The sequence below is a fragment of the Larus michahellis genome, chromosome 9, assembly GCF_964199755.1.
Source record: "Larus michahellis chromosome 9, bLarMic1.1, whole genome shotgun sequence".
NCBI classification, from domain to species: domain Eukaryota; kingdom Metazoa; phylum Chordata; class Aves; order Charadriiformes; family Laridae; genus Larus; species Larus michahellis.
In genome coordinates, this window is record NC_133904.1 from 19,253,295 (window position 1) to 19,541,652 (window position 288,358).

The 288,358-nt window shown below is 40.1% G+C and overlaps 2 protein-coding genes across 5 annotated transcripts; one reads left to right on the forward strand and one right to left on the reverse strand.

The window, feature by feature from the left end:
- Window positions 1–12,566: 12,566 nt before the first annotated feature.
- LOC141748982 (C2 calcium-dependent domain-containing protein 4C-like) lies at window positions 12,567–43,024 on the reverse strand. Of its 3 annotated transcripts, none has more exons than XM_074601895.1 (3): window positions 42,633–43,024; window positions 38,564–38,692; window positions 12,567–13,997 (listed from the first exon to the last, which is right to left on the reverse strand). In XM_074601895.1, exons 2-3 carry the CDS (start codon window positions 38,677–38,679, stop codon window positions 12,641–12,643), a joined length of 1,473 nt encoding a protein of 490 aa, XP_074457996.1. In that variant the 5' UTR covers window positions 38,680–38,692; window positions 42,633–43,024; the 3' UTR covers window positions 12,567–12,640. The 3 variants fall into 3 exon arrangements, with proteins under 3 accessions (XP_074457996.1, XP_074457997.1, XP_074457998.1); XM_074601896.1 differs by lacking the exon at window positions 42,633–43,024 and adding an exon at window positions 20,297–20,450 and having other exon boundaries at window positions 38,564–38,694; XM_074601897.1 differs by lacking the exons at window positions 38,564–38,692; window positions 42,633–43,024 and adding an exon at window positions 16,721–17,830.
- A 2,730-nt stretch (window positions 43,025–45,754) lies between these two features.
- TLN2 (talin 2) lies at window positions 45,755–234,274 on the forward strand. 2 transcript variants are annotated; one of them, XM_074601899.1, is made up of 58 exons: window positions 45,755–46,187; window positions 102,644–102,726; window positions 121,281–121,451; window positions 124,173–124,270; window positions 124,935–125,064; window positions 126,543–126,695; window positions 127,572–127,714; window positions 129,184–129,311; window positions 134,483–134,546; window positions 136,700–136,804; window positions 139,486–139,641; window positions 140,540–140,641; window positions 144,588–144,664; window positions 146,364–146,544; window positions 148,531–148,644; window positions 149,302–149,410; window positions 150,109–150,317; window positions 151,144–151,242; window positions 153,578–153,745; window positions 155,246–155,540; window positions 158,293–158,459; window positions 161,568–161,696; window positions 163,287–163,400; window positions 165,254–165,367; window positions 166,584–166,718; window positions 167,462–167,590; window positions 168,222–168,324; window positions 170,854–171,062; window positions 172,008–172,127; window positions 173,197–173,394; window positions 175,546–175,685; window positions 178,412–178,505; window positions 180,822–180,911; window positions 182,052–182,174; window positions 183,465–183,608; window positions 183,798–183,959; window positions 185,094–185,234; window positions 186,717–186,898; window positions 188,011–188,143; window positions 189,705–189,806; window positions 192,578–192,748; window positions 193,390–193,536; window positions 194,409–194,510; window positions 195,873–195,992; window positions 198,512–198,658; window positions 200,182–200,348; window positions 201,785–201,968; window positions 203,882–204,007; window positions 205,582–205,698; window positions 207,791–207,976; window positions 212,111–212,218; window positions 216,016–216,121; window positions 219,398–219,522; window positions 226,408–226,533; window positions 229,142–229,204; window positions 229,299–229,481; window positions 232,868–232,993; window positions 233,948–234,274. In XM_074601899.1, exons 3-58 carry the CDS (start codon window positions 121,316–121,318, stop codon window positions 234,074–234,076), a joined length of 7,629 nt encoding a protein of 2,542 aa, XP_074458000.1. In that variant the 5' UTR covers window positions 45,755–46,187; window positions 102,644–102,726; window positions 121,281–121,315; the 3' UTR covers window positions 234,077–234,274. The 2 variants fall into 2 exon arrangements, with proteins under 2 accessions (XP_074458000.1, XP_074457999.1); XM_074601898.1 differs by lacking the exon at window positions 45,755–46,187 and adding an exon at window positions 46,379–46,573.
- The last annotated feature ends 54,084 nt before the right edge of the window (window positions 234,275–288,358 follow it).

Here is a 288,358-nt window from a genome sequence, read left to right on the forward strand (position 1 = left end):
CATAAATTAAACCTCTGCATAACTCATGCCTAACCTCATTAAACCTATGCATAACTCTTCAACACAGCAAGTGTACCATGAACTACAGGAACTACTTGTGTTGGAACAGTGTCCGCAGGCCTAGAACACTGGCCTCAACTTTAGACTTGCAAAGATGCAATGTTAAAACAGTCAAGCCAGCCTTAAAATGTAGATGTTTTAAGCTATTTAGATAGGTGTTCCAAAAGCAGCAAGTTTATGTTGGTAGCAATACAAAGAAGAATTTAAAAGGCAAGGAGCAAAGCAGAGAAAGATTCACATATTTTAATAGCCTGCAGAAGACACCGTCTCGCTAAATAACAACATCCCAATCCACTGATACACCATCTGGTTTTAGTACATGGTCAGCTGAAGGAGTGTTATTCTGATTTAAAGTTTACTGGGTGGTTTCAAAGGGTCACAATTCAGTGGGTTCCCCGAAGGCAACAGTTTGAGACATTACTACTGAATTGATTTCCTACTACTACTTTTTGCATCAGACCAGGAGCCTTTGCTAAGAATTGCCATGCATTCTGTGCAGTTCCTAGATGTCAGCACCCTCAGGTGAAGCTCTCCACTTCTCTGTAAAGTAGATGCGGAGAAGAATTATATGATTCTAGACTCTCACCTTGAATAAACTTTGCTCGCTGAAGGATGTGAATGTGGAGGAGGTTTAAGCAAGGCTTGAGGGGGTTTTTTTTGATGTATAGACCATAAATTATGAAATCTGCAACTGGTTTTCAAGTTTTTCAAGCAGGCAGTGAAATATAAAGCCCCCTGCAGCAATGCCAATGCAGCTGTACTTCTCAGGAGAACATTCTTATCTTCTCCTAAAACCAGGATTTTAAAAGGAGGTTCATGGCCAGAACTGTAATTCACTGTAGCTGTTTTACAAATTATCGTGTTTCTATCAGCAGCATTATTAGCAGCACAACTTTTATCCCAACGTACTCTCAAAAGAGACCTTTTACCTAAAACACCCAAAGATGACATGAAAGGGACAGGTAGGGCTGAGCAGGGAGCTGTACCCTCACTCTCAAGCTTTCTGCTGGGGCCACCTCCAACACCGATTTTATGACCAATGACAGCATTTATCTACCTAGTACAAAGATGGCCTGAATCAGATTAGACTTACTTGTTCCTCTCTCTCTCTCAGCACTCATTGACAAACGTCTGCAGGCTGTAGAGCCAGAGCCAGAGCCAAAAAAAACCACCCATAAGTGTCTTCAAGAGACACTTTACAGGGTTATTATGAGCAATGCAGATGTTATTTTCCCAAATGACTCCCTTTGATTTAAGTTGCTTGTATTCCAGATAGACCTCTTAGCTATGTGCCCCTTTCAGGCACAGCAAGCAGCAGTCTGTGCAGTCTGGGCTTCCTTTCCCCAGCATCAGGGCGAGCTGTTGCTTATTGAGAGCTGTGTGGCTCCTCCGCTATCTACAGAAATGCCTCTCTGGAGCAGTTCCCTCCTGAAACTGCAGGCAGTGTGGGCTCCCCTGGCTTTCAAATGAGAGTGAAGTGTGGCTGCTTGGACTATTTCTGTCTTTAGCTTCCTGCACTGTTTCCACTCTAAGCCTTATTTGCAAGTCAAGAAGAGGGGAGGCCATAGGTAACCATATCTTATTTAGCAGATCAAGCAATACGTAGTAGGCAAGATTTCCATTAAGCAATGTATCGGTCCATTTATTTTCACTGTTAGGAAAGCTATCATGTAATTTGACTGGTACAGGTGAGAAATAACAGCCACACAGGAAGCTGGTTTTGGGTATCTCTTACCTTAAACTGGATGTTGCTCGTGTGTCTGAGGCAGGGAACGTCCCCTGCTACAGCTTGTCAGAAGGGTTGTACTCCTAATACCAGTGCTGTACCTGACCCAGCCACGTTGTCTGCCCCAAAGAGGATTCAGCATGCAGTTAAACCACACAAAACGATAAAAAAAATCTTGCCAAGAATTTGCACATTTGTTGTGGTGGCATTCGCAGTTCCAGCTGCCCAAAGCTCTCCACGTGAGCAGGCTGCATCTCAGTTACAAGTGAAACAAGGCAGTTATAGGAAGGGGAACTCCCACTGGCCACTGTCAGAAACTACTAGAGCCCAGCATTACCTACTCCGCTTTAGCAGTTTGAATAATAAAACTTAATTCAAGTGCCAGATTAATTGCTACTTGCCTCCATCTGTTCAGTTTAAGGGGTTGTCAAAACCATGCAAATCACCTTGAGAAGGCCACTGCCTACGAGCTGCAGATACAGCAATTATCACTGATAGTTAGTTTTCAGCCACTTACTGTTTTAAGCTTAGACACAAAAGCCCCAAAAGTTCAAATCCTTCTAGGCATATATCTTGATGAACACGACCTTAGTTTCCTCATATTTGAGGAAGAGTATTTGAGTAATCTAGTAATAAATATACTACACTGCCCTTTTTTTTGGCGGGGGGGCAGTACTCGTTTAAGACCTTTCTCATTAAGGTATTTTGTCCCTACTGGCTGCAAGCATATTAGTTCCTAACAAAGTTTGATTCAAATTCTGTACCCGCCCTTGTTCTCTGAGCACAAAGCTTTTCTTCCCATAGTCTTCCAGTAAGTCTTACTAAGAAAGTAAGTCTCCCAGTGTTTGGCATCGCACGTACTAAATATTTACGCCTATCAGAAGTTCAAACTTGGAGCAACTTGCATCCACCCTGCCCCACACCAGCACTGAATCTTGGAGCTTCTCGGTGACATTTATTTTTATTATCCATTTCAGCTAATCACTGGAAACACCTGCCCTCACAGCTTCGAATATTTTAACTCTCTGTAATTCACAGTCCAAACAGCTCAAGATCTTTGCTGACTTACCCATATAGAAAGCAAACAAACGTCGGCAATGATTTTTATTGATGTTTAGTACACCGGTCTGATTCATCTCTCTGCTGTACTCCATTTGGGTATTTGTTTTTCTCTAGACTTTCTAGTTCCCCATTGTCGGAAGATGCCTGTTTTCAATAAGAAACGAGACTGTTAGTTGTCTTGCACTCCTCTAATGGGCCACACTTCACTAATTTTGGATTTCAGTTGTAAACATGAAGTTCTGCATTGCAGGCAAATAATGGTACACTTTAATGTTGCAATATTTCCTACAAGTAAATGTGTAAGGCTTCCAGCTTTTCAGGTTTAACGTCTTACTTAGTTTTCCAACACTTGCGTTTTACACTGATGACATTACATCTCGTGTGCGTATTGAAAGTTTTTAACTTGGCACTTATGATTCTGAGATTTCCTTTGCATGTAATGTAAGCAGGATCGGACCACAGGTATTTGTAGTGCTTTAAGAAAGACAAGATGGGTGAGACATCTTATATTACTTTTATGGTATTAGCAAAACATAGCAGCAAAACACATCCAGGAAAGTTGCCTCCTGCACTTGGAAGGTGAAACTGAGTAAAAGGAACCAGGGAAGCGTGATTTGAGGAAGCAAGGAAGATGGAGCCAGACTCTTCTCTGGGTTATCAGAACGGACGAGAGGAACTGGGCACAGACTGAAGCACGGGAAATTCCCTTTGAACATAAGACAACATATGAGGAAGAAGGGGAGAAAAATCCCACAGTGTTTTTTACTCAGAGTGGTCAAGCACTAGGACAGCTTGCCCAGAGAGGTCGTAGAGCCTCCATCCTTCAGAGATTCTCAAACTCCTGAGCATCCTGCTGCAGCTGACCCTGCTTTGAGCACAGGGTTGGGCTTGGTGATCTCTGGGTCCCTGACAGCCTCAACTATTCTGTGATTCTGAAGCTGACAAAAAGTCATGGGCCAAGGCCATAACAAGGACTGGTTTTCTTTAGAAAAAAGAGTTCTTATCAAGACCAAGTGGACTATGAGTGGTACCCAGTCTTCAAATAGTATTTGTTTACAACACAAACACTGTGTGGAAATGTAAATAAGTGGAGCAGATTAGCTCCATACTGATACTCCTTAGACCCGCATTTTGGTTTTCTACTTCATCCGTTTTTCTTCCAGTAACTTCCCCGAGAGTATGCTGCATTTTGACCTTTAAAAATGTCCCACAGATCAAATATCCCTTTGTTTCCCTTTGTGTTCATGCAATTCTCAAGTGTTCTGCTGCCGTGGGCCCCGTGGGCCTTTCGACATTAAAGCCTCATCTTTTCCTGTAACTTACAAGTGACAAATCATTCCTGCCAGCTGGACATGTTTGTTGTCCTGTAACTTCCAACCAGTCCCATCCCTGAGGCAACCTTAACTCATGCTTTCCTAGTAAGGTATCTTTAAAACAGATGGCTAAAGGAAGCCGCGTGCATTTTTAGAACAATACAGAAATATTCCAGATGCTTCATGTACCTCTTCATCTACATTTACTAGATGTGCACGTTCCTTTCCAATAGAAATATTTAAGACAAGTCCTAGAAAACTCACTATTGAATTAGATTTGTGCTTAAGCTTTACGCAGACTTGGATAATGTCCAATGCTCCCAGTAGGTTAGGAATAGCTCTCAGTTTTACCAACATTTTCATACTAATGGTTTTGTTTCAGATTCTTCTGGATGAAGTACATACCCCAGTAAAGCACCCTGCCACAAAGGCAGCTGGGTTAATAAGCTGTAGAATAGTTTAGGAACTTTTCTGAACAGAAATCAGAAGTTTTATCTTAAAAATTAAAGTGCAAAATGATTTCTCAAGTGTATTGCATCCCCTGTCAGGAGGTGATCACCCTGCCTAAGGAGGTGTTTCTGGAGCCAGTTGCACTTACTTGGATATTCTCCTTTGCAGCACCCCACCTGACAACGCCTCTGCTCCCAACCCAACCGTCCTTTGTCATCGATGGAGCACACGTGGCAGACAAACGACACTTACCCCTGGATGTGACAAGTACTTTCTTGTCTTAGTTGACAACAAGATCAGCTATTGCTCCACAGCTCTTTCATAGGTACAAGAAGGCAAGGGGAGGGGAAAGAGGTGTTTACCTGGAGACTTGGTAATTAGGAAGCACGATTTAAGTTCTAGTGTATGCATACCCCTTTCTCAGTAATCCCACTGCATGCAGCTTCCCATAAATTCTCATAAATTAATGCTGTTTCCTATCAATGTTTCTAACCTTAGCCAGATTTTGACCTGTACTGTTAAAGAAAATTAATTTCAATAAGTCAGTTACACAACTCACATTAGTTCAGGAAATCATATCATTTTGCAGACACAAACAGGACAAACGCAGCCACTGGGCAAACTTGCAGTGCATCAGAGCCCTGTAACCGCACCTTGCAGCTGGGCTATATTTCGCTCTAGCCTTATTTTGAGAACAAGGTTAGTTAGGTCTTGTGTTTGGGAAAATTCAGGACATAAACCTTGCAGATGGCACCTTCTGAGCCCCTCAGAAAGGGACGCTCCCTGCCAGGGGAGGCATTCGCTTCCACCAGCGCTATGCCCTTGGAGCAGAGAAGAGGTGCGAGCCCCAAGAACCACTCAAAGGAGGCAATCTTGTACTGCTGAGCTACTTGTGCAAAAGCACCTCTCCTTACGCACAGCAATAAGCCAAGAGACCATTTGACACTGCCCAAGTAATATCACCATGGATCTGAGGCTACAGCCCACGGAGGGACACGGTATCGCACCGTGGACGCTGCTGCTTTGTGCTTCCTGCCTGTTCAGATCCCTCCCTGCCCCGCTCTCCGCAAAGGATGAACTCAAAGCCTGTTCAGCTGTTCCAAGATTTGAAGCGGTGAATATCAAGCACAGAGCTGGGCTAACTGAGCTTAGATCACATCCGTGAAAAAACTCAGCTATGATTTGAGAAAAATTTTTTTATCCATTAAAAATCATCTGCAGAGGCTTGACTCTCCTCCTTCCGCGACAGACAACAGATCCAAGACTGCACAGCTGAATTACTGGCTTGAAACAAATTAGACAATTCAGGCAAGCTAATTAAGGGTGTGAAAGTCAGCATTTACTACAGCCACTTTTTCATCGTCGTCGACATTGCTTTTGCCAACACCCAGAGCGAGCTGTTTGCCTGTAACAAGCTTGACTAACCGACTCCACCCCCTCCACCTCCACCCCCTGATTTGGACTCCAGGGTTTAGTCTCAGCTTCAGCAGAGCAGTGCCTGCGGCCAGGGCAGCAGGTCGTGCGGAGCCTGGCTTTGACACCAAAGCTTTGTCATGCTGCTAAAGCACAGGCAGGAGCAGTGCTGGGGCCTCTGGCTCAGCTGTAGCTCTGGCAATCCAGCACGGCAAAAGCCAGCTGTGCCGAGCATCCAACTTCTCCTGCAAAATTTAATGCTTGGGATCCCAGCAGAAAGCAATTCTGGCAGGTACAGCTCTGCGATGGGCAGTGGGCTGCCAGAAGGGGCCGAGTAACATGCGCTTACAGTCAGGGTATCTTCTAGAATCAGAGATACAGAAATTAAATAATCTGGTGAAATCAGAGAAACCTCAGACAAGTTGGCTCTGGCATTTCAAGACAGCATCTGTTATTGCTATTATATATACCAGTATGGTAAGTTCAGGTTTACCGCTCACTGGAAACAGCTAAGCGTTAGGCACAGGAAGGTTTGGGGGGGGGGGGGGGGCGGGGACGGGACCAAAACCAAACAAAAAAACCACCCCCACAAAAAAAGCACACACCAAACCAAAACCAAACCCAAAACAAACCAACAAACCAACCAATAAAAACAGAGAAAAGATTGAAGATAAACAGTTTCAGCTCCTGGAACTGTGCACTTTCACGAAGAGATGATAGAAATAATCATGACAAATTATGCAGTGCCATTTGAAGCTACCCCATCTCATCCTTTGCCTCTGCTCATGAGAAAATGAGCACCTTTAACATAAGCCTCTTAACTGAGTGCTTTTCTCAGTGTCTTTCTCACCTGTTATGTCAGGACAGGAAGAGCTCTGCCATACAGGCAGCTGAGGAAGATGGTGAGACAGCCACATGAAATCCACAGCATGTAGGGATGCAAACATTGGAAAACAAAACTTGTGTCACCCCCTGTGCTTCAGAGCAACAGTTTAAACTGATGGGCTGTGACTTGCTTCCCTGTACACGGCTCATCAACACAGCAACGTAATGAAGACCCAGAACTTTGGCTGGTCCTCTTGCTTAAATAAAGTGACTGCGAGGTTTTTCAACCGACTTTCTCTCTCACCTTGTGCTCCTTCAAATGCTTCCTGATTTTGCACTGAGGAGGCTGAGAAACGGAAGTAGACAAGTCATTAAGATTTAACAGAAAGGAATCAAGCTGGAAAATCTTGTTCAGTGCTTTCCTGTCTAGAACATGCAATGCTTGACAAGGTCAGGTTCTCACTGTACCGCTCAGGATAGCTAATTTTGCACCATTGGAACATCTACAGCCAGAACACTAGAACATTTATAGCCAGAAATAGAAAAGTAATAGCAGAAGGAGTGACAAAAGTGGAAGACAGAGCTCTCTGGTTACCTGTGGTGGTATCTAAGCAAGGGAGGCTGTTAATTCTTTTCACTCCTACTCATTGGACCCTTCCTCCCATCTCTGGGACTGTGCTCAATTCCCAATACCTCACCCCAATTGCCATATACCACCAGCAACCTGGCCTGAAGCCATTTCTGTTCCTGACAGGAACAAAAAAACTAGTGGGAGCTCTTTTTCTCTGATAAGGATCCACTAAATGCAAAGAACCAGCAGCATAAAAACACACAGCTTTCTTGCAAAACCTGATGGAGGCACAATGGGTGACCCAGGAAGAAGGCGACAGCCCCTTTTCCCCTCTCCGCAGGCAACGGGATGCTGTGTGCAGCCCAGGCTGAGGTCTGGCTTTGGGCATCTGCAGCTCTGTCCCCTCCTGCCACCTGTCTTTTACATCAGTCACCTTGACCCAAAGTAGATTAGTTCACAGACACTCTGCAACGCTAAACTTCATTTTAGCTCCACTATGAGGATGGATTGTTCAGCATAGTTTTAGCCTTTTCTCCTAAGACACTATTAATAATGAGTACATTTCAGTGACAGTCATCAGCACTAAGTCTGTATAGAAATGCCATCTCATTTAAATATGCAGATTAATTTTACCTGCCTTTTATTCTTCAGAGCGCATAGTAATGGAAAACAGATAGCATCTAATCATGCCATTCATTTTCTGAGCGTAAGGCTACTGTTTGTTTTAATCAAACATCCTGCTGCAAAAAGCTATCAATAGGCGTGACTCATTACCTTTCCTGCCTTGCCCAAACATCATGCCCAACAATCCAGCCACCTATGGAAGCTAGGAGATCTCTAACCTAGAGGCAGGACAACTGCCCATCTCTGAAGCGGGCAGCAGTCGCTGCAGAGCGTGGGGACAGCCCAGCCAGCACACAGCCTGTGGCGTGCCCTCCTCAGGTCCTGCAGAGACGTCCTGACGCTGGGCAATCCTATTTACACAGCTTTCTCCAGGACAACTTCCCCAGCCTGGGGGAAGTAGCCTGGCAACCCAAAGGTAGGCTTCTTTTGCAGGTTTATACATTCATCTAGCTGTTCTTTCCTCGGTTCTCTGAGGAAACTAAAAATTACCCACAGAAATGAATAGTGAAACTAAAAATGAGAAGTTTTGCCCATTAGGCCCCATCAAATGTTCAATCTTTCACCACGGTCACTCCATCTGGCTGAAGATCCAAGTCACAGGCACAGAAACACCAGCCTCCTCAAAAAGCCCCAGAGGAGGAGGCATGTGGAGACGGCGCAGGCGACATGGTCAGCAGCACCTCTCCAGACCCAGCCTGAGAAACGGGAGCAGCTTAGAACGAGTGGTGCAATAAATGGAATTCGATACTGCAGTCACCGTGCTGCCTAATCCCCAGTCTACACGTCTGTCCTGTCAGGCTTTTTAGGTCACAGATATTTGCTTCTCTTGATATTATTTCTGAGCGTTCCCTGAAAAGCAGCACAGTTATAGGAATTGCATTTTACCCTGCTGTGATTCAGTACGTTGCACCACAAACAGTATTTGAGTATAACCCGTGTGGATTTCTAAAGAGAAAAACACAAGACTTGCTTTAGAGTAACATTTGTCCAGAAGCGAAGAGGCATGCCTGAAATAACTGGGTTTGAAAAGGCCAGCACAAGCAGTACTTCCAGTGCAGCTGAAACAAATAATATTTGCTTAGCAAAACATGAGTTCAGGATCTTGGCAGAAAGAACTTATTTTCCTCAAACAATTGTCAGGTTTTTTAAAAAAAATTAAATTAAGAGGTGATCTTTCAACCAGTGAGCACCACTGAACACAGCTGATCAGAATCCCCCAATACAAGAGTCCTGCTTGAGAGAGTCATTTACGCCACTATATTTTCATGGTATTTCAAAAGTTCAGCAAACTTCTGAAGAGGGTATTTCTCAACCCCGAGTAGCTTAGCTGTTTGCCAATGCCAGGAGGTGGATTTTCTTCTTGCTGTTGACTCTCATGTAAGCATTGAGGCATCATGAGTTTTTCCAGGCTGATGTATCCCGTTGCTGTCTTGTTTGCTTATGCAAGTGCTTTACGTAATAGCCCCAATAAGGCTGACGCTTTTGTAAAGCAGCTGCGGCACAGGCAGCATTGTAAGAGTTCACCGCTAACAGCTTAGCTGACCTCTAAGAGTACAGGAAAACAAGTCCTACGCCCTCTAATATTCAAGCAAATTGAAGTGTTCAAGTTGTGTTATGACTTTGCGTTGCTGAAAAGGACACCTTGATAAGCAACATCCCAAAGCTCAAAGGGGATCAAATACCCCAAAATGTAAAAAGACACACTAAAATGGGGAGGTGGGGGGAGACGGCACCAAAACTCTTTTCCATTTAGTGTTACAGTCATGCTTAGTCCTGAGTCTGACCTGTGTAGCTGAATAGGTACTTAATCCAAAGTTCTTATATTAAAGAAGAAAATTATCAAGAAAAATCTGAAGTTAGATTATTTACCAGAGAAAGTCCAGCTGGCCTTCCCAAGCTTAAACTCTCCCTTTGAACCCGGTCTACAAGTCTTCTGCTGGTTTCAGCTGAAGGAGCAAGTGACCCTCTAGCAGGCAGGCCTGTCACCCACTTTCCATAAGGAGACTTTCTCAGGAATAAGCAATTGTTTAACGAGCCTTCAAACTAGCTCAGTTTTCTTTCAACCAATCAAAGATGCATCCTTCACCTCTTTAAATACCTGACTAGATGAGCCCAGCTGGAAACTTACTTTTCTGATGCAGGATGGAAGGACTTTCTCCAAGGACTTAACTCCTTCCCTGCCTGATGCTTTACAAACACTCCTCTTTTATGCCAGTAACTATGCTATGCCCATTGGCCTGCAGAAGAGAAGGCTCAGGAAAGATCTCATTGGTGCGTATGAATATCCGATGGGAGGGAGTGAAGAGGATGGAGCCAGACTCTTCTCAGGGGTATCCAATGACAGGACAAGAGGCAACTAGTGCAAACTGAAATACAGGAAATTCCACTTAAGCAGAAAGAAAAACTTTTTTACTGTTAGGGTGGTAAAACACCAGAGTAGGGTTCCCAAGCAGATTGTGGAGTCTCCAGCCTTGGAGATGCTCTAAACCCAACTGGATGTGGTCCTGGGCAGCCTGCTGGAGATGACCCTGCTTTCAGCAGGTGATACAGTCTCCAGAGCCCCCTTCTCACCTCAACCGGTTCCGCCATGCTGTGTCCCTGCAGCACAGCACCTGTCACGTGGCACAGATCCCCCCTGTAGTGTGACTGTACGTGATCCTCTGACACGTGTAACTGTTCTCTTCTGTATTATCTCAGCCTCTTTCTCCATGTGAGTATACCTGTGAAGAGACCTTAAGTCCCGAGAACTAAAAATGTGATGGTGGATGGGTGATGAAGCGGGAGCCTCTGCCTTTCTTCAGGAGACCCCATGCAATAATCAGCTAAATAGGCTTCATTTTTTGCAGCGTTATTGGTTCTTCCTTGAAGCCACATTTTTTAATTTCACTTCTCCCCACTTATTTTAGGTTTTTCCCTTCTAGTCAGTTTGCCCAGATTCAAGGGTGCAAGTGTCAGTGCATCACCTCCAGCTGCGCAGTGTGTCAGTACATTTAATTCTTTCCTTTAGCACAAAGGGATTATTATCCCATTTGATTTTAATCAGCTTCTGGGAATATACGCAGCCATTCTCCTGTGCAAGTTGTCCTTTGTATGAGGATTCTGTTTTTAGAAGCACCTCACGTGAGCTGGATCAAGGATTAGCAGTGGGTATTTCCGAGCACTCGTGGTCACAGTTAACATCCTTTGGGCTTTTTCTGCTAACAGAAGGAAAAAAAAAATAAATCCTTCCTGGGGGACTTAAGTCTGAAACAGAATCAAATGATTCAGTGGCCAAGCCATACCGGAACCTCCCATGAACAGTCCCATGATTTGCAGGCAGTTGTACTCTGGCCAGAATAGGGCAGGGGGAGGATCTGCTAGAAATCTTTTTGAAAGAGCTTTTAAGCTGCTTTTGGCACAAGCGAGACCTTGTTTCTACAGACTCACAGAGAATACAGAAGAAAACCTTCCTTTTCTGTGCCCCACGCCTGTGTGGATCACTCCTCCATTAAGGCTTATCTACCTCTCACATAATGAAGCCTGCAACTTAATCAAGGGAGGCAGCAACAGGCCTGGGCTTTCAAGATAGACTTTCTGCCTCTTCCCATTTGCACAGCCGCAGTTTCTATGAGTTTATTTGTTTTACCTAGCCCCCAGTCCACCTCAGCAAAAATAAAAAAAGGAAAAAAAAAAAGGAAGGCGGCCTCCAGCATGCAGGAGCTCTACACCTTTGTGTTTCTCGGAGTTTTAAAGCAATTGCCTCAGCCACCCACCAGTCGCTGGCACAAGACAGAGAAAGATCATCCCAGTTTTATCGCAATGAGTCAAACAAGGTATGCAGCAAGTCATGAGCTGAAGCAGGAATTCAACCCACCAATTCCAAACTATCTCTTGCCCTTGCCGTATTGATATCTTATCCTCTCTGCTTTAGTTTCAGAAAGGACGCGATAGCTGAATCGCTGAGGGTTATAGCTTCAGGGTACATTCCTGACCAAAACACAGTTACCTGGCAACTTCGTCCTGACAGCTGTGAAATCAGCCACGGAAAGGAAGGGTAAATGATGCTTACTATGCCCAAGCAATCACCCTCTCCAGGCAGGAGCCACCACAGTGTTCAGTGTTGACAGTACAGAACCCATTAAAACATTCATTTATGTAAATATGAGTGCTGTCAAAATGGCATATTTAACTGATGTAGTACCTGGGAGCTGTAACAGAGTTCAGCGCCTACCGGGTGCACATGCTGTGTACCTGCTCATGGACCAGAGCGAGTGAAAAACAACCCTCCCATGCCCTGAAAGCCATAAACAAGAACAATTTTGACTTGGTAACTGCCTAATCCTTTATCCTAAAGGCAAAGTAGCCCTTCTGCCCTCCTCTCCTGTTCTACAGGCAGAAGGTCTGCTCCAAAGCCACCTTTTAATTTAAGAGCAAATGCCTCACAGAGTTTGAAATGTTAAGCAGCAAAATGAGGCACAACAGCGTGAGAGTAATACCAAGCAATACAGTGCTTTAACGTATTACTAAAAAAAAAAAAAAGGAAGAAAATCAACCAAAAACTTTATTTAGTAGAAAATTATCAGAAGACAAAATTAGTCTATTTGAATATTTGAAGCATTACACTGACAACATAGTTATTAAAGACAATTCCCGTTCTCCTAAGGTGTAATCCCGTTTCATACTGCACCCTTTATTTGTTGCTTTCATCCTCACAGAGAGGCTGTAAAGCTCTTCTTCTGCAATGCTATCAAAAAAGAAGTCCTCATTGAAGATGGGATTTCTGCTTCTCTTTATAACAGTGCTTCTCTGCTTCTGTGTTTTCCCTGGCACCAGGGAGAAGGTGATACAGCAGTTTATGGTTTTGGGCTCCACAGAGTCATCATATAAACCCTCCGCACTGATCAGGCGGATCCGCAGCCTTTCATTTTCTGAGCAGTATTCAGCCCACAGCCTCAACATGCCTCCCTTGTCCATTACCACCGTGCTCTCTCCCACGAGTCTCTCCCGGCTGCGGGTCAGGTCCAGGGGAAAGATGGGAGAACAGGACATGCTAAAGCTACGGGTGGCAATCAGCCCCTCTGAGGCCCGCCTGATGGCACTGGGGCTGTTATCAGTGGAGCTGCTCTCCTCTGTAGAGAAAGAATTGTTTCTGGCCACATTGGATTTGTTCTTGGCTTTCAGCGCTCGGCAGAGCAACCCCTCCTGACTTTGTGTTTTGATCAGGGAGCAGGATCTGGGAGGTGACCTGCTGAGAAGCGGAGAACTGAAAGGAGAGGAATCGCTGGAGGAGGCGGTATCGCTGTCGCAGGCGCCTTGCCTGTGCAGAGAGAGATGCTTGGGAGGCAGCCTCACAGAAGCAAAGCTGATGGCAATGGGATTAGACATACTCCCTTTGCCACTGAATGTATTCGCTCTGGATCGAGACAGCATCAGGCTGGGCAAAGCACCGCGCGGGTCACCATGGAAGATAGACTCCTTTCTCCTGGTGTGGGGACTCTCCAGCAAAGTGCAGAAGCCGTAGGAAGTGGGGGCCCTGGGAAAGTGAGGCAGGGAGAGCGCTGCTTGGGACTGTGGGTCCGAGTTAGTGCTTTCTTCCTCCAGAGCTGGGATCTCTTCAGCACTTTCCACCTGAATGACATGTGGCAAAGAAGAGCTGGGTCTGTAGGCACAAGAATTAAGAACTGCATCTTCTGCACTGTGTTCCTGGTGGGAGCCAGTGTCCTTAACAGGGCCAGAGCTGGTCAACCTGGGGGGAATGCAGAATTCAGGGATTCTGTCAGGGGTGAGCACATTAGGAAACGCAGCAGCTCCCAGTCGGGCTTTTTCAGGCAGGTTTTGGCCAGGCGGCAGTCCCAGGAAGGAGGAGCTAGAGAGGTTTCCATTTTCATGGGATGTTCTGATCTTTTCAAAGAACCACATCACTGTAGCTGGGCAAGAGCTCCTCAAAGGGGAAGAGCCTGAAGTACAAATCCACCTACAAACACACAAAGATGCAAAAGTACATGAACATCCTTCTTGGACACACTACAAGCAAGCAAGGCACGGAGGATGCCATTCAAGACAGGACTGGCACAAGCCCAGTCAATCCACAGGTTCAAAACAGCCTCTGCCCAGCACGCTACCTTAGCAAAGTCGAATGGATTTCACCACAAGAACAGAACTAAGCCACTGAAGAGATTAAACAGTATCGAGTCACTACCGGGGGAAAACTGTCCCTCCTCTGACAAACCCCACCGTATTTCTCCCTTAGCAGAGGACGTACCTTGCCAAGTGGAAGCCCCTCGCTCTCTCCAGCTGCCCCCGCTCGATGGTCCCCGGCGCCAGCTCCCACCCCAGCGGACACCCCGGCGCACACCCCGGCAGTTACCTCGGGCCGCCCCTTTTCTAGCGGCGCCGGGCACCTCCCAGTCGCGCTGCCGGCGGAGGGGGCGCGACCTTGCCAAGGGAGGAACCTGCGAAATGGGCCTTTCACGGGAAAGCGCTTTTTGATGAACGGGAGGGAGGGAAGGAAGGAAGGAGGGAGCAGCGGCTGCGCCCGGCGCTCGGCACCCGCCGGCGAGCGCGGCGGGACGCAGCGGCCGAAGCCCCCCGTACTCCAAGCAGCCCCTCGTCCTTCCCCTGCTTCCCGTCTCTTTTTGATTAATATCTATTTGCAGAGGCGTCCCGAGGTTTTTGGAGATTAACTAACAAACCCAGGACAAAGGCAGAATTGTCTCCGTGCTTCTTTTCTTCTGGAGATGCTGGCAGGTTTCCAGCGTTAGAGCAGTAGGAAGTGGGGATTGCGGTTTTTCAAGTTCATTTGAGAAGAACTTTGCTGCTTTTCTGCATCTGGATTTGTGCCCTCTCCCCCCCTCATTATCCACCAAGAACATGAGACAAGAGAGCCCTGACCCAGTGCCCTATCGCCGGTACTGAGCAACAGCAGAAACAGGAATGCAGCTGGTGAGGAGAAAGACAAGGCAGAAAATGCTGTGGCAAGTCACCTTGAAATGGAGTATGTCAAAAGCACAGTCACACATGACGCTTAACAGACACTGGACAGAGCCAGGTGGGATCCATGAGTTTTCCCACCACAGTTCTGCAATGCAGCAGAACTCAAACGGACACCTGCAAACTCTCTACAATTATTCTGCAAGCTGCAAATAGGAATCTCAACTGCCAAGCCCGGAAGGTCTTCCAAACAGGTTGGCTAAACACTTAATTGAAGCTGTATTCCTGTAACACAGCGACATCAGACAAATAATTTTCTGTCTTTCCTTTTCCCGCTTAAGAGCTAAAGTTCATGTTTACTGAGTGCTCGAAATAGGCAAGATGTGCTCAGAGAAAACAAATCAAGTGGGTTACAGGGGCAGGGAACGTTTTGAACCTGCTGAAAGATTTAGCTGGGAACACGCAGGTTCTGGATCTGAGCCTCACCTCTCTCCGGCTTGTTTTACACCAGCTAAGCTTACTTTCGTAATAATCCTCCAGTGATTCCTATCAGAGAAAATTCTTTCTGCCATGCTTTGTAAAAAAGTTCAGGACACCCCAAGTGCTCTAGTAACATTTCAGTTGTCAGTGTTTTTGCAGGTTACTTAAATGGATTTACTTGCTGTGGATGTGGTTCAAGTAATCTCCAATCTAATTTAGAGGCTTCCAGAGAGGGTTCCTGCTTTCCCCAGTTAATGAGACTTTTCAGCAGCATAGTAAGAGGAGCTGTTGGAGCCACTGGGATGTTCTCCTTTGGGAAGCAGAGCACAGCCATGATCCGTTCAGACCAGACAATACAGTGCTATATATCGCGCATTACACACTGTAGCTTCCAAACAGTGAGCTTTGTTCCAAAATATACACCTCTCCTTTTAATACCAAGGAAAGATTTGACTCTAAAAATGGAGAAAAATGAAGGAAATGGAGCTTTTTAGTGGGAACCTTATTGCCTCCAGTAACAGTTCACAGAAGTATTTCAGATATGGCAACCATAGCAATTACACATAATCACACAGAATGGTTCAGGTTGGAAGGGACCCTAAAGATCATCTAGTTCCAATGCCCCTGCCCTGGGCAGGGACACCTCCCACTAGACCAGGCTGCTCAAAGCCCCATCCAGCCTGGCCTTGAACACCTCCAGGGATGGGGCATCCACAGCTTCTCTGGGCAACCTGTTCCAGCGCCTCACCACCCTCACAGTAAAGAATTTCTTCCTGATATCCAATCTAAATCTACCCTCTTTCAGTTTGAGGCCATTAACCTGTGTTCTGTCATTACACTCACTGATAAAGAGTCCCTCCCCATCCTTCCTGTAGGCCTCCTTTAGGTAATGGAAGGCTGCTATAGGGTCTTCCCAGACCCTTCTCTTCCCCAGGCTGAACAACCCCAACTCTCTCAGCCTGTCCTCATAGCAGAGGGGCTCCAGCCCTCTGATCATCTTTGTGGCCCTCTGCTGGACCCGTTCCAACAGGTCCATGTCCTTCTTGTGGTGAGGACTCCAGAGCTGGATGCAGGACTCCAGGTGGGGTCTCACCAGAGCAGGGGGGCAGAATCACCTCCCTCGACCTGCTGGCCACGCTTCTTTTGATGCAGCCCAGGATGCGGGTGGCCTTCTGGGCTGCAAGTGTGCATTGCCTGCTCGTGATGAGCTTCTTGTCCACCAGCACCCCCAAGTCCTTCTCCTCAGGGCTGCTCCCAAGCCATTCTCCGCCCAACCTGTATTTGTACCTGGGGTTGCCATGACCCAGGTGTAGGACCTTGCGCTTGGCCTGGTTGAACTTCACGAGGTTTGCACAGGCCCACATCTCAAGCCTGTCAAGATCCCTCTGGATGGCATCCCTTCCCTCCAGTGTGTTGACTGTGCCACACAGCTTGGTGTCGTTGGCAAACTTGCTGAGGGTGCACTCAATCTCACTGTCCATGTCACCAACAAAGATGTTAAACAGCACTGGTCCCAGTACTGACCACTGAGGAACAGCACTCGTCACTGGTTTCCATACGGACATTGAGCCACAATTAGCTTCAGGTATATTAAGTCCACAGCTAGCATCAGGCAGTAGTGAAATAAAGCGGCTACCTTGTTTCAGGTACTTAATTTCCATTTAGTCTCTTTAGGCTTCCTCCACAGTTAGTGAGAAAAGCTAGAGTTTTTCCCAAGGGTAATTCAGAGTTTCCGGATCTCAGTTGCCTCTCTCCCTCTGGTGACTGCAAAGAGAGAGCAGGTGCCTAATGTCGGGTGGTTCGTATCCTCCCCTTCCTAATGAAGCCTGCACTTTATAGCCATTTAACAGATTGCTGATGTGCTGGGAGTTCGGCAACACTTAAGTACTTGTACATCCCCCGTGGAAACAGGCACTCAAATGTATGATTAGCTGTTTAGTTTCCTGTGTTCAAAACGGTTTCTCTTTCCTTGATTAGCTTCAGAGCATAATTAAAACACATTGCCAACAAGGCTTCCGGTTGCTAAAAAAAAAAAAAAGTGTCTGTAATAAAGCACTTTTAAACCGGAAGGGATGTAATTCGTGGCAGTGCTTTATTACAACTCCTGTACCGAGTTACAGGTGAAACCCTGGGATCTGGCCAGGGGCTGGAGAAGCTGTGGCAAAAGGAAGTGTCCTACCCGAGCAACACGGGACGAAGCCGGCATTTTTCCTTCACGTGTTCACTGATTTTACTTCTCTGCTGCCGTTTGGACTTCACTCGGTTTAATGACCCGACTCGGGCAATGTCCGGCGGTCCCTGTCCCGCCCCCGCCTCCCCGCCGGGCTGGCCGCGGGGGCCGGGCTGGTGGCTGGGCCGGGGGGGAGCCGCCGCGGGCCCCGGGCACCACCTGCCGGCCGCGCCTCTGCGGGGAGGCCGACGCTGCGGTAAGGAAGGGGTTGGGGCAAGTTAACAAATTGGTATCCGCCGAAACGTGCTGGAAACCGAGCCTGCCAGGTCCCTGAAAGCTTTCCCTTTTTGTTTAACTGAGCTGATCTAAGTTTTTAATTCCGTGTTTAGTTTACAAATTATTTAATTCTCCTGCAAACAATAGCAATGTCCTGGTTACTGGTTCAAAACAAAACAAAACGTAGTAGTTCTACAAGCTCCTGAGCATGGGAGTATCACGCATACACCTGCACACAAACTACCATAGCATATTTCTGTAATAGGGGATCGGAACACCTCTCTTGTGAAGAAAGGCTGAGGGATTTGGGTCTCTTCAGTCTGGAAAAATGACGACTGAGGGGGGGATCTTATCAATACTTATAAATACTTAAAGGGTGGGTGTCAGGAGGATGGGGCCGGGCTCTTTTCAGTGGTGCCCAGTGACAGGACAAGAGGTAACGGGCACAAACTTGAACATAGGAAGTTCCACCTAAACATGAGAGGAACTTCTTTACCCTGAGGGTGGCAGAGCACTGGAACAGGCTGCCCAGAGAGGTGGTGGAGTCTCCATCTCTGGAGACATTCAAAACCCTCCTGGACACGTTCCTGTGTAACCTGCTGTAGGTGATCCTGCTCTGGCAGGGGGGTTGGAGAAGACCTCCAGGGGTCCCTTCCAACCCCTATCATTTTGTGTTTCTGTGATCATTACCCTGTTTAACTGCAAGGCCTGTCCAGTGCAGCTATTACAGTAGAAGACATCTCTACCTGGAATAATGACACAAACTCATCACTGTTTTCCCAGTCTCCATCATTGACGTTGACTGGTTCAAGGGCCTGGAAGTGCAAGGGGAAACCTTTCACTAGGGTCAGTGGCTTACAGCGGGTAAAGGCAGAAGGCCTTTAGGAGCTGACAGCCTTTGGATGATGTGCAGCAGGGGAGGCGAAGCCCTCCTTGTCCAGCCAAGATGAGTAGGAAGATAAAAAAGAAAAACTTCTGGCCCTGCTGTGAAAGGGGGAGGTGTGGAAGACAGGCATGGATGAGACAGCACATAACAGCTTGCCATTCTTAAACAGAAATGGCTCAGTGCACTATACTACCTTAAACATGGAAAATTTCCACAGGCTTCTGTGAGAATAAAAAAAACCTTGTTCAGTTTTATTTTCCTAAAGAAAGCAGCATCAACTCAGATGTAGTTCCTTGAAAAAACCTTCAACCAACTGAGAGGCACCCAGATTTTTTTTTTCATTAGAGATTCATATCATGAGCAAATTTATAGCACATCGATTCATTCCTGTCACTTTGACAAAGCTCAAAGATATCTATTAGCAGTCTGCTTGCCACTTCTCACCTTAATCAAGTCATCACTTGTATAGTAGTACAAATTAGACAGAGAGGTTCAGCAAATCTCATCTGAAAACTTCATCTTTCTTCTCTTATTTTGTATTATATACTAGTTTATATCTTACCTCATCAGCAAAGGCAAATTTCTGCATAGCTTTATGAGAAGTGCCCATGCTCCTTTAAATGAACAAATGAAAGAACAGGTGCCTGAGTGCTGCTTGGCAGCACCAGCACAGGAGTGGCAGGGCTCTTTAGGCACTTTGGGACTTTATGTGAAGTATCTTAAGTACCTTGAGTTGCAACAGTATGAACTGAAAAAATCTAAAGGATCCTCAAGAAAGCCAGAACTGGCTTGAGAAAGGAAAAAAATAGAAGAGAGGGAGATTATTTAACTGAAAGAAATATGATGGGCAGAATGACTCTGCTTGTTTTGCTTGCTTCTGAAAAAAAAAAAGGGGGGGGCGGGGTGGGCTTTGAGGTCTGTTGCACTGCTCCTGTTTGGAAGTAAGAGGAAAGTGTGACTCTCAGTCAAGTCTTGGCAAATTGTTGCCCATCAGTGACTTTCTGTGACTAAATCTTAAACTTCAAAAGGGAAAAGGACTGAGGGACTCAAAAGTAGACTGCCGTTCTGAAGGGTGACAGGGAAGTGTCTGGTCTTCCATCAGTGAATTAATATTATTAGAATGGTTAAAGGATGACTGATCAGGAAGATAATTTCACAGTTTTGTTGCTATGGATGTACACTCACTCTGACAGGCCAGTTATAAGATCACAGGCAAGTTATGCAGGCACAAAGAATGGAAATTGAATTTCCTCTAAACAAAGATTTACATACCATAGATTACTCTGCAAGTGCCCTTAATCTACATTCTTGAAGTCACGGCAGTAGCAGAGGTGTGTAGGTTGGCCAAGCATTCGGGCTGTCAGACCCTGGAACACCAAAACATGGAAGACAACGGTGCGTTGTCAGGAGAGACAGAGCATTCTGGGGTATGCTGTTGTTCTTCTAGCAGTAATAGTTTAACATCAGTAGCTAGAGCTATCGAGCACAAATAAGTCACACAGTTGCATTGGTTTAGGATATAGCGGCTTACCTTAAAAAGCAGTGTTGAGGCAATGCTGCCATGAGCTGTCAGCCCTGAAAGCAAGCTTTTTTCTGTTCTGTCCACTGGGATTTAGGGTACAACTGATTTTACAAACAGAGTCTTCACAGCTTCTCCAACTTTTTTAACGACCCTCTGGTGTATTCTGTCAATGCATAATTGGAGAAGAAAAAGGAAAAGACGACGATTTGACATAAAGCAAATATAATTGTGAAAAGAACTTAAAAACGCTCTCCCTAAAGGGTAGATACGTCTCATCTTGAACATGGAAGAAAGCCTAGCGATTTCTCCCCAGATCTGACTCTCTTGAACAGCATTAGAGGGGAAGAACACGTGGGTGGGAGCAAACTTTGTAGCTAGACAGAAGGAACACATATCCAAGGGACTGGTGTATAAACTGCCTTGTTAGTAGATGTTTCACGTCAGTTTTATAGGATTGAACACAATGAAAACCTAAAAATTCCTATGATATGTCCCAGGATTTGCAGCTCTGTATTGCATACTCTACGTTTCTTTCAAGAACTCTGGGATATGGGGAAACCAGACCTAGAGCTGGCCACAGGTCAACATGTTCAGGTCACTCTTCTGTTGTGGAAGATTGACTTCTTATTTAGGAAAACAGCCCGGGCTTTCACTTACCAGGCTAGGTCTGTAAAACATGAACATTTCATGATTTCCAGAAACAGAAATCTGACATGGGTAGGAGAGCTCATGCTGTAGGCCACTGCATCAGCATGTTGTAGATTCATATGACTGCAAGGTAATCAACACCTCTAAATGTGATGAAAGAGCTTTCCTTCCTGAAACCTGCATTCCTTGTCTTGCACTGAGGTTAACTTCCGTTGCTTGTTCCCCTCAATACATCTATCTAGGCCTGATTTCAGGGCAGGCTTCTTGCCACTCAGACAGGGAAATACTTCTTCGGATTTTCTGAAAAAAAGTCCACCAAGCAGATCAGTTTTCACAGGGATGTGCTGTGTTGCAGCACTAATGACCACCATTCATCTCATGGCTTTATAGAGTTATTATGCTGTGGCTTGTAGCAGGATATACCCCAGTTACTGAAATTTGAGAATTATAGCTTATATTTTCCTCAGGGTAAATATAAAATCGGGCAGTGCAACTTTATAATTTATAGAATAGAATATTTCAGTTGGAGGGGACCTACAGCGATCATCTAGTCCAACTGCCTGACCACTTCAGAGCTGACCAAAAGTTAAAGCATGTTATTAAGGGCATTGTCCAAATGTGTCTTAAACACTGACAGGCTTGGGGCATCAACCACCTCTCTAGGAAGCCTGATCAAGTGTTTGTCCACCCTCTCGGTAAAGAAACGCTTCCTAATGTCCGGTCTAAACTCCCCCTGGCCCAGCTTTGAAACATTTCCACATGTCTTATCACTGGATCCCAGGGAGAATAGGTCAGTACCTCCCTCTCCACATCCCCTCCTCTGAAGCTGTCGAAAGCAATGAGGTTGTCCCTCAGCCTCCTTCTCTCCAAACTAGACAAGCCCAGAGTCATTAGCTGCTCCTCATCTACAAAGAATTGTTGATTTCAGATTCTGTGCTTAGAAACAAAAGAATAAATATCAAAGCACTTCATGCAATGATCTCTGTTTTGGTAGCCTTGATAGAAGAACGTTTTCTGCACTTTGGTCCCATGCTTAATGTAGTCTAATTTCACGGTAATTCTCATATATCCTAAATGAATTTGTTGCAGATAAAGGTTATATTGATGCCTGTAAAGTGAATAACACATATACTGAGAAAAGATATTCTCTATATCCTCATTGTGCTCTAAATAAATTTAAATATGAAAGATTAAATCTAAACATATTTTTTATTTTCAAAAGAAAATGAGGCTTTGTAAAGCAAACAAGTTTCCACAAAACTTAAATTCAGTAAGGATCATTTCTATCAAGGTTAAAGAGAAAGAGACAAAACAGATTTAGTTCCCTAGTACAGAGTCCTGTCACTATGTTTGTCCACGGAAGGAATGTGTTTCAACTGTTGATAAAATACATTTACACCCATTTCAAAAAGTCCAATTTGAGAGAAGCTATGAATCTGTGCCATTTTTTTGTCATTTTATACATTGTTTTATTCCTGAAAAAGAGAGTCTATGAGTCAGCAAATGGACAACTAACTACTACCACCACCTTAACCAGGCATTACAATGTCACTAGTTATTCTTTGAGTGATTCCTAGGATTTAAACACCATATGCCATGGCCCATGACTTGCACGAATAGCAATATTGAGAGTTTCCTCTACAACTGTGCCATACCACACTCCAATAGCTGTGCAGAAACCTGCAACAAGGCAATTTTGATTTCCAAAAGTATGTCGGGGTTGATCTATGCACTGCATTAACACTTACTGGCAGGTTATATTAAACAAGTAGCTCTTAATAACCTTTCCCCCCAACCCAGACACACACACACAAGAGAGTCCTTCCCCAAAGAGCACAGATCAGAAACAACCTTAATCTGAAAAGAGAGGAAGGATTAGCGCTCTAACGCACCTGAAATATATGTTCTCAGGGCTTCCTAGCTGGTTGCAGTGTGTCCTGCAGGTACAGTACATTTGAAACTTAAATGCACCAGACAACATTGCTGTGTTAAAGCAGCAACCTGCTAGTACAAACAAGGCTCATGAGAACGAACAAGGCAGCGAGCCAAGGACATTTCAAAAAGGATAATTCACCTTGTCAAAACATGCTAGATCTTGATTCAGAGTGTTTAACACTTTAAAAACAGATGTGTTGGCAGACATCACTTCCTTGTATTTCCCATGCCATGAGCTACAAAGACTGAGGTGTCACTGAAGGAGAGTTGAACAACAAATGCAGTTGCCTGCAGGCCACACCCTTGTCATACCGTGACAGGCTGTGAGAGCCCATGAGCGTAAGGCAGCTCCAAGGAGTCGTGTGTGGGGGCTTTCCTCTCTGTGTTCCTCCCTTGGCCCCAGCCCAGCCCCATTCCCGGGCAGACACTGCAACACGAGATAGGAGTGAGCCATGCTCCAGTTCTGGGTGGGGAATTCTGCTGCGGGAGCTGTCAGGTAGAGGGATCCTATGCTGCACGCGCAGGGGTGTGTGAAGTGCATAAGAACAGCAGCCTCCAGCTGACTTCCTCCTCTCCAGATTATACACAGTGAATCTCTACTTGTTTGTATCGGCTTTCGCCTAGACTTCATTTGACTTAAGATTTGACTTGGAAATATCCCTGCTTTGCAGGAAGTTAAAACAGACAGCCAGTCTGTCCCTGGACAGCAGCTTCACCTAGTCCTTGCAGTTTAAAGATTAAAAAGAAGACTCATTAATAACAAAAAAGTATATCCTCTGTGTAGTAAAATTTGGTTGAACATTTCTTCTACATGAGGGTGGCACACTGATGGGGTTGGCCTCTGTATCTTGATGGGTAGGACATGTAATCATGACAGTTACATCTAAGTGAAATACATTTCAAAGTGGTAGCACTAATCATCAGCAGCTAATTAAGAAACAGATGTTGCTTTCGGTATACTGAAGTACAACATTTGAAGCAAAGCTAAAAGCTAGACTCTTCTTCCTTAGACTGCCCTCAGCATTTCTGCATACAGAAGGACAGTTCTTTCTAAAATTTCATTTTAGAAGGGCCCAGAATTTCAGCAGCTAGGCTGTAGTTTTCTGTCCACTAAGTTGTTTTGTTTCTGCAGAGGTATTTTCTGAGATGAGAAAGCGTTCTGCATTTTTCCTTTCCATTTGAAAAATAGGGCCTGCTACGGCCCTGACCCTGCAAAGCTTCATACAGATGAACTGTGATTACCTCCCTTATCACAGATACACAAAGAATATTTGGAGAACAAAAGTCATTTGGAATGTCAGTGAAATCAATACCAGTAAGAAAAATCTGATCTGAGCCAGTGTAAAGAGTCTGTAGACTTCAGGCAACTTTGGGAAAAGGCTGAGAATTTTGTGGAGGTGCTGGTTTTTGTCTTGGGGAGCAGCGAGAAAGGATGAAAACAGGCAGTGACAGTTTTGTTACTTTGAAATTGATTGTCTGAAATTTCATTTAAAAGAAAATCAGAAGAAAGTCACAGGATACTGTAATTATACCCTGGGATGAAGCAGCAGCTTTAGGAGATTTTGTGGATTGCCCCCCCGCCCCCTCCCCCGGCATTAAATATCTGCCATTAATGGTTTACAAGCAGAGAAGTGTAGCAAAGTAGGTTAAAAGTGTTTGGAAAACAACACCAGCTCACAGCAGTGAGCAGAAAGAGTGTGAGAAAGGCAAGGATTTTCTTTGACAAAATTCCTCCCAAGTCAGGGAATCCATAGATATGAGAAAACAAACACTTTAACTACTGCTCCCAAACACAAAGAGTTTAAACATCTGGCCAGATATTACTATATAAAGAAAAACAATTTGAAGTTATTGCTGTCACACACATATTCCCATTGTGAAAAGTAGAAATAGGCTCACATGACCATAACAGATTCTCTGGCACTTTGTAAAAATTGTTACATGGTGAGGAACTTTGCTTAAGTGGGTAGGACGAAATTAAACCCTTTATTGTTTAGCTATCTCATCCTCTTTCATTCCCTTAGGCGAGCTTTAAATTTGAATCCAGCCTCAGCCTCCCTCCCTCATCCCCCAGGGCCAGCAGCCTCCCACTGGAGCAGGCAATGTGGAACACATGGCACTTGTGTGCTGGGAACCTCCTCCACCCCAAACACTTAAGAGAAAACAGGCTGCAATTTACTTTGCAGCACATGTTTCACTTGAGGCTTCGCAGTACCCGAAACCATGGCAGAACCGAATACTTCAGCTGTTGGGACACTTGTGAGTTTTTTGTTACCCATGCATGTAGTGTAGAAGATGCTTCCCTCTGTTTTCCATCACTTACAAATATCTTTTGCCACTTAATCTGTCTCAATTAAAATAAAAAATACAATGAAAGCTCTGGAAAATGCTTCTTCTAGCACCAGTCTTATAAGCAGCAGCATGGACAGAACAAAGAAGAGATACCAGGGAATATCTTTTCCAGGCCATTGTTGTGGGAAGCACAGCTTTTCCTTCATGATCAGCAGTACCATCCTCAGAGCTGAGTGTGAAACCAGCTAGGTGATCCAGCAGGTTCTGTATTTTCCTCCCACCTGAATAAATAATAAAAGAAACTTCCTGGGCAGCAGTCTTGTTCTATCCCTCATCCACTTATGTGCAGATGATCAGTTGTGTAAATACAGGGAGTGCATGGGCCAGCCCCTGCCAAGCATCTCTGGAGCTAAAACCACCAGAAAGATGCTGTTACTCTTTCACAGAGAATCCCATATCTGGCCTCCAGGACAGAGATTGCTTTTTGTTTCGGTGCCAGAGCAGCGTCTGCCTCATCAGCACTCCTCAGATAGTAGGGCCAGGATCAGAAAGCCATCTACTTGTTCCTGCTGCTTTTAATTAAGCAGAACTCATCAGCAAACTGAAGGCCAGCAAATGGCACAGACACTAATAAGCATAGTACTCTGGCTTCTGATATTCCTATTATTGAGCTACGTAGCAGCAGCACCCTCAATGTGTGTGCTGTTCGCTCTTATTTGCTGTTTACTGGGATTGGCTGAAGTTGGGAAGAAGAACTGATCTGATGTAATTAAAATCTTGTACTCTGCAATTAACTGCTCAGCAACTTTCTAAAGCAATGAAGTGCTTGGCATTCAACAGCAGCTAAAGTGGCAGTCAGGCCAGAGGAGCTCCAGCCCCCAAACACTTAACCCACATTGTCAACTCAAAGATCCACTGTTTCAGGCAAGCTGAAGGTCATTAACAACTGCCTCACTTCACCTGTCAACAATTTGCCCTCCTCTAAGAATATAATTCAAATCTCTTCTGCTTTCTGTTAGATCTGAGTCAAAGCCCCTTGGAAGTTGTGGAGAACCCTAACGACCCTGGGCTTGCATCAGTTTTCCAAAGGAAACTAGCAAAATGAATTACAGGGTTTTAGGTTTGTTTTTTTTGTTTTGTTTTGTTTTTTTTTTTTTTTCTTTTTGAAGTATTGCACTGGTATCAGAGAGATGTTGCAACAATTAGAGTGATAACGAGCCCTTCAAGGATGGTCTCAGTGGTACATGATCTTATTGGGACTATGCAGGAGAACATTTCACCCACTGCAAAGAGTGGCAAACAAAGGAAAAGAGAACTCTTTGGCTTGTGCTATTATACTGAATGCTTTGATTTTAAATATTTTTGAAAAGCGTCTTCAGTGTGCTGCCCAGTGAAACTCTGGAAAAGCATTTCATAAATCAGTTCATGTTAGCAGCACTTCATGTCCTCCAGGCAATGAGATCCTTATGAGATCCTTTATGGTTTAATCTATATGGTAAGATAGCATCAAACAGGAGAATTAACTGAGGATTGCTGTCACTGTATGACTGACAATAGGATGGAAGATTGGTTTGATCACAGGAAATGCAAACAAATTATACCTTTGGGGGGGGTCAGTGAAAAGCTCAGCATTAAAATAAATCACCATCAGACCCTGGCAACAGAGCAGCTGGGAACGGGCTGATGATCCCTCCTCTCAGTCATGCTGGCTTTACCTCTGTGTAATCCTGCTAACTTCAGACTTTCACTGCACAAGTGAGAAGAGAATCACATGCCAAATACATGCCATGCTAGCTTTGCCCCATCTTAGCAATTGTGACTCCAGAGTTTCCAACAGTAATGTTCCTATCCACCCTGAACATCTTTTTTGCAGGGCGCTTAGGCTCCACACAAAAAAATACAGTGCTTTAAGAAAGTTCTTTTATGAGAGAACTGCTGGTATATTCTTGTTCATTTCATTTATGTTTCTTTTTAATCAACATCTCACATAAAAACTGTAACATCAAGAACAGTAGCAATTTTCTTCCTCAGAGCTCCCAAAGCAGATTTCAAGTCTTTCTCATTTTTACTAGATTTTTTTTCAATACTGATCCTTTTATAGAACACAATTCCCATGCCACCCTTTTATTTCTCTATCTATACTGGTGCTAGTCAGAATATAAATACATTTATCATAGTTCTTCTCACTCTCATTTCTATGCAACTGAGACACCGTAAAATATTGGCCAAAGAAAGCTAATTAGCAGGCTTGGAACATTGCATCTCAAAATCTTATTAAAACATTTAGTAGATAGCATTGCCTCATTACAATTTTCATCTTTTATCTTTTGTCTTGTTGCAGATTACACATTACTCCAGTATTCCATTTTCCTCCTCTCATAGAAGTCAAGCGCCCATCAGGTATCTGCCATCTCCAAATCCAGCTGGTCTTAATGTATCAAATCCATTTTCTAAACCCATTCTTGCAGATGTTTGAAGCAGAAGCAGCAGCCAAGTCAAGATAAGGCTTTGGCTGTGTATGACTGTCTAGAGATCCCTCTTCTGTTACCAGCAACTACTGTTGGTATTGGAGTTTCTCTCTGAAGCCCAGACTATTTATACAAAGCAAGTTTGCAGATTATGCCATTTTTGGACAAGGAACGCAGGGCTGGAAGAGGCCTCCTCCCTCTTTGAGGTTGATCCTTCTCTAGTGCAAATGTTGCATTATCCAGTTCCCCATTATCATCTTATCCCTGCTGCATCATGAAAAGAAGTCAGGTTTCAGCTCTGCTTCTCCCAGAGGAAAGCTGTGATCCTTCCAGGCTAAATTTATTCATGGCTAGTCCAGGCTCATCTGTACTTACTGACATTTTCCTGAACCTCACACAATTCTTTCTCTTCCTTCCCAACAGTGTTCACCCTCCAATGCTCTACAGAGGACAACAGATAAACATAACAGTCTTGTAGAAGGCAACAGTTCTATCCTTGCCTGTGACAGGAGATCTCAGTAGCGCTTTGTATAAAAGCGGGAATATTCCTTGTATCTGAGGGAAACAGATTCCCCCAATATATGTCTTTTTCAGGACTGCTCATGGTGATCTGATGATTAACTGTTACACCTAAGCCACTCCCCCCAAATGGCTCACATTTTGGTGAAGAGGGTTTTGTTCTTGCTCCTAATTGCAAGACTATGCATTTTGCAGCTCTGAATTTCTTCTGGTTTCTTTTACTTCAGACCTCAAGGAGGACAGTTCTTTCTTCCTTGTCTTAAAGGAGCAAAGTTTCTCTGCCCTCATCCAAATCCTCCCACACAATGTGTTTCAAGCAAAGGTTTTCTTTATGTTAGAGGGGAGAGGCATAATACTTGGCTTTTGGTCATCATCAGAACCCAAATAAATTGTATTTTCTGGAGAGAGGCTGCAGAAAGCTGTGTGGAAACAGTCCATTCACACAGTTGAATGAGTTGCCATCAGGACTTTGCAAATGAAAAGGTACGTTCACATCACTGATCCTTCAAGGGGTAGGAGAGGAGACAGAGATGCTCTGTATGTGAAAGGAGCCCCAGAAGCACACATACCACTGCTTTGCATGAGTCTCTGAACCATGACCTGCATGTCACCTGACAGAAAGTCCATCAGGTTTACTTGTACTGAGCCCTATACTGGACATGTCATCATTTTACCAGTATTCTCAGCACCTATAGACAGTTTCTCTAGAGAGTGACTAGTCAAGAGGAGAACACGTCAAAAAAGAAATGTCATGACTCACTGCTCCTCATTACATTCATTACTCTCTTCTATAAAGATGCTGACTTCCTGGGCCAAAACTTTTTCTCTCACTTTCCCATTCTCTTTGCTACCCTTCTTTGCCTGAATCACAATCAAATTCCTCACTATTTAGTAACTGGCTAGCAGATTGTTAGACTGCAATTAGACATACATACATGGTGCCACCTGCTACACGTTTTTAATTTCTTTTTGGCTCTGGAACAGCTGTTGGTTTCAATTTTTGCCAGTTCAGAGTGAAGGAGAGAAGGGAATTTTTTTATTTTTTTTTTTTGCAGATGCTTTAATTCTTCTGCAGGATATCAGGGGCATGTAACAAACTCAGAAGAAAATTCAAGATCATAGGTAAAAATAACATTTTACATAAGTTTTATCAGTGAAACAGTAGACATTTAATGAGTTTACTTAAGGAGTCCCCAGAATTATATAGGCCCACACCTATTTGTCCCTAGGTTTGGTTTTTTTAACCTTCTTCTGATTTTAACAATATGCACAAAGTAAGTCAAACAACTGGAAGTTTTATAAATGAGTAGATAGAATATGAAATGATAAAGCAACCAATGCATCAAAAACCTACCAAAAGGCGAGACAGAAAAATCTCATTGCTCTATCTTGAATACCTCATTTAAAAGTGAGGAAGACAAAAAGTGCATCATCTCCATGTTTTTCAGTCCTTGAATTTATCAACAATAGGGCATAATTTTCTCAAAAGCATCGACATGTGTCAAATTAATTTTAACATCTTTTGTCAAGTCAGCCGTAAAAGTGCAGATAACAACCATAACTTCCAAATACTTGATGTTATGACAAACACAGTTCTGAGTTCTCTGGGGGGAAATGAATCACGCTATTACAAAAGCTGGCCATGCTCACTGAAGCAATAGCTGTTTCCTCTTGGGGAGACACACTGAAGTATCCAGGCTTACTTGAGGTGTATGAATTGGGCCCTGGTAGCAGAATCTAGTCTACACCATGGTGTTAAAATCTCCACAAAAACTTGAGAGCTGTTCATTGTTGACATGGTTCCAACTGACAAGTATAAACAAAAAGCATCTTACTTCATGGGATTTGTTTGGTTTTATTTTGGGATTGTTTTCCCCTCAAACATTCTACATTTAAAAAACAGAACTGGTGATAAGCATAGCTCCCCTGTTAGAAGGCTGTACTTTAGCATCGGGTAGAAGAACGCTTACAATTCCTTCACTGAATTGCTGTGCAGAAGCAGTGTCTAAGCACACAAGAAACATCTGCAAAACCTGTCCAAGAGCCAGAAAAGAATTTTGAGTTGTGAGACTGGTAGGCACTGTTGCCCTGTGGCCAAGTTTTCTGAAGCAGTATAAATTTCCTTGCAAAACTATGAAGTTGTAACTGACTCTTTCCTCCACAGTCACTAATGCATAGAAAATCTAATGCCATGCTCTCCTTTTGCTTTTTTCCCCTTGTCTCATATCTTTGCTATTTCAAACTGTAACTAGTTTATAGCTGTTTTCCCAGCACTCACTGCTGTTGCACATCTCCAGTCACATAAGGCTGGAGAGTACCTTGCGATGGGCTGGGCTGTACCTGTGCTGCAGTGCTGGCCCTCTTCCCTGCAGTGGGACAACCCAGATGACACCAAGGGTGAGGTTTTGACACCTGAGAGGACTCTAAGCTGATTGGGTTTTCTGCTCTGCTTCAATAAGATTTAAGTCATAGACTTCAATGAAAAGTGCTTATGGTTATTTTCAAGGAGGAAAAGTACAAAGGAACTAAGCGTGTAGTGACAGAGTTCCAGGTGTAGTTAGGCACTCAGTGATGTGAACAGACACTTGATAGAAGGCTCTTTAAATGAGATTTTAAAAAGCATATAAATTACGTGTCTTGCACTTATAGCTCAGGTGCTTTTACAGTCTGCACTACCTAAGTCTATCTACACAGGCCATTACATGCCTTCCTGAATTCAGCCCCTTAACAGTTCAGCTCTCACTAAAAGCTATAGCAAAACATACACTGATTTCAGCCATGCACTATGCCCCCAGCTACATCTAGTCAAAAAGCCAGCTATCTCCAACCCTTTTCCCTGACTTCTAGGCAGAGATGCACCTCACCCAACCTCCATCTCCAAGTATTGTAATGTGAACATCAGTACTTACTGAAAAGACACCAAAGTGTCCCACATAAGCTACTGCTAATTCCAGACATTGACTAGGAAGCATAGAAAGCCACAAAATCCTCGGCACTTTGGCCTTGGCCCCTTTGGTATATGAGCAGCATAACCTTTGAGACCTCATGATTCAGCTACGTGTTAACATGCATGGACTCCAGTGATTTGAGAGGAAATTGAAAGGGGCAATCCCTGACAAAGCCTTTTGCTTTACCACTGAAATGACAAGTGTTACAGGCTTAGGTTTTTCCTTAAACTCTCGTGAGAAAACTAGTTACTGACATGGAATGTCACAGAGTTGAGCTAAAATTAAACTTTGGGGTAAAATTACAAATTATTCTATTGATCAAGACTAAATGATTTATGTTAGTCATTTCAGTTCCCATTAATTCTGACGCAGTGTAATAAGATGGCATCTTGGATTCCAATTTCCCCACAAATGCTAGTCCTTCACGTATTCAGAGATATCTTGATTTTGTTCATGCACTTACCATGTCACTGCTGCATTTTCATTTGGCCTTCATTTCCCCTTTTTTCACTAGAAGCAGCATTTAGATTTTTTTTTTTCCACCTGAGTTGAGGCTGAAATCTGACTTATGGCTTATCAATACTGTACTTTTGCTTTCTCAGATAAATGAAGAGCGAGTTACATTGGGGGCCTCATGTGCATCCTGGGTCTGCAGGATGGGGAGTGAAGCAGTGTACCATTTAAGATGGCTGTATTGAGGGCACGCTACCTACCTTACAAACAGAAAAGCAATAATAATCCCTGCATGTTTCATGAGGCAGGATACATCCTGGTTTGAACACACTCTTAATTTTCTGACACTCATTAGAACATTCAGTTAAGACCTGTGCATATGCTACTCCTGTCGAAGGGCGGCATTATTTCAAATACTTTGGAATCATTTTCCCTATACTCAGCAGTGCCTCAACATGAGAGCACTATGATCATGCAAAACCAATTGCTCTCATTAGCTCACAACAGATTGCAGTCTCAGCTTTGGAAAGCTTTCATCTAAACGAATGGAAATCTGCCTTACCAGAGTGCAATGCATTAAAAAGAGGGGAAAATAGAGGTGAATACCAAGTATAAAATGAATTCATATTGTAAATGGTAACATGAAAAGACTGCTCCTGCTTACAGCTAACATGCTCAATTACTCAACAAGAGCGCATTCTAGAAGGAGACACGGCCATATCAGCTTACTCCTGCAGTTACTCAAATAAACTGGTAGAGCAAATACCAACTTCTGTTTTCCGTTTTTGGGAAATCCTCCAATGCTAATATCTGCCTCACAAAAAATGAGATATAACCATTGCAAACATATACGACAGACGCTGCTCAACCATTTCCAATTCACAGGGCATCGGTGGTGTCCCTTTTACTGTCTCCTAGGCAAAGGGGCAGATGTCCCCTTTGCTGTGTGGTTAGGGCACAGAGATCTGTGGTTACCACTATGGCACAGATGACTCCATATTGTGGCTGCAAAGCTGCACTGCACTGCACAGCCTTCCCCTTCTCCCCCCTCCCCTGTTCAACTCCCTCTGTCAAATCAGGCTGTGCAACAGAAGTGCACAAGACTACGTTATGTTAACAAGTCTGTGGAAGGTAACTACAGTACCAAAATATTTACAAAATGGATTCCAGGTTCCTAGACCTGTAAATGAACTGCAGTTACAAATGCTTTCCCCACATCTGTTATTCTTGGGCTGCAGTAGACAATGATGAAAAAGTTCAGTTTGGGCAGGTAACAAGTAGAGAAATCTCTCATATTTTTAGCGAATCATTATCTTTAACAAGGTGCTTAAGGAAAATACCTGTTTTTTCCTTTCTACTTGCTCCCTACCCCCAAACATGCACAATACGCAAGAAACTAAAGTCATCTTCCTAGGGAGAGATTGAGATATCTGCACAGCTTGCATGCCAGACTCTGAGGGCAAAGGCTGGCACAGACAGTGGAAAGCACACTACAGAGCCTGTTCTGTTGCTGCAGGAGAGAAACTTCTTCCTCCCTAGGTGGTTAAGAAATATTTAACCATTTCATTTTTATTAGTATGAAGTAACACTAAGTAAAATTGAAGTAGAACTGCTAGGGTAAACTCCTATTAGGATAAAATTGAATTAAATACTTAAGGGATATAAAACATTTCTGGACAAGCCGTGTTTCTAATTTGTATGATATCTCTAGTTTGGTACTGTTACCTATTATTGAAGGAATGCTGAAATCATCCCTAAGGCAGAACGGTTATGTTTAATAGTACCGTCTAGTACCACTTGCTGTAATACTGCAGCTGCCTGACTCCATAAAATTATTCTGGCAGCCTCAGCAGCACTGAATGGAATAGCCCAGCACATTGTGTCACGCATGTCGTGGTTCCCAGCTCTCTAAAAAATACCTGATAAAACAGAACAACTAATCCTGCGATGTAGCTATTGCTTCAGCACCATGACAGCTATTTTTAAGATTCTTTAAACACTTGCACAGAGAGAGAGGTGATGTCTGGTAGGCCAGGGGTCAGATACTATCATATCTTATGGCCTTAACTCAGCAACACCTTTAAGTGCCTGCTTAGCTGCAAAACAGGGCTCTGCCTCATCACTTGACTATGTACTTTCTCCTTGTCAGGAAAGCAATGATGCTGGTGCTCATAAGCAGGCTGTGGTAAGGCCTAATCCTGCCCCAAAGACTTGAGCAGGATTTGTGCCATCAACTTCAACAGGTACAAGGTCAATCAGTAATGGGCAGATTTTTCGCAGATAAGGGCACAGATTAGCAGGAATTGTGCTGATTTTCAAAATTGCAACAAGGGTCTGTCGGCCTTTTTAGGTGACAGGTACCTTTAGAATGCCAGTCCTTGCCCATTGAACTGCTCTGTCCTGCAAGAAAAAGGATGCCACTATAGACCTAACTGATTTTACGTTTTCATTATTGCTACATTCACAACTTTCAACTATGACACTATTGCTGAGACATTCAATCCTGATGCTAGCTGCTGAATCTGGGCATAGAAAAAGAATCAATGACACACAGTGCTTTGTCAGAGTGGTAGAAAGAGGTAATGCAAAGAAGTCGTTTCAAGCAGGAAAGGGATCTAAACATATTGATAGTTACTGAAACTCTGGGAGAAATACATTTAAAGTGGATTTTTATTTTTTTTTTTAGCATTGTAACATGTAGATCAATTGACCATACATTTAATCACATAGATGGGTTATCCCCAGATACTGAGTGCTGTACATTGTGGCACTTCAGTGTTGTTGCTCATAGTGCAATAGTGAAGGAGGACTTATTTTTGCCCCTAGCATGGCAACATTCCTGCCAAATCCATCAATATTTGTGTCATGTTGAGGTGGCTGCATCTAAAATTGTGCAAATAAGCTTCTGTTGTATTTATTTAGATATTTGGAAGAATTTGCAGTCTGGACACCAACACAGAAATTCAGATCACTGGCCAGTTTAGTGGCCACAGAAATGATCATGCTTCTGGGCAAGGGAAGAGTATTCCATCTCATAAAGCCCAGAAGACAGAAACAATTGGATGCGTGCCACTGGAGAAACTTATTCATTGGACTCAACAACAATTGGAGACATTATTACAGTTCTTTCTGGATAGAATCATGGAAAAGTAAAAGCAACACTTATTAATGGGATGATTATTCATAGACTGTCTTTATCCCTCACTTTGTCCACCAATTCAGAATTGGATGCTTCTAGGTCCCTTCAAAGCCTCATAATAACACAAAAGCCTCTCTTGCAACTTTGACATCTGGAAAAATTCTCCTGTATTTCTCTATCTTGCCGCTTCTCCTTCTGTCTTCAGGTTTCAAAGAGTCCACAGCTTGCTGCTCTACTGGAACAGCAGAGTTTTTTCTCAGTTGTTCTGCTAATCTTTCATATTTCATTTCATCTAGGTCTAAGTATTTAATCTGTCTGTAAATATCAGTGAATGTCTGTGACCATTCACAAAATAGTTTTATCTGAAGGTTGTTAGTTTGTTGTTTTTTTTAAACAGTATCTGTTTGATTTATGCAAAGTGTCTAATGAATAATTGCACACATTTTATTTGGAAGGCACAGTGAATGCAAGCCAACCAGCAGAGCTGGCTCAAGGCTTCTTATCAGCATATGCAAACTAAGTTGTGCTGCCGTGAGGATGAAGTGCCTAAGTTACACCCAGAGTTGGCTTTGTCTGCCACAGAAAAGTGAACAGGATCCAGAAAAGGCTCACATGCTCCATTTTCCCAAAGTACCTGCTGTTTCATACATTCTCATCTCCTCTCATGGCAGCAGCAGCTGCCAGTCTGGTTTTCAGGGCTCTGCCAGGGCCCATTCTGCCATGCCTATTGCTGCCTCCTTTGCCTATATCTAGCCCTGTCAAGCACCAAGAGATTAGCCTCGTTCAAAAGTAAAGAAAAATCCCAACCTCAACTCTGCCTTTGCTTTCTATCTATGTATCATCTCACTAGAAGTTATTTCTATATAGATAATCTTGCTTGCAAGGTTGAAATAGAAAATTACATGCATCTTTATAGCCAGTATATGCCTGTTTCCACCTTGTTTGGATTTTAACTCTTAATGAAATCTACAGCATTATGTTAAAAAAAAAAAACCACCTCCATCCAAATTGCCAAGGTCACTACTACTAATTGCTTCTCTCTGATAAATAAATTAGGTAGGCATATACACGTACAAACATATTCACACAGACACCTAATCCATTCAAAAGGGAATGTACTTGTTTTGTGCTTTATTTGAATGATCAAATTGTTGCAAGGGCACTTGGAACCAAACTATAAATCCAGATATGCACAATGCAGGGTACAGAATGCGCCAAGTTCCCATTAGGATACATGCCCCAGTGAAGTCTAATCTCATGCTTCATGGTTAAGAAAGGTTTACTATACTTTAAAACAGGGCTGGAGCAATATAAGAGACCTTATGCTGCTCCCCTGCTGTGGGATACCTCTTTTTCTTAGCAAATGACCAAGAAATGTATAACAGTTCACATTCATATGCAATATATTCCAGCAAAGAAAGCATCAGGGATTTATCCATACAAAAGTTATAGAGCTGATGCTTTTGCTGTGTTCTCATTCCCTTTTCCTGCAAGATGAGGAGGGAGAGCATCTAATACAATGAAGCCTAACCCATTCTGGAAGGAATGCAAGTCTGCACTGAAAGAGTGAATTTTACCCTTGAGGTGATGAATACAATCAAAGAAGAACAAACCATTTTGCAGAATTCATTACGCCTGTGGAAAGAAATCCATTGGTCTGTTTCCTAGAGCTGGGACAAGCTGTCTCGGGTCCAGCCTTGCAAAGTGCTGGGTCAGCTCTGGAAAGGAAGGGGTGGCTTGGCAGAAATAGCAAAGCTGGTTAGGGAGTAAGGGAAATCTGCCAAATCCACAAGTCCTGATTACAATTAGCTGATTTAATAGACTCTTCTGTTATGAGATCTTTAAAATGGAAAAGAAAAGATTAGAGAATGTTTAGCCGTGTTCTAATGCATGTAGTTACATCCCCCTGTACATTAGCTGCCCCAGGGCACCCCATTTCATTTGCATTACACAGGCAGCAGAAAAGAGATGGAAATGGTCCCTTACAGGGACTAAAGTCCAGAGAAGGGGTTTGATGTACAGCACAGGGTTGGCACTGTGTCTTCCTATACATACAAGGGACATGGGCTTGAAACAGAGAGAGTGGGAGAAGGAGCAATGCCAGACATACTTGGTTTCCCACCACCCAGCAGGAGGTAGGGCAACTGAACATAAATGAGGTCAACCCTGAACACTAAAATGTCACAAAACCCAGAAAGCACAAAGGTGTCTCACAGCTGAACATAAAATTAACAGAGTCAGGGCTTTTATGTTTATGTTCCCTCCAGACCCCAAGCATGCCAAAAGTAGTACAGTTCTCAATAATAACTGCTTCTATCGTTAAAAAAAAAAAAAGAGGAGACTGTTAAATCATTATTGGCTTAATACATACACAAGAGATCACAGCAGCCAAGAGATTTGATGAAGTCACAGAAAAGGCAGTTTACTTTTGAAGGAGCCTAAAATAAGGATACGCAGAAAACACTGATCTATATTTTATAAAATTATTCCATGTAATTTATATTTTTACAGTAATTACGTGCTCTCAGTGATTTCATGTGAAGAGTGTGAATTCTTCATTTTACTGAGGCAAGATCTAATTTGCTATTCCCATGGGTGAAAAAATGATTATGTATGAATTTGATAATCAAAAGTGATTAATTATTTGGTTGAGAACGTTAGTCTTACAAACCTGGTTGTGTATGCACAAACAACAAGATGTGCTCTGATTAGAGGAGGAAGCAGAAATAGCTGCACTAGCAAGAATATCTATAAAATGCCTCTGCAAAAACGAATATCACAAGATCTAGGCATCATTTTAAAAGTTAAATACAGGCCATCCCGATATGCACAAACAATATGCACACAGGTAGAGTTTGCTTGCTCAGCACTGATAGACAAGGGCTCCACTTGCACATTTAGCCTTAAGATATGTTATGCAAAAGTTATGTTATGTATGATTATACTCTTCCACTTAATGTTAGGAGTGGCTCTTCCCACACAGTCCTTGTACAAGCTGATCTACTTCATCAGGTTTTTATAACCTTGCATTCTTCACCCATTTGGATAGAGTTAGATAAACTGACTTAACACATTATTGTTGAAGAAAGACTACAAAGAACGTACTGCCCTCTTTACAGTAACTCCTTTTGTCCCCCCACGTTACTGATTGTCTAATTCTATGCAGCCACTTTGTTTATGAAGCAAAAGTCCATCCACATATTGAGAACTCTTTCAGAGCTCCCCAGCTTATTCAAAGCATTGGTACCAGCAATAAGGAATAGCTTCTCCTATCTTCCACCTCCCTTTTTTCCTCAGAAAATAGGTATTTGTCAGCAATAGAGTAAGATACCGTTGAGTAAACATAGTAGCATATTTCTACCGCATAATAACTATGTTTGTATGTAGGCATACTGCTTAACAAAAAGAAGAAGAAAGAGAACTTTCCAACTTTTCCTGTTTGAGGAGGCCTCAGGATTTGGTTATGTACTAAAAACAAAACAAAAACAAAACAATAAGAGACACAACAGGAATCCAAAGATCTAGGAAGGAATCCAACCAGATTCTCCCAGGGTATAAGAGCTCTTTTAAAAGGCCAGCAACCTGGTACAGCAGAAGTAAGCACTCAGCATGGCTTCCCTCTTGCTGTGGAAAAAGCCAGAATTGCAACCCTTTGCAGAACATATAAGCCCACCTGCCCGTGCTCACAACTCCATACTTGTTACACCCGCTTACAGCACCCACTCAAATTGCTATGCATCAAGTAAGGTACGAGTATGAGGGAAAGACACAGAAACAGGGAAGGAAGAAATGGACTGAGGAATTAATGTAGGCAGCTTCCCACCAGCCAAGATGACTGATGTCTTCCTGTTCTCTGTCCTACCACGTGTCTTACCTTAGAGGTAACCATCCCAAGACACAGCTCCATTTTCCTGTGATTTCATTCCTTGGCTCTCCAGTGGAGATCAATAATTGCAGCAGTGCTGGCTGCCTGCAGGAGCCTGGGGCCATGCCATGGAAATCCCTGCGTGGTCATAAAGAGAACACAGCAATTGAACAGAAGGCACAGGAAGGAACAAAGTTTATCTAATACTTCAGCTCCACAAACCCAACATAGTAGTGCTAAAATAGCACATGGCCCCAAAGCTGGTACCCTGGGATGTTTTTTCTTGAGTGAAAAGTTTGCAAATAGATATTGATTTTGAAGAGTTATACTGTTTGTACACATGAAGTTTACCCTGTGGGGCCAGATGTTAGTGCTTTATTAAACACACACATTAGAGGAGACTTGCAATAAAGAATAGTGTGACTGCCGCCAATTTTTCTTTGGCAAACCTCCAGCAGGAAATAATCCTGTGTCAACTACAGCTCTCTCCTTTAGTACCGCACAGACTCAGACAATGCAACCATTGGCTGCATTTGAATATGTCCAAGTCTATGTTTCATTGTGTTAAAGCATCAAAGACTTTTGCTGTTATAAATCATAACAAATAATCAGTAATTCTGAACAATAAAACCACATGATAAAAATGAGGTGCAGCTGTTGCCAGTCATTGAAGGAGACTGTAAAAGAGAAAGGAAACAGAGTTATGTACATTATAGTGCACGTAATCCAAATTATTTGTTTGAAGGTAAGGTGCTAACAACATCTCTCATTTTAAAGGTGAAGATTTTTCTATAATACTGAATCACCATAGTTAAAGAAATATAGTAAAAATTATTCATGATTCCACCAGCAAACTTAATGTATTGTAACATCTGGGGAGCCAGGGAAACAGCAATGCATTTCCTAAAATACCTGGCTTTACTCCAGTGCTATATCAGCATCCTTAAAATACAGGCAATTGAAAAAACACCATTATTCCTGCATGATATGAATTTCAGACAAAGCAAAAAGTTCAGCATAATTACATACAAGTCACATCTGATTTGGATCATTCTGTATAATACCCAAGCAGTTTAGGAGACTAAATCCTACCTTCAAAACTGTAATACAGTATTTCCATGCGCACTTTGTGCAGCAGACTTTATGTTCTATCTTTGAACATGGACAAGAAAAAAATTAAAGGGCCAAACTTTTAAAAATAAATGCTAATTTAGTAAGTGCTTTCAAAAACAACCAGGAAATGTGTATACTTATACTCAGGGAGTATCTGGAACCCAAAGACTCTGTATTACTTATTGTTCATATTAAGAATTATCACTTAGCTAATGGGTTTGTGGACAGCAGTCCACGTGTTTACTTTGTGGTTCTTCACACAGTTTTCAAAACCTGGAAGCGTTCATCAGATCAGAATGTAGTACGACTGCAAACATTAATGTTAAAATACATTTGTCAGAAGCTACAGGGGGCTTGTAATCAAAAGGCAACTTGGGCTGCCTTCTGAGGGACAGCATTATGGAAAATACTGCTGTTTAGAAGTTAGAATTTTTCTGATGATAAAAATGCCATGCTTGAGGGCAGCCAGCCTGATTGACTAGAGGATCAATTTATGACCCTTCCACTCTGTGTGCTATGTGGGAATACAACCAAGGAATGCTACTCGTGTTCTTAGTCTCCTGACCTCCCACATTGCCAAATCTGTGTCCCATTAACTTTGCTGGGATCAACATTTTCTGTGGGAAACAGATCTGAATTACAATCCTATCCTTCATTCTCTTTGAGCTCTTGAAATGGCTGTTCCCTTTAAGATTAAGTACCAAAACATCTCCTTTGTTTTCTGCAGTCTTGGTCTTGAGTATTCCTTACCAAAAATGTTAACTCTGTAACTCATTCTATCCTTTAGAAATGGCTGTTTGATTTTCTGCAGATAAAACAACTACCACACAACAGAAATATAATTTCAAAAAGAAATTGTATTTCAGACCGTAATGTAACTACAGAGCTAAAAAAAAATTTGATAAGATCAGCTGATCCTGCATTGACAGACATCAGTCAGTGCCTTGTCTTTTCATCATGACTAAAATTAGCAGAGCTGGGAAAAATTGGTAAGGCCATGACAAGATTGCTACAACTCTATGCATGACCTTGAATACTGTAAGCTTGCTAGTATAAGATGAGAGGGAGATGATCCCTTCAGTTACCTAGTTTCTTTATTAAGGGTAATTCAAAAGTAGTCCAAAGAGATTTTTTTCTAATAAATTAATTTCTGGAAGTTACTGCACAAATCTGAAGACTAAGATGCAGGAATGCTGTAATGTCTCTTTAAAGAGCTTATTTCCTTATGGAATTGGATCTCTATATGGTAAGTGGGACCAGCGAGGAGTTTACTGGAAGGTCCAATTATTATGAGAATGAAAAAGGTGATGCAAAATAAGAACACAGCTGCTGTAACACAGTAATGCTGTGCTTTTCATATAGTGCAGTGGTATGGAATAGATAAGGAAGGTGGATGTAGTCAAAACAGAAAACACAGGAACAGTGTTTACACAAGGCAAACAGTAAAAATTGTTGCCCAAAATTACACTTTTCCCTCAGCTAGCTAGGATCTTCACTGAACGTGTTTAACACAAGATGTGGCATATGCTATCTTACACACATTGGTGGATACCTTGCATCTACAAGTGGGGATGAATAATGGCAAAAAAAAAAATCAGAACCACCTCCCTTCCTCCATGCCTTTTCCACCTGTAGCGCAAGGACCTTTTCCTGCCACTGCCTCTGAGCTCAGGGAGGTCTTGGGATGCTGCCCAAGAGAGGTGGGGAGAAGGTGGTGTCTCTGATAAAGTCAAATGGCAGTAATGTGACACAAGGTAGTAGAGATACTTGAGCAGTCTTTGGAAAGCCCATGACCTGCCCACAATACCAGGCACTATCGTATCAAAAAACCACCCTTTGTGCATTCTTCAAACCAGCAGGGGTTACCTCTGCAGTTTATAATACCTGTGAATACTCTTGGATGAGAGTCTTAAGAATCCAAAATGATTGAAACAAACTGAAGAAATGGCCTAATGTCAAGAAACTCAGTTAGTAGAGAGAGGTTCAAAGAGGAAAGAAAAAGCTTGTGTACAAATACCAATCAGAAAATAATCAGCTCAGAATCAGAATAGCAGAAATTTTCCAGAGGCCTAATTTGATTCACAAATGAAAACTAAAAAGCCAATACAGAGGGCTGCAGCAGATTTTGAAAGGCACACACAGAGTTGTAATGATCCAGAGGAGAGTGCAGGAATCCCAAAGAAATCAGTAATCTTTTCATGAACACCTAAAGAGGTGTTAGTCAAGCAGAGGAAAGAAAAAAAACCCTGATTCTTCTAGTTATAAAGTTATAATTTCAACAAATATAAAGTCAGAATCACAATTCATTTGTTTACCATGACCAGAGGGTAGTACAACAAGAAACCATCTGAATTAACACCAGAAATCTGGACGGGGTCCTTGAAGAAACTTCCTAGTAAGGCTGGTGGAACACCAGAACCAGCTACATAGAGATGCTGCAGCATCTTCTAGCCTGATGATTTTTAACAATGAGGTTAAGCAAACAGCAACTCTGGAGGACCTACACACCTTGCCACTGTGCAGAAAGTTCATTTCTTGGTTTTCTCTCAGCCCTACATTTTTATGACTTTACAATTCATTATCATCCTGCATGTTATGAGGAACACCACAGATATCTCTGAAGTTATTTGCTTCATCTTCTTCATATCTCTTTCAAGCTTTCCTTCAACTACAACACTTTAAAGTAACAGACGATAGCTTAGGCTGCTGGTGCATGGAAAGAGAAGCGTGTGATGCTGGCCACTAACATTTTACTTGCACTCCCCATTTGTCTTATTCAGTCTGCTCCTTACAACATAGTTAGGCAGTAAGCTCTTCAGAGCAAGGAGGGAGCTTTTATTCCATGTTCCCTTAATGCCTAGCAAAATTAGATCTCCTTCTGCAGTGGTAAAACAAACAATAGTAAGATTATTAGAACAGTAAGGAGTACATAAGTAATATAACAGTTTAAGAAATTAGTTTGTACCTTAGCCTATATCTGCCAGGGAGCAGCAAGCACAGGCTGCTTCCTACAGGATAGGAAATTGGAATCCACAGCCAGCAGAACAGAAGTCATCCTAAAGTATCCAGGCAAAGGTATCAAGACAGGTATTGGGATAGCAGACAGATTCAACCAAGAACCCAGATCATTATAGAGGTTCACATCAATAAAGCAGATCCAAGGCGCAGCCGGGAAATCACTCCACAGGTCAGAATGATGTTTAGTGAAGGTAACCAGGCTCAGACAAAGTCTGGCTGTCTCCAGAACAGGTCCATATACAAGGCAGGTTCAAAGTCAGATCAGCAATTCAGTTTGCAGATCAGAAGCTAAAACAGCAGAGCCATAACTAAAACCAAACCATCCTACAACAAAGAGCAAATAGGAGCTAAAGCCTCAGGGCTGAGCTTATATGGAGCTCCTGGGCCCATGGGCTGAGCGTGTGGGTGGAGGCCCCAGGTGAGGCTGGTCAGGGCAATTAAAGGCTATTAGTGCACTCAGAACCGCTGTAACAGTACTGCCTGCTAATGCTGACTTTTGCCTAGCGTTACTCATTAAGGATAAGTTTGACTCATAAATGCCATTTTTATGTGTCTTAAATTTATCTTTCAAAGCCTTCTCATGTAGTTATTAAAGTAGTCTGGTCACACACAGAGAATCTAGTTCATGCTTGGGTATGATTTATGCTGCATTTTAATAGACCTGTTCTGAGACAGTGATTTGAAATGTATTTGAAATGACAGATGAGAAAACTGTTTATAGCATACTTCATTGAAGGTCCCTGCATACACACTTGACTAAGTTCTAATTCACCCAAAACACCAATAAATATGCCACTATTGCTGTCACCCACAGGCTATTTTAAGTACCAGAGTCCTAAAATAACTTCAATACAAGGATTAAGAGAGGGCTATTATCAAGTAAGACAGCATTTATGGATTGTTTATGTAGATGTTTCATGCCTCTGTTTTGGGAGATTGCTTAACATCTGCCTCCCAAGCTGAAAAAAAAACGTACCCAGCCTTACTGTCCCACCTCCAAACCACTAGTGAATGTCCCTGATGCTCACACACCAGCCCATTTTGCTTTATAGAAACACATAAGGTAGTTGTAGTTCTTGCTGTGACAAATCACACCCTAAAAGCTCTGGGGTTTAGTAATTAGGAGATGGAAACATAAAGTATTAGAACAGCTAGGATGGAAGGAAAATGTAACCTCAGAATTGAAGTCACATGCCCAATAGAATGTCTTAATTTTAAAATGTTCTCTGGATACAAATACAGCCTAGAAATGTTACATTCTTTTTAAAAAATGTTATTTTTCCACACAATCACAACAAATCATAAACAATACCTTCACCTCGCCTTGCACTCGCCGTCACACTAGAGTCTGATTTAATCTCAGGAGATTATTAGGCCATGCAGATACTGTTATCTCAAACTCCACTATGACTGGTAAAATCAGTTTAACAATACCTCAGAAAACCTGTGTCAGACTGAACGAAAAAGAAATGAAAAGCCAAAACTCCTGTAGAAGTGCTAAAGAAGTTTTGGATTATGTGAGTACCTTGATGTAAGCGCTTTCAGGTTCATCTATACTGTGACTAGCTTTTTTCAAGGGAAATGCACCTATCTGCAAATTTTGATAAGTTGGAATCATATAAAGGAACCAGGAAGTTATACTTCAGTTCTCTATATCCACTCTATTGCAGCAAAACTATGAGTATTTCTCATTACTGAAATAACAAAAGCTGGATCCTCAAATGACAGATTGACAGGATACCGCATTTATTATTGTAATAGTATTATCATGGATTGTCACTGTAGAACCCAGGTGTGTGCTCAGACCCCCTTGTATTTGGTACGATGCAAAGGGAGGAAAAAAAAAAAGCTGGTTTGTGCCCCAAAGCAAGTCACTAGCTGGGGACAAAGAGAGATAGTAAATGTGTCCAGACACATTGGGCATACCAAAACACAGAAATGAAGCATTATTACAGCCAGAAAACAGGATAATACTGCACAAAGAGAAGAATGGAGTCATCATGATATATTTTGTAGAAAGGGAGTGTAAGTTGTATGCTGAATAGGGAAAGCTGCATTGTTGAAAGATTATCATTATGGTAAGTAAAAGGCCAGGAAAAAAAAGCTGCCCTTTATGCAAAATGTGGCTGTTCACAGGTAACTTATATCTGCAAAATGTCCTCTAAAACATGATAAATACTTTAGTTACTGCTTCTTTTAATAACACACATGATGGTATCTCTTTAGTAACAAATATGACAACAATAACTCATTTTTAAAACAGGTATATTGTCAAGTATTTGCAAGTTATAAAGCAAACCCTGTGTAGTAGTTTTTGTTAACAGGGCAGATACTTCTTTTTCCTTTGCTGAAGCTGACACAGCTCACAGTGACTATTACGGATGTTAACACTGTGATGCTTTTAATTCTGTAGTGTGGGTGTATAAAATAACCTGGTTAGCTTTTGTAACTACAGACTGTCTTAAACATGCCCACCAAGAAGCATCTTGATAGAAGCATAACTATGTTGGGCAGTGTCACAGCGCGATTGTACGTTAGTTCAGTGTCTTAATTTGATGGAGCAAAATTACTCTTGCGGGCAAAACCAGCTGTAGAGTGATGCAGCTCTTTAATCTGGTTACAAGTAAAAATATTTCATAATGAGTGTACCTCAGCTAAACCAGATTTAATTTTTTTAGTTGTATGATTAACTGTCAGTTTTGCTGATAGAGGCCCCAGTATATATGAAACTAAGGGACTTATTTCCTCATATTGATATCTATATATTGATATGAAAACCATTTATGCAACTGTAACAGTAGCAGAACAGTTAATACAAGCTGAGTAAGGAAAGTTCTGGGTTACCTTTGCTGCTACAGCAATTCCTTGCTGGTGTCACGTGTAAATGCTTAATACAACAAAACCCAAGGGCAGTTTGGATCGCTTTCACAGCGTGCCGGCTTTATCTATGTATTTCTTTTACTCCCAGACCATCTCTCCCCTCCGTTTTGTGGAAGCCTCTGCTGAAGGAGCCGGAGGTGCGAGGCCCCGAGTAACGCTGCCAGGGCCGGGCTGACACCGGCGCCTCCCGGGTGTCCGGGCGGTTAGCCCGCCCGGCTGGGAGCACAGCTGGGGGCTCTTGGCTGAGATTTGCCCCATTTTGCCCTCGGGACGGGTACGAGGCTATCGCGCCAGGGAGCCCGCCAACTGCTGAGGCAGCGCGCGCCTCCCCCGGCACCGCGTCGGGACGCGCGAGGCCGCGCGCGCGCTGCCTTAGGGGCAGAGCGCCTCGCGCCTCCACAGCAGCCCCTGAGCGGGCGGCGGCGGCCCGGGCGGTAGCCGCCCCCCAACCCACCCACCCGCCCCCCCAGCTTTATTTTCCTTCTTGCGGAAAAAATACTAGGCTCTCCCCGGCCTTCCTCCTCGCCGAGGAGCTGCCATCCTCCCGGTAACTGCTGTCTTGGGCGGGACGACGCGACCTGGAGGGCTGCGGCCGGCTGAGGTGCCGCTCCCTTAGGCCCAGGTAAGGGGGGCCCTAAGCCCTCTGCCCGGCGAGACAGCTGAGGCGGTTCCTCTCCCGCCGGTCTCCGGGCGCAGCGGAGGGCTGGACGGGCGGGAGCCGCGGGTCGTTCGGGCTGGGTGGGCGTCCCGGGACTCCCACGCCAAGGAAGCCGGGCGGCGGAATGGAGCGGGCCGGGCCGGCGAAGGGCGGTGGAGCAGTCCCGGAGTGATGACGCGCTTCCTGCCCCCCCCGGCGGGGGTCTGCGCCTGGAGTCCGCAGCGGCGGCAGCTGCGGGCGGCGGCGGAGCAGGCGGGAGCGGGCAGCAGGCGAGCGGGGGGGAAGGAGGAAACGAGCGAGCGAGCGGCGGGGCTTAGGCGCTTTGCAATGCCACAGTAACGCCTTTCCCGGTAGGAGCCCACGAGGACCCCCTTGTCCTGCCCTGCCGTTGCACGTTGCATGGAGTGTGCGGTCCGTGCTGAGCTGCCGAGAGGGGGAAGACTCCGCGCAGGGCTGAGCGGCGGGAGCGCGGAGCCGCTCCATGCCTGCGGCGACTCGGCTGCCACCGGGTTTCGCATATAGACGCTGCGTTGCCCCCAGTCAGGCAGGCGGCAGCTGCCGGTCGCCGGTGCCGCGGCGGGAGGCGGGAGCTGCACTCCGTCCGGCACCGCCTCGCCGGTGCGGAGTGCTGCTCGCCCAACAAGTTGCCGGTTCCAGGGAGGACAGCACTATCCCGGCCCGATGCCGTGCGAGCAGCCGGGTTGCCGCGGCCCGGGAGGGGCTCCGCCGCCGGGCGGGTTGAGCCCTAGGAAGGGAAGAGCGGCTGCAGCTCACGTTCCCTTCTTCAGGAGCCGGGCCGGGGTGGGAGGGAAACCGCGGTTCCTTTGGGATTCCTCCCTGTGCCGTGTAGGGCTGGTATAAGAGGGCGGTGCAGGGGTGGACGGCTCCTCCTCGAAGCCTCGCTGGGAGACCTTCGCGTGGCCAGGCCGGGGGGTGGGTTTGCCCAAGGGACGGAGCTGTTCGCCGTTGGGCGCTACTGGCGACCGCGATGCAGAAAAAATCCTTTTCGCAACACGTTGCGAAGCGACGACCTCCCAAGGACGGTTGTACTGCGTGTGTATACGCTTGTATCTATATCCATCTATCTGTGTATATGTCTGCCTCTTCCTAGGAGGCCTGTGGGACGGTGCGGGTTGGAAGCGGGTCGCAGGCCGGTCCCGTAGGACCACCCCGGAGGGGAGGGAAGGACGCATACGCCCCTGCGCAGCACAGGCGAGGATGGGTGGGCGAGTGAGCCGCTCCGTTCCGCGGCCTCCCCATTCGCCGGGCCGTCCTGAGAGCGTGCCAGCGGCTGTGGGATACATGCCCCGGTGCAGCAGGGCTTCGTGCCAAAGCGCAAAACCTCTCTTGGTGCGAGGCGGCGGTGTGTGCTTGCAGAGGGCCTGCCTGTGCCGCGGTGCCCTGTCACCTTTCTTTCTTCCATGCCATCCTTCCTAGCAGATGGCTGTAGGGTGCAGGGAACAGTCTTGCCTTTGGGTGACTAGAGGGTTCTGTCGCAGTGCCACTGCCTGAGCACTGTGTGGGAACACCTGTCTGGAAACTGGGGCCTCTGCTGTCTTTGTGCTCACCTTCTGTAGCGCTTTTGTTCTGCTTCAATTTATTTAGGTTCTACTGTTTGTGTGTTAAAACGCTGCTGCAGTGTCTAGCTAGAAAGATTGTGGGTTTGTCCATTGATTGAAAAAACTCTATCAGGTTAAACAATTGCCTGCTTCCCTCCAAATCTTTTAAAAGTTTATTTTGCAGACCTGTATTTTAGAGCCAAGTTTGAGCTATATTGTTTCAAACCAGAAAGCCAGTTCTGAGTTTGAAAGTATGTTATTTAAAGGCTTCAGGAATTCTGCATCATTAAGAGAGCCCAATAGCTATGGGAAAATGTCCGTATGATTAAAAAGCAAACAAGCAACAAGTTTTTGAGACTACTCTTGCTTATGTAAAACATCACTTGCCTGTATGTGTATGGCAGTATGTTGCAAATATGAGTGCAAGCTGCCAGTGTTAGTTACAAATACCTTACAAATTGTACTATATGAAAAGCTTTCATATCTGCTTGAGAGAATGGTCAGCCATTCTTCCAATAGCACTGCTGTTGGCTAAATTAACTGTAAATTAAGTTGGCTGAACTACCTTTTCTGATTTAATTTTCAAAAGATGAAATTTTCAAGGTTGTGCCTTGAGATTGAAAGTTACCACACAGCAAGGGGAAAAAAACCCAAATCTCTTGCTTCTGGGAAGCGCATTTAATGTGATTTTCATAATGCTTCTTTTAACTCACTGGTCAAGGGTTAAGTAGAATTTTCATCTAATTATCTGTTGGTGGCAAAATTACCGAGCTAAAGTAAGATAAGAGTACTTCTTGTTTCTGGTTGCCAGTCTAAGTCTCTGGCTTAACTGTGACAAACTTGGGCAATGTTTAAGTTCTGAGTCTCAGTATAAAACTTGATAAAGCTTCATATAGGATACCCATTCATTTTACCATGCAGATTGTAGCAGTTTACCCTGAATAATTGCCCTGTGTGTTCTTAGAGTAACATCTGTTGCATGATATCATGTAATGGAATGTAGTACAGCCTAATTTAAGTTGATTTGAAATGTTGCCATTGCACTGTAGTAGTGCCGGAGAGGGTGAGAGGTTTTTTGGTGTATGTGTGATGGATAGATTTGTTAGGAGTAGATGATGTTGAGAAGGATGAACTTGGATTTGAACTGCAAAGGATTAAGTAATTTTACTGTAAGCTTGGTTTGTGGTACAGTTTTACTTAGACTTCTTTCATCATTTGCCAGCTAATCTAATCACTGAATTCTACTTATATTAGGAAATGCATCTATAGTTACAAATATAAGTATTAAGTACAAAACACCACTACAGTGAATTCAAGTCTTTTCTTTTGGTGAGGGAGAAGTGGTCTGGAAAGAACTATCTGGCTGCGGCATAGCTTGAACTGTATAATCTGCATGATGACTTAAATTTTTTTTGCTGTGAAAACCTTCTCTTATTTGGTATTGTTTCTACAAAGATTTGAGTCCGCACGTCAAGGATGTTCTGAAGCATTAATATTTGGATTGTGTCACTTTATATGCTTACCTATATAATATATATCTATTAAATCTGTGCAAATGCAAGGTCTGGGAAGCTTCCAAAAAATGCCAGTACTTAATTAGTCACCACAGCTAGACAGTAGAACAGACATCCACCTCTATTCCTCCTTGTGGCATTGTAGTGTCAGATAGCTGTTGGGATACCTGTATTGTATGTTCATGAAGTGTGAGCAATACCATTTGCTGAAGCATCATTCCAGTCCATAATTTTAGCATTAAAGTACTGAAAATACCATTTGAGGTGATTCTCAGCTCCTGTTCCTATCTGAACCTCAGAGATTTCAATGAACTGCCCAATGTGTAGGCTTCCTGATTTATTATTTTTTTTAAATATGCAGAGTTTTTTGCTAAGAAGTTCCTATCCAGATGCTGCCTTTGCACTAGGCCATAATTAGGAAAGAAGTGTGAATTTGTTTACAGACCACTGTATCCAGCTTTCAAAAATCCTTTTTTTTTTCCTTGCTCTTGAATCTTTAAAATGTTTGGCAAGTCTGCTTATGCATGTTTCTGCAGACAATAGAATGCTGATGCAAATTGAGAACAGCAAACAAAATGGTTGGGTGTTGTTGCAGATGGGGGGAGGCTGTCTTAATAGGCAGTATTTTGTGTATTAGGTTTCATTTGTTTACTTTGCGGTTTTAGTGTGTCCATTGGGACAAATGTTACTGGTATATAGCTGGAAACTGTAGTTTCAGGTAGTCCTGTCTGTTGATAGCTGAAGAGGAATGCAGGTTTTTGCTTCTGGGGTTCTGCTTTGGACCACACATGGTTATAAGAGTATAAATTAAATTGAACTGAAGAACTTTTGGGCACAGGGGGAATGCAAATGACAAAGCAGAGGGTTTTTTCAGAGTAGCCTGGCTTCCAAGTTCCAGAGGCTACGTTAAGCAGATTAATCTAGGCTTTTGCAACTCTGTGGATGAGATTATTATGATTACGGACATTGTGTTGTGTCTTAAGCTCTTTCATGCCTTTTTATTTTTGTCGTTAAACAATCCATTCCTTTTCAAAAAGAATCTCTGATTGTCTTGAAGGTAGCTGAAGCTACTTGGATGCGTAAGTGCTAGACTGATCCACAGGATGCTGAAATCCTGGGTCTGATCAATGTTTAGAGAATTGTGGCCTTCTATCTCTGGGTGCAGTGAAGACATGCCTTTTGCTTGAGGCTGATATGCTCAGAGATGAGAAGGTGGTGAGGAGCCGGTGGTTAGTTTTGGTGCCACACTTATAACTATGAACACTGAATTTTCTAGGTTTCGGTCCTTGCTGGTGCTGCTGAAAACCCATTTCACAGTAGTGTCAGAGAACCATTTCCCTGGGTGTGTTGTGTGCACACATGCTTATCTTGGAAATAGTTTGAACTATCCTGCGTACTTGAAGCAATTGTGATAACATTTTGATATTTTCCACTTCCAGTTGCAAGCTGGGATTCTATCCCCAGATATTCATCCCCTCAATTCTTGAAGCTCCAGTGCCTTTTACCCAAGCATCTTCATAAAGCTAGAAAACAAACTGACTGACTTCACAAGGTGAGGGTGACCACATGACAATAAATCTTGTCTTAAAATATCTTTACAGTACTACAGTGCTGACTTCTTACTTGTAGTCCCTTAACTTGGCAGCAACTAGTTGAATTTCTGCCAAGATGGGTCAGGCTGGCACTTGAAACTGCCTTCCTTGCATTCTCAGTAGGTAGCTCATCTTTCCGTGTTTGGGCAGCAGGAAGAAGTGTGAACTGAAGTGAATTGTAAATGAACCTGGTGTCTTTCTATCCGGCAACTTCTGTAAGGTTGAGATTTCTTATTTCCATGAAAAAGTGGCATGTAACCCAGGAATAAGCAGGAGGCTCTCACTCTTCTAAATCACAGCAAATAACAATTGAGGTGATAAAGAATCAGTGGTAGTACGTGGGCTGTTTGGTTTTTCAAGTTGAATGACAATTTACATTTGTCAGCTGTGGTAGAGATTTGTTACTATAGTATATCAAAGTGGTTAGTGTTTTGCTGAAGTGTTTGGTGTAGTGATGTGAGAACCTCTTAAAAAATAGGATTGTCTTCAGCTTAGAAAGGCCTTCGGACTTGTGTAATGCTTTTCTTTTGTTTATTTTTATATAATGATCTCTGTTGCCTTTCTTGGAAGTTGGTATCTGTAATATGTTAAATAACCCTTTGTTTCAGGTACCTCAAGACGAGTTCATACTGTGGTTTGTTTACAGTGGTGGTATGTACTAGTGGGAAAGGTGTGATTTTTCTGGAATGTGAGATTTAAAGTTCAGGTATAGATGACATAAATATGTGAGCGTAAAACAGTTTCAGAAACTTACTGGTAGTAAAAAGCAGGCTCAAATTTGTACAGGTGGAAACATTAGCCTTAAAGGCATTTAAGGCAAGTACCTTTTATCTTGTTTCAATTGGAATGTGCCAAATGCTGTGTGGCAGGAAACAGCAAGGTGGCACTTGGCAGAGGGAATGGAAGCAGCAAAGGCAGGTTATGAATGCCTGCCAGAAACGATAATCCCTGTTGAAGTAAAGACCTATAGTAATCTAATGGGAGGGATTGTGACAGGAATGTGGTGGTTGTATAGGACTGAAGCACATAATGCTTAGACACAATAAAAATGTTTAAATACCAGGACAGAGTCAAAATTTATCAATGGATCTACAAATACATATATGAATAAATGAGATCAGGAAGCTGAACTTGAATGCTAGAGTTCCCTGTAGCCTGCAAGTTTTGTAATTCTTCCTTGTAATTTTCCCATTTTTGACTAAAAGATTTTCTTAGATTAATTTTTGTTGCAGTATAAGGAAACAACTCTTCTTGGCAAGGAGGTATCTGAACTATATGGGGAAAGGATCAAGTGGGAGCTACTACTGCACTGCAGGAATGCAGGGTCAAGTAGAAGGAACCAGTGGCATGCCTCCTGGGGTCAGGGTATCACTAAAGGCACTGTTACAGGGAGGAAGATATAAATGTCCAATTTCTGTTTAAAAAAGCAAAGGCTGTGGGAAATGAGATCACTTGGTTGTGATATTTAAAGTACTCTTTGGAAATGTTACGTGCAACAGCTGAGGACGTATAGCACTCAAGTGGGAACCCAAGATCTTGTAGTATGTACCAACCCTGAAAAATATTTGTTTGTTCTTTAATTTAAAAAAAAAAAATCAGTGACTGCATTTGCAGTTGTGAGTAAGGTCCAGATCAGCCTGATTGTAGCTGGATTGCCTGTTCAGCTGTACTGTGAGACTAACCAGACTTAAAAGCCGCTGAGGAGAAGAGAAGCATAGCTGAATATACAGAAGACTGAAGCCTGTGAAGAAAGGGTAGTTGATTAAACTTTGCCTGGTGAGATTGGGCAGACCAGACTATGGATTAAGTACAGAACAAACCCAGACATGGAGAGAAGGGGGGTTGCGTGGATCTAATGGGCCTTGTCCGAGGCCTTTGTATGTAGAGGATGTAGATATGTAAGTGGTCAGTTCAAATGGGTTCCCAGGTGCTGTATTGGGTGAGTGACATTTTGTCCTCTCTCTGTCCTTAGAGAGCCAAGAAAGCAAGGCCAGGCTAAACAAAATTAACTTTTCCCAGGAGCAGGAAGATAGTCTGTTAGTGGATGCAGATGCTACCTGCATCCATAGCTGTGGGTAGTTGGAGGACCTAAGACACTTCAGTCTTTCTCCTCTCCTTTTTCTACACTGCCTGTTGTTTTGTTCAGAATGGCCACCTCATTCCAGAACATGCAGCTACTTACCTCTTGGGAGGAGGGAGATGTTTAGCCACTGCTGTGTGACTGTTCCTGAAAGAAAATGCTCCAGTCTTGAAAAATCCTATTGTAGCGGTCATAGTAAATGATCCAATGTCAAAACAAAGGCCATCTAGTACCATGGAAAATAAGTGTTTGAAGCTTGTTGATCTTGAGGAAAAAAAGCAATTACGTTCAGTAGGCGACCACCTAGTGGCACAGTACTATTAGAGAGCCTGACTCTCCAAATATCTTGGTAATATTTTCGAGGGGGAAGGAGGAAGTGTCACTTTTGCTATCCTAAGAACTTTTTTGCTGATGCCTGGTTTGCAGCACAGGCCCATCCATCCCAGTGGTTGATGGTTGCCTGGGCTCTAATGCAAATATTTCATGAGTGACATTCCTCCATGAGAAGATTTAGGGAGTGCTATTTGTTCTCAGGTGACTTCTCCTTGAACAGTGCTCTTAAAATTCTAGTTCTTTACTTATTGCATTCTTCTTGAAAGCAAAGGCTTTCAGCAGCCTTTTTGTATTAATTGCTGTAATGACCAAAGTGCTAGCCAAATTTTAATCCATTCTGCCTAACAAAAAGCAAGATGTATGAAATAAGAAACCATGGGATTTAAGTTTCACAATTCTCTTGATCTCCTGTAAGGAATTCGCCAAGACAAAACATTAAAATATTGGGAGGGCCTGGGCAGAAAAGGTAGTCTTAAAGATTTCATGTCAGAACCGAGTCTGACTTTGTAAGACCACTCCAAAGGAATGGCAGGGCTTTAGTGGCAAAGAGATGAGGCGAAAAAAATACCCTGATTGTAGTACAAATGTGTGGTTAGGGTGAACGACTTATGCAGCAGTTGTTGGAGATTATTTAACACAGGTAAACAAAGACCGCAACCAGTTAGAAGGCTGGATGTGCCCTGAGGAACCAAACAGACCACTACTGAAAAAAATGTAAGGCCAGGCTATGAAAGTGACTGTGAATATATGTGCAGGAAAAATGTCTTCCTACCTAATGCTATTATCATTCCTTTTCAAAGATAAATTTATGTTTGAAGCATTAAAAATGCCATCTGTGTATGAGTGCAAAAAACCCTGTTACTTTAGTCTGAAAACTAAAACCCAAAACACTAAATTCCATGTGGATCTTATTAAAGCAATCAGCAATGGCATAGTTTCTTTGGAATAGTATTACCAGCCTACTAGGTCATTTAAGGCAGTAGTTTCCAAAGATTTTTGATCTTACACCCTTCCAGTAAAAGATTTGTGAGCATACGCCCCCAAAATATGTATATTTATGTATAAATTGTACACCTATACTATTGTACTAGTATTATGTATGTTAACATGTACAAAAAAAAGAAATCAAGAAAGCATGAGAAACACTATTTTTAAAATTTATTTTATTTCTTAACAAAAATCTTTTAGTGAAGGCTATGTGATTGAATATGCCTCGCTATTTTAAAAAAAATCTTGGTTTAACACTTTGATAAAGCTATTTGAAGGTCTGGTTCTAAGTTCAGTTTATTTCAGTACTTGGTTTTAATGGCTGTCATAGCTGAAAAAAACACCTCACAAAGATACATAGATCCAAATGGAAGAAGTGCATTGTTGGTTGTGCTTACTAAATCACGATACTCATTTTCCACTCCCGTACACTAATTATGTAAAGGTTTTCCTTGGAATTCATCTACTAAATTTCCATCTTCACTGATGTCAATCAGTTGTTCTTGCAAACTAATGGGAAGGTGTTGCATTCTTCTATTTTTAACATGCATTCAAAAGCCCCTGAAATTTTTCTTTTGAAAGATTTTCAAACAAGTTAGGAAATTCTGTTTCCAAGTTTTTAAGTGTACAGATTTGAGAGGTTTTTAAGGTGCCACATCATTTTCAGCAACAAAATCACCTAACAATGGAAACATTTCCAAACATCCATTTTCAAAACAATCACTGTAGAGTGAGTTTCTTTTGAAAAGCGGTTACTCTCTTGCTCACTGTTAAAATGTCAACTTCACTTTGAAGGGACGCTTTAAGTGTGTATTTTTTTTTTTTTTTAAATATCTGCTAGGTAGCATACTACTGACAGCCATGTGTCATCACAGAAAAGGTCAGCAAATTTTGAAAAGTTGTCTTTCTGGGTAAAAATTGCATAATGCATGTTTAAGTTTGATGATTCTTTTAAGCTCTTTGCCACAAGGTAACCCGCAAACCTCAGTTGTGGGAATATGACTTTCGTGGTCACTCCCCATCTCATTACAAGGTATTGTAAAGATTCTACTATTTAAAGATCTTGTTTTTATAAAATTAACTTTATCAGTGACATCCTGTAGCAATTTGTGCACTTCTGGCCCCAACTTTGCTGCTGTACTTGCCTATGAGTGGTGCAGTGAAAGAATTCCATATGTGGTTCTATCTGTAACCTTTACACTGGAACTTTCTTTCTTCTCCCACCCGCCCCCCCCCCCCGCCTAAGGCAGCCACTGCATCAGTGATTACACTTGCAGAGTTTTTCCATAAAATGTTGTTTCTATTAAAGAAATAATTTACTGTTGAGAATATGTTGAGTTTCCTCCAATACATCTTTCCTGTAGTGACTCACAAAAAAGTAGTTCCCAGTGTATTTCATCATTGAAACAATCTAGCTTGTACCGTAAGCTGAGACATGTTAGAAACATCTGTACTTTCAGCCAACAGTATAGCAAACCTCCTACACTGCATAATTTGTACTAGAGTACTTGTTTCTTCAAATATTTGTGTCTTTTCATGTGTCTTCCAGCAGTATTTGCTGACAAAGGAATGCCGTATTGTTTGCTGTGTATTATTTCAGCCATTTCTTACTGCAGCAGGAAGACCAGGTGTGTCCCCAATGGTATATGGCTCTGTCTCTTTTGCTATTAAAGAAAATTTAAAAGAGGCTTTTGAAGATTTATCATTAAGTTCAGTGATTCTGGGGGCGGAAGGTTTGGCTTGTGGTTTGTGGTGTTTTTTGTTGTGTATTTTTTTTTTCTTTTTAGTAAAGTACTTTGAGTTATTGCATGGCTTGAAACCAGTGCTGAAGAAACTGTAGAGATTTGTCCTTATGTTCTGTGTGCTTAGCTTTTAAATGTCTTGCTAATAGTGATGGCTTCATACTATCATTAGCTGATATCTCAAGGCACAATGTACACTTAGGGTGAGGTTCATCATTAATGACAGCATATGTAAATCCACGTTTCAACTAGTCATCTTCATAATTTCAAATTTTTGTCAGATCTCATTAGATTGTTGATTTTTACCTCATAATGTATCTGACAAGGAGCTTGTACTGGGAGGAGGGGATCAGCTGATGCACATAGATTTTGAAGCAAAAGCAAAATCTGTCATGGCATCTGTGTATCTGACATAACACTTCAGAGTCTTCAGGGTCAGAGGTGATTTGAGCAAGACTATAACTGTAGAGGGCCCTAAACCATTTGTGCATTTCCCTGATTAGAATTCCTTGCCTCACATTCTTGTACTTTAAAATATGGTATTTAGTAATGTGACCCACGTGTGTTGTGACAGCATGCAAATTTTTATGAGTATGCCTTTTCAAATTGTGGCCGTATGTTGTGCCAGTTAAACTTTTAGAAATAAGCATTCCTAAATGATTGAAGTTTGTTTCATATTGTGGTTTTTTCTGTCTGGGACTTCTAAGAAGGGACAGCAATTTTTACTTGGTTTGTTTAGCAGCCAACATGATGTAGTTTTCATCCTGCCTGAGGCTACAGCATTTTCGCTTAGAGATAAATTTCAAGTACCTTTTGAACATCTGCTATCAGGCACCAGTACTGTCTTGGTACCCACCCAATAAGTGTATCTCTTCATGTACAGCTCAGCTTTCTGTAGTTGTCATGTGGCTTGTACGGAATGACGTACAACTTTAGCCCATGAAGAAGATGCAAAAGCAAGGTGCGATTGCAGATAAGTCCTTTGGGTAAAAAGGGAAGATAAAGCAGGGAGTTGCTTTTTGAAAGTTGTTCACAAGGCAGTTTTTAAAAACAATGGGTGAAATGTAGGATGGAGACAGAAAATAAAGGAATAAAAAGAAAAATGAGAAAAGCATCTTTTTTTAAAAACTGTAGTTACAGCTTTGTAAATACCAAAGATTTGCACTAGTGTGGTATTGACTAATTGGGTTTTTTTCTGGACTATGTACCCATTTCAAATTTCTTGCTTAAGGTGTACCTTTCATTATTTAAACCAAAATGGCATTACTGGCTATGAAATAGTCTTTGTACTACCGTGATCAGATACAGAAAGCAGCCATCTCTTCATAGAAACAGGCTTTCTAGAACAGTTGTGAGTATTTGGTACTAACACTTCTATCTGATGTGTTTAATAGAATTTTTTTTTTCTTCTCAAGTTAAGTTGTTCTGTAAGAAGGGTCTCCAATTTAGCTTTCTTTTATTTGGGACATTTTTCTTTACATTTATTCTATAGGACCTAACTGTCCCATGACACATGACAAGTGAATCAGAATGCTGGAGACTTGTGCAAGTGAAATTTATCATCCTTTTGGACATCTACTATTTAATAGAAGTCAGTTGTTTTCCTTCTTCCTGGTCAATCTATAGATGTTTGAAATATTTGTGGTTATTGGGAATTCGGCATTTGAGATTTATGCAATTCATACTTAAGATATCTCCACGTAGCTTAGAATTAGAAAAGCTTTCTTCTAAGAAAATTCAAGGGATATTCAAATAAGCAATAGGAAAATGCTTCTTTATAAGTAGTAAGTTAATGAAAACCTAGTATTTGTATATAATCAGTCTTTCCTAAAGAATATGACTGTCTTGTTAATTGCTAGTGGAATGCAGTCTTTTGACAGTGTTGGTTGACAGTCTTATATTTTGGTCAGTATATCGGTGACCATTAGCTTGTGAAACAACTGCATGTATGACAAAAGAGCTGCAGCAAGTAGAACAGAGGCTAGCCTTTGCTTCTCTAACATTTTTTCTTGTTAAGAGTTATGGAATGCTTGCACAAAACCACCCTGTTCTCCAGAATGCAGCTGATGTAAAATGGGGCTAAAATGAAGTATTTGCTGAAAAAAAAAAATTCAAAATTATAAGGCTTGGTGAAGAATGTAAACAGGTGGATCTGGGTTATTGTTAGGCATACTCTGGTTCAGTAATTGATGTGTTGGGAACAATGAAATGAAACACAAGTGGTATGCAGTATCTTGGTGCAAGTCCGATAGTCCAGAAATTCAAGGGGTTGTAACAAGGAAACTGTGTTCAGTAAAAAAAGCTTTAAGGTCAAGTGAAAGACAGAAGCCCTGACTAAAGTTAACTAAAGAGTGGATTTAGAGCAGAACTTCGAAGACTGAAAATGTGTATTTCCATCATCCCTTTGTTTCCATTGAAGGGTTGTTTGCTTATTCAAGAAACAAAGTAGGGATCAAAGACACCATCAACAAGCATTGACCTCAGACTTACCTCTGATGTCAGGGAACATGGATGGCTCCAGGTTGCGGCTTATGTGGCTACATATGTAGAGGTTACAGTGCTTGTTGCTACATATTTGGATATACCTCCTTTGAAAGACTTTTTGGCACACAGAAGGGAAAAGCTTCCCATCACTTTTGCGGTGGAATACATGAATCAGTATGGTCCTCTGAAGCTACCTATACCCTTAGGAGGGTTTTGAGAATAATAGCTGCTTTGTCAAAGAAGACTTCCCTATTGTGCAAAGCTTTAAATTATCTGTCCAATAGACAGTGGACAGTGGCTGCTGTCTCTGCTCAAGGGGAATACAGACCAAGTGTGTTTAAGGTTCTCTAAACTAGTTGTTATATTGCAAAAGAATGATACAGTGCTGTATCTTCCTAGTAGAATGAAAAAACAAATAATGCACTTGAAACAAGTATTTATTTTAGAAGACACTGATTTTTGAGCTGGAATAAATAAGCTGATGTGTTAAAGTGTTCTGAGATTCTCTGGAAAACTCTGCAGGGTGCTGTAACTTACGAGTGTAATAAACCTTAATTTAGTTTTGTTTATACTGGTAGCTGGTGGTTTCTAAATGTCTGTGCTTGGCTTGTTTGGGGGGCAGGTCTTGCAATAGTTGTCTCCTGCACCTCAACAAAGCAGCAGTGTTTCTTGGTATTTGCAATAAAATAATATATAGGCAAAAGGCAATGCTTACCAAGTAGTGGAGAAAAGGAACTTCCTGGTAACTCAGCTTTGAAATCCTTGAATCAGGAAAAAAATGTTGTTTTTCTACATGTACTCTCTTTTTCCCATGCACACTCCGTTGTTCTGCTTTAGTGTCTGCTGTTTAATGATTCCAAATACATAGAAACTTATGTTTAGTTCTCCATAAAATGAAGTGTAGACAGTAAGAGGTTTGCACACATCTAGATCTATATGAACTGTGTGTTAATGTTGATACTTTCTCACAATAAACTGGGTGGTTGCATCTTCTGAGCTGCAGTTGCAAGTTCTTGTCCCACTGAGGTACCTATGGAATTGCTTTGACTGCACTTACTGTTTTTAAGGTGTTTTTAACAATCATATAAGTTGGAAATGCAAAATAGAGATAGTTATTTTTTAGGTCTCCATTGCGACCACAGCATCCTGAAAACTAAGGAAAATATATTTGAATTCCTAGGGCCCTAGGTTACATCTAGGCTCTGGGGGTTTAGGCTTACAACTTTAGAAAAGTGCTTCTTCAGGCAATGTAGAAAACTATGTACAATATAAAACATAAAACACGGTGTTGTAATTGTAAAAGAGAGGGACTATGGTAGTGTTCAAGTAAAGAAAGGTTTTCATTATTTTTTGAAGAGGTTTATAGAGATGAATTACACTTCATAAATTACACAAAAGCATTTTATAAATAGTAATTTGGGCTACCTTCATAAAGTGTCAAAAGAATAATCTTGCTGTATGACAGTTACTACACTTGAAGATAACGTAAGTTATTATTGAGATGGTGAAGTTGTGCTTTCTGTTGCAGGTACTTGGTATCTTCTAATCTACTGAACACAAACTTTCAGTTATACGCAGAGGCGCGAGTCAAAGTCTTTGAAGCACTATGGAAATCGTGTACATGAGAGTAATGGCACTGAGGGAATGTGTCTGTAAACCAAGCATGTATATAATGTATTGAATCTGTCTAAATGGGCACGAGTACAGCCTGTGGCCTTGCAGTTAACTACTTATATTTTAACCCACACATCAAAATAAATTCACCTAATTAGTGTTGACGATCAGACAGAACTATGTATTCGTTTAGTTTGAAGAACAGAAATAATCTAACTTTGGGATGATTAGTTTGACTTCTTAAGGATAAATAGAAAGACTCAGGAGTACATGGTATTGACTTTGAATGCTTTAACATCGTTATTGTAAGTCAGAGACAAGGACCAGTCTTTGTGCTTAAGCTGCCAAAGTGTCTAGACATGAATGGAAATCTGGAATTATTTTTGAAGCATTCTCTTACATAGAATGATGATGTATCTTACCCTGTATCAATGAATTACTGGCATCCATTTTTGGTTTCTACATTCTCTCTCAGAGAAAAGTGGGTTTGATAGTTTATGGCCAAGTTATCCCGTCATCTGATACTTCATTCTCTTCACACAGCATGTAGCCAATCTGTGGACTCTGGCACTTCTGGGGATCAGAGCTGGATAGCTACATGGGCAGGGTTGATGTGGTTGTGCATGCTACAATAGGAGTCCTCAACTTCAGCCGCAGCACAATTTTTAAGTTGAGAGCCTAGGGGGAACAGTTTTTTCCTTGCATTGCATATATAGGGTTGGCTGAGTGATCCGGATTTTGCCCTTCTGAGAAGCATTACAGACATGTAATTGCTCTGTCAAAGGTGAAGGCAGAGATCTTGATGGGCATGAGGAAAGTAACTATGTGTGTCATAGCAAATTGAGTTCCTGAGCCCAAATGTCAAGTTTGGATTTGAAAATTTAATTTGAAATACTGACTTTGCAGGCATATTTTGACCTACAGCTTGAGTTTAAACTTGCATCCCTCTATCCCTCCATTCACATCCCATTCTCCAGTAATCTTTCATATACTCACCAAGTGTGATGGAAGTGACAAATCTAAATTGCTGTGTTCAGATGATACTTGAGAAACTCCGAGAGTAGATTTTGTATATCAGTGTTAATAGTGTTAAAAGTATTTTCTTAATTTACAAAAGTATGCACTTTTTCAGGAAACCTAATATATTCAAATTGTTGCATTATTTAAAAATAAAATAATAATAAAAAATGGATAGCTTCCAGAGATGGCTCATTGGAGGTCTGTCTGATTTTTAGATGCTACTTTAAGTTTAGTCAACAAATGGCATGCTAACCTTATTGTTGTAGGGGCTTTGTCTCACGTACAGCTGATAGTCAGAATTCAGTGGTGTTTATGATATCACTGAATAGGAATTATGCAAAATTATGATTAAAATCATAGAATCATAGAATCATAGAATTGTTGAGGTTGGAAGGGACCTTTAAGATCATCGAGTCCAACCTTTAGCCTACCCTGACAAGAGCCACTTCTAAACCGTGTCCCTCAGTGCCCCATCTACCCTTTTTTAAAACACCTCCAGAGATGGTGAATCCACCACCTCCCTGGGCAGCCTATTCCAATGTTTAATAACCCTTTCAGTGAAAAAATGTCTCCTAATATCTAATCTAAACCTCCCCTGACGTAACTTGAACCCGTTTCCCCTCGTCCTATCACTTGTCACCAGGGAGAAGAGGTCAGCCCCCATCTCTCTACAACCTCCTTTCAGGTAGTTGTAGAGGGTGATAAGGTCTCCCCTCAGCCTCCTCTTCTCCAGGCTAAACAACCCCAGCTCCCTCAGTCGTTCTTCATAAGGTTTGTCCTCCAGGCCCCTCACCAGCATTGTAGCCCTTCTCTGGACACGCTCCAACACCTCAATGTCCCTCTTGTAGCGAGGGGCCCAAAACTGAACGCAGTACTCGAGGTGGGGCCTCACCAGTGCCGAGTACAGGGGGATGATCACTTCCCTAGTCCGGCTCACCACACTATTCCTGATACAGGCTAGGATGCTGTTGGCCTTCTTGGCCACCTGGGCACACTGCTGGCTCATATTCAGCCGGCTGTCAACCAACACTCCCAAGTCCTTTTCTGTCGAGCTGCTTTCAAGCCATTCTGCCCCAGTCCTGTAGCGCTGCATGGGGTTGTTGTGACCCAAGTTCAGGACCCGGCACTTGGCCTTGTTGAACCTCATACCATTGGTCTCAGCCCATCGGTCCAGCCTGTCCAGATCCCTCTGCAGAGCCAACCTACCCTCAAGCAGATCAACACGCCCGCCCAGTTTAGTGTCATCTGCGAACTTACTGAGGGTGCATTTGATCCCTTCATCCAGATCATTGATAAAGATATTAAAGAGAACCGGCCCCAGCACCGAGCCCTGGGGGACACGACTTGTGACTGGACACCAACTGGATTTAACTCCGTTTACCACCACTCTCTGGGCACGGCCATCCAGCCAGTTTTTTACCCAGCGAAGAGTACACCTGTCCAGGCCATGAGCAGCCAGTTTCTCCAGGAGAATGCTGTGGGAAACAGTGTCAAAAGCTTTGCAAAAATCCAAGTAGATAACATCCACAGCTTTTCCCTCATCCACTAAGTGGGTCACCTTATCATAGAAGGATATTAGGTTTGATAGGCATGACCTGCCCTTCACAAACCCATGCTGACTGGGCCTGATCACCCTGTTCTCCTGCATGTGCCGTGTAATGGCACTGAGGAGGATCTGTTCCATGACCTTCCCAGGCACCGAGGTCAGACTGACTGGCCTGTAGTTCCCCGGATCCTCCTTCCGGCCCTTCTTGTGGATGGGTGTCACATTTGCTAACCTCCAGTCAGCTGCGACCTCCCCGGTTGTCCAGGACTGCTCATAAATGATACCAAGTGGCCTGGCGAGCACCTCCGCCAGCTCTTTCAATACCCTTGGGTGGATCCCATCCGGCCCCATAGATTTGTGCACCTCCAGGTGCTGAAGCAGGTCCCTCACCATTTCCCTTTGGATTAGAGGGGCTTCATTCTGCTCCCCATCCCTGTCTTCTAGTTCAGGGGTCTGGGTGCTCAGGGAACAACTGGTCCTACTGCTGAAGACTGAGGCAAAGACTTCATTAAGTACCTCAGCCTTTTCCTCATCCTTGGTCACTATGTTGCCGGCCCCATCTACTAGAGGACAGAGATAATCCTTAGTCCTCTTCCTATTGCTAATATATTTATAGAAGCTTTTTTTGTTGTCCTTGACAACAGAAGCCAGGTTTAGCTCCAGCTGGGCTTTGGCCCTCCTGATTTTTTCCCTACATAGCTTAACTACCTCTTTGTAGTCGTCTTGAGTGGCCTGCCCTTCCTTCCAGAGGCCAATGTAGCAACTTTTTTTTCTAAAATCGTTAGTTAGCAGGATAAAAATAAACAAACAGTACAGGTGAACAAAGCCATTCTATTTAACACTGTTTGTGTTTTAGGAGAAGAACGTGTGAAGCATATCCTTCTATTATAGGCTTGGATATCCAAAGTACTGGCATAATAATCTGAAAACTGCTTCTGAAAACACTTATTTCAGTATTTTTTTTTTTAACAATGTCATACAGTGACAAATTCAGTTATTTTTGATAATGAAAGTACACCTTTTGTCCTTGATGAGTGAATTGCCATCTCTTACAGTGAATATTAAAAATCAAACCTAATGTTTTTGAGCTACATTACGTACCTAATGATATTTTGTCTTGAGATAGTTAGCAATTCAGAAAAGCTTAAAAGTGTTTGATCCGTTTTGCCCGTGGATATATTTCTCTTTTTGTACTCAAAGTGATGTAACTAACTCCAGCTTGCAGTGACATGTAACTTGTAGTTTATTCCAACTTCCTGAGCATTATTGCCACTTTGGCTGAAGAACTTGTAAGGATGTTTTTTGCATCTGGCTTGCTTTCTACTTGTGTCTTGTTTAGGATTTTATATGTTGCAAGTTTAGTTAAAATTGTTAAAAGTGTGTGCTTTTAAGTTTCTTGCTTGTTTCTAATGGCAAAATAGAGGAAATGGTAACATCTTGCTAACCTTGACTTGCTCCTGAAATGTAAGCAGCCCATTTTTGGTGCGGTGTAAATATTATGTATACTTAAGGTAAAAGCGTATCCATTCTCAGTTACTCTGTTACTATTTATCCCAAAACTCCAACATAAGCTTCTTGGGTTTTGGTTGTTATATTTTGGTTTGGAAATACACACACTCCCACATTTTGGGGCATTTTTATCCCACAAACTGCTGCTGTGGCAAATACTACTGAAATACTTGGTAGCTGCATATTGGAGTGCAGCCTGTGACAATAAAGGGGTCGTTCCTTGGAAGATGAGTGTCTGCCTCCATAGCAAGTACTCGTTGTTCTGTCCGTTGTTAGAATTAGTATCCTGTGTTTCTATTTTAGAAAGAGACAATCCCGTTTTATTAAAACTAAGACTTTGGAAAAATGTGTCTCTTTAACTAAGTTTGGGTTTCAATACTTGAGATGAATGCCAAAAAAATAAATTCCTGTGTCCAGTTACTGACAATAGACCATTTGGCCTCTGTAAAATGCAGTTCGTTCTTTGAAGGGTTGACAGATCAAAGCACAGAACTTGCTCTTATTTGGTTCTTCTTTAGCCACTCTTAACAGGAAACATCTATTCGAGTTGCCTGCTGCTAACAGTAAAGACTATCCTTGTTTTCATGTCTTGGATGTGATTGGCAACAAATATCTCATTCCAAATCTTTTTAAGAAATGCTTGTTACTAAATTGTTCCAGCATCACAGAGGTGCACCATCCATACTGAACAATTGTCATTAATACCATTTTCTTCTCAGTTAGCTATGATCTGTGTAAAGGTAGGGATCTTATTCATGGATAAGTGTACTGCATGGTGTATTGAATCTTGCAGAAAAGCTGCTGTCAAATCATCACATTCAAGGGTGGGATTTAGACATGCAGTAGTTGTTTATGAACTAGTGAGGAATCTAACCTTGCTGTGGAGATAACACATTGCGTGTGATAGTGCACAGAAGAAGTACAGTGAAGCTGGAGATGTTTGTTATGTAAATGGCTGTGACTTGTCTTTTTCTCAAATACAGTTTTTGAAAGACTTTGAGCATGTTAAATCCACACAAGGGGATATTGATTCAACTGCTGTAAATGTTCATGGTCCCTTAATCTGGATTTTACTTTTTGAGATGTGTCTTAAAGTGGATCTCATCAACGCTTAGTATAATTTAATGCATGTTTTTCTCTGGGAGCCCTTTTGTTTAATTTGAAGGAAAGTTATATTGGTTTGCTGTTGGTACTGGTTTGTGATAGATTTTTATCAGAAGGCGTGAAACTTTTTGTGCCAACTTTGAAGAACAGAATTCTGATCAGTGTTCTGTATTAAGCACTCTGGTAAATGTGGTTCCAAAACCTATTTCCTGTTTCAGGTGATCAAAGACAATGCAGAACTCTCTGCTGATTATTGTGGTTGTGAAGAGTTCGTGACCCTTCTGACAGTGTAACAAAGTGATTTACGATCTCTTGTATGCAGAAACATCTATAAACCAGCTTCCTGATGTGATTAGTTACACTGATGATCACCATTCAGTTTTTCCAGAAATTAGCATAAATGGACTGTAGTACAATAACTAGTGTATTGACAGAGGACTTAGTTTACTTCCAGTATGCCTGGCAAATTTATTCCCCTCCTCAGCCTTCAAAATTAAAAGCATTCGTATGTTCATAATTTTAAATTTAAATTAGTGTGACAGTGTTAGGACAGATTCTGCCTGATAGTAGGACAGAAGTTTTGATCAACTGCATGCTTTGATATTTTTGTTGTGAGGAAACAAATAACGATGTATTTCATCTTACACCTTTCTTTCTGGCTTTAGGTAGAAGCTGGAGATTCCCTTTGAAAGAAGTTGTTTCCAAAGATCGAAGTCTGCTTTATGAAGCAAACTTGCAGCCAAAGCAGATTTTCCAATAAGCCCAACCAATGCAAAATCTATTCTTTCTTACAGCTGAAAAGCTGTAGGAAAGCTAGTATTAGTTTTCCTTATTTACTCCTCATTTCAGTGCCAGGTACTTCCAAGTTCACTGCATTTGGCATTAAAATAAAAGTTATACACAGAATACTAAATGTTGACTTTGACTTGTTCATGTTGTAGAAATGGTCAAAGTGTGTCTTGCTGGCTTTCCGATTACTTCCTTAGAATGTTGTGTTTGAAACACTAATACCTTTCATTTCTTCTTCCCTCCCCTGCAGAAGAAGTTGCTTTGAAAACTGTGTGTTAAATTGGAAATGACCTTACTTGCCTTCAGTTTTAAATAGCAGCAAGAAGGAAAGGGATTCCCCTGCTGCCAACACCCATTCATGGCTTTTTATTTTGGTTCAAACTATGCCTTACAGTGCACTTTGACTTTCAGCTCTCAACATGTTGCAGCAAATTTGGTTGTATTCCAAGAACTGTGTACATGAGGCCATGAGCAGGTAAAGATGCTGTGATACAAGTGCTTTCTTTCTTTTTGTGTCTGGGAGCTATAGGAATTAGAGATGCCACAATATTTATTGAAATGATACCCTTTTGATATTCACGCCATGTGCTATTTTGTGTGCTACATGCATTGATCTGAGCTATGTTAAATCATGAGTTAATGGTGAAACACTACTGTGCCTGAAATTTGAAGGAAATACATCTTGTGTATATGATAGCTTGAAAGGACAATGCTTTTTCTTTGTTCATATGACTTTCTCTTAAGGGACTATGGTTCTTGTACTGTAGCTGTTATGGGAGATAAGCACTTGAAATAAATGGTAAAATAACTTAGTAATGTTTTGGTGTGTTCTTTCTTTAAGACAACATATTTAAACCTCTTTTTAAAAAAATGTTATATGTAGCATTAATAAAAATATGCCCTTATTAAATAAGGTAATTAAGTATTAATAGTGCTAACTGTTCTCAACCACTTAATAACATACATTGTGTGACTGACTAGCTGATAATTTGTCTAGAATACATCTTTGGCCAAATGTAGGTTGTACTGGCATTCAGTTTACACCTTGCCTTTGGGTCATACTGTTCATGTCTCAAACTTTGCAATGCAGTAAGTGTTGGTGTGTTGGGAAGGAACAATTGATTACTTAATGTGATGATGTGATTGATACTTGACCTTGAAAGTAATGCCACGGGGGCAATGTGATTCCCAATTCAGTGATTTCTAGTAGACTGAATGAAAAACACCCGACTCTGATAACACAGCGTAAAATGCTCTGTATCTGTTAGGTGCATGATAGAGCAGAATTAGTGGCATACCATGATTTTGTATATCACTATGATTTAGTTTTGAAGGGAAAATGAAGTTAAGCTTGGCTTCTGACTTAATAGAAGGGCTAGTTAAATTATTTGACATTAGTATTAGTTTTATGTAATTTCCTAAATCAATATGGCAAAACTGTGGGAGAATGTAGAATTAGTATGACAAACACGAGCTGCAGATAGGCTCATGTCAATCCTCTTCGATCCTCTTGCTCCTGGCAGACAAAGTAAAAATCAGACTTTTCTGGTTCAGCCTCTCCATGATTGACACAAGTAGGTTATGTACGAGTGGCGATTGCTTCTTCGCAGCATGGCTTCCACTTGTGTTCCCCCTTCACCCATTTGTTCATTGTATTGTAATTCTCTTGTAGAGATTGGGGTTTTTACAATGTAACAGCTTTGGATTTCGGTGGCATTTGTCATTTAATTCAAAATGCTACAGCTAAGACTGCTGAAACAGTTAATGATGAACTAGTCTTTTAGATGTGTTCCTTGTTTCATGTCTTCCTTTCCACTGTCTTCAGTGCTCATTTAACAACAGCCGCTCCTTTCCCAGTTTATATTTGTGCCCGGCAACAAGTATAAGTTGGGAGAGGAGAGGCTGGAGAGCAGCCCTGAAGAAAGAGATCTGCAAGTGCTTGTTAACAGCAAGCTCAATATGAGCCCTGGCAGCCAAGAGGAAAACTGCATCCTGGGGTGCATCAAACACAGCATAACTGGCTGGTCAGAAGAGATGATTATCCCACTGTATTCAACGTTGGTGCAGCCTCACCTGGAGTACTGTGTGCAGTTCTGGGTCCCACAATTTAAGAAGGATGTGAAGGTCCTTGAATGCCTCCAGAGGAGGGTGGCAACAAAGCTGGTGAAAGGGCTGGGAGGATGTCTTATGAGGAATGGCTAAGGACTTTGGGCTTGTCGAGTTTGGAGAGAAGGAAGCTGAGAGACAACCTCATTGCTCTCTACAGCTTCCTGAGGAGGGGAAGTGGAGAGGGAGGTGCTGATCTCGCTGGTATCCAGTGATAAGATGCGTGGGAATGGTTCAACGCTGCACTAGGGGAGGGTTAGGCTGGACATTAGGAAGCATTTCTTTCCCGAGAGGGGGGTCAAACACTGGATCGGGCTTCCTAGAGAGGTGATCAATGCTCCAAGCCTGTCAGTATTTAAGACTCATTCAGACAAGGTACTTATTAACATACTTTTAACTTTTGGTCAGCTCTGAAGTGGTCAGGCAGTTGGACTAGATGGTTGCTGTAGGTCCCCTGCAACTGAAGTATTCTATTCTCATTCCTTGATTCTACCTGCAAAACAGTTACTAGGTTTTAATTCTGTCAGTGATAACTAGCAAGAGTCATTTTTCCCAAAAGGTGTGCTGGCAGTAACTTCTGGTGGTTCTGCTTCTAGGAGATGACCCTTGTTCAAAAGTAGCTACCTTTTTGTTTCTGTTTCAGGTGGGAAAACTGCCTCCTAGTAGTGAGATGACTCCAGCTGTTTATTAGGCTTAAAACTTGCGGTTTTGTCTGTTCTTGTTGTTTTGTTCAATAAGGAATGCCATTTTTCAGTGGAGCCCTAAGCTGGTGCAGTCAGCTTCAAAAGAACTTCAGCACATAAAAAGGCATTAGTGTGGCAAGAGCTAGAATTTTCATTTTTCAGGTCTTGCTAATGAGCATATCTTAAATTTTGAGCAGATGAGTTTTCATTAAGTCTGGTATTTGGCTTCAGTTCAGTTTGAGTGGGGAAAAATGGGGGATATGTACTGGAAGTACCTATTTAGCATAATGTATGATGTCCTGATGACTTTGCTAAGCAAAGTTATTTTTAGGATAGTGAGGCAGGCAGTATCTCTGCAGGTTTTACTGTACATGTATGGTTTGTGAAACATAATTTGTGGTAATTGGATTTTCAGTGGAGAAACTATTACTAGCAAGAGCCCTGAACCTTTCATGTCACTGTTTCTTGGATTTTACTCCAACTATATGTAGTGTCTCGTGCAGGCAGCTGCTTGGCCAGTATCACTCCTTTGAAAACTGAAAAAATCAAAGAGTTTACAACTAGTACATTTTTAAGGAGTGCATCCTTAAATGCATCCTGGAGAATGTGTGCTGCTTAATTAAAAAACTTCCAAACACTTGCTGAGTGTAGATCTAAGGCAAATTGTAGAATCTTTCTGGTTGGGACCTGAAGAGACCTGCCCAGAAACCATACAACACTTTAGCTTTGAATATCTCTGTGGGCATTATTTTGTAACTTGCTAGGCAACATGCTGTTAAAATCCTGCTAATGCTTTAGTTAGCTTGGTATCAGCTCAATTTCGAGTTACTGAAACCCAAAAGAATGGTTTTGTTGTTGGCTGTTGTCTTCCAGAATAACTTATGCCGGTTCTGGTGCCTATGTTCATGGTCACATGTAGTGCATCTGCAATGTGGTCATTGCGCTTTGAAGAAGTTAAGGTTTTTTGTGCATCAGCCATTGATTTGAAGAGTGAATAATTTTCCCTGGGTGAGAAAGCCTTGATGTGTAATTGAAAGTATAATGGAAAAACCTTAAGTAGTTCAAGTGGCTTGAAAAGTCCATGTCCCTGTCTTCCTGATCCTTAAGGTCAGAGGAGAAATGTTTACAATTTTACCTTACACCTGTGTGTGCACGCAGTCTCTGATAATCAGTTGCTGGATGCTGAGACTGCTGTTAAACTGAAGTTGTAGGCTGAATTGTAAAAACTCCTGTGAAAGAGCTAGGTTAGTTGACAAACTGGATCTACTTGCTCCTTCTTCTTCTTCTCTGGTCATTACTGGGCTCCATGGATGATGTCAGGATGGTCAGTGTAATACTCTAACTCAAGTTTGTCACTTATTTGGTAGCTATGGAGTTGTCTTTGTTCACAGAATTGTTTCTTGAGCGTGTGAATGAATGTGGAAACACTGTATTTCAGAGATACATGGTTTTTGTTTGGGTTTTTTTGTGTCCTAAAGGCAGAAATGTAAGGACTTAAAAATCAGTACTGTTGTGTAATGAGAACGAAGAAGCTGTTCTTGGCACCTCAAAAGTAGAAGTTTTTGTCTGCATGCGCTTTGTTTCCTGCCTATCATGGGTGAGGTATGGACCATAGTGCAGAAGGTGTCTGTGGCAGGAGTGCAGTGAGAAAATAGCTTATTCAGACTTCCGACAGGGAAGGTGACCTGCAGTGTGAGGTGAATGAGACTATTAAATTAGAAGTCTAAAGCAATGACAAGGAAGGGACTTCCTAGGGGAGATGACATTGTTTAAATGATGAGCAGGGATTATGGTGGCAGATGCCAGACCAACTGCTATATCCCCTGGTAAAGCTCCAGAATCAACAGAGTGATCTCTTTGAAAATGTTTGATACTTTTGGTCAGAGTTGTTGATGGACCACGTCCCAGTATCAAGCAGTGCCAGGTAGCAGTCCTAGTAATTAGTCCAGGATTTTGATGCACAGGTCACTGATGGAAGATGAGTTCCAATGTCTGTTTCACCTGAGTTGTCACCTCGAATTTAAATGCTTGGAATATGTGTGAAGTGTAGACAAATGGGATGACTTTGATATAAATATCTCTTGTAGTTATGAACATTTTTGGACTTACAAAGGTGGTTTTTGGAGTTTAGTTTAGGTGCCTGAAATATTAAACATGGGGGTTTTGGTAAAATAGCAGTCTTTGTTTTCAGAAAGTATTACAGAAATTTGAATCACCCACATAGCCCTCAACAGAAAGATTATCAGACACTCAAAATTCTCTTTCAAGGTCAAATTCTCCTCACTCTTTTCTGTTACTGTGTGCAGCCTGTGTTTACATAGATGTTTCCCATTAAGCCAGGACTATTATTTTAACTTGCCACTTCCCAACTCTGTTACTTGCTGAATGAAACTAATATGTTGTGTTTTCTTTTCACCCTTCTCCTAAGCCAATTCTTTGCTCTCCCCATGAGATCTTAACTCTTCATCTTTCCCAGAAAGGGTTATGGATTTTAAAGGTATTACGTAGATGAAGAGGAGAGTGTTTACCCTGTGGTGGCCATGCACAAGAATCTAGGTGTGCTTCTTGGTTGAAGAAGAGCAAGTGTCTTAGAGGTAAAAGTGGGGAGCCTGGGGATTTTACAGCTGTGTATGTTTTGAGCCATACAATTACAGCATAGGGGTAGTTTCTATAAGTTGGACAGCAGAGCAGCTGTTCCCTCTTCATACAGCTACAATTCAATTGTCTACATTTTCCCACTTTCTAAGTAGTTTTTGAAATCGTACAGCTAAGCATAAAATAAGCTGTAATTCAAAACAGCGGAACTGGAGAAGTGGTGGTGCTGCAGGTGGTATTAGCTCAGCATGACAGGATGGCTTTTTGCAGTGCTGAGTGCAAATATTAATTAAGGAAATGAACTGCTGCGTTGGTCACCTTGTTGCTCTTCTTCCATCTCTGTTGGTGATCTCTGTCCTACTTTCAGTTCATTTCTACTGACATTTTCCTTTAAAGAAAGGAGGATAACAACTGTGAGTGTAAAATGGCTTGATAAATAAACCTGGAACCCATATATCTTGTGTGAGGAAAATAAGAAAAGGTCAAAAGTCATTATCTCCTCTTTGGTGAAGTATGTTTGAATGTGAAACTTCTGTAAAAATTGAGGCTGTTGGTTCTCCAGACTCTGTATTTAGTAATTTTACTTGCAACTGTCTAATACATAGAGCTGGTGTTAATGGAACAGATCACATCTTGTCACTTGGAATACTGCAGTGAGATGCCTTTCATACTTTGTGAAAGTGTGCTTGATTCAGATTTGACCTTTTCAATTATACTTTTTGCAGAACAATAAATTCCTGAAGGAAATATTAGTGGGAAATTTGAAATGGTCAGAGGAAACAAGACTAAAACGTTTTATCTTACAGTGTAATTGGAATAACATGAAAAAAACAGGAGATGATGCAACATTTTAGGTATTCATGCCTTTCTAATTTGTTGCAGTGCAGTGGAATTTGCTGGTCTCAACATGCTTATTAATAACTTAGAATCATAGAATGGTTTGGGTTGGAAGGGACCTTTAAAGATCATCTAGTCCAGCCCCCCTGCCACGGGCAGGGACATGCTTCACCAGACCAGGTTGCTCAAAGCCCCATCCAGCTTTTCAAGATGGGGCATCCACACCTTCTCTGGGCAAGCAGTTCCAGTGTCTCACCACCCTTATCCTAAAAGAAAAAAAAAAAAAAAAATTCTTCCTCATGCCTAGTCTAAACTTACTCTCTTTTACTTTAAAACAGTTGCCCATTGTCCTGTCGCTACAGGCCTTGGTAAAAAGTCTGTCTCCGCTTGTCTTATAAGTGCCCTTTAAGTATTGAAAGGCTGCATTAACTTCTTCCCAGACCTTTCTATTCTCCAGGTTGAACAACCCTATCAGCCTTTCTTCACAGAAGATCTGTTTCAGCCCTCTTTCCATTTTTGTGGCCCACCTCTGGACCTGCTCTAACAGGTATATGTCTGTCTTGTACTGGGGACTCCAGAGCTGGGCACAGTGCTCCAGGTGGAGTCTCATAAAAGCAGAGTAGAGGGTGAGAATCACCCCTCTTGACCTGCTGGTCATGCTTCTTTTTATGCTGCCCAGAACACAGTTGGCTTTCTGGGCTGCAAGACAGTCTGATCTGACAGTCAAGTAGACTAAAAGTATCTGTTCTATTCTGCTGGTACATATGTTTGTGGTATATCCAGTACTTTCTTAAAGTGGGGAACTACTAATGTATTAACTTTTCGGCTTCGACAGCTCCTTGACAACCTTGTGTCCTTGTAAACATGACGTTATTGATAGTTGAAGACCTTTACACTGTTGCATTCCAGATTGTTTGCTTGTCAAATGTGTGGGGTAGGCCTTCTTTCTGTATTTCAAACTTGTAAACAAAGCCTCTATTTATTGCAAATGAATGGGAGCTAAATAAAGTGGGCTGCAATATCTATGGCCTTTATTAAGAGTAAAGGCTTAAATGAGAACTGGGAGGAGGACAAAGCCAGCAATCATTCCAGGGCAATGTAGCTTGCAAAAATTACTGGTTGTCTTGCAAGCCAGGCTGTTTGTTTCCTTGTGTTTGTGAAGGCCTTTGCTGTTTAACTGTACCATGCACTGTAAACTTACGTTCACAAGGAGCTGTGACATCTGTAGCATCTGTGAAGCTAGAAGATATGTTCTTGTGTTGGCAGGGAACTTGCATATTCAATATTCCTTCAGCTATGAGTAAGCATCTTGATAAGACATGATAAATCCAATTTTTAGTCAAACTTGAGCTAGTTGGGAAATTTGAGTTGTTTCAATGCTGGGAACATGTTTCATATTGAATGTTTTAAGGACAGGATGGGGAAATTTTTGCTACCCTACAGTTTAGATAGCTGCTTTAGCTACTAAGATGGAAGGGTCTCCTCTTCTCTGGTTATAGCCCTACAGCTGAGAAATAAAATGCAGTCTCCCTAGCTGTGAAATATTATTCTTGGGCACAAAAGCAGAAAGTAGAGGTGACTGTCATATCCAACCTGATGTCCATAAAACACTCTATTCCATGTGTCTTGTAGTCTACAAGCATTGCAATGAAGTATCTGAAATCTTTATATAAATTAATTATTAAATGTTATCCCTCTCATCCCATTAGCTATATAGTGTAAGCGTTTTGTGCTGAAATTAATTAATTTTGGGAGTAAATAAGATTGATTTGTTAAAAAAAGGCAATAACCTTGTGCCATCTGCCTTTGACAGAAGTTGACATAAATGCTGTTCTTAACTTGGAATGTAAAATGAACACTCTGGTGTTGTAGAAGTAGTGATAATGAAACCTGTTTATTAGGCAGATTTGCATAAATCTTGTCTGAAAAAGCTGGTTCTTGTGCAAAATTACATGCATGTGAGAGTTTACCTTTTCCAGTACAGCGAAAACAGCAAAAGGGATAGCCTAACTTTGAACTTCTTCAGTGTTGATATACTCTAACAATAACTGAATCAGGTGGAGAACCTCTTAGAGGTACTTCTTGCTACTTTTGGAGCATCTGTGCTTGGGTATTTTCTCTACCGTGGGTAGATTTAAAAAGAGGGGAAAAAAAACCCACATGGGAGCAAATTTATTGGGGGAAGATTTATTTTTTAGCCATCCTTGTATCTTGTATAAATTTGTGGGTGTTTTAAAATACAGACTTTTTGAATCAATCTTGTTTCACCTGATTTCTTTGGTATTATTTTTTTCTTTTTCTTCTCTCCTCCTGCCTCTTTCCAGGAAACGTGGGAAAGAACAGGGCCCTTTACCTACAAAAAGGTAGATCTATTTTCAGCTGAAGAAGAGCTAGCTCTTTCAAACATTTGAAGGTTGTGTCGTATCAGTTTTGTTACTTTGGCCCATTTGAATAAGAGAATAACAAACAACTCAAATGTCATCTTCTACCACGAGTAAGTGTTCTTTGACTAGTTTGCTGGCCTGTGCTCAGTTGTATGGGCATTGTAACAGTGATAAATGTTCTTGTCACAAGGTACTAAACACATATTGTCTGAGAAGTAAACAATATTATTTTTCTGTAACCCTACATAAACCCATCCAGGTGGCAGACTGCTGCTGCTCTGAGTGCAGCTCTGAGAATCTCTGTGCTTTTCATTTTCATCACATTTAGAGACAGAGGCAACAGATGGGAGGAGAGGGTGGGAAGAGTGGACTTTAGGCACCTGTTTTGAGCGCTAATACAAATGGGAAGGACTCAGCAGTTATTGTTACACCACAGTTTCCACATTAATGATTTTGATGGAAGTAATTTTTAAATACCATCATCAGACTTGTTAATTGAGGCATGGACTGAGCTGTTACCTTGGTCAAGTTCACTTGATGTGCGTAAGGGAAAATAGATATGAAGCAGCCTTCTGTTTGTTTTAAGGGCTTTCTTCAAGTCATACCCAAATCAATGTGAAAAGTGTGGTGCCGTTTTGGAAAAGCTGTTATGTGCTGTAGAGAGAAATCAGCAGAGCTGGATGTCCAGAACAGCCGAAGGGTATGAAGTGAAGCTGCAGGAAAAACTGAGAACTGCAAGAGTGTTTGTTTGAAACCTACTGATTGTTAATGTTAATAGAATGTGTAGAAGCAATAGCAAGTCTTGCATTTTATTTGCAGATTTTACCCATGGGAGTGTAAAGGATTTGTGTCACAGTAACAGTAGCTTTATTGCTATGTTTGGTGTTTCTGGCTCCTCAAAGTTATGCTGTACAGGAAGACTGCTATTAAAGTATCTGCCTTAGGGCACTCTATATTTGAAGAGTTTGTTCTCTGAATCTTTTTGTGAGGTTCATCCAGTGTGTACTTCTGAAGAGCTGATGCTTCTAAAGAGTGTTTCATTGCCTGGACTAATACTGGCCACTGTCAGGGAAGTTGGCTTAGTGTTTTAAGATCTATCTTGATGGGCTACTGTATATGCTGATGGTATTGTTACAGTATCAGTTACAACTTAGCCTTCTGATGTGGTCAAGGTTAGAAATGATATTTTAAGTACCATTTAAATGACCTGATAGTCTTGCAGTTAGTTAATTGTGTATGACATACTTGGTAGGATCAAATGATACTGCTGCAGGCTTTTGCAACTGGCATTGCACATCAGAATTTAAGTGTTTACAAATTTGTTGATGCAATTAAAGTTCCACGCAGTTAGCTATTTTTTTAATTGAGTTTTGTTACCCCAGTTGGCACACATTTACGGGCAGAATTTTCTATGTAATTTAACTTTCATGGAGCATTTTTTGAAGTGTCTGATAGTTGTTTAATAGCTTGGATAACTATAACTACAGTGAAACCTACTTCAATACATCAGGCCATGCAAATACAGATTGACTTTTGTTCTGTTGAAATTATTTGGAAACATCTAGTATACTAATTAAATTTTGTCAATTAACAGTTAATTAGGCATTATTTTTTGCCCTTGAGGGCCAGTTTTGGGTAAAAGGTAACAGATTGACTTATTTTTATATCTGTTTCACACAGATAGACTTTTAGTACAAGCCTTGGGTCAATAGAAGAAACAAGTCATTCAGTACTGTTCAGTGCCGTGACACATAGTTTAATACACCTAGTCAGCTAGATGTTAAGAAGATAATATGCAAGTGCTTTACAAGCAGCGTCATTAATGCCAGTACCCATTGTGCTTTGAGGTGTTCATTAATTAACCTGAATTCACTGGATAACAGCTTTCCAAGTGCATCTTAAATGTGTATGTGCATGTATCTAGGGATGTAAAGTCTTGCCTAGTTTTCCTGGCACTTACCAGCACCCTTGGTATTCTTGGATGCCATGGTAGAAGGGTTGAAATGATAGCAGGAAATCTAACTAAAGCGTCTCTTACAGCTTGCAGGTTTCTTTAAAGTTCCTATACAGCCCAGAACCTTTTACAGTCCGTTTTATTGTACTGTGTTCTGGCAATGCTGACCATGCTGGTTGGCCAGGAGATTGCATTTGATTGTCATACAAAATCGTGGACCCACATGAAAGTCAAATCCATTACACTGATAGAAGCTTGTCTGACATGGAGGGGTGAGTAGAAACTTTTGGTTGTTGACATAACAGCTACAGTTGTTATTTTCTCAGTGCTCAGCAATAGTCTCTAAAATACATGAAGGAAGCTAATCGACTTAATCTCCTTCTTAGCATGGGTATTCTGTGGCAGCTGAGGCCATTGCTTTTATGTACTATGCATAAATTGTGTATTTCAAGGATTGATGCATCCTATATGAAACTGCAGGAGATTGTAGGGTGCTAGGTCCACTAGTAAGGTATAATTATCTTGACAGAGCATCAAGTATCTCTTGAGACAAGGCTAATTTTGGGGTAATTTAGGGTCATCAGATTTAGAAGTATTAACAGCCATCAGCTATTTTTTGTTATTGAAGGAAACAGCAACAGATCAGAATATTTGTATAAATATCAGTCTGAAGACCTGTGAAATATGATTGACAAGCTGAACTGCGTGTAAATGGAATCAGTTTTGTGTATCCACCTGTACTTCACTGAGATGAATCTAATCATTTTTGAGTGACTAGCTTATCGATATTCAGTACCTTGGCAATGTTTTCTTGCTCTGACTATGTAACCATTTCAAAGCTGGGGCTGAGCAGTAGTTTTTACTCAACACTGCAAGGACTTTGACATGCATAAACTAGAGCATCTTTAAATTCAATCCCACTGTCACAGTGAGGAATCTGAATATTCTTTCAGTACTATTTACAACTTGCTGCTGGTATCTAAGTGCAGAAAGACTACAAGTCCTTACTGTTACCTGATCTGCGATGGGCACTATGTATGCAGGAGAAGGCATCTCTGAATGTTTATTGTGGAATTTTGTAGCATAATACTACCTTCTGTAAGTTAAAAATACAGAGATCATAGTTTCCCATTTTGGGAATAACCAGTCTTCTAAGAATTCTGCAAGAGTGTAGCAAGTTCATCCAGTGCTACAACAGTGCTGGCGGCGTTGCATTCTCCAAAGTTCTCATCCAGTGGATTGCTGGAGTCTTACAGCTGCGGTGCTGAGACCCCAGAACTCAACATGGCATTTGATGCTCTGAGGTACTATTTCACTAGTGTCTCTGACAGGGCAGCCGTATTTAGCTGGGCTGTAGATAGAGGTTGTGACAAACTCAAATAGCATGGTTTGGAATTCTGTTCTTAATATTTTGAATTCAAACTGGCCAAATTTGCAAGCTGAATTTACAGAAAAGTTTCTCAGAGGTGTTACTATGAGTCTTTTGTGTTGATGATGATGGAAACATCAGCTGTTCTCTCCCCCCTCTTGATGGGGGGAAAGATAGACTAACTCCAGGGTCATACTGGAAAGTGTTTGGAGCATTGAACACTTACAGGTTTTTCAGGTGGGTGTGCCTACTGCTGCCAGTCTGAGCAAATAACCTGTGAGGCGGGTGTTCAGGATTGCCTGTTGGCAGTCTAGAAGATTCTGCTGGAGTAGAAAAGCTGGTAGTTTGTGCTGTTAGCTGTCACATACATCAGGGGGAAAAAACCCTAATTAGTTCATCACTTAGAATTTTCTTTTTAAGTAAATGTGAAGCCATGAATTCTAGTCCTAGAAGATGACAGGAGTGTATTTCCTATGCCTGGAATAATTTTGTTCTTTGTGACACGGAGGCATGAAGTTTATTTTGCATTGCTAAAAAGGGTATCTCAGTGTGGCATACCCTGTTAAAGTCCCTTAAAAAGTTGCACTGAAAATTTCACCTGCCTTGTTATTAGCACACCAGTTTTAAAGGCAACTTCAAGATGAAGCAGGTGTAGAAATGTCTTTTAGTGTGAACCAATTATGTATGTGAATGAATGTGTGGGCTGCTGGGGTTAAGCAGGGGGAAGCTATGGTGCAACTCGGTGTGAGTGGTAGCTTTTATTCCATGCGGCAGAGCAAAGGAGAAGCAACACTAACTGCTGCCATGACGTTTCTTGGTGACCTTTGTCTGCACAAGTAAAATGCTGTGGATGAAAACATGGTGAGAGTGGAAGATATTCCTTACAATACTTTTGGCTATTCAGGGGGAGTTTACAGGTAGTTGAGCTGCTTGGAGAAAACAATTTCATTTTAGTAAAATAGGGAGGTAATTGCAGATATAGGCCAAACTATGATGAGGTTGGCTTACCTTTTAACATCCTTTAAATGACAAGCTTTCTGCTGAGCCACTTCTTTATGTAGAGATCTGGGCATTTCAATCTGTCTTAGACTGTGCTTCGTGTCACAGCTCCTCTTGTTCCCAGTCATATTAACAGAATGGATGCATTGAAAATTTCCCTTTGGGGCACTAGGATTGTACAGATTTGTAGCGCCAAAAATATTTTCAGAACATACCATTAGTTATTCCTTTAGCACAGAAACTAAATAAGTTACAATGCTTCTAGGAGAGAGCTGCTTCTGCTGATCTACACAGTCAACCCAGTTGCGGAGAGGGATTTAGAACGCTGGCTCAGTATTTGCATGAGTTGAGTGTAGAGGTGAGGGATGATCCAGCCTGTCTTAAACAATTAAATCATTGTCATGGTTTAGGCAAATCAGGACAATCATCAAAAGATGCAAAATGTCTTTATTGATGCATGAGGATATAATACGAAATGTGAAACCAGTGAGCTCCAAGTTGATCTTTAGTTAGTGTTACTCTACTAGACAAGTTGCATGCAGTTTTCAGTTACAATTGCAGATGTTTATTTGGTATATGAGAGTAAATTTTTTAGGATTAATTTAGGCTTTCTTTGTGCCGCCTCATATTTGTGTTGCTAAACCATGCAACAGAGAATTTTGTAGAAGTAGTAAAGTAAGATTATTGTCTGGTGTCAGCAGGCATATGATGGTTCCAGTAAGGACTAGAGGTAAGATGTGTACCTAAGAATAGATTACAGGTTTGTTTTGAATCCCCAGTTATTTCTGGCATGCCTTCAGTTTTCTTAGCTGAAACTGTCATTGCCCTTACTTGTAAACTCTTAATTGTAGTAGCAATGTAAATTCTTAGCATGTTCGGGAAACTGATTACAAAGCTTACAGCAGTGATGTGCTAAAGATGTAGCATGAGGCAGCCTGTATAAATTGAAAATCCGGGAGGCCTAAGTCTTTGAAGAAAAATGTTGATAAGTAGCAGATGAACACTTATCCAGCAGCATAACTTCCTCATCTGTTGTTGCTTGTATGTCTTGAGTGCTTGGTTTGCTTAAACTCAAGTTGCTACTACTGCTTTTAGGTTGATTTCTTTCCTCAGAAGTGAATGGGTTGTTGCTTTTAGTTTCTGAAAATTTGTGACTGTGGGGTCATTGCCCAAACAGATAGGGGATTTATGGAAAGCAGATGAAAGGTCTACTGCATCTTCTGCCCAGTCCTGCTACTCCCTTTGTCTGCCTATTGCAGTTCAAGTTCTCTGGGTTATGTAGCACTTTAACTTCCCTGTGGCAACACATCTTTCCACACTCCATGTGCCGAACACTGACTTACGTGGTTTTATTGCATGGCTGTTAGCACACACTACCAGCCATGGAATGGTGTGAAGACTCCTTAGAGTTTCAGCGAGAAATCAGAGTGAGTTAACTCAAATGAAAGTTGTTTGTGGATTCTATAGGAAAATGAGAGTATGGACTGTCATACTCTGTTGGGCATTTAGGTGATTTTTCTCTGAACTGCTTCAAATCATGCTGCTGTTGTCTTCAGCTTATATTCAAGTTGGTCAAATGATTAAAAGCTCCTTTGAGTGGTGGCAGTGGGGTGACACATACTCATTTAGAGATGGTGAGGGAAGTAAATGGAAAAAAAGCAAAGATATATTAGTGCTGTGTAAAAACAATATTAACCATTTCTGACAAGTGAGTTTTGCATTGATTGTATAAAAATTCTGTAATCAAATTCCACTGACTGTAGCACTTCTCCCAATGTTTCTAAAACTTGAGCTTTGATGTTACACTTGTGCTACTGTCAAGATAACTAATGTGGTAATGTATAGCATATGAAGCTAAGACTGTAAATGTCTGTTGCACTGAAGGTCCAAGCACTGATGCATGGCTTTCGGTGGTTGAGCTGAATGTGGAAAAGTAGGAAGAAACAAGTGTCTGCAGCCTTTCTTCCTTATTAGAAGTACTGAGGGTTCTATCTAATCCAGTCTTCATCAGATAGAAAACTTAGTAGGTTTTACATTAATTCAGTTCACGTTCAGTGAGCCACTGTCCCCTTAATTTTCAATTGTTCACTTTGACTCTCTCCAAACTGGGGATCTTATTCAGACTGTCTCTCCCTCCAGAGAAGGCGGTTAAAAGGAAGGTGTCTGGAAACTAATCCATGTGGATTTGTCACTGTCAGGCTGTATCTGAGACTCAATTTCATTATTGTGTTCTTCTGTTCATTTTAACAGGAAGTTCAGGCAGGCGTCCATTTATGCAGAGAAAATAACCCCTGCATTTTCATTGCCATTTTTGCTTTAATGTCTTTCTTTAACTGTTGAAGTCCACACTTGGATCATATTTGAACAAGAATTTTATTTGAGGTGAATGGAGTTAACTGTAACAAGACATGCTGAGGGGTCTCAGATTTGATTTGATGTTTTCATTCTGTTAATACTACAGGTGCCTATGCAACCTTTTGCTTTACAAACCATTGTAACTATTGTGATCCTGGCTGTTGTCCTCAGCATCTACTGTTGCTTCCACATGTGGCATATTTGGCTTGTTCATCACCTGCGTGCTGTCAGCTTTTTCTTTTTAGGAGCCTGAATGGCCTGACTTGACTTTTTGCCTGCTTGCTACAGGAAGGCTTCTGAGGGAATAACTTCGTAAATGTCAAGTTTCCTTACTATGACAACTCTGTGAATTTTTTTTGTTATTTTAAGTATGTTTTTCCTCTTTTCCATTTTCAAGTCTTGTAAGCTATTTTCTATGCTCAGAGTACTTTTGCTGTTGCTGCTTAAAGTTGGTAGTAATTGAAAGTGTAACACACGTGTGTTTGGTTGGTTTTTCTATTGGGAACTAAACATAGCTAGGATTTGCTTAATACTGCTAACATTCATTTAGGTACAAGTAAGGGACCGTATTTCTTCCTATTGCATCAAAATGAAGTTGGTTCAACCATGAATCTGAACTCTGAGCATAGGTCAGCAAATTGAGTTTTATGTAATATTAAAGAACTGGACAGGGGCTCTGGTGATGAGGCAGCAAAAGCTGTAATCTGTGGTGGATTGACTTGCATAAGGCAATTGTTTTGACAGCCACAAATTGTGGTTTGCTAGTTGTTCAGCCTCTTGTGGTTGAGCTACTGTTCTCAAGTTTCTTATCACCAAATGTGGATGCCACAGACAGTCTTTTCAAAAGCACCATACGGAAGGAGGAGTTGCTGCCAAACGCTTTCCAATATCTATTCCCTTTGGCCTGCTGTCTTCTACCCTTTGGCCTTACAGTTACACATTCATCACTGATCCTTTTAAAGGCTGTGTTTGCTTTGGACAGGGGACTGTTATACCTCTCCATATCCAGAGAATGGAGGCAGCTGAACCAATCTCAAAGTCTTCAGTGGCTGTGTTAGGCTGTGAGAGATTTCTTAGCTTGGGCACACAAAAGGAATACTCAGTTCTGATCCCCTACCTTTTGTGGTTTGTGTGGATTGTTGCCCTTTGAAGGGTAAACGGCTTGGAGACCACAGGGCTGAGCTGTGATCTAGGGCGTGTTGAGAGTATGGTGTTCCTATTTCTATCTCAACCTGGTTTGGAAAGGCTTTTCTCCATTAATAGGGAGAGCAATTAATCTCTTCCCATCTTAAATTGAGGAATTAATACAGCTACCTTTGAGAGCTTGAAAGTGTGACAAACAAGATCATAGAATCACAGAATTGTTTGGGTTAGAAGGGACCTTAAAGATCATCTAGTTCCAGCCCCCTTGCCATGGGCAGGGACACCTCCCACAAGACCAGGTTACTCAAATGTGCAAGTCCTCCCATGTAATGCCTAAATTTTCTATCTCTGTATGTCTTAACCTAGCCCATATGAACTTTCCATTAGGATTTGCATGTTTACCCTTAACAGTTCTCATGAACGAACACATGCAGTGCTTTTTAGACTTAAATAGTAGTGTAATCTGAGATGAGAGCTGTAGTGCAGCTGCTAAATATATCCTTACAGCATAGCACAGAAGTCCATCATTCAGAAATTAATTTTTGCAAATAAGGAGGACTTTCATGCTTTCATAGCTACATCAAGTAAACAGTTATTTTTCATGTGGTAGTGTAAATAAATTTTAATTTATTCATATGCTTTCCTGAGATACTGTTAAGTGCATAGATGTTGGTATGATAAAGTTAATGTGAAGCAGATCAACTTAGGCCAAATGGTAATGTTTAGCTTGTGGGGGCTGTGCAAATGCTTAAGTAATAAGGTGTCAGAGTTGAATAGTGGGTGGCTGACACATTTGTCATGTAATGCCATTAGACACAAATGATGAAAAAAAAATAGTCTATTCCATTTGATGGCAGAAACGGTTGAAATTGTATTGAAATTTCCATAGTGGAGTGTTTTAATTGAATGGTAATGGGGAAATGTGCGGTCATTGTGGATTTCTGTATAATTATTACGTAGTGATACATGCTAACTAAGTAATTTGGTTTTGTCTAGTCATAAGAAATGTGGAAAGGGGGAAAAATGTCTTAATCCCTGAGAGGTCACAATTGAATTTCATGCATTTTATAATACATAAATGCTGAAAGAAACACTGGTGTTTGGCCTCTAATCTTTGAACTTTTAACTATTATCTTTCTGCAGTTGAACTGGTGTTGTATTCCAGAGGTAAGAAAATTACCTTACTGAAGCATATGGATTGTGCTTGGATTTTAAACCGTATCAGTTTTCATGTAGGATTTTCCTGACTCTGGGCATGCTACATGTTGTACTGAGGAGAGATACACAGCCAGAAAGCAAGAGGCAGTTTTGCAGACTGCATGTTACATATGAGGCTTGCATGAGCATGTCACTAGCATAAATGACGTTAGATGGCTGGACCACAAACTTTACATTTTATTGGATTTTTCTGCATTGCAGATGCACTCTTATGTCAGTCACAAAACATCCCAAAAACGGACCTGAATGTCAAGCCTTTTTCCATACAGTTCTAACAGTTTCGCATGTTTATGAGAAATAGTGGGCTGGTATGACAAATGACATAATCTCTGTGAGGCAGCAAATAGGAAGGGAATAGGATGCCAGCTTCATCTTATGACATGTGTAAGTTGTTTTGGGTTTTACACTCAATGAAGAAATAATTTTGCATAAAGCTATTAGCAGTCAAGTTTATTTGTAGGCTAGAAGTGATGCAGATAGAGTTGAATGTTGCTAAGAACATTTTAAAAACTAGATTTCACTGACTGGCAACAATTAGAAGTAGTAAACAGATGTAAGATTTGGAAATTTCACCATACGGAGAGAAAGATATAAAGCCATAGTGCTTGAGTCTTTAGCTTACTGGTTGTTCATGTGGTTTGAAAGTGCCGTCTTTTCTCTTTGAGAATGCTAGGAAAGAATCAGTGAGTTTTGATTCATTAACTGTAATCTCCTTTGATTTCCAAATGCTTATGCCTTTTCAGAAACTCTGCATGTAAATATGGTGATATTTCATGGTCTAGGTTTTGGTGTTTTTTCTGCCTTTTCATCACACTAACAACAGTGTCAGTGCTGTCCTGGTTTTGATTCTGTTCTGTCTTTCCCTCCACTTGGCTAAGCTGTCATTTAGACAATAAGAAAGTATGCCCCAAAAGTGGTCTCTTGGATAATAGTACTAAAAATGTGGATACTCACCTTTTTCCTGTTCACTTTGTGAGTTCCATTTCTGTAGGGTTTTCCTAATCTGGATCAAGAAGGCTGATGGGAAGCCTTGTGAGAAACTTAGCCTGGGCACATGGGATTGAAAGATGTGGGGAGCTGAAACACTGGGTACCAGGGTGTATGTAGAGGAATCTGTGGCAATTGTTGGAAAAGTTTCAGAATGGGTTGTGATGTTGAGAATAATTAGCAGTCCAAAGCAGCTGTTTGTTTTCAGAGGTGACTTGTCTTGATGGTCAGTGTTTGACAATCAACAAAAGCAGGCTCGTAATTTCCTGTGCGATTGTATATGCAATCAAAGGAAATAATTGCAAGGTATGACCCAAAAGGATTTTGTTCAAAAAGGCTGTAGATAAGTCTAGCATGCTGCCCGTCCAGAATTACGCTCTTTCATTTCTGTTTTGTAGAAGGGCCACAAGAGTCTGCTGTTGAGATGACTTGTTGTGTAACACAGAGGTTTCTGCAATGCACAAATGACTCTTAAAAAGTGTAAAAACAGTGGTGCCTTGTGATGTTGGACTTCATGATTAAGTACAAAAACTTCCTAGAGTGTGTAGGTGTTGTTTTCCTTTTTAAGACTGCAGGGAGGGTTTATGTAGAAACTGGGTTTCGGGTGCTTTTAAAAAACTAGCTGAAATAGTGATTCAGTGTAACACTAAGAGACAAGCACAAACATGAGTGTTACTAATTGCACTGAGGGTTCCTTAGGAGTGACTGACTTTCCCTGACCTCAAACAGATGATGCTCAGTCTGCAACTGGGCAAATCAAACTGTGCTGGAGTCAGAAGTGATTGAACTGTGGCTTTAAACAATGTAGCTGTCAAATTACCTGGTTACTGAATCTGAAAATATGCTAACAAAGCATGCATAGCATATTAAATGGTACAAAAGGTATTAATCTCTGATAGAGCATGCCAGTTCAGGGTTACATCCCCCCACCCACATGAAAGTATAGACCAGAAACGTTTACACTTAAGTATAAAATGCAGCTAACAGTGCAGAGCTGCTGCATAGTCAGGGAACGGAGTTCTGATTCTCCTTTTTTGCACACTGTGGGCCAACCTAAATCAGATTATTTACTAGTTAACTCTCTGAACATGCACACAAACTACCACACCTTGAGTGGTATATCCAGACTTAAGTTGTTAAGTGAAGAACACTGTATTTTCTGATTCAAAATACCCTGTTTTTCAGAAGTATTTTTTCCAGAAAGAAATAACTTTCACACAGTTTTTCTTAAGAAAAAGAACCCCCCCCACCATGTCCCCCTAAGTTAACAGCAAAACCCCCTCGCAAACAGTTTTTTCAATGGGAGACTTCTTAGGTTAGCCATTATTCTAATCTAACATCATAGGTTCCTAAGAAATAAATTTGAGAGAAATATCAGGATGTCTGGTTGTTTAGTAAAAGAAATTAAGTTTCCAGTTGTCTTTAGCGGGTATCAAATAGCTTAGCAATAGTAAGTAATTATCTTGCAATTGCTACTTTTGTTTCTAAAACTTAGTTTTGTTTGTAAATTTGAGTACTTGTTGAAAAACATTCTGACTTAAGTATTGTCTGTAAATCTTTTAGTTGCAGAAGTTCTAGAATAACAACCATTTTGAATATCATTCAAACTTGTAGTTTGTGTGGGAGGAGGAATTCCTTGGGAGACTGGACCATGTAGTCCACCGAACTGTTCTGCAAACTCTGTCACCATTGGAGGTCCCTTGTTGCTGCAATATTTAATTTGGAGCAAGGGACCTTTGAAAATTTCAATTTTACAGTTAATAGCCACAGAAACATGGATTTTATTCTCTGGGCTAAATTCAAGTTTTGTGTTAGCTTGTATCACCCCACTGCAGTGTGCTGGATTAAAGTCACAGCTGGAATTTGACCATGTGGCTGAAATGTGCTTTTGTTATTGACAGTGTCTTCTCATTCTCAAGCTTGTATTGCTGTGCACATCGCCTTCTGTGAAACAAAGCTCTGGAATTACAGTGCAAGTTTGTTCTGGAGAACTGGAATAAAGCAGAGCTTTTATAACTACAAAGCTACAAAGGAAGACGTGTAGGTAGAATGTAACTTGAGTCATTTTTTGCTGGTGTCACTTATTGTCAGTGCTCAGCCTTATTCTACGGTAGGTATTATTGCCTGGTTACAAATATGCTGTCTTCTTCAAAGGGTAATTTAGAGCCAAGGCATCTCTGCTCTAATTGTTGGCACTTTTAAAGGGTGACGGCTTACTAATTGTAGTCCTCAGAGGGGTGACTGCATGCAGGAAGCAGTAAAAATGGACCACAGGCTAGAAACAACTGCTTATTTCTTGGACTAGTGGCAAAGCCTGGAGTCCTTGTAAGTCCCTGTGGAGAGTGAGAGAGAGGTCTTGGAAAACGTCCTGAGACTTGGTTGTTTAAAAGGAGGGCTTGGTGGGTGGAATTGTAAAGCTGTTGTGAAGCAGTTGCTGTTGGAAATGAAAGTTAAAGGGAAAAAAAACTCCTTTGCAACTTGAAGAGGAAAACTTCAGGGAAACTGTGCTTCAAGGAGAAAGATAGCATAGAAGTCTCTGGGAGAATGATAAGCCACCTCATGACCTTGAAGAAAGCTACTGTGTTTTTGTACATTGTGAGGGTACATTTGGCTGCCTCATAGTGAAAAAAACCATAACATTTCCAAGGTCCTGCTTTTTTATTTTGGCCCTCTTTTGTAGCTTAATGTATTGCAGGCATCTTTTCCCTCTATCTCTGAAATTCTTAAGATCTCTTTTATTGTCACAGAATTGTAACGACTGGGCAGGTGAGCATGGGTAGGTAACCCTTTGTTCCTTGAAGCCTCATTTGTGTGAAGGATTCTGGCAGCAAGTGACCTGTCAGTTCAACAGAACCACAGCTGTCAAGGTAGAGAGTTCTTCAGGCACATTTCCTTGCAGATATAGCTATTAATGTTATCTATTTTATGTTACCTTGATTTTGCTGTAAATGGTGTCCTATTTGTTTTAGATCTACTTGGTAATAGTTGCATGGCAGCCTTACACACACTTCATTTGTACAGAGGCATTTCCTTCAAATTCTTACTCTTAGTGTGTCAGTATTACTTGTAAGATGACTTCTTTCGTTTGTTGAGTGTCCTCCCTGCTGCCTGTGTCACAAACAGGGTTAGGATTGTAAAGATTGTATGCATTATACTTACGGCTAGGGAAAATCATTGAAGAAAAACATGAAACCTTCAGTCTTGTTGTTTTTCTTCCTTTTTTTTTTTTACTGCTTTCCCTGTGATTAGAATTTCAGTATTATGGTTTAAATAAAGTCATTCAGTCACTTCAAACATGCATGCCCTTTGAATAGAAGACGTAAAATCTCAGAGACACAGACTATCGTAGGGCTTTCTACTTCCTTCCCTAACTATCTGGGGTTGCTGTGAAAAATCTTTTCTGCTGCTTAGATTTCTTAAGTCTTCATTTCTGGTTCCATGTCCCGAGGGACTTTTGCAATCAGGGGAAACTGCTTTCCATCTTTCCAGATTTTTGTGCAGCTGCAAAGATACAAGGAGGTAGAATACAGTGCCAGAATAGGTCGGCCTTTTCTCAGTTGCACTGGGGAAGTTCTAGGCAATTTTGGATTTTTCTTCAGGCTTAAGACACTGTATCCTTCATCTTTTCCCTGAGACAGACAGACAGACAGATGCACACACTCCGCTACATTCAGAAATGTTTCAGAAGTGTTGGATATCCTGGAAGTGGTTATTTTCCAGTGGTAAAACTTTGTTCCTGTGCCTATTGTGTGTTTGTCTAAGCTACACTAAGGTCATACTGCATTTAGTCTTCTGTTTAATCCTTGAGTGATACTTCCAAATGTAAGACTTGATCTGTCATCTTCTATGGCCTCAGACTGATGTGTCCCCTTTCACTTTCTCACCAAGAAAAAAATTGCCCCTCCTAAACGCTTGTAAATTGCAAATTCAGGGCAACATGCCAAGTGGTAAATATGTCAATCAGGAATGTGGTTCTTTGCCCATGCCCCTCCTCAGCCGTGCCAGTCCAAAAAGAGGGTTTGGCTTGGATGTTCTTGGCTAGAATTGCTTCCAAAAGCTTGTTGTCCATCTGTTCGTACAGCTAAGTGCTGTCCAAGGAGCCAATAACACATAATTGTAGGAGCCTTGAGTGTTAATCATTCATGAGAGCAGCTGGAGTGAAAGTCAATCCAGAAAACAGTTCTGAATTATCTCAAACTAAAATGTGATGTTAAAGGATATTTTGCAGTTGACTTCCTCTTGGATTAAATTAATAAAAAGCTAGTTAATTTCTAGAAACACTTATGTCTCTTTGAAATGCCTGTTTTCAAGGCAATAGCTCAAAAAAGCTTGCATACTGTTTAAATTGGGCATTGTTAATTGTAGTTTACCTGACAGAGAATTATTATCTACTACCAGCCTCGGTAATAGCTCAGAATTGTTGCTAGCTTCTCAAGTTGTATGCACTGTATCCATGAGTTGGGCTGCTCTGACTTTTCAGATGAGTTGGGAGCTTTGCTTTTAAAGTATACTATGACAGAAGTGAATTCTATCATTTAAAAGCATAATTAAGAGTACTTAAAGGTTTTAATGATAAAATCTGTGTAATAACTGAAATGCAGATTTAGAAACATAACAATAAAGATGAAAGTTGAATTCTGACAGTGTCACTTGGCCTATTGACCTGCTAAATGCTATCTACCAAAACATAGTTGCACTATATCACCAGTTTTCATGGATATGCTCACTTCTGTTCATCCAAGTGCTTATGCATAGCTTTGTGGTAATCATTTACTTAATGTTGGTTCTTACATTCCTGTGGTCTGTGACCAAAATTAATGTTCCTAAGCAGGTATTTTAGCTATTGCATTCAACAATCTATTGTATTCTTGGCAGGCTCTTATATTTTAATTTTAAAGTCTGTGACTTCTGAGAGCAAAAGCTGTCTGGGTAGAAGTTTCAGACTTTTTGCACATATGACTAGTGTCCGTTCTCTGATCGCTAGGGTCAAACTGGTAGCTGGGCTGTTAGATTGCTAGACCTTCAGATTTGAATGTTATACATCAACTTCATTTATCATTAACTTGGGTGGACCTGTGTTAGCTGTTGCTCTTGTTGTCTGACTTAATTCGTGTATCTGGGACAGTGAGGTCAGTTGTCACCTATGTGTTGGCTTGATCCAATAAAACCATTAAGTGCAGAATTGGATGTAAGTAGTGATTATAAATTTTGCTTTTAGTGCAAATTCTGAATGTAGTGCTTCAGAGTTTTGGAAGAGAATGTCAAAAAGGTTAGGGAGTGTTATATGCAGCAACTCAAGTTCCCAGATACTTTGCACGTGTTTCAAGCAGCCTGGAATATAAGTTTTGTTTTGTGTTCATTTTCCATGTTAAATGGATTGTTCTGTCTAAAACTTGAATATGAGCTTCGTATACTTGGAGAATTAATACACAGGAAACATGTTTATTCTGAAGTGAGACTCTGGGATGAAAACCAGAGAGGCTTTACCAGACTGTTAAGACAACCCGGCTGAGTTATAACAGTAATTTCTTCTTTCAAAATCTGGAAGCAATAAACACTTCAGATGTGCTTTCTGAATGCAGTGGAATCAGTCCCTTGGGCAGACAGTGTATGAAAAAACCTTTGGAATTAACTTTGCATATCAACTCTATGATATTCTAAAAATACTGTAATGCTATATACATAGTGGAGCTAAGAATGCAATGTTTTACCTCTTCCTTTCTAAAGCCTTAGTTCTGTGCAGAATGGTGTCACAGTGACCTGTTTCAAAAAGACCAGATAGGAAAATCGCTTGATTTACTCAGGTGGTTTTTTTTGCTTCAATTCCAGGAAAATGAATGGAAAAATCAGTGAAAATACATCTTTCTGGGGTGTCTGTTATTGAAAACAGTGTTAGGAGTCAGTCCACTTTTCCATGCAGCCAGTTTGAGTTGTTGATGAAATGTGTGTTTTTTCGTGTTGATTTGGTTCAGTGTTTTTTGGTGGCTTTTGTTTTGTTTTGTTTTGTTTTTTTTAAGCCATGCCACCCTGCAGCTGTACAGTGTTGCCAGTACAATGGCAACCATGCTAACTGCACTTCTCAGCAGCCGGTAAAAGGGCATTATCTGTATCTGCAGCAGCAGTGTTGCAGGTCTACAGTCATGCTAAACAACTGAAACCAGCTCTGAGTGACTAATATTGTTGAGTTCTTCAAGTTTTTGCAGTATTTAAGTAGCTTAATTGAGAGCAAACGCAAACAATTCTTTCTCTCTAGCAAAATCCCACTGGGGGACCTTATTTAAGTTTCTTGACAGAAAGATTATGGAAGCTTGGGCTGGTATATGGAGGAGACTTGCAGGAGCTAACTTCAAAGGTGAACCAGAGTGAGGTAGGGAGATTTGAAATTGAAGCAGCTCCAGTATGAGAAGCAATTGAAAACGATAGTATTTGGGGTTAGACAACCTGTGTCCACAAATGGAGGGCTGATTTGGTTCAAGACCATTTCAGTGTACAAGTGTGGTGGAGTTTCACTTGTTCCTTACTCTATCGAATAAATTACGTGTATAAAAAAAACCCCTTGGTCTAAGACCATATAGTTAGAAGTAGTGAAAGCAACTTGAAAAGGATTATTTCCTGTTCTCCTACATAGCGCAACACTGCCTCAGTCCAGAAACATGTGCTTGGAAAGCTTAATCCTGTCAAGAGAAGACATCTCTCTTCCTCTTACTGGGAGGGGGAAGTGAGGAGTAGGTTGAGCTTCTCATATGTTTGTTTTCAATAAAGAGTATAAACAGTGTGTATTTCATGTATGTGGTTTTCAGCATTGTATCTCCTTATCCTCCCATTTGAATAGCCATTCCAGACAGTGTTCTCTCCTGGGACACAATGAGTGCTGTTCAACCTGTTTGTGAATACTGCAAGCCATCATTTTTGTTCTTTAGGGGACTTGAAGTGAAGCAATTAAAATGACAGGAAGTGCTTGAGACTGAAAGATTTATGTCTGTGGGAAGACCTTATGAAATTCAAAGTATATTTTAATCAGAAAGAATTGACTTGGCAGATGCAGTTAAATATGTGCTGTTTTTTCTGAAATGTTAACTTAATGTCCTCCAAGACAAATCAGGCAGGAAGAGAACTGCTTTATGCATATCTGGTATAGTGTACAACTTGTAGAGCACTTTGTGGAACTATTAAATTTGAAATCACTGAGGAGCCCTAAAAAGTAGGAGTGATTAAAGCTGCCTTTTAAATTCCTACCCCTGTCCAGTCATATTAAGACTTACACCTCCTACAAAAAAAGAAATCCTGAATGCAGAAAATAGCCACTCAGCTTCTTAATCTGTTTGATGCGGCTTCACTCACTTGCATAAATGGCTGTTATTTGGAGAGGGAAGTGCATTGAAAGTGATTTAAAAATCAAAAATTACTATATAGGAAGCTTGATATCAAGTCATTGTGCTGGGATGATGAGCTTCAAGCATACAAGAAAATGAAAAAGTACTGTCTTCGAAGTTCTCACAAAACATTATTGCTGGTAAACTGCTCTGAGGAGCACATTTCTTACTCTGGGGAGATCTAGAACAGTGACTGATGACAGCGGGCTCACTTTGAGCTGGGAGAATAGTGCCTCTGGGTCAGGAAGTGCTTCAGTTTGGTTCTAGTCAACCACATTCACTCTGGGTAATTTTTAATGCCAGTTGGTTTTGATCTCAACTTCCACAATCTTAAGCGCTTAACTGGAGTGACAAACTCCATTGATGGAAGATGTCTGTGGGCCTCAGGTGGCTGCTTATGATCGCCTTTTGGACTCCTGGCAGGTATTTAAAGCACTCACACTAGTTGAATTGGCAGTTATTGTTTATAGAAAACAGTTTGGGGTTAACTTTTTTCATTATTGTTTACTGAGGTGGTGGCAGACAAAAACAAATTAATTTTCAAGTACATAGTGTTTCTTTTTTTGTCTTAGTAGAGTAAGCCTAAGGACATTATTTACTGGGGGTGAAAGTTTCAGCTTCATTTCTGCACGTGGTTGGACAAATGTATAGAGGGAAAAGATACGTAGTACTGAGATAAGGAACACCTGCATAGTTTGCATAGCAGAAATAAGTGTGGAGACTTCCTGAAATTTTAGCTCTCCCAGTTCTAAAGTGATGTGAAACTCGGACATTAAATGATACCATAGTGTGCCCCCTAAGTATTTGGGGTAGTTTCGTCTCCAGAAGTAGATAACTTTATCTACAAAGGCTGGTTATATATGGAGAAATTGTGAGAAAGAACTGTATTTACCACTGAATTTTGAAAATAAAACTTTTTTAATGAGGGAAGTTATTTAAATTTCAAGACTTTTAAGTAGTCACAACAATTAAAAACAACTGGTGTTAAGATGTCATACTAGAAGTTATAGAGCTATAGCAGTAAACATACATTTCTTACTGTCAGAATAGTTAATGTGTTGCTTAAGGTAAGTATTTAATAACTTGATCTGAAGATAAGGAAATTTTATAAAACAGTGTTCTTTAAAGGTTTTTTTTTTTGTTCAGTATATTCATTAATGACCTGGATGATGGGACAGAGTGTATCATCAGCAAGTTCGCTGATGATAACCAAACTGGGAGGGGTGGCTGACACTCCAGAGGGCCATGCTGCCATCCAGCATGACCTAGACAGGCTGGAGAGCTGGGCAGAGAAGAACCTAATGAGGTTCAACAAAAGCAAGTGCAAGGTCCTGCACCTGGGGAGGAAGAATGCTAAGCACCAGTATAGGTTAGGGGTGGACCTGCTGGGAAGTAGTTCTGAGGAGAAGGATCTGGGGGTCCTGGTAGACAGTAAATGATCCATGAGCCAACAACGTGCCCTTGTTGCCAAAAAGGCCAATGGAATTCTGGGCTGCATAGGGAAGAGTGTGGCCAGTAGGTTGAAGGAGGTCATTCTCCCCCTCTACTCTGCACTGGTGAGGCCACAACTGGAATACTGCGTCCAGTTTTGGGCTCCCCAGTTCAAGAGGGGCAGGAAACTGCTGGAGAGAGTCCAGCGAAGGGCAACTAAGATGACTGAGGGACTGGAGCATCTCCCTTATGAGAAAAGGCTGAGAGAGCTGGGACTCTTTAGCCTGGAGAAGAGAAGGCTGAGGGGAGACCTTATTATGGCATACAAGTATCTAAAGGGTGGGCTGAAGGAGGATGGTGCAAGACTCTTTCAATGGTTCCCAGTGGCAGGATGAGGGGCAATGGGCACAAGTCGGAACATAGGAAGTTCTGTTCAAATACACGGAAAAACTTCTTTTTTGTGAGGGTGACAGAGCACTGGAACAGGCTGCCCAGGGAGGTTGTGGAGTCCCCTTCTCTGGAGATTTTCAAGACTCGCCTGGATGCAGTCCTGAGTAATGTGCTCTAGGCAATCCTGCTTTAGCAGGGGAGTTGGACTAGATGATCTCTAGAGGTCCCTTTCAACTCTGAAGATTCTGTGAAAGAGAATCTCTTCAGTCTAGCAAAACAGTGAAGATAATGTAAAAATGAAAAATTGAAGTTTTTGTTGGATTTCAGACACTTTGTATCTGGACTTTCTGAACTGTTACTATACTAACCCTTTGGATGCAAATATAGAGCAACCCAGCTTTCGAGGAATATATTTGGAAAGTTGACAAACTTCCTGTTAGTCACGCCAAAGAGGTAAATTGTATGCTTTGTCTGCTGCAGTGTAAATGACCGTAGTTGTGTTGTGAAGAGCTTTAGCTGGAAAATTTTATGCTAAATACAAACAACTTGAGAACTACACCACTAGAATGGCAGGTGTCCTGTGTTGGTAACATACGGTTAAGAAATTGTACAAACGGTAAAAATCTTGTGATGTTTTTTGGGTTTTTTCTTTTACGTGTGCATTGAAAGATTACTTTTGTTATTTTATTGCGTATTCAGCTCATGCACCAACCCTGGACATGAAATCTCAATTCCTAAACTACTTCTTATATCACTAATGTCTTTATTTGCAGGTATTTAGCCAAAATTGTCTATGTATTTCATATCATTCAAGATGGAAGTGTTCACATTACAGACAATCTCATAATTTGATTATAACCTTGTAGCATCTCTTGGAAGTGATGTATTTAGATTAATACTGGCAATGCAATAGATTGTTTTGTTTCGGTTAGCTTAACTGTCAGTACTTAAAACCAGCCACCTTTGTTACCCTTCCTGCAGGGATTTTAACGTAAGACCTGGATCTGGTGATAGTTTTATCTTATATGGGGTTAAAATCTACCATGCATGTAGTCAAGCTATTTAAAATGTTCTTTTTAATGTATTTTCTTTAACTTTTTTGGAAGAAACATAGAAATAGTAGCCATTATAATAGGCAGTCATTTTAATTGCCTAAGACTGTGGATTTTTTCTAATTTACTTTATGTTGTAAATTCTTCTTTGATCCAACTGTAAGCATAAAGCAATTGTATTTTTTGGTGAAAATGAAGGTTAAATATGTTTTCCTGAAGAGGAAAGCGTGGCTGAGGATTGGTAGCAATGTTATATTGTGGATTGATATGCCTTTCTGGATGAGTAACTTGAAGGGAAATGTGAACCTAATGTAAAAGATGCTTATTTAGGAAAAGTGAGGCTTTTCAGTGATTCATGACTTAACGGTGGAAAAAAAAGTAGAAGTTCCCATATTATTATTTTTTTTTATAGTAGTTACTTATGGCAGCTGAATTCACTTTTTCATAAAGATGATGCAAATACACAGTTTATTTATATTGCCATGGAACTGCTGAGGTTCAATAGCTTCCACTGAACCATTGAATCTTTGCAATGGATAGCTAAATAATTGATGCTGTAAAGTATGTCATCATAAATGGATGAGAAATCTGATTAATTTTGACCTGAGTGCAAGTACATATTTAGATATTCTTAGTTTGTAAGCATCAAAGCATGGGAAGAAAATAGACCCTATGCTAAAGAATTTCTGATACTATGGAGTTGTGTTCACTGCTCAGGTGTTAGTATCCAGCAGAGAACTGGAACTGCAACTGTTCTAAGGCAAGCTACACTTCCTGTTCTCATGAAAAATAGACTTAACATCTTGTTCACAGTTGTTAAACTGCTTACAGATTGTCTGGCTGCAAATAAGGATAACGTTAGTGTGGGTTCGAAATTGTAAAAGGTCAGACATTACAGGTAGTGTGAATGGCACCCTGATGAGGAAAGTGCCATGTACTCATTTTTTGAAGACCAGTTATTTCACATCATTACCTGTCATTTTCAATTACTATGTATTGTATCATATGATTGAAAATTATGTATTTAGCTCTGTTTTTAAAAGATTATACTCTATGCTCAAATCTAGAGCCAGAGATTTTATAATAAATGAAGAACCATTGATGACGGCTGTAGTTAGCTCCTTGCAGACATTGCAAGTCTGGCTTACATAATAGTGGCTGATACTTGTTAGTTTCTGGACATTTCCTGTGGTAGTACTCGGAGGGTGAGTGTCATTCACATCATGACAGAAGAATAGGTGGGTTTGACACAAGGCACCTTTCTAGTGTGTGGTTTCTTAGGAGGGCAGTAAAGCATGACTGCCTTGTACTGCAGATCACTCCTGTGAATCAGTCAAACTTACTTTCTGTCATCAAAGGAAAGGCATTGCAATTTGATGCCAGGTTGACATACTGTTCCGGGCAAACAAGTTTCAAAGAATTTACCAGACATGATTGAATGTGAATATTTGCTGAAGCTTTTTCTGTAGTAGTAGTAATAACAATGATAAAAATTGAAATAAGTTACCATTTAACTTTTGGTAAACCTTCTTTGTCTACCTTAAAAGGAATAATAATTCACATGAAACAAGATTTTGTCTTTCTATTAGAATACAAAATTAGAACCTTTTTTCTAACTTACCTAGGTAGGAAGCTCAGAATAAGGTTTAAGTAATAATTGCTCCTTTGTGGAAAACTATCTATTGTTCTTGAAGATCCCTGAACAGTAGGAAAGTAGTTTTTGCCTGACAAAAACTTCAAATTCATGAAAACAGGAAGACATTTGTCTCTTGTATAGATCACAGAAAGCTGGTTCAGCCTCATAATCTGTAATGTAAGAGATCTGACATTTACATAATTTTGAAAATATAGCAGAGTATAGCTGACTTTAGATGATCACAACAGGCACTTTTTTCTGCTGAATACAAACATGCAGCCTTGAGAAGAAACTAATGTCATAGTTTCCTCTTCTGCTGCAGAATTTACTTGTTGTGCCTTTTCAGACCGCCTCAAAACCTTCAACTCATATGCACAGCATGCTGTAAAGATTGATAAATAGAAGTTGCAAAACAGTAGGTAAGATGTGATAGAGTGAAGCAGTAATAGATAATTACAGGTGGAGAGCTGAGTTTTGGCAGACCAATGCAAGGCTGAGCTACCGCCATCTGTGAGGTACAAAGGAAGAAAATTTAGCTTAAGTGCTTCAGCTTGCACTGAAGCACCATTTTCATAAATGTTATAGTTTTCAAGGAATGATGTTTATTCCCAAGTGTAAGGGAAGAATTGCATTTGAGAGTATGGATTCACCTGGGAGATAGTCAAATTTGCCTAGATGCTGAATACCTTGTTCCATAGGCGAATTCTGATCATTTATTGCAGTATCTGACACAGCCTGTTATCTAGGGAGAATGGGGCAATCTGTATTATGATCTGATAAATGGTAGTTTCTCAAAACTAAAGTGTCTGGTGGGGAGGAAGGCCAAGAAATGATGTTGCATATAGGTTTGTTCTGCTTTCTGAAATGGATTTCCTGCTATAATGCATGTCTCCTGTAATACTTTTCTGAGAAAAAAAGTTAATTAAAATTGAGTTTTATATTCAAAGGTAAATGTTGTGTTTCAATTCATACTACTAAAACCTGATTTACCTGCAGCAGCCATTTTGAAGTATAGGGTGCTTATTGGTCCTTTTTTCCCCTTTGTAGCCTGTTTTTATCCTTCATAAATAGTAAGCGTACTAGCCAACCATGTGGGTGTTTTGTGGTGTTGAGCAAGTTACAGGTGATAAAACTAAATGCAGAATTTCTGGGTTTATGTGCAGTGTTCTGTTTACGTTCGACAGCTAGAAAAGCTTGCTGGTTTCAAGGTAGCGCAATGCCTAAAACTTGAAAACTCAGTAGTTGAAGCCTGGCTGCAAGCATGACGGAGGCTTTAGTCTCCTAATTTAATAACTTTTCCTCATTAACCAAGAGGAGTGTAGTAACAGTTGTGGTATGATTGTTCAATATTTCATGGTTAGTGTAGTTACAGTATCTTAGAGGAACACTTATATAAAGTACTTAAACCTTAATCATAATGGCTTTTGGTAATGAACTGTTACCTAGATTAAAATCTAATACAAGCCACTTTTTGAAAATTTTTAAAATCAGAGCTTCTTCAAGTAGTGTCGGGCTAAGATTTCTATTAGCTCTTTGTTAGACTGTGAATAATGGTTCACAGTATATAGAAGGGCATGACTGTCTTCCTCTAGTTGTGTTTCTGTGGTGGGTTCTTCATGCACTTGTCCTGGCATGGAGTGCATATACCCACCTGCTTGATCTCAGAACACCGCACTGGATACCCCCGACTCCTGGCAATTGCTGCTGTGTTACCCTACTTGAGCCAGTCTGCCCTCTAGAATGGAAAGCCCAGGCATAACTGCACTTAGCCTGCAGGTTGTTTTAAACTCAGTGTGTGGCTAATATATCTGGAGTTTTGAGTATTATGCCATTCTTTAGAGGGAGGTAGCATATCTGTTCTCAGAAATCACCTGCAAAAATATGGTTGTTGGTTACAAGAATATTTAATGTGGTAAATGCCAGAGATTGCTTTGATTGTGAAAAAACCTATATTGATCTACTACACAAAAACATTACTGTTGGTTTTTAATATCAGTTTGGTAAGTAAAGTTGTATGTCAGCTCAGCTTTACTCGGGCTTATGGCTGTTTCCAGTAAATGTTCAGACAGCCTAAAAGTTATTGTAGAGTTTCGAAGGAAGGTGGGAATTTGCTTTGGGAAATAAGTTTGGGTCCGGTTGGATATGTTCTTTGCAGTGTACTGTGAGTGTCTGTGTAGACCGTATTTCTCTATCCTCTTCTTAAATCTGTTTTACGGAATTCAGCCCTATTTTATAGGGATGGGACTGGTAGCAGGGACTCAGCCTCTGAAGATGATGCTAAAAATATCTGTGCCTCATAATATTGCATATTTCATATCCTTGTAGTAATTTACTCTCTTGTACCCTTTAAGAAAATAATAAAAGAAGACAGATAAGTGGAGGAATTAAGAATTGAAAGAAGTCACACTCTACAAAACATTTAAATTAGTACCAACTATAAAGTGGCTGTTCAATGCCTTTATTATGTGCAAGGAACATAAAGTTTTGAAGCATGAAACATATATCATAGAACCAAATTTCCCAGTGTCGGGGAGTGGGGGAAGGGTAACTATTGGCTTGTTTATAGCTCAAAATATTAAGCTATTAGTGGATTCATTTAGCAGGGATGATACAGTAATGTAGTGATGAATGCCAACGGGATTAAAACATAGGCATCCATGCTTTGTGTAATAGACCATGTGTTTTGATTTGCTTTTGGTTTTTACAGCAATGCTTGGCTAACAATAATAAGAAAATAAAAAAATAAAACAAAAAACCTCACAAAAAACCCCGACACACAAAACACAGTATAGGAGAAAGCACATAAACCCAGCAGAAATGCATGGGCAGAACTATTTTCCACATTTAAAAAATGTATTGTAAGAGAATGCTGGAATTTATCCTTGTAGTCTCAATGAGTTTGTAATCCAAATGCTACTGAATTAAACTACGTTATCACCAAGATTTTTGAGAATGCAGAATACCTAGGAAATACCTATAAAGAGTAAAACTATAGTTTTACCTGTAATTCACAGTGTAGAATTCTGCAATGGAATTGAGAAAGTATGTGCTACTTCAGCGCTTCTCTTTATTCAGTGTTCTTGGTCTATAAATAACATCACCAGCATATGAACTGAAGCCCCTTCGTAGAAATGTAGCTGCAGCTAAGAAAAAAAAGAAAAAGAGGGGGGAGGGGAACGGGGGGCTTATGCTAAAAAAAAAAAAAAAAAAAAACCAAATATTCAGAAAGCCCTATTGGATTTTGTGTAAACTTCCAGAATTAGGTGCTTTATGCACTCATTGCTCCCACCCTGCAGTAGGTTAAGAACGTTAGTAAGTAGGCTTATGCTGTAAACAAATCCAGGGTTCAGGGCAGCTGATTTGCTGACTGGGCTTTTGGGCAGTCAAGTTCCATCTCTGACTACATTCCAGGAAGCGAGGACAATAGAATAAACAAACAGTGATTAATAGTTTTTAGGCTCAGTTGGTAAGTTTGGGAAAAAAAAAAAAAAAAAGTTCTTTCCACAGTCACATTTCTTCAAGCTACTCTTAAAATGTAACATGCTATAAACAATTTTTGTTTTTCTCAGACTCCACAAGGTACATTCATTTTTCTACTATTAAATATTCAGATAACTGAAAAATCTGTTATTTTAAATGAAGCTGTAATTTTAAAACATGGTATTCTACTCGTTAGGTTGCTCTGGTAGTATTTGCAAATGCATTGTTTTGTTCCTTCCCTTGTTCTTCACATCCTTCCTTCCCAGTCAAGTTTCTGATTAACACATACATGAATAGATTAACCCTCCTGATAAACTACAGAAAAATAAATTTCCAGTTCACCATATTTAGTTTATAGCTTGAAAACAACAGCTGATTATTATTTATTTTTTTTTAGCAACAACTCTGTTATAGAACATCTGAAAAGAGCAGATTTCAAAGCAGTTTCCCAACCATTTAAATTACAATGATGGTAAATTAACAGTATGTATTGAATTGTAAAATTTATTTGGCGACCTTTGAATACTGGGATGGTTGCTTCATTCTCTGCTACATCCAGTTTTGTTGTCCCCTAGGTGTGATACATTGTTTAGACATTCAGTTTGTGATACAAGTCCGGTGTCAGCCTTAACTGGTGAAGACTTGGAGTAGAGGTGAAGGTTCTTCCAGCTAGTACTTGCTCTCAGAACTTGGGGCTTTGAAAGGGCTTCTGAAGTATTTGTCAACAAAGGACAGAAAATGAAGAAGTGTAACAATGTTGCAAGTGACCGAAATACTTCATGATCACATTTGAAACAAATTTTAGAAATTTAAAATATGTGCAAGTATGGAGAAGTAAATAGTGGCTTCCAGGAAGTAGGATGGCTAGTGAATTCATGCGGTGTACTGAACAGGACTTTGGCCTGTTACTGTAACGCAAATACTTTTAATTACAGATAATCTCTTATACACTGTTACAGCCACTTGAGGAATGCATTAGATATGCAGACATTCAGTGCACTGAACTTGCTCTTATCCTGACCTTAAATTTTAGCAGAAAATCCATGAGGTGGCACGCATTTAGATTAGACTGAATTGTACATTCTATGTGTATTACTGAAGACTTGGTATGTATTGAGAAGTTGAATGAGTGTGGATTAGGGGGCTAAATTTCAAAGTAGCAAACTTCTAATTTCAATGCAAGTGATCCATTGGATGCAGAAATAATTGACCTACTGTAAACTGCATTATTCTGACCTGCAGTAAATCTATTAACCTGCAGTTAGTAGTTGTGTTGGCATAGAGATGATGTTGCTTAAAAGTCCACTGAAAGGAAAAAAAAAATTATCATTTTTCTAACCAACTTAAACAAGCAAAACATCCTATGATGAATTTATTCTATTGGAAATGTTTTTGCCAGCTTTGGTTAGTTAAAATTTGCAAGAATTTTTTTGTTGCTGTAGCCTTTTCTCAGCTAAGAGGCATTCCTTGTTATGTAGCTGTATACATCTGTAACTTTTATTCTTTAACTTCGTGGTCTTTCTAAATTGATACATGAACTAGTTTCAAATTTGGGTAGCTGTTGTGGATCGGAACTTCATCTGAATTTTTTAGTTGCAGTAAGAGAGTGCTCCAAGAGATCAAAGGGATTAAAGCCTTTCATGACTACAGTCTGCACACACAGAACATACACAAGCCTTTGCTAGCAGCAAAGATCTAGGCCACCTTCTATTTGTCCAGACAGATTACTGTGCCTATAAAAGTGATCAGTCTTGTAAATTTTGAGATACTTGAAGAGGTGGTGGTGGTAATTTATTTTGGTGTTCAAACTGCTAGGCGATCTTCATGATATGAGTATTAAACCTCTATGCTATATTAGCTTTTGTTTAGAGTAAAAACTAACAACTAACTAGGAAAAAGAAAGAGAAGTGTGAAGAAAAAAAACCACAAACAAAAAAAACCCCCAACAACAACAACAAAAAAACCCCAAACCCTAAAACTACCCAACCGAAGTCTACCTCCTCAAAACAACCAAAACCTTGAAACACCCTTTCTACCATCTTTTGAAAACAGAAAAGAACTATTAATTCTGTTTTTATTTTTAAGAAGGAGGTTCATTGTGGAGGAAACTGCCTGGAGAGGCTTGTGCTGCAATATTTTCTACTAAGTTACTCCACACAGAGACTATAAACCATAGAAAAGCACAGTTAGTAGGAAATAGATGTCTTTGAGAGGTCAATGTGATTGCTTAATTTGTGTTAATACCCAGACTTGTGCTGAAAGCTTTTTCTTAAGTCACTAGACAATTTCAAGGTATATATATACACCTATATAAACTCAGAGTTCAGTTATTATGATATTTTAAGTGTGAGTAATTTGGAAGCCTGGATTGAATTTTATTTTGCTGAACTTAAAGCTATTCTTTTTGGCAATGCAAATTCTGACTCCCAAAGAGAAAAGGAAACTTACAACTTCCTGAGTTGCTTCCTTTCCAGTGTGTTGGCAGAAGGTACTTTAAAACTAGAAATTAATGGACTGGGGATAAGTAACTAACTTGTTTATATCTTGTGTTACAGATCTGATTGCTGGAAGCATTCCACATGGTCAAGTAGTACTTTCAGAAAAGCTTATTTTCTATTAAATGAAGTTTAATTTAGAGGTAAGGTTCCATTTAATTTTCTTTGTAAGCATATAATGACATAAAAACTCCTACAGTAATTGAAAACTTCTATCTGCTGCCTGTATATATTAGTGTAATATTTCCTTTAGAGAATGTGTGAAATATATACAGCTGTGGCTCTGTGTTTGTGAAGAGAGAAATCAAGCTGAAAAATAACTGTGATGCATGAATATTGAAGCTCCAAGTAAACATTGCAATTAGCAGCCAGGAGACTAACCTGACCATTACAGCTATTGACTATTTTTAAACAGTTTCCAGGGAGACTGGATAATATGATCATATAATAAATGATCTCTAAGCCTTAGGAAAAAGGGCCGTGCCTTTCACTGGTATGAGAACAAATAGTTGAGAAGATGACTTAACTTTGTTTCATCTTAATACATGTAAGAGGTGGCAAAAAGAACAGGGGAAAAATCATTACTAGAATAGCTTCACAGATACATTAACATTTCTATACTATAATGTTTTTGAGAAGAGAATGTCACAAAGAGGTACAACTGGCTTTGGGCAAAATGTTGATAAATCTTGCTCCAGATTCTTAGTCTGGTGGAGTTATTTTGACCTTGTACACATTACTGTTCTAAATGTGTCTCTGGCTTTGACTGCTCATCTGGAAATGGTGCTTGTAATACTAAAAGGTCGCTAATGGAATTTTGTCCTGCTATTCTCCATGTTTGAAAAATATCTTTAGTGAACTTTCAAAGCAGCCTATAATTAAAGCAGCATGTCAGTTTATATCAGATATGTCTAAGGACAAGGTTAAATGAATTAAAAATCGCTAAAGAATAAATAGTTATTTAGGACACACATTTCATCACAGATGCAAATCTTAAGAGAAGGCTAGATGGTTAGCGACACTGTTTCATTCTTGTTATTATACAGTTAGAGCTAAATACTTACACAGCGTTCTTATAATCAAGCCTGTCAGCAAGAAACTTGTAACTATTGCATTTTTAAGAATTAACACTGCATTAAGTCCTCTTTTGCAATGTCTGTTTTCCTCATTTAACTGATGCCGCTGTCAGATCACTGTTATCAATTGTGGTATCAAATAACACAGCTGAAGATCTTAATTAGCATTTGATTTTAGATATTTTTTTTTAAAAAAAGTGTTATCTATTTGTGTAGTTAGACTAATTATATCTGTCTGCATAACTGATTGAACTCGATTGGTAACTAATTAATCAGAGAAAACAGGTGCTTTTGTGAATATTCTTGGTTTCTTAACTGTGAAAGGAGATTTTCCCCAGAAAATGTTTTCAATTCATTCATGCTGGCCTGATTCAGGAATGAATCTTTCAAAGTCCATAATGATTTCCCTCCTTTCTGTCAGCAATATGTTGGTGCTGCTGGCTGTTGGATATGTAAGTGAATGTTAGGAGAATAAACTTGTACTCAAGAAATTCAGTGACCTCTTCACACGGGGTCTTGGTTAACTGGTGGAATAATATCCCAGTAGTAGCAGAAGGGAACCATAGTCGCTAGTGGAATGACTGCCAGTGAAGAATACGAACAGTAAGGAATGTTTTCAAGCCCTCTTCATCATGTGTACGCTAGAAGGAAAACAAAAGCTAAAATTTCTGAAGATTCTTTCCATTGTCTTTAGATGTTGTGTAATTGTCTTGGTGGAAATCCCATTTATTAGAAGATTTTTTGAGAGTTAATGGCATGTATTTTCTTGGAATTTACTAACACAGAAATAGCCAAGGAAGCTGGTTTGTGCCTGTCTGCCTTGATTCAGTGGTTTTTCTGCATCACGTAGTTCAGATGTTAAGACATGAGACGCTCTATGTTAAAGAAAACTTGCTGTTATATGGCTTTGGTAGGGTGGCTCACTTGTCAATATTGAATGAATTTGAAAAGCTACTTGCATTGTTGCTCTTCACTAGATTGGCTAGCAGTTCTCTGAGAAGAAAATCTTAACCTTTCTTAAGTTAGTTTAAAGCCATATCAGTTCGTAAGACAACATGTTTGCAGCGGATGGTAAGCGAAATAAAACCTATTTATAAAAAAAAAAAAAAAAGGAAAAAAGCAGGGTGTGTGTGCTAAGTTATGCTATTGACTCTTTCTTTCATAAGTGGAAAACATTTTAAAATGTTGCTATAGGAAAATGCATCTCCATGTCCTAATCCATATTATACAACATTTGTTCTTAAAAGAGAAAAAAACAGAAGAGATTAGCTCAGCACAATATTCTGTTTCCTTCTATGGAACTTAAGAAAATGAAGTTACATTCATTTTGGTGTGTTTTACCATTTATGTTACTGATACCATGATGCATGAAATGCTTATGGACTTATTTAATTAAATATTGTGTGTCAGTATATAACTTCTGCTGCAGCCATTACAGTCATATAGGGCAAGCAGATCTGAATTAGGTCTTATGCTGCAAGAATTCTTGAGTGTTGCTCCCTTCATTCTGAGTTTTTGTTCAGTCTGCATTTTATGTGTGGTCGTTGTGCGTTGTGAGTGATTTAAATTAGTCATCCTTTTGTGCTGTGCGGTAACTGTAGTCTTTGTAAACCACATATCGCCAATGGTGAGCTGGTTTTAAGTCCCCAGCCTCGATCACTGGATCGAGGGGATTTCCATGTATTGCATGTGTTGAATATTCAAAATCATCACCCCAAGATAGAAAGCTTTTTAATCTACTTTGCTTCTGTTCTGTGGACTAAAACTCTCAAAAAAGGCTTGGTGAAGTTTTTAAGTACAAAAACGTGCTGATGTGTACAATTTTAGTTCTGGGAACACATGGACAAAAGATGAAAATGGTCAAAAGGCTATTGAATGACTGCTATCTGAATTGCCCTATCAGCACTGGAAGAACTTGCTCAAGTAAGAATACAGTAAATTAGTTTATTGTTAAAATTATTTTTTTCTAGTCATCTTTTTCATATGTGATCCAAACGAGAAATTACAACTTCTTATTGATGTCATTATATCGGGGGAATAAATAATCAGGTGAAAAGCTTTCTATCTCTCTTCAGGCTGAATGAAAAATCGTATTTAATCTTGTTATTTCAATAAAACAGAAGTGCATGACTAACTTTCCTTTGAGATTTCCCATTCAATTTTCTATGTGTCCAGTGTTAAGATTATTAAGACTCAAGAAAAGATAACCATCGTCTTGAATGTGAGAAGCTCATAAGTAATTTAAACTTAGTTTCACGTACTTCAAGAAAAGCGTTGGGTAATTGCCTAGTGGAAGAAGGCATTGTTGAAGGCCTGTGCTGGTTCTGATAACAAATGAGTGGGGAAGCAGACACTTTCAGCGGGAAGATGATCTAAGCAAATCAATGGCAGCATCCAAGTCTCTTTCCCTGACCAGTGTCCTAAACCCTAAACAGGATGTTACTTTCAGCTTTTAATAGTGTTACTTAAGGATTGAAGTTTCACTTAAAGCAACTGCTGTAGCACGCTTCCCACAAGAAACGGGCACTCTGATGAGGAATAGTTGTAACACAGCACATAATAAGCAAGTAGGAAACGCCAGTAAAACTGAGATTCCTGTCAAAGCTGGATAGATTTCTGTTTTTAATATCAGGCTTGCTTGGTAGTTTTTCAACATTTAATTTCAGTGTTTTGGTGCACTTTTTTCACCATTTTGAATGAAGTACATGTTTTATACCAAGGGGATAAGATGAAAACAGAACTTTGAACTGTGAGGAAATTTATTTGATGTTTTAATGAAAAATACGGAGTGGGCTGGGAAATAGTGGTGTGGAGTTAGGTTCAAGAAAAGTGTTACACAAGAAAACATTTCCCTGCTGTCTTACCTAGTTGTTACAGTAAGGTGCATCTTAGGGCCAAAGGATCAGAGTTGCACAAGCAAATAAAATACAACAGCATAAAAGGACTTGCCCCTGCTTACTGCAGGGGGCTTGGACGAGATGACCTTTAAAGGTCCCTTCCAACCCAACACATTCTATGACTTTTCCCTATAATGGAATATTTCTGTAAGATTGAACGGTAAGTGGAAGTCTTGAAAAAGTAGGTCAATTAATCTTATGCTTATGCATAAGAATTCTAGGGTGTTTAAATAGTGTTATGCTGGGTCAATGCTGTACATCATTCAGGTATGTAATATAAGATTTAGCACAATGCTTAATTCTAATTATATTTAGAAAAACATGATGTAAAAATCAGTGATTTGTGCCATTTCTTTTATTAACTGTGGTAGTAGCCTCCCTGTCCCTCCAAAAAAACAGTGGGTTTATGCCATTAGTATCAGCAATTATACTGAAGTTTTATTTCAAAATTTTCCATTGAATATTTTCTCTATATCCTTCTGCTGCTAGTCCATGGATAGGATTACTTCAGATTTTTGAAGTTTTGCATTATTAATCAGACTGTAAATATATAATTCAATATGAGCAATCCAATGAGCATTCCCTTGCAACTGGAGTTGATTAACAATGCTGAGCCTGCAGTAACTATAAGGAGGTTATATTTTTAAATGCTTGATGCATGTTATCGAGGTCTTAAATTTACAGCTAAAGTAGTCAGCTGCTCAGTTAGTGATGATAGTGGAGGGATGGAAAAGTAGGAGGAGGGCTTTGACCTTGAGTGCGCTCATTGCACTGGACAACGTACTAGGGAGAATTGTGTATTCTCTCCAGTCCCTTTTCAATTGGAAACTTTCTCAATGATACGCATTGCTTAAAAGCCATGGTGATTTTCAGGGATGTATGTGTGCATGTGCTTGTATCATACATGCATGTACAAATATGCTGTATTTATGTAACATTAGTGTATTAGTATGCACACACCTAAAAATATAAATAGTGTATCAAAGCCAAGTAATACTTCTAAAATTGAGACTTGGTATATCATTAAACATGTTATTTACCATGTCAGTCACTTTAATACCTTTTTACTAACACAAATATTTTTAAAAATAAAGCTGAGTTCTATAATAGTTCGATTGTGAACATGCTACATGTTTTTACAGTTGTAGTTTATTTGTTCCTTTTCAGGTCATAATAGATACCAAAACAGTTAACGGATCTTTATTAAATATTGGCATAATCTCTTGCCCATATATATTGTGCTTTGTTATTTCCTACAAAAATAGCGTGCTTGAAAAAATCCAATGCTTTGCGCTCTGTGCAGAAGAAAACCTTGATGACAGATAAGGATGGATATGGATTTCTGTTTAGAAATACACCCCTCCTTGTGTTTTTATAGTATGAAGTTAGGGGGATGATGTTATAACATACTCTAGTTTTAAATACAGGTTTATAACTCTGTTGAATTTTTACAACATTAATAGCAGCTTAGATTTAGGGATTCTGTTGGACTTGTTGTTCCTTTAAGCCAGGAATTGTTTTCAAAACCTGTTTAAATACATAAAAGGAAAAAACCCAGAAAATCTAATGCACGACATCAGGACCTTGTGAACAGTCTTCTGTTCCTCAGAAGAGAAGTGCTGGTTCCAGACAAGGCCTGTTTGCTGGGTGGCAAGCTGGGTCTGTGTTTCATGACAAACAGAATTCCATGATTCTGTAGCTACTTGGAGCTGGAGAGGTTTTACACAGCGATGGAAAGAATGCATGTCCCTGCACAGCTGTCTCTTGTGTTGTTATTTATCCAAGTGTTGTCTTATTTTCTGTCTTACCTTTCATGGATTTATTTTCAAAATTGACTGAAACTCACTGTGGAAGTCAGCAGCAAAAAAGAAAGTTTTAGCAAAGAAAGAAAACTTTAGTAAGAGCTGGGAACACCCTAGACAGTGTATAAAAATGTAAACTAAATCAATTTGGCTGTGTGATGTTGCCTGCAGAAATTAACACAGAACTCTCCACTGGAGCTGGGAAATGAGAAACATGAATTATAACTTATTGGAGTGAAAAAGAGATGTTCAGCTATTGCTTTTAGGTCTTCTAAATAACTTGCCATAAAGTAATTTTGTTGTGATTTTTTTCCTTTAAGGATGTAGTCTGAGAAGGAGGTATTTTCAGGCTGTATATTTAGAATCACTGGTGAATCTGTGAAATTTCCAACTGGGAAATCTTGTTGCCCTACTTATTGTACCCTTCCTTAGCTTAAGACCTTTTATAATGGAAAATCTGTTTGCAGGTAGAAACCCTACAGGGAGAATAAGTCATTGTCTGTCCCTGATTTGTAGCTCAGTTGCTTGAATTGCAGGACCACTTCAAACACTTCTGACTATCTGCATTTAAGACATTCCTCTGATTCCCATTGAGTAAAAAAATCTTTTGTCTTGGAGGGGGCTACTTGGTGAGTATCTCCTAGGTAGCCATAATGATAACTGTGAAAGGTTGATCCCAACTGAAACAAGGGGAAGCCCTAGCTGTCTTTAGGTAGGAAACGATATTTGTAGTTGTAAATTGGATCTCAGATTGATTTCCCATTTGCTGCTGACTATAATCAGATAAAGCAGTGACAATGACAGATTATTTTTTCCCACCTGCACTTGGAAAACAAGCTCCTCTCCTTTTTATGCAGTAACTTTTTTATTGCCCTCTGGTCTTTTTGTGTACATTGCAAAGGGTGGTGGCTTAAATCTTTTAGGAGGCTGTATGTAGTGCAGAATACTGTAATGAAATAGGAGTGACGTGTAATGGTCCAAGATGATGTTGATTCCTTTGTGGTCCTGTTTCATCTATGAATTTCCCCACTAAACTGCATTCTCCATTGATGCTGTCGACCATCAGATGAAGTGGAGGAGATCCTGGTAGGTCATTTTATTCTGACTTAAACTGAGTTTTCTGGAGGGATGGTTTCTGTGGAGAATGCACTCGGAAGTCCTTTTAATAATCGCTGCATTTTAAATGACGGTGGTAGCTGGAGTTCAATGCATTTTTGTTGTTGTTGTTATGAATTTATACCTATGTCACAAATACTAGCCTATCTAACATCCTGTCTTTGCAATTGTGTATGCGCAAGTATGTGTATTCATATGCATCTGTTCATATATACGTATATGTAGGTGTAGAATGGGTGTGTTCTTCCATATATAGCACATACTAGTATATTCCTGCTCTGTGTGAGTAATGCATTTTAAAATACTTATGAGAGCTAATAGTTACAAGACACAAGAATCATCTATTGTTTTAGGTACATCTTGAAATAGGCCTTGCTAAGAAAAATAATGGAATATCTGAATTCAGGCTCAACAATTAGAAGTCTGCCAAGTTGACTTTGAACTTTTCAGTAAGATCACTGCCAGAGTCTGTCTCTGTGCACATTTGATGTAGGAGGAGGTTTGACCTTAGATTAGCATACAGTTGGCAGTGTGCTAGGCTAACTATAATCTAATTGACATGTAATGTTTGCGCACGCTGTTACACCCTGATAAAAGTGCAGCAGTGTTTTATGATCTCTTCCTTTCTGTCTCCATTGTAGGAGTAGCAGCTGCTTTGGCGTTCAGTCCTGGTCTCTTCAGAGATTTAGATTTTTCTGAAGCTTAAACACATTCAAAAATTTTCATAAGGATTACACCAACCTGTAATTTCCTCCCTTATCCAGTACTTGTGCGCTTTTTACCTTGGGGGTATGGAGTGCTCTTAAAGCTGGAGTGAAATGAGTGCTGTGGTGCTTGCTTGAAACATTCAGTCTAATGTACATTAGCTTTCTCGTGGGTCTCAGTCTCTGTGTTCTCCTGTTTTGGCACTGTGTCAGAGATGTTGATTTGACAGGTGCAAGTGCACTGTCCTTGCTCGGCTTTTCTGTTTTCATTAGTGTTGCTGATTCTAATAGTAACTGAGCCTTCTACAGTCTATTGCTATAGATCTTGTTTCCTTCCTTGGCTACTCTTTTTTTTTTTTTTTTTCTCTTTACCCCTCTATGTGTTTTACTCAAAGGTCTTTTGACTAGCCATTCGCTGTTTCTTTCTTCTGTTGAAAAAGTGTTCTTACTAAGAAAAAATGAAAAATAAAAAGTTGGTAATCAAAAAGCACAGAGAAGCCCAATGTCTCTACCAGAAACTTGGTGTTTAAAAAAGTCATTACAACTAGCGTTCACCCTTTGAGAGAGCATGAAATAGTTACGTATTGAGATACCCTGTTTTTCCTTCCCTTCTCCCTCCTCTGTTCAGTTGTGAGCATCAGTAAATGCAAGGAGCATGCACTGATCTCATTCAGGCTTGCTGCAATAGCATATGCAAAATTGATTGGTATTCTAGGTATTGTAAACTATGATTAGTATGATTGTAAACTATGATTAGTAACTGCATTCATAGTAAATATCAAGTAAGTGATGGAGGCTGGAAGAGCAGGAAAAGCTTTTTTTAGTAGCTATTTAAAGGTGTTGGAAGGAGACTGCGTGATCTGCTGTTTTTCGATTTGACACGTTTTATGAATGCATCATTTGAGTTGTAGGCTGTGTAAACTGTTGCATATACTTCCTCACCATTTGCCAGGATATGATGAAATTATCACAGTTCTGTGTGACCACCTTTCTAGTGAGGGGTGTGTGTTGGATTAGCATTGCTGTCTTTGCTGACATGCAAATTTTTTGTTGTTTTTTACTATTTTTCTGTAAACGTGCTTATCTCCATGACACGAAAATTGATAAAGAACGATGATTTATACAGAAATTGCGTTAATCTCATATTGATTCCAGTTTGTGATTGCTTGTGAGCAAAATTTGTCTGGATAATAATGCAGTAGATGGGATCGAGACCGGAGTATTTAAGAGGTAGAAACATAAATGAATTAATTATAATTTAGATTGAAATAGTGATTGGCCTTGTTTTGAATTCTCCAATAAATGTTATTAGGAGGAAAGAAAAGTGTGCTAAAGTATTCACTGTAGTGAACAGCATGATGCTAATAGAAAAAAACCCAACACTGTTAAGCCGTTTGACTTCATATGGATTGTTTTGTTTTATTCGTACTACCTTTGTGTATTTGGTTTTTTTTGAAACCTGATTTAGTCTGATTGCTGTGTGGGAGTAAGAGAGTAATAGTTCAAGTTTTGAAAAACACTTCACATTCACAGGTATTCTAACTGATCTTAAGCAAAGTGTCAAGTGTCTTTGCTTCTACCATCCCACACTTTGTTTCAAGAATCAGCTCAGCAACCTGTTGCATAGATCCAATGGGTGTAGCTATGTAAAGCAAATGTTGAAGAAATGTCGTTAGTGAATTTTTCTGGTGGACTTGCTTGACCATTTGATCCTGGACAACCTGCCTCTTCATAGAACTTCCAAGAAGCAGTACTGAAAGATGCAGAGAGGAATTGCATATAATAGTTTACACTGTTCACTTGATGTATTTTTGTATTGTTTTTAGAATCATAGAATTGCCTAGGTTGTAAGTGACCTTTCAGATCATCTAGTCCAAACGTCAACCTAACTCTGACAAAAACCATGACTAAACCATATCTCTAAGCATGCTGTCTACCCATCTTTTAAAAACCTCTGGGGATGGTGACTCAACCACTTCCCTGGGCAGCCTGTGCCAATGCTTAATAACCCTTTCAGTGTAAAAAATTTTTCCTAATATCCAGTCTAAACCTCCCCTGGCGCAAGTTGAGGCTGTTTTCCTCTTGTCCTATCACCAGTTACTAGGGAGAAAAGGCCTTTCACTGGAAAGGCCAGTCCTTTCCAGTGAATTGTCATGCACCTTTTTTCTAAAAACCTCCATGCTATCACTTCTGTCTGAGGCCTCTTCAATACTGTTTTGTGGAGAAAAAGGTTGCATTGGGTTGAGTGAGTGGGATCATTGTTCTTGCCCAATTGTTTTTGCAGGGAGAAATTAATGTGAAATTTCAACACTGGTAACACACTGCGTAAGTGACACCAAAAATGTATCTCTGAGTCTGAAAAGTATCTGTGGGAAGCGCTTAGTGGGTTTTTTCCATTTTGACTCCAGGCCCATAACCATATGTTCTGTGGTTCATATTAGGAATACAGCAGGGAATTATTTTGCTTGCAACAAATTCTGTTAAAATACTAATGCCAGCTTGGTTGTTAGCTTGGTGTTGACTCTTTTGCACTTTAACCTTTGGGCTTTTTTTTGTCTTACCCTAATTTGTGCTTAGTTTCAGCTGGGTAATTTTACTCATGTTTCCTTTGTTCTCTGTGCTTCATTCTGTTTCAAGGAGAGATGTCCATGATGGCAGGAGAGTTCTGCATGCACAAGTTTAAATGTTTGATAGTTGTTGGAAAAACAACAATAATACTAGACGTTAGTCACCGATACTGTGCGAAACTCATAATGTTTTCTAAACTTCGCCTACAGGTCACCTAAAAACAAAACAACAAAAAAAAAAGGGAAATGCAGAGTAATATCGAGACCACAGTAGGTGAACCCAAGAGGTCGTATCCTAGCTGTGTTATTTAATGACTATATTAACAACTCTGAGTGGTTTATTGCATCCTACTTCAGGGCCGTTGCCAAGAATGGCAAGCATAGTTCAGAACTTTGAGTGGCGTCTTTGAATTAATTCAGTGAAAAAAAGCATTGGAGTGTGCTCAAAGGTTGTAAACCTAGACAAAAAGTATATATCCTACTGGAAGCATGTTGCAGCTCTTGTGGTGGACCTAGATTAACTTTACAAGTACTTCTCTTCAGTTTAAAAAAAAAAAAAAAAGGGGGAGGGGAGCGGGGGGGAGCAGAAAGCCTCCCAACAACATACCCCTTAGGGGAAAAAAAAACCTCCAAACCACAAAACCAACCCAAAAACCCAAACCACAAAACCCAAAATAAAACACCAAACAAACTTCCACCAAATAAAAATGTCTTCTGTATCTCGGATACTGTTTTATTTAGACTTCTAGGATCTGTGAACACCTTTCTCACCGTCCTCCCAAGGACTCTCTTAAACGGGCTCATCTCTACAACAGAATCACTTCATTTGTAGGAGAAGCTAGCAAAAGGATGCTGATTCACTTCCGATTTCTACAGAAACTCATGTTCCCTGTTTTCAGCTTTCTCCTACGGTGTTCTTGCAAAATCAGAAAAGCCTGGAAAGCCTCTTCAAAGAGTTGAGTCATTGACTGCGATATTGGATGCTTCTACTCCTGAGGCTAATGACTTCTATGTTACAACCAGTTCCAGTCAAGCTCTTTGCTTCTGTTATCTAAAAGCTGTTTCAGCTATGTTTGGAACAGTGACATTCATCTTGTAGTCCCTTGTAATTCATACTTCCTTTTGAAGATACATGCAAGCAAGTTAGTTTGCAAATATGCCTTTTGACTTAAAAAGCAAACTGTAGTTGAATTGCTAATAAGCTGACTGTCCTATAAACAGCTCTTAATTAGACTCAAATATTTTTGTCTCTTACATAATTCTGTTTGAGGGTACATCCTTCCTGGGTCCTTAGCAAAATAGATGCTGTTCCTGTACAACTATGTGCGAACTGCAAATGCTGTGATTAATGCTTACTAATGATTAAAGCCTACTTTCACAGTAGCCTTACAAAGCTTGCCCTAGTTAATTTTACTGTCTTTCAAGTGGTTTGATTTTTTTGTCTGTAGCATTGCACAGTACAGATAAATGCTGTGAATTTTTCCTGAGGTTCTTGAAGATTTTAACTGTAAACTTGCTTATCAGGATGTGTGGTGTACGTGTACAGGCGTTGTGGTTGAGTAGGGGTTTTCTTAGCGCAGGGGGGCATATAAGAGATCTTGCATTTTAATTGTCCACAGAATAAACAATGTTCTGTGCTGTAGAGTGTTAAGTTCCTTGTATTATAACTGATGGCAGGAAGGATTATACTTTTTGTGCTTGCTTGTTCAAGCTTCAGAAGTTCTGACTAATCCCGCAGATAGCATGTGGTGCCCGAGGTTATCAGACTACTTTTGGACTCCCCTAATCTGGTATCTTTGTACTCATAGCCTGTTTAGAACATCACCTTTTACTCTATTGGTTTACTGCTCTTGCCTTCATTTTTGAGCTAGTTAGAGGGAAGATGAGATCTACGTATTTTTATTATTTTTTCCTCTCTGGTCACCAGAAGAGCGCATACTGCTCTCTTCTAAAGTTACTGACAAGACACAACTTCCAGTCCAGTGTTTACAAGTCTGATATTTGCACATCAGTGATAGTTGTCCCTGGAGCACCTCATTACATTATTCTCAGTGAAATGGCAAAGCGGCTGACCAGTGATGACATCTTCAGTGTCTTGTCCATCGAGGAGTTGATGATGAAGGCCTTACTATGACATACAGAGATATGTTTCAGGTGTACAACCCACAGGTGATCATTCAGCTCCTGTACAGTGTTCTGGTGGAGAATCAGCCTAGTGTTCTAGGAAAACATGTTAGTAGAACCCCTTGAGCACCTTTGAGAGTGTCGTGGTATAAATGAGTTACAAATTGACAGCAATGGAGTGCTAAAGAGAGGGGGATCTTCCTTGGAAAGAAGCAGTGTGATCTTTCGTATGATAAGCACATAAGATGCCAACAGCAGCAAAGACCAGCTAGTTTAAGTGCCCTTGCAAGTTTGTAGTAAAATGGGTGTTGTTTTCCTACGTGCCTGTGCAATCATCTGCCCGATTGCCTGCCTTGTGGTCCCATCATCCTTGATTTTTGAAGGATGGCACTTCTATTTGCATTCATAATCTTGGAAACATCAAATGTAGCTATTGGTACAACTGGGTTTGTATTTTTGAGTGTCTGTTGCTTAGTGAGGTCTTACCGGGTACCGGTCCACTAAACAAGTGTTTGGTATGTTGCAACAGAATTAGATGTTCAGCTGTCATGAACAACAGAAAACGTAATGTGTCCTGTTTTCCTGGTGCCCTGTGCTAGCAGGTAGATGGTGGGAGTACTGAAAAGAATAGAGAACTCTTGTCCCACTGGATTTTCTTACAAAGTTAATCTAGTATAAAAATATGTAGCTTTACCTATACTAGCATGTACACATGTGGGTTTTTAGACTTTGACAGTCTCATGACCTAGATTTGTGTTTGCTCAAGCCTGAATGAACCGGTTAAGAAACATCTCCAGGGAAACAGATCTCTACTAAATCATAGCAGAGCTTTGCTTTTAACCATAGCACTGGCAGTGGCAACTTTCCTTTAACTGGGTAGGCGTAGTCCATATTTGACAGTGTCAGTGTTAGCTGTTCCACATTTGCTTAGTTTAGAAATGCAGATATTTTTGGATTGTGTTTTACTTCAAACACTCTATTGGCAAGGGTGTGAAATGGAAGGCAAAAAAGTGTTCGTATGCTCATAGCATTAAGCAGAGATAATATTAAGCTGAGATTTTGCGTTCTTTGTTTGCTTAGCAGTGTAGTTAAAAATATACAGATAATGTCATGACCCCATCAGTTGTCAGACACCACAGACATTAGGGTAGGAATGGTACAAATCAAGCCACGTGGGTTTGTGTTCACTAACTGGTCTCCCCTCTAAATCTCATTCTCCCATGCATATGGTAAGCCATTCTTCCCCTGTTTTATTGTATGCTTTTAGTTTGATGATAGTTGATTCCTGTTGGAATTATGTGATGCAAACTTCTGTCCTCGTCAATATTCAGAGACACAGTCTTTTGTTAGAGAAAAATAATGTAACTGTTCATTGAGTATGTGTCCTCTTCTAAGCCCACACCTGTTGTAATTTAACAGTAATAGCATCCTGGCTCTAGCTGTTGTGAAACTGCATCTACGCAGGGAGCTTTTGGGAAGGATGCAGTAACTTGAACTGAGAACTGAAGTACAGGTGCCTGTTGCAAGATCTGTCCTCCTGAGGTACAGTGACCAGAGGCTATAGTGACCCAGCTGGGACAGTGACCTTTCCTTACCACATGTTGTTCCTGCTCCTCTGCTGGAGAGTACTACTGCCTTGGATGTTCTCGCAAATCATGTGTATAATCATTCCATAACCCAGTTCTGTCACAAAGTAAGGGAAATATTCTTCAAAAATGCAATGGCCAACACGAAAAAAAATACCAAACTGTCAGAATTGGTTGAGAAAGTGATTATACAAACAGAAACGTTGGCAGCTGTGAGAGGGACTGTTAACTTCTGGAGCTGAAGGGGAGCTGGTTGCTGCCGTGGTTACAACATTGCTGAACTGCCACTGTGGAATGTAAGGCATTTCTCCAACTTGAAGTTACTTTACTCTAAAGAACCTTAATATTGCCTCATTCTTATGTCTTACTTTTCAGTACTTGATAATATCTTGGGGATTATGTGTTTGAAATATTTTTGCTTGTTTGCAAGGTATCCCTGTGGGCACACAGAGGCCTGCTCATTTTGATTCAACCCCTGGTTATAATCTTGTTTTGCTGGGATTTCCCAGAACCTGGGCACTGTGATGATTCAACTTGAGACCTTGACCTACACACTCCAGATACGTACCTGCAGGCACTGGGTTCTCTCACTGATGATCTGTGGTTTTTTTTAAGAGCTTGGAGCTGCTGCTTCCTCTCCCAAAGCTGTTAGATCCATAATTCATTACTTCAGTCTCCAGCCTTAGCAAGTACAGATGAATCACAGTCTGATTTAGAAATTACCTACTTTGTTACTCACAGAGCATTAAACTTAGTACCAGGCAAACCATTCCTTCCAAAATCCTCTCAATTTCCAGAAACGCTTTGACTTCTGGTCAGCCATTCCAGAGGCTGAGTGATATTGGGGAGAAGAGAGAGTCCATTATCTGCACAGAGAAATATTTAAACGTGGTGTGAATCAATGTATAGAAGATAAAGGAAACACAGAAGGTATTTTTCCCTTATTTTTCTCTGTGATCTCAGCCCTTTTTCTTGACCAAGTTCTTAGTTCTATTGAGAAAAAACAGCTGTCCTATTTTGGCTGTTACCCGGGAGATGGAAACTGCCTGTCCTGGTTATTACTGAAAGCCAAGTAGGGAGGTTTAGAGCCTGAGGGTAATTTGGAGGAGGCAGATGAAAACCTTTCTGTAAAGTTTGAGAACACAGTGTTGGAGGAAGCTGATAACTCATGGGCTCTTACCGTAAGCTATTTTTGAAAAAAGCATTCTTTGGTGTCTCTGAAACCAAGAGCACTGGGTTGAAGGAGACTAGACCACTGATGTATTTAGGTCCTTCCGTCTTTAAGGAGCTGAATTTCACCCTGAATTGAGTATTGAGAGGACACAGTAACAGGTTCCCGACTTGTAAAATTGTGTTAAATATGGCAGGAATCAATTTGCCATGTTCGTTTATGTAGGGCGGGGAAAAAAGGTTCTTTTGCAGAGTAGAAGACTTAGGTTGAAAACATGGGTGGGAAGGGAGGAACCACCCAAAACGCAGTAGTAGTAAAAAGAAAAATAAAAATGGAGCAGCTTCCCTGTGGATGTTGTGGACTCCATTTCAAAGAGCTTTGTCAGAACGGATTAGATGAGCATCTGGCAGGGACAGCATAGGGATGCATCATCTCACAGTGCAAGGGGCTAGGCTAGGCTGCCTCTTGAGGTTCCTTCTGACACATGTTTTTATGGTTTCTGTGGTGCATGATCACGAAGTGAAAATATTAACAGGATAACAAACTATTTAATGCATTTTAAAAGAGCTTTTTTTGTCTAAGTCTTAAGAAATGGGATCTCCGCTTGTTTTTAAACTTGTCAAGAGTGTGACACAATGCTGTACTGGCTAAACTGCTTTCAAGTTCTGACTGACTCTGTTCTGGATCTCAAAGGTGAGATTAAGTTTATCTGAATGCTTTGGTTTGCTAAATGTATGCTAACCTAGTAAAAGCAGCAGTAAAAACTGCAAAATCACAATAATTTTACCAGAATATTTTAATGTCTCTTTTATTTTTACAATTAAATTTTCATGGTCAGTCTTCACCATTTGGGTTTTCTTTGCTGCTTTTTCTTCATTCAGATTAGACTGATGAGACCATTCAGATTAGACACTGGAATGGGTATGGGTATTCCTTGATGTGAGTTAGTGCCCTTTTTTAAAATCCATCTTTTAGTGTTACATATATATATATATATAAAAAACGGTTAACTAAACGATTAAGTAGATTTTTCTGTTTACAAGTAGCTGTATTTATTTTCATGCCATAACCTTCTGACCCTTTGCCTTAAAAGAAAATGTTATTTTCTGCAATATTAAAAGATTCAGCTATACATAGGAAGCATAATATTACATCACCGTAACTTACACGAGACCCACTACTGTCAGTGGTGGTAATATAGGATTTGTATGGCATGAAACTTTCAAGTCAGGTGCTAATTTATGACTATCCAATCACATGTCTAGTATTCCATTCCAGAAAGTGGACAATCATTTCATTACACACAAAGGTTTTTCAGGTGGATCCTATTTTCTATGTTAAAAAAAGTTCATATTCACTTGGCTTTAATGTCAGAGAATACAAATTCAGTCATCTGTATTACTTCTTTATGTGTTAACAGAAGAGAGGAGACCTCTTTTAATGCCTCTACTCAAGTTGTTTTTTTTTTTTAAAGATGATTGTTGAATGTTCTTATGTTTTTTTTTTTTCTTAATGACCGTTTCCTTTTAACCAAAGTCATTCATACCAAAAGTTAAGACTGCAGCTTGTTCATGGGAAAGTTGATAGGAAAAGGTCAGTATCCATTCTGCCTTTTAATAGGCAAGTTAATCAGATAAGTCTGAAGATGTGATGTGTGTGGCTTACAAGTCTTTCTTTCAGGCTCAATGGAAAGCAAAGAGGAGAGGAAAGCTTTTTCTAGACCGTACCTGCTCACTGGTGTTGCTTTATAGCATTTCCTCTTCTTTAAGAGGAGTAGAAAATAGTGGGGGGAGAGAGAGACAAAGATTTCAGAGGGTTGCAATATAATGGCCCTGCTCCAACACACTGACCGGACAAAGGAGGGAGCAGGGATTGTGGCTCACCTTACCACGCTGGAAGCTGACAGCCAGGTTTCAGAGGTCACCTGTGAGAACAGTTGCCTTCTGAGAAACTTGATCAGACTGTTTTCCAAGCTGATCTGTCTCTTTTCCAGCTGTTTAGTGTGCAATGTTTTTTTTAACAGTTCGCATAAGCACACATGAACATAATTATTCTTCCTGGGACCATTGTTGATGGTGAAAAACTGTTCCAGTGTGTGTTTTCTTGGGATATTTTTGTTCTTGTAATGCTCTGAAGTTTGCTTATGTATAAATGATAGAGTGCTAAACTGAACCCAGTTATGGTGAATCTCCATGAAAATACTGCAGAGATTTATTTTTTGTCTTGCATTTATTTTGTGCTTCTGCTTATACTTCTGAAACATAAAGACCTTTTGGGTGGGTTTTAGGAAGTAGTACTTGGTAGCAGGGAGAGATCTTCATTTGTTTATCAGACCTCTGCCTAGAACGATTGGTTCAAACTGCAGATTGTTTTGTTATCAGATACTGATAGATTAGGAAAGCACTGAGCTGTGTACATTAATGCTTCTTGTATGTTTTTTGCCTATTCACCCCTTTTCCTTTGTCCGATAGTCTTATCATATCTAGCATTTCATACTGGTAGTGAGCGGTCTTGGACGAACTAAAAAATCTGAAGTAGGATGATTTGCTTTTGAGAGGCAGATGGATGGGCTGCCACAAAAATATGGGGGAGGATGATATCTCAGAGCCAAAGCCACTCTGGAATGTTATCGGTAGAGAAATGATTTGTCTGCTGTCTGTGCTTTGGAGAAGGGATGCAATCACTGAGCTCAGTCCATCGGTGCATTGATGAAATGTAAATGCTGCTTCCTTCCTATTCCTCAAAGTGATTTTGTCAAACAGTACCAAGTATCTAGGCTGTAAAAAGATGCACAATTGCGGTTTAATTTTTTGTTTAACTATTAGAATTTGTCCTGCTCAAATTGTCACCAGTGGCAGTAGTCCATAGAATCTTGCATCCTCCTAAAATACACCTACATGAATTTATGCAGAAAGGATTTGGGGATTCTAGTAGATTCTATATTTATGCAAAAAGAACTTCGGTTATGAAGAGTTCTTGGAGATCACTGTGGAAAGCCTAATGATGGAAGAGTGGTTTGGAGTGTTATGACAGCAAGAGAAGACACTTGAGACAAAACCCAGACTACCTACAAAATGAAACAAAACAAAAAGCATCTGTAGCTTCCTGTTTCTGTAGACAAACGCTGTCAAATCCAGTGAAGTTTCTGAAATAGAACTGAAATGAAAAATAGCATGACACAGTATTGCACACTTTAGAACCTTCAGAAAGCAGAAGTTATGTACTAAGAAAATCCTGCCTTCATTTAAGTAGTTATTCTAAGCTGTTAATTACCAGCTAATGTAAATGGTCTAATAAAAAGGTGTGGTGAGAGAAAAATCGTTTTCTGTCAGTAGTAAATATGTTGGGAATATACCCAATAACTATATTGTTTTCTTACGCACCATTTTGATATACCTCAGACAAACTCTCAACACTTAAGTATGTGTACACAAGTTTTTGGAAAATGAATTTCCAATATACCAAGAACAATACGTAAAATACGTGTTTTGAGTGGTTTCTAGCTTGATGATGCTAATGAGACTTTATATAGAACTGTATTTGAATACATATAATTCTACTGAACTAATTATTTTTTTTTTTTAATGGAAAGTTGAGTGTATTAAAACATTAAATGGAAAATTCTAAGCAATAATCCCATCACTGCTTTTTCAGATACTTTAGTAGGAACTTGCAAGTGACTTGACGCCATGGTAGCCCTTTCGTTGAAGATCTGTGTCCGCCAATGCAATGTAGTGAAGACAATGCAGTTTGAACCATCCACTGCAGTGTATGATGCCTGTAGAGTTATTCGTGAACGAGTGCCAGAGGCTCAAACAGGGCAAGGTGAGTTCCTGTATTTGTCCTTAGTCAGTTCATTGGCTGAATTGAAGATAAACATAGACCTATGGTGGTTTTACACTGTTCTGTTCCTCCATTTATCTTTCAGGTTGGAGGTTTGGTTTTTTCTTTATTTAAATCATAAGGCTCTGGAGTGAAAAGCAAAAAGTGTAAACAGATTTTTCTTCCTTTTGTCCTGACAGAGGTTTTTCTACAAAGGATACTTTTTTGTGGAACTTTGACTTAAATAAATTACTTGTTTGCCTGAAAGATGATTTTTTCCCTGCTTGGAGGGCAATTTTTGTGGTACCATCTTTTTAAAGTAATGTTTGTGGTAATGCTTTTCATTAAAATCTGGGCCAACTTATTTCATGCATCAGCAAAGGAAGGGACAATATGAGTTGCAAAAGAATGGCTGTACATCTCAAAAATGTGCAAAGGGAAATGTTTGAAACTGGTTAATAAGTAAAAGTATCCCCATGCTGTGCATACCATATTCAGAACACTGCTACATGTTAGTCAAATATAACTGTATCTGTACCTATTGAGCAAATTAGATTAATGTAGACTGTGAAATATGTCTTCACTTGGACAAAAGCTCTGGTTTAAATGTAGTCAAAGTTGTCAAATTCAGATTCTTCAGAATCTTTTCTTACTGTAATGTGTATGATGCCACCGGAATGTAATTCTTAAAGCAGATTGCTTATTGAGTTTTTCATGCAGCTCTCAAGTTTTAGAGGTGTTTTAAAAATATTGTCTGAACTGTTAGAAAAACTTACCAGTAATGGACAATATTACCATTACTTAGAAATGCTTCTCCTATGCAGGAGTCCTTAGGAAGTCTGGTTACACAGATTGAATTTTTCAGATGCAAGATGTGCATTTTTACCATGGTGATCTCTCAAGGCAGTTATTTTGAACAGATGTTGAATTCACACAAGTTGAGTAATAAATATCCCTGAACATCGTGAACCACATAGAAAAGCTAGGAACTCTCTTCAGATTATACAGTAGGACTTTTCCTAGATATGTGATTGCAGTGCAATTACGGACTTCAAACAACTTTATGAAGTTGGGTGATGAACAGAAATAAGGTTACTAACACATCCCTTCCCCTTCTTTGTGGCTATTAAAATGTGTGTGGTTGCCTGTTAGTTCAGAAGTCTCGCAGAGTTGCAGTACAGACTGATCAAACTAGTTCCTGCACAACAGAAAATGTAATTGTCCTGCATTATGGCTGTAAACCATGCACATTTCACTTCAACAAGCTTGCATGCTGACACAAAGATAGCCATGATGTTAACATGCAAGTCGCACAGCTACTACTATTTCATGACTAGGGTGTATCCCCCAGAAATGGGTATCAGAGTAGTCTGTACTTCCTCGGTAATTCTGTGCCCTGTGCAAGGCACTTTGTGTGCTTCTAAATGTCACAACCTATTTATAGACAAAATTCTAAAATTTTACATGACTGATTCTGTACTGAATTTGTGTCAGACATCTCTGCATGTACGGATCACTTGACTTCTCAGTGGGATTTTTAGTTAAGGTCAGAAGGAAAAGTTTTTCTTCTTATTTGGTTGGTTTTGAAAAGATTCTTCCTTTGAAATTGTGTATCTGTAAGTCAGTTACACTTCTATTAATTAAATGCAAGTTCTTTTATATACTTGCATGACTAACAATGTTTTTAATGTAAATGCTCTCAAATGTAAATTGTTACTATGCATGACATTTAAAGATGAAACATTATCCAAAAATTTTAGCTATTTTTGCTTGACTTTCTACCCAGAGGGCCTGAACACATGGCTGAAGGTAAACAAGGGCCTGTCTCTGTGCTGAGCTGTTGTGACAGGCTGTGTGCTCGCAGCTGGCCAGCCTGTATGAAAAAAGCCCTTTGCTTAAACTGTAGAACTGCAATTAGAGCACGCGTAGCTGATGAACAGTAGTTTACACTGTTTGTGATACTGAAGTGTACTCTGTATCAATTCTTCATGCAAATGTTTATCAAGAAGAGATGCTTTGGTTGGGACTTAAGTTGACAGTCATAGTCCTTCATATTGTGTACTTGGAGTTTAGTCTTTGAAGCCAAAGCCTGGGTTTGTTCTTCTGTGACAACGAGTTTTATCATTTATTTGTGATTCTGAAAGAATCAGTCAGCAGGTGTTTAGCCTGCAACAGGTGCAAATTTTTCCTGAGATTTTTATTATGGATATAATTCTAGAAGCCTTATATTTTTTTAAATGCCTAAACCTGAAGCATCTACCAAAAAGATTCCAAAGTTTAGCATAAATATGATATCTGAAGGATTGAAAGCAAACCATATTATTTTAAATAGAACTACTGCTTAAAATAGTATACTATGGTTAAGCCCAAATTGCTTGTGTCTTTGGTTAGTCAATTCCAAAGCAGGACCTATGAGCATTTGAAAAAGGTCATCTTCAAGAGGAATAATTACAAATATAATACAAATTACACAGTACGTGTGGCATGTTCTTGCTTAGTGGAGCTTTTGTTCAAGTCTTCTATAAAGCCTGATCTACCCTGCTATCTGCTGCTAAGCTAAATATTTTCTGAAGCACAGAAAAAAATTTCTCTCAAGTTCATTAAGAATGGAAGGGAAGTGTAATGGAAGCTTAAACCTGAAGCTGAGTAACCTTGAAAAAAAACATGTTGGCTATATTAGATTTGATATTATTTTAACAAGTCTCTGTCTCTTCTGTTCCACAGCCTCTGACTATGGATTGTTCTTGTCAGATGAAGATCCTCGAAAAGGTATATGGCTGGAGGCTGGAAGAACACTGGATTACTATATGCTGAGAAATGGGGTATGGTGCCAGTCTGTTGCTTCATTCATCAACACGTTTTTAGAAAACTTGTTTCCCAAGTAGCAAGAAGAATGTTTGGCATCTGGAGGGGTAGGAGGGTCTTGAGTCTGTTCCTGAAATTGTCCCACTTCTCTTCCTTGCTGGACCTCTGTAGTTAGTTTTGTTCCTGAGTCTCGTCGTGAGTGTGAGCTACTGTGGCCAATACTGTCTTCATAGAATGATCAGCAGAAAGAGGAAAAAATAAATTTTGTAATAAGCTTTATATTTGAGGTGACGTTGCATTATAGTGTAGGTTTCTTTTATACTAAAGATGGTGAGGTCATACTTGTTCACATTATGGCCAGCTTTCTTTCAACCAGAAGCCATTTCTATGCTTTTTAAATGCTAAACTGTTTTTTGCAGCACTAAGGTACTTTAGTCTATCCTACCCTGTCTAGGTTTTGATCTTGCCGGCTAGGACAAGTTCTTGAAAAATGATATTGTCGGAACTAAGAAGTAGCCACTTCACAAGCTTGTTACGTGAATAAGTTTGCCTATACTATAACAAAGGAAAAGCCTAGCTTTTGCAGGGTGATGAGGGCATCCTGATTTAGGCATCTAAGTTAGTGGGTTGGCTTGTGGAGGCTTCCAAGAGCATTTAGAAACAGTATTGTTTACTTCCTAGGATATATTGGAATACAAAAAGAAACAGAGACCTCAGAAAATACGTATGTTGGATGGTTCAGTGAAAACTGTCATGGTGGATGATTCTAAAACAGTTGGTGAATTGCTGGTTACCATTTGCAGCAGGATAGGTAAGTTTTTTGGGACCCACATACTTAAGAATTTGTTTTTCTGCCATATCTTGACTTTTAGGATGTTATGTGTATTACTGGCTAGAAATTGACACATATGTTAAAAAAAAATAAATATTAAATTTGTTATCAGTTAACAGTTACCAAACAGTTTTTTGAAATCTGGTGTCCAGGTTTTATGAAAGTCGGTAGAGAGTTAGTTATATCCTTAAAATTCAGTATTTAGCAGTTGAAGGCACAAAGTTATCTGATAGTACAGTTATAAATTTTTTTATTATAAGTTACCTGTTACGTACGCTTTCCTACTACGTAGTAGAGAATTAGAACTAAATTTATACTTAATTTTAATGGGATAAAAGATAAATACAGTTAACCTTGAAATGTACCTAAACTTACAGCTCTATGTTGTTTTGATTAAGAATTGATCACAGTACTGTATCATTTGTGAAATGACATATGGAAGCCATCCAGAGCAACTGGTCAAAAATGTGTCATATTGGTTATAGTCTGTCTTTGTATTTATCTAAATAAAGGCATTTTGGAGAACTAATTCCTATTTAACTATAAACATGCATCCAACATGGATTAGTTTAAATCATCTTAAACCCTTGCTTAATTCTCATTTATAATTAAAGTGGCCTCAATTTGTGTTAGATTAATTTACTTGGAAAGTGAATTAAGCTAAACTTAAATTAATCCATTTCAATTTTGTTGGAGTTTTTCTATGCTGGATACTAATGTGCTGTAACTAATTTACTTGAAAAATCAGCTTGACTTATTTTCATGAATGTGGTCATGTAGGTGAGCATTTAATTTACTTTCCTGTATAACATATAACATAAACATGCTTTACCCAACAGTGGAAAAAACCAAGCAGAACAAAAAAATTGAGAGCAACTTAGCACATATGCTAAATGTTGTGGACTGATTTTTGATTCAGTTTCATGTAAAATTCATGAGAAGGGTTGAGTTTTAAAACTCTAAAAAACCCATATATTTCACGTGGTTTCTATTCCTCAGTCTGCTCTGACACATTTCTTCTACACATCGTGGGCAAGCTGAAATTACTCAGTTCTCACGAAGCAATTGCAGGCATCCATGAAAGGAAATTTACTATGGCGTGTCTTCATTCTGGAATTTACTGCTCTTTTAAATTCCATCATGTTTTTAAACTGGCGGCTTCTCTTGGTAGATAAAAAAAGCTTACTATCTTTCTGAAAGTGGCAAATGCAGCATATGACAAAGGAATGATGTATTTGAAGGATCATGCCAGATATTGGAGAGAAGTCTTGAATGCGGAAGTTGTAGATTATTCTTGGGATCTCCTTCCCAATACACTGTTTTAGCATTTCATCTGGAATGTCTTTACTATACTTGAAATTAACCATTGGTGTTTTAATATAAGGAGAAGAATATTTCACACATCCTAAAATGTATTAAATCTTTGTTACAAACACTGGATTTATTTATAATTCCAGGAATAACAAATTATGAGGAATATTCCTTAATCCAGGAGAGCATCGAAGAGAAGAAAGAGGAGAGTACAGGAACACTTAAGAAAGACAGGACGTTGTTGCGTGATGAAAGAAAAATGGAAAAACTAAAGGCAAAGCTTCATACAGATGATGATTGTGAGTAATGTATTCCAGGATAATTCTTTGATTACTAGCTTTCCATGGGATAGTGCAAGAAAACCAGAGAGGAATGCATTCTTAGATTCTTCAGTGTGTCTCGGTTGATCCCTACCTGTACCTTCCATCTGTTTATGCATAATGTCATCTGCTACTGAGTATTTTAAAAATCGGTTAAATGGACAAGTTGTTGCATCTATCTATGAGAGTTAGCGGATCTTTTGAAGTGTTTTTTGTTACCTTTTTTGGTAGGGGAGTTGTAACTTAAGTGTTAAATGGTCATTTGCATAATGGCTATTTTCTCCCCTTCGTGAAAGTTGGATATTTAAATATTGATGCCAACTGAAAGCCATCAAAAAGTAGTTTTGTCTTTGAAGGTATAAATGTTAAGTGTAAATGGAGTTCACTAAAGAACTAGGACAGTGTTTGATTTGTCTTATGCGTAAAGTCATGAGAACCATTTTTTCTAAGATTAACTGTGACTGGCAGGAAGATGGTTTAAAATGGTATTCAGGGATAAGAAAACTAAATAGAACAATCAGCTTTAGGGGGAAAGTGCGGTAAACTTTCAAGTAATTTTGCAATGAAGCTTTGAAGATTTAAATCTAGTATTAAAATGTTACTATGGTTGTTTCTTCAACAATATTAGTGGTGTTTTATGCTATAGTAGATTCTTGTTTCTTAGTAGTGCTGCTGTTCAATTCTAATTTGTAGCAACCGTCAACACTGATGACTAGAAACAGAAATGAAAGCAACATTTTTTTCTGAATTTCCCCCTCCAATGGAAATGGCCATTATCACATGATTTTCACAACAGCTATGAACACTGGCAACACTGGGTATTTAACAATGTGCCTGTCTGTGGTTCTGTTACAGTAAATTGGCTAGATCATAGCCGAACGTTTAGAGAACAAGGCGTCGATGAAAATGAAACACTACTGTTGAGACGAAAGTTCTTTTATTCAGACCAGAACGTAGATTCAAGAGATCCTGTTCAGCTTAATTTGCTTTATGTTCAGGTACAGTGTGTTGACTGGAAGTACGGGTTCTACCTTGTCTGAGGAAACCTGTGTAGGTTAATAAGAAAAATTCTGTTGCCGAAATACTCCATCTTCTAGAATTCCAGTTCTGGATGTGCTTTGATTTTACTTTTTTTGTCTGTCCCTCCAAGAACATGTGATAGTACAGAGGCTTTGCTGATTCTTTTAATCAAATATTTTCAACCCAATAATAATGGACATTCAACCAAAAATACATTGACTTTCATGTCCTTGTCCTGGTTTCCTTAAAATTCATGAATGTCTTTCATCTTTTAAGTTGTTCTTTTTAGTTCTTCTCCCCACTCTCTTCTATAGGTGATGCTTTCTCTGTAATATGGAATCTCAGGTCAGTCTTGCAACCAGCTTTCTGCTTCTCACCTTCCAGATTTCTTCCCAGACAGTACACAAGGCAGGCAGGCTTCCTGTTCAAAATGGGCAATATCATGTAATATCACAGGAGTCCACCTAGGCAGGTTCCCCAAATACTATACATAACTGGGCAAAGCTAAGAGTTTTATGCAGAAGATACTATTTAAATTTAAATGAAGGCTTTAGTGAAGTTGCCTATAATGCAGTCTGGAAAAAAACCAGGCTTTTAAACTCTTGGTTAAAGTTGTGGTTTTTTAAAAGTAATAAATAAATAAATAAATAAATTTGTCAATTTAATGGAATGTTCAATTGTTACGGTTGCAGCTGATTCAAATGGGATTGCTCTAAATTACATTTTTAAACTTTGAGGCAGAAGATAAGGATGGCATTGCTTGTAAAACTACATTAGATTTTTCAAGTATTTTAGAAGACTGTATCACACTGAGCTGTTCTCCTGCCACTTATATATTTCTTTCAGGCTACTGTTATGACAGTACGTGTTGATACAGCCCTGTCACTGTTTTGTCTAGAGATAGATGAGCTTTCTGTTGCCAGAGCTGTAACATCCATCATCTTCTAAGACCACTAAATTTAAAAAAAAGGAAGGAAAATAGTTTGCCTTCTCCCATTGCATTTTCTATAATGGTAATCTGGTTTTTACTTACTAGTTATGCAGATCATTTTCCCTGCTATTACAATGTGGTGAGATAAAAGCTTTTACATGTGTGTATGTACACACATATATAGATCTGTGTGTATATATATGTGTACGTACATGTGCGTATACATAAGTTGTATTTTATATACACATACAGCAGGAAATAGGGTGTCAAGTCTTCTTTATGATGAAAGTTGTTACAATTGTGGTTTTGATAAGTCTCCATAGATATTTACCAGATAACAATCTAGCTCTTTGTTTATTTTATTAGTCATAAATACATCCAGAATGGAATAATAAAGATATTCAGATGGAAAAGCCTGTTACTGGATTCTTGGGCTGTGTTCAAGCTTTCAAGGAATTTCAGAGATGTAATAGTTACTTTGGATGTCCCTGACATGTCTTTGTTTACCTCCTGTAGGCTCGTGATGACATTCTGAATGGTTCCCATCCTGTCTCCTTTGAGAAGGCCTGTGAGTTTGGAGGCTTTCAAGCACAGATCCAGTTTGGACCTCATGTAGAACACAAACACAAACCTGGATTTTTAGAGTAAACACTTCTAACTTTTAAATTTGGGTGACCTCAGGTGTAACTAATGTGCAGTTGTCACAGACTAAATGCATTGTATTACTCTAAGCAGAGGTAATCAGGTTGAGTATGTTTTCTGTAGCAATCTCTCCATGAAAGGAGCCTTATTGCACAAATTGGCAACACAACTGATGAGAAGGAACCTTTGGCAGTGGCTTATGAGGCAGCACAGGGCACCAGCTTCCCCCAGGGTGCCAGTTAAGTATGCAGATGGATTCTCCTACCACCTGGTAATGTGGGAGAACTGGGATTTTGTTCTTCCTTAGAAGTCTACTTCTGCCTGCATTTAGTAATGCCATGTGTGAATTAAGCATACGTCAGTATGTATCACAGATGTTTGACTTGCTAGGAAAGTACGTGAATGGAAAGATGCTTTGTCATTTGAAAAAAGTTAATATTGCTGTGTGTAGAGGCTAAACTTTCCAAGCTTTTTAGGGGCATTAATCAGTTGTTGAGATTCACCCTCTCAGGGCATTGTATGAATGGAGATCTAGAATTGTGCTCTTTGTTTCAGACATGGACGGGAGTCCTGCTTACAAGTGACACATCCATTAACCTTTATTGTTATACTTACTTTACTGCTATCAGCAGAGCAAGTTTAGTTTGAGTGAAATTTAGATGTCCCGTTTTTCTACCAATTTCGGTTTTCTGATGGTTTGCCTGCAACAGAATTAACCAAGGACTGGAGTCAGAGGAAGAGGACGTAAGAAAGCAAAAGAAAGCTATTTACTGCACAGTCCATCAAGCCTTGCCTACGTACGAGGCTCACAGATACTTTAATGGGATGCATAAAAGAATGGGTGCATATTTGGTTTCTGTCCCGTTCCACTGGCCTAGTGCTCAATGCTGACTCTTTGACTCGGTGCCTTTGTGAGCCTGAGTCTGGTATTTACTGTATCTCAGGGAATTGCTTTAAAATGGTGGCTTGCGTTGGAGCATGCAATGCTACAACATTGGTTGTTTGAAACACTTCACTCCTGAAAGATTCTTCTGAAGTAGCAGTTCAGTTATGCAAACAAACCATGTGAACAAACATCCTTCGGTTCCAATTAATAATTAGCTTTTCTTAGTATTGTTTATTTGTCTGCTACTGATTGGCCCATGAACCTTTCCTAATAGAGCTGCTGATGTCTCTGAGAATTATGGGGTTACAGTGTAATAGCTCCAGTGTACTTCTGGTTCTTATTCCCTGGAATTGTGACCAATTACACAACGATCTTCCTTTGGGGTTTATCTATTGTCTACTTATTCTTCCCTTCTCCCTTCACTCACTCAAGAGTATTCCTACAGCACACCATTAGGGTATTACCTCTTGACAGTCTAATGTTGTGTCATGGTAATGATTCCAAGAATCAGGGGTTCCCAGCAATAGTTGGTTTTCATTTTTAAAGCAATAATTCCCCACAAACTTAACCATCAGTTTTTGCAGTTCAGTTCCTTAAATTTTTCTATGTTTTTCTAGGTGTTCTGCTTTTCAGTATAAACATACTACTTTTTTCTTTTTTTAAGCTCCCATATAGTAACCGTGTTTTATGGTGAACTGAAACTTCTGGCTTGCTAAATAGTTTGAAGTCCATCGCAGAATAAAGTCATCATGGTATAAAGTGTATTATCTCTTTTTTTTTTTTTTAATCCTGGTAGAAATGAAAGGTATAAGTAACTGAACCATGTGTTAGAAAGAGAACATTACACCAGTGGAAATCATTTAGAACCAGAATTCCAAAGTTTAGAACCTTGTTATTTTCTTCATGGAATTTTCTCTACTATTGTTTTATTTTCATTTAAATGGGCTTTGACTGTGTTAGGATCAAGCCTTGCAGGTCACTAAGTGTAATTGCTCACTGTCCTGGTGTATAATCAGTTTCATAAAATTAAGGATTTCTGATTTAGAAGTAATTATCTTTTTGCCCTCTGTAGAGGAGCCTGCTCCAGAACTGTAGTCCCTAGTCATTGCCTTCTAATTTCAAGTGTACATGTTTATGATTTAGTGTTGCATGCATTTGGCTGCACATACCCTTCGTAACAGCCTTTTGTGAAACCTCATGCTTTTGTTTTGTAAGTCTGAAGAAGCCAAGCATTCCTGACTCATTGTGAACAATACATGTAAATACTGTAGATAAATGCTTGTTTATTTTTTTTTCTGAAAATTCATTTCTCATCCTTTCACAAAAACTTTTTAGGTTTTATTTTCTTGAAAAATATCAAGCTTTTTAAAGTTTCATCCAACTATTTCCTACTGTTTGGTGGATGAACACTGATTCTTTTCAGGTATGAAAGTAGTTATGTTTTATGTAAACTGTATGCTGCAGCTCAGTATGTGAGATACATTTGAGAGGTGTCCATTTACTCACCACTGAAAGCTGAACATGCTACAGATTCCCTTAAGCAGAATCTGTCAGCTCATACAGAAAACAGCATGTAACAGAATAGTATTGCTATGTCATAGCATTCTTTTGAAACAACTTAGTTTAGTTTGCCATGTCTGCAGTATGTTTCTATAGAGAGATCTTTTGTATCTTTTTTTTGGTCATTGATAAATGATTCTTGGCACAGATGAAGATTATTGCCTGCATCTTGTTAACACTTTGGAATTGGTTGTTGGAATTTCCTTGAAGCTCATGCCAAAGTAAATTGTGTGAAAGCTCTTAAACTATCAAATTGCAAATAGTCCCTCTTCACGCCCTTCCTCATACAGCTGAAGTTTTGCATTGCACCTACAGAGGTACACTGTGTTTAAATTTGCCAAGAGAATAGTTAAGAAAGAACTCATACTCTTCATGTGTGGGTAGGAAAGGAGCAGCTAAAACTGCCCACCTCTGCTTTTTCTTTCCAAGCACACCTGGTGACCAATGAGTTCAGTTCCTTAATCTAGCTTGTTTTACTGTCTTAAACTTTCTTTCAAGAATACTGGATATACCTTCATGCTAATGAAAAACAATTAATATGTTGGCACTCATGTATTTTTTTTTAAGAACTGTAGGAACAACCAGTAAATTAAGTTAAATAAACATTGCTTATTATTAATTTTTTTTTTAACTGAGTTCATCGTCCATTGTAGTGATGTGTGATTAAAGAAGGATAAATGATAATATTTCCAGGTGTTCCTGCTAACTCCTTTGAACAGGCTGCTGAATAAAGTGAAACTATTGTTGGTTGCATCATAGAGACAATATCTTGATTATTTGTAGCATTAAAATGATTTCAGTCTGTTTTACAAGTAGCATTTCACCCTTTCAGTTAGGGTGATTACTTGTCTGTTTATTGAAAAATAATGGAAGGTGCTACAAGAAAAAAGCATCTGATCTAACTGCCAGCTACATGTGCAAGAGTACACCAGTTAGTGCTTAGTGGACAAAGTGCAAAGTTGTTTTCTTAACTCCTGCTGCTTCAGAAGCTCCAAATAATCTTTGCTCAGCAATGTCTTCATGAAGTGCACATTAGTTAACAAGTAGACATGCTTAAAAATGTAATGGTCTTGATAGTTTATCTACATACAGATAGCTGAGAAAACTAGTTAATAGAAGATGAGAACTGGAAAAACTATTGTTTTTCTATATAAGTCCATTTCCAGAATTAAACTGGGTTTAACTTGGGTTTGGGGTTTTGATTTTTTTGTTTTGATTTGTTTTTAGTTTTTCATTTGCTTTCGAAGTGAATGTAACCAAACTGGTTTGAACCTATGAAATTCTGTATAAAAGCACTAGTTGTTTCAGAATAAAGGCACCATCATTTTAGGATAATAAGCTGTATTCAGTCTTTATCTACAAAATTAATTTGGCTCTCCAGCCTTCCCCACCCCATGATATGTCTTAGGAAATAAGTCCTGAGAAGAGATTTCATTATCATGTTTTAGTGAGATGTAACTGCTGGAGCATTGGGAGGAAGGTTAGCGAGGACAGTTATTCTTACTTAGATTTATATTGCTGCAGCTTTATGGTCTTTTGAGTTATTTTGTTTATTGTCTGCAATGGCAGGCTTTTGTGTTTAAAAGCAACAACAAAAAAGCACACTACAACAATAAAAACAAACAAAAAAACCCCAAAACCCACAAACCCCCATCCCCCCAAAAAAACCCCACAGAACAAATCCATCCTTCTCAAAACTTGTAAGTTGCCATGATTGTAGGTAGCTGTAGCTTTCTGTTCAGTGTGCTTGCTTACTGAATAAATCAAAATGAGGAGGAGATTCTCCAGTCATACTTTTCCTGTGATTCTTAATACTCCAAAGCAGGGGCGGGGGGATGTCCCTAGGAACTGATTTTTTGAACTGTGGGAGTTTCTTCAGGCTGAAAATGAACTGCTGAATATATGACATAGTTTTATCAGAGTAGACTGTTCCAGATGGGAAGATGCAATCCGGAAAAGAACTGATGTTGGTTAAAGCATGATGTTCATCTGTCTTCAAGTTGGGGTGATTTTTGGCTGAGGTAAAGGGTTTATTTTATTAGAAAGCAAGGAAGTATGGGTGAGGTGTTTAAAGATTCTTTCTGACTAAACTCTGTCATGGAGGCTGAACTTGCTTAGTTTATTTTGTATTCTGAGGCCCTTAATGTCTGTGCTACAGAAGTTAGGACTGGTTATTTATAACTTTGTTTTTGAGATAGTGACTGGTATTAAGTGTCCACTTAAATGGCCTTTCAGTTTTTCAGTGAAATATTAGTTTTCTAACATTTCTTGGAAGACACAAATGAAGAACTTGGTCCTGCATGTCAGTAAATCAAAGTGCTACTGGAAAGTAATAGCAGTTTCTGAACTCAGACACAGAGCTGGCTCAAGCTTTGATGTCCCCTTTCTTCCCCCAGATTACAATGACTGTGATTGGATTTAGATGTGAACCCCTCTGAGCTGCTGAGACACATCATATGGTTTAAGAATGGAAAGTGTCCCAGCTATTATTTACTTTTGAAGAGGTGTTACATGGGGATGTAACTTAAGTGTTTTTTTTAATTATGCCAGGTATCCTCTTGCTCTCACCCTACCTACCCAGAGTTTTGTTTCATTGCTTGGGTATTTTATGCCCGTTTTAGGAAGCTTGGGGGACTTAATGCCAATAAAGGAGTATGGAAAGCATCCCTCCTCAAGAAGGCACCATTAACTATGGAATTGTTTGTTTTTGTTTTTTTTTTTTTCTAGCCTAAAAGAATTCCTGCCTAAAGAATATACCAAACAAAGAGGGGCTGAAAAGAGAATATTTCAGGTAATTGTGAGGCTGAAAAACCTACTATAGTTTCACTTCCTTTATTAGAAAAATACGAGCTTTCACACGTGTATATTCTGTGTGTACTTGAATTATGTAACTATCAGAAAATCTAGTGTAAAGGATCTGAGAGCTTTTCTTTTCTTTCTTCAGTAGATTTATTGTCCTGATCCTTTTTTCTTCCCTGATGATTATTCAGTGTACTTTGTTGAAGGGCAGAGAGTGAATATTCAATATTCTTAAGACCTTTTTCTCATTTGCATTGAAATGTAAGGATGTGTATTTGTACTAAAATAGAAGCACATTGAGGAAAATCAGTTTGAATTTCATGCCTTCATTATTCAAGCGTGAACTTCAAGCAGTGTGGAGTACTAGCTAATGCTTGAGTTCAGTGATGTGTCTGGGAATTGCACAGTTGTGAAAGACTGAGGCAGTTGAGTATTAAATGTACTGATACTGTTGGAAATGGTCTCAGAGTTTGAGTACTATAGATGCACAAAATGTCTGTGCTGAAATACAAGTTTGGCAGTACAATGTGAGTTGAAAAAATTCTGAGATCAACAGCTGAAATAAAGTCATACAGTTTCTGGAAGGATATACCAGTGATCTGTGATCTCAACTTGGGAGACAAGTCACAGGAATATGTCACATACTTTCCTATGTCTGTTAGACTCCTACTCTAGGAATTCTGTAACTCAGTAATGTTCTACCTGGAGCTTGTGCTACCTCCTTGTAGATGAGGGTGTCTGACACTTTTGTGTGTACCTTTAGCATGTGGCAGTGATGTTGCAGTTTAAGCAAAAGAAGTTTCGTTCACCTCTGAGTATCACTGTCATGCTATTCATAGTATGTAATTTGTCAAATAAGATCTATGAGTAGTTTCGGTCATTACATACTTCAGTGTATTGACAAGAAGCTCATCAGTGAGAGCACTGGTGCTGGACAAAGATACAACAGCAAGGTAGAATAAGCAAGCTGTCTTGAAAAAAATCAGCTCTTTCCCCAAGTCATAAAATTACTGAGTTTGGCAGGTGATTTTCACCAAATATTCCATCTGCAATGACTCCATTTGGGCTCCTTGCTCTTTTTGGGATCCTGGTTGTGTTCTCTGTGCTGAACTTGACAGATATGATTGGTCTATGTCCTCGGGATGCAAAAGGGTTTTCGGAGTTGCAGTTGTTCTTCCCAGTGCTCCTCCGTGGAACATTGTCAAGATGGTAGCGTACTGGAGCAGGAAAGTGTTTCCCATGTTCCTGGTGCTCCCTCTGCTGCCATCAGTCAGCAAGAAAGAGGTGGCAACCAGCAGTTCAGAAGGATGTGAGGGGGAAGATGGGGCATGACAGGGAGTCCCACAAGCAGTATTTAAATAGCAGGACATTGGGATAGGATTTTCAGCAGAACAGTCTGGGGTAGGAGAGCACATGCTGATATGAAGTTTGGATAGGTAATATTGGTAGTTGTCATTACTTGCAGGTAATAATGTTCACTAATGAGCAAATTGTTTAAATAATAAATAGAAATTGAGTTAGAAGACGCACCTAGATGAGTATTTCAGGATGAACTATTTAGGAAAATCATTGCTGTTTTTTTACCTCTGATATTCTTTTCATGTGATGAAAAAATTGTGGATAATGGTGCAACTGGCAAAAAGATCCCATTGGAAATACCTACAAGAGATGAGAAACGGTCAACTACAAGATGTGAGGCTTTCATGAATCAGAAGTTTGGGGCACAAAGCAGGAATAGTTTGTTCCTGGAAAAAACATATGAGTGCTGGGACTTCTAACTGATTTTAAAAAGCCAAGAAAAGAGGCATTAATTGTATGAAACCTCATGGTGTCAAATAGCAGCAATACATAGAATTTTAAACTGTTTCAGAAGTAATTTAAATGTGCTTGATCTGAGGCACAGGTAGAATGATGATGGTGAAAGAGGAGTGTTCCATTTGCACAGGTTTGTTCATGTTCTCCAATAATTACAGGATACATTCTTGCTAACGTTTCTAGACAGTATTTTTTCAAATACTCTTAATTGTAATGATTATTAACTAAGCATCCTTAAACAGATAAAAGCTATACCCTTTTTTGTTTGTTTGTTTGTTTGTTTCCAGAAAGCATAGTTTCTGCCTAAGTGATACTGAACTCTCATTACAGGAGCACAAAAACTGTGGTGAGATGACTGAAATAGAAGCCAAAGTGAAGTATGTGAAGCTAGCCCGTTCCCTGCGGACCTACGGAGTGTCATTTTTTCTTGTTAAGGTAATGTAGACCTTGCTGACCATATTGCATGGTTTGTTATGTATTACCTCAGATTCTGCACTAAATAAAGATCAAAAGTGTTCTTTCAGCCTTCTTTCTCAAAGCAGCATTTGCATAAATTACCACATGGGACAGAATTATAATTTCCACTTAGATCCTTGTCATACTGCTAACAGAAAGAAAGCTGAGTCTGTCATGATTTAATTTCTCTAACTGACATTTCTTCTTTTTTCTTTTGATTACCAACAAAGTACGGTCTTCAGAAAAACATTCACAAAGAACTCATAAGGTGTTCCTGTTCGGAAGTTTAATGATAATATGAATTGCATGCTGAAAAACTGCATCTGAAGAACAACTTGATCAGCTGCGTGATTAATTTCTCTCAGTCCTTACTGTAAAACAGGTCATGGTCTTAAGGCTGTTGAAACAATTTGGTACCAAGATACTGATGTTCTGCTGTGAAAATGGGAGTGGGGCATTAGTGCCCAAGTATTCAGTAACCAAGAATGGAAAGGAGGCTAAACTTAGGCAAGTGCTTTCATTCTTAGGTTCCCACAGTTAAAGTACAGAATCTTTATAGGTAGCCAAGTATCACAGAATCACAGAATGGTAGGGGTTGAGAGGGACCTTCAGAGATCATTTAGTTCAACCCTCTGCCAAAGCAGGTTCACCTAGAGCAGGATGGACAAGAACACATCCAGGCGGGTTTTGAATATCTCCAGAGAAGGAGACTCCACACCCTCTTGGGGCAGCCTGTGCCAGTGCTCTGCCACCCTCAAAGTAAAGAAGCTTTTCCTCGTGTTCAGATGGAATTTCCCATGTTTCGGTTTGTGTCCATTGCCCCTTGTCCTGTCACTGGGCACCACTGAAAAGAGCCTGGCCCCATCCTCTTGACACCCGCACTTTAGATATTTATAAGCATTGACGAGATCCCCTCTCAGTCTTCTCTTCTCCAGGCTAAACAGACCCAGGTCTCTCAGCCTTTCTTAGTTAAGAGAAGTGCTTCATTCCCTTGATCATCTTCATAGCTCTCTGCTGGACTCTTTCCAGCAGTTCCCTGTCTTTCTCGAACTGGGGAACCCAGAACTGGACACAGTACTCCAGCTGTGACCTCACCAGGGCAGAGTAGAGGGGGAGGATGACCTCCCTCAACCTGCTGGCCACACTCTTTTTAATGCACCCCAGGAGACCATTGGCCGCCTTGGCCACAGGGGCACATTGCTGGCTTGTAGTCACCTTGTCCACCAGGACTCCCAGGTTCCTCTCTGCAGAGATGCTTTACAGCAGGTCAACCCCTAACCTGTACTGGTGCATGGGGTTATTCCTCCCCACGTGCAGGACCCTACACTTGTGCTTGTTGAACTTCATTAGTTTCCTCTCCACCCAACTCTCCAGCCTGTCCAGGACTCCCTGTATGGCAGCACAGCCTTCTGGTGTGTCAGCCACTCTTCCCAGTTTTGTGTCATCGATAGATTGCTTTTCCTGAAGTATTCAGTCATCCAGAAATTTTAGTGAAGCAGATAAAAGGTGAAAAAGCAGTGAAAAACGTGCAGAGGGTAATACTATTAATACTTTGAAAGAATTACGTTGTCTTGCTTCCTTTAAGGGAAGATACCTTGTTAAGCACCATAAATGGTGAAAGGAGTCTCAACTAGCTGTTGAACTAAGTTGTGTATTAGAAAGTATACTGAAGTTATGGTATACAGTTTTGAGTAACTAAAATACTAAAACTAATAAGCATGCACATTTAGAACAAGCTGCTAACTCAGTGGAGATTTGTTAACAGAATGTAGCTGACCTGTATGGTAAAAGGTAAAAAAATCTTTGTATTTTTCATTAATACCTTGCTTTCTTTTGTCATAGCTTAAAGCAGACAGTAACTGAGTCAAGTAACCATGTCGCAAAACTTCTGTTGGAAGGAATAATTGGTCTTTTGAAAAGTCTATCAAATGACCTACTGTGTAAATGGGAATTGATTCTTTGCAGCCTGCATAAATTCAGGAAAATACGTGTGTATTCATTTCTATTTTATGATGGATTTTACGTAGCAAATTGGGCTTGGGCCCATGCTCTGGAACCTTGGAAAACTAAAGAGGCAGAATGTCCAACAAATGAGACATCCGCTGGCAGCCCCTTTGTGATATTTGCATGGATTAGGATGTGTTCATCGATTGAAAATAAGATTTCAAATCCAAAATATGGGACAAATTATGGCTGATCTTGCTAGTAGTCAACACCAGTGGGTCTTCGTTTCCTTTTCCTCTTCAGAAATTTTATAGAGAAATGGTGGAAGTCCTAAACCCTCAGTCCTCCCAATGCCAGTTTCCCATTCAGCTTCTTTAATATAGTTTTAGAAGGACTGCCATCATGGTTATTTTTTAAAGTGACTTCCAAAGATTTGTTATCACAATCCCTAAAATGCTTTTGTTTCTTGGAGGAGGGAGAAGAGGGAGTGTCTTTTGAACTGCATAGTGAACATCCAGTAAAGATCAGAGCTTCTTGATGTTAATGCATTGCTTGAAAATCCCTGTCTGTGACCAGACAAACTGAGCCTGGGGTTTTAAATTGTCCTTGTCTGCATGCCAGTTTCTTCCCTTTGTCAGTATATTCCATCATGCTTTTCTTTTCTCTTATGCCAAGCTCCATTTGAATGAAAAACAATCTTTCACACCTTGTTATAGGAAAAAATGAAAGGCAAAAACAAGCTGGTTCCTCGTTTGCTGGGTGTAACCAAAGACTCAGTGATGCGTGTGGATGAGAAGACCAAAGAAGTGTTGCAGGAATGGCCACTGACAACAGTGAAACGCTGGGCTGCCTCACCTAAAAGCTTCACTCTGGTAATCTTTTTGTATCTATTCAGAAAAAGGGGGATCTATGTGGCAAGGAGAAATGGACTTAGAACAGTTTCTTTAATGTAACTTGTTCTCTCTGTAATTTTCTAGCATTCTGTAGAGTCACTGAGTCCTAAACTAATAAACTGGCCCATATTGGTGTCTAGGGTTAATCTGTATTTTGATGTTTCTAGACAGACCGCTTCCCCAAAAGTACTGTTAAAATATTTTCAAAAACCACTGTTTAAATCTGTTCTGTGCCTAACTACTAAAACGGTTAAGAAAACATCATTATTCACACCTGCTTAAACCCTTATGGTGCTTGCCATTCAAAATGCACTTTGTGACTGGCAAGACGTGCATGTACACAAAACTAGATGGCTCATTAATACATTTGATAATTATTTCAAGAACTTGCATGAATGTGGTGTTTTGTTAATGCTTTAGTCCAGAAGAGACCACTGCAACATGAGTATTTTGGATATGAAAAGGTAGTTTAAAGTGGTAGAGGAAGAGGCAGTGGCTAGAAAATTACATTTGCTTTAACCTTGTGCATCTAATTTCCAATTGTGTGGGTGCGTATGCTTTAGAATAAAATTCTAAACACTTTTCTCCATCCTTCTCTTGGTCCTCTGGCATTTCAGTTTATGAAACATCTGCTATTAAACTGCAATATAAAGCATCCTTCCCCTCTCCTCCCTCGCCCTCAATACAGACTGATTTAGAATCTTGGAGCAGTTTCATTCCAACATTAAGTTGGATATAATAAATATGCAATATGTAGGTATAATAAAATGTCAATATGAACAATTTTAAAATTTGAATTATCTCGCTCATATTTGGTACTGTTTCCTCATTTAGTACTTTCCATTTTCAAAGGTGGGTTTGTTTTTTTTCCCCTCAGGATTTTGGTGAATATCAGGAAAGCTATTACTCGGTACAGACCACTGAAGGAGAACAGATCTCTCAATTAATTGCAGGTTACATTGATATCATCCTAAAGAAGGTATAGTATTAAGATAACGTAGTAAAAATGGAGTAAAAATCACTGTACAGCAGTGCAAAAGCTCAAATGTGCGCAAGTTGCAGTTTTCTTTCTCTCAGGAAGTCAGTGTTGTATGTTATGTTTTGATGTTATTTATTTTTACCTTTAAGTAATATAAGCTCTTTCTCTTTAACATAAGCGAGTGCTTCTGGAAAATATCAAAGCTGTTAACTAGAGAGGTAGTATGGTTCAGGCTCAGTACAGCACGCTTAGGCTTTGTTTTTTCTATCTGGAAGGTGAACTGCTGGCTATGAGTGTATCCAGAGAAGAGCTTAAAGCTTCAACTATAGATTCTAAGCTATGGACCAAAGTGGTGCATCGAGTGGGGGAAAAAATGATCCCGTGGAAGCAGCATTTAAAACTACATTAAGGACTGCAAAATAGTTGTCCAGCAGCTCTTGTTTATATTGCATCAAAGCTGAGAAAGTTTTTGGCAAAACTTAAAAAAAAAATAAAAATTTAAAAAATCATTATATTGCTTTAAAAATATTGTGATCAGTAAAGCAAAGAATTACGTCTGAATTATGTAGAGAGGGGGATAAAATCTGTGTTTGTGAAGAGGTTGGACTGTCTTGAAACTTGTTTTTATAGAGTGTGCCTGGCAGGAGAGAGGAGAGGCTGATGTTCATCTTCAGCATTCAAAATATTCACAAGTAAATACGTGCAACAGCAACAACCAGTTTTGTCAACAAACGTGGAGCTGAATGGTCATACTCTAAGCATGTTGTATAGAAAAGTGAGGTGTTTGTTTAAAATAGCACTGGTTGCTCCGTGACAAATTTTTACTTTATTAAGGCTCAACCAAACTACATGATTATTTTCTGTAATAGATTTTAATAGTTAAAAAAATGACAGAAAGCTAAGCAGCTCAGGAGAATTTATTGCCTTTGTTCATGCGAACAGTGTAGGATGTAACATCAAATGTTATGAAATGAGAGGTTGAGGAGGATTGCCAGAATTCATCACGGTACGTGCCTTTTTCTCTGAGGCTGTCAGTCTCAGATTTAATAAATCTTAAGTAAGCTGCAGGTTTCTATTGATGGTTTAAAACTTGATTCTAGCTCTCAAGTTTCAAAAGTAGCTTTGCTCTCTAATGCCAAAGCAGCCTTTCTGTCTTGATAGAATACAGATGTGTGTATTTCACTGCCTTCCAGTCCTTTGATTTCTTCTTTACAATCTGCTGACACAGCAAGTTTAAAAATGAATGAATTAGGAACAAGTTAAGTAATAAACACCCATGATGCTTCATGATGCGTGTGAGAAGCATGCAGTGTTCAATTGTCGAGCCCAAGTTATCTCTGTGATCCATGCCTCAAAGTATGGCTTATCGCTCTCAGTTGCATAATGTTAATTCTTGGTGTGTTTTGGACTGTTGCAACTTATTTGCTCAGATGTGGATTGGTGGCACATTTTTTTTTCTGCTAAAGTATTATTGGTGCAACACTCCCCAGCCCTCAACCCTTCTTGTCCTGCAGTTTTAGTGGTAGGTTGACAGGGAGCCCTGAACTTGAGTAACTTGTTGCCATTTTTTAATGTACATATATATTTTTTTTTTTTTTTTTTTTTTACTTCGCATTAGTATGGAAGTAAGGCACAATCTTGACTAGAAATAGGCAATTTCAATTTGTGCAAAAACTCAAACTACCATAGTAAGAACTTCTTTGAAGAAAGTTGAGGGTATGGCTGTGCATGAGGAGTTCCTGTTAGCTGTACCCAAGGTCATAGTGGATGTTTCTCTATTTATACATAGATAACTGGTTAAAAGACAGAGCTCAGAGGGTCGTGATTAGGGGCATAGAGGTTGGAGGTCAGTGACGAGTGGTGTTCTGCAGGGCTCAGTACTGGGTCCAGTCCTATTCAATATATTCATCAATGACCTGGATGAAGGGATAGAGTGCACCCTCAGCAAATTTGCTGTTGACACAAAGCTGGGGGAGGTTGCCGACACACCGGAAGGCTGCGCCGCCTTCAGAGAGACCTGGACAGGTTGGAGAGTTGGGCAGAGAGGAACCTTATGAAATTCAATAAGGGCAAGTGTGGGGTGCTGTACATGGGGAGGAATAACCCCATGCACCAGCACAGGTTGGGGGCTGACCTGCTGGAGAGCAGCTCGGTGGAAAAAGACCTGTGAGTCCTGGTGGACAACAGGATGACCATAAGCCAGCAATGTGTCCTTGTGGCCAAGAAGGCCAATGGCATCCTGGGGTGCATTAAAAAGAGTGTGGCCAGCAGGTTGAGAGAGGTCATCCTCCCCCTCTACTCTGCCCTGGGGAGGCCGCACCTGGAGTACTGTGTCCACTTCTGGGCTCCCCAGCTCAAGAAGGACAGGGAACTGCTGGAGAAGAGACAGCAAAGGGCTACCAAGATGATTAGGGGATTGGAGCATCTCCCTTATGAAGAAAGGCTGAGGGATTTGGGTCTGGAAAAATGATGACTGAGGGAGGATCTTATCAACGCTTACAAATATTAAAGGGTGGGTGTCAGGAGGATGGGGCCAGGCTCTTTTCAGTGGTGCCCGGCAACAGGAGAAGAGGTAATGGGCACAAACTTGAGCATAGGAAGTTCCACCTAAACATGAGGAGGAACTTCTTTACTTTGAGGTTGGCAGAGCCCTGACACAGGCTGCCCAGAGTGGTGGTGGAGTCTCCTTCTCTGGAGACATTCAAAACCCGCCTGGATGCGTTCCTGTGTAACCTGTTGTAGGTGACCCTGCTCTGGCAGGGGGGTTGGACTAGGTGATCTCCAGAGGTCCCCGAATCACGATTCTGTGATACATATAATATATATATATGTATATGTATGTATGTATTTTCAGACTACAAATCACATAACGGGGTGGAAAGCAGACAGTATCTTTGCACTAGGTCACAAGTAGAAATGGACTGTTTTTACAAGGCGCTACTTTTATGACTTGTGGTAGTTTCCTGTTGTTTCTAGTAGTTTAGACTTACTCCCCTTGTGTATATTTACCTCCCTTATACAGATATAAAAAGCTGCTTCAAAAAGTCAGGTATGCAGACTGTCTAGAAGTTTGGAGTAACTATGGTAAAATAACTTGTTTACAGTATTAAATTTATTATCTTTCCTATGAATATATATTTCCTAGTGGTAGGTAGCAACGTATAGTCACGTTTTAGGATGCTGAATATGCATTCTCCGCTCGGCCTGTATTTGTGCTTGGGATTGCACTGACCCATGTGCAGGACCTTGCCCTTGGTCTTGTTGAATTTCATGACGTTGGCATGGGCCTGCCTCTCAAGCCTGTCCAGGTCCCTCTGGATGGCCTTCCGTCCCTCCAGTGTGTGGACTGCTCCACACAGCTTGGTGGCGTTGGCAAACTTGCTGAGGGTGCACTCAATCCCACTATTTGTATCACCAACAGATATGTTAAACGGTACCAGTCCCAATGCTGACTCCTGAGGAACACCACTTGTCACTTGGACATTGAGCCATTGAGTCAGCTCTGCTCATGACTTAGAAAAGCATGGGAAAGGGGATGGTACATGTCCTGTCTGTGCCAGGATTTGCTGTTGCTGCATATCACTCAGTTCTCAGAACACTTTTTTTTTTTTTTTTTATCTGTGAGAAAAGACACCACCTCAGCACTTTTTTCTTAGCGCTTTGTTCTGGAAGGCGCCAATATGTTTTTTTTCCTTTATGCACTTAATCTGCCAGGGCTTAGAATCTGGTCAGTTAGATGCAGAAGGGCACCTCTTCTGAGGTGGAGGTTATGTTGTCACACACTGCCAAAAAGTATGATGTTCAGCACTGGTCAAGACTCTGCAAATGATTTGATTAGGTTTCTGATAAATGGCAAGGAAGTAGTGGAGAGAAAGCAAAAAGCAACACATGTTGTTTAACTACTTTTATTTATTATTTTTTTTCCTTTTTCTTCCCCCCTCCCCAGAAACAAAGTAAAGATAGATTTGGGCTTGAAGGTGATGAGGAGTCAACCATGTTGGAAGAATCTGTTTCACCTAAGAAGTGAGTGTATACAACAGGAGGAAATGTTCTTTATTTATAAGTGACAGCTTTTATCTGTGTCAGCTTTTTTCAAATTAAATAGTATAGTTATTGCTGTTAAAGAATAATTTCTACAGGGTATTTCAATAGAAGGAAGTACTATTCCTAGGTAATTTAGCAGGTTCCTAGCTTCATTCAAGAATTGAAGAGCTGCTATTTGTCTTAAAATTGTTCGTTAAGGGCAACCAGCAGTGGTACCACTTTGCGGTAACTTGACCCTTGAACAAAGGAGCTCGGGCTGTAATTCTGTAAATTCAATAAAATGCTGAGGGGGGTAATGATGCAGAGCTGAACATGTCATATTAGATTTTTAATCTTCATGCAAACACCTAGAATTTACAGAGTTTTAGTTGCTTGTGTCTGCTAGGTCCATGGTTTCCAGTAAATTTGACTCCTGTCAGTTTAATTGTACAATGTGTCTTAAACAGAGCTGGCTTATTTCACCAAACCACTTCAGACAAACCAATCGGATGTATGGTGACAGTAAGGTCACCACATGGGTTTGGTCAGTCACCAATGTGTGTAGTACAAGTAAGCCAGGCCATGGTTCTGATGGGAGAGAACTGAATATAGCAAAAAGAACTGTAGAGCTGGCCATACTCTTGAAAAGGAATATTAAGTCTTTCCTTGCAGTGAAAGAATAGAAATTGGTTCGTGATGTTATGAGCTGTAATGAGCCACTCAGATCTCCTCTTGGAACTCTCAGGATCGCAGCGTCAGCAGTGTGTATGTGAAAAGTCTGTATGATTTCTTGTTAAACATACGGTTCACAGGAGATGGACTTGTTAGATATTTAATGTGGCCTTATGTGAAATTTTGACTTTTGACAGATCACACATGTTCAGATGTGCTTTGTTTTGACATTGCCCTTTCCAAATGAATTCCAGAATACACTGTTAGCTAAGTGCTGTGCAGAGAAGCACAAAACTTGTAATAGATGAATACAAGATTTTTCACATTTGAATATACTTTTTTCCTCAGCAGATTGTTGTTGTTAAAGCCAAAATTCCTGTCAACGCTTCTAGCTGTTAAAGTTTGAATCATATTTAAATATGAATATCTGGTGAAGTGGTTCGTGACCATGGGCAACAGTAACTTTATTATTCTTGAAAGTATCCTGTCTCCCAGCCCATTATCTGATAGGCTGCCAGATTATTAGCAAGTATTGTGTGTGCATGCGTGTAAAGAGGGAAGAAAGAATGTTAGCTTTTATCCCAAATCTAGGGCTTGCTTGCAAAAGGCATCTCCATGGGGTTCATGCTTCTATTTTCTGTTGATCGGCCTATGGTACAACTGAAACAAAACAGTTGTTATGCCTTAAACCTTGTTCCAGTTCTGTCTGTTATGCATCTTAGAGGGGTAAAGCCATTATACCATATATACCAAAACTGCGCATTGCCTTCTTTCCTCAGTGCCTGCTCATTAGTGCTATTATTATTTGATCTGCCAAAAGCCCCAGATTAATTTTTTTGTAATATGCTAGAAAATGGTTAGAAAAGAAGACCGTAGAGTTTTCCAGCTTCTCCAAACGTTGTGAAATGCAATTTAAAATCCTAAAGGAAAAACAACTGGCAGGACTTGATTTGCTAACTAATTCTCTCTGTGTTGAGTTTTTCTTTTTTCTTTTTTGTGTTTTTGTTTGTTTGGTTTTGTTTTTTAGATCTACCATCTTGCAGCAGCAGTTCAACCGAACAGGGAAGGTGGAGCATGGCTCTGTGGCACTACCAGCTGTTATGCGTTCAGGGTCCAGTGGCCCAGAGACTTTCAACATCGGCATCATGCCTTCTCCCCAGCAACAAGTCACAATTGGTCAGATGCACAGAGGACATATGCCCCCACTTGTGAGGAACCTCCTTGTTTTGCATTTGAAACTAACTGTGTTGCAAGTAGTCAGAAATAGCATGTTATACATATTACTAAGAGCAGGAGGAGGATATAGAGTGTGACAAAAGTTTTGAGCATCCCTGAAATATTTAGGGTATCACATTTTGATTTATTTCTTCATTTTCCTTAAAGTCAGCTCTTCCAGCCTTGTCTTTCCTTCTGAGTAGTTAAAATAGTATTCAGGGGTCAGAAAAATGATTTAAAGACTGCAAAAGTAAGCAATTTTAAGAAAAAAGCTTACATTTAACTTATCACTGGCCCACCAATTTAGACTTTATTATTTTTTTTAGCAGGCTTAAAGCTGATGCTGAGTTTTCTCATTTAAATTAAAAGACTATGAAAAGGCCTAAACAGGCTGTAGAGAATATAATCAATGCTTAAAATCATGATACACCACTAGAAGTGTAGTATGTGTAGTGGGCTGACTTTGGCTGGTTGCCAAACGCCCACACAGCTGCTTTTTCACTCCTGCTCCTCAATGAGGCTGGGGTGGGTGGAGTGGAGAAAGATTAGAAACAGCATTATCTTGAAATAGGTTGAGATATAGACAGGGAGGTCACCAATTACCTTCATGGGCAAACCAGACTCACTTGGGGAAAAAGAATTTAATTTATTGTCAATTAAAATAGAGTTGGATGGTGAGAAACAGACAAAAACTAAAACACTTTCCCATCACGCTCTTTTTTTATCTGGACTCAACTTCACTCCTTCATTTCTGACTATTCTACTCCCTGGTCCCAAGTGGTCAGTTTATAACAGCCCCATCTGCTTCTCCTTCCTCTGCACTTTCCCCCAGCTCCAGCGTGGGCCCTTCCTGTGGGTGGCAGTCCTTCAGGATAAACTGGCTCCAGTGTGTGTCCTCTATGAGCTGCAGTTCCTGTCAGGAAAGCGTGCTCCAGCATGGGTCTTCCCTGGGCTGCAGTTTCTGTCAGGACCCTGCTCCACTGTGGGGTTTCTATAGGCTGTAGTTTCTTTCAGGGAATTATCCACCTGCTGCGGCGTGGGGTCCTCTGTGGGCTGCAGGGTGGACATCTGCTCTGGCATGGCCCCATCCACAGGCTGCAGGATGGACATCTGCTCTGGCATGGCCCCATCCACAGGCTGCAGGATGGACATCTGCTCCGGCATGGCCCTCTCCACAGGCTGCAGGGAAATATTTGCTCCTCCATGGTCTCTCCCACTGGCTGCTGGGGAATCTCTGCTCTGCTGCATCCAGCACCTCCTCCCCAGCCTTCTCAGACACTGGTGTTTGCATGGTTGTTTCTTGAACTTTTTTTTCCCTTTACCCCTCACTGCCAGGTGGTGTTTTGCCCTTTCTTAATGATGTTTTCCCAGAGGTGCCACCAGCTTGGCTGCTGGGCTCAGCTGTGACGTGCAGTGAGTCTGTTGGAGCTGTCTGGAACCAGCCGTGCCTGGCAAGGGGCAGCCCCTGGCCTCTTCTCACCAAGGCCACCCCTGCAGCCAAAACCTTGCCACAGATAGCCATCCTGCTCTGCCTAAAACTCTTCAGTTTTCTGTTAGCTTATGCATAATGATAGCAAATTAATTTTAGAATTGTCCTTGATTACATTGGTAGGCTGTTCCACGAAATCAGTAATGATATCCTGGAAGCAAATTCAGTTTTCATGTTGCTAGAATGCAAGTTAGTAAGACAGCTTGGTGGTTTTGTGTGTGTGTGTTGGGCATTGTTTGATCTGAGAAAGTTCAGCATTTTGGAAATGCATGCAAGTACAGAGGAGTATAAAATGGCATAGGCAGAAGGAAGACTGAGAGGAGCGTTAGAGAGCTTTGCTTTCTCTGTTGCAGCAGGGAAAAGCAAGATGCCTGAAATGGCCTGGTCTGATTGTTGGATTGTTGTCACTCACTGTCTGTGCATATGTAACATCTGCTTGAAGTGCCATTTGGAACATAGCACTCAACCATTTCCTTGTTTTGCCTTTCAGACCTCAGCTCAGCAGGCCTTGATGGGCACTATTAATACCAGTATGCACGCTGTGCAACAGGCACAAGCTGACCTCAGTGAAGTTGATAACCTACCACCTCTAGGGCAGGACATGGTGAGTTTTCCTAAATCTCTCATAGAAATGGATCTTAATGCTTTGGGGTGTTTACAGATCAGTTTAGTTATTATCCCTGGATCTAAAGCGGTATCACTGAAGCTTTTAAAATGAGACAAGAATATTGTTCTCTCTAAGAAATTAATGTACAGTGTACCACCTTACTCTAATCAGTCTTCTGAGATTAGATGTAGCAGGCGTCCTTGCATAACCATGTCCAGAATCCTGTTTGTTTCATGTACATACATACAATTAAATGCAAACTATGGGCAACATTTATGGTGAGAGTGACTGCCTCCCAGACACATGAAAAATAAGAACAAAATATGTTTCTGACATTCCTGATCCAGGTTAGGGCAGGAGGACAGATCAAGAGACCATTGCTTATGGGGGACTGTCAGTCAAGTGTTTAGCCTTCATGGATGCACTCTTGATGGCATTTGCCTTAAAAGGGCAGCGGTTGAAATGTAATAGCAATTTTGTACTGAATGATTCATCAAAAGGAAACGCTTGCTTTTATATTTCACTTTAAGGGCTTGGTTGTTGTCCTCTGTTTCACTTTTAAAGGTTCAGGGAGGATTGAGAGATTTACATAGTATCTGTTCTTACAGAGCCTTACAGCAATTCTTAATTCTTGTTTTTGTTACTGGTCTTCAGGCATCAAGAGTATGGGTTCAGAACAAGGTTGATGAATCAAAACATGAAATACACTCTCAGGTTGATGCTATCACTGCAGGAACTGCGTCTGTTGTTAACCTTACAGCAGGTAAATTTCAAAGGGAAGGATTTCCTTGCAGTCTCCTAGTTGTTTATCAGTCTAATTCAAGTAACATAGGGACTGAGTATGGGGCAGCTGGAGCAAAATTTTCATTGTAATATTGCAATAGCTAAGTGCATTGATATGTGGAACAAGCTTTCTGTCCGTCGCAATGCAATTTTTGTATCTTCAAATGATCTCTAACGCTAAAGGTACCACCAGTGATGAAGATAATATGTAGCCTGCTCATTCAACAAAGTGGAGACTATTTGCAAGGTTACTACAAAAAAGCATTATTGATCTGACAGTTGTTAGGAGAGATTATGTGTTTATTGACACTGGTTTTTTTTGCAAATTACAAGTTGCAGGAGCTGTGAGTGGCTTAAAAGGGTCAATACTTTTTTTCCTTGGGTTCTTTCAATGTTGAAAGATCGCTGAAACTGTGAACTTCTTATCAAATTGTGTTGAATGAAGAGAAATTCTATTAGAAGATAAATTCTTGTAGAAGAAGAAACATAGAAATTGGAAAAAATTATAGCAGTCTTTAATTTTTTTAAAGTGGCAATGAAAATACTTAGTAGGCATTGCTTGACTATCTTGAAACATCTATTTTATCTCTCTCACCAGAATTCAGCTTGTGGTAGCTGCCTCTTTTCCATTTTAACCACTAAAAGCATTTTGATCATGAAAAAACATTTGCTTTACAGGGGACCCAGTTGACACTGATTACACTGCTGTGGGATGTGCAATTACAACCATCTCTTCCAACCTCACTGAGATGTCCAAAGGTGTGAAACTGCTTGCTGCTCTCATGGATGATGAAGTTGGAAGTGGAGAAGACCTCCTGAAAGCTGCTCGAACATTGGCCAGTGCTGTCTCAGACTTGCTGAAGGCTGTGCAACCTACTTCAGGAGAGGTGAGAAGATGGAAACTCCTCAGGTTCCCTCTTTCAAGTGCATGGGTTTGGCTTTTTTGAGAAATTTTAGCTTCTAAGGCTCACCTCCTGTGCCACATAATGTCCACTGTGCAAGCAGTCCTTTGGAATATTTCTTTTTCCTTCATCTGTCTCTGTCTTTATGCCTTTAAATCTTGCAACTTGATATTAGAATGTTCTGTGTTATATGCAGAGGTTAATTGATTTGTGTCTTAAATAGCTAATTTATCTGGCTACTGTATTCTCTTTTAGAAAGAAATTTCAAACAGTACTATGACTCAATTTAATAGGAAGTGGAGAGATACTCAGTCATGATTTTTTTTCTTTACTATCTTTGTTTACTTTGACCTATAAAATGAGAAGTTAATCCCTCTGTTGTAGTTTTCCAGAAATGAGAGTAGTACTGACCAGGATAGAATATCTTGGTCAGTTTGTTATGAGATGGAGTCTGCAGCCAGTTTGCCTTAGATCTCTTCTCTTCAGGTATTTATTTTGAAGAATGTGAAATCTCCTTTTGTTTCAGACCAGTTTGCATATTGACTGTCCATCCTTAATTATCCTTGGAGTTATTATAGCAACATTTATTCAAAATTCTTTATATGTTTTCTGCGAGCACTGAGATGAAACCCCTGAAATATGGATGTGCAGTTGTATGTGAGGAAAAGTAAAGATTTTTCCAAAGTATTTCTGTTGTGTAATATTATTTTTTTTTAGCCATGTTGATTGCAGAAGTTCCTTGAGGGAAGCTAAAATTCAAGTAAAGCTTGTTTTCTTTGAATTAATGTAAATCACCGTTATATTTTTCCAGCCTCGACAGACAGTTTTGACTGCAGCTGGAAGCATTGGGCAAGCAAGCGGGGAGCTGCTGAGACAAATTGGAGAGAATGAAACAGATGAAAGGTTCCAGGTAATGAGGGGGTTGCTTGTCACTGTCAGAACTGTGCAGCTTTCTAATGAGGAGGCCGCTGCATAAAACCAGGCTTCCCAAATTGCAGTTAGGAAATGCTAGATTTGAAGTTTGTCAATGCTAATTGAGGTTAATCCATTATGAAATTGTTTTTAATTACACAATCACAGGGTGCTGATTTCATAGGAACCCCTACTTCATTCTGTGCATCATACAGATGCTTTCTTGCTTCATGGAGAGTGGTTTGCACTGTACTCCCCTCAGCGCTTAAAATACATGGCTCTTGCTATTCGTATATTGGTCAGACTCTTGCTTTTCAAATTCTACTCTGCTTTTTACTTTAACCATTGTCTTCATCGCTGTTTTTTTCTATGGTGACTTTCAGCACCTCGATGTTGAACAGATAATATTTTTTATAGCTTTCCTGTAGGATGTGGAACTGTCATTCCATTTTACAGATAGAAAATTTGGCACGGAAGTCCAGAGATTTGCTAATTTGGGAGATCCTATGACCTGTTGATCTCTAAAATTCTTGACATTGTGTCACGCTTGATATGTTTGAATCACAGTTCCCACTTGCTTCAGTTGCAGCAGAGTGCAAGTTATATCGCATAGTGCCAGGTCAGACATGGAAAATAAGGAACAGCAAACAACTCATTTTTACAAACTCTGCCTGTGTCAGATGCCAGATTATAATTGAGTTTTCCAGGGAGACATGTATTCTTAATCAATTGTGCTGAATGCTATAGGGATTTTGTGGGACGCTGTGTATTAAAACTTACACATGCGCACAGGCAACTTCAATCCTTGCCCTTCCTTGTGTTTCATTGTCTCTGCAAGCTAATGACCTGTTATTCCATGTACTTCTGAAGAATGAATGAATGTTTATCAACAAATATCAAGTATTTCTTCTGATTAAATACAGTGGTTTTCATATAAGTGTTTGCTGTGTCTGTATGTATGCAAGTAAACCAAAAGTTTACACAACGTTTTGGTAAATGGAGTAGAAGAAAATTATTGTATCACAAATGTAATTTCTTTAAGATCATTAGTATTATCAAATCATAATGCCTATATGACTTAATAACAGTGTTAGCAATTAGCCGTTTAAAACCATTGTTCTCAAATGCTCTGTTAAAAACACGTCTGATTTTTTTTTTTTTTTCACTCAATACCAAGAACAGATTTGCACCAGATACAAGGGGAATTCATTTACAGCCACAGATAGACTTCTGGAGTGCACTGTATGCAAGATGTCTGCTAATATGTCTTACAGGCCTTTTCAAACACTTGATCTATAGTAAATCTGTCTGGAAGTTTCATCAGAGTTCTCATTTGTATTCCTAGTTGAGTATGTATTGCAGCCATCTCTTAATTGGCTAAGGGAAAGAATCTAAACATTCTTATAAGTGCTGTGGAGTGTTGGAGAAGGTGGGTAAGGAGCGGGATGGTTTATCATGCCTTCATATCCTAAAACCAAAATGAAAACTAGTGTTCTTAGTATTTGAAATCCAAGCTTTTCTTTCTGCTGTTGAAGTTAAAATTATGGATTAGTGTATCCGTAGTATCTTTTTACAGGAAAGGCACGTCATTTTAACAGTACAGACATTAGGAACACTCCGTCCCACTGAAAAACTGAGTATATGGAATGTAGCATTTTAAGTGGGGAAATGAGAAGAAATTTTCTGAACTTTTTTCAATGCAGGAATTAACACATGAATGTGTTTTAATTTCACCATTTCAGAGTTAACTACATTATTTTTCAACAAGGGAAAAATGTTCTGGAATTAGGAGCTGGTTTTAGTTATATTTTGGAGCAGTCTATATTTACATCATGGACAAGGAAATATTGTGGTTGGAAATAGCATTTTCAAAAACAGAGTGGCAGTTGTCATTATTGTTAAGCACAATTAAGTACTTGAATTTAGATTTAACTCAAGCACTGTCTGTCCTCAGCAGTTTCCTGCTTGAGGTTGTCATCCTTATTGCAGATACTTGTCACATGTTTATTGGGGAATTCCAGATGTTCCTGCACTAATAGGATATTCTCAGGAAATAAAGATAAGCACACTGCAAGACTTGTTCTTATGGACTCTTGAGCCAATTCAAAATTTGACAGTCCATACTCATTCAGTGCAGTAACTTGATAATGGTTATACTGAAAACAGAAAACTGTCAAGTTTTCTGAGTAATAGCCATGTTTGCTGCTTTACATGAAACAAAATTATTAAGTTTTGATATAAGAGAAGTTCTTGCCTTCAGGAAACTTGATCTTAATATAAAAAAGTATATACTTTTTTGTTCACAAGGCTGAGTTTTCCCTTTCTTTTACCAGGATGTTCTGATGAGTCTGGCCAAAGCTGTTGCAAACGCTGCTGCCATGTTAGTGCTGAAGGCCAAGAACGTAGCGCAGGTTGCTGAGGATACAGTCCTGCAGAACAGGGTCATTGCTGCTGCTACACAGTGCGCACTCTCTACTTCCCAGCTTGTGGCTTGTGCAAAGGTGAGGCAAACAGTGTTTGTGAGGTGGCAAGGCATCGTTTCTTGTATGCTTCTGTGTATTTCCAATGGTCTCAGGCAGTATACCGTGTTAATATCATAGCTCTAGACTTATGCAATATCAAAGTTGTTGATTAATAAATTTTCACACACAACAGCAGCAATCAGGAGCCCAGATGATGTGAGGTGTTGCTGTAATCTCCAGAGAAGGTTCCACAGATAACAGAGCCCATCTGATGAATTACTAATATTGATAAAATAAAAAAGTAAAAAATATTTATTCAAGAAGCACAGCTTGCTTGGGGGACTGTGCAAGTTTTCTAGTAAAGCCTAGAATTAGGATGGGTTCACCTCATCGAAAGATAAATAATTAAAAGTTGGTATTCTTGCTGAAAATAAACTTGAGTTGGTGATCATTGATTTGAAATGTATTTGCACTAATTTACAGCAGCCCAGTTGTTTTAATAGAACTATTGCTTTTGGACAAGTACCGATTTTCAGTCTAAGCAAATTACAAAGGAGTTGAGATCAGACCTCAAATTCTGAAGTCTGCAATTGGAGCACTACATCTTCTGCAGTCTTACAAATGAATAAATAAAATGCTTATTTGATCTTAAAAATTAAAGAGTTTGCATTTCCTACTTGGATGCTGCTTTTGAAGTCTGCTGTGTCATCTTTTGCAGGGAAATGAGTATTTAGCTGTTGTGAAACATCCAGAAGGTTTATATTAAAATTATTAGCCAATATTACGTATTAAATTTTCAATATTTTCTACTTCGTTTCTCTGACTGCAAAGGCTTTTTGTAATGCGTATGTATGAATTTTCATTATTTGGACTTACTTGGATGTTCTTACTGCCTGTGAATTTTTTCAGTATGGCATAAGACACCCAGTGGCATCCTGTTTTCCTCATAAGATATGCACAGTTCTCCCTTTGCTGAAAGCTGTCCGGATATGCCTGAACAAAATGGGGGAGGGTTGTTTCTAATCTGTACATTACAGAGTTTATTACGTGTCTTGTGGCTTCAGTAGTAGAGCATTGCTTGGCTTGTGCCAAGCATTACTTTTATTTAAACAAATAAGCGAAGGGCTGATCATAAGAAGGCTTTACAATTCAATTAAGATTTCATTTTATTTGGAATTCCAGGATACAGAAGTGTGCCAGTGGATGTAGTTACTCTGGAGGAGTTTGGCCCATGCCTGCTCTCCAGAACCACTGTCTAGTGTTTGCTCAGTTCAGCAGCTGCTGAAGCAGCATGAAACAAGGTGAGGGCCTCCATTTTCAGAGTCTACGTTGAGATTAAATTAATGATTTGCAAAGCCCAGATTCCTAATCTAGATGTCTGAAGCTACCTGTTTAAATACTCTCTTTCAGGGTTTTCTGTCTAGGGAAAACAGGTAAGTTAAAGATTAAAAACTAATATAGTAGGTGTTTCACTTGTTAGTATTTAGGAAATTTGCAAATAAACCTTTTCTGAATGCTTTGTGTCCTTTTCCCATGCAGGTTGTGAGTCCCACCATCAGCTCTCCAGTGTGTCAGGAACAGCTGATTGAGGCAGGGAAACTGGTAGACCGTTCAGTGGAGAACTGTGTGAGGGCCTGCCAGGCTGCCACAGATGACACTGAGCTCCTGAAGCAGGTCAGTGCAGCTGCCAGCATTGTCAGCCAAGCCCTGAATGACCTCTTGCAGCATGTCCGCCAGTTTGCGAGCAGGGGAGAGCCCATAGGACGCTATGACCAGGCTACAGATACCATCATGTGCGTCACAGAGAGTATTTTCAGTTCGATGGGAGATGCTGGTAAGTTTCTCTGATGGACAATACCTTTCCATGATTCAGAGATGTGCGCGTTTGAAATAATGCAAGTCAAAAGCCTTCTCTGAAACGTACTGTGCTTCTAGGCTAGTGGTGTTGTGATGTTCAACCCGTAATATTAAATGAGCAAAATTCACATAGCCGTGTGTTAGATAGAATGAATATTTTGTGAAAACAATACCGTGCTAGAGGATCACTGTAGTATTTTGTCTGGTTTTTACCACTGCCTCACTTCAAAGAATTGTGTAGCAATTTTTCATCTCCAAAGAGGAAGACAGGAACCTGAGTGAATACTTCCAAGTGATTGATTTTATTATGTTTAGATTTTGTTGTAGGTTTTGATACGCACTTCTGCTTTTTCTTATGACATTTCTAAAATATGCAGCTTCTAGAGCCAACCAAAACTTGAGAAGCATAATGTTTAACTGGTTCCATATGAATTTTTAGTAAAGAACCAGTAAATAACTTAGAATGGTGAAATTTCAATAGTTATGTTATGAAGTAGAACACCATGAAGAGGCAGTACCAACTTGAAATCAAGGTAATTTATAGAAAGTTTAAATGGGATCAGTTTTTAAAAGCAGTTACAGTGAGTAGTATGCTTTTGGTCTTTTCTTTCGTATTATATAAACACAAGGCCAGGAAAGTAAATATTTCAGTCACAGCTGTATTCACCTTACAGTTGATATGAACAAATTAATATTTTATTGTAGAGTCATCTTAGTTGTTACATGTAAGAGGTAAAACTTCCAGATATCCCTTTTTTTTAAGGAACTGTCATTTCAGCTGTGCAGCACTCTTCTAGAGGAACATGTGCAGGAAAATAATTAATGAAATTCTCAGTGTATTTTGACCCTAGAATCTTCTTTATGAGAGACCTGAGTGATTACCGTAGATGTGCACAAGAAAGCACATCAAATTTTATGTTTTTGCTGTCACTTATCATTCAGCTTCAGTACAGAAGGATGCAGTAAAAGACATAATCTTGGATAGTGTTTATTTTCTGTTCACAGTCAAATATCTTAGAATCATAGAATCATAGAATTGTTGAGGTTGGAAGGGACCTTTAAGATCATCGAGTCCAACCTTTAGCCTACCCTGACAAGAGCCACTTCTAAACCATGTCCCTCAGTGCCCCATCTACCCTTTTTTTAAACACCTCCAGAGATGGTGAATCCACCACCTCCCTGGGCAGCCTATTCCAATGTTTAATAACCCTTTCAGTGAAAAAATGTCTCCTAATATCTAATCTAAACCTCCCCTGACGTAACTTGAACCCGTTTCCCCTCGTCCTATCACTTGTCACCAGGGAGAAGAGGTCAGCCCCCATCTCTCTACAACCTCCTTTCAGGTAGTTGTAGAGGGTGATAAGGTCTCCCCTCAGCCTCCTCTTCTCCAGGCTAAACAACCCCAGCTCCCTCAGTCGTTCCTCATAAGGTTTGTCCTCCAGGCCCCTCACCAGCTTTGTAGCCCTTCTCTGGACACGCTCCAACACCTCAATGTCCCTCTTGTAGCGAGGGGCCCAAAACTGAATGCAGTACTCGAGGTGGGGCCTCACCAGTGCCGAGTACAGGGGGATTGTTGTGCAATACTTAGTTTTTAGTAGAAGGCATTCAGATTCCAGTCAGTGTTTCAAACTTATCATTGCACTCCTGCAGTTGCAATTTTAACAGCAAAGAGGCTCTGGCTAGTGACCACTGTATTGTTGCCCAAGCAGGTTATTCTTTCTGTGTGATTTACTGGCTTAATACTGTAAGAAAGGGCATTTAAAGGGACTTTTTTCAAGTGGAATATTTGGATTGGGAGCCGAGTTAGCCATTATTGGTAAAAAATTTTAATTGCAAAATTGCATACTGGGAAATAGTTGACAACAGCTAGAAAACTTTAATTTTTTTTGCCTATGCCTGACTAAAGGAGCCTGGTAAGAAAGCATTTAATTCTGAAGTCCACCAGTCACCTTTACAGATGAGAAAAATGCTGCTTTGGTTTTCTTTCACATGATTTTTTTAAGAGCATTTGAAAAGAGTGAAGCCTAAGACCCAAACACATCTTACTTGATTTGATAACCTAAAGAAAGCCAAAGGCTTTATGGGTTCAAAGCTATTAAGAAGGAGTTCAAGAGTATGTTTTTGTGACCAAACGAATTTGCTCTAGGAAGGGTATGTATCTGCTTCAGAAACATTGCTGTTTCATCTCTGTGCTTCACCATGACCAGAACATGACTCCAGTATCTCAGATATACACCTTATTTTTGGCCAAGACTACCTACTTGGTGCTGAGTCTCTTCTGACCGAGTTCTTGATTTAGTTTATATTAGACAGAAGATAATTCCCCAAAAGAACTTTCCCAAAAGAACAATAGGTGAAAGATGGATAATTTTTATTCAAGGAGTGAAATCTTGGCTGTAATTTGAAAGCAAAATTATTCTTCACTGGGCCAGGATTTTCCCTGAACCGTACATTCGAAATTACCTTAAAGTATTGTTTTGGGGGGTTTGTCTTGCTCTCTAGAATGCAAGCACAATATTTTTTCTTAATCTCCGCTGTAGCTGTTTCCTTAATTTATGTTGCAATCCAAGATTTTGTTTATGAAGCTTCTAAACTATGAACTATTTGTGTATCAATTTCAAGTCAAAAGAATACTTTAGCAAATCTAACTTTATTTTCATCTTGTTGAGATGACTTTTGAAACTGAAATGTAGAGAGAAGGAAAGTAAAAATGTAATTGTATACCCCAGGTGAAATGGTCCGGCAGGCCAGAGTACTGGCTCAAGCCACTTCTGATCTCGTCAATGCTATGAGGTCAGATGCTGAAGCAGAAATCGACATGGACAACTCTAAGAAGCTTCTGGCTGCCGCAAAGCTCCTGGCAGATTCTACAGCCCGCATGGTTGAAGCTGCAAAGGTACCAGGAAAATGAGCAAATTGTCACCTTAAAATTGTGTGGTTATACACAAAGAAGAGATGGTATGTGGGCTATTATAGATAGGATCTGGCTGGTAGTAGAGACAGTTTTTCTTATCCTGTAAATGTTCTTCATTTAATGACTTACCCTAGGTACGTTCAGAAAAAAAAACAATTTATTAGTTACCTTTTTTTTTTTCCTTTAAAAACCCTTCTTGCACTGCTTTTCTCACCTGTGTGCAGGGTAGTAGTGACTCAAGCCATCTAGTAGGGCAGTCACCACCAGCCATAACCACCGTGATGCAAAGTCTTGTACCAGTCCACCAACACAAATGGAACAGCAAACACATAGCAATCTCTTACAAAAGCCGTGAACAAAGCAACTCTGCCTCTGTCTTAGGAACAGTTTCCTCCACGTGGGGTATCTTGCCTGTGTTGTTTCCCCCCATCTCCCTATTCTCACAAGAGAGGCAAATATCTAACTTGTTCTTTCCTTTCTGTGCTAGAAACTTATTTAAATCCACTAGGGAGGAATATGTTCTCTGAATTGTTTCCTGGATCCTGCACTTAAATTATTTTTACAGATCAGGACCAGCCATTCTGCTACGGCTCTAGAAGGCCCATATGCCTGGCCACAGAGCATATCTTTGACTTTTCAGTACTTTCTCAGACTTCAAATGGAAAAAACCTACTGGGTTACATCTCAAGGTTTGAACTGCAGTTACTGAAAGGCATATTGATTTGGGAATTTTAAAAACTGGGGGGTTGTGGGTTTTTTTGATTGGGTTGTTTTTTTTTTCAAAGCTTACATTCATATAATCAAATTACTTTATTACGGATCATAGTGGAAGCAGTTTAGAAAGGCCTTTTTCCCAACACCTAAAATAGTATATGAAGCAAATGTTCAACTCCCTTCCTCAAAGTACCTAACGTAAACAGTAGCAACCTTGCACTAGCAATAAATTTTCGGCTTCAAAGTAACATGTTAATATTCTTCTAACTTTGCTTAAGATAAATATAAGGAAAACAATGGGTGATGTAGCAGACACTGTCTGGAACTAAAGCCTTGATACTCATCTTGATATGCAACCCAACAAAGAGGAAGTTAGGCAAAAACACTGGCGGGCCTGCATGGATGAACAGGCCCGCAAGGAGCTCCTGGACAAACTCAAACTCAAAAAGGAACCCTACAGAAGGTGGAAGCAAGGACGGGTAGCCTGGGAGGAATAGAAAGAAATTGTCCGAGCAGCCAGGGATCAGGTTAGAAAACCTAAAGCTTAGATAGAGTTAAATCTGGCCAGGGATGTCAAGGGTAACAGAAAAAGCTTGTCGGTGGTAAAAGGAAGACTAGGGAAAATGTGGGCCTTCTCTGGAAGGAAGCAGGAGACCCAGTTACCTGGGATATGGAGAACGCTGAGGTCCTTAATGACTTTTTTGCCTCAGTCTTCACCAGCAAGTCCTCTAGCCACACCAACCAAGTCGCAGAAGGCAAAGGCAGGGGCTGGGAGAATGAGGTACCTCCTATTGTAGGTGAAGATCAGGTTTGAGACTGAGGAGCCGGAAGGTGCACAAACCTGTGGGACCTGGTGAGATACATTTGTGGGTCCTGAGGGAACTGGCAGATGAAATTGCCAAACCACAATCCATCGTATTTGAGAAGTCATGGCAGTCCAGTGAAGTCACACTGACTGGAAAAGGGGAAACATAAAGCCCATTTTTAAAAAAGGGAAAAAAAAGGAAAGCCCAGGGAACTGCAGGTCAGTCTCACCTCTGTGTCTGGCAAGATCATGGAGCAGATCCTCCTGGAAACTTAAGGCACATGGAAAATAAGGAAGTAATTGGTGACAGCCAACATGGCTTCACTAAAGGCAAATTGTGTCTGACAAATTTGGTGGCAGCCTACAGTGAGGTTACAGCATTGGTGGATAAGCAAATGGCATCATGTACCTGGAATTGTGCAAAACGTTTGACACTGTCCTGCGTGACATCCATGTCTCTAAATTGGAGAGACATGGATTTGATGAGTGGACCACTCAGTGGATAAGGAATTGGCTGGATGGTTACATTCAAAGATTTACGGTCAACGGCTCGATGTCCAAGTGTAAACCAGTGACAAGTGGTGTTCCTCAGGGGTCGGCACTGGGACCAGTGCTGTTTAACATCTCTGTTGGCAACATGGACAGTGGAATCAAGTGCACTCTCAGCAAGTTTGCCAACAGCACCAAGGTGTGTGGAGTAGTTGACACACTGGAGGGAAGGGATGCCATCCAGAGGGACCTGGACCGGCTTGAGAGGTGGGCCCATGCCAACCTCATAAAGTTCAACAAGATCAAGTGCAAGGTCTTGCACCTCAGTCAGGGCAATCCCAAGCACAAATGCAGGCTGGACAGAGAATGGATTGATAGCAGCCCTGAGGTGGTGGTGAGCTTCTCCCTGCTTGGGGGTGCTGGTGGATGAGAAGCTCAACATGAGCTGGCAATGTGCACTTGCAGCCCAGAAAGCCATCCACATCCTAGGCATGGCCAGTAGGGCAAGGGAGGTGATTCTGCCTGTCTACTCCACTCTGGTGAGACCACACCTGGAGTGCTCTGTCCAGCTCTGTGGCCCACAACATAAGAAAGCCACAGACCTGTTGGAGTGAGTCCAAAGAAGGACCACAAAGATGATCAGAGGGCTGGAGCACTTATCCTATGAAGACAGGCTTAGAGAACTGGGGATGTTCAGCCTGGAGAAGAGAAGGCTCAGGGGAGACCTTATGGGGGCCTACAGGGAAGATGGGGAGGGACTTTTTATCAGGAATTGTAATGATAGGATGAGGGGTAACGGTTTCAAACTGAAGGAAGGTAGATTTAGATTGGATGTTAGGAAGAAATTCTTTACTGTGAGGGTGGTGAGCCCAGAGAAGCTGTGGGTGCCCCATCCCTGGAAGTGTTCAAAGCCAGGCTGGATGGGGCTTTGAGCAACCTGGTCTAGTGGGAGGTGTCCCTGCCTAGGGCAGGGGGGTTGCAACTAGATGATCTTTAAGGTCCCTTCCAACGCAAACCATTCTATGATACACGTTTTCTCCAGTAACTTTTACTCATGTTTTTTGCTCTGAAATTTTGTGCAGGGAGCTGCAGCCAATCCTGAAAATGAGGATCAACAGCAGCGTCTGAGAGAGGCAGCAGAGGGACTGCGGGTTGCTACGAATGCTGCTGCACAGAATGCCATCAAGAAAAAAATTGTCAACAGATTAGAGGTTGGAAACTAGATATTGTTGAATTTTCAGTTTACTGTTTTGATAATGAGTATCTGTAGGTAATTTAAAGCAAGTAGAAATGCATATTTCAGGAAAAGTGCTAAGCCCAGAATGATAGCACTGTAAGCTCAGTTCCAGAGTTCCAGGCTTGGAATTAGAGATGCCAGCATATGATACCATAATCCTCATAAAATTGAGGAACTCGTATCACTGATATGGTAAGCTGGTGTAATAATTTGACTCAGAAAGCATTTGATGGTGACTTAGTCATAAAATTAGAACAGCTGAGGTTTCGAACAGCTGAGGTTTCAAACAGTTGATCTGAAACTACTTCATTAGTATTTTAATTTATCTGTATGATCTGTCATTTACACACAACATCTTTTGGTGCTTTTACTAGTGTATCTTCCAGAGTTTCATGTAAATTTCCATACAGAGATATGTTAAATTGCACCATATCCAATTAGACTGTAATTTATTCAGAGAATCAAAGAAGCAGAAATGAAAGTGAAAAGATACATCATAGCTGGTATCCCAGCCAAGGGGGAGAAAGGCAATTTACTGTGCTCTAAAGATAAAATATCTCTGAAGTTTGTCTTATAGGCAAGGTTTGATCTTCCCATTCTCAGCTAAAATGTAGAAAAGACAGATTTAAATAAAAGAAGCCTTTTGTAATTCCTAGTTTCCGGCTGTGGTTTTAGAGTAGTCTGATTCAAGTGCAATGAGATTAGACAAACAAGGAGATCTAAGTAGGTAACCATGTTCCTTCCGTAAGGGCATTTAAATTACTGTATCTGGCTAGAACCAAAAATCAGGAGTATTTCAGGAAATAAAGGCTGATGTCTCAATTTTCTAACTGCATGCAAGAAAGCTTTGTAGAAAGGACACTTTTTGTTTTGCTGTTATAACATGTACTGCCATTGGAAGGAGTGAAATGTGTAATGATGAGAATGAACTTCATGCTTGGTTGTATTTAGTGGGCCAATTAAAGGAAAGTATTGTGCAACATTTTGGAATACCTTGGATAAATTGCAATAGGGAGAGGTTGATAAGACTCCTATATATTTGAAGAAGGTCTTCTCAGTGCTTTTAGACGCAGTAATACCATAATTTTGTACCCCTGCATCATTTTACTATCTTTGCTTTCGCCATAGAGCAGTCTTGTAGAAGTTGGCTCCCTTGAGTCTTTGGTCAGAGGTGTTAATGTAGCAATGTGAAGCACTGTATGTACTTTGCCTGTTTACTCTGGCCTTCTTTCTAAGGAGTTAATTGATGAGACCATTTCTGCTCTCTGTAGTTGACGTCTTTTTGTCATATTGCAACCTAAACTATGAAGGAGTAAGAGCTTAGAATCCTTCTAGTTCCACCTTTTTATTAGCAAGTTAGAGATGGATAACAGTGTTCAGCTCGCTTTCATCTTGAGAGAAGAGCAATCTTGAGTTTCCTTAAGGCAAATCAAATTAATCAATGGATATAACGTATTAATCTGTCAAAGTGGCTACTAACAAAGTTTCCTATAATACGTATTTCATCCTCTGAATTACTCAGACTTTTACCACTGATTTAATTCTTGTTTCTTCTTTTCCCAAGATTGCAGCTAAGCAAGCTGCAGCTGCTGCTACTCAGACTATTGCAGCTTCTCAGAATGCAGCTGTTTCAAATAAGAACACAGCAGCCCACCAGCAACTTGTGCAGAGCTGTAAGGTAAACAGATCACAACACACTGACAAATAACTCTCCAGCCCCTATCATTCTGTGATTCGGTGAACTGGAGATCACCTTCTATTATAATACTGTTGCAACCACAAAAGAAGATTTTAAAAAAAATAAAACCCACAACAAAGTCGACACCACACACATTCATCTGTATGGATTCTGGAGAACCGTCATTTATTGTATTATCCATAGTTTCCATGCATTACTGTATGGAAAGCTTTGAAAAGCTGAGATACTGTAAGCACGATGTAGTACTTGCCTGTTACACATACCCTTGCCAACATCTTAGTAAAAAGGATGGACAGGCTCTGCATGTGTTTGTTGAGTAACAACCAATTTACCTGAAGCAAGTGCTTTAAGTAACAGTTTAGCTGCAAATCGGTCAGCAGCTATGCTAGAAGCACTGTGCGGAGGGGTCCAGTTGCTCAGCAGGTGAGTACCTCTGTGATCATCAAAGAAGGCTGTCAGATGAATGTGCAGTGAAATGGATCTGAGGTCTGCTGTGGAATAAAGGCAACTTTTGAATTTTTCACAGCAAAGGATGGGGTAGCAATAGTGATTTATACTAAAATGGAGTGAAATCCTTATTTAATGTATGGGTTTTATAGTTGATTATACATCTAACAACACTGATCCTGCTACTCTGATGTTCAACCTACAAGCAACTGGGGCCTTAAATGTCACTGTAAAAAATAAGTTATAGACCTTACTATAGGGTTAACATGATTCCTAGCTTTAAGTTAAAGCTGCCAAGACCACAGATTTCAAGGTATGCATGAAGTCAAGCACACTTTTATAATTCCAAGCTAGAATTCAGAATTTGGTAAGAAGCCGTTCTCTTTTGTGTTTAAGCTATGTTTAGCAGCTTAATTTCTAGCTCTGACTAATGTTGCTTCAGGGTTTTTAAAGAAATTGCATTTAAACAAAAAATTGAAAAAGACAATAGAATGCAAAAGGGTTTTCTATTGGATGAAAGAGCAGTTATGTGGGGAACGAGAACAAAACCATTAAAGAAGACATCGTTAAAAGCCATGTTAACATTCAGCAATTATTTCTTGTCATGGTGGTATTCCTAAAAAATGTTGGAATTAAATAAGGTAGCTCAAGTACATCTCAAGATTGTGTTGTAGACATCTGCTATTTCAATATGAATTAAAAAAAAAAAAAAAAGCTGAATCGCTGTATTGTTTACAGTTCATTCTAATTTGATCTTGATGATGATTTATTAGATAGCAGAGAAGATCTGATACCTACTTTCTTACTTTTTGCGGGGGGGAAATATATTAGTATTGCACTGCTGAACTAACTGTTACTGTTAAATGGATAGACAAGGAGCATGAATCTGGGCAGTCCAGGAATAAAGTTTTAACAATACACACTTCAGAACGTTTCAGCCATGCTATGAAGTTTGTGTTGTTAGAAGTCAAGGAAAAGTAGTCTGAGTTGCCTGTGGGTGAAAGACATTGTTATTCTGAAAGCAAGACATTCCTGTGAAAAATCTGTCACTTCTACTGCTGGCATTTGAACATGCAAAGGAAGGAATTCCAGATACTTTGTGTACATAACTTTGCAGAAAAATTGTAGATTGTCATGTAGGATCTTTAAACAAGAGTAGCTGAATAAAGATTTCTTAAGTAAAAGTAGAATGTCTCTAAAAAATCCTGTCATGTATTAATTCAGTTCTATGGAATCCTAAACAAATTCTGTGAAGGCACAAGAGTATTGTACCTGTGAATAATATGGGTTGTCTTTAAGGCGGGTGGGGAGAGGGCTTGCTTTAGCGTCAGAGGGTTTGGAGTTTTTATTTATCTACTAAAAGCTTCTCCCTTTGTTTATTATAGAATGTTGCAGACCACATTCCTCAGTTGGTGCAGGGTGTAAGAGGAAGTCAAGCTCAGGCAGAAGACCTCAGTGCCCAGCTTGCTCTAATAAATTCCAGCCAGAACTTCCTTCAGGTGAAATGAAACAATCACTGTACTAGGTTCCATCAGAGCAAAAAGCATTTTTTAGTGCTGTGTGGTTTTATTTGTGATAAGTAAGCAGTAAGCTGTTAAGAACCATGTAAAGAAGTTCGTCACTGACTGTGAGCCATAGCTAAGGAGAATTTAGTTCCTCAGGTCAGATGGCTGAAGTATATTGAATCTGTGGAGAGTGACAACTGCCAAAACTGAGGATAAAAGTAACAAGAAAAGTAAAGTGTATGAAGAAGAAACATTCATTACTGTGGCACTTCCCTTCTGGGAGAGTTTAAAGAACAAGATGGAGAGAATTCAGCATCTTTCTAAGCAGAGGTCTGAATATGTGAGATGCTGTTGTGACCTTTCTTAGTGCAAGTAAAGTTAGCGTTGCGGCAACAAGCTCCAGAATTCTTCACAAATAAGAGGAAATATTTCCATGGTTTTTTAGATACTAGCCTGCATACGTAATGGGTCTGGATCAAAGTTTTGAACAAAACACAAAATTTGACTCTGTCCTTCTTCCAAAACATCTTAAAAAAAAAAAAAAAAAAAAAATTACCGAGCATTGATAACAAAGCTATTGGGGTTATTGTTGACATTACAAGAAAAAAAATAGAAGAAACCAATTCTCTGTGTAATGCCATAATCACTGAAATGATCCATCTTCCCTGTGGCTGCATGTGTGTACCATGGTGATGGTGAGAATCAGCAAAGTATTTGAATCGTATTAACAGCAAAGCCTGTGAAGAGTCATTGCTTGAATTACAGTTTTCAGTTTATAGAATTTTGGCAGAGTTTAATATTTAGAAACATTGAGACAAATTTGCCATCTGTGCCACCGGGACTTGTTCATACCACATGGATGCTGAATGGCAGAACTGCACATTTAAATATTTGGAAGTCGTCTACATGAGTACTCACAGACCTCAGGCAGACGTTGGTACCAATGAAGTAGTCGTAGTACTAGTAAAGCACAAATGAGTCCTGCTGCAGAGGACATGGCAATGTGGAATTATTACAGGGTGCAGCATATAAATAAAAGGCTGGGATCTAGAAAGTGCATAATTAAAGAGCAGGGAAGTGCATGAAATGGTCATTACAGAAGTTTTAGAGTGTGTGAATGGAGGAAGCAGTTTGTTTATTGAACCCTACACTTTCTTTAAAGAAAATGAACTTGTAAAACCAGTTGAGTTCACTTCTCTTCTTTGAACAGCCTGGAAGTAAAATGGTGGCATCTGCTAAAGCTGCAGTCCCCACTGTGACTGATCAAGCAGCAGCAATGCAGCTAAGTCAGTGTGCGAAGAATCTTGCTACCAGCTTAGCTGAGCTACGAACCGCTTCCCAGAAGGTAGGCCAATATTAGTTTTAATCAGCTGAAGCAAGATGGCTTGGATGGTGGTCACAGGCTCGCTCCTGCTTGGCCCACTGTGTCTGCCCCAGGGGAATGGCTTACACTCAGGCAGTGTTCACGTCTCAGTGTTGCTTTTTGTGCACAGTTTGCTCAGACTCCCAGGTGGCTTCTGTGTCATAATAGAAAGGGGAGGGGGAAGTGGCAAGAAAACTGAAAAGCTTGTGCTTTTAAGGTATTAGCGGGAAGTCGGCTCTTCGTTTGTGTGTACACTGAGGCCCAAAAAGAGGATTGTAGCATATAGGTGGCTACACCTGAGCTAACGTTAAAATTTCCAGCTCAGATACTGGTGCTTGTGGGCTGCCACATCAGAGGGTTCAGTGTGACTTCAGTCATGTTGCATAGTTAGAGTCATGTTGCATAGTTAGGCTGTTTGTCAAAGGTGAAGTCCGGACTGCAGCAGTTTTCTCAGTACCTGGACTGCCTAGTGTGAGGGTATGTGTATGCAAGCTAAGTGCATCTCATTCCCCTGCTGGCTCTTAACAGTGTGTTCTTTTATTCACAACCTAATAATATTGTGCAGGAGTTTGGAATCCATGATGCATAACATTTGAAGTGCCCACAATGGCCTCCGAAGTCATGAGAGCACTAATTTGGGTGGGGGAGATTATATCTGAAGCGTTTACTATTTCTGATAGTGTCTCACAGCTGCTAACAGAGTTATTGATCTGATTTCTGAATAGGCTCATGAAGCATGTGGCCCAATGGAAATCGATTCTGCTTTGAATACAGTCCAGACACTGAAAAATGAACTGCAAGATGCGAAGATGGCGGCTGTGGATGGACAGTTAAAACCTCTCCCAGGAGAAACTGTAATTGAGGAAGGATGTTCTTCATTTAAAAACAAACAAACAAAGTTAGCTGTTAAAAATTTTAAGTATTAGAGGCAAAACAAGTCATGAGGCTTTGGATAATGATAACGCTGATAGGATTTTGCACTAATTCTCTTAGAAAGAGTATATATTCCTACTACTCCAAAAGCATGTTCTGTGGCAGAATTACTCATAGGACTGTAGGGCCTCCTTCTCTATTGCACAAATTACAATTTTGTAGCAGCAATGTTGCAATCTTTTCTTGTCAAAAAGAATTTCTTTTCAGTAATGACAAAGATGAGAGCTCAATAGTTGTAAGACTACCGTTCCTGGTAGGCTTAGAAAATGACATGTTTTATTTGGGAAAAACCCCCTTCTCCTCAGATGAAGGTATTGATTTCCATTGCTAATTATAAAACAGTTTTGTTGATGATAATATCTAATATGTTAATTTATTTCATCCTGGACAGGGAAAACATGCTAATCAGATTTCAGAAAAACTGTGTATTTGGTAGCTGAGGTAAAAGCTTGGTTTCTGTGGAATGAGGAATTTTTTAATACTGCTTTAAAAAAAAGTGTGTTTTAGTTGAGCTTAAACAAAGGATTTTGTCCTTTTCAATTTTTTTCACAGCTTGAGAAATGTGCTCAGGACCTGGGAAGTACGTCCAAAGCGGTTGGTTCCTCAATGGCCCAGTTGTTAACTTGTGCTGCTCAAGGCAACGAGCACTACACAGGTAAGGTAGTGTTTTATTCATAATGTCTCTGCAAAACCTCTGCTTTCCGTAAAATACATGGCAGAAGGTTTTCTTATCACAGACTACTTAAATCAAGGAATTGCTCATTTTTTTTTATGCTGATAGTGAATTGTGGTTACTAGGAATCGCTAAGGTAACTAGCGTGCTTCATAAAAGAATAGTGTTGCAGTCTGCCGTGTGGCTATATGTAATTCAGACATCTGTTGTTTTTGTAAATATATGCCACTTAAACTCTGTGAAGGACAGAACTAAAATGTAATGCAGTTTAAAGGTCAGTGCCACTGGAAATGTTGCTCTGTTATTTCAGAAGGTTAAAAGGGTCTGTATATTTTTTGAAGCACCGGATGCAAACGTACTTGGAATAGCTTGGTGATGGTTAAAACTGCATTTCTTACTAGATGTTACCAGTTCACATGTGTAATGCAACTAGTCTCTCTGACTCGTTGATCACATTTGCATAGTTTTAGTTAAAGCCAATGGGGAATGTGGACACACAGATTCTGCAATTTGGTTTTGCACCTGTACTTTTAAAAACCAAAAATGCCCTGATAAGGAAATTGTCCTTGCAGTTGTAAAAAAAGGTTTACTCTTAGATGGCAAAATGTTCTGTCTCCTTATTTCTGTAAGCCGTTGAGCAAATGCTACTGTAAAATTTTTTTTAAATGTTACTGATAAAATTCATTATGGCAATTACCACTTCATTGGATATAATTGCATCAGGGCTACATAATTTACAGTTGCTTTAATTTGAAGCAGTTGTAATTGCATTAAGATGGCTCATGTTTCTGTCACAGTTATGCAGAAGTTAGCACTGGGTATCTGGCAAAGGAATACAGATACTTGCAGCTGATACCAAATAATTGGGTCTAGTAGCTCTCTTAACATCAAATTATAAGAGCTGTTTGCTTGGGAAATCCTACAAAGCAATGAGTTCCTTTTCAAAGGTCATATAACTGTTTTCTATCTCACGCTGTCTTGTTATGCAAAAATGCGTGCTCAAGCAAGCGCTGAGTGTTTGCAGGTATCGTGACATTCTCCTGTTTCTCTGCGATAAAAATTCTTTACGGCTTATATTCACTATTTAATAATTCCCTCTTGTCTGTAACTGTCACAGTAAGTGGTTTTTTCACATGTTTTACTCAGATAATGACTAGTGCTAGACTACAGGTGAGCAAACCTCATTGTAGAGGAGGAAAACAGCACTAAATTGAAAGCACAACGATCAGACCTTTTTATTTTGTGTGGTGCTGTGATACATTAAATCAACTTAAAAGATGCTTACTGGTACTCTAAATAAAGGTATCAAAACGTGTATATATTTTTCCTGAATTTTTCTTTAAATTAAGAATGTAGAAAGCTCTCTGTGGTTTGTCAAATAGAAATGTTGTAACTGTAACATAGTCAGTACTGTTTCTCTGTCTGGCTTGGCTTTACTTTGACATGTAGTATTGCTTGCTTTTCATTATCTTCTAAAGCTTCTGTGTTTAATAATGTTCAGTTTATCGGAAGAGAAAATGTTAAAAGGCACTGGTGTTAAAATGCGAACGTGGCTACTTTTGTGTGTTATCTTTGCTTGTGCTGTCACAGCTTTCTAAACATTTCCAATAGGGATATTAGAACATTCTAATTATTTTTAATGCCTAAATATGGATAACCAAGAGGTCTTGTACAGCGAATGTGAACTTTTTCTGTAGCTTTCTTTTGGTAGGAATAGCATGATTTTAACATTATCACTCAAAATATACCACCTACATTAATTGCATATGTTGTTGACTAGACTCTGTGCTAATTAAGGTCTTTTAGAAGACTATTTTATATTGGTTTTCATTAAGGGCTGAATTAAATTTCAAAAATAGAAACCTGTAATCATACAGTTTTATGCCTTAGAGCTAGAGCTGATGAATGTCCTATAATGTTGACCAGACAGACCACAGAAACTAATTTCATGACATCCTCTCTGACTTCATTCAGTTATTTTTATGTGCTTGTACTCACGCTGATGTTAGGTTATATCAAGTTGAACATCCCTAATGATATCTTTTAATTTTTTTAAATTACTTGAACTTAAGCTATTGCTGTGTTTATTCTCTAAGAAATCTGAAGTTGCATTTTTAGAAGTGGCCGAGATGCTGTGGCTCTGAAGTCATGTACGCTGTTCTTGCAGAAAATCACTTGCCCCCCATAGCTTGGAGTATGAGTTTTTCCTCATTTCCAGGTTTTAGATTTTCATCCTTTTCAGTGCTTCACTAAGATTTAGTCACTGACGTAGAGCTGTGCCTGGGACATGGTCTTTGGGGTGTAATATTTACTTTATGGCTTCACTACAGGCATTTCTTTAGGCAAATGATGCTGTGTATTTCAAATGTGTTTGTGTTTGTAGATTTTATTTTAAACTGCATTTGCAATGTTATTTTGCAATAGGATCATTACCTGTAAATTCATCTGTCATAAAATACAAAGATCGTCTTTAAGGGTACTAATAGAATCCTTGATGAAATCTGAACACAGGAGTTGCTGCCAGAGAAACTGCTCAGGCTTTGAAGACTTTGGCTCAGGCAGCACGAGGGGTTGCAGCATCTACTACTGACCCTGTAGCAGCACATGCGATGTTGGATTCAGCAAGGGATGTCATGGAAGGCTCTGCTATGCTTATTCAGGAGGCAAAGCAGGCCCTGGCTGCGCCAGGGGATGCAGACAGTCAGCAGAGATTAGCCCAGGTAAGTTGTGACATGAGCAATTATATGAATTATCAAACACCCAGTGAAATGCAGCATTAAATAATGCAAGAGGACACCAGAAAACAAGGCTGCAAGGAGTGTCAGCTTTCTAGTCCTTCCGGCAACAATCAGATAGTATCAACATGCTTACATTAAACAATGCAGATGACTGAAATATACTTTGCACCATCTTTTAGAAAAATAAACTTATACAAAGGTGCAGTTAAGTGCTTTTACCCAAAACATATTTGAGTAGGCTGCTTGACTGCACAAATGAAACGACAATTAAACTGATCGTTATCAAATGAAGGATCTGTATTCATGTTATATTCAAAAAGTGAATGCATGTTTTTTACACATGTGACACCGCTGCTTTTGGAGACTTCAAGGAGTAACAGGTTCTTTTCACAGGCTTGAAAAGTTCTATAATTGGCCTGTATTTTAAATAATTTCTTATGAGGAGACATTTATTTTAATGAGGACTTTGAAAAAAGTAGCATTCAAAGGATTTCTGTGATTAGTATATGGTTAAATTCAGGAGCATTTCCTTATCTGCAGTGCTGCAGCCTTTATCCCAGGTGCCAGGAGCAGTTGGGGAACTGCCCTGCCAACACTGTCCTATCAAATGGGTGAGCATAAATAATGACTACTGCTAGACTACAGGTGAGCAAACCAAGAAAGACAAGCCTCAAAATGGTCATCTTAGAGTTGGAATTTAGGAATTGCTGGCTACAGAATGTGCCTCCTATTAGATAAATCACCACTTAATCACCAACTCTGGAGGCATTCAAAACCCGCCTGGATGCGTTCCTGTACAACCTGCTCTAGGTGACCCTGCTCTGGCAGGGGGGTTGGACTAGATGATCTCCAGAGGTCCCTTCCAACCCTATGATTCTATGATTCTAAGCCTGCCTTGGTGTGGATGTGTTTACTTATGTGTTGTAGGTGGCAAAAGCGGTGTCTCACTCCTTGAATAACTGCGTGAATTGTCTGCCCGGACAAAAGGATGTGGATGTGGCCTTGAAGAGTATTGGTGAATCTAGCAAGAAGCTCCTTGTTGATTCGGTGAGATGTGTGTTAATGTAGAAATAAATTTCAGAGAACAGAAAAGCAGATCTAGGTTCCCCATGTGTCAAATTATTATGTAGTAAATGTGCCCTAAGTATATTTCGTATAAGTTTTGTTTAAGTTCATGCAACTTTAAGTAGCTGCTACTTTGGTTGAAATGCTGTTCTTCTAGTTTGTGGGAAAGATAAAATGTGTCTGTGGTTTATGAAGGCAGTATTAAAGTTGTCAGAGATCACCGTTATTCTGTTTTTTTGAAAATGCCAGCTGTGACTTAACATTTTGAAGAATATGAAAATTTGGAAGTTATAATCCATCTTCCACCTAGAAGCGATCAGTTCAGTTTAAGGAGCATTGTGGTTGGTCAAAAAACGTTTGTTGCGTCTGTGGTCATTTTGTGCAAGGAGAAGAATTGTTATACATCTGTTTAACTGAATCCATGTCTAAAAAGACCCTTTGTGCCCTGGTAATTTACTGGAAGGTTATATTATTTGAACAACTTTTTTTCTGCACGTACCAGTGATCCTGTTACCCCGTGAATGAAGGCAAAATTGTATTTTGATATGTTTGTGCAATGCCTCTTGGTAAAACCAGGTCAGGAGTTTAGCGTCATTGTGAAAAGCTGCCAATACTTGTGTGGCGTTCTGGAAAGCTTGTTTATGGAAGTGAATGATGATTTGGAGGCCAAAATTCTCCAACTTTTGCCACTGAGTTCATCACTTCAGATTTTGTAGTTGAACCATAAAATAACTATTGTAATCTCTGTCCCTCAAAAAGCTTATGTACTTGTCTGTCCCTTGAAAGAAACAGCGAGACTAAGGTGGTTGTATAGATTTCTGGTTGATAGCTGTCCCATAGTTGGACTATTCTCATTCATAACTGAATCACTAGCAGTCCATTTGCAGTACTCCGTTTTAGCTTGTATGTGAAACTCACATCTGTATTGCATTTAGTGTTCTTGAGATCAAGATTGTGATCTTGATTTCCAGTGTTGTGGATTGAGATTTCCAGTTGTGAAGGGCTGGTGTGATGTGACAGACAGTAAAATATGGCACTTGGTCTCTTACAGCTACCTCCAAGTTCTAAGTCATTTCAAGAAGCTCAGAGTGAACTGAACCAGGCAGCAGCAGACCTGAATCAGTCAGCAGGAGAAGTCGTCCATGCCACACGGGGACAAAGTGGGGAACTGGCTGCAGCCTCTGGAAAATTCAGCGATGATTTTGATGAATTTCTTGATGCTGGTATTGAAATGGCTGGCCAAGCACAAGTAAGGTTTTTTTTTTTGGTTTTTTTTTTTATCTTGCTAACTGGGACCAAGGGTTATCTTGGGCATAGTGTCCTGCAGTGCAGTATATTGATTGTCTTGTAGCCCAGTGCAATATTCTAGTGTGAGCCTATCCAAATATGAGAGGTGATGTTTGCTATGAAGCAGTCATTCGTTATCTGGAGTGAAGTCAACTCAGCATTTGCGTTTTACGCAGGACACTGGTAATTTTTCCTGTGCCCAATCAAAAATACGAGTTCATACTCCTCTGTCTACTTTGGGCTGTTAAATAATTTGAGCTGTATATCTGAAGGTACAAAGGTGTTCTGAACTTCTCAAAGCTTATGGGAAGGGTTACTTCTATTTTGGTAGAACTACCATGAAGCATAATTTATGTGAACACCGTTCAAAATTTAGCGCCGTTCCTTGCTAATTTTCAAATGCTTTAAGTAGAGGGAAGAAAAGACGCATTTAAAATCCAGACATGATATTGCTCTATAGTCCATGCTGGTGTGAACCTGCTGCAGAGCAGAGCAAGTATTTGAAGAGGGATGGCTAAAACGTCATTGATCTTACAGCAAGCACTTGAACTTCTGTTTAGTGATTTAAAATCTGGCAGAGTTCTATTCTGATGAACTTGGTAACAATCAGGAATGTTGTCATGTATTATCTAGTTTATTCCTAGTAGTCTAGGTGCTCATTTGAAGTTAGAGATATCTCCTTCATTTTATCTTACTGGGTTTAGGTGTACTGAATTACACTGGTCATTTGGAGATGATTTTAACATAACAAATATCAGCATATAAAAAAGGGTCATGTACCAGGAGAGCTGGGAGGACTTGCAAGAAAAAGAATCTGCAGACTGTTTTGCCCTAGTTAGTAGGAGAAACTTGCAAACATAAGAAATGATTGCTGAAAGAAAATTAGCCAGAAAGTCTTGAGTGTGCCAGTTCTTTAAAGTAATTTATGAAGTGCCTCTGTGGAGCAGATGCTTCGCACATAGAGAAGATGAGAGAGATCAGACAATGACTGCTGATTATTCTCCATCAAAAGTTAAACATTCAGGTTCCAGATCCATGAACTGAGTTAGGCACCAAATATCAGCTGATTCTCTGAAATTGAACAGGAATTAGGACCTGACTGTCTTTTTAGCCATGGACCTCGTTGACTTTTAGAATATTTTGCTTGAGGCAATTCAATGAAGGCAAAGGTAGGAATGATACTGCAAATAGCTACTTGAGAAGTCCTGCTGCTGGTGACCTTGTGGCCCTTGCCAGTCTGCTTATCCTGCTGACAGAGGGGGTGATAACCATCTTAGTTATTAATGGCTGATCTTTCAAAAGAGAATGCTTTCTGTCGGTGGCTAGTTGTTTGCCATGAAGAGAAGCAATACGAGGTACTTCGGATGCCCAGCAAAAGGGGAGGGGAGGGAAGAAGCAGACTGTAAATGTAGAGTAAAAACTGAGTATTATGCAACATCTCTACATAGGAACCTGAACAGACTGTTAGAAAGAAAGGATTCACTTCTGCTGATCGTTGACAGAAGAATCTAGTCATAGCTATTTGCTGTGATAATGCAGTACTTCCCTGTAATTGTATGTATATTCAGGTTTTCCTTTTCAAGCGATGGCTTAAAGTATGTAATAGAACATCCAAGTCAGAACGTTTACCAAAGTAGGCTTATATAAATGTATTTTCTTGGGATAGAGGACTTTCTGGAGGGATCTTTCTCTGTGAGTAATCCCAGTTAGATGCTAGAGAGCCTGTGGGTTACACAGAGGATGCTAGAATACAGACAGTGTACACTGACTGAATAATGTGGATCAGTTGTGCCAGGCAGAGACACATGAGAGTCTTGACAACAAAAGCATTGTTCAACAAGTAGTAAAGTTTCTCCGTTGCTCATATGTGAATACTGCTATTGTTAGAAACCAAGCTATTTGTTATAGGGGTTTCTTTTTCTGTTATCGAAGTGAAGCTAGAGGCACCTGTCCGGGTGAACAGAGGCTTTGGTCCATCTCCTTCTCCGGACTGTGATCCCTTGTATGTCAGTGGTTTCAGTTGGATAAAAACACTGGATTTCCAAATGCAGTTTTAGCACACTCTGTTTATTGCAAACTCTGCTCTTAATGTTACGCTGCTGTGGCTTTGCAGACTAAAGAGGACCAGATTCAAGTAATAGGTAACCTCAAGAGCATCTCTATGGCTTCCAGCAAGTTGTTACTAGCTGCCAAATCTCTGTCTGTTGATCCCGGAGCTCCTAATGCCAAGAACCTCCTAGCAGCAGCAGCAAGGTAAGGATGTGTTTGCTTTCTTTAGATATTTGCTTTTCTCTGTGATATTTATAATGTCTTTATCTATTTTTCTGCTATTGACAATTAAGTGAGTGGTTGGAACCTGCAATTCTATTTAAATAAAAGTAGGCCAGAGGAAAACAGCTTATTTTGGAGTAGTTCCTTAAGTTCCTTGGTGGAAATAAGAACCAGCAGTTGAAGAGTTGGCTGGGTTTTTGAAAGGGACTACTGTGTTTTACCTATTGTTTTATTACCATCTGTGTTCTGACAAGGCAGTAGCCAACAGTAAGCCTCTCAATCTCTAACAAAGAAAAGAAACCGAGCAGTGTTCTTATACAGAATGTGCTTAAAAATCACATTTTGGCTACCTATCACTAACAGTGCATATGATCAAGAACACTTAAATGGGTTAGATGCTATGTTTATTTGGTGGAAGATACCCTTACTTTAAGCATTCTGGCAACCACGCCCTGAATTTCGTCGTGGACCCTGTTTCTCAGTCAAGGTGCTGAGTCTTTACGTGAAATACAACACTGCATTTCAGTGTTTGACTGCATAATCACCTCTCCTTCACTTTGTCAAATCCTTTTCACAATTTTTTTTTCCAAATTAACTTTCTATTCAATTATCAAAGTTTGTAAATGGAATGTTCAAATGTCAAAGTGGAAGGGGACTGGTGAAGGACAGATAGATACCACACCTAGAAATGTCAGCGTTAAATCAGAGGAACACCTGAGATCATGTGGATGTGACTTGTGATATTGTCTTCCAAAATGTTTACACCCACAAAGATTAGTCTAGAGAGGAAGTAAGATAAGACTAAGACTGTTACTTCCTTGTGGATAATGTAATTGATGTTTGTCCTGAACCTTGGAATCATCCCTTTCTAATAGCAATAACTTTATTTTTTTTTTAAATTAATCCACTCTTTTAATAAAGGGCTTCTTAAGGAAGCTACACTACTTTACTTTGTCATATTTGTTTAAAAAAAAAATATAAAAATTCTGACATCCATCTTGTCTCCCTGGAAATAAATCGCTTCTAGGAAGACTGTAGATGACCAAAGACATGCTGCTTAAAAGTGATGGAGTTGCACGAACTTTTGTTACAGCTGCAGCATCAGACTGCTACAGATTCCTGCTTTAGTGTTGGAACAGTCCTGCTTGGAACAAAGAGGAAGTTAGTATCCACAGTGAAGCCCAGTTAGTTGTTAGTTTCTGCTCGGCTGGTATTCCTTCTGTAGAAGCATGTAATACAAAAAGGGAGACAAGCCATGCAGAGCCTTTAGATGTTCTGTTTTGCCATGCTGTTAGCATGTGCATTTGTGCCTGCATACCTAAGACTTTACAAAGACATCAGAAAAGTAAATACTCTATCAGTTCTCAGTTTGTGCTTAAGACATTAAGGAGACACCGTATTTCCCTTCTGAAATCCTCTGTGGCTGCTTGTGACAAGCTTGACGGGGCTCTGTTCTCTTTCCCTGCTATGATATGGCCAGGGTCAAGTATTTCTACTTTCTCTTTTCTCATTAAAATGAAAAAAAGAGGCACAGCTTCCTTTGCTTCCTGTTTATAAGATGGCTTGCCTTCTCTTTATTTTCCTTATCTTTTACAGTACTGGGATTAGTCTTCTTGTATTTTCTTTCCCTTCTTCCCCCTTTGTTCCAGCTATAATAGACAGTCCCAGCTTTTTCAGTAGCATTGGCCTCCTTGTTGGAGGCATTTTTCTTGACTTCCTCTGACCACCTCAGATGACTTCAACAGTGGCTGAGTTTGCTGCAGGATCCAAGTATTTATATGCTGTATTTGATGAAAACAAATGTGGCTTTTAGAGTCCAAGCGGTCCTGTTCCACTCTGGGGTTGGCGTTTGAGGATTTAAACCTGAGGGAACCAATGCATATTGATTTGGAGAATATCAGTGATTACTTAAAGAGAAAAAAACCAACTCAATAACAGACTATAGAAATATATAGCAGGATTATGTGTGTGTGTAATACAGTATGTCAGACAAGACACAAGACTTTACTAGCAATAATTTTAATATAACTTTACATTCAAATATTTTTTGACATACTGTCCATTTGTTTCCATGTCTTTTAAGACATGTGGGGTGCTAGTTGAGAAATTATTCAGTTAGTATCAGACCCGGACAAGTGCTAAAATACCTTTTAGCAACAAAGTTATGTCACTGTGCTAGTGTAGTGGGTTGCCCTTGGCCTGCTGCCAGGTGGTGTTTTGCCCCTTCTTAATGATGTTTTCCAAGAGGTGCCACCAGCTCGGCTGCTGGGCTCAGCTGTGTCCTGTGGTGGGTCTGTTGGAGCTGTCTGGAACCAGCTGTGCCTGGCATGGGGCAGCCCCTGGCCTCTTCTCACCAAGGCCACCCCTGCAGCCAAAACCTTGCCCCAGACACTTGTTGCTGTGAGATGAAGCTTCTGTTTCTTCTGGACTAACTTCTCAATTGTTTGCACTGAAGGGATAGATTTTCAGGTGTGGATCACTATCAAATGCTTTAGTGAGAATATTTTTGCTCCTGTGAAGCTTGTTAAAGAAGAGGTCTCTAGGTGAACTGTTTAACATACAGTTAATCCCCAAACTCTGAAAAGAAAAAATATAGTAGAACATAAGCTTTTTAAACTTATGCAGTGTACAGTTAATGGAACAGAAGTTTTAATAAAAGGAATAATTTAACTTTTAATATACATCCTTTTTCCTTTTATTCTCCCTAGAGCTGTGACTGAGAGTATAAACCAGCTCATCACACTGTGCACACAGCAAGCTCCTGGGCAGAAGGAATGTGATAACGCACTCAGAGAACTGGAGGTATTGCTACATTTCAAAAGTTCTTATGAATAAAAATGGGCCACAAATGTTTGTTTCCTTCGTTCATTTAGCTGCTGTCACTGTCTTCTCACTTGATAGCTGTGGCAGGGGTTTTAATTGCATAAGAGGTAAGCCTAGAACCTCTGGGAACATCCTGTAGTTTTGGCCAGAATGAAATTTGCTGCCCTGTCCCTGTCTTCTCTTCCCTGCCCCTCAAAAGGTACAGTTTAGTCCTTATTATTCATACTTACTGTGAATTAAGGAAGAATCGTAATGAGGTGGACATTCCTACTACCAGCAGTGCACTGGAGGGAGCTTCAGAATCTTGATTTTTCTGCCTGTAGAATGTTGTTACCGACATCCCCATTTTGGATGATGTTTACGGTCTTTTACCCTGTCGCTCCCTGCCATTTCTTAGTGTAGATTTTTTTTATGCCTTGTATCTGCTTTGTCACAGCCAAGCTAATATGACATTTGTGTCAATACAGGTTTTTGCAAGATATGTTCTGGTTCACAAGTGAAATGTTTGGCTGGCTAAATAGTGGATAGCAGGTCAGTTGAAAGACCTAATTCTAAGGCTGTGCACTGATCATAGACAGCTGCTTACAATAGTAGGAAACAGCATCTTTTTAATTAAACTAAATGTTTGTTTGCTGTCAAGGTCAGAACATCAAGGGATGACTGGCCTGTGTAGAGATCATAAAACACCTTCAAGCTTTTTATTTCTACCCCTGGCTATTAAAAGTATACAAAGGTCATTGCAAGTGCATTTCAGGATGTTGTGAGCTTTTGGAATATGCAAGTCCACAGTCGTCATCCAAAAATATTGGTAGGCGTTTGCCTAGGAGCTGCTTTGTACTTTCTTGGCTTCTTGAGCTTAGAACTGTTCTGTCCTTAGTTAAAAGGAGTGGCAGCAAGTCCAAATAATAGCAAGAGAAAACTGGAAATTGGTCCATAACGTAATGGCTGTCTGAAATCACTGCAGAAAGTAAGGGTGGAGCAAGCAGGGGGAATGAAACATCATTTCTCAGGACTTCCTGAAAGACTAATGGGGAGAGATCTGCAAAACAGCAGGGATATGAAATGAAAGGTCAGAATTCCCAGCTAAGGAGCCACAGAAAACTGAAAGCTTAGGGGAGAAATGTGGGGCAGAACAGCCTTAAGAAGCCATTACAGAGGGTTCTGTGCCAATGGCATGGCTTGCGAGCAGAGCCTGGGAAGGGCAGAAGGAAGACCTGTAGGATCTTGAACTTCACAAAACATTTGCCTGAGAGGGACAGTTAGGGAGAAAAGCCTGTGTGGATGAAATCAGATTAATTTCTGAGAAAAGGGAAACTAAGGCAAAACCACACAGTCCTGAAACCATACTGGAGACTCGTATCAAAATGACCTGAGGAATCTATCAAATCTGGGGGGAAGCATTCTTAGTAATCTTAACTTCCAGTTTCTTTTTGCAATGATTAAGTTCTTACCTCTTCCCTTTGTTTCCCCAGTTCATCGCCTACTATTTCTAGTCTCCCCAAGGCTTCTTAAAAGTACTAAAAAAGTATCGTTTCTATAGTAAGAGTGTGTCTCAGGTTGGATTTGATACGCTGTTAGTATGCTCTGTAGTCTTCCCTGGAGACTCCAGAAAACCGTGCTTGGAGAGGACCTTACTGTGTGACCTCCAATGGGTCAGCTAAGCTTGCCCAGAATTTCAGCTGAAAGGATTAACGAAGGTGTTATAGTAATAGCAAACATATGTCGGGGGAAGTTGTGCTGGCTTGTGTTTCGCTGTTCTATTTCCTTACGTACTGAGGGCTTCTGACTCCATAGTAGTGCAACTACTGGAGGAACATTGTTTGCTTTACAAGTTGTTATTTAAAGATGGAGCACAGCAATGAAGAGTTGCTGTAGTGTCTGTGAGAGATGAGAGACAGTTGGAAGCTGTTTTCTAGATATGACTTCTTCCTTCCATCACCTTGCTCTCACAGTTTAATTACTGTAAGGCTTTAAGTTAGACTATAGCTTTTAAAAAGCAATAGACCATAAATCACTCATCACAAACACAAGGTAAACCACACTAGCCTGTACTTCCAAGAGATTCATAGTGCACAAATATGTAGTTACCACAGTTCAGTTAATGTAGGGTAGCATTTGGTGTATAACATGCTCATCTGTATGTCAGCCCTCAGTGAGTGTGTAGTTTTGTTGGCTTGCTGGAGACAAAGTTCTAAGATTACACTGATATAAGCAGGGTAGTTGTGATGGTCTGTGTTCTTCTCAGTTCAGTATTTTAGGCTCTGTCAATAATCAGAGTATCTTTCATTATTTCAGACAGTAAAGGGAATGCTGGATAACCCCAATGAACCTGTGAGCGATCTCTCATATTTTGATTGTATTGAAGGCGTAATGGAAAACTCAAAGGTAACTTCCTTTTCCCACCTCTGTGCTAACTGTAAAGTGTGTTTTGATTATCAGAAGTTTCCACATGGACATCAAACGTGTTAGAAACACAGCACAGTGTTTATAGCTAAAAGGTATGCTGCATTCCTTGATAAAACTCAGCCCAAGATAGGTCTCTTACAGGTAATTTCAGTTTTTGGTCATTTAGAAGGCATATTGCCTCGGTAAGAAATTTTTAATTAAGTGACTGGTATGCAATGCTGTTGAAGTTTCCACCTCTCTCCCATCCTCTCCTGTGTATTAGACAGTATGTCATACTTTCATGATGTATTTTGACTGCAGTTATGATAGGACAACGCAAAGTGTAAATGGGAAGCTTGGCAATGAAATATCATTTGTATTGTTCTGTGCAAGACAGCTTGGAGAAATGTCTGAGCAGTCCAGATATTCCATTACATCAGAAAAATCTGTGTGAAAGCTCTTAAGTTATTTTTAAACATACCATGCTATACATCTTTCTTTGAAGCTTTGCTTTTGGTGTCCTTATTATTTGATGTGTTGGAATTGTCTCAGATCCTTCCTTCTCTAAAAGAAAAATAAACTGCTTAATGGATGTGCATGTCATCTTGCATCTAATGCTCTTATTTTGAATTTTAGAAGAAAATAAACTGAATTCAGTGGGAGACACTGTGGGAATTAACATGTATTCTGACATGCAGATGGTTCCAGCAGACTAGATGCAATTTCATTTCCACTGAGTTTCACTGAGTTTGGGGGACAAAGAAGATCCTGATGTGTCAACAGCAGCTGTGGCATTGGTCGTCATGTTCTGCAATCTGTGAAATGTACCTAGTGTCAAGATAGCTGTGATTAGTGGATGACAGCAAAAATAATAAGGGATAATTCTGTATCCTCATAGTCATTTGTGCTATAATAGTGTTTATGCTTGGCACTGTCAATCCGGTGTTGATCTGCCTGCCTTATCCCTTATGCCACACAGAGGAATGTGCCAAATTCAGTGAAATCATTAAGTAGCTAAAATGTCTGGAAGCCAAGTCAAAAGAGGTTTGCAGGCCAGAACTGACTCAAGGCCAGGAATCACTTGCCTTTGAGTGGTAGGGAAGCATATTGGGAAGGTAACTTTGTTTTTTAATTTCTGAGGTTCTTGGTGAATCAATGGCGGGCATTTCCCAGAATGCAAAAACTGGAGATCTTTTAGTCTTTGGAGAATGTGTTGGAGTGGCATCCAAGGCTCTTTGTGGCCTCACAGAGGCAGCAGCTCAGGTAAGCTACTGAAGTCTGTAAAGCAAGTATATGTGTTTATTTTTTTAGTAAGTTCATATTTTGGGTCTGTAAATCTGAGATTCACTTACTTGTAGCCAAACAAATTATGATCTTGTACTACGTGGTATGCTCTGTGTAGATCCAGATTGTGCATACACTGCTGTATGTTGCAGAAGCAGCAGAGTGCAATAACACGCGTATTTTATAAGGAAGGGAAGTGACATCAATAAGGAAACTTCTCAATAAGCAAATGTTGAAGATGCAGCATATGGAATTCACGTTTGCAGTTCAAGCTCTGAACCATAACAACATACAGAAGTGCACAAAAACCAGCCACAGTTAAAATGAATGAATCAAGCTTGATTTAGTTTGGAAAAATTCATAAGGAGCTCTACTAAATTCAGATATTTAAAATAATAATAAGCAACCTCTTTCAGCTGTTTGGATACTTTCAGAATAACCAAAATTCTTAAGCTACTACAACAAATTAGTCTGGAACTGGTCACTGTGGTTTCACTGATCTGATAACTGGGTGACTTGAACTCTTGAGAGCTGATACAGCCCCTTCGGCGAAGGATTTGACTGTGGGGGATCATGCTTTGCATCTGGAAACAGCTTCTTGATTTCCCCAAATATGGAATGTCTCATTATGGCCTTAATCTTCTCCACATCTAACCCTGCGTTGCCTTACTGGCATATCCAGGTGACAGATAATTTTATCTGTAATGGAAATTCATCAAGAAACCTTCACATAGGGTTTTGACAGTTCAGACAATTCATCCTCGTTGAGTTTATTTAATTGGGAAAGGAAGAAAGGTTGTCCATCAGACATCTTGTGCTGCCGTGAGACCAGCATCTGCAGGCTTGATGGGTCCTACACTCAGCAGTAGTGCCTTTGCTGTGAATTGGTTTTCTATTCAGCCTTGATGAAAACCCTCACTACCTCCAACTGTGGCTAATCCAGTAAATAATTTGCTGATGCTTGTGACCATTAAAGCTCTTTCCATTGGCTATGGAAGTGAAAAATAATGTTTCCAGGGATACCAGCTGCTTAAACAGTGGAGAGTTTTGTTTTGACTAAATAAATTTCACAAGTGTAAGGTTAAGTGTTCTTGGTTCCAGAGGAATCTGGAGATTTATTACTAAAAAAAATGGTAATAGTACTTCACAGTATGATTTCTGGATAATCTCTGACCACCATGTGCTATGACACATGGCAAGCTTATCAAAGAACCAAGATGGATTTAGCATTGTTTCTTAGGATTGTTTTCTTCCTTTCTCCATTTCTAGGCCGCTTACCTGGTTGGCATCTCAGATCCAAACAGTCAGGCTGGTCAACAGGGTCTTGTTGACCCAATTCAATTTGCCAGAGCCAATCAAGCAATCCAGATGGCTTGCCAGAATTTGGTAGATCCAGCAAGCAGCCCATCACAGGTGATTCCAGAGGATTACAGTGAGACGGTCATTGTTAGCACACTTGACTTTGCTTTGCTTGTGACCAAGCAAAGGAGTTTTGGTTTGAAACTGTTGCATGGCTTTGAACTGTAATTTTGCAGAGATAGAGTATAGTAACTGTGATGCTCCTTTGACAATCTGCTTGTTTTGTGCCACCTGTTTTTACAGGTATTATCAGCTGCCACAATTGTGGCCAAACATACTTCTGCTTTGTGCAATGCTTGTCGAATTGCTTCATCAAAGACAGCAAATCCTGTCGCCAAGAGACACTTCGTGCAGTCTGCCAAGGAAGTTGCAAACAGCACTGCTAACCTGGTTAAAACTATCAAGGTACAAATGCTGCTTTATTGTACTGTCTTCTACCTTTACGGTTTTATTTTTACTTTTTTTTCTGATGAGACAGTATCAGAACAGTTAGAAATAGCTTTTTACCTTTTGTGATATGCATGGTTTAAGAAATGATTAATTACATTTTTTGAGGACCTGAACTGGAAAACACATTCAGTGGTATAACTGTGCTGTAGTCAAGATGGAAAGAATTGGGCAATGTTAGCGTTAGGAGAGGCAGCTGGCCCCTCCAGTATGAGACACCACTGTGGTGATGTACTTAATGAGCTTGCGCCGTGAGAGTAATTTGCAAACAACTGAATGTGAAGGCTTTTAATGGTGTTACATTGCTCAATATATGCAGGTTTGTGGAGGCATTTCTGACAGTTTTACCATGTTTATAAGAGAAAAATAAAGAAACAAATAATACTGGGAACTGAACAGAAGCCATTTATGTTGCTGCTGTTTAATAGTCTCCTGTTAATAGTAATCTTTTATTTTCCAGATACCTGCCTGCAATTTGGCAGGAGGTAGCTTTTCCTCATGCAAGCAGAAATAATGCTTGTTATGCCATAGAGGACTCACAATTCTAAGCCCTTCTGGAAGCCATTAGCTGGTCTGCTACTGAAAGTCTTTTAAATTGATTATGCTTTTAGGACCGAGTGTTTCTATTACATTACACAGAAGGTCCGTCATATTGATTTCTTTCCGGTGAGATTATGAAAGAGATCAGCTGACTTCTGTGAAAATGAGAGCAATAAGTTATTGGTTTGCTTAAAAAAAAAATTATTTTTTTTAAATCAGTCTATAGGGAAGAACCACCTTGTTAACTGCTTCCACCCTTCGGAGCATGAGGTGCTGAGACACGATTTAGGAGAGTCATCAGAGTGCAATGACAGAAAACCTTTTTTCAGTCTTGGGAAGCAAAGCAACAGTTTTAAGTTTAGGATCAATAACCAGCTAAGTAAAGGAACACATGCTTAAAAGATCACATGCTTTGCATCAGCCTTGTTTGTGGAGGAATTTTTACATATCATAAGCACGCAACAGTTTCAAACTATGAAGAATTAAGCTATCTTCCTTCAGTTTTGCAAAGAAACCCATTCAGACAGAACTCAATCATTATTTAATTTCCAGGCCCTGGATGGTGATTTCTCTGAAGAGAACCGCAACAAGTGCAGAATTGCTACTGCACCTTTGATAGAGGCAGTGGAAAACTTGACGGCATTCGCTTCAAATCCAGAATTTGTCAGCATACCAGCACAGATCAGCACTGAGGTAAGGCAGGATGTTGCACTTCCACTGTCAAAAAGTCGAAAAAGTTTAATTAGTCATGTGTCAGAGGAAGTGAGCATAAAGACCTGACCCTGAAATGTGTCTCTGTTTTCCTAGGTGTTCATAGGGCATTCTGCTGTCTTGCGCTTAACCTCTGACCTTGAATTTTGCACCAATAGGGTAAAACTAGTCAGGCACTGCCAGTCTCCTCTTAGTGAAGTGATACAGTACAGGTGACTCACATGTCTTGTTAGCTGGATTCTTTCATGTGATAAAGTAATAAATACCTCTTTTTCCCTCAATAGCAGCTTTAACAGATGAAACTTAATTAGTTCTGAAAAGGATTGAAGGAACATCGTTGGGGGTTTTCCTGTCCAACAATGGTGCAGTCACAATCATAGAATAATAGAATTGCCTAAGTTGGGAGGGACCTTTCAGATCCATCGAGTCCAACCATCAACCTAACTCTGACAAAAACCATCACTAAACTATATCTCTAAGCACTGTGTCTGTCCATCTTTTAAATACCTTCAGGGATGGTGACTCAACTGCTTCCCTGGGCAGCCTGTTCCAATGCTTAATAACACTTTCAGCATAAAAGTTTTTCCTAATATCTAGTCTAAATTTCCCCTGGCACAACTTGAGGACATTTCCTCTTGTCCTATCGGCTGTCACTTGGGAGAAGAGACCAACCCCCACCTCTCTACAACCTCCTTGCTGACGACAAGAAGCAGGTTTTCTGGAAGAATAAGTTTCTGTGGGCTTTCTGTATTTTTTCCTGAGTTCTCTGCCCTCAACATCCATAACTACAACAGAATAGTATTTGAAGTAACTAACAAAGGGGTTTTTTTCCAGGGGAAAAATAAATAAGTAAATCCTTCAAGCTTCATAATAGCTTTGAAGCCGAGGTCATGTATCGTTACTGACTCCCCAGCTGCTCCTTCCAGCTTTTGGCAGCCTCCGTTCCAGCTGGCAATATCAGATGATGCCGTAGCTGTTGCAGTCTTAAAATTGTGGGGCTGTAACTGAAATCTAAACCTGTCCTCCAGGCCTGTGGTACCTGGGTTTATCAAATTACTGGCGATTAAATAGATACTGAGATGATGACCCAATTAGAGTGTTGTAGTCAACTAATTCCTGGGAAAAACATGCTTGGTTGGATCTTGCAAGTTTTGTGACAAATAAAGTTTATTTTCAATGATGTCTCTGTAGTGTGCAAGTGTCATTGTGTTCTCCTGTTTCTAAGCTGGATGGTGCCTTTCTAAACTTGAAAAGTGTTTCTTAAGTATGTTACAGAGAAAACAGTTGGACTGCAATGACTTTAGTACTATTTCCACATTGACTATCCGTGAATATAATAGTATGATACGAGAAATGATAATGCCATTTTAATGCTGTTAATTAAACAGATTTTTAGGAGCAGAAAATGTGGATGAACTCAATTATTTAAATGTTCTTTGTGTTCTTGTACCTTTTTGACCACAGGGATCACAAGCACAGGAACCAATTCTAGTTTCTGCTAAAACAATGTTGGAGAGCTCGTCTTTATTGATCAAAACTGCTCGTTCTCTGGCTATCAATCCAAAAGACCCTCCTACGTGGTCTGTACTAGCTGGGCATTCCCATACTGTCTCCGATTCTATCAAGAGTCTTATCACCTCTATCAGGTATGTCTTTTGTAGCAACTTTTTTGTGGCCACATTTAAGCCATAATAAGTGAGCAGCCGTTCATAAAGAATAATACTGTATGGCCATTAGCACTGTGGTATTTTTCACTAATGGGAATTATTTATTCTGTGATGCGTAGTATCTCCCCAGTTATGCTGAGTGTTTAATCATGATGACTGCAGCACTCTGCAGCATAGGGTTTTTCTTTGTTTGTATTTTGTTGTCCTTCCCTGGTTCCACCTCCAATTCAGTTTAAGGTATATGTAACAGAATGCTGTAGAATAGAGAAAAAAAAAAAAAAAAGTAGCTAATATTATTTTCAGCCAGATCACATATGAATATATAGTGTGTGGAAAACAGCTGCTTTTTTTTTTTTTTTTGTTAAGGTGAGTGAGACTGTATAAATTACCTTTGCTATCTATTCTTTACTGTAGTGTTCTCAGTTTAGTTGCAAGAATGCTGTAGCAAGAAGTGAATATTCTGTATTTTTCGGACTAAACCTGTCTATCCCTTTCTTATAAAAAATTTTAAAGTGTAGTTCTATACTTAACCTCTTGATACTGATTAAATCAAAATGGTATGAAAACAGTGAACTAAGGAGTGTTTACGGTTTAGTTGATCTTTGATAGTGATTGTAATGAAATAGCAACCTGCATGTCAGGACAAAGCATTCCGAAACTAGCCTTTGTTAAAAGATACCTTGGACTGAGTGTAACACCTAATACCTAGAGAATTGTTTTCCAAGACAATCGATTGCACTGTACAGAAACGTGAATTTTTTTTTCATGGTGTCTATTGCATTTTCATGTTGACCTTCATTATTGGGCCAGTCTGGCCATCTCGAGGAGGTGGAGTTTGCACTCTTTTTCTGAGGCAACAATGTGGTTTTTTCTGTTAATAAAGGAGTGGGGGGGGTGTGTGCGTATGAAAGTGTGCAGAGTACTCTGTATATACATGAAAATCCCGTAGGTAGAACAAAACTAACTTTTGTCCTTATTGCTTTCCTCCCACGTGCTTTATGCATTGTCAGGTCATGACGTACACTTGTGGGCATTCCTGAAAGTGCCTGCTTCTTGCCCACCATGCTTAGCTTACTATCTCTGTCTTTCAGGGACAAGGCCCCAGGCCAGCGAGAATGTGATTTCTCCATTGATGGGATCAACAGATGCATCAGAGACATTGAGCAGGCCTCCCTTGCAGCTGTCAGTCAGAGTCTGGCCACCAGGGATGACATCTCAGTTGAGGTAAGGGAGATAGCACAGGGACAGACAGAGTAGTGCGGGGCAGCATCACTCACCCTGCTGCTTTTCTTTCCGTTTGGAGCTGAGCACTTGGCACAATCCACCAGTGAGGGGAGAAGTACTCTTACTGAAATCTTTCTAGGCAAAAGCACGTGCCAGCCAAAGTGTATCATTTCTGGAAGTATACCAGAATCACCAGGCAAAAGTAGAGGTAAAAGTAGTTATTTTTAACCACCCCTGACACATTACTGACTTCCTGTGCTGATATGACAGACTGATAGTTAGCATTCCTTGCCAAGTGGAAGTTGAGATGTTTCTGGAACTTTTATTACTAGAAGTTGGTGATGTATACGTCTACGTCATTTTTCTTAATGCCTGTTCTCTTGTTAAATAAGTGAAATCTGGAGTTAATTCTCATAGTCGATTCTATGTTCTCATTAAAAAAGCTGCCTTTCCCTCTGCCCCACCGTGTAGTAATGTAGACTGCTATTTCAGCCTTTAGTTAATGGAGGAAGGGCCATCATGGCAGACTGCCTACAAAAAGTCAGCAATTCATGATCAGATTCTCAGCTTGGTATTTAGTGTCTCTTTGTACTACTGCTTCCTGAAATTGCGTGTCTATTTATGTATTCCAGTGGTTTCTTTGGGCTGTAACACTGCATAGTAGAAACATCTCAGACTAAATGAAGCTAGACAAAAGAAGTTATTACAGAAAATATGTCATAGATATAATTCTTTTCTATTTAAATAACGAAGTCATCTTGGACACCATGTTGAACTGAAATAAAAGTTACTGAAAATGGCAGTTATTTATAAAGCAGTATGGGAATGTAACAAAAAGCAAAAATCTTTTGTCTTTCATCAGAGTGAGCTAAATCCCAGTGGCTGGCAAGACATTAAGTGGCTCTGAATTAAAAGCTAGTATTTATGTCTTGACAAGCCCAGTAATATGCTTTTCTTATGCTCCTGTCCCACAGATGCTATTCAGGAGGTCAGTCCACATCTCTCTCCTTCAGACATGTCATATTTTTCCTTTGTCTTTCCTTATAGGTGAATTTCTACTAGCTTCAAAGTCTAGAGCAGAGCTTTTTGCTCTTGTGCGGTATTGTCTGCTTTGAAGAATGTTTCTTCATTTTTAAATTGAAGGTCCTGCTGTTTCTCTGATTGGTGCAGTGATACCAAATCTTTGGCAGGAGAGAATAGTTTGCGGGAGGGGCTTGTCACATTGCAATGAGAAAGGACGTCTACTCCCGAGTATGCTACTATCAGCTGGAGAAGGAAGGAGACACCTTCCCCCTTCTCTCCCTAGATCCCCAGACTCGCCATATAAATCTACAGAGGAGTAGGCCTGTCTTGGGGCTCTTGTTGTTGAAACAGGGTAAAGGAGTAGAAATGAGCAAGTATGTGAAGAAAGCTAACAGCATGGATTTCTGCATCCTGCTTTAACGGGTCATATGAACAACATTCTGAGCATGTTAGTTGATCTGACAGTGATTGGTATGATATGGTACAATTTGATAAAAGAATAGCTGTGATAGTAACTGACAATTTCTCTTTATATTAGGCTCTACAGGAGCAGCTGACATCGGTTGTCCAGGAAATTGGCCACCTCATTGATCCCATAGCTACTGCTGCTCGGGGAGAGGCAGCTCAGCTTGGGCACAAGGTACTGTCCTACCATTATGAAGGTATTTGAAATCTCAGACAGCTGGACATCAGGGGAGTCCATGATCTAGTAGTTTTTTCACCTCTTATGAAAAAGCAGAAGAAAGCATGGGGAAGGAAGAAAGATTTGGATTTCCAAATACTTTGAAGTTGAGACCAAATAAACCTGTTTATGTTTTGGGACATCAGAAAGATATTTTCATTGAGGTTTCTGGTGAGGAGCAGGTTCATGGAGAAAGGACAAATGAAGAAAGGGGAAGGAAAAGCAAAGGTGGAAGGGTGGAGTGCAACATCATAGGTCTCCCTACCTCTGGCTGTTGCAGCCAGCAGCTGTACGTATTTGTGAGTTCTTCTGTCTCTTGTGGTGTGTTAAAGGTGACCGCAGGACCTGGGACCCCATCACACTGCAGGCTTGTTCGGCAGGTCACAGAGTTATAGTTCAAATACTTATAGATAGTAGACTTTGGCCAGTTGATGATGCCTGGCAAAGGTCCCTGCATAAAGCACGCTACTCCATTTCCTGGCCGGCTCATGATGAAGCAAGGAGGGAAATGCGTGATGCACACAGAGGTTACCTCTGGCCTATGGAGGCCCATCTCCTGAAGTGGCTTCTCTAGTCTGAGGGGAGGGAGGTTTAGACTCTGGTTTCAAAGGAGGCGTGTGATGTGCCTGCTTCCCACCTTCTGAGAGAGGTGCTCTGTCTCCATTGATTATAGAGGGAGTGCTACCTGTATTAGGAAAAAATTAGGGATTTTGAACAACCCTGAGTTTCAGCCCCTGCTGCAAATTTTCAAGGGTTGGGAGGTAAGAAATACTTATAACAATCTTGTGTTCTATTGTAAGCGTTGTGTAAACAAGTCTGTCTGTTATGGGGAATGTAAGTATGGTAGAACTTACTAGAACTCTGTCCAAAAATGAAAAGTTACAATGTGTGTACCAGAAGTGTGCATTATTTACTGTGTTTATTACAAGATTTTTAGTAGTTTCTCAGATAGTAGTTCCTCATCCTACAATATATTCTTGAGAGAAAAATACAAGTTTTCTGTGTCAGTGCATTTAATCCTGGAAAGGAATCACTTTGTTAGTGTGAGAGCTCTTCCAGAGCTGTACCTAAGTAACTCTGTTTAGCTTTGGATAACCATCAAATATTTCGTAACACCTCAACTATTTGTAGTTCTGATTCTCAGTTTACCTAGCCCTTTGAGGCACACAACAAATCAGGATTGCTAAGATACAGATAGTTAAGGAGTCACATTCCTCCTCCTGCTTGTTAGGTAAATGTTGACCAAAGTTGACAGCACTTTTCTTGAGTCTGTTTTTTCCTGCTGAATGCAGAAGAAATTGTTCCTGCTGTTTACTTTAACACAGTTTAAAAGAACTTAGGTTTGTGAAATCATTCCTATTATTGAGTCTTTTCCTTTTTTTCCTTTTGGTTTGGTTTTTTTTTGGCTTTAATGCTCTAAGGAAGAAAATAGAAAAAGAAGTCCGACTAAGTTTTAAAATTTTATGGGCTCTTAGCTGTCCACATAGTTTAGATGGAGTAAACCTTTCAATATCTTTTCCTGCACATGAAGTACTGCTATTTTTCTTCCTCATGTCAGCCTTTGAAAGCTGCTTATAGCCCCTGCAAACGTGTTGACACTTGGACTTCTGAGGTTTCAGGTGTACCAGTTGGTGCTGCAGTGGACTATTTGTGCCCTTTCTGTGGAGTAATCGGCTCACGGCAGTTCAGGGTTTTTGCATCCAGTACGAATTGTAAAAGCAAAGTCTCGTGGATTTCTGACAGGAACCAAGCACAGTTGTGGTTTTGTAGAAGATGCATCAGATGGCAGGCAGACTGTAAAAATACTCATTCGTATAAAAATACTTGCTTATTTTCTTAGAATACGGGTATAGCCAAAAGCGTATGTTTCCTGAGAATGAGCGTAAATCAGATCAGAAACTGAGGAAAACAGAGACTGACTCCATGTATTTCTGAAGACAGAAGAGAAGCAACAGAAGCTGCTAGTAGAACTGTGTGTTTAGGTATTCCAAACACTGTATTGAGCCGCAGTAATTAACTGAGGAGGAAAATGCAGCGTGCTTGGTATGCGGTCTTTGTAGCATGCCTATTTCTGTTGGCCTATACCAGCCACTGGGTTGCAGACCGGCACTTAACCACTAGTTTCCTTTTTAGCAGCAAGAAACACTGCAGGGTTGGGCCACGTGGCTGTCTTAGGGAAGTGTTCGTGCATCGGGAGTGATGAACTGTGTCCAGAGGTAATGTTAGCGCTTGTGCCCACTCTGGTGTCTTACGCAGCAGAGAACTGTCCAGGCCTGCACTGGAATCTGACAAAGAGGGTTTGAGAGGTTAGAGAGTGAAGGTTGTGAATACAAGCAGTCCCTGGGGTAAACAGTGCTGTCCCATTTGTTATCTGTCTTCTGCAAACGGATGTTGAGAGATTCCTCCCTAGCATGGAGGTGACACTTGTCATGGATGGTCCTAAGTAGCATGCAGTTCCCGTCACAGTTTTGAAAACGATTTCTTCTGACCTCAAGGGACTGTGTGTGTCTGAGGGAGGAGACACGTGGCTTTATTGAGGAATTTGAAGGTGAAGGGAGACAGAATCACATGGGCACATGTACAAGCTAAACACTGTACAGCGCAGAAGCACTAGGACAGTGTGCTACTTGAGCTAACCCCCGGCCCAAAGGTAATTAGGGAATATGCCTCCTCTCTTACACTTGAGACATGGGGTTAATTGCTTTCTGTGGTTGTTCTGGCTTTCTTAGGTAACGCAGCTGGCAAGTTACTTCGAACCCTTGGTTTTAGCTGCAGTTGGCGTAGCTTCCAAAACACTAGATCATCAGCAACAGATGACCGTGTTGGACCAGAGCAAGACACTAGCAGAATCTGCCTTACAGATGCTGTACGCCGCCAAAGAAGGGGGAGGAAACCCCAAGGTACAGTTGCTGTGTGTAACTAAGGGATTGTTGGCAAGGGGAGAGGGCAGGCAGGGCACAAAAAACAGTACCCACCTACTGCGTGGCTCGGGGATACATTTGCAGTGAAAATGCCATTGATGGCTCTCCTGATTTGTTGATTGAAGATAGAGGATTTTTTGGGTTCGTATTTCTTTTTATTTACTGCTTTAGAAAAACTGTTGTTGGGAAATGATGTTTTTTTGTTACAGTCTTTTTTAGTTATATTATATAATTATTTTTTTTTCTGTTTTATGGCAGGCATTTTCTCTTGTTCATATGTCTACGTGTGTCTTTTTTGAACAATTTGTTTTGGTGTTTTGGTATGGAAGTAAACGGTTTCACTGTCTGGTGTTATTTTTGCCGTATCTTTGTTGCCTCTGTTACATACGAGTCCTGTTCATCATTTTTTCTAGAAAAGATCCTAAGATTTCTAAGCAATTCCTATTTGACATTGTTTTCTTGTCTAAGCAAGATTTGTTCTGTCGACACTGGTGTTAGGTTTGGCTTCTCATCTTTGACCTGAAAAGATCCTCTTCATTAATTACACTTTTGATTCACGTTTTGATTTGTGCACAGAACGCTCTCTGACGATCTCTGTTTTCTCATTTTCTCCCTTCCAGGCATCCCATACTCACGATGCAATCACTGAGGCTGCTCAACTGATGAAAGAGGCTGTGGATGATATCATGGTTACCTTAAATGAAGCTGCAAGTGAAGTAGGCATGGTTGGAGGTATGGTAGACTCAATAGCAGAGGCAATGAGCAAGGTGAGCATAGAAATCAGACCCCCTTTTAATTTTGCACTCAAAAGCCAATCCACATTGCAGGGGGTTGGGAGAGCTGCTGCTGATTCACTTCAGTGATGGCTGGTAACTGACACACTGTGACAGGAACCCTAAAGATTCTTCAGTTTTGCAGATTTTGAAATTGAACTGATGTGGGCGATGGTGCTCAAGTTAACAACCTACACCGTACCTGTTAGTAGGATGAATACAAAATATATTTATTTGGGAATATGTTGGTATTTTACTGTGAACTTAGGTCAACTGGCCTTTTATTTTTGCTTCCTTTTTCCTACTTATCTTTCTAACTTTGTGTTAGTCTCCTAAATGATCAGCAGGCCAACCTTGAAGCAAACTATTTTCAGAGAAGGCGAGGTCAAAGCCTGAAGTGCTCCGCTACACTTTGTAAACTATCCTACTAGAAATGTATAGTGGCAAAATGTAAATGAGTTCAGTCCATATAATTGGCTTTTCCTGTCTCAAGTTAAATGTGTGCAGGATTGAAGCCGTTATGACGTAAAGGAATCTTAAATCACTTTCTTGCAGGAACATTTTGTTTCATGATGGTTGCACGTTCCTTTCTACATTAGCAGAGAACTACAGGTGGTTTGACCTTGCGTAAGAAGTTGACCTTGTGCTCGCAAACTCTGCACTGTAAATTCTCTGCATCTTCGTCCTCATGATGTGGGCTAAAGTCTTTTCTGAGTGTACCTCCTGATGCACTGTCTTCACTTGCATATTTTGAAAGAGAGGGGATCATAAAAATGAATATTTAATATAATTTCAGTATTATGTGTAAAGTATGCTATTTGTTATGAACTTATTATTTCTGCTATATTTCTCCCTCTTTCTTGCAGCTGGATGAAGGTACGCCTCCTGATCCCAAGGGAACGTTTGTTGATTATCAGACCACTGTGGTGAAATACTCTAAAGCCATTGCTGTAACAGCACAGGAAATGGTAAGATGTTTGGTTAGAACTAAGTACAAATTCTTCTGTGTACATAAGGAACGTGGAATGATTTGCACAATGTTGTGAAACTCTTTATAATGCTAGTTTTCAATAACCTTATCTCTTTAGGTGTTATGGAGCAAACAAAGGAAGTGATCATCTTGTCAGTTTTATTCTTGTATCTTAGTGGCGTGATTGTAGGGGTGGCCCTCTGCAGGAGGACTGCTGGATTGTGTTGTGGCTCTTCTGCATAAAAGCTTTTTATTTGTCTCATTTTCTATGAGAAATAAAAGGAAAACATTTCACCTACACACTTTTTCCAGCAGCCTGTCACTGAAATAACACCTTACATTTATTGATGACTTTAGGTTACCCTTTCACACTTACTGTTCCGTTATGCCTGTGAAATAACATCAGTATTTTCAGACGCCTGTAATACAAATGAATGCAGATCAGCCTCTCAAATTGCTTTTCTTTCATTTCTGTGATTCACCTGGGTTTAACAAAAGAAAAAAGGAATCGAGATTTTCTTAACTCATGTTTCACAGTAATGCTTACCATAAGATGTTTACCTTTTGAAAGAGTAGGTTTATTGCTTGTTTGTTTTTAAGAGAGGCAAGGGGACTATTTATGTATGCTACGGACAGGATTTGTTTACAAAATTGATTGCTGTTGCAGTCAAGACAGGTTGATGATTCTACTGTCTATGGCATTGCAGCTTATTGGCAACAGTATAAATTTGTCTAAAACTAGTTTTGCCCCAAGGATGGAATTCCATGGCTTTTACTGACATAAATTGGAGACAGAAGAACTATCTCTGGTTAAAAGGTAGGCTTTTCCTAGAGAGATTCAGTTATTTATGCTGACGTTCTACCAAGGCATTCTGCGTAGTCCTACCTATTCCTTCTTGGTCGTCTTCCTGTATCTTAGACGTGTTTTGCATCGGTCCTGAGGCTTTTCCATTTTCATGCTCCCATGCCACGCCAGCTGAGACTGATGTAGGCTAGCTCACCTTTGACAAAATAAGGTGGCTGCAACACACAAAACCCACTCCCCCGCCCAGTCTGAGTAACTGTGTACCTGGCCTATCGCCCCACTGTGTCAAAGAGTGAATTACCAGCTCTAACTGCTGCTCTTTGATTACTCCGTATGTTCTGCGAGTGCCTGGTTACCGTGAATCTAATAAAGCATGTTTGCTTGAGTTTCCTCATGGAATTCTTGCTGGAGGACAGGTCCCTTACATGGCAAGCGGTTTTCCCTGTTTCATCAGTGTGGCCAAACAAATGAGTGTGCTTCTAAGCTGGAGTGTATTAACAAATTATTCTCATACTTGTCATTTTTCTTTTTCTCTTGCCTGTGTTCTTTTTTCAGATGACTAAGTCGGTTACTAACCCGGAGGAGTTGGGAGGACTTGCATCACAAATGACCAATGACTATGGGCATTTGGCTCTCCAGGGCCGAATGGCTGCAGCTACAGCAGAACCAGAGGAGGTCTGCAGTTTTTAGACCTCTTTATTCTCTGTACACGGTGGCGTCAACATGGGTATTCTTGTACAGTAGAGAATGCAATAAATGCAGAGCAAAGTGACAAGACGTATTCACCTTGCTCGGTTGCAGCAACATGCTTGCAGCCATTGCCAAATGCAATGCATCCCTTGTATGATCAGACAGATAATAGGTTCCAAACCGTTGGGTAATGTTTTCCTTCAAATGTCTTTGCAATGATTCTAAAACAAAAGCAGTGAATGCATTTCCACTGCGTTTGGTTCATTAGCCACTTTTGTATGCAAGCACTATCTACGCTATGTGTGCTCTGTCTGATAGGCAAACAGATGTGCTGCTTCTGGCCCGCTGACACTTGAAATGTGGGACAGGACAGCACATCTGTTCCCAGAAGAATTCCATTTGACCTACTATTGCTTGATTGAAACAGTGATGTGAACAGAGTCAACATTATAGGTGTGCTTTGGCTATACAGATCTGTCTCTTTTACAATCTACTTAGATTTTTTGCTAAAAACAGACTTTAAGACGAAACCTATATGCAGCCAGACAAAAACTCTACCAAGTTTGTTTTCATTGGACAGAAAGGAACTGATGGGTGTAAGCGAAATTGTGTGTCTTTTCAAAATGCTATGAGATCTTAAAATATCAACAGTTATTTAAATGTTTGTGTCATAAGTACTGTTTCCTTCTTACGATTTGTGGAGAAATATCTATTTTGGTCTTTGATATCGACCTTTCTCTGCTCCGAATATACTCTCTATTCAGTGTGCCTTCGCAGGGTGGGGCAGAGCTGCACATAGTACTACAGAGTACATATTTACTGATAACACACTCAGTTTTACCACTGCTCATGTGCACAGGTGTAAACGGTAGGAATTAGGATTTACTACAACATATTCTCAGTGAATGTTCAGAATTTCAAACTGGCTTCACTTCTGTTTCTCTTCAGCCCTCCCATTGCTCTCAATACGTGTGAATTGTCTACAGAAAAAGACGTAACATTTAATTTCATAAGTGTGGCTTTTTATGCTACAAGCCTTGTTATAAGAATTACCCAATCAAAGAACAGAAAGCTCTTGTCAAAACCTCAGTCCACCTTCAGAAACAAATGGCTTGCCATAATAGTGGACAGTTCCATAGACTGGGACAGAACCTTCTAAATTACTTGAGGCTTTTGCTTACAGACAACTTGCAAACGCAGAGTAAACTCTTCATTATTTACTGTACAGCTTTCCTTCGATCTCATATGTTTTGATGAATTAGAAATTATATATATGCTTTTTTATCTTGCCTGTAAGTGATTGCAAGTATAACTTCCTGTCCTGAAAGTGAGATGCAGGCAACCAGTAGGAGCACAAGTATCTTTTGTGCTTACAGGACATCTTTTGTACCTCAGAGTTGGAATAAGATGCAGGAGGAGCGGGTTCCCCATGCAATCTTACCTACTTCATGCTAACAGAGGAATAAGGACTATTTACCTCAGTTCCATTAACCTGTTACTGCATATTCTCTGAGTACTATTACAGAAATTCTTCCGCCTCTCTCCTCATTTCACTGTGTGCCTCTGGTTATGGAGCATGGACAAACTTTGTCGAGATGGGGCAAGAGGGTATCTCACCATCACTGGATGTATCAGATTATCTAGATAAGACCTTCAAAGAGTTTTTGACTTTGTAATAACGTTCTGCTGCTGGTAGACTTGAGTGTTTTATGCGCAGTAGCTACATGAAAAGCAATGGCTTGCATTCGGCTTGATATTGTTAAGTTGAATTACCATTTCTGCATGTTACTTTCTGCCTGAAGTCGAAATAATTCCATTTGTGATACTAATGGCTGTGATTCCTGCTTACGTATTAATCTCAATACACACCTATGTGCCTCAGTACATGCAGGTACTAAAACTGTCATGTGTTTCTAAACAGGGACCATGCAGCTTATGCTATAGGATTATTAATAAATCAGAAGCGGCGAGGGCAGGCTTTCACACATTTCACTGCTCCACGTGTACATGGTCAGTTCTGGAGAGTTGAGACTCTGCAAAATTCAAAAACAGTCATGTATTTTTTGTTCCAGTTTCAGCAGTGTAGAGTAAATGTGTAATTTTTACCCATTGTATGTACCTTGAATACAGCTCATGCTGACGGTACAGTTCTGGGAGATGAAGTAGTGTATTTGAATGTGATGAAGTTCTGTGTTGCTTGAATTACGTATGCTTGACTTGGGTACATGCCTTATGCCTTCTGTTTCCTGGGTCTGGTTCACTAGTGCTCCTGTTTCATCAGTTAAGCCTTTTACAGGGTTGTGCTACATGAGTAGATGGTATTACATCTGTCCCTTTTTTTCTGATCTCTGCAGAGAGTATAGCAATGGGCAGAAAATTGGAAATAAAGATTGACCAGAGTAACCGTGTTTCCATTTGTGTTGACACAACATGCCAGCATGACATTTATTTATTCACTTTGCTCTTGCTTCCTTTATTTCCCTTGTACCTCCTTTACCATCTAGATAGGGTTCCAGATCAGGACTCGGGTGCAAGAACTTGGCCACGGCTGTATCTTCCTTGTGCAAAAAGCTGGAGCTCTCCAGATTTGCCCTACAGACAGCTACACCAAAAGGGAGTTGATAGAATGTGCTCGTGCTGTCACGGAAAAGGTAAGACCTCCCTCTGTGTTGCCCCATGGTGTTTGTCTACTGAGTTTCCCCAGGGAGTAAGCCAGTCAAATTGTTTTGGTTCAGGAAATTTATTTTTTTTTTTAAACTTCCCATTATAGTACAATATTGGCTCAATTGCACTAAGTTCTTACTTTTCTTTCAAGTGTTCCGTGTAGTTCATGTGCTAGATTAGCCCATAATAGGCCTTTGCTCATGTCTTGTAATAGAACTTCAGCCTCATACCAGAGGGAGACTAGTCCAGTACTAACCCCAAAGGCATGAGATGTCACTTGTACCTTATGAGGCACTCCCTTGGAAATACGAAGTCCATGTGGATGGCCACAGTTACTCAGATGAGGCTGGCTGATGACATGTGGTTTCATGTAGCAAAGTCCTCCCCTTTTAAGACTGGACCAACCTAACACACTTAGAACTGCATCTTCAAACCCTCTGGGTTTTTCTTGGTCTTTGGAAACATCCCCTTCAAACAGATGGCCTGGGTAGCTCAGATTTGGTGAACCTTTATGATGACTTCTCTCTCCTTTTATTGGGCACAGACATTGAGAGTCAAATGTCAGTTACTTTTAGATGTCACCAAGCATCACTTGTTCAGCCTGTCTTAGTGTGCTCTGAGCTGTAGAAATTCTCCAGCGTGTCATGCCCCACGAGTATCAGCAATTCCAAATTTAGGCAAGGGTAGACTGTATTTTGTAAGAAGAGTTAAAGCTGATAAGGAGTAATAACGAATCACAGGGACAATCTTTTCGGGGAGGGACGCCTTTGAATCTGAACAGAACCTCCGGAAGAACTCTAGTATTAGAAGTCAGTATATCTATCCCCATATGGAGCCTTTCTTGCAAAAGCAGAATTTAGGACGCTGTTGTATGGCATGAGAACAGCATCCCAGCTGCGGACCTTTTTAAGTACAGTGTTAATTAGGTGAAATGGAGAACTCTAGCTTTTTTTAGTGATCAAAAATGATGCTAGATATAAACTGATATAGTGTATTTCTATAATTTTCTATAAATATAACAATATTTAGTATCTGGATTCAGAGACTCTATACTTTCTGTTTCTCTGACATTAAGGTTTATATCTGTACTGCACATGACTCCTGGGCTGCTTGAGGATGGTGTTTATTTGCGTGTTAGGGAAAAAGCAGTAGCTCTTGGGTCTGACATTGATCCTGCAGAAGTTTACATTACCTCTGACTGTATTACAAGGAAGTATTAACTGATGTGTTTCACCCTATGATGAACAGATCTCTTCGTTCTGTCTGGCAAGTGGACTGCCTAGCTGAAATCCCCTTTAATTTGAGACAGTCTTTAGTTGTCACAATGAGTACTGCACAAAGAGAGCAAATAAGCGAAAGAGGAGGGAGAAGTTTATTAAAGTCTGCAAAATGACACTGTGGAATGAATTTCCACTGTTGATTCCAGTCATACTATAGAGCTTGCTTAACTCAACCTCCCATAAAGAGGCTTTCTTTTGATGACCACCTTGTTGTTTTATGTTGTTTCCAGGTCTCCTTAGTTTTATCTGCCCTTCAAGCAGGAAACAAAGGCACACAAGCCTGTATTACTGCGGCCAGTGCCGTGTCTGGGATAATTGCAGATTTAGACACCACTATCATGTTTGCTACTGCCGGAACCCTTAATGCCGAGAACAACGAATCATTTGCAGACCACAGGTCAGTGTAACTGAAAAAGCTGGAAGAACATGTACACAGGGGAACAGTGGAACTAGCAGAAGTGACTGGAATGTGGAGATAAATTTTTACCTGTCTTAGATTCCCATGAATGAAATTGAATGAGGCGGTGGAGTGAGAAGAGAAAGAGGAAAATTGGGATAGTGGTAGGGGACAACAAACTTCACTTTGGTTATTTCTGTATGGAAAGAATTTTAAAAAACTAGGGAACATCTGCTGAGAGCACCTCCAACAGAAGACCACAACTGTAGCACTATTTTGGTTTTCTTTTGGTTTTATTCAAGCTGTCTCATTGCATAGAATACCATATGCTGTTATTCCAGTAGTGAAAATTAGCAGTCCGTGACATTGAAGAGGAATCTTCTATCTACGTTTTTCCAACAGCTGTTCTTGACTGTCTGGCTGTTTGTCTTGCTAAATCATGCTTATGGTTAATGCTGTTGTGGACAGCAGTGATGGAAACGGCACAGCTATGCCATGCATTTTCCCCTTTGGCAGAGATAAGCCCATTTTCCTTTCCAGTAGCATCTGCAACAAAATAATCCCACAGCATTTTTCATCATATTAAGAGATTTGCAGCATCTGTTACTTCCTTTGCAGTAAAACCCAGGGCTTCACAGCCAAGACACTGACTTACTGCTTGGCAGCCTAGTTGGCCTATGCGACAATTGCGTGGCCAGCATTTATTTCCCTGACTTGTCAGTTCCTCAAGAAAGAGGAAAGATGCAATGGTGTGTAAATTGCTGCCATTCTGCAGACTGAAAGTAAGGGATTTTCATGCAGGTGTCATTAATCTCCAGGCTGACATTTTATGTGAATATGGTTCTAGTTCTCAGTTAACTTGACTTGTTTGTGAAGTGCTTACTCACAGGGGTTTCTTCTTTTACCCAAATGTTGCTCTGGATTTGTTGTCCTGACATGTCAAAACATGTATGTGGTGGGGGGCACCCTGGCTAGATCTCAGTCTCTCTTCCTTTTGCCGTTCTTGCTACTGCCTTCCTCACGGATAATTATTTTAGTTTCCTTACAATATGCTGATTAAGATGGAGGCTTTGCAGCTGTTACTTTCCTCACAGCATGGCCATATTTTCTTTTGGTGTTAAAATGCAGTGCTCTCTTCTTCTAGTGCCCTACCTTGTTTCTTTTCAAGATGGGGTCATTTTAATAAACTGCCTTGCACCTAGCCCAAAACATAATGCTAGTTTTAATAGTCTTGTCTCTTTTTCTTTTTTATTTGCAACCTGGCCTGTGGTATATTAGCATGAGTGGACACTGGCATGATGACTTACATCAGCTCTTTTATGTAGCTGTTAGTCACCATAACATCGAAAAACATGGTTTTTTTCCTCGTCTCCTTTTCCACTTCCTTCCCTGCTTCCTTTTTTTTTTTTTTTTTTTTTTTTTTTTTTTTGCTACAGGGAAAATATCCTGAAAACAGCAAAAGCTTTAGTTGAAGATACAAAATTGTTGGTTTCTGGTGCTGCCTCAAGTCAGGACAAACTGGCCCAAGCAGCTCAGTCCTCAGCTAACACCATCACTCAACTTGCTGAGGTAGTAAAATTGGGAGCGGCTAGCTTGGGATCCGATGATCCTGAAACACAGGTGAGATGTTTTATGATTTTTCTGATACTCTTAAAGAGACCAGAGACAGTTTTCAGTTGATAAGACTTTGTGGGACTTCTGCTTTTAAGCAACACGATGGGGTTCATCTCTTCTGGGACTTCTCTGGGTTTACTCAGACATCACTCTTTTTTTAGAACACAATCAAGAGCTTAAAGCATTTTGGCAAAGTATTTGTCAATTTTTACTAAGTTGTGATCGGACTCCTGACTCATCCCAGTTTTGTTCTGAAGAGCTTGCATGGCTTTATAGCTGCTTATCCAGCTTACAACTGGGCTGTGCACTATGTGGTACTTGTGTAGCCTGATAAGCTCTTGCCATTCTTTAGCTGTATCTGAGCTGTTTTTCATCTAACTTGGTAACTTCAGCCTTCAGCATAGATTATCTCAAATATTTATTCCGTTGTTTGTTTGGATCTTGTGAAATGGAGGTTGGCAAGCATGTTGCCAGTGTGCTTATGGTGGTACCAAATTAGTTTGAAAAAGCCTACTCATTTGCATAGTGCTCTGAAAGGGCTGTGTGTTCTGTTGTGCTTGACCCTTATGATGGACTAAACTTCCAAGATGTTCTTTTCTAGGAAAGTACTGCTGGAAGCACTTTTTTTTTTCTTTTTCTTTTTCCCTTTTTTTTCTTTTTCTTTTTCCTTTTTTTTTTTTTTTAAGGGAAGGATTTCCATAAACTAGCAACATTTGAAAAACATTTATCACACATTGTAGGTGTATCCTGTGTCCTAAATGGAGCATTTGTAATAGCTTTAGCACACGATGCTGTCACAAAATTTTTCCGTAGCAGCAACACCTACTTTAGCGGGTGCAACAGAGTTTTGGATGTCTTATACTGCAAGTTGCTGCACAAGATAGGCAGTTGGACAACAGAGAATTGCGTCAGCCTGTCCTGTGGCTCACGTTCTGTTCTTATTTCCATGGTGAAGGAGCTTCTGAGCTACCAAAAGCCAAATAAATTTTTCAGGAAAAACAAAGACTTCGCTTCTGTATAAGTTACAGTGAACTATAAACACAAAAGAATGAGGCTGTTTTATTATTACTTTTAAAGCTACAGAAATGCAGTTCTTGAGAAGTGATTGTTCCACATCTTTGCATTTTTATTTTTTTTCTGAGCTTTCTCATTTTTGGTGCATCTTTCAACATTTTCCTTAAAATGAACTCTTCTGAATTCCAGCAAAATGCTTAAAACATCTGATTTTCTACTAGGGGAAAGGAGAAGGATTTAGAGGAGAGAATTATTCCAATAATACCCTAAAACAATTAACAAGCCTGTTGTACTGTCTGTCTTTTGACATTGGGTTTAGGAGACAGTATCTTCAGATTTCTCCAGATTTTACTTAGGATTCGTGACTTTAAGGCCAACCAACTTATTCAGCATTTAATTCTGTAAAGCCTCTTACAGAGGTTTAACTTTGTTTTCCCTGAGAGAAGTCTCCCTCTAACACCTAGCCATGGCAAGTACATTTGATCTTTCAGTAGGTGATTTCGGAATTGGTACATAACTGTAGCATGAAACTGTAAGCTTGTAATCAATGTGTTTTCTTGCACTCATCCTGCTTCCACCGAAAGGGTGAAGAACATGGAGAAAAGTAAAACTCCTCTTAGGGAAGCTCAGAGGAAGGAAATCCTACCTGCAATCAGCATTTCAATTTCTTCACAGGAAATAGTCACTTCTATGAATTCTGACCAGTTATATGAAATACTGTAGCTATCAACACAGCTTTTCCTCTTCCATAATACTCCATGTTTTGCTGGGTTAGAGGGAGGGTGGTACTATTTGTGTACCAATAGTAGATTTTTATTATTTTTTTTGCTGTGTTCTAAAAATCATGCCCTCCTCCAGGCTGCCGTTTCTTGCCTGAGGCTTATGGCTATGTCTCACTCCTATAGGTTGTCCTGATCAATGCTATCAAGGATGTTGCAAAGGCCCTTTCTGACCTCATTGGTGCTACCAAAGGAGCTGCTAGCAAACCAGCAGATGATCCATCCATGTACCAGCTGAAAGGTGCTGCCAAGGTAAAACCTTATTCTTACATTATATTTGAAAGCATCTGTGCAATCACGTTTGACAGACATGTGAAACTTTGATTTCAACAGTTTCTGATTGCCTGAAATCTCATCTCTTTCTTTGTTTCATTATCGTCCCGGGATGATACAGAAAAATAAGATAACACTATTGAGATTCCATGAAGCTATCAGTTTTTGTAGGCTGTCAGATCCTTTCGTGTTTTTGATGAAAGAACTGTAATCTTTCTGAAGAGAAACTTCTTTTGCAAACCCATTATCTGAGGGCAGGTTCTCTTTTAATAATGTTACAGACTGAGATTTAGCCAGTACAATGCGGTACTTAAATACTACATTCTAAACAATGACATATGCTCAGGATAACCATGCAGCCTCTTTATTTAGACCTTGCAGCCTGGGGAAGGAGGAAGAAAGGGCGGGAGGGAGGAAAGACAAAAAAACCCACCTCCAATAACTCTACAGTAGGATATTGTGCATTTCTGACCCCTCTCTCCTAGATCTTTCCAGGAAGTACATAGGTATCAAAGCTCAAAACTCGCACGGATTACACCGTACCTGTGATACCTTTGTGCTTTATTTTCCCTACACCTGAGATGTATTATGAGATTTGCCTCACAACGATTTTGTGGCTTCATGTCTACAAAATATTTTCAGATGTGGAGATTTAGGTGATATTACTTCTGCTTCCACATTATGAGAGTGTCGTGGCAGCTTCTTGCTTGGCTGGAAGCTCTTCTCACTGTCATGTCTGTTGCTTACCTCTAAGACCTGTGCCTCTTCCTTTCAGAGCACGTGATAACAGTAAACTGTTGAGGCACTACTTGAAAATGACCCATCTAGTCAAGAAAAGTGGCTTCTTGGCTCTTTTGACTGTGAAGAACTCTCTGTGTTTTAAGTCATAATTGTCAAGAAGCTGGCCTTTCTGTCTCTTCTTTTTTTTTCATTGTAGCTATCATTTGTATCTCAACATACAAATGAGGGGATAGGAAAGGCGTAGTTATTAGAGTGATGATTAGGTTATTCTGCATCAGGACTATTGGGTTTGTAACAGGAACAGTAACGCTGATTCTGTGTTTGCATTTGGGCTTGAGGCTGGTGTTCGGCTGCTTGCTTACCTGGGGTTTTGTCTGATTGCAGAGAATGTACCAGGTAAATTTCAAAAAGAAATACCATACCTCTGTTCTTTCAATTTGCAGTGTAAGATGTGCGGGGAGAAAAGACACTAACATAATCAATCTGTATAAGAGACCTACACTGGAAATGTTGTGAATCTTCCATTTATTTATTTTTTTTTGAAATTTTTTGCCAGAACACTCACACTTAACATGATACTGCTCTGCAGTTAGCAATTGTGCTGCATTTCTGCAACTTGCAGGGAGCTTTCAGAGATTGGCCAACAAGAGACTTGGTATTTACTCCCATAACAAGTACAGTTCATGAAGCCTCTTAGGCCCTGTTAGAAGTAATAATGCTACCCAGCTTAATTTGCCTTGCTCCATACCCTGCTGCCTCTGAAAAATGGGAAGGAGGAATCATGTATTTTTGTCTTCACCTCTCTTCTTCAGGTGATGGTAACAAATGTCACGTCGCTTTTGAAGACTGTTAAAGCAGTAGAAGATGAAGCTACTCGAGGGACAAGAGCTCTTGAGGCCACGATTGAGTACATCAAACAGGAACTCACGGTACAGGATAAAATAGTCATATGTGGCAGTTATTGAAAGCATGCTCTTACACTCAAACCAGTCTGCACAGCGCCTCCTCCTCAAGCTATGCTTTACTGCCTTGCAGTTTAGTTCTCTCTACCTGTTGCAAATTGCCTCTGAAAGTAAAATTACAATGCCACTTCAACCTGTCTGCTTTCAGATATTACCAGTCCCCACTTTGAGATTTGAGAGGCTGCTGTCACGTACAAATCTGGAAGCAGCTGCTGCTTTGTTCTTCAGACATTAAGCTTTCACTACAGTTATTCTTTTCTGGGTCCAATGCTATTCACTTATTTCTTTTGGTCCTCGTTTTGGTAATGTCTCCTCAGCATCATAGCCATATTGCACCTGCAGTTTCATCTTGTTTCTATTTTTCCTTTATTATAAAATGGTGCTACCAGTGATACATAGCATCTATGATATTCTGTCTGAGCAGGAATTAACAGTAGCATGGAATTCTCTCCCAAATTAGGTGTTAGACCATGACAATTCTTTTCCTTCCTCTTTAAGATATGAAAGTATAGCCTCCAGCTGCAGCTTTCAGGGTTTTTTTTTGGTTTTTTGTTTTTTGTTTTTTGTTTTTTTTTACTAGTACACTAGTCAGTCACCTAAATTAATACATGTGTGTTTGTGAAGAAGCCTGATTTTTTTTCCTTCCTTTACTTACAGTCCATTTCTATAAAAAAACTATAGACACAGCCTTCAGCAGAAAATATTTTGTTGCGTAGTCTGTGGATTAGCAATTCTTACACTGTAACTGCAGCGGCACAGTTTTGCCTTGTCAAGTGCTTTCCATAAGAGCACTATTACACTACAATACACTTGAACGCTACAAGTGCATCTGTTTTTCATTGTGTGAGCAATGCCGTTGTAATGAAGAAATAACTCTTGTTTATTTTAGGTTTAGGTTTGGGGTTTTTTTTAAATACCTGTATATAGTTGTTGGGAATTCATACAGTGTCTGCAGTGGTAAAACCTCCTGATTCAGTACCTGATCAGGAATGTTCTGTATGATACCTAGTGCTCGTTACTGTTACTGGCTAAGTCACATTCCTTCCCGTAACTGATCTAAAAACCTGTCCAGATCTGTCATTGAAGGATTGTGCAGTATCACATCTGCTTTCTCAATCTGGTTGGTATTACTTTGAAAGGTTCCTTCTCTGCCTTTTCATTTTGTAAGCATGCCTAAGGAATGTGTCTGTGGTGGTGTCATCTCTCTCATGGGGATGAAAGTGGAGTACTGGGAGAGGGTTGAGAGGAGCATGGGATCGCCAGGCTTATTTTTGTCCAGACATTTGCATTCTGTAACCAGATTGCACTGTATGTAGCCAAGAAACCTCTCCTGGTTAGTGGCCCCTGCACACTAAAAGAGTGGCAAGCAAATACAGACTAAAGCTTGGGAAAAGGAAATATAAGGTAAAAGTAAGGTTACCTAGCTCTTATTACCTACATCTTACTGCAGTTCATTTATTCTACTGTTCACGACAGTAGTATGTACTGACAGATAATTTGAACTATTTTCACACAATTCACCTTGCAAAATTATGTCTTTAGGTTTCTAGGGGAGATGAAGTATAGTGTAAGAGACAACGTTCTGTCTTGACTTTTTGAGTATTTCAGTGATGTTCTCAGTCTGTCCTGTGCTGTGCTATCCACAAGGGCGTGGTAGGGCCCAGCCTTTGCAGGGGAAGGATCTCCTCATGTGAGCAGCCTCAGCAGCAGTCAGGGTGAAAAAAGAAGAGAATTAAAGGAATAGTAATTCTTTTGATCCTGTACCACTCAGAACAGCTGTCTGTACCAAACTGTCATGCAGGTAGTTAAATGGTAGATGAGATGAATGGGTTAACAGTTTTTTGTATGCTTCCCTCAGCTTATTGTTTCTCCCCGCTGTCTGTAGGTGAGCAGGCTTATCAGGACCGGGCTCGTGACAAGGAGGAATGATATTCAAGTACTCCAGATATGTTTCTGATTTCCTGCTGCTCAAAGGCTGCTTCCAGTTGCTGTTTCTTTCTTATGATTGTTCTGTTTTGACCTGAATGGTATCAGGCTTTCCTTCTGCTTTCACTTTCAGGTGTTTCAGTCAAGCGAGGTTCCAGAAAAGACATCATCACCTGAAGAATCAATCCGGATGACGAAAGGAATCACCATGGCAACTGCCAAAGCTGTTGCAGCTGGGAACTCATGCAGACAGGAGGATGTGATTGCTACAGCAAATCTGAGCCGCAAAGCAGTAGCTGACATGCTAACAGCTTGTAAGGTAAAGATTCGCTTCCTTAACTAAGACTGATTTTATTATTTTGTGTGTGTGTGCGCCTCTAAATCCCTTGAATGTTATAGTTTCTGCTCAGTTTCTTTGTATTAATGCTCTACTCTTCAGATGAGAAAGTTAATGGTTATGATAATTTCAAGGGAACATATCTCTCAGAAAGGGTTTTCTGTGCTATGCACAAAAAAAAGAAGCAGCCGTAATATTGACTATTTTCTTTTTATGAAAATTAGAAGTTTTCTTTGACCTGAGATTTCCTAGTTTTCAGTCTCCTATTAAACTGGAAGACAAACAATTTGTGCAAGTAGTAGAACATACAAATAATCCTATGGTCCCAAATGTGATTTCAGTATTTCTAGGAACAGTGAAAGGAATGGTGAAAGGAATCACTCAGGTCTATTTTTAGCAGTTCCTTCCTCCGTAACCAACCCTGTCAGTTTGCTCAATTTCTTCTGTACTTTCCAAAAATGTGTTTTTGCCTTTGCAGTAAAAAAATTTGTACCCTGTATTCTATACTTGCGTGAGCTAAACAACTTTCAAAAACTGACCTGCAAAACTGGGGGGAAAGTATGTGTCTATTGTATGGCTATTAAGCCATTTGTTGTTTGGAAGTGGCTAGTTCAGACACATTTTTGTTTCGGTCTATCCAAACAGGCAGCAAATTCTCAGGAACGGAATCCTCTGTTTCCAAAAACATTATAAACACACTCGCATAGACAATATGCAGGCCAATACATAATTTTGAACATTTAATTATGAGCATTCATCTTTTTATGTTTACATTTGGTCCCAGTTAATTTAATGGTTTTGGAGTTCATGCAGCTGACATAGATGAAACTTCCTGCAAACTGAACAATGGAGGTCTGGGATGCTGGAATAGCATTCGGGATCTCCCAGGGAATTACCTTCACAAAGAGAGCAATCTACAGAAGGAGAATGGCTGGGAATCAGTTTTACTTCCCTGTAATGATACACTGGCAAGGAGTAATATCTAGTTTTATCTTGTCTTGCTTTCCTAAAATCAAGAGTGGTTATTGGGCAAACAGGAATAAAAGTCTCCAGGTATGCTAATTTTATGCACATCTAAAATGTATAACAAAATAGTCATGTCATTTAACAAAGCTTTTAAATATACAGTTTGTACCAGACTTTATTTAGAAAATCCTGTTTCTACAAATTTTGCTCAGAGACTTAGAAGTCTTATTTCATTAATTTCTACAAATTGATTACTGTACATGACATTTCAATGATAAGCCCCATCCCTTGAATTTTAGGGGTAGGAACCAGCAGTCTTAGCTTCTATGCTGTAAAAGCTGTGCAATGCAGCACAACTTGGGGTTTGTGGTATTTGACGAATACTGGAGGGGTTTCCAGTGTGATAAAGCTAGTCTGTACAGTAAGCACTGACAAATAATCAGATTTTGATGTTCTTTGGGCTAAGACAAAAGTGCCTGTATGTGATCTATGGCAGAATTGTATAGAACGTAGCTCAGACTTCCTTGGTCTCAGGAATTTAAATTTAAGCTCTATTTCATTGCCAGCTGCCTAAGGCAAGTAGCATAAGGGATTTGACTTATTAGCAGTTATATATATACTTGTGCTTGTTCTCCTATACATGAATTTATAGTGCTTGTTACTAATTCTACATTTATAAGTAGATGCCATTTCAAAAGACAATGAGGTTGATTACTGCAGGATGTAATGAACCGAGACAACTCTCATGAAAGTCAGTGGAAACACTGTAATTGCATTTACTGAAGGTTAGAGCAGGCCCTAAGATAATAACAATTTCTGTCTTTATTACCTATTTGTATAAAATAATGACTATGCAGTAAGTAACCTGTGCATAATATCACTATTTTTAATGATTGCTGTTGGAAAGGAAACAGATACGAAAGGTCCGCCAAAAGCATAGAAAATAATTGAAGTGAATAATGACTTAAGTCATTACATAGCCAGTAGATTGAGGGAAACAAGTATTCACCGTTTCTCAACACTCATTAGACTGCATCTAGAATACTGTGTCCAGTTTTGGGCTCCCCAGAAGAAGAAAGGCACTGTTCAAACTGGAGCGAGCTCAGCAGAGCCCGCCCAGACGGCTGGGGCTGGAGCGCAGGCCCTGGGAGGAGATGCTGAAGAACAGCTTATTTTTCATTTTCAAATAGGGCAGAAGGATACTTCAAGTGTTTCATATGAATACATTGTAAGCACCCTAATATGCCTTTTCTGCACTTAAATATTATTGTTACACATGCAATTAGAGCAAAAATCTGTAGGAGAGAAATATAAACTTCTTTTTATGCTTTGCATACATAGTCAAGACTGATAACAGAATATTTTGGGGGCATTTTCAAGGTTCAATGAGTCTTAAAACAAACTATATACCTCACAGCAGACTAAACAGGTGATAAAGTCATTTTAGGAAGACATTTTTGTAACCCAGAAACATCCCAACAGAAATCTTACCACACCAGTTAGGACTTGCAACAGAAACGTTTACGTTTCCAGACGTGCATGGAAAGCCTGCCGAAGCATCTCAAACTGAAACGTGTGTCCAAAGAACAAGAGAACACATGTATTTCCTCATGCCGAGGCTTCTGGAGCATGTTTGAAGTATGCTGAAGATTGGGAAAATCGTATTCTGTTTCCTCCCATCTCCTTTCCCGTCAGATCATTTGCAGACAAGATGAAGAGATGAAGGTGGCTAATGAGAGCCCTTTTCGTGCTCGGCTGATCTTGAAGTTCCCGGTAGAGGGAGCCCACAGACCAGCCCAGGCCCAGCTGGCCGCAGCGCCTGCTCGGCATGCTGAGGGTTGCAGGAAGGGCTCAAATAAGTGAGCAGTGAGATAATCCCCCACCCCAGTGGAAGACAGGAGGCTGCAGGGGTGGTAGGAGCTCTTCTGAGAGAGGAAAGGCTAATTGTTAAGATTTTTAGGAATTTTCACTTGCCAACAACTAGCACTTCTCTTCAATTAAAAAGTTCCCCAGAAGTTTATTTTAGAAAATAAAAGGCTTGAAGAAGCTGCAGTTTTCACTTTTTATTAAAAATGAAATGAATTTGTCAGGCTTATGTCAGATGTCAGACATACTTAGTGGAAATCCTTAAGAAGTCAAAGAACTGACTCTATTGCTGCTTCTCTATATTTAAACAGATAGTTCCATCACTGCCTATTGCTGTGTTGAATCTCGACGTCAAGCTAAAGCCATTAGTAAGCTCTTATTACAGTGTGTTGCCACATAACAGAAAGCAGCTAACACTTTTTTTGGGTGGATGGGTTGCTTGGTTGGGTTGGATTTTGTGTCTGCCATGTAGAATAATGATATTCTGGCACTTCCATAGCACTTTTCATCTGCCCTTTGGAAAGTTTTCGATAAGGAACAAACTATTATCTTGTGGAATGGAGAAGGAAAAGTGAGACACCCACGTTTGACCCGGGCACTGGGCTGGTGGTTGACTTCTGACTGGCCCAAAGTCTTCTGGGGCCAGTCCAGTGCTTTGGTCTCTAAACCAGATGGCCACTTCTGCTTTCATTCCTTGATGGTAGGCTCTACAGGCTTACAATAAAAAAAGTGGGTTTAGCATATTTCTAACCTGTAAAATGTAAATGGCCGTTTGTGGGTGGCAATTTTTATTTTTGTTGGTATTAGTAAAAAAAAAAAAAAAAGAAAAGCCACAATAGCATTACCTTTGCACTGTAGAACAGTATACGCACAACCCAAGAGCCCATTCCAGCCCCAAGATGTTTTCCAAGTGGTATATTTTCATTAGAATAAATCATAAATCCTTTTGTATTTTCAGATGGTTCTTCAAGGGTTTCTCTATTTGTCCTCAACTGTCAGAAAGAAGTAGTGCTAGTGCTGACAATGCCTAAGGGAGAACACTAAGAAAGACAGCAGATGCACACCCAGGCAGGAGGATGTGCTGATAAAATAAAAAGTGTTTCCAGTGCCATTCTCAGAAGTGGAGCTCTGCTGCTCTTTGAGCGCAGTTGGCTTCCACTGTTACAACAGAAATGGCTGGCCCTCAACCTCAGAGGTCTTCCCTTCTCTTTCTTCCAGCTTCTCTGTGTTGACCTTCTCTTGTGGGAGCAGTTTTGGGGTACTAATGTTGTTTTACCTCCTCAGCAAGCATCATATCACCCAGATGTGAGCGAAGAAGTTCGAGAGAGAGCCCTGCGCTTTGGAACAGAATGTACCCTGGGATACTTGGAACTCCTGGAACATGTTCTCCTGGTAAGGAGTAGTCTGCATGCATATATTGGATCCTTCCAAGGAGAATAATCTCTCTGACGTCTTTCTATAGTGGCTGCTAGTGATACATTATTTTTTTTTTATCAGTTTGCCACAAGATTATGAGCATATTCAGGAAAAGCAAGCTAAAATAAACTCAGTACTTTAGCTCAAACTGCAAGACAGAAGGAAGACTGGAAGCATTTAAATGGGACTGAATTCTGGATCAGATCTGGAGGCAGTACAGGTCCTGACCTAAAAATGGTCCCTAACAAAGAAATCAAAATAAGACACTTTAGTATTCTTTTAATCCCACTATAAGCATTAGACATATTAGGCACACTCCTGTCCCCAGACCAAAGAGATTAATGTAATCTTTATGAAAGTGCTTTTACATGCCTTTTGCAGTCCTGATTCCAGGAAAATAAGAGGCACCTACTCAATGCTATCCCAAAACCCCAAGCCAGCACTGCCTCACAAAGAGCTCTCCAACTCATGCCAGACATGGCACCCCCAAAGCTCTGCATAAAACTTCTCCACTCAAAATCCAAACTCATGAATTCTGCTGCCAGTTGGCTTCTTGACCATACATAATTATCACATAATATATTGTTCTTCTGTTGCTGTTACATTTGTAGGAAGCAATAGTGTGTGTTTGAACTAACATTTGTGAGATATTGAAGTTTCTGGAGGTGACTTGAATCAGCAATCAGCTTCATGGACTCCCAGAGTTTTCTTTTAAGTGGCTTTAAGCTGACATATTAAAGTCTCTGAAACTGAAATTTGCAGACACTAACTGCACATTAGCAAATCCAAGTCAGCTTTACTGCAGAGGATACAGCCTGTCTAACCATTTACATCAGCTCTTTGAAATATACATAACATACAAGTAAAGTCACAGTTATGCTTGCCACTAGCAGGGAAGATAGTTCAAGAAAGATTGATCTTGTTAATGCAATTCCTAGAGATGCATAGCAGTAATTAATTTGGCGTTAGATGCGTGATCCATTTTCAGTTTAGAAGTACTTTGGGGAATTTTTCAGATTTGGTCTCCCAAACGCAGTCATAGTACTTGTTTCAAACTATATGCCAGAACAAACCAAAGGCTTGAGTCATTTTTTGCTCAGTTTACTTTTCTCTCTCTGCTAAAGTAAAGAGACTGAAGGTAAGAAAGGCCTGTTCCTTCAATAAAGTGGAACAGCCCTTTCTTACCTCAAACTGCTTTACTTTCAGGGCCGTAAAGCCGTGAGAAAATCCCCCCCCCCCTTCCCCCCTTTATATTTGCTGCCTTAGAAAACTGGCTCTGACCCAGATTACAAACACAATTGCAGAACGTAATGTCTGCATGGAAAAAAAGATGTATGGAAAGGTAACTTCACCTTGACTCTTTGCTGAAGTCTGTCTAGAACTAGTCACGTTCACACATAACACATCCATGCTGTGCTCCATAAATGTCAACAGGATCTGGAAAGCACATGAAAAAAAGATCACTTTCAGAGGAGCATTGAACTAAGTACGTGACAGACTTTGCTCTAGGAACTTTTGCCCTCTTTCCCCTGAGTTCTAACTCTTGGGGGTTGTGGCAGAGACATAGTCTATGTGTAATCCAAGTGATTTGTTTGCTTGTTCTGTGGTTGCCTGAGCTGTTCCCCTGGTACACAATCTTGCTAACTTAATGTCCTAGCTCAGATTTGTTTTGCTAAGGTAAAAGAAAGCAATAGCACAATGGTTTCAGTGTCAGACAACCCTGTTGTTTCCTGATCCCTCTGATAGTTCAGAACCCCTAGGTCTACAATCTCATTTAATTTATAACCTCCAGAAACGCAGATCATCTCAGATTAGAAATCTCGAATAAGTCCACGTGGCACCTTGTGGTACAGTTGTTAGTAAGTTCAGTCATGCCCTCGGTAGTCGGGCTAGGGATGATTGCATGGGTGTCTCAACACAGGGATGCCAAGGAGTATTATTCAGCAGCCATATTTCTTTGAAGATGATTCTTTTTAGGCGCAAGAGTTGTCAGATGCAATATCTAAGATTCCTTAAGCCAGTGTATTAACTCATGCAGAGGTTGCATTAGGCAAGTGGCACAAAACTGACTTGGTTGTTCAAAGGAATATTCCTCTAATCACCTAGCTAGGGGTAGGGCATGGGAACACACTAATTAAAACTGATGGGCATGCACAAATTGGTATGAATAAACTTGCAAGTTGTATTCTTAGCAAAGTTAAAGACTGACCTGCCTTCCTTCCTTACTCATATGCTCCATCTCGGTCAGTATGGATTCATGCTGAATTGAGGGGAAGTCTGAGGCTTTTGTTGTTGTTCTCATTCCATGCCTGTACATGACTCTGCAGGGGATGAGAATCTGCTGTAAGTTCTAAATTGGCTTTAAAACAATGCAGTTTGTAAAGTGCTATTTTAAAATTTGCATTTGTTTGTTCAATTTCAACATTGTCACCACTATCATAGGTAGCACTAGTGTTACAGTTGCTGGAGCAGAAAATGTCATTCTTTGCTGTCCTGACTACATTCATGTATTTTTGGACACTTTTGCTTTTGTGGGAAGAAAACCCTTGAGATGCTCAATTTCTGTCATACTAAGAGATTATGCAGCATATAAACCTTGGTTATAACTGCGTTGTTACATTTTATTAGCATTGAGATTGTTTAGCTATTGAGGATTCATGTAATTCTGTTTATTGTGGACGCTAGTTGACTAAAGATCATCCTTAGGAAGACCGGTCCACCCATACATTGACATGGCAGTTCCAGAGAGATAGAATTCCTCATGTGGCAGAGTTCTCACCAGGCAAAATTAAGAAAACAATTCAGTTTAGTTTATTCTGTCAAAGTAAGAGTTTTGACTGCAAAATGGGAAACACGCTTACAAAAAGATAAAATGTATTTGTAATGTGCACCTAGTTTTCAGAGCTGCTTTATGAGGGAGTTTTTGAAAACATTAAGAAAATGCACACCTGAATGTGACTTTCAAGACTCAACCTCTTGTTTTGCTCTTAAATCTCTCTATATATCTGTCACTCTTCTCTCAGAGGTAGTTTTTGTATAAACATGAATTTCTAGAATTTAATCTCTTTTCTCCTTACAGTATGGGAATTAAAAATGCAAATGTTGTTCCTGTTCAGGAGAACAATTCAATCTCACTGTCTGAATGTCTGACTGTTTTCCATTTGAAGAAGCACGGTTTAATACTTGATGCAAATTCAGTTCAGAACTGCCTTTCTTTCCCTTCTATTTAAGGGTTTTGCCCAGGGTTGGCATTTCCATTGTGTTCACCATTGCTGATTTTTTCCAGAACAGCCAATTAGCACTAGCTTGCAGAACTCTGTAATTCTATTTCTTAGAAATAGTGACCAAACAGTCTGTTGATACTAGAAAATCAGCTCCTCTCCAGCAGTGTAGAAAGACTAAGCCTGATGCGTAAGTATAATGACTATAATATCTGAGAATGGAGTGCTAAAGCTGCATATTCCTCTCACATATACACACATGCACCTCTGTTTTGGAGAATTCTGTCCTAGTTTTAGGACTGAGAACTTCCAGACAATATTGTCCGTTCCTGTAGAAAGACAAGGCAGTGCCATTTTGCTAGGATGCATCAGACGTTACAGTATAAGCCTTTGCTCCTAGTGACTGACAATTGTATTTCTCTCACTGGACTCAGGTTTTGTCTCAGCCAATTGCTGTTAAAATAAATCTTTCGGTAGTGTGTCTCGGGAATGTTCCAGCATTCTCTGGAATTCTTACTAATACGCATTATAACGTTTTATCTCTTTCTCTAGATCCTTCAAAAAGCAACTCCAGAACTAAAGCATCAGTTGGCGTCTTTCTCCAAGCGGGTTGCTGGTGCTGTTACAGAGCTCATCCAATCAGCAGAAGCAATGAAAGGTGAGTTGGGCAGCCTGGCTACCAGTATGGTGTGCTTTATACTCCAGAGATGATGATCTATCGTTTTTGTAGTTTAAAACAAATCCAAAAACTTTAAAAAAAACCAACCCTTTTAGTATGTTCGAGGTGTCTTGATACCACCTACTTCAATTCTTTTCATTTCTCTGCTGGTATTCAGTTGTTCATAGTGTTGCTAAACTTGTCTAAACTTGGTAAACTCTCCCACTTCATATGATCATAAGTCCTCTGTAAATCATGTGGCCTTTGAAGATGGAGCCATCAAGCAGAGCACTCAAGATGCAGTAGCAGAAAGCAAAATACAGTATCGCTCCTCTTGAACTGGTGGCTGAATTGTAATTGGATGGCTGGTTCCTTTCTTTACACTCATGTTTGTTCAGTCAAAATAAGTCCTTTGCTTTGCAGTGATAGTTGCTTTCCAACTCCAAATAAAAAAGGATACCGTCATCTTACTGAATTAATACTCAGCCTCTAGCAATGATGTCAATGTTAGGTCTATACTGTTTACAGTCCTCTGTCTGGGTCCTGCTCTGACAAAGTATGTTAATGAAACAATGAGAGTCCAGAAAATTGTGGTCTGGATGTTTTCCTGAACTCTTAGAATTGAATTTCCTGAACTCTTAGAATTATTGTGGACAAATATAAATTCGGCACTCAAATAAGCAATGAATTCCATTGCTTAGCAGAAATTCACTGTTCTTATAACAGATGCGTGATATTTTTCTCAGATACTGCCTTCCTTGGTAAAATTTTTATCCAGTGATGCATGTTGAACTCGTAGGACCACAGGTCTAACATTCTACATTTTAAATGAGATGAATACATATTAAGGGTGGTGGTATTAAATATTAGACCACTACTGCTGAAGCACATCTACTGCCAGATTTACTGGGAGCTTCAGTCTAAAGAAATCTTCACAGCCATCAGAAAGGCCTGGGAGCGTTCCAATCTCATGGGTAATAAAAAGCTATGGTTAAATATTTTGAATAAAACATTGTAATCACTTTTGTATTTAATTCTGCTCCCCCCAGCGAAGGCTTCTAATAAACTCATATTTGTTCGATCCTTCTTTCCTAAGCTAGGCCAGAGACCACTACACTAATTTTTCTGATATTCTGTGTAACATATGCTGCAGGTTTTCCTCAGTTATTTCCTGCATTTATCAGTACACATTCCTTGGAAAAGAATCCTGACTAAACACTTTTCATATATGGGAATCCCTTATTATTGTCTTATGTTTTTTTCCCCCCTCTATTTCTTAATATGGTTACTCTGTTTCATATAAATGTGATCTACATTATGCTTTTTCCCTGTTCAAGTAAATTCATTGAATTCTTCAGCCTTTTCTGAACTCTTCTGTTTTGAAATTTCTGTTTCCATTTGCTAACAAGCCAAGCCAATATCAGAATTTTTCTGTTCCTTAATGTGTTTTAAAAATATTTTTATTATCCTCATCTTTGGAGAGATCTATTCATTTCCAGTATTTTTTACATATTAATTCATATTCATTAAAATAAAAATTAATTAATTTTTAATTTATTTTTTAACTTACTGCCTGTAGGGAATTTTTTTATTCGCTTTAGAAGCTTTTTTTGTGAAAATTAAAATGTTTTTTTAACGATTCTCCGTTTTCATTCCTAACTTTCATTTATAGATCCATGACAAAATGTTGTCTTCTAACCAATTTAGCATGAAAATGTTTTCACCTGTTGAAATGCCTTTTTTGAAGAGGAACTGCTATACTTTACAAGTTTGGTTTTGACTGTGTTTATACATGCTGCCAGTATCAAAAATACTTTTTTTTTTCCTGCTTATCTGCCAATATTAGGGTTTAGTGTAGAATTCCTTCATCTTGAACACCATGTGAGCTGAGAAATTGTCTCGGGTAATGTTTTGATATTTGATATAAAATACATATATAGGGATTAGCAGCATGAAACAGCTCTAGGATTACAGTAGCGTGTATTTTAGATTTCTCCCAGCACATCATAAATAGGAGCCAGTCGTTTTGTATTCTCCTGTGATTTGGTCATTCACAGCGGAAACTGCCTCATTCTTTAGCTGGTGAAATGTTGATCCATAAGCATTCAAGGTTATTTCTTTGATGTTTGATGAATCAGACATGGGTTATGCTATTCCTGATGCAAAGTGCCAGTATTCTTCTCCCCAGTCGCTCTTCCTTAATAAGGATTAGTTATTAAGTTGATTCAGGTGATATTTTAATATTAGGTTCACCTAGACTTGCTGATCCAATTTCAATAAGTTTAACTAAGCCTTAAGAGATTTTTTTCCTTTTGGTTTTTTTTTTTTCATTCAAGCTTAGTCTTTCTTTGCCTGATATACATTACCTCCCGTCCTTCTCTGTTTCCATCTGTGGCTCCACTTCCTCCCCTTGCTCTGAGTAGCTATGAACTTAGAAGTTTTCTTCCTGGTTTCCTTCTCTCTCTCCATCTGATTTTTCCCTTTTGCTGTTTCATTGCTTCCCTCAATCCAGAACACGGATGCCTTCTGTCATCCAGGGAATAATGTTACAAAATTGAAAATAATAGTGCACTGAGAACTTCTAAAAATCTGAGGTCAGCTCCAGCCAAGTATTCATTTTGTGGACCTACAAAATTTCTATGAGCCAAGAGAAATGCCAAAAACTCAACCAAAAAAAAAAAGAAAAAAAAAAAAAAGGAAGAGAAAAAGAAAGTTGACCTTTGAATAAGTTACAGAAACTGCTTTGGCCTTCTCTACATTGCTGTTAGAAACGCATTGCCAAAAGCATGCTTTCTTCAGTCAATACTAGCTTCATCTCTAACCGCTGCCAAATAAGAGACTCTGAAAAGTGTGCCGTGGATGATTATCTGTTTTTGTCCTCTTTACCGTTCTGTCAGACTTCTCAATGTACCTTACAACTTCTAACCTTCAAGTTAGAAACCGTCTTAGTAAGAGCTCTGATAAACACAAGTTGAGTGACAGCTAGTTTTGTTCCTAGGATGGACAGTATCCCTTTTTGAAGATGCTTTGTTTACACAGTTCTTAATTAAGTTACTTTCATAACAGAATAATCCTGCTAAATACTTTTTTTCACTATGACTTACATTTTGCTCTCAGTGGCATAAACTACAGTGTTTTTATGCCATTATGGTACTAAAATAAGCTTTTTACAAGGTGCATTCCATATTTGACACTTGAAGTGTGATTGTAAATCACCGTTTGAATGGCAGCTCACAGTGGCACTGAAGTTATTGCCTTTGTCTCCATTAATTTCAGGGACAGAGTGGGTGGATCCAGAAGACCCAACAGTCATTGCGGAGACAGAGCTACTAGGGGCTGCAGCATCAATTGAGGCTGCAGCAAAGAAGTTAGAGCAGCTGAAACCAAGAGCCAAGCCAAAGGTGAGTGTCCATCCCCGTTGTTTCTTTGAAGTTAATAAAGCAGCAGATGCATATAGCCCATATACTGGTGTATGCTTTGGTTCTGTCCATGATAACAGTATAAACAGTCAAACCTTGCATCAGTCTCAGTGCCACTAGACACTGCACTGGATGGGACTTACCCCTGAAGGAAGCAGGTAAAAAGATGCTTTTCAGGGAGTGAGTCAAGCACCAGCCATGAGCAAGCAAAGGAAGAAATGCCAAATGCTGGAAATGCTTTTAAGAGTTACAGATTATTTACTTTTCTTTTCCAAACACATTTTACTGATGTGAAAAGTCATTCTTGCTTTCCTTCGAAGGCCCTTTGTTCTCATCTGAATGTGTGTAGTATAGCAGGAGAAAGCAGCAGCAACACAGAAAGGATTCAGCAGAATGCAAAAGACCTTCAGGATTTTCTAAGATTAAAACCAGAGCATGTTATGCCATACTGAAAGAGTAGCTGCTTCAGTATCAAATCAGATATGTGGTATGACTGTTTCTATTTAATTTTCCCGAAGGAAAAGAAATTACAGTTCATTGTGAAAGCAAGTAATGTTGCATATTGCCAGGTCATTTCAAATGTGTCTCTGAATATATTATATAAAATTAAGCCAACTATTTTCATGTGTGGTACAGAGGGAGTACATGAAACTGCTGTTACTTCTGGTTGTGTGCATAGCTCACAAGACTGGATCGCAGAGAATTGCTACCTTTTGCCTAGTGTGGAATAGCAGGCAGGTTTTAGAAGAAATTACCATGTTGCCTAGAATTGCATCTCTTCAAAATGAAAATCATACTTTAGCTGTGAAATTGACTTCAGGAAAGGACTATGTGTCTATTTCCCTGTTTATGCTGCTTTGTAGGTGCAAAACTGTTTTCTGAGTAAAGCTAATGAGAAGACTTTCTGAAAAGCAGGGCCTCAAGAACATTCAGTGTTGGATGATTGTTTTTGGTGCAGGGTGGTATTTTGTCATTCAGGAACATGAGATGAAATAGTTCTTGGTAGCTTCACTCTTTGAGGACTTCCCACCCCCCACACCATCCCCCCCCCCCCCGCCCCCCCGCTTAGTAATAGGAATAAATTAGCTCATGAAAAAGAAATGCTCTTTGTCCTGCATTTTTTTAACAAGTACATCCATTTTGTTTGTAAAGAAAAATGGTCCTTTATAATGAGATTCTACAGAGCAGAGGGGACAGGCTGAGTCTGAGGACCATCACCTTTTCTATACAATCACTGCACAATAGCATATGTGTGTTGCCTAGTAACCATGGAGCAGTTTCCTTCCAACATCTAAGCCACTCCAGGGTCATTGTAATTTCCCAGTGAATACAGATCTCACACCTGCTCCTCATTTAGCATGTTAATTTGAGTATCCAGTCTGCCTGTGATTTATTGCCCTGTTTATTTGTCATTTTCTGAAACTAAAATTCATATCCAACTGTTTGTTTAATTTGGGATTTAAACAGCTTTTACATCCTTTTTTAGATGTTTAATCCCTTTCACAATATGGATTGTAATACACATCAGAGGGACTAGGAAGATCACAGAGTGGCTCAAATATCCCTTTTTCTGCTGAAGACTTGTAGATTGTATCCTCCCAGAGTAGGATTTCCTGCTTTGAACAGGCTCTGTCTTTCTGATGGTCATCTCTGACAACATACACGGTGTTGTCGTGGGAATGCCTAGACTAGGTAAGGCAGTTGATACGATTGATTTTTTTTTTTTTTTTATGCTTAGTCTCTGAAATGCAGGAATAGTAGCTATCTTCTGCAGTGGAACAGACCTCTGGTCCAACTAGACCAATATCCTGCTTTGGTTAACAGGAATCATCACCAAATGAACTTGCAGAGAAGTCCTTAGTTGGTAATTTTAGAGTAATCTGCCTGCAGGAAATCCATCTTCTTCATCATTATTAATTGGTGTCTGATTCTCTATTTTTGGGTAAGCTTCTGTTATTGGGGCAAGGAGTGGGAGTAATTTGATTTAGGCTGGAAATTTTCATCATTGTGTGTCCCAGTTTGTCTATTACCTCTAAAGAAAAAAATCAATAGTTGAAGGCAGGGGATTTTCTCATTTGTTCACTATCTTAATTTTTTTTTATACTTTCGCATTTTTTTAATTCTTGTTTTCTCTACATATTTTTGCACCTATCATACCCCCTTGATGTCTTAGACTGAGACCAATAGCATGAAACTTTCCACTACTGGGAATCATCTTATCCCAGAGAACATTCCCTGATAAGACACAGACCTGCTAACTGCTGCCCATGTCTTATTGTATGATGCATATTCTGTTTGCTTTAAATCCTGGTCATTTGGCTGCTGGTGAATGTGCTCCTAAAATGCTTAGCCCACTAGTCTACTGCCCCATCGATACCCTGTTAATATCTGTCTGTCTTCTGAGCTTGTGTCTTGCAAACACTTTGAGGATTCCTATAAGTAGGTGTTCTTAACTTCTTTGCGTAACACAAAACCTGTTCACTATTCTCATTGCGGTGTTCAAGGTGAGGAATGATCTGTGAAGCACTAAGATCTTTATTGTTTATTAAGCAAGTTTTGGCTGTCGTATTTCCTTTAATTACAAATTACATTTTTCCTGAGGTTTTGGGTTTTTTTTCTGTTTTCCATTTTCAGAGGGTCAAGTGTCTTGCAATGCAGACACATATTCCTCCTGGTATGCAAATATGCCACTGGCTGTAAAATAACAACCCCCCAAAGTCAGTAATTTTTTGGAAAAAAAAAAAATTTTGTCTAATAAAAACTACAAACTTTCCTAATACTGGAAAAAGAACGCTTTTAAAGAAAAAGGTGCAGTAGATGAGGTAGAACAGCGGAGAGCATTGCTGTACCTACCCTATTCTGTTGGTATGCTCTTCATGCTTCTGTGCAGGCTTGTGCCTTCAAACAAAAGTGTCTTTAGTAGTCAAAAAGAGTTCCCTGCTGTTAGCTTTCAGCAGTTTGTCCTTTTTTTTCCCCAAGATGAATCAAACCTGGATGCCTTTTTCTGCAGGACTCTGTGTGATATGTTTGATATATTAGGTTGTTATTTAATCCAACTATATATCAAACATATTCCTACAGTGTCCTGCCCTGTCTCCGGGGGTTTTAACATAGTAGAAGGCAATATGAAGGAGTACATTCACTCACAAGCAGGTTTAGACGACTTCCTGCAGACTCCTATTCTAATCTGATTTAAAATATATACATGAAGGGCTCCTTTATCAGTAGAGTTGTTCTTGGAGGGACTTTTAAGTTGTGGAGGGCCCTTTATGACAGCAAGCAGCAGCTGTGCCAAGAACTGACTTTCACTGAAATGGTTATTGTGTTTTCCATGGCTCAGTGCAGTAACTTACCCATACTGGTTTTCTCTTTATGAAATAGAAGATGAGAGCTGCTTCAAAATAAAATGGTTTGTCTATTGTAATTTTTTTTTTCCTACTGTTTAGCCATGAGACTGGGGGCTCATTTGTTCTCCTATTAACCCTGACTTTATTTATGCTACCCCTAATAACGGAGATGCCATAGAGAACTGGTTAAAATGCAGTACAAAACCACCTCAAATTATATTTTTTCTTTAATGGCACAATCAACATTTTCAGGATATTTTATGCTACAGATGTTGTGGCTAGCCTGATAATTTTGGTTTGTCTGTTCTGGGGACTTCATTTTCCAATCCATTTATACCCATACATAGTCAATAACAGCTTATTAGTGGAGTAAATAACAGTTTATTAGTGGCTTGTGGAAAAAGAGATGCTGGTCTTTATGGGAGCTGCTTGAAGAAGGAGAAGCTAATCGCTTGTCTCATGTCTGGTTTTCTAAAGAAACCCAAGTAACCCTCTCAAGTAACTAAAATCTTACAAGGTGAAATTTTTTGCCATGTATCACATCATTGCTCCTAACTTTGTTCATGAAGGCTGTGAACTGACACGTGTTGTGAGGGCACTGTTGACGAGTGTGAGATTAAGACACACTCTTTAATAATGGGAATGGGTAGAAGAATTAATTCTCTTGTAGGGCGCTTTGCTGTGTTCAGTCTTGGACTGCTGCAAGTCCTTATTGCTAAGGAATGCTCTTTGGAGAGCACAGGCAGGTAGACATACCCACAGCACTGACTGAGCATTGACGAGTAAACAGCCCTCAGGTGTCATACCTGAGGATGCTGAAGGGAAAACTGCGGGGAAGGACTAGGAAACAAGTATTTATTAGAAAAGACGAAAACTCCACAAAAGCTCCACAGTTCGAGTGCTGTGTGAGGCTACTTCCAAAAATAAATTCTCCACAGAAGGGATCAACTGTCAGTATAAAACTTTCTTCTTTTTTTCCAGAAAGAAAAGATTTGTGAGGTGGCAGGAAATGTAGGATTTGGAAGTTTAAGAAACTCACGGTGGGGTTTCTTCTCCCCACCACCCAGATTTCAGTATAATTGGAAAGAAATTCATTTAGTACATGGAGGGGGGGCGGGGAATAAAAATCTGTTATCTGATGAGATACTAAGGTTTAGCTATATGTTTTCCTGCTGAGCTATACCTGCTGCTCCACAGGTTAATCCATTGTACAACAGCATTCTCAGTAATGCAACGTTTGATTTCTCTGCATTCCCTTTGAAAGTAGTCAATTTTGCTTAGCACTTAGGTGCCGTATTTAGTCCACTCACTATGCTGAAGTGAGTTCAAACAACTACTTCAGCCTCTTCTTGGTGGCCGTTTTTCGCAAATTGAATACCATCTGGGCATATACACAGCTGCGCAATAGATCAGAGTATGGCCGTGGGCATTTTATTAAACTTTACGAAAGAATGACACCTCCTTTGTAACAAATAAGCAGATACTGAAATGCTCACTCGCTTAGGTTGAATTCCTGACAACACTGACATATAAAGAATAATACACATAACATATTTTGTTATGTTGGAAATGAAAATTTTAGAACTCTCAATAACAGAGAGCCTTGGACGAAAGTAAAAGTGTAGTAACAGTCTCTTAAAAGTAAAAGTGCAATAACAGCCTGTTAAATTGACTGTCATCCAGTGGTACTTCTGTTGCTATTTCAGTGTAAGTCCTTAGTCGACTTAAATCAAAGTCAACTATGCATCTATTTTAATAATGAAAAGGAATCTGGTCGTGACTATACTGAATTCCATTTAGTCACTTTGGTTTTGTGATGTTGTGACTGAAATAATAGTTTTATAAACAAGACAATACCTGTTGCATAAATTCAGGACCAATGCAATTACCACTTAGATATAACAGTGATAATGATGTTACATTGCAAGCATTGCCAAAAATTCATGTGAAACATGACTTGATCACTTTACAAAGCAATTTCTTATACTCTTATTAAAAAGACATATGCTTCAGTTGATGGGTTTAGACTAATACCAAGGCAAGACAAGTACTTTTCCTTGAATTAGGTGGCTTTTCCTAACGGTTAAGAAAAACTTCAAAGTGCTAAAAAAATTTCACCTACACATCAGTTTTTATTTTCAGATCACTTAGTTTTTCCGGTGTCTGTGGATGCTGCAGTTTCATCTCCTGGACTTTGTTTGGTTATGTGGCAGTTATGTGAAGTGTTGTAGGACTGAGCACTGCTTTGTGTGCCATTTTGTAATGATTTGTAATAACTCATCTTTTATTTTATAATTGACTACTACTTCATCAGATTGCAGTAACAGGAGAACTAAACCTGACTTAAATTTAAATGGGTGAGTTTAGAATTGCAAAAGAAGTGCCCAGTTTTCTAACTCAAAGCCCATTTAGCTGGTGTTCCTAAAGTTAGTTATTTGACACAAGAATTGCTATGGTTGTATAAGTTGGAAGAAACTTGTATTTCAAAAGCCTCATCTCTCACAAGATGATCTCTTCTGGTATCATACCACTAGCTCTACTAGTCATACTGCATTAGATTCTGGTAGGCTTGTGATTTGATCACAAACAAAATACATTCAGTTGGATTATTTTGTATAAAAACCAATCAGAATACATGGTCCAGGCCCAGTTCTGTTAAAAATAGCAATAACCTTTTATCTCTATCTATTTTGTTAACTGTTCAGAAACTTGTAATCATGTTTAAATGGATAAATGTCTTCAGTATTTGTTTAAATGCTTAGAAAGTCAGGGAAGTTGTTGTTTATGGAACAGCAGATTTGCATTTTAAATAGCAATAAACTTCCTTAAGAACAGCTGATCTCTCTGTTTGCACATGCTTGTTGAAAGACACGTTTGTATGACTGAAAAGTTCCAGAGAGACCTTTGGAACTTCCTATCTCCAAGATGACTGGGCTGGACTGCTTTCCAGTGCTGCTCTCTGTGAAATGACAGCTCTTACCAAAAGCTGCTCGATCTTTGCTCTAGCTTGATATCTACATTACATTTCTTAGTACAGGTGAATGAGACAATATACATTTATCACTGTTCTTTTTTAATGCTTTGAGTCTTTTAAGTATTTAGAAAACACACCACCTAGTTCAGCAATCCTGGAAGCCAGTATTATAGCACTACAAAAAGAATCTTGTTATGGAAAAACAAGAATTTCTTTTCAGACCTGCACTTTTTTTGAATGTAGTTTTGAGTAGCCCTAGTGGAGGTAACATGTTAGGAAGCTGAAGGCAATTCTTTAAGTATCTTGCGTGATACTCAATTCCATGTGTGAGCAGCCATAAGGGCAATTTAATACTTAAATTCACTTATGTTGACTCCCAGCTTTAGTCCACATGAAACTCCTTCGCAGAAAATGATGCTGTAGGTCTTACTGAATTTACTGATGTGTTCCAAACTCTTCTTGTCTCACTTTATATATGTCCTCAATCTTGAAAATACAACTGCTTTCAGGTGAATAATGTGTGATATTGTTCTTTCTTGGTTATAGCAAGCAGATGAGACTCTGGATTTTGAAGAACAGATCCTGGAAGCAGCTAAATCCATTGCAGCTGCTACCAGTGCCCTTGTGAAGTCAGCTTCAGCAGCCCAGAGAGAACTGGTGGCACAGGGAAAGGTGGGTAAACAGGACAAGTAGCAACGGTAGAGGGAAAGCATCAAAATTGAATCTAGTCTCTTAACTGTTCTCTGTTATAACAGCAGGAAGGGAGCTTGGGAATGACTATTGAAAATGTAAATCTCTTCATTGCTCATCACACTACCTGTCCCAGGCCTGATTCTATTTTAAAAAAACCTACAATTATGTTTATTTAAACATCAGAAGTGTAATCAAGTATGCATAAAACAAGATATTATTAATACCCATTGAAATCTGTCTGTGGAGACGGTCCAAAAAATGAGAATTTTGACTTACCTGCATCACTTAGATTATTGTGCAGTCTGCTTTTATGTGATAAGACCTGTTCTTATTTAGTTTCATTGTGACATACAGCTTGCTTTACTTTTCTCACCACTATGACCACTGTAAAGTTATACAGAATAATAGAGAATGTGTTTCTATCCATGTACCAGCCCTGAAATCTCCCTCAGGTAGTTTTGTCTTTTTTTGCTCCCACAGATACATTTCTATTTGTGTCTCTCAGATTGAGGTTAACAGCACTTGCATCCTAGTCCATCCAAGTTCAGATAATTGCTAAAACCACTTTAATCAGTCTGTTGGAGGAAAGCTGTAGCTTGCTGTTCTAACAGAAGCACACCTGTCAAACATGGTGCCATATTAGCAGGTCTGTTCAGCCTGCTTTACTGAATTTAGGTGTTTTGCTTTATCCATCACTCTTACATAGTAACTTGATGAAAGATCAGGAATTTTTGCCGCAAATGGCTTTTACTGATAGTTTCTTGCCTGCTTGGAGGATCTGCAAATAATATTGTGGTCTTTAAGGGAAAGAATGAATCCCAATCAAAATTTAATGAAACATCAGACTTCAGAATTGTTTGTGGTACATCCTCTCATTATGATACTTCTCAAAAACAAATAAAATCATTAAAATACTTCTGAAATAATGAAGCCCTAATGCATTTTCCTTCTTTCTTTACTAATTGCTAGTACTTAGGTAATTGCCACTATGGGGTATCCTCTGACTGCTGTGGTAGCCTGTATCTCCAGGTCAGCTAGAAGTACAGAAAGCTGGCTTCTAAAATGACTGACCAAATTCTTCCCCTTAGTGAATGGCTCCAGCCTGCCTGCTGGGAAGATTTTATTACTGATACTGGGGGAAATGTTTTGCTTTTGTAAGAAACCTTCTGAGGCGTGTGGTGTGGACTCCTCCCAGAAAAGCACAGCTGGCATGTAGGCGGGAAGGACAAGTTGGATCTGCCCCACATCCATCCCTTCGGTATGAACAGTAAATGGTGCTGACTGTTGGCTTAGATTCCACACTGACCTTTTTATTTGGTATGGAGGCAGTGGGAAATTCTTACCCAGCCGCATGGATATGTGCAAACCAAGCACTTTTTTGTCCCAAATAAATTTCCGATGTTACTGAATAAAGGCTGTGAAAGTATCTTACAGGGCAACCTGGTGCAATATTGTAGTTGAAGAGTTTGCTAAAGAAATTCGAAGTGAAACTGCTTTCCCCTGTGGAATTGTTATAAAGTAACTAATTTGATGTTAGGCAAGTGTTTCTATTTCTGCAGTATCGATGAAGTCTGGGAAGTTGGATCTGATCCGTCTTCTTCCACACCACCCCGCTATTCACTCACTCAAACATGCGCACACGGACAATATTCAGACACCACTAACTGGACATCTGCATCTGTGGTCTACTTAAGAAACATTTTCTGGGGATGATTAGGCAAGAAAACCTTGAAACATGAAGAATTGAGGGACCTAGTGTAATCTTTTGTGTAACTGATTTCTCAGCTATGAGACAACACCTCTTCTGTTTATGTTGATGGTACACATCAGGATTCGGTTCCAATCCCTGGGATCCTCATTATTCAGGAATACCCTGTTTCCATTTCTTCTAAAATACAGCAAGTTTCTGGACTGTGTTTACATTTCACATCTTCCAGCTTCGCTCCCAAAAACTCCCATAGCCAGGCAGTTGGGGGTGGAGGGCAGGCAACCAACTGCAGAATTTTGTTTCATTTGACATAGGAAGAAAACTGTCTCCTGGTTGTTGGCAGTACCGTTGACGCCATGAACGCTTCAGTGGATGAGCCATGCAGAAAAACAGGCTGCTTTTCTCAAATGCCGTTATTAGGCACGAAGGCAGTTAGGGGTCTTCCCTGTGGAGCTTTCTGTTTTGAAACCTTCCCATAGTGCCAGAATCAGAAGAGATTCAGGAATGATGTAAATCCAAATGTGTTGTGGAGACAGAAATAAGTTATTTTAAAGGCCAGGATATTAGGAACTACTGCTCCAACTATTGCTTAGGCCAAAGTCTCAGCTGCAACAATCATTACTCTGGGACTTCTACACATGTTCCAAGGATGGGGCAATTCAAGCAGCATAGCAAGCTGGACACCAGATGAGCAGGCAGATGTGTATTGGAAGCACACTTACTCTGACAACTAACTTCCATTTGGATTTTCTGCTCCTGTATGTGCTGGGCACAGTCACAGGTGTTTCCTTTTTTCACGGGTTACTGTTTGCCTAAATCTGAGACAAAGCAATTGTATTTTCTGTTTCATTGTAAGCCACCTCTGAACTGTTTTTTCAGGTTGGAGCAATTCCCGCAAATGCAGCTGATGATGGACAGTGGTCTCAGGGACTTATTTCTGCTGTGAGTAACTACTTCTCTTAAGGAAAACTAGCACCTTCTCTGAAGAAACAATGCCCTGTGAGAATACATAGTGACCTTTTTTACTGTCTCCTAGGCCCGAATGGTGGCAGCTGCAACCAGCAATCTCTGTGAAGCAGCTAATGCCTCAGTACAAGGCCACGCTAGTGAGGAGAAGCTCATCTCATCTGCCAAACAAGTGGCAGCTTCTACTGCACAGTTGCTTGTGGCTTGCAAAGTGAAGGCTGATCATGACTCTGAAGCCATGAGAAGGCTGCAGGTACTTAGGTTCTTAATTACTGAAAACCTATAGTAGTACTATGTAAATGCTGTCTTAGCACTGCATGAACTAACCACAAATTTTAGGAATTTTCAGAATTCTGTTCAATTATTGTGGGATGCTGAGGCACTTTCATTCATCAAAGTTGAAGTGATTGTGCATTTGTCATTGTTCAGCAGTAGCTGCAGCTCACTTCACTGCTTGTTTAATTCTTCATTTTTAAAAGATGTTGAGACATGCCAATGTTGACTGGCCTGTGCCAAGCCCTGGTTTAGATGCAATATTGATAGATTCATATTCATGGTAAGCCACAGGAATACATGAGTTGAGAATGTTTACTATGTGCATTTTTATAGCCACTGAGCATAGTTGATTTCTCTGCAATTATTCTGTATTCAGTTAGACTCCCAATGAACCTGCAAACAGATAAGCACACTTAACTTGCTTGGGCTTGAGCATCCTCCTGACCTCTGCAAGATTATCCATGTGTTCAACAAAGACCTTGCCTAAGTGCCAGCCTGGGTTGTGGTCAGTTTTCCTTTGTTTCTAGAAGTCAAGAGACAGCAATTGTAGATAGAACATTTCTAAAATGGAGAATCGTTGTCAGACAAAATCAAGAAGAGAAGCTGATGCAACATCTCAACTCTCAAGTCTGATTTAATTTTTTTACATGAAACTGGTTCCCTTTTACGTTACACAGCCGTTTCATGTTCGGCTTCTCTGAACTATTACTGAATTAACACTGTGTTATGATGGGTAAAATCTAATGACTCCAGAAGTTTTGTTTAAGGATGTTCATTTTAGAAATGGCTAGAGCCTTCTCTGAGATCCTGTCCTGCAGGCTCAGCCTGGAATGTAAGAAATATTTCAGCTCCTTTTTTCATACCATCCACATGGAGTATCTTTGGTGGTAGTGAAATTTCCCCTTTTTCTCTTACTTGCACAGATGCTACTAATGCACATGTTCATGTGTGGATAGGTAGGATCAAGCAGAGCAGAAATACATATGACTAAGTATCTGTCTGAGCAAGAGGAATTGATGTAATCACTTTCTTCAAATAGAAAAATGGGTTAAATATTTAGGAGGAAAAAATAAACGTATGAGTGTGTGAAAAATCTGTTTCTATATCAAAGAGTAGCACGTTGGTGCTGTCTCTAGGGATGAGATGGTTTTAGTGCTTTATAGTGGACTCGTATAGATTGACTTTGTCAAGGGTCTGTGGGGGAGGTATCAGTAACTGGAAGATAGTTCTGACTGTAACGCAAATTGCACTTTAATATCCAGTTGCCAAGATGGGTCTGAGGGAATTTTAAATGCAGAACAAACAATAGAAACAGGAACAAAATCATGTACTAGAGACTGTTTTCTCAGCTCAGCCAGGAAATTTGGGGTACTCAGTCACTGTAGGCAAATATTATTAAATAGACATTGAATATGAAAAGTTGGAAGGGAATGTGAAAAGGAAATGAGCTGAAGTACAGACTGAAATTGAACTTTGCCACTTTACCAAGCTTTATATCCATCACAGAATGAATAATGAAGGGGAAAAATGGTTTGCGTTTGGAAATAATGTCCTTTATCATAGCAAAAGCAGTGAGTTGATGTCTACCAAATATTTTTACTGGTGGATTTAACAAAACTACTGAGGCTTTTCAGCTGGCTGTGCCCCCAGCACGAATGTTTTCACATAGCTTTAAACAATAGGTGGTGTTCAGGAGTTTGAGTGTATTAGTTTTCTCTTTCCTACCCCACAAACCACTGCAAGCTTTGAGAGAAGACATTTGGACTGCATTTCCCATGAATGCTAACTTGGAATGCACTGTTACAGAGTCTGTTCCAACACTTAATGAAACAAATGGAAATGTTTCCGTTCTCTCTGGATAAGGTCCAGACAGAGCAGAGCAAATTTCAAATAATTTGTCCTTGGGTCATTTCAGGTGGGAAGAAAGTTAAGTTGAAAGGGAGATGAAGCTGGAAATACTAGAATAGGACTTGTGGGCAGGTAGGGGGTCAGGTTCAGAGCTGGTCCATGTGGCTTCCCCTCCTAGTGCCAATGTGTCCAGGCTGTCTTGGCCAGTGGCCTGTGTGGGAATGAGTGTTCTCAGCACATATGACACCTGGAGACATTGGGACAGAGAACTCCGCTCTTGTTCTCTCTCACTGCCTGTCACAACACTGCAAGTACCTACCCTTTTTCTGTGCATTGTGAAAGCATTAATATTGTTTGTTGGGGGTGTTGATTGACTTGCTGTTAGATGCTAGAGTTTAGGGTTTAACACGAGACCAGCCTTACTGGATCAGACCAGAAGTTCATTAAGCCCAATTTATATCCCAATTCCAGCAGTGGCCACTAGGAAATGCTTAGAGAAGCAAGTAAGAACAGGGTAAGCATGCATGATACTATTCTATACTATGTTCTTAAATAGAATACTCTGCTAGTGGTGTATGAAAGATCTTATTTACACCTCCATGCGCAGAACCCATTAAACCATGGACCATTCTTCCCCCAGCTCCAGCTTTCCACTACTTTCACCAGCTCTTAGTACGCTGGAGCAAATTCAGTGGCAGATCTTACGATGCTGAGCCCTATACTACTGTCACCTGTCTGCACAAGGTATTTCCTAGACAATGGTCTTCAAGACCTTAGTGCTTCAAAAAAGGTGCCAGCTCCATCTTTAACTTTAGTAGAAGAGAAGTTTGCATTTTGTTTGTGACAAGGACTCTTCTTCCACTCGTCTCCATGGGGATTACGTTAGGAGATTCCAAGGCCACTCCTCTGGTATCCTCCTCTGTATCTATTAAACCAGTGCCTGTGGATGTGGTCATTACTGAGCATGCAGTGTGGAATCTCTACTGCCAATATGTATTATAGTATAGCAAAGATAGCTTTGTCAATAATGTTTGACTGTTTATCTTTAGAAATTTGACAATTTTTAAGGAAATAAAAGTTTAAATATGAGATAATCATGGCTGTATAAGTGGGCTAACTTGCCCTGATGGAAGTCCATTCATTTTAAAACTTCATTGCCTTAAAATGTTTCTTTATATGTTAGCTTTCATTTTCTGTTCTTCCTCAAAAAAACCCAATCCAATCAGTGTTGTGCATAACATAACTTGTGATTTCATCCAGTATTTTATTTCAAACTGTGGGGAAAAAAGTCTTGTTTATGACTTTCCCAACTTCCAGGTGCTTAAATAAAGGATTTGTGTTCCTTTCTGTACCATTGATTTTGAAAGATTAATTTGCTTTTTACTGGGAAAAACAAAACAAAACACACCTTTCCCGTGTAGTCAAGCAAAGATGTTTTAGTTCTGATGCTCAGATGGATCCATGTTAGTTATGCGTTTTTGTTATTTCTGAATTTCTCTTGTCTTTTTCTCAAAGGCTGCGGGAAATGCTGTCAAGCGAGCATCAGACAATCTTGTCAGGGCGGCCCAAAAAGCAGCATTTGGGAAAGCAGAGGATGACGACGTTGTGGTGAAAACAAAGTTTGTGGGTGGCATTGCTCAGGTTGGTAGAATCACCCGAGAAGTAAAGCAGAGGAGAAACTATCTCAGAAATGTAGCATAGTGTTACAATGTCCATCTGCTGCATTACAGGCTGGACAAATCTATGATAATTTACTTGATGCCTCACTGTTGGGTAACCACTGGCATTAACAGCAAAGTGATATGCTGTACGATGTCTACACTTCTTCATTGAGCATTTACCGTAATAGCAGTTACCGTTGTCCAATATCTTTTATTTTTGTTCTGATGAAGTTAATAGTTCTTTTCTTTAAATACTCCCAAATCTTAAAGGAACACTAGTTCTGTATGTATATAATCAAAGAAATAGAGTCAGAGATAAGAACTGACAACACTTCATTACTCTGACCATAATAATGAGAAATAATAACAATACTTAAAAACAGATTCCGAGGCTTTTTGTACCAGCTTCTGGATTCACTGTTACGAATGAGGAACACCACGTACTGTGGTCACTACTTAAAAGATATTGAAATTTATCATTTATGCATGTCTGTAGTACTGTCATTTTTTCCTTTAGCATTTTGAGATGCAGGAAAATACTGTGGATGCTTGCAGTAAGGAGCATTCAATTTTACTGTCATTCAAACATCACATTAAGGCATTGTGCTTACTCTATGTGTGCTAATCCCTCACCCTGATGAATGTTGGGGGAGCACAGCACTATAAAATCCATCGTGGATGCATGGTAAAACTATGCTGGTAATACTCTTTGTCTTTTTTTTTAAGTCCTCTTTGAGAAACAAGGGAATACAATACTGTTCTTGATGGCATAGTCCTGGAACCTGGAAAAATTTGAGCAATTCTTGCTGAAGTTATTGAAATTTGGTGCTTCTCTGGAGAATGCTCAGGGCCTAGCTCTGACTGATGTCACGGAGAGAAATGTTTTTTTCAGGCAGTATTCCTTGCTGTCATAATTCATGCTTCTGTTTTCTAGATCATTGCAGCCCAAGAAGAAATGCTGAAAAAGGAAAGAGAGCTGGAAGAGGCAAGGAAAAAACTGGCTCAGATCCGCCAACAGCAATACAAATTTCTGCCCACAGAGCTGAGAGAAGATGAGGGTTAACCTGCTGAGATTTTCTTCTTTTTTTTTCCTTTTTTTCCTTTTTTTTTTTTTTCCTTTTCTTGTAAAGAAATAAGCTAAAGGGGGACAGTACAGTGAGAACTGCTCTGACAACATTCTGGTATGCCAAGCACTTACCTAAATAAACTGCCTGTCGTAGCTTTGGATGAGCAGAGGGCAATAAACACTTGTTCTTTCTCATCTGGTCAGCTGAGGTGCATGATGATCAAATAATGGTACAGTGTTAGGTTCATCATTCCTGTTCCTTGCTTGACTTATATCTCAGGAGAGAATGTTTCACTTTTTACTAAAGATACTAAGTCAGTATTATTGTCACTTTCCTGATGCTTGAGGTATTTATCGTTCCTTGACTTGTTAGAAAACATTCATAATATTAACAGGAAAACAGTCAAGAAATCTTTCATATGATAAATATCACGTGAGCTGGTGGTTCTCCCCCTCCTACCCTTGTAAAAAGAAGACCAAGACAGAGAAGGACGCATGTCTGAGTGGAGAAACACGCATGAGTGTGGGTTTGAAGAAGATGCCTGTCCTCTTTCAGTGTTATATAGCTGGTTCACCCCAAAACTGGAGGAATTGTCTCTGCACCTGTTTGCACTAGTAGTATTACTCCTTACCTGATACCAACAAGCTTCTGCTTGTGCAGTATTTAGGTTTACAAAATGTGGCAATAGCCATTCTTTAAAGAGCTCAGAAAACAAAGAAATGGAAACTTTGTCACTGCCTCAGTAATAGCAGGTTCATGAAGGAAAATGCTGTTTCAATTATATACCTCTAATGTGTGACTACTTCTACAGTATTATACACACATACACATGCTCTAACATTGGACTGAATAGTTTGCATTTTGTTTTTTAATTGAAGTTATCTGGTTCGTACTGTGGGATTTCTGTTAGAATGTATGTCAGTTAAAAAAAGGGAAATGCCCAGTACAACAAAAGACTATCACAACTCTTGTTATTCTTTTAATAATTTCATTATTAATGAAATTTATAATTATTTTGTTTTGAAACCTGTGGGTATTGTAGGAGAAAAGAATAAGTGATTTACAAGTAGACCTTTCCTGTAATATATTTTTGGGAAATCTGGACTCTAGGGAGTGTGTTTTCATAGTTGGTATTGATGAAAATGCACTCACCAAGGAATTGCAGGGAAGGAACAGCAGCAATCTATCAGCAATCTTTGCCTTCAGCTGCAGAAAGGTACGGTATGCTGTCAATATCTCTGTTGTGACCTAAACAATAGCAATATGGGTAGAGTGAGTAACACATTTTACCCTGTCAAAGAAAGAACACAAATCACAGCAACTTTAACTAGCAAAAGCTAAACTATTTGACTAACTACAGGAACACCATCTCTCCTAACAACAACTCCACTCAAGCCCTCTTAAACACTAATGTCAAGTCTATTTAGGTCAAAGGATGTTGCCTCTCCAGTCCTTCTGAAGGCTGTGCTGTCATTTAGATACCTGCCAAGTACATTCAGCTGAGCCTGTTACGTTACATGCATACCCACCTAGTTGTCATTGTTGCAGAAATACTTGTCTTGTAGACTCAAAAGTAACCCCCCCCTAGTGGTAGGTTTACCAGTTTAGATAGTGCTAACTCCTCATTTAAGTTACGTGCATGAGATATAATTATCAGGAATTTTGTCACACTAGTGTTAAATATATAGCAAAAAATGACTAGAGAATAAACATTAAATTGTACGAAGATTTTTATTGTTAGAGTCTCTTCTCTGGTACTGATGTATTTCAGACTCAGTAGAGTTGCTGGAGAATCCACAATCATGAGAGGAAGAAATTGGTAAATCCTGAATGGAATCACTGGCATCGACAGATGTGATGTGTAGCTTGTGTGCATATGCAAAGCCTTACTGTCAGACATGCAATTCCGAGTTCTGCAGTTTTCCACTTCAGCACAGTTGATTTGATTTTTTTCACTCAACTCACTGTGAGCAGTGTCACAGAATCTCGATGTTAAGAATTCCTACATATACAAAAAAAAAAAAGCTTCCTGTAAATTTTTAGGCAGAAGGCTAAATTGGTGTTTATTGCTGTAAGACCTACACAAAGACAGCTGTGGTGATAAGGATCTTCTGCTGCTGTTGCTAGGTCCAGCTTCTTTGCAGCTTATGACTGTTTTTTTACCTGGATAGCCTGGCATTCCCATCTTTTTTCCAAAAGATCTGCAAGACATTTTTTTTTTTTTTTTTTTACTGCTTCCCTTTCAACCTACATTTAACCTATTTTGGGTCTTATTAAAGCACGAAGAAAGATGATGCTGTCCTTAGCACCATGCCAGTATTTTATTGTAGGTATAATACTGTTGTGATATGTTTTGATCAGGGTGGTATTTGCCAGTTTGAAAGAAGCCAAAAGCCTGGTCAAATGCAACTATGTATGGAAATTGTATAGCTAGAAAACTTTATCAGTATGTAGAAGGAAGAGCATGCTCAAATTGTGTTCCAGATAGATTTGTTTGGGACGTCCGTTTTAGCACAGTTAGAGACCCTTCTATTTCTGATTTAAGGCCCCCTCTTATTTGACAGAAAGTATTGTTCTTTTTTCTCCTTAGCTATGTGCTCCATAGAGGAACCACAGTCAGATGAATAGCTGAGCTGAACAACTGAAGTATTTTTTTACTCTGAATTTTGAGTCTTCATTTGGGAAACATTAAGAGAATATAAGCTCATCTAAAGTCTTTCTATTTCAATTTTTTCTTGCTGTTAGAATTTCCAATACCACTGAAGTCCACATGTGTACGTCTGTGGCGTTTGGAACTAGTCCATGCACTTACTTGGCATGGAGACTTGCAGCAGGAAGTGACAAGTTGGAGTAAGGGATGGAAGCTAGTTAATAAGAAGGACAGATGTTTACTTTGTTCTGTTAACTTGTGAAATGGTAAACGAGCTGTTGTATCTCACCCTTCTTCATGTGGAATTCACTTTAAGGAATTGTATTCAAATTAAAAGCAAAATGCCTCAAAGTTGTTTGTGTACAAATAGTCTAGTGTTGTTTCCCCAACTGTTCAGAAAATAATTGGAACATTTTATCATTTGTTTAAACTTTTCTACATCAGAAGCCTCAAAGTAAGAAGAGTTTTAAAACAAAAATTGAAGGCGAGATTCTTGTTTCTTCTGTCCCTTTCCCTTTGATTTTATGCATCTTTATTTCTTAATTCCTAATGAAGGGATGAATACATGATCTGGAAACCTCTTCAATGTAAATGTTTAGCTCGTGAGCACATTTTTTGCTTTTAATCCGTCCAAACTGGTAAGATACTCACCCCAGGAGCATGGCATGTGCCATGACTACATTTTTTCCCTATATTTTTTTTTTAATCTCTAGTTTTGGAATTATTATTAATATTTTGGTGCCTCATACTGTACAAGTTTCGTCCTTGTGTAACTGCATCATGATTAACAAAGAGAGAGCTATCTGCCCGTAACTGTCATGAATCCTGAAACCTGCTTTTCCGTATTCACAGTAGTATACATTAAGCATATTGTGGTCGTTCACGTTAAGGGAACAACACGTTTCTGTGGCACGAAGTTTATGATGCCAGATGCAGAAACTCTTTGGTCCTGTGAGTTACAAGTCTGTTACAAATTGCTGTTTTGCCTGACCGTAGGACCTGCAATGAAGACTGATAAATTAGTTTGGCTGTAGGCAGGTGCACAGACTGGGTCTGGCTCATGAGCTACTCTTCCTTTAACGTGTGAGCCCAGTCCTTGGGCACTGCGCATCGTTCAGAGGAGAGCAGAGAGGCCTTGAGTGGATGTCGCAGAGTGCACGCAGCACTGGGTAGAGCCACACGGGTGTACTTCAGCCCAAGAGGCAACACCCCCACTTTCACCACAGTGGTCAGGGGGACACTCAGCCAAACTCACACTGCTTTGGTCAGCGCTGGGCAGGAGGAGGACCTGGTACTGAGGCACAACACAAGCAGGTTTCATTTCTTCAGTAGCTGGTAGTTTCACTAATTCTGGCAGAGTATCCCGTGTCAGCTGCTTGGTATCAGATTAGGCCCCTACATCTGGTACTTCCTAGTTGGAGTAAAACTCAGCAGTGCTGAACTTTGTGTATTGCCTGCGTCTCCAGAAGGCATGGTAAACTGTACTAGTTTGATGTTGCTACCAGCAGGGGCTGTTTCTGGCATGACTGCCTTCATGTCAAACTGGGATCTTTTTGGCGTTCTGTGTGCTCACCAAGTGGATCCATCACCAGATGTGTACATCATGTCTCTGATCATATGGCAGCTTTCTTCCGTGTATTGTCCATGACAGAAACAAGTTTGAAGAAGCTCCTCTTTTAGGGTTGGTTACCTGAATATTTAAATGGGGACTATAGAGGCCCTGGGCATGTTTTATGATAAAATACTTTAAAATATCTATTAAAATATTATAAAATAGATATTTTAATCTACGGAAAAAAGCATTTGGCAAGTTTGCTATCCTTATTTTCTGTGCAGCACGATTTTTTATTTGTGTTGAAAACATTCTTGGCACTGCTTGGGTCCCTTTTGACCTTATCTTTCTTAACAAGTTCCTTTGCTTTTTCCTTTCTCTTTTGTTCAGAGCATTTATGGGAGCTGGACTCTTTCTTTCTCAAGCATCTTTTAACAGTATATACACTAAGTTTTCCACCTGTGCATGTCAGTTATGTCTAATGTGGCAGGAAAAATACTAATATTTGGGGTTTATCCATGCCTAACTTTGATAACGTGTATTTTATATAACAAATGATTTTATTTCCTACTGGTTATTTTCTTTAAGTATATTTATTTATTTTAAAAATTGATAGTAGGGGCTGGTGACTTCTTAGCATCCTAAAATGTCCATCCCAGGTGAAAAGGATTTCTTTTGGCATCTTTACCCATAACTAGTATTGCTAAAAAGTCAAAATCTCTTTATTGAAAATATACATGTAACATGAAGTTCAGAACTTTTGAAGATGAAAATTCACTCATGGTACCAAATCAAATGTTAATTTAGCAGGCTCAGAAGCATTTTGAAGTCTGTGGAAAAGATACTGCATTAGGACAGTGAGAAAATGTTGCTGGCTATTTTCTTAATACAGTTCTTGTTCTTCGAGTGCTGAATTTAATAATACTGGTTGGAATCATCAGTCTCACACAGGTCAATATTCAGTATTTTCTTGGCTGTTAGTTATAATGCTTTTGTTTTAGAATAATTGCCTGTACTATGTTCCATCTTCTCTGAATATGGTTCAAAAATCAGTGGGTTTTGTGGCTGTTTGTATTTTGTAAGGTGCAATTGACCAAGTAAAAAGGTTAATATAGGAGTTTCTTCCAGCATTATAGTTTATGGTCTTTGCATTCAAATTGCATTGTATATTCTAGGTTATTGATTAAAATATTTACTTGAACATAAGTCCCTGAACTGTTGACTTGATTAAGTCTTGGAAAGAGTGGCCAGATTCTGGGGCAGTGGGTATATTATAAATACATGTTTGTACTGTCTTGTACATTCTCCAGTTTGACAATAAATATGTTGCATTTTATTAAGGATGTATTGCCAGATAATAGTTTTATCAGCCTTGCTTCTGAAACCTCAACTTGACCTAAATGAGATTAAGCCTGTGCCTAAGGGATTTCCCAAGGGACGGTGTTTCAGATGTTGAGAGAGGCAGTGCACGGCCCACATGCTTTACTGGATGCTACTAGTTAGAACCGCCTTCTCCATCACATCCATCCCAAGATCACCATCGTGGGCTTCAAGTATTAAGAATAATACTCTGCTCTTAAAAACCATTTCTTATTTGTGGTTCATAAAATGCTACAAATGAGTCACTCCTATTTAACAGATGGCAAAATTATGTTTCAGGAAGGGAGATAGTTTGTTCAAATCCACAGAGCAGGTTGCACTGAATGGAATAGCCAGTCAAGTTCCTGTGATCCAAGAACTAGATAGACCAGTAGTAGCCATATCCAGGAAAGGGTTAAAATTTATATTCCCATCTAGTTGCTAAATGCTCTACATTATTTTTTGCATTAATGTTTCTGCACTCTGTCAGTTCCAGAGAAATCAAATGCATTCTTTCTCGGTAACTGTATAGTAGAGGACTTAAACAGTGACTGTGATTAGTGCCAAGAACAACCATCTTTCACTGCCAATGCTTTAGACAAACATCCTGTCTTCCAGAGTTGAATTTAATCTGCAAGAATCTCTGCTCAGTGCCTTGGCTTTGCCTTATGTTGTAACCACTGCTGTTAAGGTACCAGCCTCAGTTCTCTTCCAGTAAGGAAGGAGCATTATCGCAGCATTTTTCTCTGACTTTTTCTGCAAGAGAAGTGACAGCTTTAATACTTCGGACAAAGCTCGTGCAGCTTGTTTAACTCAGCCTCCTGCAAAATATGATGAAAATCCTGAGGCATTGGAGCCTTTAGTGTGACACTTTTAGCCACAGAACCAGTTTTGAAGTTTACTCAGATGCCTTTAGTCATCTGCAGTTACGTGAGACTTAGACATTAAGAACGCCACACTAATGATTCCAGTCTGTCTGCAATTAGTTACTTTTTGCCTTCAGCTATGTAAGCATGAGTATTTTGTCTCTTCTAAATATTTATATTTTGTTTGCATTTTTAACAATAAATGAGTTGAAATGACACTATATTTCTAAAATGCTAGCACAGTTTCTCAAGATCCAGTCTGAGGATTATGTTTAGTTCTACTTTTTCTGTGTAAATTGTTATCTACTTTCTAAAAATATCTACTTTAATAAAAAAAAGTGGTATGCATATCAAAGTTGGTGTGAAACCTCTAGTGGCTCAAGTGCATGTTAAATGCTTATACTTGAGACAATTTTTTTATCTTTTACTGAGGGGGAAAGCACGTGGTTTTACTAACAGTTTAAAGATTGTTATTTATTGTTATTTAAAATTTAATGAGTTGAAGCAATACAGTTGCTGTGGGAATATTTTCATTATGACCTAAGATGGAGGCGTGTTAGGAAACAAAATGAGTATATTCTTCAAGCTTAGGCTGAACTTTTGTCTCATGAAATCATTGGAGACTTCAGCTGAATGTTTATTTCTCTTCCCTTTTTGGTTATTGGTTTTGCCTGCATCTGGTTTTGTCTGCTTTCATCTGCTCATGTTGATTTTTTTCCTTGAAAGTCTGTTTTGGTATATTTTTCAGTATATGCAGGTTTAGTCACAATCGTGGATTTGTGGAGAAATGCGTATGGTCAATAAATACAAATAATCACATTCTCTTAAACAGATTTGAAAATCAGTGAGTTTCAGCCACCCAGACATCATAGGAATATCTGTGTTATGACTTCAATGGAGGAGTGTTAGGAACCGAATTGGATATATTCTTTAAGTCTAGACAGAACATCGGCTTCATGAAATCAATAGTGATTTTAGCTAAATGTTTGTGTGCCGGCATAACTTCGAGTATGTTTACTTTTGTGTCATAAATGAAAGTGAGTGAGAAATTTAGTATGAACATGTTGCTGTTCTTGCTGATCGCTTACCTATATTGCTGACCTCTTCTGATCTGGGACATTGTGTTACTGCCATTTCACATAGGAAAACTGTGGGGAGAAAAAAATATAAGTTCAAAAAGACCGCAGAAAAATTGGTTGTGCTTGGCTTGCAGTCCAGCGGCCATCCCCTATCATTTGGTGGTGATAAGGCAACTTAGGGTAATTTTCAAGCCCAACTACTGCTGTGACATGCCTGTGATGCTTCCAGATCCTGTAGCCCAGCAACTCAAGCCACAGAAAGAATTTTCTGCTTAGTTTCATGACTGTTCAGGAGTCATTTTGGGTCTCTTCCAAATCACAGAAGTGGCTCTTTATTACATGACCAGATCACTCATATTTTGGTTTGACTAATATCTTGTTATCTGAAAAGAGACTAGATGCAAAAATTTCTCTTTAAAGGTGTCCTGCTCCTCTCCTAGTTCTGGAAAAACTCTAAATATGCTGAATATCTCCTAGACTGATGTTTTGTAAAACAAAACAAGCTGCCAGTCCACCCATCTCAGAGGAAATCAGAGCTTATTCTGATGTTCTTCCATATCTTAAGGGTCACATCCACTAAAAAGAGAACCTTCAACCTATAGTCCTTTTTCAAAAGTATTTGCTAGTAGCAGAGTTCACACTGCTTGGTCCTCATATAGATTCATAATGTCTATCGATGAAGATAATAGGTATTCCCTTTTATTTTGTTGTTTCACACCCTTCTTCCTCCCTGCTTAGTGCGTTGGATGGTTACTAATATACTAATTGCCTTTGAGTGGAGGGAGAGCTGCTGGATACAGAATAGATATTCTTTTCTTCTGGGACCGTAAAGCAGGCACAGGTTAGGAAGTGGCTTTGGGACTTGCAGGGAGGTCTCTCTAAGTCTAGTGGGTCACGTTATTGCAGCGGAATTGAGATGCCAGCACAGCTTTGGATATGCGTGGTTGTTTACTGGAAATGGGGCTGGCCAAACACCACAGCACAGGCAAGCCTAAATCCTCTGCTGGAGGAAAAAAAACAATTCACTGTAAGCAAGAGCAGGGGGGTAAAACATGAGATAAAAGCTTTCCACCCTTTTATAGACACAATGAAAGATACTGCAGCATCTCTACCGTGTTGCAAAAGGGAAACGGGATAAGGATTGGGTTTTCTTGTAAAGGGTAAATGCTGTGTTACCTTCAAAATCCTAGCAAAACTCTAAAAATACATAAATTGAGACAGCGAGTAGACCATTTGGGGCTTGTTTCAGGTCTTTGCTTCCAAGCAGGGATTATACTATCTGTAGTTGCTCCCTGCCAGTAAAAATGGCAGTGTTGAAAGAGTAGGTGAGACCTGCAGTGACACTATGGATGGCGAATTACAGAATCACATTTAACATTAGGTAAACTCAGATGTTGCTTTGGTCCCTTTTGATCTTGCAGACAAGTAGGTAGTGGCTTTTGAGACATCCATGCATTTCTGAGAGTCCAGGCCACCTTCAGAGTTCAAACAGAAATATATGCTATAACCGGGGTGTGTTGAAAGCCATGACTTCATTTCTTAGAACTTTAACAGCTGTACAGCTCAAAGACAAATAACATCCCTGGCTGGTCCCTGTAATAACACAGACATCCAGAAAATGCCTGGCATTTTTTGGTTCGCTACTTGGGATCAAATTCCTCTGATTTTATTTCCCTCTGGACTAAGAACAGACTATTCTTAATGTTGCAGCCCTAAGGAGAAAACTTGCATCCAACTGCAGCTTTGTTTCCACACGTGTTATATGGTCCCTGGAAAATTCTACTGCACTAGCAGTATTTGTCCAGCCTCATGCCCAGCTCCTTCCATCGGCAGCAAGTTCCTGTTGTTTCATTTGTATTTTCAAAGAGAAAAGCATCTGTTTGCTCAAAACCCACTTGGCAGCTTTTCAGCCTCACTGCTTCCACAGAGTCCTGCGGAGCTCTGTAAAGAAGCTCATTCCCGCAGAACTAATTCTAGGTGCCAGTTCTGAATGCCCTGATGACTTTTTTTTTTTCCCTGCAGAAACTCGTCTGTGATCATAAGTCTTGAGCTGTCAAAGCACAGCGTTTTGAAGGGCAGAAATTCTGAAATCAAAAGGAAAAGAGAGTCTGTCCTGGGGAGCCAAAAGAAGTGTTTTATTTAAGCTTAAGAGTCTGAGACCAGATATGGCTCCTCTGCATAAACCCAGCAAGAAGGTAAGCGTAGATTTGGGAGACAGGGAGCTGTTTAAATTCACAACGCTGTTGGCGTAAGATGAATTGATATGTATTGGTTCTGAATTAGTTTAGTCAGGAAGGGAATTCTGGACTCATCTTTAAGTATGGCTAGCAGGGAGTAGAAATCAACCCACTTTTGACATCAAGAATGAGAAACAGACTTACACAGCCACAGTAAGGGTTTGGCCTCAGGGCCTTTCTGTCTCTGTCCCTCACAAAGTGTTACTGAAATTTGTGGTGGGAACCCAGTGCTAGGGTTACAGGTTAATCAGCTTGAACCATTTAATCTAAACAACCGCCCTGATTACTGCAGCCTGTGGAAACTGATCTGAGCTTTCTGGGAAGTGTGTTCCAGCACAATGTTGTTTTCTCCAGTAGGACTGTATTTCACCGTGACGTGCTTCTCAGATATGCATCATGTGAGACACGCCATAAGGTCAGAGGCAACTGTGGCTCTACATGGCTGCAGTCAGTGTCTAAGCCACTTCTGCTAGCTGCTGTATCTTAAAGCACTCCCTCTAGTACAGAATCCCAGTCCCTGCTTGTGTCTGCAGTCAAGCCAACCCATGTACAAGTGTGTTGGTGCATCCAGTTAATCTCTCTGCTCTTGCAAGTACTACCAACAGAACATTGTCCAGTGCTTTGATCCAACCTACCAGTTTTAATATACTTTCTAATGCTTCCCTGGAAATCCCTGTAGGCTGTGCTGGACGTTGTTTTTTCTTGTCAAGTCAACTGTAGTTGATTAAATCAAGGAAATGGAAATGGGGGTATATAATATTTTACAGGATTCCTCTCACACAATCCTGGGTGTTTAGAACGTGCCCTTCACTGCCTCAGAGTCAGGTTTATGTTGAAATATTTACCCTTCTCTCACAGCCTGTCCGATTCTTTAGAGCTTTTTTTCTCTTATCCCTTCATTCACATTATTCAGTACCCAAAATCAAATATAGAGGACTGGGTAGAAGGGAAGGGCATTTGCGTGACAGAGCCTGCAGACAGAGTGTGGTTGCAGCAGAGTCTTGCTGCTGCTGCTAAATTGCTTCAATGCTTCTGCAGCTCACTGCTGCTTGCAGGGGTCACCTTCCACCAAAGCCTGAACTGCTGTTGAAAGCTGCATTTCCTGCTCCACAGAGCTCTCAACCAAAGCAGAAATCAAAACAAGAGCAAACCCAGTGTGGACTCTGGCAAGAATCACCCTCTCTTCATATATAAAAGGGAAGCATTTAGCCTGACCTCATAAAAGACAGAACTTAAAGGACCATTCTACACTTTGAAATCTTACCCTCGATGGCACGGAAACAAAACGCTGACTGGGGAATTTCAGCAGCTCGTTTCACGTTCTGCTCAGCCCACTGTACTTCCTGAGCATGAATCGGCCATTGCATCATCCCAGGAAAATGAAGGTTATTGGGTCACTGGCTGCCCTTATAATCTGCTCAGTAAGGAATTTCTCAAGGGTATAGACCAGTGCCCAGAATAACATTTAACAAGGTCTGGAAAATTATGCCTGCTACAAGTAGAGACCTCTTAAAAGTTTGCAGGAGGCCTACTGTTTGGATGAGTTAGCAGCACACTCCCCTCTATAAACATCACTTAAAACAGCTGCTTCCAGGAACCACGGAGAGAAATAGCTGAGGGAGAGTCCAGATGACTTTGCTAGTAGCTTAGTACCTTTCTTAACATATGAGCCTGTGCTAAACAGAGAGAAATTGGTGTCAAAATTTTCTTGATCCTATTTGCCTCCAGAACGTCAGCCATACTACATTCTCTTACACAGCCACTCACTCTACGTGCAAACTGCAGCCTGGAATGCAGATATGGCTGAAACTTCATGCAAAACAGTGCTGCCTCTTCCATTGCAAGTGCTGCATATTCTCTGTATGTGCGGTATATGAGCCCTTTCTTTTGAGGGACAGAACAGTATCTCCTTTCTCTGAATTGTGTACCAGACCATAAAGGACAATTCAATGGCTCTTTTCTCCAATTGGATTGCACCATTTCACCAGGGATCCTGGGATCTGAAGAAACCTCCCACCCACTGGACAGAGGCCATGACAGATGAGATTCAACTTACTGAGAGCAGAAAAGTGCAAAAACCCAAATAGGTTGTGCTGTGCAATCTCAGGTGCTCTCTCTACTTGCTCTGGTGATGATTTGACTGTGAGCTTGGAGGCTTTCCCCAAGCGGTTCTGCAGCACTCCTCTTCACTCAGCTGTGCCTACTAGTCCTGACAGTTCCTGTATGCCTGCATGAATGACCCGCTTCTGCTGTCTTTGCACTTGGTCACTGTGGGGGTGTTTGACTGGGAAGCATTTCCTGCCCATGTTCATCTGTTCTCACTCTCTCCTTGCCCACAGGAGAGAGGCGAGTTGATGAGGAAGTGATTGTTCTTCTCCAGGAGGTGTTTCTGATTGCTCCCATTTGTGTCTTGCGAAGTCAGCTGGTCCTATGCCTAGAAAAGCTGCTGCTTGTGTTCCATCACCTGATCCCCCACAACAACTACTGTTCACCTCTTCTTTGGCAAGCAACGCTGAACCGTATCACAGTTTTTCTTCAGGCAAAGTGTGAAACTGCAAATATACTAGTGACCATAACTCCACACAGCATGTTTGTACTACATAGATAGATGAAATGTCTATAGAGAGAGAATGATCAAAGCTTGAAAATATTTGTGGAATAATTTCTGGTTAACAATCCCATTTTTATAATGGGTAACATATGAGAACAAAAGGTGCAGGGGAACATAGACTTTGGAAAATGGAGCTTAATACAAAATTATATATTGCGTATTGTTTTTAAAAAAACAGTGTAAGTAGTGCTTAACTGTGATTAGAAGAAATCTAAAACATCTGCAAGAGCTCTTAAATAAACCATGGAAAGTGGGAAGAATGCAACAAATGTTGGGAAATGAAAGAACAAAGAGCTGGATGGAATTTATGCGTCTGCCTGAATATGCAAAGCTTTCCCCCATACTTGTCACTACTGCTAAGCAGAAATTGTGCTTTCACTATTTCATTGTGCAAAACTTCTGTTAAATAGATGTTAGATTATCTTTTAAATTACTTTCTCTTTATTTATATCCCCTAAATACGTTTGGGTGAAGTAGATCAACCAATGAACATTGCCTTCTTGAAACATACCTTGGAATAGCCGACAGTTCAGATCCAACATAACACTTACCCAAACTTAGCAGCAGCAGAGCTAGGCACCGTTCCTGCCCCCTTCTTGTGGAAAGAGTTCTACCCGCACCTCTAAAATCCACAGAACCACAAGAAGTAGAACCAGTGCCCATCAGGCATGGGGACATGGGGAAAAAAAATATTTCACGTATCTGTAGGGAACTCTTCCTATAATCTGGGAAAAGGTTTGTTTGCTTGTTTTGAATTAAAAAGGTACCCTTCTTCAGGAGCCTAAAGTAAGTAGGATTTGGGGGGAAACACCTGCTTTGGCACAAAACACTGAACTGTATTGTGGGAATGGTCAACAAAATAATGTCTCTTAATTTAATTTTCAAATTGTGGCAGACATTTCTGTTTAAACCATTTTTTAAATAAGATCTATTCAGAACAGTATTGCGTGGAGGCCCAGGAAGTGCAGTGATAGAAAGCTCCTTCCCTTTTTCCCTCCCCCAAATTCAAACTAAAGTGTTATAATTTTTCTCAATCTTGCTATGTTTGGCTCAGAATCAACTGCTGTCACCATGAAAAGAAAACAAAATAGGTGAAATTTCTCAGTTGTGATAACCTGCAGCATTAGCTGTAACAAAGAGAAGGGAAGGTCTTCCTCGGAAATATTTTATGCTTCTGGTGTCCAATCTCTCATTTAGGACTAATTTGAGTACCCCTACGCTACGTTGCCGTGAGAAATCCAATGCTCTATAAATGGAAGAAGGTGACACCAAGTCTACGTATTCCTTCTTGTCAGGATAACAAAGGTACAGATCGTTGTTGTGATAAGGCAGGCAGAGATTCACTTTGTACACAAAAATGAAATTGTGAACCCTTTTCTCCATTGTCAGAATCATGGGGACTGCAGTACCACACAATACACTTCTTCTGTCCTTATTTAGCTTATCTGCTCTGCCCACAGTGAAGCACTGACCACTGCAAATGGCCTTTAACTGCTAAATTGGATACCAGCAATTGTCTTGCAGCACCAGGGAGCTCTGCACAGCTGTGAAACCCTTCCAAAAGCAGGGCTGTGTAGACTTGCTCCTTCACATGTGCCAACAGACAGAGCCTCTGGCAGGGGTTCAGTTGTGCTAGTGCTGGAGGAGCCCCTCTAGCTATCACACTGGAACGTTCCAAGCCATCATCTTAATTAAAATATAATAATAAAATAAAGGCGGGGGGGGGAGCGGGAACAAACAACACAGCAACTACTTGTAGCTTTTGCAGTAAAAATGCAGCATCAAAAACGTTCTCTGTTATAATCCAGTTCTTGTGTGTGATGATGAAAACTTGCTGTTACTCAGGCACTTATCTGCGAAAGCATTTTGGTATGCTGCAGCAGTACCATATTTGGCCACTTCTGTTCATAGTCCCTGTCTGGTTGCAGAGAAGGCTTTTGCATCCTGCTAGCATTCCTGGACAGCTGCTAACTGTGCATTAGAAAGCTCTGCTTTCGATCTCCAGAGTTGTCAAACAACTTTAAAGAGATGCTGACTGTTTTGAAAAAGAAACAGAAAAAAGGACTTTTAAAACAGCTGAAGTCAGTCTCTACGTACTTCTCCGCCACCCAGGTAATAAAACACTTTTAGGGGCTGCTCCAAATGACAGTAGTGCATAGTAATCTCTGAATTATCTGAGCCCTAAGATACTCCACAGTTTGTGCAGCTAAAATTTTCTTAAGTGTTGTAATTTTTTCCATAGATTTGAGCATTTAAGCTTCCTTCCCCGGTAAATTTGGTGTGTAAAGAAAAGAGGGAGTCATTCAGCAGCTTGTCATAGGGGAAGGCCTGGAGCAGCAGTATGTCACGTTGAACGGTTTTGAGGAATCATTTTTAGCAACTCATTGGGATCACTAAATCCCTGAGGAAATTAGGGTGTATGCTAGGAAACAGAGCATCGTATTTAGGGGCTAAAGTGTTCAATAAAGAAAGGAGAAAATTCAGAATTCAACTACAGCAGTCTTAAAGCTTTCCATGCTAAAAAGGGTAAGAGATGGAGACAGGGCAGAGAAAAGTAAGTACCAAGTGTATATAAATCTGTTCATCTGCTCCTAAAGTCTAATGGAAAACAAAGCTGGAGACTAAGAAAACCTCATAGATTTTTTTTGTCCTTAATAGACCGAGTTATTACTCGGATGAGATGTCTCTTTAAAAGTCATATTCAGCTTTAGAAATAAATGTCTACTGGCCAATATTCATACCAGCCACATTTCTGGTAGCTGTTTGATATTTATTGGTTGCTGTAGTTCCCAGGAGGCCCAGTTGGCTTTTTCTAAGTGGATAAAAGTTGAGTGTTTTTCTGAAAGAATGGGAGAGATCTGACCATGAAGAGCAATGTCTCGATTCTGTTGCTCCAGGGTACAGCGCTGGGAAAGGAGTCACTGTCTAGGACTATACTCCCATTAGGACGCAAGCCCTTCTCAGTCCTCTGGAACTGCACACGTCAATCAAGCCTGGTGTCTTCTCAGCACAGGCTGGTGTCACAACTCTGGCAGCAGCCAATTCCATGTGTCTCAGAGGAAGGACAAAGAAATTTTTTGGTGATTTCTTCATGAGCTAAACGTTGTAAGTAAGCACGTTTGACTCCCTTCCTTCTTTTGGGGTGGGTTCTGTGCTGTCATCTGTGATTCACAAGGAAAGAGAACAGCAATTTAACAATGATCCCATCTGCACTGCTAATCTTCTCCAACAGGAGTTCCCTTGGCTGAGTCAAAATTGTAAGGTGGCACTGGTAGCTTCAGTGTTACACCTGAAGAGTTTTGGCCCCCGTAAGAACCATGCAGTTGAAAAGGCTAATGACTTTCTTTGCTTTTCTACCCCAGAGCAGTTTTGAAAGCCTCCCGCTTCCAATAGTGGACGACGTAGTCTGATGCTATAGGGAGTAGCTTTCCAAGAAGATTCTGCACCCTTAAATACTGGAGAAAAAGATGCACTGGGCCTATAAAAAGTATTTGAAGGGATGGGGTTTCTCATTTGGTTGGTTTGGTTTTCTTTAAACTAAACAAAAACTACACAGAGTGGTCTCTTCAGGCATAGGGAAAGTCTGGCTCTAGAAAAAGGAATTATTATTTCACCATAGAAAAGGTGACACGTGTTGTCCTGTCGTCTCATAGCAATGTTAAGTTTTGTGGCCTTCTATAAGTTTGAACCTGAAGCTTCACTGAAACAGACATTTGTAAGATTGCCTTATTATTTAGATAGATACATAGATAGATCTGAAACCAGGTTATGTTTCTTTACATAGAAATGCCAGGGGTGTTGGGAAATTTCCAGTAACATGGTGCACCAGTGCAGAAGTCTTCAATTTCAAACACTCAGTTCTCAGACTGAAGGCAGAGTTGGTGACAGAGCTGTGAGCTGTCTGGTCTGGTCCTGCGCTACCCAGTCTGTTACAGATGCTCCAGGATGTGCTCCACAGCTCCATGCAGCTCTGCCAGGAGACTGACATGCCTACAGGCTTTGAAGGGGAAGAGGATAGAAACACAATGCCTGTCCCATGTAAGATTTCAGTACTCTTCTGTCTTTGCAAGAGACAAAGGGGTAGTGCCTCTGAGGGATACAGCGTATCTTGGCCTAGAGATATCATAGGGTAGCACTTCTGAAAGTACAATGATAAATTTGAATGAGTCTTAATAATAGCTATTGCATTCTGAGAAAATTCCCACTCCTTGCCTTGAAGCCTGAAAAACTTATTGTGTTAGGGTTTTTTAATCTTGCCATATTTTCTAACTAAATATCTAATGAGTTTCTTTTTTGTAAGAAGCTGGGTGTTGTTCTTTGTGTTCTGGCAAAATTCCAAGCTGAATAATTGCATTCTTAATTCTCACTACATTTCCTCCCCTCAGCAACAGTGGCGTGGTATGGTGCTCTACATGGAGCTCTTCAAGTGGCAGCTTGTCAGAAGTATCACTTGGAGCACAACAGTTCTAGTGTGCAAAGTGTGTTAGAATCAAAAGCATTGAAGAAGCATCAGCTATTGTTTTCAATCAATAAATATCCTACGGTTTGAACCAAGATTTTTCATCCCAACGGGTTTCAGAGCCTCCCACGGCAGGGAGAGGAGCTGCACTCTTTTTAGGTTTCCGAAAGAGACTAATCAAAGCTGTAAACCCACCCATACAATTCCCTCCGTTCCTTCCCTTTATGTGTTCCTGTAGATGCATTCACTGTCAGTATGGACTCTCCTTGTCTCCTTTGAGTCCACTGCAGTGATAAAGGCAAACCTCCAGTGCCACACTGGAGATGGTGTCTCACCCAGGAGATTATGTTAGCCCATTTGATACCTCATCCTCCCAGAGACTCCCTGTATGACTTCAGACAAGTCTTTTAGCCTCTTTACTTTCTACCCCATCTGTAAAATGGGATAATTGCATAGAAACCTCACAGGGATAGATGGCAAGATTAAATGCACTAAAGACTGAGAGGTGTTTTGATATTACACTGGTCTAGTTCCTAGAGAGGTTTGCAGGGATGTGAATACGAATCTAAGATGGAATGACATCAACCAATTCTCCTGCAGAAGAGGGATCCCAGTGGACCATGCTGGACTGTCAACTTGCCGTTTTGTTTAATGTTTGTTCATATTTTCTGAAGGAGTTCAAAGCAGCCTCTAATTTGTACTCATGTTTTTATCTCTACAGATAATTGCAGGTAAACAGGATTGGGAAGGACATCTTAGCCCGGTGCCATTCTATCTAGGCAACTATATTGGAAGCATTTCTACAGCACGCAAGATGTCTACCAGGTCAGTGTGAGAGAAAAGACTGCTGTACTAGTATTACTCAGGAGAGTCCCTATTTCTATTTGCCAAGATTTGAAAACTTAACTGGCGGCAACAGTAGCAAACTGAAGCTTGCTTCCTACCAGACAAGGCTGTTAAGAGTATCTTTATAGAGGGAGCATACAACACTGGTAGGATCATGATAAAAATAACGCCAAGTTATCTAAACTAATCCCTTGTCAAATTCCCTAGATCCTTTAGGCAATGTGTGTGTAGTTAAGATGTTAATTGGTATGGGAATGTGTTGGGTAAGTTACAGCAGTTATTGCTGTTGGAGATACGCTTATCATCCACAGCTCAGTAACACACTTTGTCTGGCACTTGCTGGTGTCAAGTGCTTCAAATGTATTACTGGGGACAGCAGCTGCCTAATCTGCTAGTTGCGAATGTTACAGGCTACTGATTGTCTGCATGTTTTCTCCATTGAGATATTGTGTGCCTTCTTCCAGGACTAGGGGATCTACGTACCCCAGAAACCAACAAGCAAGAAGCAGTGACATTCCTGGTTCCCTGCTTTTTAATTTTCAGACAATATGTTCTGGACCACAAGGCTAAGAATCTAAAGCAAGGAAAATTCCCCACCCCTGCAAGGATGGATGGTTTGGGAACATAAATAAGTTAAGAATGACTAGTTTCGAATGAAAGTAGCCAGATGGCTTTTCGTCCTTTCCCCGACTCCTCACACCAACATTAGTCATATGGAGGAGCACTGGAGTGCAAATGTGCCAAAAAGGAATAACGGCCATTTTGGGGTAAGATTTTTGGCAAGATGTTCAACCGGTGTAAACTGAAATGACTTCATTAGAATCATCTTAGCACAGATCGTGTTAGTTTATGCTATCCTGGAGATCTGACCCACTGAATCAATCCTTTAGTACCTGCTCTTGAAAGAGAAAAGGAAAATGTAAACCAGATTTTGGACAACACAAAGAAGAAATCCACTCAAGCCTCCCATGTTGTTAGTGGGGTTCAGAGGAAAAGTGCAGGGCCACTGGCCAAATTTGGTAACTCCTGCTTCTTTGAAAGGCAGAAGCAGTTTCAACAGCAGAGAAAACATAGCCATGCAAATTTGTGGTACAGCACAACATTCAAACCACAGGCCCTTTTGCTTTGACCAAATGTACCCCTCCCTTAGCACAGCTGATGCCTTCAGAAATGCATTGAAAGCTACAGAGAGTCTCCTCCCAAGCAGCTGGTTTGCTGGGACACAGTTTAATAACAGTTATGTTTATCAGCATCTTCTTCCAGTTCCCCTGCTCCTTCACATACATTGTCATTTGCCAGGTTGGGACTCTTTCTTTGTGATTAGTAACTACTTTGACATTGTAAGGTTACAATTAAACAATACAGTCAGCAGCACTGCATTTAGAGCAGTCTGTTCAGATGTGGGAGACATTGCTCCAAATTCCTGGCTGATTCCAATACTGCAGGGACTTGAAACTGAGTTTCCAATGTCAGAAGTCAGTAGCTATTCCTGGGTAAGTATGTATGTCCAACCTCGGAAACAGGCATGTAAATATAAACCATAAGCTCAGCAACACAGTGTTATCCTGCAAGAAATGTCAAATAATCTGCAAATACCTCTTTTTCCTTGTTCACATCCATAGGCCAGACAGAGCTTGGGGCTACTTAATCATCCAATCTGCACTACCATCTGTTGCTATAAAAGTTTTTGTAATGTTTGGTTTCTATTCTGCATGGGAATCCAATATCCTTAAACTCCACTGGAACTGATATGAACAAAAGCAGGAGGCAACTTCTCAGTGGGTAAAATTCCTATTACCAGTAAGCACAAGGTTGGTTGAAATCATGTGACTGATGTGGAAAGTTAAATATGTGTTGAAAGCTACTGTTCAGCTTTACTAACAATGCAGCCAGGATTCTCATTTTAAGTAATGGGGCCTGTATATCTTAAAATATAGTTTGGAGAACTAAATTCTTCCAGATTTCAGGAATGTCTTGGAATTCTATAAATCATATTATCTTTTTTTGATAGCTCAAACAGCATGCACCCAAAGATTGTCTTTCATTAACACTTCCACAGCTAGCATTCCAGTTGTGCTCTTGCCTCAGCAGCAGAAATCCAACAGTGATAGTTATCTCCATAATTTTGTGGGCACAACCAGTGCACAGTAGGATAATAAGTTTTGCAATAATAAGGCATATGTGTAATGCTGTTGCCAGGTGAGCTGCCAAGGCAGCTTTAAAATAACTCCAGACTAGTGGCTTTTGATTAAAGCTCCATTTTCTAGCTTATTCTGGTGTCCAGAGAGAAGCACTCCAAATCTTACATCATCTTGCTGTCTGCCAGATCCTGCTTACTGTTGCCACTTGCCTCTCAAACAGACAAACCTCTGTCCTCTTCAGTAGCTGGTGGTAGCCACCAAATGACCATATGGGGAGCTAGGAAAGAGGCATTTGAAAAAAGAGCTACTCAAGTTGCCTAAAAATTCTCTGCCGGTCCTGGAAAACTCTGTCAGCTGAAGGTTTTGGCAATGCCTGTGCTGTGCTTGGGAAGCTTGGATAGTTGAATTTAAACCACAGCCTCAGTTCTATCTGCTTCTGAAGCAGAGTGGTAATAAGAGGGAGAAGTGTTTGCCAAATGGAGCAAAACCCCCTTAATTCCCAGTGGCTGTGTACAGCAGGAATAATCTGTCCTTTGATGCGTATCTTTAGCCAAAAGGTGATTGAATCAGTTATTTTTTCACTTTTTTTTTGGGGGGGTGTTAATATTCCCATGAACTATTGCAGTAAACAGGGGTTTATGGCGTTCTGATATACACCAGGCATCCCGGTGCGTGAAGTTTACCTAAGTACATGGCATTAGGATGCCCAGTAGTAATGCTGACAAGACTAAACCATTGCATTTGTGGTGTCTTGAGCTTACAGGGTAAGTAACTTCAGATGATCCCTCTCTTCCCACTCCTGACTGCTGTGGATCCTGACTGTTGCAACTTTCAGGCAGTTTTGAGATCTGGGATTTTATTTTCTTTTCTAAATAATCAGGCCAGCCCTGGGCATCAGAATTTATCCTACCGTCCTTGGCATTGATGTGGCAAGGTATTTGCAATGATGGATCAGAGATATCTACATATATATATACGCCATCTCTTGGGACAAGGCAGAGTATCTTTATTCATAGGTAATATATTATTCTGCAGTTGTTTCCTTCAATGATGGAAAAATTCTTCTGGTGAGGTACTTAAACACAGATTTATTTTTTTGATGGAAGTTAACTGAGGTTGTGATTCCAAAGGCCCAGAAACACTGTGTGTAATGAAACTTTGGCAAAGGCAGTTTATACGACTCTGGCACAGAGAAGCTTGCATCTATAAAAGGCAAGATCTGTCCTTTGTTTATTCCCTAGTAAATCAGTGAAGTATGTCATGGTATTTTAGCATCAACTTAGCATATTTTATTTTCCCTTCTAATTTACAGGCCAGTGGAAAATAGAGACTGACCAAGTCGACTAATGACTTAGAGACTGTTCGTAGAAAAGACTGGAAAGCAAACAGTTTCTCAGCTCTACAGACAATGGGCAGCACAGTGCATTTATGATGTCGTATTACAAGCTTCATGTGCCGTAAGAAAGCTAAATATGATTTAAAGCCACACTAGCAAGCAATAAACTTGAAACAGCATTTAAGCACAAGGGAAAAGTCAGGCTGCATGTAGCCCAGAGAAATTACTGATATAGACAAGATATCATTGACATCTAATGGTACTGAATGTTTCTCTGCAAATGGTTATCAGAAGAATGGTACAGCACCGACTGCATCAGCCATTTGCACTATGCACTGCCAGTGGGATGTAATATGTATTTTCATTAGCTTTTTAATTTAGATAGGGATTGTATTTTTGATGTGAATCTCTCTGTTAACCTTAGTTCCTTGTGGTTTTGTTTTTATTGTTGGGTGGCCTCAAGGCACACAAACTGGGTACCTTTTAGATGAAACCAGAAGATTTGGTCAGATCACAAATAGGCATTCAGTCTACACAAGACCCAAGAAAGTCTGAAATAAAACTCCCTAAAGTGTATATAGGGCAAACTCTGGTCCTTAGTACCAAATTACTTGCTCTACAGATCTGTTACTTTTACATCACACTATGAGTACACACGCACATATACATGTACACGTACATATTCAAATAGCTTCCCTGGGTCATGCTTTTAGATTTATTGAGTTGGATATCTAGCTAGCACAAGTCAGTGACATTTCACTGAAACCTGCTACTATCAGTAAATAGTATTTCCTAAATATTTCAGTGGCTTTATAGTCAGCTAAGTTTGCCAGCTACTGTCCCATGTTCTTTAAAATATGAGCTGCAGCAAGCCCAAGGATAGATAGCTGGAGCTGTTCTAAGTAGCAGGATTCCCAGTCCCAAAGCTCAGGAAACCTAAATTCAAATAATGTGGTTGGCAGAGAAATATGTGTTCTGATTGTTTCTTCGCACTTCACCTTGACATGACCAGCAGATTGTATAGCTGTCCATCTCTTTGTGTGGACTGAGATCGGTAGTTCAGTATAATGTTTCTTCAATCTCTCATAAAAATACCCATTAAATGGATTAATTGCATGCAAAAATGAATGCCAAGATTAAACTCTGTCACAGGAATACTAGATAACCTTCAGAAGGAATAAAAGTATTTCCATATTAAGGGACATATTAAAATTAAAACTCACAAAATGGGATTTTAGAAATAGATGAGTTAATATTTGTCATTAGTGCCTACTTACATGAACAAGAGCACATTCACTGTCCTTAAAAAGGGAAGTTAACATTGGCAAAGGAAATGTGGGAAGATGTGAGACCACACTTGTAAACGGGATTAATGACAAAAGACCACAGCCTTGCTTTCCCTAAAGTTTTCCGCAACAGCCGGCTTTGAGGATACCTGTTTAACTACAGATGTAATCTAACTTGCTCAGATGTTTACAGCTTTTTCACTCAGACTGCTATGGAGAAATACCTTCAAAAAATAATTTCAGACAGGAAGAGAAAGAAAGTGGTAAAAATGAAAATTTCCATCATAGTATTTTGGTACAGTTTTGGCTCATCTTGTCATTGTCTAGGATGAGATTTCAAATACTCTCAATATGAGAAGGGTAATGCGAGACAGTGTTCACTCACACTTCCTTATTCAGCTTGAGAGAGCAAGAGAGCAGCCAGAACCTCGACGCAGTGAGAAATCCCAAGTATGGCTATGAAATCGTATCCGCCAGGACTGACTGCAGCTGTGAGCTCAGTCTGATGCTTTTGCCTCTCTTCAGAAGCTGCCTGCCAAGACCTATCACTCACACTGGTATCCTAAAGGCAGGACAGAGGGCTGTATGACTCTTGGCGCTCTCATTAAGACTGAATTCCATCAAAGGATGCTGTTCCCTTATGTGCGCATGTTTGCCATTTGCTCGCTTTCATGACTGTGTGAGTTGCCATTTCTGGTAGCTGTTTCACTTGTATTAAAATAAACACTGAATTACGTATGCAGCCAACAACAGCTTTAACGTAGGCAGGCACCCTTTTAACATTCAGAGAGGGGAGAATGCACAGGTGGAATGAACCATAGCTGTCTGTAAGCTCTTTTTCCACCATAGCAAGTGTTTTGAAGTGGGAGTGATCTCCAGGGATGCTCTAACTTCTGCACATGCCTGTGTCAACTATAAAAAACACCTATATCTTCAGGATCCTGGAGAAGTGTGAAGTCATGGACACCCCGGGCCTAATTCTAAAGTAATTTAGCCAAGCATAATTGGAAGTAATTCAACTGAAGTCTGTGAAGTCATCCTGGCATGAAATGGCTTGTGAGATCAGAATCAAGACTTTCCCCTTGTCATTAAGGCATTTTAACTAGAGCTACTTCTGATCACAAGGGAAGTAAAATAAAAACAAGGGCAAACTCTGCCTCAAGCAAACATCCTGAAAGACTTGGATTTCTTTTTCTACTTTAGGAAAGAATGAGCTCATTTCAAATTTAAACCGGGGAGAGCCTGCTTCTGAATCAAGTGTTAGACGTCCTCCACTCCACTATGAGTTCCAGTCAAGTTACCATTTACCTTAAGTGACATTTGGCTAAATACTTAAAGATCTACTAAAAATCACACAGTCTACGTGTGATTACTAACTATGCAAGGGAATTGCATTTGGTAAACATGCATACAGTTATCTTGCAGGTCTCCTTTCCTGCTAGTGTAGAACTTGCATCCCATTTCTATGTATTGTTGCTCTTCTACAGAATCCAATATGACTTATAAAACCTTCTGCTCTTTTTCATCAAGCTTTTGCTGAACTTCTCTGCTCTTTCTCAGAATGGTGTTTTTATTCCTTCAATGGCAACAATTATGGTTGTTTACACATTCTGAGAGATGGTCACCCTTCCAGGAGTGGCATCCAGTCCTCTCTGCTTGCTATCTGTTGCTATCAAAACCAGTATTAGCATTCCAGTGGTCCTAGAGGCTCCACAGGGATCAGCTAAATCCAAGAGAAGTCAGGTTTCAGGACAGAGGCCGTTTCAGCTCTCAATCTGACTGTAAGGACCTTGGAGCCACACAGCATGGGCCACGATGAATAATACAAGCACATGTACTGCACAAACCAATGTTAAGAGAAAAGCTTAAAAGCTTTTTGAATGCCCCTAGTAAATCCATTTGGTTTAACTACAATTACCAGCCAAAACTGAGATGGGGAAAAGAAAACTCAGAATACCAGGACTTGCTAAAAGTCAGAAGGTAAGCAGAAAGCTGGATTTGGAGCTGAATCTCAGTGCATGTTTCCAGGCCACTATCTTACCTATTAGCCTAAGAATAATCATAGACGTGTCATTCTCAACTATGTATTTATATTTTCTGTTAACTAGTTCAGTCCCTTTTTTTGAACAACTGTTCCCTCAATCAGGACAGCTCCACAGTTTGGATGAAAAGCCACCCACAAGTGTATCCCAACTGGAGCTGTGGTAATTAAACTCAAGTAATTAAGACATTCATGAGTGGCATGTGAAACCTCTGGAAATTGGCAATAATTTTTTAATTTTTTTTTGTGCAGGCTCACGTCACAGTGGGATGGAAGGCAGAACCGCTGTGTGTTTGCGTGCATATGTGGAGAGTTCACTTTGGCTTTCTCTGGGAGGAACAGATCAGTATGCAAATGTCAGCTTTCTAATTAAGCCCTACTTTCATGGGTTATTAAACAAACAAGAAGCCCACAAAATAAACCACAAAAATATTTTGAAATGGTATTACCAATTTAAACTATTTTTGAGACCAGAAGAAAAGTACTGTCATGTTAGGTTGTATACCAAGCTTTCATCAGACACAATTTAAATGCTAACTTATTAACCCCTGTACAACTGTATTTATACTAGAAATTGCATTTGACCCTTTCAAAGAGGTTCAGATGTGTGCCACACTCGGTCCCATGGCACTATGGATACACTTGAAACTATAGAAATGTTGTTTAATTCTTCCATTTAGCTTATGAAACTTCTGTGGATTCAATGTGCTGGACTTTAGCCCAGACTTTAATATTCAGTCTGAAGCCTTACAGGGAGAGTTCTGGAAAATGCTTTTGGCATTGACAGACTTCTTTCTTACCTGCCCATATTAGACCAAAGAAATGCTGGCAAAAATTATGACTCAGGCATTCTGAAAACTCCAGAGTGTAAGAATGTTGGATATATTCAACCCAGTCATGGTGTAAAAAGGAAGGGGAAAAAAACCCTCTTAATTCCCTAGAGTCCAGGTATAAATCATAGAAGAAAGTTCTTGCCAGCAAACTGAGAGGCTAACTTCATGAATTATGGAATAACAAGACTTCCCTTACTTATTTACGTCTCTCTTCTAAAACATAACTTTATCCTCCATGTCAACTGAAGTCTTTAGCTCCTGCAAGTAGAAGGTTAGCTGGTAGACCTGAGGAGGATCAATCTCAGCAACATAAACAGGCAAAGCCTGATTTTTCCTTGCAAACATTTTCTAGACTCCAATAGTAAAATTCTAGGGAACAGAACCTATCTAGTGTTGTTAATTAAAATTTAGCTATATAAGATGATTGACTCATTACCTAAAACCGCAAGAAGTACCCTACTGCAGTGATATTGGTAAAGAATAGTGGGCTAGAGACCAAAGCTTTCCTTTCAAAAAGAGTTCTTAACCCGTAACGATTCAAGTTCCATTTTCTTAGCCCTACTGCCAGGACCTAAGGAAGAGGCAAGAAAACAAAACAAAAACAAAAACAAACAAAAAAAAGCAAACAAAAAACCAACCAAACAGAAAAAACCCAAAAGACAAGTAGTAGTTCTGCTTATCAGTAATACAGTAAAAAACCTTAGTCCTAATATAAATCCAGAAAGATGCTATTTTATAGAGTGGTTTGGACACATGCAGTGCACATGCAGAGATTTCCTAAACTGGAGACATGCGTTAGATCCCTGATGAAAGATGTGAAACACTGAAAACACTTATTTTTCACTTTGCATGAGTTCAGTCTAGAAACATACTGGGTTTGTTAAAGCCTGCATGCAAGTACTCGGTAGTGCATCACACAACCAGTGGGGCTGCAGCTCCGATGAGCCCAGGAGCTCTGCTCACATTCTTGAGTGCCATCTGCTGGCACCTTGTCCTTTATCTCCCCTGGACACATAACCTGTCATCCTCCCAGAAGCTGTTCAGCATCTCACTGGATCGGCTCCTGTGAGACAGAAGGTTATCCAAGGGTTTTTAAAAATGGAGCTGACCTGTATCCCCATGTAAACTTTGGACCAGAGGCCCTGAGCAGCAATGCTATAGGGATGGAAAAGTAGTATATGTAGCACTGGACTATGGTTTGCACAGGGCAAGGTTGAACAAATTGTGTGATGCTGCCTTTGAGGCTAATAAAAGAGAGAACGTGGGAGGCTGACAGGCCCTTATCTAGTTAGAGTTGTTTGCTCGCCTCACTTGAGAACTATGGGAGTATATTGCTATTTTCACATAATACTTTAACAACTTTTTTTTTTTTTAAAGTCACTGTAAGTCACACTACCTCTCTTACTTCAGTCAGTAAATTCTGTATGGGCATGTTTGGGCACAACTGTTTGTAAAATTGCACTTAATAATGAAAAAATCTCTGTATTTTGGTGTTAAAACTCTTGCCTACCCTACATTTGCAAGAGGTTTGTATTCCATAATTCTACAGCTACCGGAAAACCAGATTCTCTTCTGCACAGATACTGGGTTTAGTAACCCTAATACTATAGAAAAGCTTTAATTTTTGTTGGTCCTGACATTAGAAAAGTCTTTACTCAGATTTGCATGGTGGGCAGCAGATAAATACCTGATATTGTTTCAATGGCTATTCTACCAACTCTGAGGAGCTGTCGCTGTTCTTTCTAAGCTAGCCAACTAGGTGAATATAAATTTGTGGGTCATCATATTGCTCTAATATGAGCAGATGATTTAAGTAAAATTTTTTGAGCTGCCACACATGATCAAAACTCTGTGAAAGTTCAGGACCCTTAAAGTGAGGTTTATCCTACCTCACAGGAAACAGACACAGTCAAGTAAATTACTCCAGAGCAGAGAAAGGAAAGAAAGCTAGGCTGATAGCCATTGTCTCAAGTTTATACAGAACAAATCATGGGATTTCTATGTCTGGTATTCAAAATCTTACCTCAGCTGTTATTTCTCTGCAGGCAAGTGTCTCAGAGGTGACTCCAGGTGAGCTGGGTTCTGGGCTTTGCTCCTTGCAAAGCATCTTTTACCTGATGGGGGCTTGGACAGGCAAGCATCGGCTCATCTCACTAAAGCAAGGCAAGGACACACCTCAGTAAAGCCTTGTAAGCCATGATTGTTCCTGCTGTCTGCTCTGCCCATCTGCCAAAGATAATCTCCTCATGACAGCGCTGTTAGAAGCGAACAGGCTGTGCTTGAGCCCTTCCCTTGCACAGGTCGGTATCTTCGCTCCATCAACTTTCATTTTTGTGATAAACTAAGCTGGATTACATACTGGAGCCACTGAAGTGCAGGGACATCTCTCTCCTCTTCTGCTGTCTGTGCTGTGGGGGACGCGAGCACCGGCATGGAGGCAGGGCACTTGGATGGGGCTGATAATGTTTCAAACCGCTGTGGTGAGAGTCTCTGGCATGCAGTCAAAGCCTGTGGGGCCATTTCATAATCTTCCTGTGCCACTGAGCTCTGATCTTTACACAACAGCACAATAGTCTGCTTTATCTGTACACATTAGAAAGATTTTGTGGCCGATATTGTATAACACAACCCATATGTTGGCAGAGCAAAATGGCTCTTTCACTGCCCTGCCCTTCATGGGTTTTGGCATGCAGGTTTTTCTGTGTAAATGTTGTTGCATCCCCCACTATGCAGGCAGGTGTGTAAATGCCTTGGTGTTTACTCACAGCCTGTGTAGCCCAAGGTGCCGCTCCTGGTAGCTCCAGGGCTGGGGCATGAGGGAGGGCAGTGCGGCCTGGCTGCCCTCAGGCATGGCGCACCTGCTCCGGGGCTCCTCCATCAAACGCACAGCTATTTCTGCTGGTGTGAGGAAGGGGATTTGGCAGCAGAGTTACCTCTTTCCGAGTTTGAATCAAAAAAAGGTTTGAGACCTCTTCTCCTCCCAGACTTTTTCTCTCTTTTCTGAGGTGAAAAACAGTCTTTGCTGGGCCGCAATTTCCTCCAGCCTTTTGTGTCCCTGCTTGAATGGATTCGGGGATTTTCCCTCCCTTTTTGGGGTGAGGGTGGGGCAGAGGCCACAGGAGAAGAAGGAGAGTGCAGGGTGAGGGCATCTGGGGCCGCGTCACTCGCTGGTGCCCCTCCAGCATAGCTGCCCACAGGTAGAGGAGGGGGACATGGAGGACATCGCACCTCTCTCACCTCAGGGCTGTGCTGTGGCCAGGGCTGCCCCTGCCTGCGCGGCCCCTCAGTGGAGTGTGGCAAAGCCCTGAGGCAGCAGGGCTGGCTCTTCACTGGCTGACTGGCCTTCTCTGCGGTTTTCAGCTCTTGAGGGAGCCCTTCAAGCTTGGCAGACCTGTCTTCTCCTCCTCCACCCTCAACATTTGGGGTGCCCCTGTGAAGAAATGAGAGAAAGTCCTTCCAGCTTGCTTCATGGAGGCCATACACCTAAAATGGCTGCCATTGAGCAGGGCTGGTTTTGGCCCAACAGCCCAGATGTGTCAGCCTGACAGGATCAGGGTAGGTTTCTGATTTATGAAATGCTATACTAAGATTTTCGTATGTGGTGGCAGGTGCTGTTAACACTTTTATGGGCTACTGGGGCAGAGCTGACTTACTAAGAAATGTTTCCTAAGCCCAGGCCCACCTCTAGGCAGATCCGTGTTCTACGAATAGAGTACAAGATGAACTGAGGCCATTATGAAGGTATCCCATACATGACTGATTTTATTTTTCATGTAATTTAACAGGATAAAGAGCATGAAGGAAGAGCAGCACACTGCTCAGTAAAGTTACTACAGCAGGGCTGCTGCAAGAGGGAAAAGCTGCTGCTCTCCTGTCTGGCTGAATGTCTGTTATTCAGAGTGGAGCAAATGCAGGCCCCTAAAGAAGGGGCATAGCAGACACCGAACTGGCAAAATACAGAAGGTGAGAATAAAAGGAAAACATGAGATCGTCTCTCAGATGCAGAGCTGTTTACTGCTGCCTAGTTTACCATGTGAAAACAGGATATTTATTGCTCTTTTCTGTCACAAATCCCTTCTCGATGCACCAGCAGAGCAATTCTGGTCTCTGCTTGGAATTGCTGTGGGGAAAACTTTTTTTTTTTCCCCTGCTCTGTGACTTGTTCTATTACTTCTAGGCCAGAGCAGTTTCTTGCACACTTGCTGGAAATGCTGGAGGGGCGGTGACCTGCGCTGTCCCCAGACTTCCAGAGTATAAGCATACTTTAGGAGTGAGCACTGCAGGATTTGTACTATAGCAGAAATGCTCGCAGAAACAAACTCATTGCTCTTTGATTATAGTCCCTTTGTGTAACAACCTGTAACAGGCTGGCTGTGGCTACCAGAAATTCTCCACCCTCTTAACAGGTGTTAATCTAGTTGAGGGAGGAATAGTTAATCCATTTTGCAGACTCCTATTGAAGCAGGTGTCTCTTTAATTATTACACATCAGTTACCTAAGGAAAAAAGGAGTGGCTTTCTGAAGGCAAAAGATACCTCGTTTCCTGAAAGAGAAAGCCCAGAACAGAAAAACTCAAGACACCTTTTGTTCTCTTATTATCTTCCTTTGTTACCATATCAAAGCTGTAGGAAGATACAAGCTTTAATGGAGGAAAATGCATATTGTTTAACTTAACAGCATTTTAGAAAAGAGGACTAACAGTATTTTAACTGTGTGCCCTTTCCATTTGCTAAGGGCTGGTTTTGGAGAGCAGTTCCAGTACTGATCTAATGCTTTCTAACCATTAAGGAATTCATACCATTAAAATCATATCATTTACCAAATGTCATACTCCCAACTAAAATGAAGTTGTATGAAAGAATTAAAACAACTTCAGCAGCGACTTCATGCCAAATGAACAGTGTCTCTGATTTCGATTCAGAGCAGCAGCTTGCACTGGCAGCCTTTGCAGGTAGAAATGGCATTTTCACTACTTATAGTTCAGTGGAAGCACCTCCAGTATTATATTTAAAGTGTGATTTTTATCAGAAGTGCCACCCTGGGTTTGATTCTGAATGTATGTACTAACAAATTCAAAATTATAATTTTAGAATCGCAAAAAAGAAAACATTGATACTATCATGATGGTGTTCTGCCTGTGATGCTAGACCTGAGTGCAGCCAGCCTCCCATTAGAGCTGTGGTGTCTAAGAGGCTGGGGGCTTGCTGTGTTCCCTTCTCTGCAGCCAGATGAGGTTTTCTGTGCTTAGGCGCTTTGCCATGCTGTGGGTGTTCTTCGGCCCAGAGACCCCATCCTGCTAGGGAAATGGGAGCTGCAGTTCCACACCCTCTACTTTGCAGCATAGTCTTGAAGAACAAGATTGGAAGCTTCCCTGCAGAGATCAGATTGACTGACCAACACAGGCTTCTGACAGGAGAAGCATGCATGGGAGCTGACCTCCGAACAGAAGTGCCCCCCCAAACTACATTGATCTTGTCTGAGGATTTAAAATTCTGAAAATCTGTTCGATTACAGAATCTTTTGAGGGATAGTGTCAGAACCTTTGGAAGACTCAATTTTATTTTATTTTTTTGTCCTCTTCTGACCATAGATATAGTGCACTTTTTTGCTGGATTATTTGCCTGCTTCCTTCTTGTGTCATATGGTGTTCTGGAGCTCTGCCTACTGCTGATGTGCTAATTTAAGCTGTGTTACTGCTTTGGGGCTTCTGTGGATGGTGGGCTTTGACAGGATAGGAATTTAATGTTACATAGAATTCAGCATTTCTACGCACCCTCTGTTACTGAACTCTTCCCGAGTGATTCAGATTGATTAGGATCTTCTAGTTTGCATTGCCCCCTCTTGCTCAGGGTGCCTTCACTTATCTTGGAATGTGACAAGGGGAGAGAAAAAACATTCCTGAGTCAATACTAAGTACCTTTCTACAGTGGGTCTTGTTCTTTACAAAGTGTTTGTTTTGGGAGAGCTTTGAAAACAAATTCTGTAAAGCTTCTACTTTCCTGTATGAGTGGCCCTCTAAGTATAAGCCAAAGGACTAAAAGTCTATGCCTGTTTAACAAGAGGCAGGCAGAACCAAAGAACTAGTCTGCAGTGCCAGAAAAGCTGGACTTTATTCCTTTCATCCACTGTTTGAGCAGCCTTTCTCTATCAGATATCTACCTGGAGGGCAAACTGTTGCACAAAGAGGTGAATTTTTTTCTGCCATCTCCAAACCAGCTTGGAGCTTTAGAGAATGCAATATCTGAAATAAGCGTGTCCAGCCTCCTCAGTAAAATGATTTCCCTCTCCCACAGACCTGCCAAGCACACTGCATTTTGCTACACACCAGTCTCTGCAAGGTGGTGAAAAGCAGGGCAATGTCTCATAGGCAGGCTGTCAAAGTGCAAAGGAGATTTTCAATTTGAAAGACTAATTGTGAGAAAGGGCTTAAAAGGGGAGGCTTTAGGTGGATGTTTTTCTTAGAAGTTTATAAAGACTTCTCCTATGCTTCCTTTCATTTTTAGGGATTTTGTTTCTACAGATCAAGAACATGTATCTTTTAACAGAGTCATACAAGGCAGTGCTTCTCTTGCTCTGGAACATAAGGCTCTTTACCTCCAGCTTCATTGTGTTTTGATGTGGAAGTTTTAATCTGGCAACTAAGGTTTGAGTATTTGTACCTCTAGTTTGCTTATGAATGTGCAGTCTAAACAAGCCCTGCTGTGAGATGCCCTTCTGAAAAGACTCAGTATTTAGTTTAAATCAGGCTTGCTTACCTCACAGCTTGCTTCTATCAGTGACGGTGAGGCAGGAGTTGTTATGTTTTGTTGCAAAAGCTATCTCTGGTATAGGGGAGGAAACGAAAAAAAGAGAAGAAAAAAAAAGTTGTTTTGTTGAGTTTTTTGTAGTCAAAACTCTTCTTTTAATGTCTGGGTAGAAGTTGGCTGCCTTAACTTTTTTTTAAGGGTGTGCTCATACAGCTGGGCTGTCACGGGTCTTGCTGCAAAGACCTGTGAAATGGGATCCCCTTTCCTGGCAACAGACAGTACTTGCCCCTGCCAAGTCCTTCTTCTGGGCCCAACCAGCCTGCAGCCAGCTCCTGCGCTTAGATTACCTGTTTTCTTGGAAGCCCCCACCATGGTCAAAGGTGAACCCTAAAAGTCTAGTCTGCTGATGACCCCATTTGTTAGCAGAAATGAATCCATCATCAGGGATTTCTTGGGGAGGTCCCTGGAGTGAGCAGCCCTGTGATCTTGCTGCTGTGAGATTCAGCATGCAAGAGCCATGTCCTGCATGAGGCTGTGTAGGAAGCATACAATCCATTTCCCAGAAACAGATTAACCCAGCGATGTTCAAGATCATCTTCTTTGCACTGAGAAACCTTAGGCCGTGAAACTTCATTGTACTGGACTCCTGAGTAAAATTGTCATGTCCTTTTAGTATTTCAAAGCATGTTTTATTTACCACTGTAAAAATTAAACTTCTGGAAAAATTCCTAGACAGTAGAACTGAATTTTCCCTTCTTAGTTACAAACCAGGCTATAGCTTGAGCTTGAAATTCCTGCATTTCTGAAAGGATCTCTAGCATCATTCTGCTAAGCACTTAAAGAACAGTTGCCTCAAACAGAGAAGGGGCAAGAGGTGTACTGCATTCTTTGTGAGCTGTTTAAATTCCATATAAGGTTGAGGTCAGTTTGCTAAAGGCAAGTGAAAGATTTTATTGCTGATTGAAGGTGTGTGGAGTCAGAATAGAAAAGAGCTTTCTTAAAAAATGGTTAATTAAAAAGCAAATGTCTGATTACCTGAACAGGAAGCTGTCCCATCCCACTCATCACTTTCCACTGTATACCATGGTCACAGATACATGCTCTGTATTCAGAGAAGCTGTGCCTGGTTGCAGGTCTTCCCCTGCCCCTTATTAAAAAAAAAATACATTAAAAAAAAACCAACCCCAAAGCTGTGACATCAGGGAACTGAATCCTCATTGCTGTTGTACACTTCATACTACTCTCCTTGGTTAAGTGGCCATTTGAACAGGCACTTTTCCCTTGTGCTGGGAGGTGAGGATCTGGATGATAGCTTTAAGTACATATTCCTGATAACAGCAGACTGTTGGCCGTGTGTTGGCTCAGCCCTATAATATCCATCCCAAAGTATTGTCCCAAGCAAAACAAGAATGAGTTAGCAGAGTGTGCTGCTGCATGCAACCCTGTATCCAGTGTGCTTGTGAGCTTGGCAGTATTTTTGTAGAGGAAGGACAGCACAGAATCAGGATCTGCTGTCAGGCAAGTCACGTGATTTATTCTTATAGGAATTAAGCCCTTTCTTTGAGTTCTGACATACCTCCAATTCAAAGAAAATTATAAGATAATGAGATGTCCTTTTTTTCTCCATTGTCAGTTGTTGAGATTTGGTGGTGTGCACAGCTCACTGGTATATCTTGTTCTATGCTAAGCAACATCTTCAAAAATTACCAGCAGGGAGCAGTGATTTAGGATCTGTTTTCCTCAGCCTGTGGTGAGTGTGGATTACTTCTCCAAGCAATGGCAGAGGACAAACTTCATAAGGAAAGGGAAGAGGGTAATGTTGGCATCAGATTACCAGCTGGAGGTAGGCCTTATTAATAGCAGAAAAATTAACCAAGATAGGCAGCATTGTTGCCTGATAAGGAATTGAACCACCCCACTAAAAGCAAGTGGGCTGGTTAAAAGGATGCAGCTCTTCAGTAAGGTGTGAGTGGTGGTGGTGTCTCTTCTCCATGTAGTGACCTGGCTGCTGTACATGTACAGCACCAGCTTCAGAGGTCTCTCACTGAGGAAAGAAGGGAACATAGAATGTCATACCTAACATCTGTGACACATCTGAAAAGTAAGACGTGAGCAAGGATGGACCTAAAATGGATTCAAATTTCCCAAGTACTTCTTTTCAGAGCCTTGATTTAGCTTATAGGTAGAAGACCAGTTGTTAACAATTTATTAAAATATTAAAGAGGTGAAGAAAGACAGCGCACATTTGCTGTGCACAGTGGTGCCTCTGAATCCTGACAGACATATGCTTTTGTTTACACTGTTCACTATTTCAATTACTGCATGCATAGATTGAAACTCTAATAAACAAATGGATGAATCAAAAATGCAATTATGCTGCTTAGAGAAATTACAAGATGTCTTTCAAATATAATCAGCAAGATGTGCTCTGCATCAAAGAGAACTTTAAATGCTATCAGGAAGATCTAATTCAAGCCACATCAATACTATATTGTGGAAGTTGAGAAGAATAAATGGGGAGGCTTTCGGAAATCATGCAAACAACTTGAATTGCTGACACTTGTAGAGGACATAAGGTATGTGTATTCTGATTTCCTGGGAAAAAGAATCTTAGGTGAAAACTGTTGAGTGAAACTACATAGTGAAAAATTATTAGCCCCCTTGCTGACAATTTTACATGCTTGGTTAGCCTCCTCTAAGTCTTCCTTAAACTGATACTCTTCCTGTCCTTTAAATCCTAGGATAAGATAATTGAGCTATTTTAATGTCTATGTAGGGTACTGCTCTTTTCAAATACCTGTTCCAGTTGATTTCCTCAGATAAACAAGACAGAATTCTTGTAAATCATAGAAAGCCTATCATAGACAGGGCATCATCTGTAAGAGCCTGTTCTTGGGCCCGGAGGCTGTTCAGGACTACCACTATAAACCATGGTGAATTGAAAAAGTAACAGTGGAACAGGAGACGAGACTTTCTTTTTGTGCAGTATACATGAGACTGTCATTATGAATTGGGAGCAGAGCAGCTGGGGTTGCATCATAGTTCATCTGTGAGTCAGAGAACAGATTTTTCTTAAGGTGTGTCAGTGTTAGATTAGCAGCTTCTCTTTGTGCAGAGTTCATGACAAGTCTCTATTTGAACGATTACTAATGTGCTATACTTCTAAATCCTATCACCAGGGGTGTAACAGGTCTATCCTCTTTGCAGGAGGCATATGCAATAATTCATAGCATGGTAATAGACTTGTAAATTAAACCTCAAATTCCAGAGACACTTTTATACTTCAGCTGTAGGGACTTGAGTTGTTTTCAGGGTCTTTTGCTTGGAATACTTTTTGTTTGGTTATTCATGGTTTGTTTTGGTTCATATATTGAGATATATTTGTAAATTAAGATAGTAATGATACTGGAATTTCTTCAGACTATGTAACAGGATAAATGAACTCTTTCATTCTATCTTGTAATTCAGCAGTTCTTCTTCCCTTCAGGTAGAGCTTCAATTTCTTCTCAAATACATTATTTTATATGAAGTGTAAACAAAGCAGAGGGCATGCTAACCATCTGAAACTGGGGCCAGCAAAGCAGATCTCCTGAATTCCCTTCCGGAGGTTTCTTGTTTAGTTTGGGGAAGTCAATTTAAAAAAAAAAAAAAAAAAAAAAAAAAAAAACACCACAGTTTGTAACATGCCTGTGTTGTCTTCAAGTATTTTCAAATTGATTCGTCAAAATTTTCAAAATGCTATTTCATCCTTGTGTTAGAATTGCAATGTATTGTTATGAAATATACGTAATGAATCAAATTGAGCTACTTCATGGACCACCACTAATTCCTCACAGGCTTTTTCTGTCATGGAGAATCTCTCTTTTGATCTGTCCTTTGCTTTGGAAAAAGCTCTTAGCTTGTGTTTCACGTTTTTCCTAACTTTATATGCATTAAGTTTCCTTTCAAAGCTGTGGCTTGACCACGGGAATTCATTTAAAAATTAAAAATTACTATATTAAGTTCCAGTTTGAGGCAAGAACGTTCATTTTTCTAGGGGAAACATCTCTAGTTGTGTTTTTATGAAAGAAGAGAATTAAGTCTTCTCTTTCTCCTCTGTCTAGAATGGTTTGCTTGTAAGGATACTGTAATCATAGCTGAATGATTATGCAAAAAATCCTAGGTATTATTCACACATTCCTTTTCCTGCTCAGGACTTGAGCCAGTGGCTTTACAGCCAATAGTCGGTGTGCTCTGTGTCATATTACAGCCAAGTTAAAGGTGTTCTGGCAAGTAAGCAGTTACCATTCCTGCTGATGGCCTGGCTGGTCCAGACTCAGCTGGGACCCAGAGGGGAAGCTGGGGCTGAGGTTATCAGGAGAAGGGTGTTCCCCTTTCCTTCCAGCTCCCTAGGCAGGAAGCGCGGATGAGGGAATTTGTTGCTCTGCCCTCTGAATTGGCTTGTTTTAGATTTGAATATGGGGTTTGGAAGTAGACCCGAGGAAAGGGTTGGGAAATGGCTGGCAGTTAGGATTTTTCTTTTTCCTGCTCTGGCTAGTAAACTTTTGAATGGCCTCTTTGGTATATCTTTTCAAGTTATGGCTGAATGTGGAAGAGAGAGTTCCTGAGCTCAGCTATGCAGCCATGAGGGAACAGAGCTGACAGCTTTGCTAGAACACTGCCATAGAATATGCTAGAGAATAGAATATTCCATGAAAAGTATTAGAACAGAATATAGAAGGTATTCTATATCACTGGTATAGAATAGAATAAAGATTCTGATTTTACATGACAAAACTGTAAGTTCGGCTGTAAGATGATGATAGGTGCTATTCTGCTTTTCCTTTACTTCTGTGAAAGGAAAGTACGGCTTGGTACAGCTAAACACATTAGGGCAGCATGTAATCAGAGAGATAATGTGGAGTGACTTCCAGCCTCACAGTCAGTTTTGACTCCTAAGTTGTCTCTGTATATCTCTGAAGTGTGGCATAACATTGCTGCCCTCTGCGGTGTGGGTCATCAGAGAGGAACCACATGTGATCTATCAGCACAAAAGCATCAAGACATTGACCTCTCTAATATGTAGACAGGAAACAATCATGGGAAAGGAAGCATAGGGAAGCAGTACGTATTACTTAAGTAAAGAGAATATCCTGTAAGATTGTCTGTAAATGGTACCAGAAAAATCATTTTTGGTGTCCTGTACAATTTTTTTCTGCGTCTCCATTTTGGGTACATCTTAGAAATGTATCTGGGGTTTTTTTCTGAACCATTTTCTCTGGACCGTTACAGGTCTCCAGGTATTTCCAGTTCCCACCTGTTTCCTGGCCATTTTTTGAGTGCACAAGTTGCTATTGTTTTCTGGGCATCTGAGTTCAGTAGTTCAAGCAATTAGCTTGCTTTTTCCTAGGAAGAGCATAAATCTTCAGGAACTCTCTGGGAGTTCCACTTTACTGCAGTGACAAACATAAAAGCGGATGAGCTCAGTGGCAATGACATTTGTAACAGTTTTGTGTCAAATACATCTCCAAGATGTTTGAAATGTCTAAATTGCGTAGCCCCTTGTTATTTTGCTCTCAGACAGTTTGTTTGGGAATCCCTTTTTAGATTGATGGTGAATGGTGAATGATGTCATGAGATGCTGATTTTCCATAGTATCCCCGAAAGTACTGATGAAATAATCTACTGGGCTGATTTTTCTATCTGTTACACTGCTTTTTTGCTCTGTCTGTACTTACTTTTGAGGATTTCATTTACAATGGTACTGATACAATGATCATAGTCACAGATGCACAGAAAAATTCATGCCTGATAGAAACTTTCAGCTGTTCTGTAAGGTTTGCTGAGTAGATGTAGAAAACTTCGTAAATGCTTTACCTATTTTCTGCCTAGAGACTGCATGGAATGTATCCCACATCTTCTTTAGCTTTCCTACAGTTCATTCATTTTCATTAAGAGATTAGAGAGAACCTCTATATAGCGCTAAATGCTGTACAAATCCAGACTGAAGAGATGGTTCTATGGTTGTTCCACCTTTCTGGGGATGACCTTAGAGAAAATGTATTGCATCATTTGTTGCTTCTGCAGATTAAAGAGCATGCCCCTGGAATACACAGGGAGCTACGGAACAGTTTTTCAGTGTTCGGCCTTGGAGTACAGCAGAATGTGAAAGGTGGATATAAAAACAGAGGCACCTGTAGAAAATTTAGGAAATTTGTTACCATAGATGAGTAAACAAGTTTGAATTCCATATGTCCAATATCTGTCAGCACAAAAGATACATAGACCATTTTCAATGATATACAAACTACGTCTCTGCTCCAGCTGTATGTTTTGAAAACATCAAAAAGCACAAACTTACCACATGCCAGAGATACTTAGTGGACATAGTCAGCACAGTTGGCCCTATGCCTTGATGTTTGCTGTCTGGGGAGAAATGTAAGAGAGAGGTAGACAGTACCTCCATTCTAACTACTCCTGTGATTGCGGCCCTTGGGGAGTTAGTGACATCAGGCTGTTCTTGGGGCTGCTGAGGCTGATGTAAAACTGGTTTTAGGATTGGGAATTTGTTCTTGGCTCCCTGCCACCTCCATCCTATTGCCTTTCCCAATAAAGTGAGTGGAGGCAGAATACTGCAATGAATGTCAGCTTGTTGGGTTAATATCCATTGTGCCAAACTTCTGCTTCTCAGGCTTCAGAAGCAGCAGTATGTCAGGCATACTTTTCCGTTCTGATTTACATTTCTAATTACCTCCTTCAGCCCTGTTTCTGCTGCAGCACTTACTGATAGCAAAGCAGAAGTGCAGAATAGCATGAGAATGCTAGTGTTTGCATGCTACTATCACCAGACTTCTGCTTGATTATTTCATTTGTAAATAAAACAGTATTTGGAGCAGAAACTCACTCACCTATGCTGAGGCAGCTAACCAATTCTAATGTGGGATTTTGATTTCTGAACTGGCACATGTAGGCATCACTGTGCAACAAGCATCGGAGAATAATTATGAAATAAAAACTCTTCAGAAACCATATTATAAAAAGAAACTCAAGTTTTTTTAAAACCTCGAGTCAACCACATTCAGTTAGCTTCCATCTTTCAGGACTTCTTAGTTCTGTGCGCTCCCAAGCTCTGACCAGGAGGTGCAGAGCCATAATCAGGCATTGCTAGTCTAAAAGAAAAGAGAAGTAGGGGAAATGTGAGGCTCGAGGCTCGGGCCTTCTCTTGAAGTTTCAGCCTTTATATGAGCTACTACTGAACATCTACTTGGGAGTTTGTTTCAGTAACACATCAAGCAGGAATAGTTATACATGCCAACTCTCAAGGGAGAAAGCAAAAAGGTAGCATTCTTTCTTTTAAAAGGGAATGAGTCTTCTCCTCTATATCCTTTAGGGATGGCAAGTCACAAAAGGAGGCCATATTCAGGGATATCGTCAAAGCATTGCCAGCGTTTTCCTTTCTCTCAGCTCACTGATTTAAAAAGCTGGTGATGTCAGAGAGCTGGGATTCCAGACAAGATTGTTGATCTTACCTCACTGTGAGAAGCTGCATGGGTTAGCTTTTCCTTACAAGACATTGTCCAGCCTTTCTTACGTGAAGGATTTCTCATATTTCATTTGGGCTAATTATGCTGCCTCCCTTTCCTGCTCTCATGAATTAATACCACTATGCCTGACTCTGTCCATTCTGAAAATAGCTATCGATACAGCTCACAGCTATTTATATCTGCTAGTGCCAACATGAAGCAGGCATGTATTCCCAGAAGAAATTATGACTTTTTACAGCTTCTGCATCAGCAAAGTTAAAAAGGCTCAAAATGCAGAGATAGCTTGGACAAAATGTTCCCCATTTTTGCCTTTCCCCTGAAGAAGATGCATAAAGTTGCATGTCAAGATAGACTTTAAAGTCTTATAGAATCTGCCAGAATTTGCCCCCGCTCTCCCTTTTTTTTTTTGAAGATTTTTAAATGGGATTTTTTCAAGTTATGTTGTGTTTAATATATCCTCAATGTTCAGCAACAGATTAACTTCATGTTCAGGAATGCAATAAGAAATGTTTATCATTCTGGTGTAGTAACTTTCTTCCCTAGAAGTAAGTCTTCCATATGCTTTCTCATTTTGGTTCCTGAACTGCTGTTGTAATAATGCTAAGAAAACCTGAACAGGATTGAGTAACTCAGAGAGCAGTTTGTGCTCCAGAGTAGCTCACAATTTAGATGTCAGAGCATTATGAAGTAAACAAGCATACTCATGGAGCAGTTAGAAAACAAGCATAATGTTCCAAGGAGGATGTCTGAAACACTGCTGAGAGGAAAATTGACATTGCGTACATGCATCTGCTGACAGGTAGCTGAAGTAGCAGTACATTTTTTTGTTTCATGTGTTTGTGACCCTCTATTTATCATTTGAAGTATGAAGACACATTTTTATCTAGGGATCTGGGATTGTGTCCAGTAGTGTTGTCCCCATAATGCTTTGTTGAAAACCTGGAGAGAGAAGAGGATGAATAATACTTATGAATATATTGAAACACTTTGTTCAATCTCATTTTTTTTTAGATTGTGTGTTCTGTTAACTTCTAGTGCAGAATGCTAGTTTTGAAATAAGAAGTAAAAAGCATTTAATTTCAATAGTTCAATATTATTAATGTTTAATGCAAAAGAATTCAGTGCAATGCTCTTATTTTTGTGCGTGCATTGGATTTTGACAGAATTTTTTACTCTGAAATGTGACTCACAGTGACTCTGCATTGGAGTGTCACGCAAAAGCAATACATCTATTGTTTTAAATATCTGCAAAAGAGTCAGTTCCAGGGCTGTTGGAACAAGGGAAGGACTGAGGGAATTAATTCTTCTAACTGCCTGCTCCAGAAAATCATGAAACTCAGTGACAGCAGAAGCTTCCACAGGCTCCTGGCAGCCTTAGCCACATGTAGGTGACCATGTGGACTAGATGCTTCATGTCTTTCAGAGTGGTGCCATATGAACAAGCTCTCTGAGATGGGGAACAGAAGAAGGGATCAATGAGATTCTCATCTTCGTGGGCTTAAGGGGATTGGACTAGATGACTTTTAAAGGTCCCTTCCAACCCAGCACATTCTACGATTGTATGATTAAGTGATTTTTTGGGAGCTTCCCACTCTTCAAAAGTTTCAGAAGCAAATTTCAGTGCTTAGGGCCAAGTTAGAAGCAAGAGGAACTTGACAAGGAGCTTTTGGCATTTATGAATTGCTGACAGCGACAATCCTCAAACAAACAATGGCAAAGGAAATAAGTATTTCTAAATCTCACAGTGTGGGGAGCTAAACCCAGTTAGCACAGCTGCCAGGTAAGCAGTGGTGAATAGGACCGTATTAAAGACTAAAGAGCTATAGCATCACTTGTATTTGTTTTTTTCTTGTTTTGTGATCGTGCATGCAGCTCTGAGTAATCAAAGATAAGAGGGAGTTGCGTTCTGTGTTGTACTTAACAGGAAACAAAGTTGTATGCATGCATGAAAACCAGCCAGAGTGTTCAGACAGGAATTTCTGAGTAGCTGATGAGGTCAAAAGTGGGAGCCATTAACGGTAGATTTGATGATCCTACAATATCAGAGATAGTTTTGAGACTCCCTTCCCAAACAAAAGATGACCAGGGGCTATGAAATTTCTGCCACTTTGGTTCTATTGTGGTAGAAACAGTCCTTAAAGCTCATTAGAGACAGGCAAAATAATATATCAAATGCTCTTTTCAGGCAGGAAACCAGATCCAGAAAGAATTTATGGAGCTGGCTGTGAGTTTCCGTGTTGTCACCCTTCAAAAAATGCTGAAGGGTTTGGGATCCTTATTCTATACGACAGGAAGAAGTATCTGACCTTCTTGCAGTACATTTAGTATTTCTTCCTTTGGCTCTTCAAAAGAAACCAAACTAAAATCTCACAGAATCATCAGTCATGCACAAGAAAATGATGTTTAAGTATGGATTTAGGTAAGTATACATCTCTGTACAATATGTATGAGATGAAAATCTGTCCACTGTCACTTTTAAAATAATTTATAGAAGCTTTCAGCTTATGTTATGCAGTAGAGGAACTCTGCTGGAAATAATGAAACACCAGTAAACCACTAGCTCTAACTATTCTTGTGATACTTTAATTACAAATTTTGAATTTAAAGCTAGTCAGAGATAAGGGATTGCTAAGCAATTGTAGAAAGACTGAAACACACATGTTGTAAAAGCTCCTGAGATCCCTTTGTGGAAAACCTTAATTCTACCTGTTTGGAAACTAGTCTGAAATCTCCCTGGTGACAGCCTATGGAGAGAGGAGTGTGTCTCTCTCCTTCACAGCCCCCTTCCATAGGGATTTGGAATGTAAATTATATGCTGCTTGTACCCAGTGCTGCCATCTGTACCACCTGGGGCAGTTACAGGAGTTGCTTTTCTGACCACAGATATGCAGTTAGTATTGATTAGATGCAGCAAGACAAACTTTGATTCAACATGATAGTTGTTAAAATACATACAGCTTTTTCAGGTATTCTGACAAGGCTTTTTTTGAGGTTTTTATACTTGTGGGTTTCGGGTTTTTTGTTTTTGGGTTGTGTGTTTGTTTTTATATGAGGGAAGACACTAGAAACAATACCGTTACAGTTTAAATACCATTCACAAAAGTTCTTAAGGAGGCCGGAATGGTGGAACAGCTGGCAGCAATTTAGTTTTCAGCTGAGTCTGGGTTTGTGAGTTCCAGAGCAGTAAGGGTACCTGTCAGTAAGAGAATGAACCTCATGTGGTAGATGCTGGTAGTATCAATCGGAGGATAAATTGCTATAGTCGTAAGGAGCAGTACCAGCTCTATTCCATGGATAGCTGGTTTAGTGAATTCTGCCTGTACTGTGATCAGTTTATGACAGCACACTCTTCCTTGATTTGGAGTATTGCTTCATTGATTAAGCATTGCGTAAGCTACTCTAAACACAGTGCTAGTTGCTGTTGTTCCCATTCTTGTTTTTTATTAGTATTATTTTGTTATGGTTATTGGAGCTAATTTAAGGCCCATTTCTACAGAGTTCAGAGAAGTTCTTGGGAGATCGGTAACTCTCTCGTCCCCAGTTGCTATGTAAGGCTTAGCTCTGCAATCAGGCTGGAGCAAGTTAGCAAGTTGTCCTGCAGCTGTTGACTTGGTCAACATCAAACACGGCCAATCTGTGATGTTTAAGTTAAATTGTGTAGTCCTGTGTACTACAGACTAAGACCAGATACTGCAGACAGTCACCAGGGTTCAGCTGATGAGTAGAAAATTATGGAGATGTAGTTTGATCATGTATCTAAGGGCAGCAAAATACAGACTTAGTCAGGGAGGCCCTGACTTCCCTGATTCTCAACAGTTTTTAGTTTTTCCATTTCAGTCTAGAGGACTGCTTTTGCCGAGGTCTATTTTTATAGAATCTGTTGGGCAAATATTTTAGGTACTGGTGTTGATTTATTTTGTGGAATGATATTCACGGTGCTCTTTAAATGCTGAGTAGACCTAGTCGCTGCAGTCAGGAAGGAAGACTGTAAGAACTGTGGAAAAAAGTTGCAATTCCTGCAGGTGAATGAATATAACGAGGAAAGCTTACCTGTTTTTATTAATCTCAACCAAATGGAGCACTGTGTCCTGCAGTATGCTACAAAGCCATTGTTTCATACAGTAGAAATTAAGACTGATTCAGACACTTCAGGTTAAATATTTAAACACTGAAGGCTGTAATTACAAAAATCACAGTCAGTAACACTAGTAATTAATTAATACTAGCAGACTCCAGAGTAATGGTGCAAGGACTGCAGAAAACTATGAATGTGGTGACAGTCAGTTTTTGGAAGGGAATGGGATGTTAAGGAAGGATCCATAAAATCATTTAATGAAAACTTGGCCTTAATGCAGTTTGAGGATCTTGTTTATTTACACTGCTTCAAGCAAAGCTAGTGCTTAGTAAAATGAGCTAATAGCACTGCTTAGAGATATAGATAAGTGGTTTTAAGCTTCCCTTTCACACCTTTGAAAGTTACATTTTTTTTTTCCTTTTTCTTTTAGCAAGTAGGATTCTGTTATTCCACACATTCCACGCCAGTTCCTGTTAGTACAAGAACAGCTCAGTCGATAGCAAACCAGGCAGTTGTAAAGTTGAGCTAGGTAGTGATCATGTACTCCTCTACGCATCATCACTGCTGTGACTTTAGTGGATTAGGTATTTAAGTATGTTGCTTCTTGTCCTTCTGGCATGTTATCTCTGCCCTACGTGATTTGTTGTGTGTGTTGGGCAGTGGTGAGGTGAACTGTGTTTTGTTCAGAGTAGCAAAATGGCAAGAGTTCACATTCACAGAGAAAACTGAATTTGCCCTAGGTATTTCCAGACATGTTCAAAGGAAATAAAGTCAATGCTGCTTTATTGCTTTTGAAGTCTGTGCTTGTGTCTGTGACCTCAGTGAAGAGTGAGCTAACAGATGAAACCCTGTAGCAACTTCTATTAAAAAAACCCCCAAAAACAACAAACAAACACAAAAATAATTGAATAACAAATGAAAACAAGAAATATAACAAACTGAAACATTCCTATGAGATCTCTGTCCAAGAATTTTTAACAGGTAATCTCCGCTAGTGTTTCACCTGCAATGTTCACAAACTTTTGTTGTTTCTGAGAGAGATAAGAACAGCAATATGTGGTTCTGATGTGATAAAGCATCCTTTATTTCTGAGCTCATTCAGTTGATTACTTTGTTTAATATCCTTTATGTCTGGGATGACAAACAGCAGAATTCCCGTGACTGAAAACTCCCAAACAATTACAGTGCAGGAAATAAATTGAGATGTTGGATAATATACTTGCATGCTGTGAATATGTCAGAGGTCCTCTCTCTGACATGGAAATGTACAGTCTGCTTGGTTTTGGGATGCCAATGTTGTGTCTAGGTTCCATTGACAATCAGTGGAAATAGCAGTGCAACACCCTATTTGTTCAGCATGTAATAAACCCGTATTGAGAGATTCATAGTCTGGTGTGACTGGTAAGCAATAAAGAGCACAGTTGAAACCCAGACTGTTTCCCCCTATTGTACCAGGTCTGACAGCTTGTTCAGTTTGAGCATGGGTCATGCATTACAGGATGATTTTCAGTGAGACCCAACTGCTAGAGTAAGACCCGGCTCCTAGAGTAATGTGAGTGCATGAGAGTCTTGGATTTGGCAGGGGTAAGGTAAGGTTGTTTGTTTAAATTACGATGTCAGTAATACATGTTTAAATGTCAGTAATACAGTTGTTTAAATTACTATGTTGTCACCATCCCTGAATGTGTTTAAGACTCATTTAGATGTGGTGTTAATGGATATGGTGTAAGGGAGAACTTTGTAGAGTGGAGTTGATGGTTGGACTCGAGGATCCCAAGGGTCTTTTCCAACCTAAATGATTCTATGATTCTATGTTTGGCAAAAAGCTTGGAAGTGTCATGTAAATTCAAAATCTGGAGAGAAACATAATGTCAATTTATTATTTCTATGAAATTGTAGAAATTGGGGTATTAGAATATTCACCTCTCCTGGAGAGTTTGACTCATGATTTAGGAGAATCAGCAATATCACCATAATCTCATGCAATTTAATTCTTTTCCATATATCCAGGCAACTCTTTATTTAGGATGCATGTAGCATAGGTTCACACAAATAAAAACCCAGATAATGCAAAACACAGAAATTAAGTTAAAAAAATCGTCATGAGGCTGATGTAGAAGGGAGGGGTGCATGTCCATAGCTAGTCCATAATCTAGAAAATCAGTACTGAGTTCTGATTTTCTTAGAAAGCCTTAGAGTGTCTGTCCATCACTGAATCTGTCCTTCAGGTATGTGACGTCATTCAGAAACAGATGAGAGGAAGAAATACACTCTACTATTTTGTAGAGTGATTTGTTTTCGCGAGGTCACTAATCATATGTTACTTTCTTACAGTTATCTGCAGAGGAATCAGTTACAAAGCAGAGAACCATTTACTTCAGGGCTGTAGAAGCACTGAGCAGAGAGGGTCAGCCTCAAGGAGCTTATGCAAACACCGGTAAGTTTTAAGTTATTTCATAGTCAAAAGAACTGGCCTCATGCAGTCAAGTAAGGAAGGGAGTCCAGATCTTCAGCAGCCTGGTTCAGTGCCAGATACAGTTGATGCCATATCATATATTGTGTCTTTCTCCATGTACAGAAAGACTCAGGAATTATGTATGTTTTCTAAAACACGTCAGAGACTATGTTAGCCTTTACTTAAAATTTTTGGGTGACAAACCTTTTAAATATATTGGGGACCAAGTAAACCATAAGCCACTTGTTAATGGGGAGACGCTAATTACAAAACAGATTGGATTCATAACTCACAAATTGTTTGTCTAGAACCTGTATTTTCATTAATTACTTGCATTGAAATAAGCACTTTCCTGTGAAATATTCAGGTATTCTTGGTATTTTGTAAGCTCGCTATGGGAAATAGATGATGTTTGGATGGAAATGACATAACCTTTACAGAATATTTTGGCAGATGAGTTTTAGATTTTGTGGAAGCAAGCTAAGGAGTTGCATTGGCAAGTAAAATGAATGTCAGTCTTCCAGTTCACAGGCCTATGTGAATGGTGTTTGCTAGTGCCTAATTGTAGTGGTTTCATGTTGCACATCACCTTTTTCCTACCTCGGTTCAGGCTGGCTCTGGGTTTTGAGGTTTAAAAAAGTACAGGTGCTTTGTAGAGGAAAATTTATTGCTCTCAACAGAGGAGCACTATGGGATCTCCTTGATGTCTAACAGCTACATTCTTTCAAGCTTGGTAATGTATTTAGTGATAATGAAAGTAAGTAGCTCATTGTGTTGGTATGAGCCAGGTGTAATGTAAATAGGCATTGTGCAAACATACTCAGACTACCAAAGCAAATTATGTCAGGTTAATCCTGGCCTTCTATAAGCACAGATTGATAACCAAGGGGAAGATCCTTGTCTAAAAGCTTACTGCTGTTATCTATAGCTGTGGCATCTGGACATCTTCCCAGAGAGCAAAATGCATGACTGCTTGCAGAGCAGGATCCCTGCCATACTGCTTTGACAGAGCCTATGGCAAATATTAATCAATTGATTAAACTCTTGAAAACAATTGGGTTTAGATCTAAGCTCATCAAGCTGAAGTTCTAGCAAACCATTAGAGGAGATCAGCTTCCCAATGATGCACGTACGGTGTCCCCTTCCTAGACCCAGAGTTCTCCAGTAGTATGGAAAAAGCACCAGAGGAAAAACACTGCCTGTCAATTAATGTATTTGTGACCAGCAGGCAGACCGTAGAAGAGCTTTCTGGAGGGGAATCACTAGCATGTTGGTACCTACGTGTGTTAGCTGAAAGCCATACTGTTTAAAAACATGATTGAATTGATACCAAGTCATTAGAATTAATGATAGCCCCAAGCAGAGAAGCATGTTGGAACACTGGCTTCCACTTCCCTTTGGTCTCATCACTAGTACATCCTCTTGTTATCAGGGCCTGGATGTGTGGAATCCCTGGAGCTGTAATAATAAAGACCTGGTGAGCATGTAGAACTGGGTGAAGGGGAATTACTGGAAATCTGAGACCCCTCCCTGCCTTTGCAGAGCAAACACCTCTTATAATTGATATGTGTATTTATTTAGTGTTACTAGTTACAAATCTTTAGTAAATAACAGGTCAAACATTTAAGGTACAATGAGTCATTCCCCAGCATTAAATGAGATGCCTTAATCACAAAATTTTTGATTGAGGAAAATAATGTTTTAAATGTGTATCTCAAGCTGCTTGTTAAAACAAATGCCTGTGGTATGGCTGGGCTGGAAGGATAAAAGAGAAAATTCACTGGGCTTTCATACTGGAACGTACATTGCCTGCTCCAACTTCAGGTTTTATTGATAGGGCTCTGGTTTTACCCAAATGGACAGCAACTTGGCAGAAATTTTCCTCAACATGTTCTTTTTATGTAGATTTACCAGCAGTAAACTCAAAAATTGGACAAATGAAACTTGTGAGTGAGCCTGTGGTGTAAGTTTCCCTGTGTGCCCAACCCACAAAACGTTATTAGTCAGCTGTTGCCCCAGACAGAAAGTGTTGGCTCCTTACCTGGAAGGTTGTGGTAGCTTGTGTTTAGCTTGGGAGATTCCAAGTTCAATACGCAGAGTGCCAGCCAACATGACTACTCTGTCAGAAACAAAAGGCCTATCAAACAGAGTGGCCTCCTGCCTCTGAAGAAAAGGTGGATGTGTCCAGAGAAAGAAGGACACAATAGACTTATACCTGTTTTTTCTCCATAGTGTCTTCCCTCCAGCATTTATCAAGATCTCTTGGATACCACAACAGTAGAGAACCTGTCAGGTCCTTCCTTTAATTCATGATATGTCTGCTACCACAACATTTTAAGCTCCATATTTTAGCGTCGTGTCATAGAATAGTTTGGGTCAGAAGAGACCTTTAAAGGTCATTTAGTCCAGCTCCCCTGCAATGACATCTTCAACTAGATCAGGTTGCTCAGAGCTCCATCCACACTGACCTTCAATGTTTCCAGGGATGGGGCATCTACCATCTCTCTGAGCAACCTGTTCCAGTGTTTCACCACCCTCACTGTAAAACAATTTCTTCCTTATCACAGAATCGTACGGTTGGAAGGGACCTCTAGAGATCATCTAGTTCAAACCCCCTGCCACAGCGGGGTCACCTACAACAGGTTGCACAGGAACGTGTTCAGGCGGGTTTTGAATGTCTCCAGAGAAGGAGACTTCACCACCTCTCTGGGCAGCCTGTCCCAGTGCTCTGCCACCCTCAAAGGAAAGAAGTTCCTCCTCATGTTTAGGTGGAACTTCCTGTGTTCAAGTTTGTGCCCATTACCTCTTCTCCTGTTGCCTGGCACCACTGAAAAGAGCCTGGACCCATCCTCCTGACACCCACCCTTTAAGTATTTATAAGTGTTGATAAGATCCCCCTCAGTTGTCTTTTTTCCAGACTAAAAAAACCCAAATCCCTCAGCCTTTCTTCATAAGAGAGGTGTTCCAGTCCCCTAATCATCTTTGTAACACTTTGCTGTATCCTCTCCAGCAGTTCCCTGTCCTTCTTGAACTGGGGAGGTCTAGTCTAAATCTACCTTCTTTTAGTTTAAAACTATTACCACTTGTCCTATCACAACAAGCCCTGCTAAAAGGTTGTCCTCTTCTTATAAGCCCCCTTTAAATACTGGAAGGCCGCTATAAGGTCTCCCCCTGCCTTCTCTTCTCCAGGCTGAACAATTCCAACTCTCTCAGCCTGCAGTCATAGGAGAGGTGCTCCAGCCCTCTGGTCATCTTCGTTGCCCTCCTCCGGACTCACACCAACAGGTCCAGGTCTTTCCTGTGCTGAGGGCTCCAGAGCTGGACGCAGTATTCCAGGTGGGGTCTTGTGAGAGAGCAGTAGAAGGGAGCATCTCTCCCTCCCTCAACCTGCTGGCGACACTTCTTCTGATGCAGGCCAGGATTCAGTTGGCTTTCTGGGCTGCAAGTGCACGTTGTTGGCTTATGTTCAACTTTTCATCCACCAACACCCCCAAGTCCTTCTCAGCAGGGTTGCTCTCAATCTCTTCGCCCCCCAGCCTGTGTTGATACTGGGTGTTGCCCCAAGCCTGCATGTGGCTTTGTTGAACCTCATCAGGTTCACATGGGCCCACTTCACAAGCTTGTCCAGGTCCCTCTGGATGGCTAGCATGTTCATAAGAAATTAAGCCCGCTTCCTGGAATGATCAATATTACTAGAGCAAAAGTAGTCTGGTAAATTTAGCAGGTTGTATTGCACAAAAGATTTCTTTACAGATATTTGCTCACAATAGGGATTGGCTGTTGATTAAGAGGTAGCATAATCAGAATATTAGTTGTTTAATAGCTCTGAAATAGAAAGCCTTTTGTGCAACTATGCATACATGAAATTTTTGAATGAAAAATCAATCCTCTCAACTGCTTCAGATATGACATAATATTTTTACAAACATCAAAATGTTCTTGAAAGAAAGGAACTTGGGATGTGAGTTCTTACAAAGCCCTGCTTTGCTGCAATTGACAGGACCGTTTTTCTTTTTTTTTCTTCCCCCCTCCCCCCCCGCAACTTTGTCACCCTTTGGCAGTGTTTTTTTGTCACCCAAGGAGTATTTGGTTCCTTGCCACATAGGTGGTGTCCACAGAGGTGATTAAAACTTTAAGTTCTTGCTGGGCAGTTTGATGGAAAAGTGCACACACAGTTGTAATGGCCTCCTTTGTGGGTAGATGGATGGTTACACTGTTGTAGGGGTTTCAGTCTCCAAGGCTAAAAGCCTCCCCTCATTTCATATCCAAAGGTGTTAGACTCACAGATTGTTGTTCACTGTGGACAAAAGGAAACTCTTTTAACACTACACAGTGTTCCATAAAACCTAGGCTACGTCTGTGTGTTAGTGACTGCTCTCAGTGCTGCTCACAAAAGTAATTTCACACTCCGGGTAGCATCCTGTAATGTGTATATGTGCCATATAAATTGAGGTTGCTTAGGCTATCCACCCTTCAGGTTAGCAAATGGAGACTCCATTAAATTTTGCAAAGACTGGAAAGATGTTAGTGTTATATCCAGCCAGAGAAGCAGAAGAGGCAGAATATCATTACATGTAAGGGATCTTTTCTCTATGCAAGCATTGTAGTTTAGATCTGCAATAACTAGAAGTGCTTGGAATTATTATGAAGTGGTAGGAAAAAGCTTTCATCAGCATCACGTAAATCACTGCTGTGTCCGCAAATTCTAAAATGTATTGATGCACGCTACCGAATCCTGTAATCCACTTTGCAATTTGCTAGTATCTGTGTCTTTATTGCTCTCGAACAGTAATCAGATGGATGTTCAGCCAAAAAACTATGCAATCATTTCACCTGTAAGTAAGAAGATAACTATACACATGTGACTAAGCTGCCTGTGTCCTTTCCTTTCAGACCAGTTAGTGTGGAATTTACAGCTCTGTTTCCAGGCACTTAGCTTTTATCCTTGTGGCTGCCTGTATTAGAGAGCCTAAAGCAGCATGAACATAGATACTGCCAAGAAATAGAAACAGTTCTGTTTTCTCTCTTTGACTTTGACACCTCCAAGTACCATCTTCATACTGTCTTTGTGTGATGACTGACTAAGATACATTGGTGAAAAAGCAGCAGATTTCATCTAGAAAAATAAAGGTGATAATGTAGGAAGAAGAAGTTAAGAAGAACCACCATGAAACATTATGGCCCAGATCCCAAAGCACCAAGATAACTTTACAGAGCTCAATACAACACCTATCAAAGGATAGTAGAAGTCACAATGTATTTATGCAATTGTTTCTTTGAGATCCAAAATATCTTCAGACCTATGTTGCACTGGAGACCAGAGAACTGCTTCTTTCTTGCAGAATAGATCCGGAATGGGTTGGATCTGACAGAATCTTCAGATGCCTTTTTTTTTTTTTTTTTAATTACTAACTGGGCAACCGTGCAACTATTTGTATTGATCATTGATCAGCTGTTAAAGAGTTTAGGGGATACACATCTGTCTTAGTTGATCATTAGCTCAACATGATTCTTTATTTCCTGGGTTTATGAAGCGAACTACAGGTAAATGGCCTTGGAAGTACCCCTGTGTAAAAGGAAGTAAAGGGATAGAGGATCATAAACAGTGCTGTTTTGGTTTATTTTTTTTTAAACCAAAAAGTTTTTCAAAAAGCACAATGAAAATGTTTAATTTAAAAAAAAAAAAAAAAAGTTTTTTTTGCAAGAAATATTGCCCTAACACACCATTGCATGGCAATTGAAATAGAAATGCCCTGGGCTAGAGAAGTCTGCTTTCTTTTTTCAGCTACAGCAAATATAAAAAGAAAGCACAATTGCCAGTGCAAGAACTAACTCCAGATTTTAAAATCTTCCTGTTGAGAAATACTAGTTTTGTAAGCAAGGAAATGTGGTTTTCATAATTATGATCAATTGTTCTACCTCTTTCTTACTAAAGTTGAGGAAATCTAAACAACATTCTACATAAACGGTAATGTCAGATGCCATTATTTTTTTTATACTATGTAAATGTGTTGTCAGCTGTTTTTCCATTTTTTTTCAAGATAAATCTTCACAATTTCTGTATGACTCCCATACATTGTCTCTCAAGCTAGACAGTATACGGATGCACATGTCTCCAGTACTTCTGCTCTGCAAGTTGTGCGGTTCCAATGCATCTATTAGTGTAGAATACAGAAATAATATTTTGCTAAGACATCTCCTAGTCTTCTTTTCTTTTTCAGTCGCTCTCTTTTTTCTTCCCTCCCCACCCCCCTGCCGAAGCAGTGTGCCATTCAGCACTGGTGGAATTTCCTGAAGGCAGAGTAACATTATATCCCATTACAAGTCTTCCACATGTTCCATAGTACGTGAAACAGTTGTGCTGTCAAAAATCAAATTTCCACCTGTTACCTTTGAAAATGCTGTCTTATTTTGCCTAGGAAAGGATGCAGGGCCCCTACTTGATGTTTCTTATGAAAATAGCAATTTGCATAGTGTACACAGCCCATGCCCCTGAATTCCAATGTTTGTTGACTTCTTGTAACTGTTGGCATTCAGCTTTGAAGTGATGAAAGACTGAGAAAGCATACAGAGGTGTGATAGATGTGGGAACAGAGAGCTTGCCAAACCCTGCAGCATTTTGTACAGTTAAAAAGCTGATAGTGTCCTTTTGCTCTTGACGATGGTACTTAACTTCAGCTGCCCAACAGGTAAGAATTAGCTTGTTTGAATCAAACTAAGAGTCTTCTCTGCTCTTATTTGTGTAACAATCCTTACAAGATGTCTCGCAGGGATCATAGCATATCCTCAGTCAGCATGAACATCAAGAGAAATTTGAGTGTAAGACACACACGTACAGCAAGATGGATATACTCGTGCTACTTTTAGAACTGGATTTCTGAAGAGTCAGGCAAAAATTTCCTATGGCCCCTTAGTTAAAGAATGTGTAAATTAAAATGTTCCAGGCCTCCTTTTTCTCTCTCCTGTTTGTTTGAATGGAAGCAATATGTTTGCTTCGATGTAAAGATGAGCAGGTAACACATTTCCTGCCTTGTGTCCCACTGCACTGTCTAAACACTGAAATATGAATGTCTTTCATCTGTGAATAACCCTTATGCTATTGATTTGCAGTCACAGTATGGTTTTAACCATGCTAATCAGGTCCTGAGATGTGGACTTCAGAGACTGAAGTGGTTGGGGTGATGTGATCTTGCCCTGGGTCGTACAGTGCCCCTGCCACTAGATGTAAGAGAAGTGCCCTTCCATGGTAGGTGTGACATATGTTCTGAAAATCAGCGTCAGGAAAGTATGTGAGGACCTACTCAGTGGTTTAGTGGTCAAGATCACTCAGTATTTCTGATACCATGTATATAATTTCTGTTCTTGTTGATCGTAAGTACTTTTCAGGATATTGAGAAGTAGATTTTTGCATGTGCTTGATTATATGTACACAATATCATGAAGTCCATATCTTCAGACCAGCAGTAATGTTACATCTGTACTTCATTGTTGATTACAGGGTTAAGAATATTGCAACACCCCCACCAAAGACCAGAACAAGCACATTTTTCCTGAGGGAGTAGACTTCTGAAAGCAGTAGTCAGATTCTTCAGGACATAACTTCTACCCTAGAAGAGGTATAGACTGTTTTCCTGTCTCTAATACAAGACATAATTAGGCATTATTGTACTTAATTATGCATTACTGTATTGGGCAGGGAAGGTATTACATTCTCTACCATGAAGTGTAGGTTCATGGTTCACGTTGACTAGCATTACTATTATTTTGAGTCAAGTAAGGGAGTAATCTCACTTGTTCCCAGATTGATGCTGTGGTATCTGAAATCAGATTCTGAATTTCTGTTCTTAATCACTTAATGTTCTAATCTCTTTTTGCTGGTTGATAGAGCTTTGGCTTTACTTAAGTAAGCAGTGTGATTTTGAGTCTAAGCTCAGGTAGTGCCTGAAGTAATATAGGCCTTATTTCCTGTTCCATCTTCTTTTCTTGAAACAGACAAAGATTAATCCATGACTGAAGCATTAGCTAGAGGAGAAGGCAAGATGTAACATAAGATTGTTTGTGGTACGGAATGGCTATGTTTGCCAACTGTGTATTATGTAGGGCAGAACAATCATTTAATGATGGAATTCAGACCTCAGTTACAGCCTGTGTGAGGCAGTGGTTGATGGTTCAACATTCTTAGC

What these genes read in the sequence shown, in the direction of transcription:
- LOC141748982 (XM_074601897.1), bottom strand. Translation starts at nt 17,094, where the DNA reads ATGGAAATTAAGTACCTGAAACAAGGTAGCCGCTTTATTTCACTACTG. An exon ending in CTGGGTCATGGCAACCCCAG is followed by an intron (nt 13,998 to 16,720) that starts GTACAAATACAG and finishes GTGTGTTTGTAG; the next exon opens with GTGGATTTGTACTTCAGGCT.
- TLN2 (XM_074601899.1), top strand. Translation starts at nt 121,316, where the DNA reads ATGGTAGCCCTTTCGTTGAAGATCTGTGTCCGCCAATGCAATGTAGTG. An exon ending in CTGAAAAGAGAATATTTCAG is followed by an intron (nt 134,547 to 136,699) that starts GTAATTGTGAGG and finishes CTCTCATTACAG; the next exon opens with GAGCACAAAAACTGTGGTGA. An exon ending in CAGCTCAGCTTGGGCACAAG is followed by an intron (nt 189,807 to 192,577) that starts GTACTGTCCTAC and finishes TGGCTTTCTTAG; the next exon opens with GTAACGCAGCTGGCAAGTTA.